At 37.0% G+C, this 223961-nt stretch overlaps 16 protein-coding genes, 2 long non-coding RNA genes, 1 other non-coding gene and 2 pseudogenes across 34 annotated transcripts; 5 read left to right on the forward strand and 16 right to left on the reverse strand.

The window, feature by feature from the left end:
- Positions 1-10877: 10877 nt before the first annotated feature.
- On the reverse strand, positions 10878-13484 carry LOC145230305 (mitogen-activated protein kinase-binding protein 1-like). Of its 3 annotated transcripts, none has more exons than XM_080095696.1 (4): positions 12799-13470; positions 12575-12734; positions 11947-12028; positions 10878-11814 (listed from the first exon to the last, which is right to left on the reverse strand). In XM_080095696.1, exons 2-3 carry the CDS (start codon positions 12692-12694, stop codon positions 11957-11959), a joined length of 192 nt encoding a protein of 63 aa, XP_079951822.1. In that variant the 5' UTR covers positions 12695-12734; positions 12799-13470; the 3' UTR covers positions 10878-11814; positions 11947-11956. The 3 variants fall into 3 exon arrangements, with proteins under 3 accessions (XP_079951822.1, XP_079951819.1, XP_079951821.1); XM_080095693.1 differs by lacking the exon at positions 11947-12028 and having other exon boundaries at positions 10881-11403; positions 11676-11814; positions 12799-13484; XM_080095695.1 differs by lacking the exon at positions 10878-11814 and having other exon boundaries at positions 11873-12028; positions 12799-13471.
- Positions 13485-14717: 1233 nt separating this feature from the next.
- On the reverse strand, positions 14718-93657 carry LOC145227562 (mitogen-activated protein kinase-binding protein 1-like). 5 transcript variants are annotated; one of them, XM_080092419.1, is made up of 11 exons: positions 93266-93657; positions 92666-92992; positions 88315-92395; positions 87957-88194; positions 87627-87728; positions 86986-87184; positions 86155-86222; positions 84898-85889; positions 18380-18539; positions 17481-17619; positions 16686-17208 (listed from the first exon to the last, which is right to left on the reverse strand). In XM_080092419.1, the coding sequence occupies exons 9-11, from the start codon at positions 18497-18499 to the stop codon at positions 17192-17194; spliced, it is 276 nt and encodes a 91-aa protein (XP_079948545.1). In that variant the 5' UTR covers positions 18500-18539; positions 84898-85889; positions 86155-86222; positions 86986-87184; positions 87627-87728; positions 87957-88194; positions 88315-92395; positions 92666-92992; positions 93266-93657; the 3' UTR covers positions 16686-17191. The 5 variants fall into 5 exon arrangements, 4 of the variants coding, with proteins under 4 accessions (XP_079948545.1, XP_079948546.1, XP_079948544.1 ...); XR_013859923.1 differs by lacking the exons at positions 16686-17208; positions 17481-17619; positions 18380-18539 and adding an exon at positions 14718-15248; XM_080092418.1 differs by lacking the exons at positions 16686-17208; positions 17481-17619; positions 18380-18539 and adding an exon at positions 19700-22015.
- Positions 93658-94417: 760 nt separating this feature from the next.
- On the reverse strand, positions 94418-97028 carry LOC145227566 (uncharacterized). The gene is made up of 3 exons (XR_013859925.1): positions 96060-97028; positions 94990-95508; positions 94418-94717 (listed from the first exon to the last, which is right to left on the reverse strand). It is a non-coding gene; the product is annotated as an uncharacterized LOC145227566 (long non-coding RNA).
- Positions 97029-97366: 338 nt separating this feature from the next.
- On the reverse strand, positions 97367-100339 carry LOC145227565 (uncharacterized). The gene is made up of 3 exons (XR_013859924.1): positions 99903-100339; positions 99023-99210; positions 97367-98135 (listed from the first exon to the last, which is right to left on the reverse strand). It is a non-coding gene; the product is annotated as an uncharacterized LOC145227565 (long non-coding RNA).
- Positions 100340-102911: 2572 nt separating this feature from the next.
- Positions 102912-116967, reverse strand: LOC145227991 (ankyrin and armadillo repeat-containing protein-like; annotated as a pseudogene). The gene is made up of 24 exons (XR_013860019.1): positions 116559-116967; positions 116169-116332; positions 115764-115832; positions 115166-115338; positions 114469-114628; positions 113284-113345; positions 112615-112780; positions 111790-111983; positions 110041-110148; positions 109123-109175; positions 108742-108948; positions 108033-108479; positions 107708-107833; positions 107459-107646; positions 106914-107107; positions 106643-106818; positions 104950-105094; positions 104751-104912; positions 104585-104694; positions 104418-104528; positions 104065-104363; positions 103718-103922; positions 103478-103532; positions 102912-103421 (listed from the first exon to the last, which is right to left on the reverse strand). The product of XR_013860019.1 is annotated as an ankyrin and armadillo repeat-containing protein-like (transcript).
- On the forward strand, positions 105124-106411 carry LOC145227560 (uncharacterized). Its single transcript, XM_080092414.1, has one exon. The coding sequence runs from the start codon at positions 105725-105727 to the stop codon at positions 106409-106411; it is 687 nt and encodes a 228-aa protein (XP_079948540.1). The 5' UTR covers positions 105124-105724.
- Positions 116968-117700: 733 nt separating the features above from the next.
- Positions 117701-132637, reverse strand: LOC145227992 (uncharacterized). The gene is made up of 20 exons (XM_080092955.1): positions 132485-132637; positions 132181-132421; positions 131719-131824; positions 128291-129276; positions 128133-128229; positions 127950-128020; positions 127602-127737; positions 126886-127230; positions 126028-126213; positions 125136-125522; positions 124891-125067; positions 124436-124508; positions 120056-120403; positions 119829-119960; positions 119601-119765; positions 119205-119501; positions 118963-119143; positions 118722-118902; positions 118449-118660; positions 117701-118392 (listed from the first exon to the last, which is right to left on the reverse strand). The coding sequence occupies exons 5-20, from the start codon at positions 128153-128155 to the stop codon at positions 118100-118102; spliced, it is 3207 nt and encodes a 1068-aa protein (XP_079949081.1). The 5' UTR covers positions 128156-128229; positions 128291-129276; positions 131719-131824; positions 132181-132421; positions 132485-132637; the 3' UTR covers positions 117701-118099.
- Positions 132638-133104: 467 nt separating this feature from the next.
- Positions 133105-139432, reverse strand: LOC145227559 (uncharacterized; annotated as a pseudogene). Its single transcript, XR_013859922.1, has 7 exons — positions 139321-139432; positions 138721-139047; positions 138136-138275; positions 137526-137625; positions 135542-137307; positions 135107-135261; positions 133105-134480 (listed from the first exon to the last, which is right to left on the reverse strand). The product of XR_013859922.1 is annotated as an uncharacterized LOC145227559 (transcript).
- Trnas-gga (transfer RNA serine (anticodon GGA)) lies at positions 137747-137820 on the reverse strand. The gene has a single exon. It is a non-coding gene; the product is annotated as a tRNA-Ser (tRNA).
- A 117-nt stretch (positions 139433-139549) lies between the features above and the next one.
- Positions 139550-143907, reverse strand: LOC145227564 (mitogen-activated protein kinase-binding protein 1-like). Of its 3 annotated transcripts, none has more exons than XM_080092421.1 (5): positions 143703-143907; positions 143160-143319; positions 142279-142416; positions 141789-142005; positions 139550-139613 (listed from the first exon to the last, which is right to left on the reverse strand). In XM_080092421.1, the coding sequence occupies exons 3-5, from the start codon at positions 142323-142325 to the stop codon at positions 139563-139565; spliced, it is 315 nt and encodes a 104-aa protein (XP_079948547.1). In that variant the 5' UTR covers positions 142326-142416; positions 143160-143319; positions 143703-143907; the 3' UTR covers positions 139550-139562. The 3 variants fall into 3 exon arrangements, with proteins under 3 accessions (XP_079948547.1, XP_079948548.1, XP_079948549.1); XM_080092422.1 differs by lacking the exon at positions 143703-143907 and adding an exon at positions 143569-143695; XM_080092423.1 differs by lacking the exons at positions 143160-143319; positions 143703-143907 and adding an exon at positions 142549-142696.
- Positions 143908-144807: 900 nt separating this feature from the next.
- On the reverse strand, positions 144808-168301 carry LOC145227558 (ankyrin and armadillo repeat-containing protein-like). 3 transcript variants are annotated; one of them, XM_080092410.1, is made up of 32 exons: positions 168150-168301; positions 166183-166264; positions 166001-166125; positions 165538-165661; positions 165232-165355; positions 163080-163253; positions 162901-163017; positions 162536-162708; positions 158808-158964; positions 158291-158451; positions 157316-157430; positions 156650-156843; positions 155654-155761; positions 153863-153980; positions 153430-153480; positions 153045-153246; positions 152553-152758; positions 152315-152497; positions 151990-152115; positions 151729-151916; positions 149272-149478; positions 148999-149175; positions 147357-147510; positions 147142-147303; positions 146976-147085; positions 146797-146919; positions 146584-146742; positions 146404-146521; positions 146207-146344; positions 145868-146047; positions 145594-145648; positions 144808-145536 (listed from the first exon to the last, which is right to left on the reverse strand). In XM_080092410.1, the coding sequence occupies exons 1-32, from the start codon at positions 168251-168253 to the stop codon at positions 145467-145469; spliced, it is 4485 nt and encodes a 1494-aa protein (XP_079948536.1). In that variant the 5' UTR covers positions 168254-168301; the 3' UTR covers positions 144808-145466. The 3 variants fall into 3 exon arrangements, with proteins under 3 accessions (XP_079948536.1, XP_079948539.1, XP_079948537.1); XM_080092413.1 differs by lacking the exon at positions 155654-155761; XM_080092411.1 differs by lacking the exon at positions 153430-153480.
- Positions 163979-165541, forward strand: LOC145227561 (uncharacterized). The gene is made up of 4 exons (XM_080092416.1): positions 163979-164209; positions 164273-164404; positions 164473-164499; positions 164853-165541. Exons 1-4 carry the CDS (start codon positions 164026-164028, stop codon positions 165146-165148), a joined length of 639 nt encoding a protein of 212 aa, XP_079948542.1. The 5' UTR covers positions 163979-164025; the 3' UTR covers positions 165149-165541.
- A 1143-nt stretch (positions 168302-169444) lies between the features above and the next one.
- On the reverse strand, positions 169445-170549 carry LOC145229793 (diphthine methyltransferase-like). The gene has a single exon (XM_080095119.1). The coding sequence runs from the start codon at positions 170547-170549 to the stop codon at positions 169512-169514; it is 1038 nt and encodes a 345-aa protein (XP_079951245.1). The 3' UTR covers positions 169445-169511.
- A 10-nt stretch (positions 170550-170559) lies between these two features.
- LOC145229791 (uncharacterized) lies at positions 170560-184585 on the reverse strand. The gene is made up of 13 exons (XM_080095118.1): positions 184394-184585; positions 183209-183350; positions 176963-177022; positions 176462-176524; positions 175441-175536; positions 175236-175368; positions 174271-174392; positions 173616-173819; positions 173253-173347; positions 172937-173183; positions 172298-172417; positions 171735-171906; positions 170560-171350 (listed from the first exon to the last, which is right to left on the reverse strand). Exons 1-13 carry the CDS (start codon positions 184523-184525, stop codon positions 171086-171088), a joined length of 1851 nt encoding a protein of 616 aa, XP_079951244.1. The 5' UTR covers positions 184526-184585; the 3' UTR covers positions 170560-171085.
- Positions 184586-186958: 2373 nt separating this feature from the next.
- LOC145229253 (rhomboid-related protein 2-like) lies at positions 186959-189410 on the forward strand. The gene is made up of 9 exons (XM_080094554.1): positions 186959-187088; positions 187346-187369; positions 187484-187639; positions 187695-187883; positions 187937-188079; positions 188178-188290; positions 188472-188572; positions 188630-188690; positions 188763-189410. The coding sequence occupies exons 1-9, from the start codon at positions 187038-187040 to the stop codon at positions 189014-189016; spliced, it is 1092 nt and encodes a 363-aa protein (XP_079950680.1). The 5' UTR covers positions 186959-187037; the 3' UTR covers positions 189017-189410.
- Positions 189411-189925: 515 nt separating this feature from the next.
- LOC145227993 (ileal sodium/bile acid cotransporter-like) lies at positions 189926-191256 on the forward strand. Its single transcript, XM_080092957.1, has 7 exons — positions 189926-190031; positions 190086-190221; positions 190276-190394; positions 190448-190536; positions 190585-190701; positions 190760-190917; positions 190976-191256. Exons 1-7 carry the CDS (start codon positions 189926-189928, stop codon positions 191214-191216), a joined length of 966 nt encoding a protein of 321 aa, XP_079949083.1. The 3' UTR covers positions 191217-191256.
- On the reverse strand, positions 191237-192926 carry LOC145230632 (C-type lectin domain family 4 member M-like). Its single transcript, XM_080096103.1, has 5 exons — positions 192390-192926; positions 192167-192334; positions 191901-192108; positions 191733-191832; positions 191237-191648 (listed from the first exon to the last, which is right to left on the reverse strand). Exons 1-5 carry the CDS (start codon positions 192521-192523, stop codon positions 191464-191466), a joined length of 795 nt encoding a protein of 264 aa, XP_079952229.1. The 5' UTR covers positions 192524-192926; the 3' UTR covers positions 191237-191463.
- A 70-nt stretch (positions 192927-192996) lies between these two features.
- Positions 192997-199448, reverse strand: LOC145230630 (protein C-mannosyl-transferase DPY19L1-like). Its single transcript, XM_080096100.1, has 14 exons — positions 199206-199448; positions 198594-198935; positions 198352-198530; positions 198134-198287; positions 197800-197956; positions 197538-197667; positions 197296-197478; positions 196746-196894; positions 195884-196010; positions 195628-195821; positions 195421-195565; positions 195227-195353; positions 194083-194267; positions 192997-193835 (listed from the first exon to the last, which is right to left on the reverse strand). The coding sequence occupies exons 2-14, from the start codon at positions 198907-198909 to the stop codon at positions 193674-193676; spliced, it is 2208 nt and encodes a 735-aa protein (XP_079952226.1). The 5' UTR covers positions 198910-198935; positions 199206-199448; the 3' UTR covers positions 192997-193673.
- Positions 199449-200189: 741 nt separating this feature from the next.
- LOC145230634 (integrin beta-1-binding protein 1-like) lies at positions 200190-202867 on the forward strand. Of its 2 annotated transcripts, XM_080096104.1 has the most exons (6): positions 200192-200866; positions 201706-201817; positions 202093-202223; positions 202282-202374; positions 202431-202586; positions 202645-202867. In XM_080096104.1, the coding sequence occupies exons 1-6, from the start codon at positions 200792-200794 to the stop codon at positions 202711-202713; spliced, it is 636 nt and encodes a 211-aa protein (XP_079952230.1). In that variant the 5' UTR covers positions 200192-200791; the 3' UTR covers positions 202714-202867. The 2 variants fall into 2 exon arrangements, with proteins under 2 accessions (XP_079952231.1, XP_079952230.1); XM_080096105.1 differs by lacking the exon at positions 202282-202374 and having other exon boundaries at positions 200190-200866.
- Positions 202868-203302: 435 nt separating this feature from the next.
- Positions 203303-209149, reverse strand: LOC145230631 (cerebral cavernous malformations protein 2 homolog). 2 transcript variants are annotated; one of them, XM_080096101.1, is made up of 18 exons: positions 208980-209149; positions 208756-208923; positions 208611-208694; positions 208422-208512; positions 208269-208361; positions 208112-208167; positions 207876-208008; positions 207751-207808; positions 207437-207571; positions 206974-207157; positions 206539-206680; positions 206383-206479; positions 206153-206244; positions 205258-205391; positions 204944-205124; positions 204544-204647; positions 204381-204485; positions 203303-204112 (listed from the first exon to the last, which is right to left on the reverse strand). In XM_080096101.1, the coding sequence occupies exons 1-18, from the start codon at positions 209034-209036 to the stop codon at positions 203963-203965; spliced, it is 2064 nt and encodes a 687-aa protein (XP_079952227.1). In that variant the 5' UTR covers positions 209037-209149; the 3' UTR covers positions 203303-203962. The 2 variants fall into 2 exon arrangements, with proteins under 2 accessions (XP_079952227.1, XP_079952228.1); XM_080096102.1 differs by having other exon boundaries at positions 204045-204112; positions 204359-204485.
- Positions 209150-210869: 1720 nt separating this feature from the next.
- On the reverse strand, positions 210870-223504 carry LOC145230629 (uncharacterized). 2 transcript variants are annotated; one of them, XM_080096099.1, is made up of 17 exons: positions 223383-223504; positions 223193-223286; positions 222722-222863; positions 222544-222631; positions 222163-222332; positions 221847-221936; positions 221270-221443; positions 220853-221091; positions 220675-220796; positions 218589-218739; positions 218377-218428; positions 213816-213940; positions 213500-213542; positions 213316-213446; positions 212173-212340; positions 211645-211804; positions 210870-211388 (listed from the first exon to the last, which is right to left on the reverse strand). In XM_080096099.1, exons 1-17 carry the CDS (start codon positions 223401-223403, stop codon positions 211184-211186), a joined length of 2175 nt encoding a protein of 724 aa, XP_079952225.1. In that variant the 5' UTR covers positions 223404-223504; the 3' UTR covers positions 210870-211183. The 2 variants fall into 2 exon arrangements, with proteins under 2 accessions (XP_079952225.1, XP_079952224.1); XM_080096098.1 differs by lacking the exons at positions 218377-218428; positions 218589-218739; positions 220675-220796; ... (6 more) ...; positions 223193-223286; positions 223383-223504 and adding an exon at positions 214108-218370.
- Between the last annotated feature and the right edge of the window lie 457 nt (positions 223505-223961).

A 223961-nucleotide genomic window follows, 5' to 3' on the forward strand; every position in this document is an offset into this window, starting at 1 on the left:
CAGTATGTCCCGATTAATAACATTTATTGTTTACAATTGTCTTTTGTGATGAAATATAATTTTTTTAGTGATGTAACTTCAATATATGTATGTTCCAAAGACAAACCTTGATATCTCAGACACACGAGCTGTGAAACCTGGAAACTGAAGTGAAATTTGGTTTTTCAAAATCCATCACATCAGTTACAACAAGTGAGTGATCAGAAAATACAGGATGCAGCCACATGTTGTAGACATCTACTGACATCGCAAGCACTTCATAACCTCTGCAAAAATCCAATTGTAAGTTCAAAATAATTAATGTAAAAATATATTAAACAATATGCATGGATCTGTTCATAAATTTAGTCATAAAAATAAAAGCTCAAATAGATGTAAATGCAACATGGTTTATTATTTTATAACTGCTGCAAATTCTCATGCCCACATCAGTGATATTGAGGCAAGTTGCTTTTTATGTCTACTTGGGCCGTTATTTTTCTCATTAAATATGTAAAAATTTTGAAACTAACTTTTACCAAAATACGACTTCTTATCAGGCAGCAAAAGCAAAAGCACGATTTTGTCTTTAATCTTCATAATTTTGCGACAAAACGACCAAAAACAGTCTCAACTTTAAAGATGAAAATTTTTCGCCACGTCTGTTTACAAACAGCTGATCGCTGATGACGCAATGTTTATTTTCACAGCTGTTCAATAAATATGTTTCGCGCTCAATAATTTTCGGAAATAAATGCACATTAACGAACTTCTGAACTTGCAATTCCATCAAGGCGTAAAAGTTTAACTTGTAAATCACTTGTGCAGCAAAAAAACGCAATCTACTATCGTTCTTGGACCAATGAAACGTTACTTCTTTATTTGAGTTTGCATTTGGCAAAAGGTCATCACGCGGTCAAATTTTTATGAAAAAGAATTTATTGCCCATTCATTGGCACAAAACAAAACCGGAGATAGCCAGCAATAGCTAAATTTCGGCACTGGAAACTTCTGAAAAAATGTTACGTCATAACTAACCACTGAAATCATATTTGGAAAACTCATGAATTATTGCGTCACGTTAAATAGATTCAGAAAACATTACTAATACTTTTTTTAAACATTTGCGGTAAATTAAAACACCAAATTTTATTTTAACTCCAAAAGTGCAATTTTTTCCCCAAATTCATGCCGCAATTGATAACAAAGTATTTTTTTATGGTATCACTTTCCATGACATGGTCGTTAGTGCGTGACCAAATTTCCACAAAAAACTTGTCAACAAACATTTTTTCACAAATCTCAACGTGTACATGTGATTTTATGGATACCTTTTATTCTATGTTTAAATAAATCTCTGTCTGCCTTATCAAGTAACAACACAAACATAATAAAGAGATATTTTACACAATGCAAAACAACACGGACGGATCTAAAAGAAAACTTTTATTTCTGCCAAAAACATGCACCAGATTTTGAACACAAGCGAAAGCATACATAATAGGATCCACTAAAATAGGACATTTCATTTACTGGAACCATGCCTTCTACAAAACACATCTTCTATTAAAACTATTTCAGCAACCTTACTGTCTGAGGCGATGCAATGTCAAATGTTTTCAAGCAGGAAGGTTTGTGAAATCAAGGGACACACTAATGAACATATACAGCAATTAGGCTGCAAATACAAAGTAGAAACAACAATTGGTGCTGAAAGGATAGGGGTTTATATCCACATAAGTTAGCCTGTTTGAATCAAAACATAAAAATAACAGCTTGAATTTAAATGTAACATGTCTTATCTTATGTTACCTTCTGAGACCAACACATCACACCCAAAATCAAAAACGAAAAGACACAATCCCACTATACGCACACATGGCTTAAAGAGTGTAAATTTGGAAAGTAGATTCTATGACCGGCTTCAATTAAACAGCTTTAAAAACCTACAGTGAAGAAAAAGGTTCAAAAACCAGGGGTTTCCGTACTTTGCCATAACACAAAACACTTGCTGTAAAAAAATTGCATACCCGACACATTAAACCATCAATGCTCTAGTGGATAATCTTGAAAATACCATATAAAAGTGTGTGTGTGTGGGGGGGGGGGGGGGGGGGGACAAAGAAAATAATCCATCAGTAAATCCAAGCTATGACTCAAATGTTGGTATGTATGCGTCCTTCTGCTACTGTGCAAGCCTGAAATAAGAATACAAAAAGACATTTAGAAATGAAATCAAAGTTTGAAATGTATATGTGGCTTTGTCAAGCATATACTGGTCAATAATATTTAGCCCCAAGGGTCAGCCTACACTTGCCTAAGAAAATTGGTTTCCAGGCCAAACATAAACAGCTTAGCAATATGACTTAGTAGTTTTTAGAAACTAACACTGCCTATTACTTAGGTGAAATATATATGTCTAAATAAAACAGTGGACAACTTCAGACTTGTCTAAGTTTTTAGTCTGTCACATATTTGTAAAGTTAAATCCCAACATCCCACCTTTTCTTTGTGTAATTTATCTCCCATTTCCCTAGTTCAGGTAAAGGTTTGTTGCTTAATAACCCTGACTCATCGTTGGACAACTGCTTAGTCACTCACTTTGACAACAATGACTCATCAGTATTTTGTTGCTCAGCATCTGAAAAAGCAATTGTAAGTTCTTAAAAAGCCAAACAAAATAAATACAAACCAGCAAAATGCATAAAAATGTTGACACTTCTTTACCAATTAAATTTGCATAATGAAGTTTGTGCTGATGTGTGTAATAAGAAAAACAATAAAGGAATCATAATAAAATAAAAAAGTGTATTCTGAATGTCAATAAATATGATAATAGTAACATATCACACCAGCCAAAACAGTGGTCATTCTGTTTAAATCAAGGAACAAAAATCAAGATACAAAAAAAGATTCTAAGTTTAAATATGTGATAAAATAAAATTATTTCGGAAAACATAAATAATGTCTTTCCTAATGCAGGATATTTTCTGGGATCATTACCAAAGCAACTCTGCAAACACTTCAACTAACAGACAAATCATTTGGAAATCGCAGCAAGGGACATTACCTGGATTGTTGTGAAATGTCAAAGTTGAAGGGTCGTCAAACTCATCACTGAACGGGATGTCAACATTACTAGGATGCGTCGAATCATCGATTATTTCTACTGTAAACTAGTCGTTTGTAGCAAAATACGAGGTTTTATTCAAATCTGGACTTCCAGGCATGGAGGTGGCACCTTTCTGGGTTTGTTTGAGCTCTTCTGTCACCCGATGGCTAAATGTCCGCCCAAATATGCAACTGTCGGCAGATGCGGAGATTAAGTGAGAGTTGTGGTCGAAAGTGAGAGCAACCGCTACCTCTGAATGCCGGCTGATCATGCAAACACAATCTCCTGCGAGACAAACAAAAGATTCTTGTTAAAAATGTTAATTGGAAAAACAGTTGCAAATACATCAAAGCAATTTAAAAACTGATGCAGAAAAAATGCAAACCTGTAAAAGGCCAGTATTGTGAAATTTCTACCATGAGTAAATTTGCTAGACATACATTTAGTCATTTGACATGAATAAAACTTGTTTGATAGAATTAAGTGGAAATACTTATTAATACTGCATAACTGCAAATTGCTTTTCAATTTTCTCATCAAATGCAAACCAACACTGACCTGTGGTGTACGGGAGGACATAGATGTTTTTATCAACACACAAGGTTGCAACAAGCGTTTTGCACCAAAGATGTCATATTTGGTTAAATTGCAGCTGCACACAACTACCACTGAATCATCGATGAATAAAATCCACAGTTAGAATGGCTGGGTTTAAAATTTTGTGGATTTGCTTACTCAACAATGTCCATGTCAGCCATCGAGTGTTTCTCAATGTAATGTTGTTCTCAACTGATGTCAGTTGTAGTAGTAGAGAGACTTGTCTGTTCCACAGCTCATTAGTCGAAACTGTAATTATAAATCTGATTTAGACCAAGAATTGTCAGCATCAAGATTAAACAATTATGCTCTCTGTTAAACAACATAATGAGACTAAAACACAAAAATCACAAAAGTGGTACAAAAACAAATGCAGCTGAAAATTGGACACTTTCACTGTGACTGATATATATATATATATAATTAAAAAAGCTTAGGCAAAGCAAAAAGCAATGTACAAAGAAAGGTTCGGAAAAAAGTCAGATTTTTAAATGTTACACATTTGGTTCAAACTAGGGTTGGGCATTTGACCGGTCAAATAAAATCTGGTCAATTGACCGGTCAAATACTTGTCAAATAGGTCAAATATCGGTCAAATACTATTCCCATTATTAAATTGCAATTTTAGTTAAAAGTTGGAAGTTTAATCTTCTTCTAAACCATAAGTAATGGAAATGAAGGTTTCAACTCATGTAAATTTGTTTGTGAAATAGGAAATGTTCAGTTTATATTATATTACAGACTTTTCCGACTGCATTGCATGCTTCATTTCATCAATGGCCCCACCTGTGTGTCTGTAATTTTCATTCAGTAACCACATTTGTGAAGTGGATTCTCATTATATTCTATATACATCAGATTAAAGTCTAATTTTGACTGAGATTTAACTGCAAAACTCGCTTATCCTGCTTAAAATCGTAATTTATGCTCTTAAGCTGTTGTCACATCTCCATTCATGACAAAAAAGGAATATACAAAAGCTTGATATGTACGTACTTTATCCCAATAAGTACTGACCTGTAACTTATCCACAAAAATCTATTCTGGTCAATTATAAGTTAAATATATAGCTACAGACAATTTTTGGATCAACTATAGAAAAAAGGACTGTAGAAAAAGGACTGCAAACCTACAAGTTTACACAGATGCTTTAAATTACTTAGATTTTTTTATCTGTCACTAAAAATGTGCAACATTTGCAAAATGCCCAAGTAAATACTAATAAACTAACTTCCCCTCATGGACCTATCACACCCAATTTTCATTAAGATAAAACGGTGCTAGAAGTGATTACCCTTTTCAACAACCAAAAAGCAGGTCCAAGAAAATTTACTACATTTGATTTTTAAAATTAAAAATAGTATTTGACCGGTTAAATAAAGTGCTGTCAATTGACCGGTCAATTGACCGTATTTGACCGGTCAATTGACCGACTTGCCAACCCTAGTTCAAACAAAGGCAAATCACTTAAACGTGCGTGTTGCATTTGCCAAATTTACCCTTGTTAACTTGTATCATTTAAATTTCAGCGTTTTAATGCAGTTTATTGTAGTTCGTGTAAATGATACTTAGTGCATTGAATTTACATTTTGTGTCAACTGGGTCGAATTAGCCACACCAGTGACAGTTTACTTCAGGAAACATTGTTGTCCAGATCACAATAAAAAATTATATAAGACTTGGATTAGATATTCTAGAATCGAAACAACTATTCTAAAATACCTAGTTATACTAGTTTCAACTTCCCTACATGACAGTTTACCTCATAATCTCGGTTCGCAAACTTCAAAGCAGTGACGGCAGCAGAATGATCAGCTATCGTGTTGGACGGAATATAATCATCAGTAAACATGTGAACACATCAATCTCTACTCGCGCTTGCAAGCATCGAACCACGGTGAGAATAATCCATGCTTAATATATCCCCGTCGTGTGACGAAATAAATGATATCCTCTTAAACGTCATAAGGTCATACACACTAAAAACAAATGATTGGTTGTCATAAAAAATGCAAAACTATTTAGTCTTAAGGATTACAAAAAAACAATTCAAAAATAACAACTTAAAACCAAATTCCAAATTTACTGTGGCTTGGAAAAACAAGCTAAAATAGGTGAAGCCTAGAAACCAGCGATGAAATTACTGATGCATATTTATGATAAAGAGTGTTAAATTGTGTGCAGAATTCCCCAATGTGCCCAGACATAAAGATGACTACAAATTGAATTGGGAAGTATGTTGAATACATACTGCTGGATACTCCCACTCCTGTCGCCAACCGCATGTGTTTGCCGTCATTATGAACAGAAATGCAACGTGCTTCAACCGATGTTTTAGTGTCCGTGGAGTGTTTCTCCATACTTTCCAATAGAATTGTGTGTTTCAGAACCCACAAATATTTAATAACTAACTTATTGCTCGTTCAATACATATATCCTACAAACAGCCACATTATATAATGTTCTTATTGATCGTCCAATACATATATCCTAAAAACAGCCACAATATATAATGTTCTTATTGTTTGTCCAATACATATATCCTACAAACAGCCACAATATATAATGTTCTTATTGTTTGTCCAATACATATATCCTACAAACAGCCACAATATATAAGGTTCGTACACATGTTTGGTCATCGATTTTCCAAATCCTGACTCTGCCGTCATTTGAAACCGAAACAAAACAGCTGACTCAGCACAATCAGGAAGAGTCTCCAAAAACACCATAAGGAAGAAACTATTATTACATGTAAACAGGGTTTTGTGCCCCAGTGATTTAAATCAGTGACAAAAACAAAACAAGAATTTGACTAAATAAATTAAATCACAAAGACTTTTCTGAATTTGGTTTACATTTATAATTCCACTGTTATAATTAGTGTGGAGCAGACAATTTACACTCATGAGACATGATTACAGCAGCTGACGTTACAACATTTCATTCATTTTCAGCCACTACTGATGATATTTGAATAGTTATAGTATGTCTATTGACATAAGCTGATATACTTTATGTTATGATCTCCATGGATGTGAGGGGTACACAAACTGACGATGTTTTTTTGAGCACATTTAACATTTAAAAAAAATAAATCAGTCACTGTTTTTCAGTATTTTGGATATCGAAGAGCAGTATGTCCCAATTAATAACATTTATTGTTTACAATTGTCTTTTGTGATGAAATATAATTTTTTTAGTGATGTAACTTCAATATATGTATGTTCCAAAGACAAACCATGATATCTCAGACACACGAGCTGTGAAACCTGGAAACTGAAGTGACATTTGGTTTTTCAAAATCCATCACATCAGTTATAACAAGTGAGTGATCAGAAAATACAAGATGCAGCCACATGTTGTAGACATCTACTGACATCGCAAGCACTTCATAACCTCTGCAAAAATCCAATTGTAAGTTCAAAATAATTAATGTAAAAATATATTAAACAATATGCATGGATCTGTTCATAAATTTAGTCATAAAAATAAAAGCTCAAATAGATGTAAATGCAACATGGTTTATTATTTTATAACTGCTTCTGCAAATGCTCATGCCCACATCAGTGATATTGAGGCAAGTTGCTTTTTATGTCTACTTGGGCCGTTATTTTTCTCATTAAATATGTAAAAATTTTGAAACTAACTTTTACCAAAATACGACTTCTTATCAGGCAGCAAAAGCAAAAGCACGATATTGTCTTTAATCTTCATAATTTTGCGACAAAACGACCAAAAACAGTCTCAACTTTAAAGATGAAAATTTTTCGCCACGTCTGTTTACAACCAGCTGATCGCTGATGACGCAATGTTTATTTTCACAGCTGTTCAATAAATATGTTTCGCGCTTAATAATTTTCGGAAATAAATGCACATTAACGAACTTCTGAACTTGCAATTCCATCAAGGCGTAAAAGTTTAACTTGTAAATCACTTGTGCAGCAAAAAAAACGCAATCTACTATCGTTCTTGGACCAATGAAAGGTTACTTCTTTATTTGAGTTTGCATTTGGCAAAAGGTCATCACGCGGTCAAATTTTTATGAAAAAAAATTTATTGCCCATTCATTGGCACAAAACAAAACCGGAGATAGCCAGCAATAGCTGAATTTCGGCACTGGAAACTTCTGAAAAAATGTTACGTCATAACTAACCACTGAAATCATATTTGGCAAACTCATGAATTATTGCGTCACGTTAATTAGATTCAGAAAACATTACTAATCAATTTTTTAAACTACTGCGGTAACAAATTTTATTTTAACTCCAAAAGTGCATTTTTTTCCCCAAATTCATGCCGCAATTGATAACAAAGTATTTTTTTATGGTATCACTTTCCATGACATGGTCGTTAGTGCGTGACCAAATTTCCACAAAAAGCTTGTCAACAAACATTTTTTCACAAATCTCAACGTTTACATGTGATTTTATGGATTCCTTTTATTCTATGTTTAAATAAATCTCTGTCTGCCTTATCAAGTAACAACACAAACATAATAAAGAGATATTTTACACAATGCAAAACAACACGGACGGATCTAAAAGAAAACTTTATTTACGCCAAAAACATGCACTAGATTTTGAACACAAGCGAAAGCATACATAACAGGATCCACTAAAATAGGACATTTCATTTACTGGAACCATGCCTTCTACAAAACACATCTTCTATTAAAACTATTTCAGCAACCTTACTGTCTGAGGCGATGCAAATGTCAAATGTTTTCAAGCAGGAAGGTTTGTGAAATCAAGGGACACACTAATGAACATATACAGCAATTAGGCTACAAATACAAAGTAGAAACAACTTAAACAATTGGTGCAGAAAACATAGGGGTTTATATCTACATAAGTTAGCCTGTTTGAATCAAAACATAAAAATAACAGCTTGAATTTAAATGTAACATGTCTTATCTTATGTTACCTTCCGAGACCAACACATTACACCCAAAATCAAAAACGAAAAGACACAATCCCACTATACGCACACACGGCTTAAAGAGTGTAAATTTGGAAAGTAGATTCTATGACCGGCTTCAATTAAACAGCTTTAAAAACCTACAGTGAAGAAAAAGGTGCAAAAACCAGGGGTTTCTGTACTTTGCCATAACACAAAACACTTGCTGTAAAAAAATTGCATACCCGACACATCAAACCATCAACGCTCTGGTGGATAATCTTGAAAATACCATATAAAAGTGTGTGTGTGTGTGGGGGGGGGGGGGGGGGGGGGAACAAAGAAAATAATCCATCAGTAAATCCAAGCTATGACTCAAATGTTGGTATGTATGTGTCCTTCTGCTACTGTGCAAGCCTGAAATAAGAATACAAAAAGACATTTAGAAATGAAATCAAAGTTTAAAATGTATATGTGGCTTTGCCAGGCATATACTGGTCAAAAATATTTAGCCCCAAGGGTCAGCCTACACTTGCCTAAGAAAATTGGTTTCCAGGCCAAACATAAACAGCTTAGCAATGTGACTTAGTTGTTTTTAGAAACTAACACTGCCTATTACTTAGGTGAAATATATATGTCTAAATAACAGTGGACGACTTCAGACTTGTCAAAGTTTTTAGTCTGTCACATATTTGTAAAGTTAAATCCCAACATCCCACCTTTTCTTTGTGTAATTTATCTCCCATTTCCCTAGTTCAGGTAAAGGTTTGTTACTTAATAACCCTGACTCATCGTTGGACAACTGCTTAGTCACTCACTTTGACAACAATGACTCATCAGTATTTTGTTGCTCAGCATCTGAAAAAGCAATTGTAAGTTCTTTAAAAGCCAAACAAAATAAATACAAACCAGCAAAATGCATAAAAATGTTGACACTTCTTTACAAATTAAATTTGCATAATGAAGTTTGTACTGATGTGTGTAATAAGAAAAACAATAAAGGAATCATAATAAAATAAAAAAGTGTATTCTGAATGTCAATAAATATGATAATAGTAACATATCAAACCTCTGCAAACACCTCAACTAACGGACAAATCATTTGAAAATCACAGCAAGGGACATTACCTGGATTGTTGTGAAATGTCAAAGTTGAAGGGTTGTCAAACTCATCACTGAACGGGATGTCAACATTACTAGGATGCGTCGAATCATCGATTATTTCTACTGTAAACTAGTCGTTTGTAGCAAAATACGAGGATTTATTCAAATCTGGACTTCCAGACATGGAGGTGGCACCTTTCTGGGTTTGTTTGAGCTCTTCTGTCACCCGATGGCTAAATGTCCGCCCAAATATGCAACTGTCGGCAGATGCGGAGATTAAGTGAGAGTTGTGGTCGAAAGTAAGAGAAACCGCTACCTCTGAATGCCGGCTGATCATGCAAATACAATCTCCTGCGAGACAAACAAAAGATTCTTGTTAAAAATGTTAATTGGAAAAACAGTTGCAAATACATTAAAGCAATTTAAAAACTGATGCAGAAAAAATGCAAACTTGTAAAAGGCCAGTATTGTGAAATTCCTACCATGAGTAAATTTGCTAGACATACATTTAGTCATTTGACATGAATAAAACATGTTTGATTAATTTAAGTGGAAATGCTTATTAATATTGTATAACTGCAAATTGCTTTTCAATTTTCTCAACAAATGCAAACCAACACTGACCTGTGGTGTACGGGAGGACATAGATGTTTTTATCAACACACGAGGTTGCAACAAGCGTTTTGCACCAAAGATGTCATATTCGGTTAAATTGCAGCTGCACACAACTAGCCCTGAATCATCGATGAATAAAATCCACAGTTAGAATGGCTGGGTTTAAAATTTTGTGGATTTGCTTACTCAACAATGTCCATGTCAGCCATCGAGTGTTTCTCAATGTAATGTTGTTCTCAACTGATGTCAGTTGTAGTAGTAGAGAGACTTGTCTGTTCCACAGCTCATTAGTCGAAACTGTAAGTATAAATCTGATTTAGACCAAGAATTGTCAGCATCAAGATTAAACAATTATGCTCTCTGTTAAACAACATAATGAGACTAAAATACAAAAATCACAAAAGTGGTACAAAAACAAATGCAGCTGAAAACTGGACACTTTCACTGTGACTGATATATATATATATATATATATCATTAAGAAAGCTTAGGCAAAGTAAAAAGCAATGTACAAAGAAAGGTTCGGAAAAAAGTCAGATTTTTAAATGTTACACATTTGGTTCAAACTAGGGTTGGGCAAATCACTTAAACGTGCGTGTTGCATTTGCCAAATTTACCCTTGTTAACTTGTATCATTCAAATTTCAGCGTTTTAATGCAGTTTATTGTAGTTCGTGTAAATGATACTTAGTGCATTGAATTTACATTTTGTGTCAACTGGGTCGAATTAGCCACACCAGTGACAGTTTACCTCAGGAAACATTGTTGTCCAGATCACAATAAAAAATTATATAAGACTTGGATTAGATATTCTAGAATCGAAACAACTATTCTAAAATACCTACTTATACTAGTTTCAACTTCCCTACATGACAGTTTACCTCATAATCTCGGTTCGCAAACTTCACAGCAGTGACGGCAGCAGAATGATCAGCTATCGTGTTGGACGGAATATAATCATCAGTAAACATGTGAACACATCGATCTCTACTCGCGCTTGCAAGCATCGAACCACGGTGAGAATAATCCATGCTTAATATATCCCCATCGTGTGACGAAATAAATGATATCCTCTTAAATGTCATAAGGTCGTACACACTAAAAACAAATGATTGGTTGTCATAAAAAACGCAAAACTATTTAGTCTTAAGGATTACAAAAAAACAAATCCAAAATAACAAATTAAAACCAAATTCCAAATTTACTGTGGCTTGGAAAAACAAGCTAAAATAGGTGCAGTCTAGAAACCAGCGATGAAATTACTGATGCATATTTATGATAAAGAGTGTTAAATTGTGTGCAGAATTCCCCAATGTGCCCAGACATAAAGATGACTACAAATTGAATTAGGAAGTATGTTGAATACATACTGCTGGATACTCCCACTCCTGTCGTCAACCGCATGTGTTTGCCGTCATTATGAACAGAAATGCAACATGCTTCAACTGATGTTTTAGTGTCCATGGAGTGTTTCTCCATACTTTCCAATAGAATTGTGTGTTTCAGAACCTACAAATATTTAATAACTAACTTATTGCTCGTTCAATATATATATCCTACAAACAGCCACAATATATAATGTTCTTATTGATCGTCCAATACATATATCCTACAAACAGCCACAATATATAAGGTTCGTACACATGTTTGGTCATCGAAATCCTGACTCTGTCGTCATTTGAACACGAAACAAAACAGCTGACTCAGCACAATCAGGAAGAGTCTGCAAAAAAACACCATAAGAAAGAAACTATTATTACATGTAAACAGGGTTTTGTGCCCCAGTGATTTAAATCAGTGACAAAAACAAAACAAGAATTTGACTAAATAAATTAAATCAGAAAGACTTTTCTTAATTTGGTTTACATTTATAATTCCACTGTTATAATTAGTGTGGAGCAGACAATTTACACTCATGAGACATGATTACAGCAGCTGACGTTACAACATTTCACTCATTTTCAGCCACTAATGATGATATTTGAATAGTTATAGTATGTCTATTGACATAAGCCTATATACTTTTTGTTATGAATTATGTTATGATCTCCATGGATGTGAGGGGTACAGAAACTGACGATGCTTTTTTGAGCACATTTAACACTAAAAAAATGACTAAAAATTGATCAGTCGCTGTTTTTCAGTATTTTGGATATCGAAGAGCAGTATGTCCCAATTAATAACATTTATTGTTTACAATTGTCTTTTGTGATGAAATATAATTTTTTTAGTGATGTAACTTCAATATATGTATGTTACAAAGACAAACCTTGATTTCCCAGACACACGAGCTATGGAACCTGGAAACTGAAGTGACATTTGGTTTTTCAAAATCCATCACATCAGTTATAACAAGTGAGTGATCAGAAAATACAAGATGCAGCCACATGTTGTAGACATCTACTGACGTCGCAAGCACTTCATAACCTCTGCAAAAATCCAATTGTAAGTTCAAAATAATTAATGTAAAAATTTATTAAACAATATGCCCACCTTTCAGATGTTGAACGTTGTTCCAAAGTCTTAGCTAAGAACGAAAAAACTGCCTCAGCCGTTCAAGCCCATTAGCTCTATCTTGGCACGACAGTGATATGAGGTAGGTGACTGGCAAAAGAAAAATAACACCCAGTCTTGTCATAATTTGGACTGGAGTAGAAGACATGTTTTGGATATCATTCTCTCTGTTGCACTTTAGATCTTTGGATTGCGTTTATTATTAATCCTCTAGAAATCTAACAAAACATAAGGTACACGGTAAATTCGTGAATAAAATCGCATAAGGCCCAAAACCTTCTTAGCAAACTGTAAAACAGGGTCATCGGCAACGACGTTTCCAACTTAAATTGAAACTCAAAACTTTCAGAATATAATTCCAAAACCAAACGATTTTGTCTTTAATCTTCATAATTTTGCGACAAAACGACCAAAAACAGTCTCAACTTTAAAGATGAAAATTTTTCGCCACGTCTGTTTACAACCAGCTGATCGCTGATGACGCAATGTTTATTTTCACAGCTGTTCAATAAATATGTTTCGCGCTCAATAATTTTCGGAAATAAATGCACATTAACGAACTTCTGAACTTGCAATTCCATCAAGGCGTAAAAGTTTAACTTGTAAATCACTTGTGCAGCAAAAAAAACGCAATCTACTATCGTTCTTGGACCAATGAAAGGTTACTTCTTTATTTGAGTTTGCATTTGGCAAAAGGTCATCACGCGGTCAAATTTTTATGAAAAAAAATTTATTGCCCATTCATTGGCACAAAACAAAACCGGAGATAGCCAGCAATAGCTGAATTTCGGCACTGGAAACTTCTGAAAAAATGTTACGTCATAACTAACCACTGAAATCATATTTGGCAAACTCATGAATTATTGCGTCACGTTAATTAGATTCAGAAAACATTACTAATCAATTTTTTAAACTACTGCGGTAACAAATTTTATTTTAACTCCAAAAGTGCATTTTTTTCCCCAAATTCATGCCGCAATTGATAACAAAGTATTTTTTTATGGTATCACTTTCCATGACATGGTCGTTAGTGCGTGACCAAATTTCCACAAAAAGCTTGTCAACAAACATTTTTTCACAAATCTCAACGTTTACATGTGATTTTATGGATTCCTTTTATTCTATGTTTAAATAAATCTCTGTCTGCCTTATCAAGTAACAACACAAACATAATAAAGAGATATTTTACACAATGCAAAACAACACGGACGGATCTAAAAGAAAACTTTATTTACGCCAAAAACATGCACTAGATTTTGAACACAAGCGAAAGCATACATAACAGGATCCACTAAAATAGGACATTTCATTTACTGGAACCATGCCTTCTACAAAACACATCTTCTATTAAAACTATTTCAGCAACCTTACTGTCTGAGGCGATGCAAATGTCAAATGTTTTCAAGCAGGAAGGTTTGTGAAATCAAGGGACACACTAATGAACATATACAGCAATTAGGCTACAAATACAAAGTAGAAACAACTTAAACAATTGGTGCAGAAAACATAGGGGTTTATATCTACATAAGTTAGCCTGTTTGAATCAAAACATAAAAATAACAGCTTGAATTTAAATGTAACATGTCTTATCTTATGTTACCTTCCGAGACCAACACATTACACCCAAAATCAAAAACGAAAAGACACAATCCCACTATACGCACACACGGCTTAAAGAGTGTAAATTTGGAAAGTAGATTCTATGACCGGCTTCAATTAAACAGCTTTAAAAACCTACAGTGAAGAAAAAGGTGCAAAAACCAGGGGTTTCTGTACTTTGCCATAACACAAAACACTTGCTGTAAAAAAATTGCATACCCGACACATCAAACCATCAACGCTCTGGTGGATAATCTTGAAAATACCATATAAAAGTGTGTGTGTGTGTGGGGGGGGGGGGGGGGGGGAACAAAGAAAATAATCCATCAGTAAATCCAAGCTATGACTCAAATGTTGGTATGTATGTGTCCTTCTGCTACTGTGCAAGCCTGAAATAAGAATACAAAAAGACATTTAGAAATGAAATCAAAGTTTAAAATGTATATGTGGCTTTGCCAGGCATATACTGGTCAAAAATATTTAGCCCCAAGGGTCAGCCTACACTTGCCTAAGAAAATTGGTTTCCAGGCCAAACATAAACAGCTTAGCAATGTGACTTAGTTGTTTTTAGAAACTAACACTGCCTATTACTTAGGTGAAATATATATGTCTAAATAACAGTGGACGACTTCAGACTTGTCAAAGTTTTTAGTCTGTCACATATTTGTAAAGTTAAATCCCAACATCCCACCTTTTCTTTGTGTAATTTATCTCCCATTTCCCTAGTTCAGGTAAAGGTTTGTTACTTAATAACCCTGACTCATCGTTGGACAACTGCTTAGTCACTCACTTTGACAACAATGACTCATCAGTATTTTGTTGCTCAGCATCTGAAAAAGCAATTGTAAGTTCTTTAAAAGCCAAACAAAATAAATACAAACCAGCAAAATGCATAAAAATGTTGACACTTCTTTACAAATTAAATTTGCATAATGAAGTTTGTACTGATGTGTGTAATAAGAAAAACAATAAAGGAATCATAATAAAATAAAAAAGTGTATTCTGAATGTCAATAAATATGATAATAGTAACATATCAAACCTCTGCAAACACCTCAACTAACGGACAAATCATTTGAAAATCACAGCAAGGGACATTACCTGGATTGTTGTGAAATGTCAAAGTTGAAGGGTTGTCAAACTCATCACTGAACGGGATGTCAACATTACTAGGATGCGTCGAATCATCGATTATTTCTACTGTAAACTAGTCGTTTGTAGCAAAATACGAGGATTTATTCAAATCTGGACTTCCAGACATGGAGGTGGCACCTTTCTGGGTTTGTTTGAGCTCTTCTGTCACCCGATGGCTAAATGTCCGCCCAAATATGCAACTGTCGGCAGATGCGGAGATTAAGTGAGAGTTGTGGTCGAAAGTAAGAGAAACCGCTACCTCTGAATGCCGGCTGATCATGCAAATACAATCTCCTGCGAGACAAACAAAAGATTCTTGTTAAAAATGTTAATTGGAAAAACAGTTGCAAATACATTAAAGCAATTTAAAAACTGATGCAGAAAAAATGCAAACTTGTAAAAGGCCAGTATTGTGAAATTCCTACCATGAGTAAATTTGCTAGACATACATTTAGTCATTTGACATGAATAAAACATGTTTGATTAATTTAAGTGGAAATGCTTATTAATATTGTATAACTGCAAATTGCTTTTCAATTTTCTCAACAAATGCAAACCAACACTGACCTGTGGTGTACGGGAGGACATAGATGTTTTTATCAACACACGAGGTTGCAACAAGCGTTTTGCACCAAAGATGTCATATTCGGTTAAATTGCAGCTGCACACAACTAGCCCTGAATCATCGATGAATAAAATCCACAGTTAGAATGGCTGGGTTTAAAATTTTGTGGATTTGCTTACTCAACAATGTCCATGTCAGCCATCGAGTGTTTCTCAATGTAATGTTGTTCTCAACTGATGTCAGTTGTAGTAGTAGAGAGACTTGTCTGTTCCACAGCTCATTAGTCGAAACTGTAAGTATAAATCTGATTTAGACCAAGAATTGTCAGCATCAAGATTAAACAATTATGCTCTCTGTTAAACAACATAATGAGACTAAAATACAAAAATCACAAAAGTGGTACAAAAACAAATGCAGCTGAAAACTGGACACTTTCACTGTGACTGATATATATATATATATATATATATCATTAAGAAAGCTTAGGCAAAGTAAAAAGCAATGTACAAAGAAAGGTTCGGAAAAAAGTCAGATTTTTAAATGTTACACATTTGGTTCAAACTAGGGTTGGGCAAATCACTTAAACGTGCGTGTTGCATTTGCCAAATTTACCCTTGTTAACTTGTATCATTCAAATTTCAGCGTTTTAATGCAGTTTATTGTAGTTCGTGTAAATGATACTTAGTGCATTGAATTTACATTTTGTGTCAACTGGGTCGAATTAGCCACACCAGTGACAGTTTACCTCAGGAAACATTGTTGTCCAGATCACAATAAAAAATTATATAAGACTTGGATTAGATATTCTAGAATCGAAACAACTATTCTAAAATACCTACTTATACTAGTTTCAACTTCCCTACATGACAGTTTACCTCATAATCTCGGTTCGCAAACTTCACAGCAGTGACGGCAGCAGAATGATCAGCTATCGTGTTGGACGGAATATAATCATCAGTAAACATGTGAACACATCGATCTCTACTCGCGCTTGCAAGCATCGAACCACGGTGAGAATAATCCATGCTTAATATATCCCCATCGTGTGACGAAATAAATGATATCCTCTTAAATGTCATAAGGTCGTACACACTAAAAACAAATGATTGGTTGTCATAAAAAACGCAAAACTATTTAGTCTTAAGGATTACAAAAAAACAAATCCAAAATAACAAATTAAAACCAAATTCCAAATTTACTGTGGCTTGGAAAAACAAGCTAAAATAGGTGCAGTCTAGAAACCAGCGATGAAATTACTGATGCATATTTATGATAAAGAGTGTTAAATTGTGTGCAGAATTCCCCAATGTGCCCAGACATAAAGATGACTACAAATTGAATTAGGAAGTATGTTGAATACATACTGCTGGATACTCCCACTCCTGTCGTCAACCGCATGTGTTTGCCGTCATTATGAACAGAAATGCAACATGCTTCAACTGATGTTTTAGTGTCCATGGAGTGTTTCTCCATACTTTCCAATAGAATTGTGTGTTTCAGAACCTACAAATATTTAATAACTAACTTATTGCTCGTTCAATATATATATCCTACAAACAGCCACAATATATAATGTTCTTATTGATCGTCCAATACATATATCCTACAAACAGCCACAATATATAAGGTTCGTACACATGTTTGGTCATCGAAATCCTGACTCTGTCGTCATTTGAACACGAAACAAAACAGCTGACTCAGCACAATCAGGAAGAGTCTGCAAAAAAACACCATAAGAAAGAAACTATTATTACATGTAAACAGGGTTTTGTGCCCCAGTGATTTAAATCAGTGACAAAAACAAAACAAGAATTTGACTAAATAAATTAAATCAGAAAGACTTTTCTTAATTTGGTTTACATTTATAATTCCACTGTTATAATTAGTGTGGAGCAGACAATTTACACTCATGAGACATGATTACAGCAGCTGACGTTACAACATTTCACTCATTTTCAGCCACTAATGATGATATTTGAATAGTTATAGTATGTCTATTGACATAAGCCTATATACTTTTTGTTATGAATTATGTTATGATCTCCATGGATGTGAGGGGTACAGAAACTGACGATGCTTTTTTGAGCACATTTAACACTAAAAAAATGACTAAAAATTGATCAGTCGCTGTTTTTCAGTATTTTGGATATCGAAGAGCAGTATGTCCCAATTAATAACATTTATTGTTTACAATTGTCTTTTGTGATGAAATATAATTTTTTTAGTGATGTAACTTCAATATATGTATGTTACAAAGACAAACCTTGATTTCCCAGACACACGAGCTATGGAACCTGGAAACTGAAGTGACATTTGGTTTTTCAAAATCCATCACATCAGTTATAACAAGTGAGTGATCAGAAAATACAAGATGCAGCCACATGTTGTAGACATCTACTGACGTCGCAAGCACTTCATAACCTCTGCAAAAATCCAATTGTAAGTTCAAAATAATTAATGTAAAAATTTATTAAACAATATGCCCACCTTTCAGATGTTGAACGTTGTTCCAAAGTCTTAGCTAAGAACGAAAAAACTGCCTCAGCCGTTCAAGCCCATTAGCTCTATCTTGGCACGACAGTGATATGAGGTAGGTGACTGGCAAAAGAAAAATAACACCCAGTCTTGTCATAATTTGGACTGGAGTAGAAGACATGTTTTGGATATCATTCTCTCTGTTGCACTTTAGATCTTTGGATTGCGTTTATTATTAATCCTCTAGAAATCTAACAAAACATAAGGTACACGGTAAATTCGTGAATAAAATCGCATAAGGCCCAAAACCTTCTTAGCAAACTGTAAAACAGGGTCATCGGCAACGACGTTTCCAACTTAAATTGAAACTCAAAACTTTCAGAATATAATTCCAAAACCAAACGATTTTGTCTTTAATCTTCATAATTTTGCGACAAAACGACCAAAAACAGTCTCAACTTTAAAGATGAAAATTTTTCGCCACGTCTGTTTACAACCAGCTGATCGCTGATGACGCAATGTTTATTTTCACAGCTGTTCAATAAATATGTTTCGCGCTCAATAATTTTCGGAAATAAATGCACATTAACGAACTTCTGAACTTGCAATTCCATCAAGGCGTAAAAGTTTAACTTGTAAATCACTTGTGCAGCAAAAAAACGCAATCTACTATCGTTCTTGGACCAACGAAACGTTACTTCTTTATTTGAGTTTGCATTCGGCAAAAGGTCAGAATTTATTACCCATTTATTGGCACAAAACAAAACCGGAGATAGCCAGCAATAGCTAAATTTCGGCACTGGAAACTTCTGGAAAAATGTTACGTCATAACACTGAAATCATATTTGGCAAACTTATGAATTATTGCGTCACGTTAATTAGATTCAGAAAAATTTACCAATAAAGTTATTAAACAACTGCGGTAAATTAAAACACAAAATATTATTTTAACTCTAAAAGTGCATTTTTTCCCCAAATTCATGCCGCAATTCATAACAAAGTATTTTTTTATGGTATCACTTTTCATGACATGGTCGTTAGTGCGTGACCAAATTTCCACAAAAAGCTTGTCAACAAACATTTTTTGACAAATCTCAACGTTTACATGTGATTTTATGGATTCCTTTTATTCTATGTTTAAATAAATCTTTGTCTGCCTTATCAAGTAACAACACAAACATAATAAAGAGATATTTTACACCATGCAAAACAACACTGAGCAACCAAGAAGAAAACTTTATTCACGCCAAAACCTGCAACAGAATTTTGAACAAAAGCGAAAACATACAAAATAGGATCCACTAAAATAGGACATTTCATTTACTGGAACCATGCCGTCTGTAGGAAAATGTGTATTACGTGTTCTGCGACTTGCGCTTTCTGATTGTGCTAACAGCAATAGTCCAGCCGTTGGTTAGTTTGTTTTATTATAACACCAACAGTAATGCAATTTAAACGTGGCTGGACGTAGCGTGACTCTACGTCCAACCGAAGTCGAATCGAATAGAATAATGTCACTTCAAAACCGCAGAATATATACACAGATCAAAACAACATAATTAGCATACGTGAACAACATCCCGTCACTGGTACGGATGCCCACAACGTTCTCATCCTGTCCCACGCAAAAACAAACAATTACATAACATAGCCACTTGTGGTTCTCACCCTCACGTTATAAGTCACGTAGCATATGAAAGTTACGTAATGGAAAAGTTACAAGTCATGGCAGCTCTACCCATGACGTCAATGCGAATATTACATCATTTATGTTACACCTCTACAAAACACACCTTCTATCAAAACTATTTCAGCAACCTTACTGTCTGAAGCGATGCAATGTCAAATGTTTTCAAGCAGGAAGGTTTGTGAAATCAAGGGACACACTAATGAACATATACAGCAATTAGACTACAAATACAAAGTAGAAACAACTTAAACAATTGGTGCAGAAAACATAGGGGTTTATATACTCATAAGTTAGCCTGTTTGAATCAAAATATGAAAAAGGCTTGAATTTAAATGTAACATGTCTTATCAAATGTTAACTTCTGAGACCAACACATTACACCAAAACTGAAAAACGAAGACACAATCCCACTATACGCACATGTGGCTTAAAGAGTGTAAATATGTAAAGTATATTTTATTTCCTGCAACATATACAGAGAGCAGTAGGTAAGGCAAACAAATAATGTTTGACGAGAAAATGTGTTATGGTACTATTCGCCAAAGATCCACCTAGAAGCCTCTTAAGTATTCGAGGACACTGGTTGAAGAACCTACATGTGCCAAGAAACACTCAACTAATGATTTTTACCATGAATAAATTAATTTGCCTTACAATGCATTAGTGATGGGACGATACCGAGTACGAGTACCACGTGAAAACACCTTCGATACCGATTACCGAGTACTTAAGTATAGTGTTGTACCTTGTTGTATATTTAGGTTACAGGCGTGCACACAAATGCCGAAGCATGTAGAAAAATGTAATCTCCACATGATAACGAAAAAGTTTACAGAACCTAGCGGCCTAGCAGCTCGACGCTATTGCACTTTTAGATATGTTGTTCCTGAATAAGAAGTGCACTCGTTTGCTTCAGTTGGACGAAAGCTTGGCTATTTTGTACAAAACACTGGGTATTTGCATTCATTTGTTTTCAAATTGAACAAACGTAAGAACTCACATCAGACAAAGTTTGCTAAATATCGATAAGTAAACCAATAGCATTTGTGAATATGCCAAAAACCAAGTTAAGCAAAAATGCTTACAGTTAGAGCTATTTGCGGTGGTGTTTTATAATAACAATAAACCCAAATTATAAACTTAGTGTTTACCCACATGCTAGTCTCATTGTTAATTTAAATAACTGTGTCTTTTTTTAAGAACACGATTTAGCAAACTTTGTCTGTTGTGCGTTCTTGTGTCAGTAGCTCTACCCATTCGTTACACATCCAATATAATAAAATACCAACAAGCAAGTTATTATGTTAAAAAAAACTGAGCCGACAGAAGATACTCGCACTGCATTACTCGTACTTTAATCCAAGTACTCTCAAATTATAATACAGGAACATAAGCTTTTCCGCTGTTTCACTCTGCAGCCTGTTTCGTTTTGGAGTACATATATTGCCCCCGACACTGAAAATTCTCTCACTTTCTATAGAGGATGGTCAAAATTGATGCTGTGCACTTTCCAACTTTGAAAAAGATCTTCTTCCGCCTTTATTACAGCCAGACTTTGGTCCTCTTCATGTAGTGCTGCCCTTTCACTTTTTTCTTCTGGTGCCAAAGTAACTTTCGTTACGTTTTTCTTTTTTTTCTTAAGATTCGAGAAGCATTTCGTAAAACTGAAATCATCGCTACTTTCCTCATCAAAAGAATCTGAAGAATCGATCGGCGGAAGAGTGTCTGGACAATCTGAGTTACAAACGACTTTGATGTGAGGAATAATTGAAGACGTTGTGACATTTGATCCACTCAGTAGAGCTGTACAATCAACAAATTGCTTTAAAATTTTAAGGAGCTTTTCCATTATCTTCCATTGATTGGTTTTCAGATTATTTCGAGGGCAAGACTATTAACGCGATTAAATCAGGTCGTTCTTAATATACCTTATTGGCTATAAAACGTAAACGAAATGACATAAAATTAAACGGTTTTCACGAGCCAATTCGGAATTGCAGTCAGAAATAGCTTGAAAAGTTTCAATTCGTTCATGTAAGCAAAACGGAAATGACAAGCGAACTTCATTTTTTTTTCGAGTGCAAGACTATTAACGCGATTAAATCAGGTCGTTCTTAATATACCTTATTGGCTATGAAACGTAAACGAAATGACATAAAATTAAACGGTTTTCACGAGCCAATTCGGAATTGCAGTCAGAAATAGCTTGAAAAGTTACAGTTCGTTCATGTAAGCAAAACGGAAATGACAAGCGAACTTCATTTTTTGCGAGTGCAAGACTATTAACGCGATTAAATCAGGTCGTTCTTAATATACCCTTATTGGCTATAAAACGTAAACGAAATGAGATAAAATTAAACGGTTTTCACGAGCCAATTCGGAATTGCAGTCAGAAATAGCTTGAAAAGTTTCAATTCGTTCATGTAAGCAAAACAGAAATGACAAGCGAACTTCATTCTTTTTGAGTGCAAGACTAATAACGCGATTAAATCAGGTTGTTCTTAATATACCTTATTGGCCATAAAACGTAAACGAAATAAGATAAAATTAAACGGTTTTCACGAGCCAATTCGGAATTGCAGTCAGACATAGCTTGCAAAGTTTTAATTCGTTCATGTAAGCAAAACGAAAATGACAAGCGAAGTTCATACTGTTTTTCGGGGCAAGACTATTAACGCGACAGGTCGTTCTTAATATACCTTATTGGCCATAAAACGTAAACGAAATGAGATAAAATTAAACGGTTTTAACGAGGCAATTCGGAATTGCAGTCAGAAATAGCTTGAAAAGTTTCAATTCGTTCATGTAAGCAAAACGGAAATGACAAGCGAACTTCATTTTTTTTCGAGGGCAAGACTAATAACGCGATTAAATCAGGTTGTTCTTAATATACCTTATTGGCCATAAAACGTAAACGAAATAAGATAAAATTAAACGGTTTTCACGAGCCAATTCGGAATTGCAGTCAGACATAGCTTGCAAAGTTTTAATTCGTTCATGTAAGCAAAACGAAAATGACAAGCGAAGTTCATACTGTTTTTCGGGGCAAGACTATTAACGCGACAGGTCGTTCTTAATATACCTTATTGGCCATAAAACGTAAACGAAATGAGATAAAATTAAACGGTTTTAACGAGGCAATTCGGAATTGCAGTCAGAAATAGCTTGAAAAGTTTCAATTCGTTCATGTAAGCAAAACGGAAATGACAAGCGAACTTCATTTCTTTTCGAGGGCAAGACTATTAACGCGATTAAATCAGGTCGTTCTTAATATACCTTATTGGCCATAAAACGTAAACGAAATGACATAAAATTAAACGGTTTTCACGAGCCAATTCGGAATTGCAGTCAGAAATAGCTTGAAAAGTTACAGTTCGTTGATGTAAGCAAAACGGAAATGACAAGCGAACTTCATTTTTTTTTCGAGTGCAAGACTATTAACGCGATTAAATCAGGTCGTTCTTAATATACCTTATTGGCCATAAAACGTAAACGAAATAAGATAAAATTAAACGGTTTTCACGAGCCAATTCGGAATTGCAGTCAGACATAGCTTGCAAAGTTTTAATTCGTTTATGTAAGCAAAACGAAAATGACAAGCGAAGTTCATACTGTTTTTCGGGGCAAGACTATTAACGCGACAGGTCGTTCTTAATATACCTTATTGGCCATAAAACGTAAACGAAATGAGATAAAATTAAACGGTTTTAACGAGGCAATTCGGAATTGCAGTCAGAAATAGCTTGAAAAGTTTCAATTCGTTCATGTAAGCAAAACGGAAATGACAAGCGAACTTCATTTCTTTTCGAGGGCAAGACTATTAACGCGATTAAATCAGGTCGTTCTTAATATACCTTATTGGCCATAAAACGTAAACGAAATGACATAAAATTAAACGGTTTTCACGAGCCAATTCGGAATTGCAGTCAGAAATAGCTTGAAAAGTTACAGTTCGTTCATGTAAGCAAAACGGAAATGACAAGCGAACTTCATTTTTTTCGAGTGCAAGACTATTAACGCGATTAAATCAGGTCGTTCTTAATATACCTTATTGGCTTAAAAACGTAAACGAAATGAGATAAAATTAAACGGTTTTCACGAGCCAATTCGGAATTGCATTTAGACATAGCTTAAAAAGTTTTAATTCGTTCATGTAAGCAAAACGGAAATGACAAGCGAACTTCATTTTTTGTCGAGTGCAAGACTATTAACGCGATTAAATCAGGTCGTTCTTAATATATCTTGCTGGCCATAAAACGTAAACGAAATGAGATAAAATTAAACGGTTTTCACGAGCCAATTCGGAATTGCAGTCAGACATAGCTTGAAAAGTTACAGTTCGTTCATGTAAGCAAAACAGAAATGACAAGCGAACTTCATTTTTTTCGAGTGCAAGACTATTAACGCGATTAAATCAGGTCGTTCTTAATATACCTTATTGGCCATAAAACGTAAACGAAATGAGATAAAATTAAACGGTTTTCACAAGCCAATTCGGAATTGCATTTAGACATAGCTTGCAAAGTTTTAATTCGTTCATGTAAGCAAAACAGAAATGACAAGCGAACTTCATTTTTTTCGAGTGCAAGACTATTAACGCGATTAAATCAGGTCGTTTTTAATATACCTTATTGGCCATAAAACGTAAACGAAATGACACAAAATTAAACGGTTTTCACGAGCCAATTCGGAATTGCATTTAGACATAGCTTGAAAAGTTTCAATTCGTTCATGTAAGCAAAACGGAAATGACAAGCGAACTTCATACTGTTTTTCGGGTGCAAGACTATTAACGCGATTAAATCAGGTCGTTCTTAATATACCTTATTGGCCATAAAACGTAAACGAAATGAGATAAAATTAAACGGTTTTCACAAGCCAATTCGGAATTGCATTTAGACATAGCTTGCAAAGTTTTAATTCGTTCATGTAAGCAAAACGGAAATGACAAGCGAACTTCATACTGTTTTTCGGGTGCAAGACTATTAACGCGATTAAATCAGGTCGTTCTTAATACACCTTATTGGCCATAAAACGTAAACGAAATGAGATAAAATTAAACGGTTTTCACTAGCCAATTCGGAATTGCAGTCAGACATAGCTTGAAAAGTTACAGTTCGTTCATGTAAGCAAAACAGAAATGACAAGCGAACTTCATTTTTTTCGAGTGCAAGACTATTAACGCGATTAAATCAGGTCGTTCTTAATATACCTTATTGGCCATAAAACGTAAACGAAATGAGATAAAATTAAACGGTTTTCACGAGCCAATTCGGAATTGCAGTCAGACATAGCTTGAAAAGTTACAGTTCGTTCATGTAAGCAAAACAGAAATGACAAGCGAACTTCATTTTTTTCGAGTGCAAGACTATTAACGCGATTAAATCAGGTCGTTCTTAATATACCTTATTGGCCATAAAACGTAAACGAAATGAGATAAAATTAAACGGTTTTCACGAGCCAATTCGGAATTGCAGTCAGACATAGCTTGAAAAGTTACAGTTCGTTCATGTAAGCAAAACGGAAATGACAAGCGAACTTCATTTTTTTTCGAGGGCAAGACTATTAACGCGATTAAATCAGGTCGTTCTTAATACACCTTATTGGCCATAAAACGTAAACGAAATGAGATAAAATTAAACGGTTTTCACGAGCCAATTCGGAATTGCATTTAGACATAGCTTGCAAAGTTTTAATTCGTTCATGTAAGCAAAACGGAAATGACAAGCGAACTTCATTTTTTGTCGAGTGCAAGACTATTAACGCGATTAAATCAGGTCGTTCTTAATATACCTTATTGGCCATAAAACGTAAACGAAATGAGATAAAATTAAACGGTTTTCACGAGCCAATTCGGAATTGCAGTCAGACATAGCTTGAAAAGTTACAGTTCGTTCATGTAAGCAAAACAGAAATGACAAGCGAACTTCATTTTTTTCGAGTGCAAGACTATTAACGCGATTAAATCAGGTCGTTCTTAATATACCTTATTGGCCATAAAACGTAAACGAAATGAGATAAAATTAAACGGTTTTCACGAGCCAATTCGGAATTGCAGTCAGACATAGCTTGAAAAGTTACAGTTCGTTCATGTAAGCAAAACAGAAATGACAAGCGAACTTCATTTTTTTTCGAGGGCAAGACTATTAACGCGATTAAATCAGGTCGTTCTTAATACACCTTATTGGCCATAAAACGTAAACGAAATGAGATAAAATTAAACGGTTTTCACGAGCCAATTCGGAATTGCAGTCAGACATAGCTTGCAAAGTTTTAATTCGTTCATGTAAGCAAAACGAAAATGACAAGCGAAGTTCATACTGTTTTTCGGGGCAAGACTATTAACGCGACAGGTCGTTCTTAATATACCTTATTGGCCATAAAACGTAAACGAAATGAGATAAAATTAAACGGTTTTAACGAGGCAATTCGGAATTGCAGTCAGAAATAGCTTGAAAAGTTTCAATTCGTTCATGTAAGCAAAACGGAAATGACAAGCGAACTTCATTTTTTTTCGAGGGCAAGACTATTAACGCGATTAAATCAGGTCGTTCTTAATATACCTTATTGGCCATAAAACGTAAACGAAATGACATAAAATTAAACGGTTTTCACGAGCCAATTCGGAATTGCAGTCAGAAATAGCTTGAAAAGTTACAGTTCGTTGATGTAAGCAAAACGGAAATGACAAGCGAACTTCATTTTTTTTTCGAGTGCAAGACTATTAACGCGATTAAATCAGGTTGTTCTTAATACACCTTATTGGCCACAAAACGTAAACGAAGTGAGATAAAATTAAACGGTTTTCACGAGCCAATTCGGAATTGCATTTAGACATAGCTTGAAAAGTTACAGTTCGTTCATGTAAGCAAAACGGAAATGACAAGCGAACTTCATTTTTTTCGAGTGCAAGACTATTAACGCGATTAAATCAGGTCGTTCTTAATATACCTTATTGGCTTAAAAACGTAAACGAAATGAGATAAAATTAAACGGTTTTCACGAGTCAATTCGGAATTGCATTTAGACATAGCTTGAAAAGTTTCAATTCGTTCATGTAAGCAAAACGGAAATGACAAGCGAACTTCATTTTTTTTCGAGGGCAAGACTATTAACGCGATTAAATCAGGTCGTTCTTAATATACCTTATTGGCCATAAAACGTAAACGAAATGAGATAAAATTAAACGGTTTTCACGAGCCAATTCGGAATTGCATTTAGACATAGCTTGAAAAGTTTCAATTCGTTCATGTAAGCAAAACGAAAATGACAAGCGAACTTCATTTTTTTTCGAGGGCAAGACTATTAACGCGATTAAATCAGGTCGTTCTTAATATACCTTATTGGCCATAAAACGTAAACGAAATGAGATAAAATTAAACGGTTTTCACGAGCCAATTCGGAATTGCATTTAGACATAGCTTGAAAAGTTTCAATTCGTTCATGTAAGCAAAACGGAAATGACAAGCGAACTTCATACTGTTTTTCGGGTGCAAGACTATTAACGCGATTAAATCAGGTCGTTCTTAATATACCTTATTGGCCATAAAACGTAAACGAAATGAGATAAAATTAAACGGTTTTCACGAGCCAATTCGGAATTGCAGTCAGACATAGCTTGAAAAGTTACAGTTCGTTCATGTAAGCAAAACAGAAATGACAAGCGAACTTCATTTTTTTCGAGTGCAAGACTATTAACGCGATTAAATCAGGTCGTTCTTAATATACCTTATTGGCCATAAAACGTAAACGAAATGAGATAAAATTAAACGGTTTTCACGAGCCAATTCGGAATTGCAGTCAGACATAGCTTGAAAAGTTACAGTTCGTTCATGTAAGCAAAACAGAAATGACAAGCGAACTTCATTTTTTTCGAGTGCAAGACTATTAACGCGATTAAATCAGGTCGTTCTTAATATACCTTATTGGCCATAAAACGTAAACGAAATGAGATAAAATTAAACGGTTTTAACGAGGCAATTCGGAATTGCAGTCAGAAATAGCTTGAAAAGTTTCAATTCGTTCATGTAAGCAAAACGGAAATGACAAGCGAACTTCATTTTTTTTCGAGGGCAAGACTATTAACGCGATTAAATCAGGTCGTTCTTAATATACCTTATTGGCCATAAAACGTAAACGAAATGACATAAAATTAAACGGTTTTCACGAGCCAATTCGGAATTGCAGTCAGAAATAGCTTGAAAAGTTACAGTTCGTTGATGTAAGCAAAACGGAAATGACAAGCGAACTTCATTTTTTTTTCGAGTGCAAGACTATTAACGCGATTAAATCAGGTTGTTCTTAATACACCTTATTGGCCACAAAACGTAAACGAAGTGAGATAAAATTAAACGGTTTTCACGAGCCAATTCGGAATTGCATTTAGACATAGCTTGAAAAGTTACAGTTCGTTCATGTAAGCAAAACGGAAATGACAAGCGAACTTCATTTTTTTTTCGAGTGCAAGACTATTAACGCGATTAAATCAGGTCGTTCTTAATATACCTTATTGGCCATAAAACGTAAACGAAATGACATAAAATTAAACGGTTTTCACGAGCCAATTCGGAATTGCATTGAGACATAGCTTGAAAAGTTACAGTTCGTTCATGTAAGCAAAACAGAAATGACAAGCGAACTTCATTTTTTTCGAGTGCAAGACTATTAACGCGATTAAATCAGGTCGTTCTTAATATACCTTATTGGCCATAAAACGTAAACGAAATGACATAAAATTAAACGGTTTTCACGAGCCAATTCGGAATTGCAGTCAGACATAGCTTGCAAAGTTTTAATTCGTTCATGTAAGCAAAACGAAAATGACAAGCGAAGTTCATACTGTTTTTCGGGGCAAGACTATTAACGCGACAGGTCGTTCTTAATATACCTTATTGGCCATAAAACGTAAACGAAATGAGATAAAATTAAACGGTTTTAACGAGGCAATTCGGAATTGCAGTCAGAAATAGCTTGAAAAGTTTCAATTCGTTCATGTAAGCAAAACGGAAATGACAAGCGAACTTCATTTTTTTTCGAGGGCAAGACTATTAACGCGATTAAATCAGGTCGTTCTTAATATACCTTATTGGCCATAAAACGTAAACGAAATGAGATAAAATTAAACGGTTTTCACGAGCCAATTCGGAATTGCAGTCAGAAATAGCTTGCAAAGTTTTAATTCGTTCATGTAAGCAAAACGGAAATGACAAGCGAACTTCATTTTTTGTCGAGTGCAAGACTATTAACGCGATTAAATCAGGTTGTTCTTAATACACCTTATTGGCCACAAAACGTAAACGAAGTGAGATCAAATTAAACGGTTTTCACGAGCCAATTCGGAATTGCATTTAGACATAGCTTGAAAAGTTACAGTTCGTTCATGTAAGCAAAACGGAAATGACAAGCGAACTTCATTTTTTTTCGAGTGCAAGACTATTAACGCGATTAAATCAGGTCGTTCTTAATATACCTTATTGGCCATAAAACGTAAACGAAATGACATAAAATTAAACGGTTTTCACGAGCCAATTCGGAATTGCATTGAGACATAGCTTGAAAAGTTACAGTTCGTTCATGTAAGCAAAACAGAAATGACAAGCGAACTTCATTTTTTTCGAGTGCAAGACTATTAACGCGATTAAATCAGGTCGTTCTTAATATACCTTATTGGCCATAAAACGTAAACGAAATGACATTAAATTAAACGGTTTTCACGAGCCAATTCGGAATTGCAGTCAGACATAGCTTGAAAAGTTTTAATTCGTTCATGTAAGCAAAACAGAAATGACAAGCGAACTTCATTTTTTTTTCGAGGGCAAGACTATTAACGCGATTAAATCAGGTCGTTCTTAATACACCTTATTGGCCATAAAACGTAAACGAAATGAGATAAAATTAAACGGTTTTCACGAGCCAATTCGGAATTGCAGTCAGACATAGCTTGAAAAGTTACAGTTCGTTTATGTAAGAAAAACAGAAATGACAAGCGAACTTCATTTTTTTCGAGTGCAAGACTATTAACGCGATTAAATCAGGTCGTTCTTAATATACCTTATTGGCTATAAAACGTAAACGAAATGAGATAAAATTAAACGGTTTTCACGAGCCAATTCGGAATTGCAGTCAGACATAGCTTGCAAAGTTTTAATTCGTTCATGTAAGCAAAACGAAAATGACAAGCGAAGTTCATACTGTTTTTCGGGGCAAGACTATTAACGCGACAGGTCGTTCTTAATATACCTTATTGGCCATAAAACGTAAACGAAATGAGATAAAATTAAACGGTTTTAACGAGGCAATTCGGAATTGCAGTCAGAAATAGCTTGAAAAGTTTCAATTCGTTCATGTAAGCAAAACGGAAATGACAAGCGAACTTCATTTCTTTTCGAGGGCAAGACTATTAACGCGATTAAATCAGGTCGTTCTTAATATACCTTATTGGCCATAAAACGTAAACGAAATGACATAAAATTAAACGGTTTTCACGAGCCAATTCGGAATTGCAGTCAGAAATAGCTTGAAAAGTTACAGTTCGTTGATGTAAGCAAAACGGAAATGACAAGCGAACTTCATTTTTTTTTCGAGTGCAAGACTATTAACGCGATTAAATCAGGTTGTTCTTAATACACCTTATTGGCCACAAAACGTAAACGAAGTGAGATAAAATTAAACGGTTTTCACGAGCCAATTCGGAATTGCATTTAGACATAGCTTGAAAAGTTACAGTTCGTTCATGTAAGCAAAACGGAAATGACAAGCGAACTTCATTTTTTTCGAGTGCAAGACTATTAACGCGATTAAATCAGGTCGTTCTTAATATACCTTATTGGCTTAAAAACGTAAACGAAATGAGATAAAATTAAACGGTTTTCACGAGCCAATTCGGAATTGCATTTAGACATAGCTTAAAAAGTTTTAATTCGTTCATGTAAGCAAAACGGAAATGACAAGCGAACTTCATTTTTTGTCGAGTGCAAGACTATTAACGCGATTAAATCAGGTCGTTCTTAATATATCTTGCTGGCCATAAAACGTAAACGAAATGAGATAAAATTAAACGGTTTTCACGAGCCAATTCGGAATTGCAGTCAGAAATAGCTTGAAAAGTTTCAATTCGTTCATGTAAGCAAAACAGAAATGACAAGCGAACTTCATTCTTTTTGAGTGCAAGACTAATAACGCGATTAAATCAGGTTGTTCTTAATATACCTTATTGGCCATAAAACGTAAACGAAATGAGATAAAATTAAACGGTTTTCACGAGCCAATTCGGAATTGCAGTCAGACATAGCTTGCAAAGTTTTAATTCGTTTATGTAAGCAAAACGAAAATGACAAGCGAAGTTCATACTGTTTTTCGGGGCAAGACTATTAACGCGACAGGTCGTTCTTAATATACCTTATTGGCCATAAAACGTAAACGAAATGAGATAAAATTAAACGGTTTTAACGAGGCAATTCGGAATTGCAGTCAGAAATAGCTTGAAAAGTTTCAATTCGTTCATGTAAGCAAAACGGAAATGACAAGCGAACTTCATTTCTTTTCGAGGGCAAGACTATTAACGCGATTAAATCAGGTCGTTCTTAATATACCTTATTGGCCATAAAACGTAAACGAAATGACATAAAATTAAACGGTTTTCACGAGCCAATTCGGAATTGCAGTCAGAAATAGCTTGAAAAGTTACAGTTCGTTCATGTAAGCAAAACGGAAATGACAAGCGAACTTCATTTTTTTCGAGTGCAAGACTATTAACGCGATTAAATCAGGTCGTTCTTAATATACCTTATTGGCTTAAAAACGTAAACGAAATGAGATAAAATTAAACGGTTTTCACGAGCCAATTCGGAATTGCATTTAGACATAGCTTAAAAAGTTTTAATTCGTTCATGTAAGCAAAACGGAAATGACAAGCGAACTTCATTTTTTGTCGAGTGCAAGACTATTAACGCGATTAAATCAGGTTGTTCTTAATACACCTTATTGGCCACAAAACGTAAACGAAGTGAGATCAAATTAAACGGTTTTCACGAGCCAATTCGGAATTGCATTTAGACATAGCTTGAAAAGTTACAGTTCGTTCATGTAAGCAAAACGGAAATGACAAGCGAACTTCATTTTTTTTTCGAGTGCAAGACTATTAACGCGATTAAATCAGGTCGTTCTTAATATACCTTATTGGCCATAAAACGTAAACGAAATGACATAAAATTAAACGGTTTTCACGAGCCAATTCGGAATTGCATTGAGACATAGCTTGAAAAGTTACAGTTCGTTCATGTAAGCAAAACAGAAATGACAAGCGAACTTCATTTTTTTCGAGTGCAAGACTATTAACGCGATTAAATCAGGTCGTTCTTAATATACCTTATTGGCCATAAAACGTAAACGAAATGACATAAAATTAAACGGTTTTCACGAGCCAATTCGGAATTGCAGTCAGACATAGCTTGAAAAGTTTTAATTCGTTCATGTAAGCAAAACAGAAATGACAAGCGAACTTCATTTTTTTTTCGAGGGCAAGACTATTAACGCGATTAAATCAGGTCGTTCTTAATACACCTTATTGGCCATAAAACGTAAACGAAATGAGATAAAATTAAACGGTTTTCACGAGCCAATTCGGAATTGCAGTCAGACATAGCTTGAAAAGTTACAGTTCGTTTATGTAAGAAAAACAGAAATGACAAGCGAACTTCATTTTTTTCGAGTGCAAGACTATTAACGCGATTAAATCAGGTCGTTCTTAATATACCTTATTGGCTATAAAACGTAAACGAAATGAGATAAAATTAAACGGTTTTCACGAGCCAATTCGGAATTGCAGTCAGACATAGCTTGCAAAGTTTTAATTCGTTCATGTAAGCAAAACGAAAATGACAAGCGAAGTTCATACTGTTTTTCGGGGCAAGACTATTAACGCGACAGGTCGTTCTTAATATACCTTATTGGCCATAAAACGTAAACGAAATGAGATAAAATTAAACGGTTTTAACGAGGCAATTCGGAATTGCAGTCAGAAATAGCTTGAAAAGTTTCAATTCGTTCATGTAAGCAAAACGGAAATGACAAGCGAACTTCATTTCTTTTCGAGGGCAAGACTATTAACGCGATTAAATCAGGTCGTTCTTAATATACCTTATTGGCCATAAAACGTAAACGAAATGACATAAAATTAAACGGTTTTCACGAGCCAATTCGGAATTGCAGTCAGAAATAGCTTGAAAAGTTACAGTTCGTTGATGTAAGCAAAACGGAAATGACAAGCGAACTTCATTTTTTTTTCGAGTGCAAGACTATTAACGCGATTAAATCAGGTTGTTCTTAATACACCTTATTGGCCACAAAACGTAAACGAAGTGAGATAAAATTAAACGGTTTTCACGAGCCAATTCGGAATTGCATTTAGACATAGCTTGAAAAGTTACAGTTCGTTCATGTAAGCAAAACGGAAATGACAAGCGAACTTCATTTTTTTCGAGTGCAAGACTATTAACGCGATTAAATCAGGTCGTTCTTAATATACCTTATTGGCTTAAAAACGTAAACGAAATGAGATAAAATTAAACGGTTTTCACGAGCCAATTCGGAATTGCATTTAGACATAGCTTAAAAAGTTTTAATTCGTTCATGTAAGCAAAACGGAAATGACAAGCGAACTTCATTTTTTGTCGAGTGCAAGACTATTAACGCGATTAAATCAGGTCGTTCTTAATATATCTTGCTGGCCATAAAACGTAAACGAAATGAGATAAAATTAAACGGTTTTCACGAGCCAATTCGGAATTGCAGTCAGAAATAGCTTGAAAAGTTTCAATTCGTTCATGTAAGCAAAACAGAAATGACAAGCGAACTTCATTCTTTTTGAGTGCAAGACTAATAACGCGATTAAATCAGGTTGTTCTTAATATACCTTATTGGCCATAAAACGTAAACGAAATGAGATAAAATTAAACGGTTTTCACGAGCCAATTCGGAATTGCAGTCAGACATAGCTTGCAAAGTTTTAATTCGTTTATGTAAGCAAAACGAAAATGACAAGCGAAGTTCATACTGTTTTTCGGGGCAAGACTATTAACGCGACAGGTCGTTCTTAATATACCTTATTGGCCATAAAACGTAAACGAAATGAGATAAAATTAAACGGTTTTAACGAGGCAATTCGGAATTGCAGTCAGAAATAGCTTGAAAAGTTTCAATTCGTTCATGTAAGCAAAACGGAAATGACAAGCGAACTTCATTTCTTTTCGAGGGCAAGACTATTAACGCGATTAAATCAGGTCGTTCTTAATATACCTTATTGGCCATAAAACGTAAACGAAATGACATAAAATTAAACGGTTTTCACGAGCCAATTCGGAATTGCAGTCAGAAATAGCTTGAAAAGTTACAGTTCGTTCATGTAAGCAAAACGGAAATGACAAGCGAACTTCATTTTTTTCGAGTGCAAGACTATTAACGCGATTAAATCAGGTCGTTCTTAATATACCTTATTGGCTTAAAAACGTAAACGAAATGAGATAAAATTAAACGGTTTTCACGAGCCAATTCGGAATTGCATTTAGACATAGCTTAAAAAGTTTTAATTCGTTCATGTAAGCAAAACGGAAATGACAAGCGAACTTCATTTTTTGTCGAGTGCAAGACTATTAACGCGATTAAATCAGGTTGTTCTTAATACACCTTATTGGCCACAAAACGTAAACGAAGTGAGATCAAATTAAACGGTTTTCACGAGCCAATTCGGAATTGCATTTAGACATAGCTTGAAAAGTTACAGTTCGTTCATGTAAGCAAAACGGAAATGACAAGCGAACTTCATTTTTTTTTCGAGTGCAAGACTATTAACGCGATTAAATCAGGTCGTTCTTAATATACCTTATTGGCCATAAAACGTAAACGAAATGACATAAAATTAAACGGTTTTCACGAGCCAATTCGGAATTGCATTGAGACATAGCTTGAAAAGTTACAGTTCGTTCATGTAAGCAAAACAGAAATGACAAGCGAACTTCATTTTTTTCGAGTGCAAGACTATTAACGCGATTAAATCAGGTCGTTCTTAATATACCTTATTGGCCATAAAACGTAAACGAAATGACATAAAATTAAACGGTTTTCACGAGCCAATTCGGAATTGCAGTCAGACATAGCTTGAAAAGTTTTAATTCGTTCATGTAAGCAAAACAGAAATGACAAGCGAACTTCATTTTTTTTTCGAGGGCAAGACTATTAACGCGATTAAATCAGGTCGTTCTTAATACACCTTATTGGCCATAAAACGTAAACGAAATGAGATAAAATTAAACGGTTTTCACGAGCCAATTCGGAATTGCAGTCAGACATAGCTTGAAAAGTTACAGTTCGTTTATGTAAGAAAAACAGAAATGACAAGCGAACTTCATTTTTTTCGAGTGCAAGACTATTAACGCGATTAAATCAGGTCGTTCTTAATATACCTTATTGGCTATAAAACGTAAACGAAATGAGATAAAATTAAACGGTTTTCACGAGCCAATTCGGAATTGCAGTCACACATAGCTTGCAAAGTTTTAATTCGTTCATGTAAGCAAAACGAAAATGACAAGCGAAGTTCATACTGTTTTTCGGGGCAAGACTATTAACGCGACAGGTCGTTCTTAATATACCTTATTGGCCATAAAACGTAAACGAAATGAGATAAAATTAAACGGTTTTAACGAGGCAATTCGGAATTGCAGTCAGAAATAGCTTGAAAAGTTTCAATTCGTTCATGTAAGCAAAACGGAAATGACAAGCGAACTTCATTTCTTTTCGAGGGCAAGACTATTAACGCGATTAAATCAGGTCGTTCTTAATATACCTTATTGGCCATAAAACGTAAACGAAATGACATAAAATTAAACGGTTTTCACGAGCCAATTCGGAATTGCAGTCAGAAATAGCTTGAAAAGTTACAGTTCGTTGATGTAAGCAAAACGGAAATGACAAGCGAACTTCATTTTTTTTTCGAGTGCAAGACTATTAACGCGATTAAATCAGGTTGTTCTTAATACACCTTATTGGCCACAAAACGTAAACGAAGTGAGATAAAATTAAACGGTTTTCACGAGCCAATTCGGAATTGCATTTAGACATAGCTTGAAAAGTTACAGTTCGTTCATGTAAGCAAAACGGAAATGACAAGCGAACTTCATTTTTTTCGAGTGCAAGACTATTAACGCGATTAAATCAGGTCGTTCTTAATATACCTTATTGGCTTAAAAACGTAAACGAAATGAGATAAAATTAAACGGTTTTCACGAGCCAATTCGGAATTGCATTTAGACATAGCTTAAAAAGTTTTAATTCGTTCATGTAAGCAAAACGGAAATGACAAGCGAACTTCATTTTTTGTCGAGTGCAAGACTATTAACGCGATTAAATCAGGTCGTTCTTAATATATCTTGCTGGCCATAAAACGTAAACGAAATGAGATAAAATTAAACGGTTTTCACGAGCCAATTCGGAATTGCAGTCAGAAATAGCTTGAAAAGTTTCAATTCGTTCATGTAAGCAAAACAGAAATGACAAGCGAACTTCATTCTTTTTGAGTGCAAGACTAATAACGCGATTAAATCAGGTTGTTCTTAATATACCTTATTGGCCATAAAACGTAAACGAAATGAGATAAAATTAAACGGTTTTCACGAGCCAATTCGGAATTGCAGTCAGACATAGCTTGCAAAGTTTTAATTCGTTTATGTAAGCAAAACGAAAATGACAAGCGAAGTTCATACTGTTTTTCGGGGCAAGACTATTAACGCGACAGGTCGTTCTTAATATACCTTATTGGCCATAAAACGTAAACGAAATGAGATAAAATTAAACGGTTTTAACGAGGCAATTCGGAATTGCAGTCAGAAATAGCTTGAAAAGTTTCAATTCGTTCATGTAAGCAAAACGGAAATGACAAGCGAACTTCATTTCTTTTCGAGGGCAAGACTATTAACGCGATTAAATCAGGTCGTTCTTAATATACCTTATTGGCCATAAAACGTAAACGAAATGACATAAAATTAAACGGTTTTCACGAGCCAATTCGGAATTGCAGTCAGAAATAGCTTGAAAAGTTACAGTTCGTTCATGTAAGCAAAACGGAAATGACAAGCGAACTTCATTTTTTTCGAGTGCAAGACTATTAACGCGATTAAATCAGGTCGTTCTTAATATACCTTATTGGCTTAAAAACGTAAACGAAATGAGATAAAATTAAACGGTTTTCACGAGCCAATTCGGAATTGCATTTAGACATAGCTTAAAAGTTTTAATTCGTTCATGTAAGCAAAACGGAAATGACAAGCGAACTTCATTTTTTGTCGAGTGCAAGACTATTAACGCGATTAAATCAGGTCGTTCTTAATATATCTTGCTGGCCATAAAACGTAAACGAAATGAGATAAAATTAAACGGTTTTCACGAGCCAATTCGGAATTGCAGTCAGACATAGCTTGAAAAGTTACAGTTCGTTCATGTAAGCAAAACAGAAATGACAAGCGAACTTCATTTTTTTCGAGTGCAAGACTATTAACGCGATTAAATCAGGTCGTTCTTAATATACCTTATTGGCCATAAAACGTAAACGAAATGAGATAAAATTAAACGGTTTTCACAAGCCAATTCGGAATTGCATTTAGACATAGCTTGCAAAGTTTTAATTCGTTCATGTAAGCAAAACAGAAATGACAAGCGAACTTCATTTTTTTCGAGTGCAAGACTATTAACGCGATTAAATCAGGTCGTTTTTAATATACCTTATTGGCCATAAAACGTAAACGAAATGACACAAAATTAAACGGTTTTCACGAGCCAATTCGGAATTGCATTTAGACATAGCTTGAAAAGTTTCAATTCGTTCATGTAAGCAAAACGGAAATGACAAGCGAACTTCATACTGTTTTTCGGGTGCAAGACTATTAACGCGATTAAATCAGGTCGTTCTTAATATACCTTATTGGCCATAAAACGTAAACGAAATGAGATAAAATTAAACGGTTTTCACAAGCCAATTCGGAATTGCATTTAGACATAGCTTGCAAAGTTTTAATTCGTTCATGTAAGCAAAACGGAAATGACAAGCGAACTTCATACTGTTTTTCGGGTGCAAGACTATTAACGCGATTAAATCAGGTCGTTCTTAATACACCTTATTGGCCATAAAACGTAAACGAAATGAGATAAAATTAAACGGTTTTCACTAGCCAATTCGGAATTGCAGTCAGACATAGCTTGAAAAGTTACAGTTCGTTCATGTAAGCAAAACAGAAATGACAAGCGAACTTCATTTTTTTCGAGTGCAAGACTATTAACGCGATTAAATCAGGTCGTTCTTAATATACCTTATTGGCCATAAAACGTAAACGAAATGAGATAAAATTAAACGGTTTTCACGAGCCAATTCGGAATTGCAGTCAGACATAGCTTGAAAAGTTACAGTTCGTTCATGTAAGCAAAACAGAAATGACAAGCGAACTTCATTTTTTTCGAGTGCAAGACTATTAACGCGATTAAATCAGGTCGTTCTTAATATACCTTATTGGCCATAAAACGTAAACGAAATGAGATAAAATTAAACGGTTTTCACGAGCCAATTCGGAATTGCAGTCAGACATAGCTTGAAAAGTTACAGTTCGTTCATGTAAGCAAAACGGAAATGACAAGCGAACTTCATTTTTTTTCGAGGGCAAGACTATTAACGCGATTAAATCAGGTCGTTCTTAATACACCTTATTGGCCATAAAACGTAAACGAAATGAGATAAAATTAAACGGTTTTCACGAGCCAATTCGGAATTGCATTTAGACATAGCTTGCAAAGTTTTAATTCGTTCATGTAAGCAAAACGGAAATGACAAGCGAACTTCATTTTTTGTCGAGTGCAAGACTATTAACGCGATTAAATCAGGTCGTTCTTAATATACCTTATTGGCCATAAAACGTAAACGAAATGAGATAAAATTAAACGGTTTTCACGAGCCAATTCGGAATTGCAGTCAGACATAGCTTGAAAAGTTACAGTTCGTTCATGTAAGCAAAACAGAAATGACAAGCGAACTTCATTTTTTTCGAGTGCAAGACTATTAACGCGATTAAATCAGGTCGTTCTTAATATACCTTATTGGCCATAAAACGTAAACGAAATGAGATAAAATTAAACGGTTTTCACGAGCCAATTCGGAATTGCATTTAGACATAGCTTGAAAAGTTACAGTTCGTTCATGTAAGCAAAACGGAAATGACAAGCGAACTTCATTTTTTTCGAGTGCAAGACTATTAACGCGATTAAATCAGGTCGTTCTTAATATACCTTATTGGCTTAAAAACGTAAACGAAATGAGATAAAATTAAACGGTTTTCACGAGTCAATTCGGAATTGCATTTAGACATAGCTTGAAAAGTTTCAATTCGTTCATGTAAGCAAAACGGAAATGACAAGCGAACTTCATTTTTTTTCGAGGGCAAGACTATTAACGCGGTTAAATCAGATCGTTCTTAATATACCTTATTGGCCATAAAACGTAAACGAAATGAGATAAAATTAAACGGTTTTCACGAGCCAATTCGGAATTGCATTTAGACATAGCTTGAAAAGTTTCAATTCGTTCATGTAAGCAAAACGGAAATGACAAGCGAACTTCATTTTTTTTCGAGGGCAAGACTATTAACGCGATTAAATCAGGTCGTTCTTAATATACCTTATTGGCCATAAAACGTAAACGAAATGAGATAAAATTAAACGGTTTTCACGAGCCAATTCGGAATTGCATTTAGACATAGCTTGAAAAGTTTCAATTCGTTCATGTAAGCAAAACGGAAATGACAAGCGAACTTCATACTGTTTTTCGGGTGCAAGACTATTAACGCGATTAAATCAGGTCGTTCTTAATATACCTTATTGGCCATAAAACGTAAACGAAATGAGATAAAATTAAACGGTTTTCACGAGCCAATTCGGAATTGCAGTCAGACATAGCTTGAAAAGTTACAGTTCGTTCATGTAAGCAAAACAGAAATGACAAGCGAACTTCATTTTTTTCGAGTGCAAGACTATTAACGCGATTAAATCAGGTCGTTCTTAATATACCTTATTGGCCATAAAACGTAAACGAAATGAGATAAAATTAAACGGTTTTCACGAGCCAATTCGGAATTGCAGTCAGACATAGCTTGAAAAGTTACAGTTCGTTCATGTAAGCAAAACAGAAATGACAAGCGAACTTCATTTTTTTCGAGTGCAAGACTATTAACGCGATTAAATCAGGTCGTTCTTAATATACCTTATTGGCCATAAAACGTAAACGAAATGAGATAAAATTAAACGGTTTTCACGAGCCAATTCGGAATTGCAGTCAGACATAGCTTGAAAAGTTACAGTTCGTTCATGTAAGCAAAACAGAAATGACAAGCGAACTTCATTTTTTTTCGAGGGCAAGACTATTAACGCGATTAAATCAGGTCGTTCTTAATACACCTTATTGGCCATAAAACGTAAACGAAATGAGATAAAATTAAACGGTTTTCACGAGCCAATTCGGAATTGCAGTCAGACATAGCTTGCAAAGTTTTAATTCGTTCATGTAAGCAAAACGAAAATGACAAGCGAAGTTCATACTGTTTTTCGGGGCAAGACTATTAACGCGACAGGTCGTTCTTAATATACCTTATTGGCCATAAAACGTAAACGAAATGAGATAAAATTAAACGGTTTTAACGAGGCAATTCGGAATTGCAGTCAGAAATAGCTTGAAAAGTTTCAATTCGTTCATGTAAGCAAAACGGAAATGACAAGCGAACTTCATTTTTTTTCGAGGGCAAGACTATTAACGCGATTAAATCAGGTCGTTCTTAATATACCTTATTGGCCATAAAACGTAAACGAAATGACATAAAATTAAACGGTTTTCACGAGCCAATTCGGAATTGCAGTCAGAAATAGCTTGAAAAGTTACAGTTCGTTGATGTAAGCAAAACGGAAATGACAAGCGAACTTCATTTTTTTTTCGAGTGCAAGACTATTAACGCGATTAAATCAGGTTGTTCTTAATACACCTTATTGGCCACAAAACGTAAACGAAGTGAGATAAAATTAAACGGTTTTCACGAGCCAATTCGGAATTGCATTTAGACATAGCTTGAAAAGTTACAGTTCGTTCATGTAAGCAAAACGGAAATGACAAGCGAACTTCATTTTTTTCGAGTGCAAGACTATTAACGCGATTAAATCAGGTCGTTCTTAATATACCTTATTGGCTTAAAAACGTAAACGAAATGAGATAAAATTAAACGGTTTTCACGAGTCAATTCGGAATTGCATTTAGACATAGCTTGAAAAGTTTCAATTCGTTCATGTAAGCAAAACGGAAATGACAAGCGAACTTCATTTTTTTTCGAGGGCAAGACTATTAACGCGATTAAATCAGATCGTTCTTAATATACCTTATTGGCCATAAAACGTAAACGAAATGAGATAAAATTAAACGGTTTTCACGAGCCAATTCGGAATTGCATTTAGACATAGCTTGAAAAGTTTCAATTCGTTCATGTAAGCAAAACGAAAATGACAAGCGAACTTCATTTTTTTTCGAGGGCAAGACTATTAACGCGATTAAATCAGGTCGTTCTTAATATACCTTATTGGCCATAAAACGTAAACGAAATGAGATAAAATTAAACGGTTTTCACGAGCCAATTCGGAATTGCATTTAGACATAGCTTGAAAAGTTTCAATTCGTTCATGTAAGCAAAACGGAAATGACAAGCGAACTTCATACTGTTTTTCGGGTGCAAGACTATTAACGCGATTAAATCAGGTCGTTCTTAATATACCTTATTGGCCATAAAACGTAAACGAAATGAGATAAAATTAAACGGTTTTCACGAGCCAATTCGGAATTGCAGTCAGACATAGCTTGAAAAGTTACAGTTCGTTCATGTAAGCAAAACAGAAATGACAAGCGAACTTCATTTTTTTCGAGTGCAAGACTATTAACGCGATTAAATCAGGTCGTTCTTAATATACCTTATTGGCCATAAAACGTAAACGAAATGAGATAAAATTAAACGGTTTTCACGAGCCAATTCGGAATTGCAGTCAGACATAGCTTGAAAAGTTACAGTTCGTTCATGTAAGCAAAACAGAAATGACAAGCGAACTTCATTTTTTTCGAGTGCAAGACTATTAACGCGATTAAATCAGGTCGTTCTTAATATACCTTATTGGCCATAAAACGTAAACGAAATGAGATAAAATTAAACGGTTTTCACGAGCCAATTCGGAATTGCAGTCAGACATAGCTTGAAAAGTTACAGTTCGTTCATGTAAGCAAAACAGAAATGACAAGCGAACTTCATTTTTTTCGAGTGCAAGACTATTAACGCGATTAAATCAGGTCGTTCTTAATATACCTTATTGGCCATAAAACGTAAACGAAATGAGATAAAATTAAACGGTTTTCACTAGCCAATTCGGAATTGCAGTCAGACATAGCTTGAAAAGTTACAGTTCGTTCATGTAAGCAAAACAGAAATGACAAGCGAACTTCATTTTTTTCGAGTGCAAGACTATTAACGCGATTAAATCAGGTCGTTCTTAATATACCTTATTGGCCATAAAACGTAAACGAAATGAGATAAAATTAAACGGTTTTAACGAGGCAATTCGGAATTGCAGTCAGAAATAGCTTGAAAAGTTTCAATTCGTTCATGTAAGCAAAACGGAAATGACAAGCGAACTTCATTTTTTTTCGAGGGCAAGACTATTAACGCGATTAAATCAGGTCGTTCTTAATATACCTTATTGGCCATAAAACGTAAACGAAATGAGATAAAATTAAACGGTTTTCACGAGCCAATTCGGAATTGCAGTCAGAAATAGCTTGCAAAGTTTTAATTCGTTCATGTAAGCAAAACGGAAATGACAAGCGAACTTCATTTTTTGTCGAGTGCAAGACTATTAACGCGATTAAATCAGGTTGTTCTTAATACACCTTATTGGCCACAAAACGTAAACGAAGTGAGATCAAATTAAACGGTTTTCACGAGCCAATTCGGAATTGCATTTAGACATAGCTTGAAAAGTTACAGTTCGTTCATGTAAGCAAAACGGAAATGACAAGCGAACTTCATTTTTTTTTCGAGTGCAAGACTATTAACGCGATTAAATCAGGTCGTTCTTAATATACCTTATTGGCCATAAAACGTAAACGAAATGACATAAAATTAAACGGTTGTCACGAGCCAATTCGGAATTGCATTGAGACATAGCTTGAAAAGTTACAGTTCGTTCATGTAAGCAAAACAGAAATGACAAGCGAACTTCATTTTTTTCGAGTGCAAGACTATTAACGCGATTAAATCAGGTCGTTCTTAATATACCTTATTGGCCATAAAACGTAAACGAAATGACATAAAATTAAACGGTTTTCACGAGCCAATTCGGAATTGCAGTCAGACATAGCTTGAAAAGTTTTAATTCGTTCATGTAAGCAAAACAGAAATGACAAGCGAACTTCATTTTTTTTTCGAGGGCAAGACTATTAACGCGATTAAATCAGGTCGTTCTTAATACACCTTATTGGCCATAAAACGTAAACGAAATGAGATAAAATTAAACGGTTTTCACGAGCCAATTCGGAATTGCAGTCAGACATAGCTTGAAAAGTTACAGTTCGTTTATGTAAGAAAAACAGAAATGACAAGCGAACTTCATTTTTTTCGAGTGCAAGACTATTAACGCGATTAAATCAGGTCGTTCTTAATATACCTTATTGGCTATAAAACGTAAACGAAATGAGATAAAATTAAACGGTTTTCACGAGCCAATTCGGAATTGCAGTCAGACATAGCTTGCAAAGTTTTAATTCGTTCATGTAAGCAAAACGGAAATGACAAGCAAACTTCATTTTTGTCGAGTGCAAGACTATTAACGCGATTAAATCAGGTCGTTCTTAATATACCTTATTGGTCATAAAACGTAAACGAAATGAGATAAAATTAAACGGTTTTCACGAGCCAATTCGGAATTGCATTGAGACATAGCTTGAAAAGTTACAGTTCGTTCATGTAAGCAAAACAGAAATGACAAGTGAACTTCATTTTTTTCGAGTGCAAGACTATTAACGCGATTAAATCAGGTCGTTCTTAATATACCTTATTGGCTTAAAAACGTAAACGAAATGAGATAAAATTAAACGGTTTTCACGAGCCAATTCGGAATTGCATTTAGACATAGCTTGAAAAGTTTCAATTCGTTCATGTAAGCAAAACGGAAATGACAAGCGAACTTCATTTTTTTTCGAGGGCAAGACTATTAACGCGATTAAATCAGGTCGTTCTTAATATACTTTATTGGCTTAAAAACGTAAACGAAATGAGATAAAATTAAACGGTTTTCACGAGCCAATTCGGAATTGCATTTAGACATAGCTTAAAAAGTTTTAATTCGTTCATGTAAGCAAAACGGAAATGACAAGCGAACTTCTTTTTTTGTCGAGTGCAAGACTATTAACGCGATTAAATCAGGTCGTTCTTAATATATCTTGCTGGCCATAAAACGTAAACGAAATGAGATAAAATTAAACGGTTTTCACGAGCCAATTCGGAATTGCAGTCAGACATAGCTTGAAAAGTTACAGTTCGTTCATGTAAGCAAAACAGAAATGACAAGCGAACTTCATTTTTTTCGAGTGCAAGACTATTAACGCGATTAAATCAGGTCGTTCTTAATATACCTTATTGGCCATAAAACGTAAACGAAATGAGATAAAATTAAACGGTTTTCACGAGCCAATTCGGAATTGCAGTCAGACATAGCTTGAAAAGTTACAGTTCGTTCATGTAAGCAAAACAGAAATGACAAGCGAACTTCATTTTTTTCGAGTGCAAGACTATTAACGCGATTAAATCAGGTCGTTCTTAATATACCTTATTGGCCATAAAACGTAAACGAAATGAGATAAAATTAAACGGTTTTCACGAGCCAATTCGGAATTGCAGTCAGACATAGCTTGAAAAGTTACAGTTCGTTCATGTAAGCAAAACAGAAATGACAAGCGAACTTCATTTTTTTTCGAGGGCAAGACTATTAACGCGATTAAATCAGGTCGTTCTTAATACACCTTATTGGCCATAAAACGTAAACGAAATGAGATAAAATTAAACGGTTTTCACGAGCCAATTCGGAATTGCAGTCAGACATAGCTTGCAAAGTTTTAATTCGTTCATGTAAGCAAAACGAAAATGACAAGCGAAGTTCATACTGTTTTTCGGGGCAAGACTATTAACGCGACAGGTCGTTCTTAATATACCTTATTGGCCATAAAACGTAAACGAAATGAGATAAAATTAAACGGTTTTAACGAGGCAATTCGGAATTGCAGTCAGAAATAGCTTGAAAAGTTTCAATTCGTTCATGTAAGCAAAACGGAAATGACAAGCGAACTTCATTTTTTTTCGAGGGCAAGACTATTAACGCGATTAAATCAGGTCGTTCTTAATATACCTTATTGGCCATAAAACGTAAACGAAATGACATAAAATTAAACGGTTTTCACGAGCCAATTCGGAATTGCAGTCAGAAATAGCTTGAAAAGTTACAGTTCGTTGATGTAAGCAAAACGGAAATGACAAGCGAACTTCATTTTTTTTCGAGGGCAAGACTATTAACGCGATTAAATCAGGTCGTTCTTAATATACCTTATTGGCCATAAAACGTAAACGAAATGACATAAAATTAAACGGTTTTCACGAGCCAATTCGGAATTGCAGTCAGAAATAGCTTGAAAAGTTACAGTTCGTTGATGTAAGCAAAACGGAAATGACAAGCGAACTTCATTTTTTTTCGAGGGCAAGACTATTAACGCGATTAAATCAGGTCGTTCTTAATATACCTTATTGGCTTAAAAACGTAAACGAAATGAGATAAAATTAAACGGTTTTCACGAGTCAATTCGGAATTGCATTTAGACATAGCTTGAAAAGTTTCAATTCGTTCATGTAAGCAAAACGGAAATGACAAGCGAACTTCATTTTTTTTCGAGGGCAAGACTATTAACGCGATTAAATCAGATCGTTCTTAATATACCTTATTGGCCATAAAACGTAAACGAAATGAGATAAAATTAAACGGTTTTCACGAGCCAATTCGGAATTGCATTTAGACATAGCTTGAAAAGTTTCAATTCGTTCATGTAAGCAAAACGGAAATGACAAGCGAACTTCATTTTTTTTCGAGGGCAAGACTATTAACGCGATTAAATCAGGTCGTTCTTAATATACCTTATTGGCCATAAAACGTAAACGAAATGACATAAAATTAAACGGTTTTCACGAGCCAATTCGGAATTGCATTTAGACATAGCTTGAAAAGTTTCAATTCGTTCATGTAAGCAAAACGGAAATGACAAGCGAACTTCATACTGTTTTTCGGGTGCAAGACTATTAACGCGATTAAATCAGGTCGTTCTTAATATACCTTATTGGCCATAAAACGTAAACGAAATGAGATAAAATTAAACGGTTTTCACGAGCCAATTCGGAATTGCAGTCAGACATAGCTTGAAAAGTTACAGTTCGTTCATGTAAGCAAAACAGAAATGACAAGCGAACTTCATTTTTTTCGAGTGCAAGACTATTAACGCGATTAAATCAGGTCGTTCTTAATATACCTTATTGGCCATAAAACGTAAACGAAATGAGATAAAATTAAACGGTTTTCACGAGCCAATTCGGAATTGCAGTCAGACATAGCTTGAAAAGTTACAGTTCGTTCATGTAAGCAAAACAGAAATGACAAGCGAACTTCATTTTTTTCGAGTGCAAGACTATTAACGCGATTAAATCAGGTCGTTCTTAATATACCTTATTGGCCATAAAACGTAAACGAAATGAGATAAAATTAAACGGTTTTCACGAGCCAATTCGGAATTGCAGTCAGACATAGCTTGAAAAGTTACAGTTCGTTCATGTAAGCAAAACAGAAATGACAAGCGAACTTCATTTTTTTCGAGTGCAAGACTATTAACGCGATTAAATCAGGTCGTTCTTAATATACCTTATTGGCCATAAAACGTAAACGAAATGAGATAAAATTAAACGGTTTTCACGAGGCAATTCGGAATTGCAGTCAGACATAGCTTGCAAAGTTTTAATTCGTTCATGTAAGCAAAACGAAAATGACAAGCGAAGTTCATACTGTTTTTCGGGGCAAGACTATTAACGCGACAGGTCGTTCTTAATATACCTTATTGGCCATAAAACGTAAACGAAATGAGATAAAATTAAACGGTTTTAACGAGGCAATTCGGAATTGCAGTCAGAAATAGCTTGAAAAGTTTCAATTCGTTCATGTAAGCAAAACGGAAATGACAAGCGAACTTCATTTTTTTTCGAGGGCAAGACTATTAACGCGATTAAATCAGGTCGTTCTTAATATACCTTATTGGCCATAAAACGTAAACGAAATGACATAAAATTAAACGGTTTTCACGAGCCAATTCGGAATTGCAGTCAGAAATAGCTTGAAAAGTTACAGTTCGTTGATGTAAGCAAAACGGAAATGACAAGCGAACTTCATTTTTTTTTCGAGTGCAAGACTATTAACGCGATTAAATCAGGTTGTTCTTAATACACCTTATTGGCCACAAAACGTAAACGAAGTGAGATAAAATTAAACGGTTTTCACGAGCCAATTCGGAATTGCATTTAGACATAGCTTGAAAAGTTACAGTTCGTTCATGTAAGCAAAACAGAAATGACAAGCGAACTTCATTTTTTTCGAGTGCAAGACTATTAACGCGATTAAATCAGGTCGTTCTTAATATACCTTATTGGCCATAAAACGTAAACGAAATGACATAAAATTAAACGGTTTTCACGAGCCAATTCGGAATTGCAGTCAGACATAGCTTGCAAAGTTTTAATTCGTTCATGTAAGCAAAACGAAAATGACAAGCGAAGTTCATACTGTTTTTCGGGGCAAGACTATTAACGCGACAGGTCGTTCTTAATATACCTTATTGGCCATAAAACGTAAACGAAATGAGATAAAATTAAACGGTTTTAACGAGGCAATTCGGAATTGCAGTCAGAAATAGCTTGAAAAGTTTCAATTCGTTCATGTAAGCAAAACGGAAATGACAAGCGAACTTCATTTTTTTTCGAGGGCAAGACTATTAACGCGATTAAATCAGGTCGTTCTTAATATACCTTATTGGCCATAAAACGTAAACGAAATGAGATAAAATTAAACGGTTTTCACGAGCCAATTCGGAATTGCAGTCAGAAATAGCTTGCAAAGTTTTAATTCGTTCATGTAAGCAAAACGGAAATGACAAGCGAACTTCATTTTTTGTCGAGTGCAAGACTATTAACGCGATTAAATCAGGTTGTTCTTAATATACCTTATTGGCCACAAAACGTAAACGAAGTGAGATCAAATTAAACGGTTTTCACGAGCCAATTCGGAATTGCATTTAGACATAGCTTGAAAAGTTACAGTTCGTTCATGTAAGCAAAACGGAAATGACAAGCGAACTTCATTTTTTTTTCGAGTGCAAGACTATTAACGCGATTAAATCAGGTCGTTCTTAATATACCTTATTGGCCATAAAACGTAAACGAAATGACATAAAATTAAACGGTTTTCACGAGCCAATTCGGAATTGCATTGAGACATAGCTTGAAAAGTTACAGTTCGTTCATGTAAGCAAAACAGAAATGACAAGCGAACTTCATTTTTTTCGAGTGCAAGACTATTAACGCGATTAAATCAGGTCGTTCTTAATATACCTTATTGGCCATAAAACGTAAACGAAATGACATAAAATTAAACGGTTTTCACGAGCCAATTCGGAATTGCAGTCAGACATAGCTTGAAAAGTTTTAATTCGTTCATGTAAGCAAAACAGAAATGACAAGCGAACTTCATTTTTTTTTCGAGGGCAAGACTATTAACGCGATTAAATCAGGTCGTTCTTAATACACCTTATTGGCCATAAAACGTAAACGAAATGAGATAAAATTAAACGGTTTTCACGAGCCAATTCGGAATTGCAGTCAGACATAGCTTGAAAAGTTACAGTTCGTTTATGTAAGAAAAACAGAAATGACAAGCGAACTTCATTTTTTTCGAGTGCAAGACTATTAACGCGATTAAATCAGGTCGTTCTTAATATACCTTATTGGCCATAAAACGTAAACGAAATGAGATAAAATTAAACGGTTTTCACGAGCCAATTCGGAATTGCAGTCAGACATAGCTTGAAAAGTTACAGTTCGTTTATGTAAGAAAAACAGAAATGACAAGCGAACTTCATTTTTTTCGAGTGCAAGACTATTAACGCGATTAAATCAGGTCGTTCTTAATATACCTTATTGGCTATAAAACGTAAACGAAATGAGATAAAATTAAACGGTTTTCACGAGCCAATTCGGAATTGCAGTCAGACATAGCTTGCAAATTTTTAATTCGTTCATGTAAGCAAAACGGAAATGACAAGCAAACTTCATTTTTGTCGAGTGCAAGACTATTAACGCGATTAAATCAGGTCGTTCTTAATATACCTTATTGGTCATAAAACGTAAACGAAATGAGATAAAATTAAACGGTTTTCACGAGCCAATTCGGAATTGCATTTAGACATAGCTTGAAAAGTTACAGTTCGTTCATGTAAGCAAAACAGAAATGACAAGTGAACTTCATTTTTTTCGAGTGCAAGACTATTAACGCGATTAAATCAGGTCGTTCTTAATATACCTTATTGGCTTAAAAACGTAAACGAAATGAGATAAAATTAAACGGTTTTCACGAGCCAATTCGGAATTGCATTTAGACATAGCTTGAAAAGTTTCAATTCGTTCATGTAAGCAAAACGGAAATGACAAGCGAACTTCATTTTTTTTCGAGGGCAAGACTATTAACGCGATTAAATCAGGTCGTTCTTAATATACTTTATTGGCTTAAAAACGTAAACGAAATGAGATAAAATTAAACGGTTTTCACGAGCCAATTCGGAATTGCATTTAGACATAGCTTAAAAAGTTTTAATTCGTTCATGTAAGCAAAACGGAAATGACAAGCGAACTTCTTTTTTTGTCGAGTGCAAGACTATTAACGCGATTAAATCAGGTCGTTCTTAATATATCTTGCTGGCCATAAAACGTAAACGAAATGAGATAAAATTAAACGGTTTTCACGAGCCAATTCGGAATTGCAGTCAGACATAGCTTGAAAAGTTACAGTTCGTTCATGTAAGCAAAACAGAAATGACAAGCGAACTTCATTTTTTTCGAGTGCAAGACTATTAACGCGATTAAATCAGGTCGTTCTTAATATACCTTATTGGCCATAAAACGTAAACGAAATGAGATAAAATTAAACGGTTTTCACGAGCCAATTCGGAATTGCATTTAGACATAGCTTGCAAAGTTTTAATTCGTTCATGTAAGCAAAACAGAAATGACAAGCGAACTTCATTTTTTTCGAGTGCAAGACTATTAACGCGATTAAATCAGGTCGTTCTTAATATACCTTATTGGCCATAAAACGTAAACGAAATGACATAAAATTAAACGGTTTTCACGAGCCAATTCGGAATTGCAGTCAGACATAGCTTGAAAAGTTACAGTTCGTTCATGTAAGCAAAACGGAAATGACAAGCGAACTTCTTTTTTTGTCGAGTGCAAGACTATTAACGCGATTAAATCAGGTCGTTCTTAATATATCTTGCTGGCCATAAAACGTAAACGAAATGAGATAAAATTAAACGGTTTTCACGAGCCAATTCGGAATTGCAGTCAGACATAGCTTGAAAAGTTACAGTTCGTTCATGTAAGCAAAACAGAAATGACAAGCGAACTTCATTTTTTTCGAGTGCAAGACTATTAACGCGATTAAATCAAGTCGTTCTTAATATACCTTATTGGCCATAAAACGTAAACGAAATGAGATAAAATTAAACGGTTTTCACAAGCCAATTCGGAATTGCATTTAGACATAGCTTGCAAAGTTTTAATTCGTTCATGTAAGCAAAACAGAAATGACAAGCGAACTTCATTTTTTTCGAGTGCAAGACTATTAACGCGATTAAATCAGGTCGTTCTTAATATACCTTATTGGCCATAAAACGTAAACGAAATGACATAAAATTAAACGGTTTTCACGAGCCAATTCGGAATTGCATTTAGACATAGCTTGAAAAGTTTCAATTCGTTCATGTAAGCAAAACGGAAATGACAAGCGAACTTCATACTGTTTTTCGGGTGCAAGACTATTAACGCGATTAAATCAGGTCGTTCTTAATATACCTTATTGGCCATAAAACGTAAACGAAATGAGATAAAATTAAACGGTTTTCACAAGCCAATTCGGAATTGCATTTAGACATAGCTTGCAAAGTTTTAATTCGTTCATGTAAGCAAAACGGAAATGACAAGCGAACTTCATACTGTTTTTCGGGTGCAAGACTATTAACGCGATTAAATCAGGTCGTTCTTAATATACCTTATTGGCCATAAAACGTAAACGAAATGAGATAAAATTAAACGGTTTTCACGAGCCAATTCGGAATTGCAGTCAGACATAGCTTGAAAAGTTACAGTTCGTTCATGTAAGCAAAACAGAAATGACAAGCGAACTTCATTTTTTTCGAGTGCAAGACTATTAACGCGATTAAATCAGGTCGTTCTTAATATACCTTATTGGCCATAAAACGTAAACGAAATGAGATAAAATTAAACGGTTTTCACGAGCCAATTCGGAATTGCAGTCAGACATAGCTTGAAAAGTTACAGTTCGTTCATGTAAGCAAAACAGAAATGACAAGCGAACTTCATTTTTTTCGAGTGCAAGACTATTAACGCGATTAAATCAGGTCGTTCTTAATATACCTTATTGGCCATAAAACGTAAACGAAATGAGATAAAATTAAACGGTTTTCACGAGCCAATTCGGAATTGCAGTCAGACATAGCTTGAAAAGTTACAGTTCGTTCATGTAAGCAAAACAGAAATGACAAGCGAACTTCATTTTTTTTCGAGGGCAAGACTATTAACGCGATTAAATCAGGTCGTTCTTAATACACCTTATTGGCCATAAAACGTAAACGAAATGAGATAGAATTAAACGGTTTTCACGAGCCAATTCGGAATTACAGTCAGAAATAGCTTGAAAAGTTTCAATTCGTTCATGTAAGCAAAACGGAAATGACAAGCGAACTTCATTTTTTTTCGAGTGCAAGACTATTAACGCGATTAAATCAGGTTGTTCTTAATATACCTTATTGGCCATAAAACGTAAACGAAATGAGATAAAATTAAACGGTTTTCACGAGCCAATTCGGAATTGCAGTCAGACATAGCTTGAAAAGTTACAGTTCGTTCATGTAAGCAAAACAGAAATGACAAGCGAACTTCATTTTTTTCGAGTGCAAGACTATTAACGCGATTAAATCAGGTCGTTCTTAATATACCTTATTGGCCATAAAACGTAAACGAAATGAGATAAAATTAAACGGTTTTCACGAGCCAATTCGGAATTGCATTTAGACATAGCTTGAAAAGTTACAGTTCGTTCATGTAAGCAAAACAGAAATGACAAGCGAACTTCATTTTTTTCGAGTGCAAGACTATTAACGCGATTAAATCAGGTCGTTCTTAATATACCTTATTGGCTTAAAAACGTAAACGAAATGAGATAAAATTAAACGGTTTTCACGAGCCAATTCGGAATTGCAGTCAGACATAGCTTGCAAATTTTTAATTCGTTCATGTAAGCAAAACGGAAATGACAAGCAAACTTCATTTTTGTCGAGTGCAAGACTATTAACGCGATTAAATCAGGTCGTTCTTAATATACCTTATTGGTCATAAAACGTAAACGAAATGAGATAAAATTAAACGGTTTTCACGAGCCAATTCGGAATTGCATTTAGACATAGCTTGAAAAGTTACAGTTCGTTCATGTAAGCAAAACAGAAATGACAAGTGAACTTCATTTTTTTCGAGTGCAAGACTATTAACGCGATTAAATCAGGTCGTTCTTAATATACCTTATTGGCTTAAAAACGTAAACGAAATGAGATAAAATTAAACGGTTTTCACGAGCCAATTCGGAATTGCATTTAGACATAGCTTGAAAAGTTTCAATTCGTTCATGTAAGCAAAACGGAAATGACAAGCGAACTTCATTTTTTTTCGAGGGCAAGACTATTAACGCGATTAAATCAGGTCGTTCTTAATATACTTTATTGGCTTAAAAACGTAAACGAAATGAGATAAAATTAAACGGTTTTCACGAGCCAATTCGGAATTGCATTTAGACATAGCTTAAAAAGTTTTAATTCGTTCATGTAAGCAAAACGGAAATGACAAGCGAACTTCTTTTTTTGTCGAGTGCAAGACTATTAACGCGATTAAATCAGGTCGTTCTTAATATATCTTGCTGGCCATAAAACGTAAACGAAATGAGATAAAATTAAACGGTTTTCACGAGCCAATTCGGAATTGCAGTCAGACATAGCTTGAAAAGTTACAGTTCGTTCATGTAAGCAAAACAGAAATGACAAGCGAACTTCATTTTTTTCGAGTGCAAGACTATTAACGCGATTAAATCAGGTCGTTCTTAATATACCTTATTGGCCATAAAACGTAAACGAAATGAGATAAAATTAAACGGTTTTCACGAGCCAATTCGGAATTGCATTTAGACATAGCTTGCAAAGTTTTAATTCGTTCATGTAAGCAAAACAGAAATGACAAGCGAACTTCATTTTTTTCGAGTGCAAGACTATTAACGCGATTAAATCAGGTCGTTCTTAATATACCTTATTGGCCATAAAACGTAAACGAAATGACATAAAATTAAACGGTTTTCACGAGCCAATTCGGAATTGCAGTCAGACATAGCTTGAAAAGTTACAGTTCGTTCATGTAAGCAAAACGGAAATGACAAGCGAACTTCTTTTTTTGTCGAGTGCAAGACTATTAACGCGATTAAATCAGGTCGTTCTTAATATATCTTGCTGGCCATAAAACGTAAACGAAATGAGATAAAATTAAACGGTTTTCACGAGCCAATTCGGAATTGCAGTCAGACATAGCTTGAAAAGTTACAGTTCGTTCATGTAAGCAAAACAGAAATGACAAGCGAACTTCATTTTTTTCGAGTGCAAGACTATTAACGCGATTAAATCAAGTCGTTCTTAATATACCTTATTGGCCATAAAACGTAAACGAAATGAGATAAAATTAAACGGTTTTCACAAGCCAATTCGGAATTGCATTTAGACATAGCTTGCAAAGTTTTAATTCGTTCATGTAAGCAAAACAGAAATGACAAGCGAACTTCATTTTTTTCGAGTGCAAGACTATTAACGCGATTAAATCAGGTCGTTCTTAATATACCTTATTGGCCATAAAACGTAAACGAAATGACATAAAATTAAACGGTTTTCACGAGCCAATTCGGAATTGCATTTAGACATAGCTTGAAAAGTTTCAATTCGTTCATGTAAGCAAAACGGAAATGACAAGCGAACTTCATACTGTTTTTCGGGTGCAAGACTATTAACGCGATTAAATCAGGTCGTTCTTAATATACCTTATTGGCCATAAAACGTAAACGAAATGAGATAAAATTAAACGGTTTTCACAAGCCAATTCGGAATTGCATTTAGACATAGCTTGCAAAGTTTTAATTCGTTCATGTAAGCAAAACGGAAATGACAAGCGAACTTCATACTGTTTTTCGGGTGCAAGACTATTAACGCGATTAAATCAGGTCGTTCTTAATATACCTTATTGGCCATAAAACGTAAACGAAATGAGATAAAATTAAACGGTTTTCACGAGCCAATTCGGAATTGCAGTCAGACATAGCTTGAAAAGTTACAGTTCGTTCATGTAAGCAAAACAGAAATGACAAGCGAACTTCATTTTTTTCGAGTGCAAGACTATTAACGCGATTAAATCAGGTCGTTCTTAATATACCTTATTGGCCATAAAACGTAAACGAAATGAGATAAAATTAAACGGTTTTCACGAGCCAATTCGGAATTGCAGTCAGACATAGCTTGAAAAGTTACAGTTCGTTCATGTAAGCAAAACAGAAATGACAAGCGAACTTCATTTTTTTCGAGTGCAAGACTATTAACGCGATTAAATCAGGTCGTTCTTAATATACCTTATTGGCCATAAAACGTAAACGAAATGAGATAAAATTAAACGGTTTTCACGAGCCAATTCGGAATTGCAGTCAGACATAGCTTGAAAAGTTACAGTTCGTTCATGTAAGCAAAACAGAAATGACAAGCGAACTTCATTTTTTTTCGAGGGCAAGACTATTAACGCGATTAAATCAGGTCGTTCTTAATACACCTTATTGGCCATAAAACGTAAACGAAATGAGATAGAATTAAACGGTTTTCACGAGCCAATTCGGAATTACAGTCAGAAATAGCTTGAAAAGTTTCAATTCGTTCATGTAAGCAAAACGGAAATGACAAGCGAACTTCATTTTTTTTCGAGTGCAAGACTATTAACGCGATTAAATCAGGTTGTTCTTAATATACCTTATTGGCCATAAAACGTAAACGAAATGAGATAAAATTAAACGGTTTTCACGAGCCAATTCGGAATTGCAGTCAGACATAGCTTGAAAAGTTACAGTTCGTTCATGTAAGCAAAACAGAAATGACAAGCGAACTTCATTTTTTTCGAGTGCAAGACTATTAACGCGATTAAATCAGGTCGTTCTTAATATACCTTATTGGCCATAAAACGTAAACGAAATGAGATAAAATTAAACGGTTTTCACGAGCCAATTCGGAATTGCATTTAGACATAGCTTGAAAAGTTACAGTTCGTTCATGTAAGCAAAACAGAAATGACAAGCGAACTTCATTTTTTTCGAGTGCAAGACTATTAACGCGATTAAATCAGGTCGTTCTTAATATACCTTATTGGCTTAAAAACGTAAACGAAATGAGATAAAATTAAACGGTTTTCACGAGTCAATTCGGAATTGCATTTAGACATAGCTTGAAAAGTTTCAATTCGTTCATGTAAGCAAAACGGAAATGACAAGCGAACTTCATTTTTTTTCGAGGGCAAGACTATTAACGCGATTAAATCAGGTCGTTCTTAATATACCTTATTGGCCATAAAACGTAAACGAAATGAGATAAAATTAAACGGTTTTCACGAGCCAATTCGGAATTGCATTTAGACATAGCTTGAAAAGTTTCAATTCGTTCATGTAAGCAAAACGGAAATGACAAGCGAACTTCATTTTTTTTCGAGGGCAAGACTATTAACGCGATTAAATCAGGTCGTTCTTAATATACCTTATTGGCCACAAAACGTAAACGAAATGAGATAAAATTAAACGGTTTTCACGAGCCAATTCGGAATTGCAGTCAGACATAGCTTGAAAAGTTACAGTTCGTTCATGTAAGCAAAACAGAAATGACAAGCGAACTTCATTTTTTTCGAGTGCAAGACTATTAACGCGATTAAATCAGGTCGTTCTTAATATACCTTATTGGCCATAAAACGTAAACGAAATGAGATAAAATTAAACGGTTTTCACGAGCCAATTCGGAATTGCAGTCAGACATAGCTTGAAAAGTTACAGTTCGTTCATGTAAGCAAAACAGAAATGACAAGCGAACTTCATTTTTTTTCGAGGGCAAGACTATTAACGCGATTAAATCAGGTCGTTCTTAATACACCTTATTGGCCATAAAACGTAAACGAAATGAGATAAAATTAAACGGTTTTCACGAGCCAATTCGGAATTGCATTTAGACATAGCTTGCAAAGTTTTAATTCGTTCATGTAAGCAAAACGGAAATGACAAGCGAACTTCATTTTTTGTCGAGTGCAAGACTATTAACGCGATTAAATCAGGTCGTTCTTAATATACCTTACTGGCTATAAAACGTAAACGAAATGAGATAAAATTAAACGGTTTTCACGAGCCAATTCGGAATTGCATTTAGACATAGCTTGCAAAGTTTTAATTCGTTCATGTAAGCAAACGGAAATGACAAGCGAACTTCATTTTTTTCGAGTGCAAGACTATTAACGCGATTAAATCAGGTTGTTCTTAATATACCTTATTGGCCATAAAACGTAAACGAAATGAGATAAAATTAAACGGTTTTCACGAGCCAATTCGGAATTGCAGTCAGACATAGCTTGAAAAGTTACAGTTCGTTCTTGTAAGCAAAACAGAAATGACAAGCGAACTTCATTTTTTTCGAGTGCAAGACTATTAACGCGATTAAATCAGGTCGTTCTTAATATACCTTATTGGCCATAAAACGTAAACGAAATGAGATAAAATTAAACGGTTTTCACTAGCCAATTCGGAATTGCAGTCAGACATAGCTTGAAAAGTTACAGTTCGTTCATGTAAGCAAAACAGAAATGACAAGCGAACTTCATTTTTTTCGAGTGCAAGACTATTAACGCGATTAAATCAGGTCGTTCTTAATATACCTTATTGGCCATAAAACGTAAACGAAATGAGATAAAATTAAACGGTTTTCACGAGCCAATTCGGAATTGCAGTCAGACATAGCTTGAAAAGTTACAGTTCGTTCATGTAAGCAAAACAGAAATGACAAGCGAACTTCATTTTTTTCGAGTGCAAGACTATTAACGCGATTAAATCAGGTCGTTCTTAATATACCTTATTGGCTTAAAAACGTAAACGAAATGAGATAAAATTAAACGGTTTTCACGAGTCAATTCGGAATTGCATTTAGACATAGCTTGAAAAGTTTCAATTCGTTCATGTAAGCAAAACGGAAATGACAAGCGAACTTCATTTTTTTTCGAGTGCAAGACTATTAACGCGATTAAATCAGGTCGTTCTTAATATACCTTATTGGCCATAAAACGTAAACGAAATGAGATAAAATTAAACGGTTTTCACGAGCCAATTCGGAATTGCATTTAGACATAGCTTGAAAAGTTTCAATTCGTTCATGTAAGCAAAACGGAAATGACAAGCGAACTTCATTTTTTTTCGAGGGCAAGACTATTAACGCGATTAAATCAGGTCGTTCTTAATATACCTTATTGGCCATAAAACGTAAACGAAATGAGATAAAATTAAACGGTTTTCACTAGCCAATTCGGAATTGCAGTCAGACATAGCTTGAAAAGTTACAGTTCGTTCATGTAAGCAAAACAGAAATGACAAGCGAACTTCATTTTTTTCGAGTGCAAGACTATTAACGCGATTAAATCAGGTCGTTCTTAATATACCTTATTGGCCATAAAACGTAAACGAAATGAGATAAAATTAAACGGTTTTCACGAGCCAATTCGGAATTGCAGTCAGACATAGCTTGAAAAGTTACAGTTCGTTCATGTAAGCAAAACAGAAATGACAAGCGAACTTCATTTTTTTCGAGTGCAAGACTATTAACGCGATTAAATCAGGTCGTTCTTAATATACCTTATTGGCCATAAAACGTAAACGAAATGAGATAAAATTAAACGGTTTTCACGAGCCAATTCGGAATTGCAGTCAGACATAGCTTGAAAAGTTACAGTTCGTTCATGTAAGCAAAACAGAAATGACAAGCGAACTTCATTTTTTTTCGAGGGCAAGACTATTAACGCGATTAAATCAGGTCGTTCTTAATACACCTTATTGGCCATAAAACGTAAACGAAATGAGATAAAATTAAACGGTTTTCACGAGCCAATTCGGAATTGCATTTAGACATAGCTTGCAAAGTTTTAATTCGTTCATGTAAGCAAAACGGAAATGACAAGCGAACTTCATTTTTTGTCGAGTGCAAGACTATTAACGCGATTAAATCAGGTCGTTCTTAATATACCTTACTGGCTATAAAACGTAAACGAAATGAGATAAAATTAAACGGTTTTCACGAGCCAATTCGGAATTGCATTTAGACATAGCTTGCAAAGTTTTAATTCGTTCATGTAAGCAAACGGAAATGACAAGCGAACTTCATTTTTTTCGAGTGCAAGACTATTAACGCGATTAAATCAGGTTGTTCTTAATATACCTTATTGGCCATAAAACGTAAACGAAATGAGATAAAATTAAACGGTTTTCACGAGCCAATTCGGAATTGCAGTCAGACATAGCTTGAAAAGTTACAGTTCGTTCTTGTAAGCAAAACAGAAATGACAAGCGAACTTCATTTTTTTCGAGTGCAAGACTATTAACGCGATTAAATCAGGTCGTTCTTAATATACCTTATTGGCCATAAAACGTAAACGAAATGAGATAAAATTAAACGGTTTTCACTAGCCAATTCGGAATTGCAGTCAGACATAGCTTGAAAAGTTACAGTTCGTTCATGTAAGCAAAACAGAAATGACAAGCGAACTTCATTTTTTTCGAGTGCAAGACTATTAACGCGATTAAATCAGGTCGTTCTTAATATACCTTATTGGCCATAAAACGTAAACGAAATGAGATAAAATTAAACGGTTTTCACGAGCCAATTCGGAATTGCAGTCAGACATAGCTTGAAAAGTTACAGTTCGTTCATGTAAGCAAAACAGAAATGACAAGCGAACTTCATTTTTTTCGAGTGCAAGACTATTAACGCGATTAAATCAGGTCGTTCTTAATATACCTTATTGGCCATAAAACGTAAACGAAATGAGATAAAATTAAACGGTTTTCACGAGCCAATTCGGAATTGCAGTCAGACATAGCTTGAAAAGTTACAGTTCGTTCATGTAAGCAAAACAGAAATGACAAGCGAACTTCATTTTTTTTCGAGGGCAAGACTATTAACGCGATTAAATCAGGTCGTTCTTAATACACCTTATTGGCCATAAAACGTAAACGAAATGAGATAAAATTAAACGGTTTTCACTAGCCAATTCGGAATTGCATTTAGACATAGCTTGAAAAGTTTCAATTCGTTCATGTAAGCAAAACGGAAATGACAAGCGAACTTCATTTTTTTTCGAGGGCAAGACTATTAACGCGATTAAATCAGGTCGTTCTTAATATACCTTATTGGCCATAAAACGTAAACGAAATGAGATAAAATTAAACGGTTTTCACTAGCCAATTCGGAATTGCAGTCAGACATAGCTTGAAAAGTTACAGTTCGTTCATGTAAGCAAAACAGAAATGACAAGCGAACTTCATTTTTTTCGAGTGCAAGACTATTAACGCGATTAAATCAGGTCGTTCTTAATATACCTTATTGGCCATAAAACGTAAACGAAATGAGATAAAATTAAACGGTTTTCACGAGCCAATTCGGAATTGCATTTAGACATAGCTTGAAAAGTTTCAATTCGTTCATGTAAGCAAAACGGAAATGACAAGCGAACTTCATTTTTTTTCGAGGGCAAGACTATTAACGCGATTAAATCAGGTCGTTCTTAATATACCTTATTGGCCATAAAACGTAAACGAAATGAGATAAAATTAAACGGTTTTCACTAGCCAATTCGGAATTGCAGTCAGACATAGCTTGAAAAGTTACAGTTCGTTCATGTAAGCAAAACAGAAATGACAAGCGAACTTCATTTTTTTCGAGTGCAAGACTATTAACGCGATTAAATCAGGTCGTTCTTAATATACCTTATTGGCCATAAAACGTAAACGAAATGAGATAAAATTAAACGGTTTTCACGAGCCAATTCGGAATTGCAGTCAGACATAGCTTGAAAAGTTACAGTTCGTTCATGTAAGCAAAACAGAAATGACAAGCGAACTTCATTTTTTTCGAGTGCAAGACTATTAACGCGATTAAATCAGGTCGTTCTTAATATACCTTATTGGCCATAAAACGTAAACGAAATGAGATAAAATTAAACGGTTTTCACGAGCCAATTCGGAATTGCAGTCAGACATAGCTTGAAAAGTTACAGTTCGTTCATGTAAGCAAAACAGAAATGACAAGCGAACTTCATTTTTTTTCGAGGGCAAGACTATTAACGCGATTAAATCAGGTCGTTCTTAATACACCTTATTGGCCATAAAACGTAAACGAAATGAGATAAAATTAAACGGTTTTCACGAGCCAATTCGGAATTGCATTTAGACATAGCTTGCAAAGTTTTAATTCGTTCATGTAAGCAAAACGGAAATGACAAGCGAACTTCATTTTTTGTCGAGTGCAAGACTATTAACGCGATTAAATCAGGTCGTTCTTAATATACCTTACTGGCTATAAAACGTAAACGAAATGAGATAAAATTAAACGGTTTTCACGAGCCAATTCGGAATTGCATTTAGACATAGCTTGCAAAGTTTTAATTCGTTCATGTAAGCAAACGGAAATGACAAGCGAACTTCATTTTTTTCGAGTGCAAGACTATTAACGCGATTAAATCAGGTTGTTCTTAATATACCTTATTGGCCATAAAACGTAAACGAAATGAGATAAAATTAAACGGTTTTCACGAGCCAATTCGGAATTGCAGTCAGACATAGCTTGAAAAGTTACAGTTCGTTCTTGTAAGCAAAACAGAAATGACAAGCGAACTTCATTTTTTTCGAGTGCAAGACTATTAACGCGATTAAATCAGGTCGTTCTTAATATACCTTATTGGCCATAAAACGTAAACGAAATGAGATAAAATTAAACGGTTTTCACTAGCCAATTCGGAATTGCAGTCAGACATAGCTTGAAAAGTTACAGTTCGTTCATGTAAGCAAAACAGAAATGACAAGCGAACTTCATTTTTTTCGAGTGCAAGACTATTAACGCGATTAAATCAGGTCGTTCTTAATATACCTTATTGGCCATAAAACGTAAACGAAATGAGATAAAATTAAACGGTTTTCACGAGCCAATTCGGAATTGCAGTCAGACATAGCTTGAAAAGTTACAGTTCGTTCATGTAAGCAAAACAGAAATGACAAGCGAACTTCATTTTTTTCGAGTGCAAGACTATTAACGCGATTAAATCAGGTCGTTCTTAATATACCTTATTGGCCATAAAACGTAAACGAAATGAGATAAAATTAAACGGTTTTCACGAGCCAATTCGGAATTGCAGTCAGACATAGCTTGAAAAGTTACAGTTCGTTCATGTAAGCAAAACAGAAATGACAAGCGAACTTCATTTTTTTTCGAGGGCAAGACTATTAACGCGATTAAATCAGGTCGTTCTTAATACACCTTATTGGCCATAAAACGTAAACGAAATGAGATAAAATTAAACGGTTTTCACGAGCCAATTCGGAATTACAGTCAGAAATAGCTTGAAAAGTTTCAATTCGTTCATGTAAGCAAAACGGAAATGACAAGCGAACTTCATTTTTTTTCGAGTGCAAGACTATTAACGCGATTAAATCAGGTCGTTCTTAATATACCTTATTGGCTATAAAACGTAAACGAAATGAGATAAAATTAAACGGTTTTCACGAGCCAATTCGGAATTGCAGTCAGAAATAGCTTGAAAAGTTTCAATTCGTTCATGTAAGCAAAACGGAAATGACAAGCGAACTTCATTTTTTTTCGAGTGCAAGACTATTAACGCGATTAAATCAGGTCGTTCTTAATATACCTTATTGGCTATAAAACGTAAACGAAATGAGATAAAATTAAACGGTTTTCACGAGCCAATTCGGAATTGCAGTCAGAAATAGCTTGAAAAGTTTCAATTCGTTCATGTAAGCAAAACGGAAATGACAAGCGAACTTCATTTTTTTTCGAGTGCAAGACTATTAACGCGATTAAATCAGGTCGTTCTTAATATACCTTATTGGCTATAAAACGTAAACGAAATGACATAAAATTAAACGGTTTTCACGAGGCAATTCGGAATTGCATTTAGACATAGCTTGAAAAGTTACAGTTCGTTCATGTAAGCAAAACAGAAATGACAAGCGAACTTCATTTTTTTTCGAGGGCAAGACTATTAACGCGATTAAATCAGGTCGTTCTTAATATACCTTATTGGCCATAAAACGTAAACGAAATGAGATAAAATTAAACGGTTTTCACGAGCCAATTCGGAATTGCAGTCAGAAATAGCTTGAAAAGTTACAGTTCGTTCATGTAAGCAAAACGGAAATGACAAGCGAACTTCATTTTTTTTCGAGTGCAAGACTATTAACGCGATAAAATCAGGTCGTTCTTAATATACCTTATTGGCCATAAAACGTAAACGAAATGACATAAAATTAAACGGTTTTCACGAGCCAATTCGGAATTGCAGTCAGAAATAGCTTGAAAAGTTACAGTTCGTTCATGTAAGCAAAACGGAAATGACAAGCGAACTTCATTTTTTTTCGAGTGCAAGACTATTAACGCGATAAAATCAGGTCGTTCTTAATATACCTTATTGGCCATAAAACGTAAACGAAATGACATAAAATTAAACGGTTTTCACGAGCCAATTCGGAATTGCAGTCAGACATAGCTTGAAAAGTTACAGTTCGTTCTTGTAAGCAAAACAGAAATGACAAGCGAACTTCATTTTTTTCGAGTGCAAGACTATTAACGCGATTAAATCAGGTCGTTCTTAATATACCTTATTGGCCATAAAACGTAAACGAAATGAGATAAAATTAAACGGTTTTCACTAGCCAATTCGGAATTGCAGTCAGACATAGCTTGAAAAGTTACAGTTCGTTCATGTAAGCAAAACAGAAATGACAAGCGAACTTCATTTTTTTCGAGTGCAAGACTATTAACGCGATTAAATCAGGTCGTTCTTAATATACCTTATTGGCCATAAAACGTAAACGAAATGAGATAAAATTAAACGGTTTTCACGAGCCAATTCGGAATTGCAGTCAGACATAGCTTGAAAAGTTACAGTTCGTTCATGTAAGCAAAACAGAAATGACAAGCGAACTTCATTTTTTTCGAGTGCAAGACTATTAACGCGATTAAATCAGGTCGTTCTTAATATACCTTATTGGCTTAAAAACGTAAACGAAATGAGATAAAATTAAACGGTTTTCACGAGTCAATTCGGAATTGCATTTAGACATAGCTTGAAAAGTTTCAATTCGTTCCTGTAAGCAAAACGGAAATGACAAGCGAACTTCATTTTTTTTCGAGGGCAAGACTATTAACGCGATTAAATCAGGTCGTTCTTAATATACCTTATTGGCCATAAAACGTAAACGAAATGAGATAAAATTAAACGGTTTTCACGAGCCAATTCGGAATTGCATTTAGACATAGCTTGAAAAGTTTCAATTCGTTCATGTAAGCAAAACGGAAATGACAAGCGAACTTCATTTTTTTTCGAGGGCAAGACTATTAACGCGATTAAATCAGGTCGTTCTTAATATACCTTATTGGCCATAAAACGTAAACGAAATGAGATAAAATTAAACGGTTTTCACTAGCCAATTCGGAATTGCAGTCAGACATAGCTTGAAAAGTTACAGTTCGTTCATGTAAGCAAAACAGAAATGACAAGCGAACTTCATTTTTTTCGAGTGCAAGACTATTAACGCGATTAAATCAGGTCGTTCTTAATATACCTTATTGGCCATAAAACGTAAACGAAATGAGATAAAATTAAACGGTTTTCACGAGCCAATTCGGAATTGCAGTCAGACATAGCTTGAAAAGTTACAGTTCGTTCATGTAAGCAAAACAGAAATGACAAGCGAACTTCATTTTTTTCGAGTGCAAGACTATTAACGCGATTAAATCAGGTCGTTCTTAATATACCTTATTGGCCATAAAACGTAAACGAAATGAGATAAAATTAAACGGTTTTCACGAGCCAATTCGGAATTGCAGTCAGACATAGCTTGAAAAGTTACAGTTCGTTCATGTAAGCAAAACAGAAATGACAAGCGAACTTCATTTTTTTTCGAGGGCAAGACTATTAACGCGATTAAATCAGGTCGTTCTTAATACACCTTATTGGCCATAAAACGTAAACGAAATGAGATAAAATTAAACGGTTTTCACGAGCCAATTCGGAATTGCATTTAGACATAGCTTGCAAAGTTTTAATTCGTTCATGTAAGCAAAACGGAAATGACAAGCGAACTTCATTTTTTGTCGAGTGCAAGACTATTAACGCGATTAAATCAGGTCGTTCTTAATATACCTTATTGGCTATAAAACGTAAACGAAGTGAGATAAAATTAAACGGTTTTCACGAGCCAATTCGGAATTGCATTTAGACATAGCTTGAAAAGTTACAGTTCGTTCATGTAAGCAAAACAGAAATGACAAGCGAACTTCATTTTTTTCGAGTGCAAGACTATTAACGCGATTAAATCAGGTCGTTCTTAATATACCTTATTGGCCATAAAACGTAAACGAAATGAGATAAAATTAAACGGTTTTCACGAGCCAATTCGGAATTGCATTTAGACATAGCTTGCAAAGTTTTAATTCGTTCATGTAAGCAAAACGGAAATGACAAGCGAACTTCATTTTTTGTCGAGTGCAAGACTATTAACGCGATTAAATCAGGTCGTTCTTAATATACCTTACTGGCCATAAAACGTAAACGAAATGAGATAAAATTAAACGGTTTTCACGAGCCAATTCGGAATTGCATTTAGACATAGCTTGAAAAGTTTTAATTCGTTCATGTAAGCAAACGGAAATGACAAGCGAACTTCATTTTTTTCGAGTGCAAGACTATTAACGCGATTAAATCAGGTTGTTCTTAATATACCTTATTGGCCATAAAACGTAAACGAAATGAGATAAAATTAAACGGTTTTCACGAGCCAATTCGGAATTGCAGTCAGACATAGCTTGAAAAGTTACAGTTCGTTCTTGTAAGCAAAACAGAAATGACAAGCGAACTTCATTTTTTTCGAGTGCAAGACTATTAACGCGATTAAATCAGGTCGTTCTTAATATACCTTATTGGCCATAAAACGTAAACGAAATGAGATAAAATTAAACGGTTTTCACTAGCCAATTCGGAATTGCAGTCAGACATAGCTTGAAAAGTTACAGTTCGTTCATGTAAGCAAAACAGAAATGACAAGCGAACTTCATTTTTTTCGAGTGCAAGACTATTAACGCGATTAAATCAGGTCGTTCTTAATATACCTTATTGGCCATAAAACGTAAACGAAATGAGATAAAATTAAACGGTTTTCACGAGCCAATTCGGAATTGCAGTCAGACATAGCTTGAAAAGTTACAGTTCGTTCATGTAAGCAAAACAGAAATGACAAGCGAACTTCATTTTTTTCGAGTGCAAGACTATTAACGCGATTAAATCAGGTCGTTCTTAATATACCTTATTGGCCATAAAACGTAAACGAAATGAGATAAAATTAAACGGTTTTCACGAGCCAATTCGGAATTGCAGTCAGACATAGCTTGAAAAGTTACAGTTCGTTCATGTAAGCAAAACAGAAATGACAAGCGAACTTCATTTTTTTTCGAGGGCAAGACTATTAACGCGATTAAATCAGGTCGTTCTTAATACACCTTATTGGCCATAAAACGTAAACGAAATGAGATAAAATTAAACGGTTTTCACGAGCCAATTCGGAATTACAGTCAGAAATAGCTTGAAAAGTTTCAATTCGTTCATGTAAGCAAAACGGAAATGACAAGCGAACTTCATTTTTTTTCGAGTGCAAGACTATTAACGCGATTAAATCAGGTCGTTCTTAATATACCTTATTGGCTATAAAACGTAAACGAAATGAGATAAAATTAAACGGTTTTCACGAGCCAATTCGGAATTGCAGTCAGAAATAGCTTGAAAAGTTTCAATTCGTTCATGTAAGCAAAACGGAAATGACAAGCGAACTTCATTTTTTTTCGAGTGCAAGACTATTAACGCGATTAAATCAGGTCGTTCTTAATATACCTTATTGGCTATAAAACGTAAACGAAATGAGATAAAATTAAACGGTTTTCACGAGCCAATTCGGAATTGCAGTCAGAAATAGCTTGAAAAGTTTCAATTCGTTCATGTAAGCAAAACGGAAATGACAAGCGAACTTCATTTTTTTTCGAGTGCAAGACTATTAACGCGATTAAATCAGGTCGTTCTTAATATACCTTATTGGCTATAAAACGTAAACGAAATGACATAAAATTAAACGGTTTTCACGAGGCAATTCGGAATTGCATTTAGACATAGCTTGAAAAGTTACAGTTCGTTCATGTAAGCAAAACAGAAATGACAAGCGAACTTCATTTTTTTTCGAGGGCAAGACTATTAACGCGATTAAATCAGGTCGTTCTTAATATACCTTATTGGCCATAAAACGTAAACGAAATGAGATAAAATTAAACGGTTTTCACGAGCCAATTCGGAATTGCAGTCAGAAATAGCTTGAAAAGTTACAGTTCGTTCATGTAAGCAAAACGGAAATGACAAGCGAACTTCATTTTTTTTCGAGTGCAAGACTATTAACGCGATAAAATCAGGTCGTTCTTAATATACCTTATTGGCCATAAAACGTAAACGAAATGACATAAAATTAAACGGTTTTCACGAGCCAATTCGGAATTGCAGTCAGAAATAGCTTGAAAAGTTACAGTTCGTTCATGTAAGCAAAACGGAAATGACAAGCGAACTTCATTTTTTTTCGAGTGCAAGACTATTAACGCGATAAAATCAGGTCGTTCTTAATATACCTTATTGGCCATAAAACGTAAACGAAATGACATAAAATTAAACGGTTTTCACGAGCCAATTCGGAATTGCAGTCAGACATAGCTTGAAAAGTTACAGTTCGTTCTTGTAAGCAAAACAGAAATGACAAGCGAACTTCATTTTTTTCGAGTGCAAGACTATTAACGCGATTAAATCAGGTCGTTCTTAATATACCTTATTGGCCATAAAACGTAAACGAAATGAGATAAAATTAAACGGTTTTCACTAGCCAATTCGGAATTGCAGTCAGACATAGCTTGAAAAGTTACAGTTCGTTCATGTAAGCAAAACAGAAATGACAAGCGAACTTCATTTTTTTCGAGTGCAAGACTATTAACGCGATTAAATCAGGTCGTTCTTAATATACCTTATTGGCCATAAAACGTAAACGAAATGAGATAAAATTAAACGGTTTTCACGAGCCAATTCGGAATTGCAGTCAGACATAGCTTGAAAAGTTACAGTTCGTTCATGTAAGCAAAACAGAAATGACAAGCGAACTTCATTTTTTTCGAGTGCAAGACTATTAACGCGATTAAATCAGGTCGTTCTTAATATACCTTATTGGCTTAAAAACGTAAACGAAATGAGATAAAATTAAACGGTTTTCACGAGTCAATTCGGAATTGCATTTAGACATAGCTTGAAAAGTTTCAATTCGTTCCTGTAAGCAAAACGGAAATGACAAGCGAACTTCATTTTTTTTCGAGGGCAAGACTATTAACGCGATTAAATCAGGTCGTTCTTAATATACCTTATTGGCCATAAAACGTAAACGAAATGAGATAAAATTAAACGGTTTTCACGAGCCAATTCGGAATTGCATTTAGACATAGCTTGAAAAGTTTCAATTCGTTCATGTAAGCAAAACGGAAATGACAAGCGAACTTCATTTTTTTTCGAGGGCAAGACTATTAACGCGATTAAATCAGGTCGTTCTTAATATACCTTATTGGCCATAAAACGTAAACGAAATGAGATAAAATTAAACGGTTTTCACTAGCCAATTCGGAATTGCAGTCAGACATAGCTTGAAAAGTTACAGTTCGTTCATGTAAGCAAAACAGAAATGACAAGCGAACTTCATTTTTTTCGAGTGCAAGACTATTAACGCGATTAAATCAGGTCGTTCTTAATATACCTTATTGGCCATAAAACGTAAACGAAATGAGATAAAATTAAACGGTTTTCACGAGCCAATTCGGAATTGCAGTCAGACATAGCTTGAAAAGTTACAGTTCGTTCATGTAAGCAAAACAGAAATGACAAGCGAACTTCATTTTTTTCGAGTGCAAGACTATTAACGCGATTAAATCAGGTCGTTCTTAATATACCTTATTGGCCATAAAACGTAAACGAAATGAGATAAAATTAAACGGTTTTCACGAGCCAATTCGGAATTGCAGTCAGACATAGCTTGAAAAGTTACAGTTCGTTCATGTAAGCAAAACAGAAATGACAAGCGAACTTCATTTTTTTTCGAGGGCAAGACTATTAACGCGATTAAATCAGGTCGTTCTTAATACACCTTATTGGCCATAAAACGTAAACGAAATGAGATAAAATTAAACGGTTTTCACGAGCCAATTCGGAATTGCATTTAGACATAGCTTGCAAAGTTTTAATTCGTTCATGTAAGCAAAACGGAAATGACAAGCGAACTTCATTTTTTGTCGAGTGCAAGACTATTAACGCGATTAAATCAGGTCGTTCTTAATATACCTTACTGGCTATAAAACGTAAACGAAATGAGATAAAATTAAACGGTTTTCACGAGCCAATTCGGAATTGCATTTAGACATAGCTTGCAAAGTTTTAATTCGTTCATGTAAGCAAACGGAAATGACAAGCGAACTTCATTTTTTTCGAGTGCAAGACTATTAACGCGATTAAATCAGGTTGTTCTTAATATACCTTATTGGCCATAAAACGTAAACGAAATGAGATAAAATTAAACGGTTTTCACGAGCCAATTCGGAATTGCAGTCAGACATAGCTTGAAAAGTTACAGTTCGTTCTTGTAAGCAAAACAGAAATGACAAGCGAACTTCATTTTTTTCGAGTGCAAGACTATTAACGCGATTAAATCAGGTCGTTCTTAATATACCTTATTGGCCATAAAACGTAAACGAAATGAGATAAAATTAAACGGTTTTCACTAGCCAATTCGGAATTGCAGTCAGACATAGCTTGAAAAGTTACAGTTCGTTCATGTAAGCAAAACAGAAATGACAAGCGAACTTCATTTTTTTCGAGTGCAAGACTATTAACGCGATTAAATCAGGTCGTTCTTAATATACCTTATTGGCCATAAAACGTAAACGAAATGAGATAAAATTAAACGGTTTTCACGAGCCAATTCGGAATTGCAGTCAGACATAGCTTGAAAAGTTACAGTTCGTTCATGTAAGCAAAACAGAAATGACAAGCGAACTTCATTTTTTTCGAGTGCAAGACTATTAACGCGATTAAATCAGGTCGTTCTTAATATACCTTATTGGCTTAAAAACGTAAACGAAATGAGATAAAATTAAACGGTTTTCACGAGTCAATTCGGAATTGCATTTAGACATAGCTTGAAAAGTTTCAATTCGTTCATGTAAGCAAAACGGAAATGACAAGCGAACTTCATTTTTTTTCGAGTGCAAGACTATTAACGCGATTAAATCAGGTCGTTCTTAATATACCTTATTGGCCATAAAACGTAAACGAAATGAGATAAAATTAAACGGTTTTCACGAGCCAATTCGGAATTGCATTTAGACATAGCTTGAAAAGTTTCAATTCGTTCATGTAAGCAAAACGGAAATGACAAGCGAACTTCATTTTTTTTCGAGGGCAAGACTATTAACGCGATTAAATCAGGTCGTTCTTAATATACCTTATTGGCCATAAAACGTAAACGAAATGAGATAAAATTAAACGGTTTTCACTAGCCAATTCGGAATTGCAGTCAGACATAGCTTGAAAAGTTACAGTTCGTTCATGTAAGCAAAACAGAAATGACAAGCGAACTTCATTTTTTTCGAGTGCAAGACTATTAACGCGATTAAATCAGGTCGTTCTTAATATACCTTATTGGCCATAAAACGTAAACGAAATGAGATAAAATTAAACGGTTTTCACGAGCCAATTCGGAATTGCAGTCAGACATAGCTTGAAAAGTTACAGTTCGTTCATGTAAGCAAAACAGAAATGACAAGCGAACTTCATTTTTTTCGAGTGCAAGACTATTAACGCGATTAAATCAGGTCGTTCTTAATATACCTTATTGGCCATAAAACGTAAACGAAATGAGATAAAATTAAACGGTTTTCACGAGCCAATTCGGAATTGCAGTCAGACATAGCTTGAAAAGTTACAGTTCGTTCATGTAAGCAAAACAGAAATGACAAGCGAACTTCATTTTTTTTCGAGGGCAAGACTATTAACGCGATTAAATCAGGTCGTTCTTAATACACCTTATTGGCCATAAAACGTAAACGAAATGAGATAAAATTAAACGGTTTTCACGAGCCAATTCGGAATTGCATTTAGACATAGCTTGCAAAGTTTTAATTCGTTCATGTAAGCAAAACGGAAATGACAAGCGAACTTCATTTTTTGTCGAGTGCAAGACTATTAACGCGATTAAATCAGGTCGTTCTTAATATACCTTACTGGCCATAAAACGTAAACGAAATGAGATAAAATTAAACGGTTTTCACGAGCCAATTCGGAATTGCATTTAGACATAGCTTGAAAAGTTTTAATTCGTTCATGTAAGCAAACGGAAATGACAAGCGAACTTCATTTTTTTCGAGTGCAAGACTATTAACGCGATTAAATCAGGTTGTTCTTAATATACCTTATTGGCCATAAAACGTAAACGAAATGAGATAAAATTAAACGGTTTTCACGAGCCAATTCGGAATTGCAGTCAGACATAGCTTGAAAAGTTACAGTTCGTTCTTGTAAGCAAAACAGAAATGACAAGCGAACTTCATTTTTTTCGAGTGCAAGACTATTAACGCGATTAAATCAGGTCGTTCTTAATATACCTTATTGGCCATAAAACGTAAACGAAATGAGATAAAATTAAACGGTTTTCACTAGCCAATTCGGAATTGCAGTCAGACATAGCTTGAAAAGTTACAGTTCGTTCATGTAAGCAAAACAGAAATGACAAGCGAACTTCATTTTTTTCGAGTGCAAGACTATTAACGCGATTAAATCAGGTCGTTCTTAATATACCTTATTGGCCATAAAACGTAAACGAAATGAGATAAAATTAAACGGTTTTCACGAGCCAATTCGGAATTGCAGTCAGACATAGCTTGAAAAGTTACAGTTCGTTCATGTAAGCAAAACAGAAATGACAAGCGAACTTCATTTTTTTCGAGTGCAAGACTATTAACGCGATTAAATCAGGTCGTTCTTAATATACCTTATTGGCCATAAAACGTAAACGAAATGAGATAAAATTAAACGGTTTTCACGAGCCAATTCGGAATTGCAGTCAGACATAGCTTGAAAAGTTACAGTTCGTTCATGTAAGCAAAACAGAAATGACAAGCGAACTTCATTTTTTTTCGAGGGCAAGACTATTAACGCGATTAAATCAGGTCGTTCTTAATACACCTTATTGGCCATAAAACGTAAACGAAATGAGATAAAATTAAACGGTTTTCACGAGCCAATTCGGAATTACAGTCAGAAATAGCTTGAAAAGTTTCAATTCGTTCATGTAAGCAAAACGGAAATGACAAGCGAACTTCATTTTTTTTCGAGTGCAAGACTATTAACGCGATTAAATCAGGTCGTTCTTAATATACCTTATTGGCTATAAAACGTAAACGAAATGAGATAAAATTAAACGGTTTTCACGAGCCAATTCGGAATTGCAGTCAGAAATAGCTTGAAAAGTTTCAATTCGTTCATGTAAGCAAAACGGAAATGACAAGCGAACTTCATTTTTTTTCGAGTGCAAGACTATTAACGCGATTAAATCAGGTCGTTCTTAATATACCTTATTGGCTATAAAACGTAAACGAAATGAGATAAAATTAAACGGTTTTCACGAGCCAATTCGGAATTGCAGTCAGAAATAGCTTGAAAAGTTTCAATTCGTTCATGTAAGCAAAACGGAAATGACAAGCGAACTTCATTTTTTTTCGAGTGCAAGACTATTAACGCGATTAAATCAGGTCGTTCTTAATATACCTTATTGGCTATAAAACGTAAACGAAATGAGATAAAATTAAACGGTTTTCACGAGCCAATTCGGAATTGCAGTCAGAAATAGCTTGAAAAGTTTCAATTCGTTCATGTAAGCAAAACGGAAATGACAAGCGAACTTCATTTTTTTTCGAGTGCAAGACTATTAACGCGATTAAATCAGGTCGTTCTTAATATACCTTATTGGCTATAAAACGTAAACGAAATGACATAAAATTAAACGGTTTTCACGAGCCAATTCGGAATTGCATTTAGACATAGCTTGAAAAGTTACAGTTCGTTCATGTAAGCAAAACAGAAATGACAAGCGAACTTCATTTTTTTTCGAGGGCAAGACTATTAACGCGATTAAATCAGGTCGTTCTTAATATACCTTATTGGCCATAAAACGTAAACGAAATGAGATAAAATTAAACGGTTTTCACGAGCCAATTCGGAATTGCAGTCAGAAATAGCTTGAAAAGTTACAGTTCGTTCATGTAAGCAAAACGGAAATGACAAGCGAACTTCATTTTTTTTCGAGTGCAAGACTATTAACGCGATAAAATCAGGTCGTTCTTAATATACCTTATTGGCCATAAAACGTAAACGAAATGACATAAAATTAAACGGTTTTCACGAGCCAATTCGGAATTGCAGTCAGAAATAGCTTGAAAAGTTACAGTTCGTTCATGTAAGCAAAACGGAAATGACAAGCGAACTTCATTTTTTTTCGAGTGCAAGACTATTAACGCGATAAAATCAGGTCGTTCTTAATATACCTTATTGGCCATAAAACGTAAACGAAATGACATAAAATTAAACGGTTTTCACGAGCCAATTCGGAATTGCAGTCAGACATAGCTTGAAAAGTTACAGTTCGTTCTTGTAAGCAAAACAGAAATGACAAGCGAACTTCATTTTTTTCGAGTGCAAGACTATTAACGCGATTAAATCAGGTCGTTCTTAATATACCTTATTGGCCATAAAACGTAAAGGAAATGAGATAAAATTAAACGGTTTTCACTAGCCAATTCGGAATTGCAGTCAGACATAGCTTGAAAAGTTACAGTTCGTTCATGTAAGCAAAACAGAAATGACAAGCGAACTTCATTTTTTTCGAGTGCAAGACTATTAACGCGATTAAATCAGGTCGTTCTTAATATACCTTATTGGCCATAAAACGTAAACGAAATGAGATAAAATTAAACGGTTTTCACGAGCCAATTCGGAATTGCATTTAGACATAGCTTGAAAAGTTACAGTTCGTTCATGTAAGCAAAACAGAAATGACAAGCGAACTTCATTTTTTTCGAGTGCAAGACTATTAACGCGATTAAATCAGGTCGTTCTTAATATACCTTATTGGCTTAAAAACGTAAACGAAATGAGATAAAATTAAACGGTTTTCACGAGTCAATTCGGAATTGCAGTCAGACATAGCTTGAAAAGTTTCAATTCGTTCATGTAAGCAAAACGGAAATGACAAGCGAACTTCATTTTTTTTCGAGGGCAAGACTATTAACGCGATTAAATCAGGTCGTTCTTAATATACCTTATTGGCCATAAAACGTAAACGAAATGAGATAAAATTAAACGGTTTTCACGAGCCAATTCGGAATTGCATTTAGACATAGCTTGAAAAGTTTCAATTCGTTCATGTAAGCAAAACGGAAATGACAAGCGAACTTCATTTTTTTTCGAGGGCAAGACTATTAACGCGATTAAATCAGGTCGTTCTTAATATACCTTATTGGCCATAAAACGTAAACGAAATGACATAAAATTAAACGGTTTTCACTAGCCAATTCGGAATTGCAGTCAGACATAGCTTGAAAAGTTACAGTTCGTTCATGTAAGCAAAACAGAAATGACAAGCGAACTTCATTTTTTTCGAGTGCAAGACTATTAACGCGATTAAATCAGGTCGTTCTTAATATACCTTATTGGCCATAAAACGTAAACGAAATGAGATAAAATTAAACGGTTTTCACGAGCCAATTCGGAATTGCAGTCAGACATAGCTTGAAAAGTTACAGTTCGTTCATGTAAGCAAAACAGAAATGACAAGCGAACTTCATTTTTTTCGAGTGCAAGACTATTAACGCGATTAAATCAGGTCGTTCTTAATATACCTTATTGGCCATAAAACGTAAACGAAATGAGATAAAATTAAACGGTTTTCACGAGCCAATTCGGAATTGCAGTCAGACATAGCTTGAAAAGTTACAGTTCGTTCATGTAAGCAAAACAGAAATGACAAGCGAACTTCATTTTTTTTCGAGGGCAAGACTATTAACGCGATTAAATCAGGTCGTTCTTAATACACCTTATTGGCCATAAAACGTAAACGAAATGAGATAAAATTAAACGGTTTTCACGAGCCAATTCGGAATTGCAGTCAGACATAGCTTGAAAAGTTACAGTTCGTTCATGTAAGCAAAACAGAAATGACAAGCGAACTTCATTTTTTTCGAGTGCAAGACTATTAACGCGATTAAATCAGGTTGTTCTTAATATACCTTATTGGCCATAAAACGTAAACGAAATTAGGGTTGGGCATTTGACCGGTCAAATAAAATCTGGTCAATTGACCGGTCAAATACTTGTCAAATAGGTCAAATATCGGTCAAATACTATTCCCATTATTAAATTGCAATTTTAGTTAAAAGTTGGAAGTTTAATCTTCTTCTAAACCATAAGTAATGGAAATGAAGGTTTCAACTGATGTAAATTTGTTTGTGAAATAGGAAATGTTCAGTTTATATTATATTACAGACTTTTCCGACTGCATTGCATGCTTCATTTCATCAATGGCCCCACCTGTGTGTCTGTAATTTTCATTCAGTAACCACATTTGTGAAGTGGATTCTCATTATATTCTATATACATCAGATTAAAGTCTAATTTTGACTGAGATTTAACTGCAAAACTCGCTTATCCTGCTTAAAATCGTAATTTATGCTCTTAAGCTGTTGTCACATCTCCATTCATGACAAAAAAGGAATATACAAAAGCTTGATATGTACGTACTTTATCCCAATAAGTACTGACCTGTAACTTATCCACAAAAATCTATTCTGGTCAATTATAAGTTAAATATATAGCTACAGACAATTTTTGGATCAACTATAGAAAAAAGGACTGTAGAAAAAGGACTGCAAACCTACAAGTTTACACAGATGCTTTAAATTACTTAGATTTTTTTATCTGTCACTAAAAATGTGCAACATTTGCAAAATGCCCAAGTAAATACTAATAAACTAACTTCCCCTCATGGACCTATCACACCCAATTTTCATTAAGATAAAACGGTGCTAGAAGTGATTACCTTTTTCAACAACCAAAAAGCAGGTCCAAGAAAATTTACTACATTTGATTTTTAAAATTAAAAATAGTATTTGACCGGTTAAATAAAGTGCTGTCAATTGACCGGTCAATTGACCGTATTTGACCGGTCAATTGACCGACTTGCCAACCCTAAACGAAATGAGATAAAATTAAACGGTTTTCACGAGCCAATTCGGAATTGCAGTCAGACATAGCTTGAAAAGTTACAGTTCGTTCTTGTAAGCAAAACAGAAATGACAAGCGAACTTCATTTTTTTCGAGTGCAAGACTATTAACGCGATTAAATCAGGTCGTTCTTAATATACCTTATTGGCCATAAAACGTAAACGAAATGAGATAAAATTAAACGGTTTTCACTAGCCAATTCGGAATTGCAGTCAGACATAGCTTGAAAAGTTACAGTTCGTTCATGTAAGCAAAACAGAAATGACAAGCGAACTTCATTTTTTTCGAGTGCAAGACTATTAACGCGATTAAATCAGGTCGTTCTTAATATACCTTATTGGCCATAAAACGTAAACGAAATGAGATAAAATTAAACGGTTTTCACGAGCCAATTCGGAATTGCAGTCAGACATAGCTTGAAAAGTTACAGTTCGTTCATGTAAGCAAAACAGAAATGACAAGCGAACTTCATTTTTTTCGAGTGCAAGACTATTAACGCGATTAAATCAGGTCGTTCTTAATATACCTTATTGGCCATAAAACGTAAACGAAATGAGATAAAATTAAACGGTTTTCACGAGCCAATTCGGAATTGCAGTCAGACATAGCTTGAAAAGTTACAGTTCGTTCATGTAAGCAAAACAGAAATGACAAGCGAACTTCATTTTTTTTCGAGGGCAAGACTATTAACGCGATTAAATCAGGTCGTTCTTAATACACCTTATTGGCCATAAAACGTAAACGAAATGAGATAAAATTAAACGGTTTTCACGAGCCAATTCGGAATTGCATTTAGACATAGCTTGCAAAGTTTTAATTCGTTCATGTAAGCAAAACGGAAATGACAAGCGAACTTCATTTTTTGTCGAGTACAAGACTATTAACGCGATTAAATCAGGTCGTTCTTAATATACCTTATTGGCCATAAAACGTAAACGAAATGAGATAAAATTAAACGGTTTTCACGAGGCAATTCGGAATTGCATTTAGACATAGCTTGCAAAGTTTTAATTCGTTCATGTAAGCAAAACGGAAATGACAAGCGAACTTCATACTGTTTTTCCGGGGCAAGACTATTAACGCGATTAAATCAGGTCGTTCTTAATATACCTTATTGGCTATAAAACGTAAACGAAATGAGATAAAATTAAACGGTTTTCACGAGCCAATTCGGAATTACAGTCAGAAATAGCTTGAAAAGTTTCAATTCGTTCATGTAAGCAAAACGGAAATGACAAGCGAACTTCATTTTTTTTCGAGTGCAAGACTATTAACGCGATTAAATCAGGTCGTTCTTAATATACCTTATTGGCTATAAAACGTAAACGAAATGAGATAAAATTAAACGGTTTTCACGGGCCAATTCGGAATTGCAGTCAGAAATAGCTTGAAAAGTTTCAATTCGTTCATGTAAGCAAAACGGAAATGACAAGCGAACTTCATTTTTTGTCGAGTGCAAGACTATTAACGCGATTAAATCAGGTTGTTCTTAATATACCTTATTGGCCATAAAACGTAAACGAAATGAGATAAAATTAAACGGTTTTCACGAGCCAATTCGGAATTGCAGTCAGACATAGCTTGAAAAGTTACAGTTCGTTCTTGTAAGCAAAACAGAAATGACAAGCGAACTTCATTTTTTTCGAGTGCAAGACTATTAACGCGATTAAATCAGGTCGTTCTTAATATACCTTATTGGCCATAAAACGTAAACGAAATGAGATAAAATTAAACGGTTTTCACTAGCCAATTCGGAATTGCAGTCAGACATAGCTTGAAAAGTTACAGTTCGTTCATGTAAGCAAAACAGAAATGACAAGCGAACTTCATTTTTTTCGAGTGCAAGACTATTAACGCGATTAAATCAGGTCGTTCTTAATATACCTTATTGGCCATAAAACGTAAACGAAATGAGATAAAATTAAACGGTTTTCACGAGCCAATTCGGAATTGCAGTCAGACATAGCTTGAAAAGTTACAGTTCGTTCATGTAAGCAAAACAGAAATGACAAGCGAACTTCATTTTTTTCGAGTGCAAGACTATTAACGCGATTAAATCAGGTCGTTCTTAATATACCTTACTGGCTATAAAACGTAAACGAAATGAGATAAAATTAAACGGTTTTCACGAGCCAATTCGGAATTGCATTGAGACATAGCTTGAAAAGTTTTAATTCGTTCATGTAAGCAAACGGAAATGACAAGCGAACTTCATTTTTTTCGAGTGCAAGACTATTAACGCGATTAAATCAGGTTGTTCTTAATATACCTTATTGGCCATAAAACGTAAACGAAATTAGGGTTGGGCATTTGACCGGTCAAATAAAATCTGGTCAATTGACCGGTCAAATACTTGTCAAATAGGTCAAATATCGGTCAAATACTATTCCCATTATTAAATTGCAATTTTAGTTAAAAGTTGGAAGTTTAATCTTCTTCTAAACCATAAGTAATGGAAATGAAGGTTTCAACTCATGTAAATTTGTTTGTGAAATAGGAAATGTTCAGTTTATATTATATTACAGACTTTTCCGACTGCATTGCATGCTTCATTTCATCAATGGCCCCACCTGTGTGTCTGTAATTTTCATTCAGTAACCACATTTGTGAAGTGGATTCTCATTATATTCTATATACATCAGATTAAAGTCTAATTTTGACTGAGATTTAACTGCAAAACTCGCTTATCCTGCTTAAAATCGTAATTTATGCTCTTAAGCTGTTGTCACATCTCCATTCATGACAAAAAAGGAATATACAAAAGCTTGATATGTACGTACTTTATCCCAATAAGTACTGACCTGTAACTTATCCACAAAAATCTATTCTGGTCAATTATAAGTTAAATATATAGCTACAGACAATTTTTGGATCAACTATAGAAAAAAGGACTGTAGAAAAAGGACTGCAAACCTACAAGTTTACACAGATGCTTTAAATTACTTAGATTTTTTTATCTGTCACTAAAAATGTGCAACATTTGCAAAATGCCCAAGTAAATACTAATAAACTAACTTCCCCTCATGGACCTATCACACCCAATTTTCATTAAGATAAAACGGTGCTAGAAGTGATTACCTTTTTCAACAACCAAAAAGCAGGTCCAAGAAAATTTACTACATTTGATTTTTAAAATTAAAAATAGTATTTGACCGGTTAAATAAAGTGCTGTCAATTGACCGGTCAATTGACCGTATTTGACCGGTCAATTGACCGACTTGCCAACCCTAAACGAAATGAGATAAAATTAAACGGTTTTCACGAGCCAATTCGGAATTGCAGTCAGACATAGCTTGAAAAGTTACAGTTCGTTCTTGTAAGCAAAACAGAAATGACAAGCGAACTTCATTTTTTTCGAGTGCAAGACTATTAACGCGATTAAATCAGGTCGTTCTTAATATACCTTATTGGCCATAAAACGTAAACGAAATGAGATAAAATTAAACGGTTTTCACTAGCCAATTCGGAATTGCAGTCAGACATAGCTTGAAAAGTTACAGTTCGTTCATGTAAGCAAAACAGAAATGACAAGCGAACTTCATTTTTTTCGAGTGCAAGACTATTAACGCGATTAAATCAGGTCGTTCTTAATATACCTTATTGGCCATAAAACGTAAACGAAATGAGATAAAATTAAACGGTTTTCACGAGCCAATTCGGAATTGCAGTCAGACATAGCTTGAAAAGTTACAGTTCGTTCATGTAAGCAAAACAGAAATGACAAGCGAACTTCATTTTTTTCGAGTGCAAGACTATTAACGCGATTAAATCAGGTCGTTCTTAATATACCTTATTGGCCATAAAACGTAAACGAAATGAGATAAAATTAAACGGTTTTCACGAGCCAATTCGGAATTGCAGTCAGACATAGCTTGAAAAGTTACAGTTCGTTCATGTAAGCAAAACAGAAATGACAAGCGAACTTCATTTTTTTTCGAGGGCAAGACTATTAACGCGATTAAATCAGGTCGTTCTTAATACACCTTATTGGCCATAAAACGTAAACGAAATGAGATAAAATTAAACGGTTTTCACGAGCCAATTCGGAATTGCATTTAGACATAGCTTGCAAAGTTTTAATTCGTTCATGTAAGCAAAACGGAAATGACAAGCGAACTTCATTTTTTGTCGAGTGCAAGACTATTAACGCGATTAAATCAGGTCGTTCTTAATATACCTTATTGGCCATAAAACGTAAACGAAATGAGATAAAATTAAACGGTTTTCACGAGGCAATTCGGAATTGCATTTAGACATAGCTTGCAAAGTTTTAATTCGTTCATGTAAGCAAAACGGAAATGACAAGCGAACTTCATACTGTTTTTCCGGGGCAAGACTATTAACGCGATTAAATCAGGTCGTTCTTAATATACCTTATTGGCTATAAAACGTAAACGAAATGAGATAAAATTAAACGGTTTTCACGAGCCAATTCGGAATTACAGTCAGAAATAGCTTGAAAAGTTTCAATTCGTTCATGTAAGCAAAACGGAAATGACAAGCGAACTTCATTTTTTTTCGAGTGCAAGACTATTAACGCGATTAAATCAGGTCGTTCTTAATATACCTTATTGGCTATAAAACGTAAACGAAATGAGATAAAATTAAACGGTTTTCACGGGCCAATTCGGAATTGCAGTCAGAAATAGCTTGAAAAGTTTCAATTCGTTCATGTAAGCAAAACGGAAATGACAAGCGAACTTCATTTTTTGTCGAGTGCAAGACTATTAACGCGATTAAATCAGGTTGTTCTTAATATACCTTATTGGCCATAAAACGTAAACGAAATGAGATAAAATTAAACGGTTTTCACGAGCCAATTCGGAATTGCAGTCAGACATAGCTTGAAAAGTTACAGTTCGTTCTTGTAAGCAAAACAGAAATGACAAGCGAACTTCATTTTTTTCGAGTGCAAGACTATTAACGCGATTAAATCAGGTCGTTCTTAATATACCTTATTGGCCATAAAACGTAAACGAAATGAGATAAAATTAAACGGTTTTCACTAGCCAATTCGGAATTGCAGTCAGACATAGCTTGAAAAGTTACAGTTCGTTCATGTAAGCAAAACAGAAATGACAAGCGAACTTCATTTTTTTCGAGTGCAAGACTATTAACGCGATTAAATCAGGTCGTTCTTAATATACCTTATTGGCCATAAAACGTAAACGAAATGAGATAAAATTAAACGGTTTTCACGAGCCAATTCGGAATTGCAGTCAGACATAGCTTGAAAAGTTACAGTTCGTTCATGTAAGCAAAACAGAAATGACAAGCGAACTTCATTTTTTTCGAGTGCAAGACTATTAACGCGATTAAATCAGGTCGTTCTTAATATACCTTATTGGCCACAAAACGTAAACGAAGTGAGATAAAATTAAACGGTTTTCACGAGCCAATTCGGAATTGCATTTAGACATAGCTTGAAAAGTTACAGTTCGTTCATGTAAGCAAAACAGAAATGACAAGCGAACTTCATTTTTTTTCGAGGGCAAGACTATTAACGCGATTAAATCAGGTCGTTCTTAATACACCTTATTGGCCATAAAACGTAAACGAAATGAGATAAAATTAAACGGTTTTCACGAGCCAATTCGGAATTGCATTTAGACATAGCTTGCAAAGTTTTAATTCGTTCATGTAAGCAAAACGGAAATGACAAGCGAACTTCATTTTTTGTCGAGTGCAAGACTATTAACGCGATTAAATCAGGTCGTTCTTAATATACCTTATTGGCCATAAAACGTAAACGAAATGAGATAAAATTAAACGGTTTTCACGAGGCAATTCGGAATTGCATTTAGACATAGCTTGCAAAGTTTTAATTCGTTCATGTAAGCAAAACGGAAATGACAAGCGAACTTCATACTGTTTTTCCGGGGCAAGACTATTAACGCGATTAAATCAGGTCGTTCTTAATATACCTTATTGGCTATAAAACGTAAACGAAATGAGATAAAATTAAACGGTTTTCACGAGCCAATTCGGAATTACAGTCAGAAATAGCTTGAAAAGTTTCAATTCGTTCATGTAAGCAAAACGGAAATGACAAGCGAACTTCATTTTTTTTCGAGTGCAAGACTATTAACGCGATTAAATCAGGTCGTTCTTAATATACCTTATTGGCTATAAAACGTAAACGAAATGAGATAAAATTAAACGGTTTTCACGAGCCAATTCGGAATTGCAGTCAGAAATAGCTTGAAAAGTTTCAATTCGTTCATGTAAGCAAAACGGAAATGACAAGCGAACTTCATTTTTTTTCGAGTGCAAGACTATTAACGCGATTAAATCAGGTCGTTCTTAATATACCTTATTGGCCACAAAACGTAAACGAAGTGAGATAAAATTAAACGGTTTTCACGAGCCAATTCGGAATTGCATTTAGACATAGCTTGAAAAGTTACAGTTCGTTCATGTAAGCAAAACAGAAATGACAAGCGAACTTCATTTTTTTTCGAGGGCAAGACTATTAACGCGATTAAATCAGGTCGTTCTTAATACACCTTATTGGCCATAAAACGTAAACGAAATGAGATAAAATTAAACGGTTTTCACGAGCCAATTCGGAATTGCATTTAGACATAGCTTGCAAAGTTTTAATTCGTTCATGTAAGCAAAACGGAAATGACAAGCGAACTTCATTTTTTGTCGAGTGCAAGACTATTAACGCGATTAAATCAGGTCGTTCTTAATATACCTTATTGGCCATAAAACGTAAACGAAATGAGATAAAATTAAACGGTTTTCACGAGGCAATTCGGAATTGCATTTAGACATAGCTTGCAAAGTTTTAATTCGTTCATGTAAGCAAAACGGAAATGACAAGCGAACTTCATACTGTTTTTCCGGGGCAAGACTATTAACGCGATTAAATCAGGTCGTTCTTAATATACCTTATTGGCTATAAAACGTAAACGAAATGAGATAAAATTAAACGGTTTTCACGAGCCAATTCGGAATTACAGTCAGAAATAGCTTGAAAAGTTTCAATTCGTTCATGTAAGCAAAACGGAAATGACAAGCGAACTTCATTTTTTTTCGAGTGCAAGACTATTAACGCGATTAAATCAGGTCGTTCTTAATATACCTTATTGGCTATAAAACGTAAACGAAATGAGATAAAATTAAACGGTTTTCACGAGCCAATTCGGAATTGCAGTCAGAAATAGCTTGAAAAGTTTCAATTCGTTCATGTAAGCAAAACGGAAATGACAAGCGAACTTCATTTTTTTTCGAGTGCAAGACTATTAACGCGATTAAATCAGGTCGTTCTTAATATACCTTATTGGCTATAAAACGTAAACGAAATGAGATAAAATTAAACGGTTTTCACGAGCCAATTCGGAATTGCAGTCAGAAATAGCTTGAAAAGTTTCAATTCGTTCATGTAAGCAAAACGGAAATGACAAGCGAACTTCATTTTTTTTCGAGTGCAAGACTATTAACGCGATTAAATCAGGTCGTTCTTAATATACCTTATTGGCTATAAAACGTAAACGAAATGACATAAAATTAAACGGTTTTCACGAGGCAATTCGGAATTGCATTTAGACATAGCTTGAAAAGTTACAGTTCGTTCATGTAAGCAAAACAGAAATGACAAGCGAACTTCATTTTTTTTCGAGGGCAAGATTATTAACGCGATTAAATCAGGTCGTTCTTAATGTACCTAGCTGGCCATAAAACGTAAACGAAATGAGATAAAATTAAACGGTTTTCACGAGCCAATTCGGAATTGCAGTCAGAAATAGCTTGAAAAGTTACAGTTCGTTCATGTAAGCAAAACGGAAATGACAAGCGAACTTCATTTTTTTTCGAGTGCAAGACTATTAACGCGATAAAATCAGGTCGTTCTTAATATACCTTATTGGCCATAAAACGTAAACGAAATGACATAAAATTAAACGGTTTTCACGAGCCAATTCGGAATTGCAGTCAGACATAGCTTGAAAAGTTTCAATTCGTTCATGTAAGCAAAACGGAAATGACAAGCGAACTTCATACTGTTTTTCGGGGGCACGCTTATTTACGCGATTAAATCAGGTCGTTCTTATGTACCTTATTGGCAAGGGATGGGCCAAGCCGAGCTAGAACCCGAGTGCTCGGTACCGAGCACTGTTGTTTTGATGCTCGGTGCTCGGCTGAGCAGTTGCACAAACTGACCCGAGTATGAAATTTGCATATTTATGCCGGGCAGTGTGCGAAAGAGTTTCCAAGAACAGGCTGTGGGATTTGTTCGTGGGCAACACATAAACACTGAAAATAAATACAAAAATGGGTATCGTTTACAGGAGCTACCTTGGTTACCTGTGTCAAATTGCAAGGACAACATTTTTGTGTGTATACTTCAGATCATGCAGCAAAAGCACTTTTTATTGCAATGATTCCTTCCACATCCTGCATCACCACTGCATCCTGCTAAGACAACAGCTCACATGGCAAGCGAATGGAACTTATGTGGTCACCTGCAATACATGCAAAGAGAAGTAGGTAAGGCAAACAAAAAATGTTAAGATGAGCACATGTTGGATCATGTGACCAAGCAAACCAGCTAAAAACAGAAAAGTTTACACTATGAGCTATTTTAAAACATACATTAATTTCCTATCCTTTTTTTGTATTGGGTCCCATATTAGCCATCGTCTTTTATAACCTTGGTTGTTTCTGCAGGCAAAAACTCATGGGTCCCCACACATGCAAAGTTGAAAGTCAAAGGGCTGTTAACAACCCCCGAACTGCAATGGTGCAATAACGATAATTGGCATACTTTACAAGCTATCCAAATTTTAGCCAATTCTGACATTGTTCACGAACTCACCCATTTTAGGGGGCTGGTGGGGTAAATACTACGATTATCCGGACAAACAAAGTGGGATGCACATTAACATAACTATATCTACCATCTGTATAAGTTTCAGCCACATCCATCAACCATTTGATAGAAAAACGAGTCGGACAAACTTCGGGGGAAAATACCTATTTTAGGGGTCTAGTGGGGTAAATACTGGGGTTATCAACAAAAACAAAGTGGGATTCACATCTTCATAACTATATCTACCATCTGTGTAAATTTCAGGAAAAGCCATCAAACATTAAATGAAAAAAAAGAGTCGGACAAACTTTGGGTAGAAGAAAAAAGAAGAAAAAAAACATTTTGAGTAAAATCAATATGTGTCCCCTTCAGGGAAAGGGACCCATAATAATCCAATCTTTTCTATATCAGGCTTGCATAAAAGACTCATGATGGATGTCACTTGTAATCTGGATGAACACATGTTGGATCATGTGACCAAACAAACCTGTAAAAAACAGAAAAGTTTAACATTTAAAAGGAAAATATACCTGTGCATCAAACAACAAAAAAACAACAGCTACCAATGGTTTGAGCAGAATCTACACCAGTGGTGTTTAACCTATGTGTTGCGACCTAAGATAGGGTTGTTTACCATTTTAGTGGGGGTCATGAATGCTTTCGATAAACATGCTACTCCAAGAGTATTTTATTCCAAACCATGTAGTATATACATTAAAATCAAACAAATAAAAGTTAACATATCACCTCACATTAAAATTCCTAATTAAAAGATGCTGTGCTGTCTTCCAAAACAAAGAAGTTAGCCAATATCTCAAACCTAAAACAAAATCAACAATATATAAATTTAAGATCTAATCCAGTGGTTCTTAACCTGTGGGTAGTTACCCCCAAAGTGGTAATTTGGCATTTTAAAAGGGGTAACATAGATTTTCTGTTATAGTTATTTTTAGATTCTTAATTATCATTATTGTAACCAGCAAAAATTTTGTAATGAGGGTAAAATTTATTCAAAATAATTCAATAAAAAGTCAAACTAAATAAATTTCTCTGCGTCCTGCAACGTTTTCAAAATAAAAAAGAAGTAACTTCGATGGCAAATGTTGTTATGCACTTCTACTCTAACAGTCTCAATATGTTACACTCATAACCATGCTATTTGTGATGTCATCAAACTAGAACTAGAGTCTCTTGTAAATATCTGTTTCGTATACAATTGACGGTATAGTCCAGTTAGTGATAGGCATCACAGGCATGAGGTAGCATTTGTTTCGTTTGTAGTAGTAAGGATAATTTAGACCCCAAAAATGTTAGGTGATATTTTTCTAAAAAGGGGTAATTGATATCCATCAAAACATTTTGTGGGTAACAACAGAAAAAGGTTAAGAACCACTGATCTAATCAAAGCAGTAAATGCATCGATCCTATATTTGTTTTCTACACTCTAAAGCAGAAGATGACAATATGTTTGCCACAACTCATTGCCAGGCTGTGGGATTTGTTTAGGGACAACACATAAACATTACACTACAAAAAAAACAGGAAAAAGACTAATTGTATAAGTGTCATTTTGCAGCATTTACCTAGGATAGCTGTTCGAAATTGCAAAGACAGCATTTTTGTGTACATATGCTGGTGGATACTTCTGATCATGCAGCAAAAGCACTGTATTTTGTAGCCCAAAGGAGTTTATTGCAATGATTTCTTCTACCTCCTGCATCACCACTGCATCCCGCTAAGACAACAGTTCGCATGGAAAGCAAATTGAACTTATGTGGCCACCTGCAACATATACAGAGAGCAGTAGGTAAGGCAAACAAATAATGTTTAGCAAGAAAGTGTGTTATGGTACTATTCGCCAAAGATCCACCTAGGAGCCTCTTAAGTATTCGAGGACACTGGTTGAAAAACCTACATGTGCCAAGAAACACTCAACTAATGATTTATACTATGAATAAATTAATCTGCCTTACAATGCATGGTATGTACCTACAGCCCCATCGCCTAACTGAGTCAAAAACTATTATATATATACATACACATTTTTGCTTGCTACTGAGGCTTTTACTGATACCGGGCTCGCTGTCAGCAAAAAGTCAACCAGCAGTATCATGTCTCATTCAAAGAGCTTTATAATGGAGAAGAGTATGCTACTCCAAACCATGTAGCATATACATTAAAATCAAACAAATAAAAGTTAACACATCACCTCACATTAAAATACCTCATTAATAGATGCTGTGCTGTCTTCAAAAAAATAATATCCATCAGTTTTCTAATTGGCATCATAAGTGTATGCCTCAGCGGGTTAGCCAATATCTCAAATCTAAAACAAAATCAACAATATAAATTTAAGATCAAATCATAGCACTAAATGCATTTGATCCTATATCATATTTGTATCCCTAAATTTTACAGCATTAGGATACAAGAGAAAATCCAAATTATCGCACAGGCCATTTCGGACTAGGTACCAATTGGACATAATTCGGCTGTATAGTACTGTTCCAAGGTTAACAGCTAAACAGTAGAAAACTACAACACACATGCCTACCTTTCAGATGTTGAATGTTGTTCTAAAGTCTTTGCTTAGAACGAAAAAACTGCCTCAGCCGTCCAAGCCCACCAGCTGCATCTTCACAGGACAGTGATATAAGGTAGGTGACAGCAATGGAAAAATAGCACCCAATCTTATTATAATTTAAGCTGGAGTAGAAGACAAAGTTTGGATACCATTCTCTCTGTTGCAATTCAGATCTTTGGAATGCATTGAATATTAATCCTCAAGAAACCTGACAAAACATAAGGTACAAGTTAAAGTTCGTACAAGGCAGAAAAGTTTCTTAGTAAACTGTAAAACAGGGTCACAGAGCTGCCACTGAGAATTTTAAAATATCCCAAGGTTCACTTACCAAAAATTCCAAGGTTTGTCGAAAAATCACAAGATCACCTAAAAAATGGCAAACACACAATATATATCTAATCTAGTGCAGGCAACATAATTATTATAGTACGCCAGAACCCAGCCACCACGTACCTTCAAACAGACGCTAAGAAATACCAGTAAAATACGAAAGAAAAAATAGTTTTTGTGTACATCTTTTTACTGGTACATGATACATCGAAAAAGCAATAATGCTGACCTGACTTACTAGTTTTGACAGTGTTTTTCAATCAACTTACACGGCTTCGATCACTAAATTGACAAAGCACTGTTATGCAAACTGTTAATTCAAAAAATGGATTTTGAAAAACGATTATTTTTGATGAAAAATGGTAATAAGTTAACCTTAAACGTATTCAACGGATAATCCAAAAAATCCCAAGATTTAAAACGTTTTTCCCAAAGTCCCAAGCTCAGCACTGAAATCCCAAGATATTGGGAAAAATGGCAGCAGGAGTGGCAGCCCTGCTGAGTTACCTAACGATTCTGTCTTTAATCTTCATAATTTTGCGACAAAACGACCAAAAACAGTCTCAAGGTCTCAACTTTTAAGACACAAACAAAGTATGTATAAAACACAAATTTTCACCACGTCTGTTTACAAACAGCTGATGACGTAATGTTTATTTTCACAGCTGTTCAAAAAACATGTTTCGCGCTCAATAATTTTCGGAAATAAATGCACATTAACGAACTTCTGAACTTGCAATTCCATCGAGGCGTAAAAGTTTAACTTGTAAATCACTTGTGCAGCAAAAAGACGCAATCTACTATCGTTCTTGGACCAATGAACGTTACTTCTTTATTTGAGTTTGCATTCGGCAAAAGGTTATCACGCGATCATTTTTTTTATGAAAAAGCATTTATTCCCCATTCATTGGCACAAAACAAAACCGGAGATAGCCAGCAATAGCTGAATTTCGGCACTGGAAATTTCTGAAAAAATGTTACGTCATAACTAAACACTGAAATCATATTTGTCAATTTAGGAATTATTACGTCACATTTATTAGATTCAGAAAACTGTACCAAAAAAGTTTGAAAACAATTGCGGTCAATTAAGACACCAAATATTATTTTAACTCCAAAAGTACAATTTTTTTCCCAAATTCATGCCACAATTGATAACAAAGTATTTTTTTATGGTATCACTTTTCATGACATGGTCGTTAGTGCGTGACCAAATTTCCACAAAAAGCTTGTCAACAAACATTTTTTGACAAATCTCAACGTTTACATGTGATTTTATGGATTCCTTTTATTCTATGTTTAAATAAATCTCTGTCTGCCTTATCAAGTAACAGCACAAACATAACAAAGAGATATTTTACACAATGCAAAACAACACGGACGGATCTAAAAGAAAACTTTATTTACGCCAAAAACATGCACCAGATTTTGAACACAAGCGAAAGCATACATAATAGGATCCACTAAAATAGGACATTTCATTTACTGGAACCATGCCTTCTACAAAACACATCTTCTATTAAAACTATTTCAGCAACCTTACTGTCTGAGGTGATGCAATGTCAAATGTTTTCAAGCAGGAAGGTTTGTGAAATCAAGGGACACACAAATGAACATATACAGCAATTAGGCTACAAATACAAAGTAGAAACAACAATTGGTGCTGAAAGGATAGGGGTTTATATCCACATAAGTTAGCCTGTTTGAATCAAAACATAAAAATAACAGCTTGAATTTAAATGTAACATGTCTTATCTTATGTTACCTTCTGAGACCAACACATTACACCCAAAATCAAAAACGGAAAAACACAATCCCACTATACGCACACATGGCTTAAAGAGTGTAAATTTGTAAAGTATATTCTATGACCGGCTTCAATTAAACAGCTTTAAAAACCTACAGTGAAGAAAAAGGTTCAAAAACCAGGGGTTTCCGTACTTTGCCATAACACAAAACACTTTCTGTAAAAAAATTGCATACCCGACACATTAAACCATCAATGCTCTGGTGGATAATCTTGAAAATACCGTATAAAAGTGTGTGTGTGGGGGGGGGGGGGGACAAAGAAAACTAGAAGAGTGGCTTTCTGATATACTTCCATTTTATATATTCTATACGATATTTACCAATTAACTATACACATCATTTGATCTACACATATGATTGTTTTTGTAAACAAAAACTGATGGGTCCCCACACGCGCGTTTGTGCGGATTTACAGTAAACAAATGTTGCGGTGATTTTTACAGTCTTAAGGACAAATTTTTAGAAAGCATTAACCCAACAATAAAAAAAATTGTTCGTATTCTTTTTGCACTATTATTGTCATGTAATTACAAAATTAAAAAAACGTAACAAAGACTTAAATCTAATCTCTTGCTTTGACCCAGATATAATCCTCCAAGGTCGGGTTTTGAACACAATTTTTTTAGAAAGCTGTAACAGTTGTGTTACAGACACTTTAAATTAAAAAGCAACTTGCTACAAGTGTATACATAACAAATTGTTTTTCATTTAACTTTGTTTCGCAAAACGAGTACCATTGACCAGTAGTAACCTCTCAGGGTGCACACGCCAAACGACTGTTTGACCTTTTGACACCGTTTTCAATAGCACGCCGTCATTCGTGTTCAACAATACTGTTAAGCCTAATTTATACATGCCTTGAGTATTGACTCCTTAATTGATTGTCAAAAAAACGCTACGTTATGAAGAAAGTTCTGAGCTGTGTTTGTAATACCGACTAGTTGACCTTAAGTAACCCGTGATCATGCGGCAGCCAACCTGACAACGAGCATTTAAAAAACATTTATTTGGCAAAACTCAGGTTAATTTTTTCATCTTAACTTTTATTAACAAAGTTTTTCTTGACATATACAAAACCGAAGCACGGTTATTAGGTTTCATATCACGTCATAGGTGTAAAACCTTCGCCAAAACTGAAAATGTGAGTGACCACTTAATAAAACGACATAGCATTGCTGTGCAAAACAGCTGATTTCTAATCACTGAAACGACGTCTCGTAAAACGTCTGTCCGACGTCAAGCTGAGCCCTCCCGCTATCGTAAACCAGTGAGTTACTCTCTTGGTACTTCTGCCTACAGTGCCTTTCTTGACCAAACGGGCGTTAGACACATTTATGTTTCGGGGGCCTATGGGTGAACCTCTGGGTCATACGGGGTCAAAATTCACATGGACCATCTTTAGACCAATATCTGCAATGTGTGTAAATTTGAAAAAGTTTGAACCATTCTTTCTTGACCAAAACGTGGGAACAATAGCCGCGATAAAAATTTCACGTTTTGGGGGGCTGTGGGTGAACCGGGGGATCAAACGGGGTCAAAATTTACATGGACCATCTTTAGACCAATATCTTTAATGTGTGTAAATTTGAAAAAGTTTGAACCATTCTTTCTTGACCAAAACGTGGGAACAAATCTGCGTTAGAAAGAAAAAAAGAAAAAAGAAAAAAGAAAAAAAGAAAAAAAGAAAAAAAGAAAAAAAGAAAAAAAAAATATAGACAAAAACAATATGTGTCCCCTTCAGGGAAGGGGACCCATAATAATCCATCAGTAAATCCAAGCTATGACTCAAATGTTGGTATGTATGTGTCCTTCTTTTACTGTGCAAGCCTGAAATAAGAATACAAAAAGACATTTAGAAATGAAATCAAAGTTTAAAATGTATATGTGGCTTTGCCAAGCATATACTGGTCAAAAATATTTAGCCCCAAGGGTCAGCCTACACTTGCCTAAGAAAATTGGTTTCCAGGCCAAACATAAACAGCTTAGCAATGTGACTTAGTTGTTTTTAGAAACTAACACTGCCTATTACTTAGGTGAAATATATATGTCTAAATAAAACAGTGGACGACTTAAGACTTGTCAAAGTTTTTAGTCTGTCACATATTTGTAAAGTTAAATCCCAACATCCCACCTTTTCTTTGTGTAATTTATCTCCCATTTCCCCAGTTCAGGTAAAGGTTTGTTGCTTAATAACCCTGACTCATCGTTGGACAACTGCTTAGTCACTCACTTTGACAACAATGACTCATCAGTATTTCGTTGCTCAGCATCTGAAAAAGCAATTGTAAGTTCTTAAAAAGCCAAACAAAATAAATACAAACCAGCAAAATGCATAAAAATGTTGACACTTCTTTACAAATTAAATTTGCATAATGAAGTTTGTACTGATGTGTGTAATAAGAAAAACAATAAAGGAATCATAAAAAAATAAAAAAGTGTATTCTGAATGTCAATAAATATGATAATAGTAACATATCAAACCTCTGCAAACACCTCAACTAACGGACAAATCATTTGGAAATCGCAGCAAGGGACATTACCTGGATTGTTGTGAAATGTCAAAGTTGAAGGGTCGTCAAACTCATCACTGAACGGGATGTCAACATTACTAGGATGCGTCGAATCATCGATTATTTCTACTGTAAACTAGTCGTTTGTAGCAAAATATGAGGTTTTATTTAAATCTGGACTTCCAGGTGTGGAGGTGGCACCTTTCTGGGTTTGTTTGAGCTCTTCTGTCACCCGATGGCTAAATGTCCGCCCAAATATGCAACTGTCGGCAGATGCGGAGATTAAGTGAGAGTTGTGGTCGAAAGTGAGAGCAACCGTTACCTCTGAATGCCGGCTGATCATGCAAATACAATCTCCTGCGAGACAAACAAAAGATTCTTGTTAAAAATGTTAATTGGAAAAGCAGTTGCAAATACATTAAAGCAATTTAAAAACTGATGCAGAAAAAATGCAAACTTGTAAAAGGCCAGTATTGTGAAATTCCTACCATGAGTAAATTTGCTAGACACACATTTAGTCATTTGACATGAATAAAACATGTTTGATTGAATTAAGTGGAAATACTTATTAATACTGCATAACTGCAAATTGCTTTTCAATTTTCTCATTAAATGCAAACCAACACTGACCTGTGGTGTACTGGAGGACATAGATGTTTTTATCAACACACGAGGTTGCAACAAGCGTTTTGCACCAAAGATGTCATATTCGGTTAAATTGCAGCTGCACGCAACTAGCACTGAATCATCGATGAATAAAATCCACAGTTAGAATGGCTGGGTTTAAAATTTTGTGGATTTGCTTACTCAACAATGTCCATGTCAGCCATCGAGTGTTTCTCAATGTAATGTTGTTCTCAACTGATGTCAGTTGTAGTAGTAGAGACACTTGTCTGTTCCACAGCTCATTAGTCCAAACTGTAATTATAAATCTGATTTAGACCAAGAATTGTCAGCATCAAGATTAAACAACTATGCTCTCTGTTAAACAACATAATGAGACTAAAACACAAAAATCACAAAAGTGGCACAAAAACAAATGCAGCTGAAAACTGGACACTTTCACTGTGACTGATATATATATATATAATTAAGAAAGCTTAGGCAAAGTAAAAAGCAATGTACAAAGAAAGGTTCGGAAAAAAGTCAGATTTTTAAATGTTACACATTTGGTAGCAGAAAACTGGACAGTTTTACTGTGACTAATATATATATATATATGTATATATCATGCTATTTAGGTTTACATTATTGTGAATTCAATTTAAAATCCCAACTTTAACCTCAGGATTGTCACCTTAATTTTGACATTTACAGAATTAAGTGCATCAACAGCCCATTTTGGATACTGTAATGGGTCACTGCACAGTTTTTGGAAACTTGAAATAATGAATTCTGGGAAGGTATCATTGATGATTGAGTCACTGATTCCACGCAATAATTGTATATATATATATGTACATATGTGTGTACTTAAGAACGCTTAGGCAAAGTAAAAAGCAATGTACAAAGGAAGGTTTGGAAAAAAGTCAGATTTTCAAATGTTACATATTTGGTTCAAAGGCAAATCACTTAAACGTGTGTGTTTCATTTGCCAAATTTAACCTTGTTAACTTGTATGATTTAAATTCCAGCGTTTTAACGCAGTTTATTATAGTTCGTGTAAATGATACTAGTGCATTGAATTTACATTCTATGTCAACTGGATCGAAATAGCCACACCAGTGACAGTTTACCTCGGGAAACATTGTTGTCCAGATCACAATAAAAAAAATATAAGACTTGGATTAGATATTCTAGAATCGAAACAACTATTCTAAAATACCTAGTTATACTAGTTTCAACTTCCCTACATGACAGTTTACCTCATAATCTCGGTTCGCAAACTTCACAGCAGTGACGGCAGCAGAATGATCAGCTATCGTGTTGGACGGAATATAATCATCAGTAAACATGTGAACACATCGATCTCTACTCGCGCTTGCAAGCATCGAACCACGGTGAGAATAATCCATGCTTAATATATCCCCGTCGTGTGACGAAATAAATGATATCCTCTTAAATGTCATAAGGTCGTACACACTAAAAACAAATGATTGGTTGTCATAAAAAACGCAAAACTATTTAGTCTTAAGGATTACAAAAAAACAAATCAAAAATAACAACTTAAAACCAAATTCCAAATTTACTGTGGCTTGGAAAAACAAGCTAAAATAGGTGCAGTCTATAAACCAGCGATGAAATTACTGATGCATATTTATGATAAAGAGTGTTAAATTGTGTGCAGAATTCCCCAATGTGCCCAGACATAAAGATGACTACAAATTGAATTAGGAAGTATGTTGAATACATACTGCTGGATACTCCGACTCCTGTCGCCAACCGCATGTGTTTGCCGTCATTATGAACAGAAATGCAACGTGCTTCAACCGATGTTTTAGTGTCCGTGGAGTGTTTCTCCATACTTTCCAATAGAATTGTGTGTTTCAGAACCTACTAATATTCAATAACTAACTTATTGTTGGTTCAATACATATATCCTACAAACAGCCACAATATATAATGTTCTTATTGATCGTCCAATACATATATCCTACAAACAGCCACAATATATAATGTTCTTATTGATCGTCCAATACATATATCCTACAAACAGCAACAATATATAATGTTCTTATTGATCGTCCAATACATATATCCTACAAACAGCCACAATATATAATGTTCTTATTGATCGTCCAATACATATATCCTACAAACAGCCACAATATATAAGGTTCGTACACATGTTTGGTCATCGATTTTCCAAATCCTGACTCTGCCGTCATTTAAAACCGAAACAAAACAGCTGACTCAGCACAATCAGGAAGAGTCTGCAAAAACACCATAAGGAAGAAACTATTATTACATGTAAACAGGGTTTTGTGCCCCAGTGATTTAAATCAGTGACAAAAACAAAACCAGAATTTGACTAAATAAATTAAATCAGAAAGACTTTTCTGAATTTGGTTTACATTTATAATTCCACTGTTATAATTACTGTGGAGCAGACAATTTACACTCATGAGACATGATTACAGCAGCTGATGTTACAACATTTCATTCATTTTCAGCCACTACTGATGATATTTGAATAGTTATAGTATGTCTATTGACATAAGCCTATATACTTTTTGTTATGAATTATGTTATGATCTCCATGGATGTGAGGGGTACAGAAACTGACGATGCTTTTTTTGAGCACATTTAACATTTAAAAAAAATAAATCACTAAAAAACGATCAGTCACTGTTTTTCAGTATTTTGGATATCGAAGAGCAGTGTATCCCGATTAATAACATTTATTGTTTACAATTGTCTTTTGTGATGAAATATAATTTTTTTAGTGATGTAACTTCAATATATGTATGTTCCAAAGACAAACCTTGATTTCCTAGACACACGAGCTGTGAAACCTGGAAACTGAAGTGACATTTGGTTTTTCAAAATCCATCACATCAGTTATAACAAGTGAGTGATCAGAAAATACAAGATGCAGCCACATGTTGTAGACATCTACTGACATCGCAAGCACTTCATAACCTCTGCAAAAATCCAATTGTAAGTTCAAAATAATTAATGTAAAAATATATTAAACAATATGCATGGATCTGTTCATAAATTTAGTCATAAAAATAAAAGCTCAAATAGATGTAAATGCAACATGGTTTATTATTTTATAACTGCTTCTGCAAATGCTCATGCCCACATCAGTGATATTGAGGCAAGTTGCTTTTTATGTCTACTTGGGCCGTTATTTTTCTCATTAAATATGTAAAAATTTTGAAACTAACTTTTACCAAAATACGACTTCTTATCAGGCAGCAAAAGCAAAAGCACGATTTTGTCTTTAATCTTCATAATTTTGCGACAAAACGACCAAAAACAGTCTCAACTTTAAAGATGAAAATTTTTCGCCACGTCTGTTTACAAACAGCTGATCGCTGATGACGCAATGTTTATTTTCACAGCTGTTCAATAAATATGTTTCGCGCTCAATAATTTTCGGAAATAAATGCACATTAACGAACTTCTGAACTTGCAATTCCATCAAGGCGTAAAAGTTTAACTTGTAAATCACTTGTGCAGCAAAAAAACGCAATCTACTATCGTTCTTGGACCAATGAAACGTTACTTCTTTATTTGAGTTTGCATTTGGCAAAAGGTCATCACGCGGTCAAATTTTTATGAAAAAGAATTTATTGCCCATTCATTGGCACAAAACAAAACCGGAGATAGCCAGCAATAGCTGAATTTCGGCACTGGAAACTTCTGAAAAAATGTTACGTCATAACTAACCACTGAAATCATATTTGCCAAACTCATGAATTATTGCGTCACGTTAATTAGATTCAGAAAACTTCACTAATAAATGTTTTAAACAACTGCGGTAAATTAAAACACCAAATATTATTTTAACTCCAAAAATGCAATTTTTTCCCCAAATTCATGCCACAATTGATAACAAAGTATTTTTTTATGGTATCACTTTTCATGACATGGTCGTTAGTGCGTGACCAAATTTCCACAAAAAGCTTGTCAACAAACATTCTTTGACAAATCTCAACGTTTACATGTGATTTTATGAATTCCTTTTATTCTATGTTTAAATAAATCTCTGTCTGCCTTATCAAGTAACAACACAAACATAATAAAGAGATATTTTACACAATGCAAAACAACACGGACGGATCTAAAAGAAAACTTTATTTACGCCAAAAACATGCACCAGATTTTGAACACAAGCGAAAGCATACATAATAGGATCCACTAAAATAGGACATTTCATTTACTGGAACCATGCCTTCTACAAAACACATCTTCTATTAAAACTATTTCAGCAACCTTACTGTCTGAAGCGATGCAATGTCAAATGTTTTCAAGCAGGAAGGTTTGTGAAATCAAGGGACACACTAATGAACATATACAGCACTTAGACGACAAATACAAAGTAGAAATAACTTAAGCAATTGGTGCAGAAAACATAGGGGTTTATATCTACATAAGTTAGCCTGTTTGAATCAAAACATAAAAATAACAGCTTGAATTTAAATGTAACATGTCTTATCAAATGTTAACTTCTGAGACCAACACATTAACCCAGAAATGAAAAACTGAAAGACACAGTCCCAGTACTATACGCACACATGGCTTAAAGAGTGTAAATTTGTAAAGTATAGTTTATAATGGGCTTCAATTAAACAGCTTTAAAAACCTACAGTGAAGAAAAAGGTGCAAAAACCAGGGGTTCCAGTACTTTGCAATAACACAAAACACTTGCTGTAAAAACTTGCATACCCGACACATTAAACCAACAATGCTCTGGTGGATAATCTTAAAAATACCGTATGAAAGTGTGTGTGTGTGTGGGGGGGGGGGGGACAAAGAAAATAATCCATCAGTAAATCCATGCTATGACTCAAATGTTGGTATGTATGTGTCCTTCTGCTACTTTGCAAGCCTGAAATAAGAATACAAAAATACATTTAGAAATGAAATCAAAGTGTATATGTGGCTTTGCCAAGCATACACTGGTCAAAAATATTTAGCGGCAAGGGTCAGCCTACACTTGGCTAAGAAAATTGGTTTCCAGGCCAAACATAAACAGCTTAGCAATGTGACTTAGTTACAAGCAACAAATTATGTATGCCATTCTAGTCTATCACCCGGGTTTGAAACATTTCATAATGACATAAAACTTACTATCATGGTAATGGATCATTTGCAAAAATATTCAAACCTAAAACCATTGCTTTTTTAATGTCCTCATAGACCAGGGATGGCGAAGAAGTGACCTGCCACATGAATTTTCATGACCCACTTGTAGTTTTTTTTAGTGACCCAAATTTAAATATTCATGCGAATCCTTGTTTGCACACATGGATTTGGTAAAATCAAGTGCCAGGAATCGTATTAGCTCGGATATGACTGCTGCGTGTATTAAGCTGAAAACTATCTAGGATTGTAAGACTTGCAGAGAAGATGCAGCAACAAGCTTCTCATTGACATTGACATGTAATAAAATAAGTGACCCACTTTGTTTTCTTTCCGAAATATAATCTCATGTATGACCCATTCAACTGAAAAGGTTCGCCATCCGTGTTATAGACCAAAGTAAATACTAGGGATTGGCCGCACTGAGCCAGAACCAGAGTACTTGCTACCGAGAACTGAATATTCTGGTGCTTGGTGCTCAGCCGAGCAGTTGCACAAACTCACCCGAGCATTAAATTTGCATATATATGCCCATGCATACGAAACTAGTGTTCGAAAGGGTATCCAAAAAAAAAATCACTATAAAGGATTAGAATACAAACAAAAAATGTAGGTGTCATTTACAGTAGTTACCTTGCATAGCTGTTCGAAATTGCAAGGACAACATTTTTGTGTGCATACGCTGGTAGATACTTCTAAACATGCAGCAAAAGCACTGTATGTTGTAGCCTATAGGAGTTTATTGCAATGATTCCTTCCACCTCCTGCATCCAGCAAAGACAACAGCTCACATGGAAAGCGAATTGAACTTATGTGGCCACCTGCAACATATACAGAGAGCAGTAGGTAAGGCAAACAAATAATGTTTAGCAAGAAAGTGTGTTATGGTACTATTCGCCAAAGATCCACCAAGGACCCTCTAAAATATTTGAGGACACTGGTTGAAGAACCTGCATGTGCCAAGAAACACTCAACTAATGATTTTTACCATGAATAAATTAATCTGCCTTACAATGCATGGTATGTACCTACAGCCCCATCGCCTAACTGTGTCAAAAACTATTATATACACACATATTTTTCTTGCTACTGAGCCTTTTACTGATACCAGGCTCGCTGTCAGCAAAAAGTCAACCAGCAGTATCATGTCTCATTCAAAGAGCTTTATAATGGAGAAGAGTATGCTACTCCAAACCATGTAGCATATACATTAAAAAAAAGTCTTGTGCTGCATTTGGCACACACCTTTTTCCCCGGTACAATGTTTAAATTGTTTTTACAAGTTTGGTAACATTCCCAAGTGATAGGATGTACATTACGATTTTTAACTGGTTTACTGTGGGCTTGAAAAGGATCACAACACTTTTTCTGCAAGGAAGGGTGCCAACCAATGTATTTGTACTTGTGGAAATACATGGGTTCTCCAAACAACATTCATTACCCTTATCAGCAGCAACTCGGATATTCAGAAGCATTTGCTCTTTATCTGTTAGAGAGTCAATTGGTAAAATACCTTGTTTTTGTGTTGGATATGTCTTTTTGTGGCATTCAGTATCCAGTGAGACACCTACACTACACTTTTGCATCTTAACAACTTTTAATCACAAAATAGGACACATAAAATATAGATAACAGAAGCAGTATCACAAAAATATCTGAAAAATGAACTCGTTTTTTATTATGACCCAGCTTCAAACAAATTACAAAAGGCAAGCACAAAATGAAGAACAAGTAAGGTACTCAACAAGAGCTTACATTTGAGCCATTACTCAACTTTCTAGCTAGTGTGCTCTTCAAGATATGAGCTTTTAAAGTTGTCGTTACGCATGAATGCACATTTGCATACCCCCAAACTGAACCCCCTGTTTTTTAAAAACATGAAAAAACTGTAATGAGGTGATTGAGAATGTCCTAAAGGTTCACCTAACCTACTAAAATGATCACAATATACTGCAGCACACAGACCTACCTTTCAGATGCTGAATGTTGTTTTAAAGTCTTGGATTAAAAAGAAAAACTGCCTCAGCCTTTCAAGCCCATAAGCTCCATCTTGGCACGACAGTGATATGAGGTAGGTGACAGGCAAAAGAAAAATAGCACCCAGTCTTGTCATAATTTCGGCTGGAGTAGAAGACATGTTTTGGATTTCATTCTCTCTGTTGCATTTTTCATTCTCTCTGTTCAGATCTTGGAATGCGTTTATTATTAATCCTCTAGAAATCTGACAAAACATAAAGTACACGGTAAATTCGTAAATAAAATCGCATAAGGCGGAAAACCTTCTTAGTAAACTGTAAAACAGGGTCATCGGCAACGACGTTTCCAACTTAAATTGAAACTCAAAACTTTCAGAATGTTATTCCAAAAACGTGTTACCAAACGATTTTGTCGTTAATCTTCATAATTTTTCGACAAAACGACCAAAAACAGTCTCAACTTTTAAGATAAAAATTTTCGCCACGTCTGTTAACAAACGGTAGATACTTTAACACAGTGTTTCTCAACCTGGGGGTCGCGACCCCCCAAGGGGTCGCCAAGCACTTTTGAGGGGGTCGCGGAGACGCAACCGAACACGGAATTATTTTATCTGTATCATAAAAACTTTCCCTGTGACTTTTGTTTAGCATATAGTAACTCACACGACCGTTTGATTTAGGACGGGCGCAACAATATTTGCGATTGTATACTTCTATAATTGCGGGTTTTGGTTTTTCTTAACATAAAAAAACACGAAATAGTGAAATAGTTAGTGAAAAATAGGGGTTTTCCGGAATACAGCAAAACGCCGAACTATTGCAGCCACGTTAGATTGCAAATGTGTGATGAACACAATCAACACATGCTGGTAGTTAAACTTCCTGTGTGTGTGCGTGTGTAAAGGGGTCGCGTGGTGTTAGAAAATCTCTAAAGGCCGCATAGTAAAAAAGGTTGAGAACCACTGCTTTAACACCAAAAACTAGCGGCACTGGAGTCCGGTTCACTTTAGGTTTAAGAAGGTAACGTCAGGTCAAATGTTTGAAAATGCTTGTTTTTAACGTTATTTTTGATTTTAAATCTTCACCTGACCCTAATAGCCTTAACCGTCGGCATTTCTACAAGCCTGCAAAAAAAAGAAAAAAAATAGACAAAAATTGAACGGGATTTGAACCCAAAAATCGTGCGTATGAGGCATTGTTTTTTCCACCACACTACAGCAACAGTTGCGTTCTAATGATTTAAACAGCACTTATAAACTATCACAAACTATTTGTCATTTGACTTAAAGTGAACCGGACTCTAGTGCCGCTAGTTTTTGGTGTTAAAGTATCTACCTTAACAAACAGCTGATTGATGACGCAATGTTTATTTTCACAGCTGTTTAATAAATATGTTTCGCGCTCAATAATATTCGGAAATAACATTAACGAACTCCTGAACTGTGGGTTCCATCGAGGCGAAAAAGTATAACTTTTAAATCAACTTCGCAGCAAAAAGACGCATCCTACTATCGTTCTTAGGCCAATGAAACGGTACTTCTTTATTTGACTTTGCATTTGTACTGACCTTCAAGATAGACAATATAAAACACTGCCGTATATCTGACTCCAATAAACAAACTAAGCTGCCTAAACAAACCTAAAAAGACGCAAAGCTAAATTAACGTTCCCACATTATATTTCAATAAACCATACCACGAGAGCGCCAATTGCGGCTAAACACGCAACGCAAAAGTCAACGCGCCACGAATCAACTGTGAGATTTCAAGTCTAAAGTAAAAACTGATTTTAGATCTAAAAGATACTAGCTTATATAGCGGTCAGGTCACGTGTTATTACAAGTTGTAAAACTGGTATGGTTGTAAAACGTGTACGGCCGAGAATATTAACTGAGTTCTAAACCGCAATTATTCATTAAAATGCTTTACAACAGGGGTGGGCAACCTTTTTTACTGTAGGGCCAATTACAAATGTCAAAATTGGATCGCGGGCCGCACATGTGCATAACACAAAGTGATTTTGCTTTGTTTCTTACCAAATATGCTCAACTACAAGTATAATTCGTACTTGGTTCTAGCCACATTGGAGAAAACTAGCATGAGGCGCATTAATCAGTTTAAAAATATGTATTAATTGGACTCTTTTGCCAGTACTTTTAAAATACTAGCGTCTCTGCGGGCCGCACAACCTTTGATGAAGGGCCGCAGGTTGCCCACCCCTGCTTTACAGAAACGTCAAGTGTAACATGGCTGGAAGCAGTTTAAGACGTTGCTTCACGTTAACACGTAAGGGGGGCGATAAAACGATAGCCTTCAGCCAGTTTATAACCGGTGTGTTGATGAGAAAACAGGTTTAAACCGGTTTAATAGCCGGTCAAACTTTTGTGTAGAAAAAAGGCGAGTTATGATCGGGTTTGACCGGGCCAATACGTCACGATAATTACATGCAATTAAAATGTTTTGAATTGAAAGTCCAAAGTCCGATATGTTTTGAATGAAAAGTCCAAGGTCCGATACACATTCGGCAAAACGTCATCACGCGATCAATTAAAAAAAAAGAATTTATTACCCATTTATTGGCACAAAACAAAAAAGGTTTAGAAATTTCCAGGTTAAAGCCCTCCTTCAGGCTGATACAAATTACAATTTGTGCCAAACCAAGCATTGACGACAAACGTTTGCAGCTAAAAGTAATGTTAACAAAAATAGTGGTGGACGAAAACATAAATTCTTATGCATGATGGTAAAAGAAAGGCATAGATAAAAATATTACACAATATCAAGTAAATGATAAAGTCAAACTAACAAAAGTATCAAAAATCACAGTTTGTGACTGAAAAGGTAAAAACTTTAATTTAATTAAAATTGTAAATATTTGCAAGTAAAATTGTAAGCAAATATTTCCTTTCGGAAATTAAGCAAAAATAAATGAAAAAAATTGTTCTGTGTCTTTGACAGGATGACATCATGATTTAAGACGTCATACTTTACTTCTTTAACGTCACAATTATATTAGCAGGAGAAATGGATCTTGATCGTAACGATTTGCGTGGATTTCTGCATAAAATATTTGATAAAATTCGAAGAAAAGAGTGATTGCAAAACTTTCCCACCTGTTCTCATGAGGCCTGTTTGCTGTGGAGCAAGCTGTCTGAGGTCGGGAAATCCCTAAAGTAAAAATCGGTCAATACAAGTCAGTGGTTCCCAATAATCTTGTAGTGATCGGCTCCTTTTATAAAATTACGTCTGCGAGCCCACATTATAAAACTTCCCACAGTTCTATCAATTGTGCTGTCTCGTAAATTAAAAACTAGAAACGCAGCTCTTGCAGTCACTACACTCAGTTTACACACCAATTCTATAAATAAAAAACTGTATTATTTTTCTTGTTGTTAGCGATGGGATTTCAATCGTTGCTTGTCGTGAATTCCGCCACAAATTCATCGGAAATGCGACCATCTTCCCCCAAATTCACAGTGAGATTGGAATGAACTCCTTCTGTTGCCCTGCAAGCTGCCATCAACTCCCGACTCGCTGTTCGGTTGAACGACAAATAACCTGTCAAGTACCAAGTGGGAGATTTAACCAAACGTACATGTAAAGGACCAAAGCAGGGGTTAAGATACAAAATATCGAAAGTTGAGGCAGAGAAATACATAAACAGGTAATAATCACTGCTCCAAGTAAACACGAAACCCACCCAAAGCCTGCGCGGCCGACTGCCGAAGCAGCTTATCACTCGAATTAAGTTTCTCCAGCAGTTTAGGTACTGCCCCACACGTCACAATGGCATCGGGTACTCTAGCTCAGGTAATCCGCTGAAACAAAACACGCCGTAAATACTTTGCAACAGGAACTAACTTCCACACGTCACACCTGCCATCACCACCAGGGTCATTGCAGCGAAACAAATCCTCCAACGTTGTGAGATTCAAGCCACCCAAGCGTGAAATTCCAGCAAGTGCTGAGCGCAGCTGAGGCTGCTTGAAACTTTACTGACTGAAAACAACTGTATATTACCACAAACAACCGAACAAAACTATAATGACGCACCAGGTTGGCGGAGTTGAGTATTTCCAAAATAATTTCGAATCCGAATCCATCCAGGTCATTCAACTTCTCATTCTCCTGGCATCCGCTCACCAAACAAGCCAAGCAGTGCAACTGACAATAGACAATGTGTCGTTGTGACGCCACACATCTTCATGTTGACGTGTTACCTGCATCGTCTCATCACGTGACGTCCTCCAGACCCGGTGGAGCAACAGCTTTATGGCGCCCTCTTCGGCAATGAGAAGTTGTGTTTGTTTGTTGTTAATGTGAGCGACGCCTGAACCAATGTGAGTTTAGTTACACTTTACGAATTTAAGTACAATTGTCACGCACCAATGCACATGTTGTTTAAAGCGTCGAGGGTTGCCATGACGACCTTCCGAGTCGATCTTTCCAATCGCAACAATCGGATGAGCGGAGGAATGGTGTTGTCACGTGACAAGCTACTTTGACTTGACGAACTTTTCCAGCCCCATGCTGCCACCGCCTGGCAACCTGTATTCGGCATCAGTTAGTACGACAATGACGTCACACTTGCTGTCGGACTTGCTAAGCAGCATGTCAATTACTTGGCTGGTCCCGATTCTTTCAGCTATAGCTCTCTGCTGCTCCGGGTGGTTGCCAGCCAACGCCCACAGTGCGCATGCGCCACATTCCTTTACCTCATCCGACCAAATCTGCACAAATAGTTTTCATGACGTAGCTGTTGTAGCGTTTACGACACTATTGTGCAATGTTTATGGAAACTATTGCATGCTATTTCGCAATAACGTTTCACACCACGAAATGGAAATGTTTACCCTCATTTCTGCATAGACTAATGTTTATAGTTCCGGTTCTATGGTAGTCATAAGCTATTTCCAGCCATTTTTTGGGTTCCAGAAAGATCTAACAGTAAACATAGTGTTTATTCCCTTATGACACATATTTCCGTCGGTATTTCCAATGTTTCCGCAGTTGTGATTCGTATTAGAACGCGACGTTTCCACCCTGTGAATAAGCATATGGTGTTCACCAAAAGGCGCTATGGCACTATAAATTACATGGCTACCTTAAAATAAATAATATAAGTAATATGAGAAAAAGAATTCGTACACCGGCCAAGGTTTCACATTGTTATATAAGCGTAGACTTTGATGTTTTCGCCCTTCTATTTGTGGGTTCTTTTTGTGGATGCTAATTGTGGTTTTTATCTCACTGCTGTTGTTAGCTGGTCAAGAGCTAATCAGACGATATCGCCTAAAGCAAATATTCAAGAATACAGAGTGTTAATCAACTCTGGTGTGCCTAATATTTGAGCTAGTGCTATGAATCGAGCGAGAGGCTCATTCCGACGTAGTTCCATCCGGTTCGCAAGACTCTTTAACTATTCCAGACAGTACAGACAATCCAGAAATCGTGAGGAGGAAGAAGAGCAAATAAATCGTGTCCGCGATCACACACTGCAACTTTCTACTGAAGCTGAGCGTGAGATAAATCGTTTAACTGTGGTTCAGAACGCAGTTCCAACCTTTGTCTGGAATTCTAACCATAGAGAGTTTGATTTGAAGTTCAAGCCTTGTTCTTTGGAGGAAGAGATCTCTTTAGTCGAATTCACAAGTGACCGAGATCAATTTCTGGCTGAAGGTCTACGACGACGTTTGCAGGAGATAAGGTGTGAAATCTTCCAAGGTTTAATTGCAAGCACAGATCTTGAACAGGCTAGTTTCGGCAACAACCCAGACGAAATAAGTAAAGCTGTGAGATTCTATCAACGGGTCAATCGTGAGCAACTTGAGTGGATCACGCTAACGCACGCAGCTCCTGCAAGGCCATTGTGGTCGCGTCCTAACGGAGAAGAATCTTGTGTTATCAATCTATTCATTCCCTTGAGACACCATACCTGCCGCCCAACAGGCTCTAAGGAGGCTGGTGCTTCACTGTCAATAATACGTGAACACAGACGAATTCCGTTTATTGCATATCCAATTTGCGTTTTTTTTTTATGGGAATAACAGGCCGCAAGTATTTTATCGTACAGGCTCCGTACAGGTTGTGTTGGCTCGTCAAGAGCTATTAGCGTGAAAATGCCAAAAATTCTCGTCGTTAAACACTAAAGACGATTTTCATTTAAAACCTTCTCACTCAGTATAACGCGTTTTTAAATTTTGTTAGATTTTATTTTTGTGTCGTAGTTCTCTTTGTAGCCACGCATTACGAATATTCAATTTGGTTGAATCAAAAACCTGAAAAATCCTGCTGAGCGATGCGGGGGCGCCCTCCAGTGACGCTTCCTGTTGTGCACACAGTTCCCTCTGGTGATGCATCCAACTGCAAGTGCCGCCTTCATTTGAGCCGGAATGCAGTGACCACGCAATATCGCCACCAGTGGCGGTAGAACTCCGATATTCACAAAGTCGTTCTATAAGAAGACAATCACATTATCGTACAGATTTATATCTGTAACAGACATTATTAACCGAAAAAGAATGGGTATGCCCGTCCAGAACTGTTTACCTGGTTCTCATTGTTTTCGTCACAAACGGCGGCTATTGCGTCAGCAGCGGCTGTCTGCAACGCATCGTCACGAACCGTGAGAAAATTGAAGCTCCGCACTCCATAATCCTCCGCTGGATGTCGCCAGCACCGGACTTGTCCCCCCGACACAGGGAGGCAAGAGTGTTGATGACGTTCACTAAGACATCGACGACCTGATGTAGAAGTCGTATTAGCTGGGTCGCAAATCACTTGCATGAAAGTTTAGAATTCGGGAACAAACAACAAGTCGGTTTGTAAACTGAACGGGCTCGCTTAAGGTTATGCAAACAAGAATCAAGCAGTCAATTTAACAACCGACTTCACGCATCAAGTAAGCGGCAGATTTTTAAAGGAATACAAACTAAACGATTTACTGAAGAATCAAATCAACAGAACAAAACTGCAGGCCTTATATAAGAGGTCAATGTGACGCTGCAGCTGCTAGACTTCAATATCGTAAATTTGTGCGCTGATGATACATTAAGTTTATAAGTTCAACTTAAAACATTTCGATGTAAACTCACATCAACTTGCAGAAGTTCCACAAGAGGCCGGATACCACCGTAATCAGCGATGCGTGACGAGTTGTCGTCAACATGAGCGAGATCCGAGAGAACGACAGAAGAACGCGATTGGATCTCGCATCTCTCGTCATCCAAACCTCGGTGCTCCGGATCATCATCGTTGCTCGGTTTCAACAAAGAAATCAAAGCTGAACACAAATAGATGTCGCAAACTTATTGAGGGGGTTTGGGGGAATTCCGGGTACCTACTTGGCATTGCGCCAGCATTTGTAACTTCAGCCCGTACAGAATCCTGTTCTGACATGAGACAAATAACGGAGCAGGCCAAGGAGCGGATCGGTGAACAATTCTCATCGTCCAAATCCCTGCCGAGTCCTGGAACACAACAAAGCATGAACTGAGAGAGTTATCCACTCAACCGAGCTTAATGCAGAGCAAAACAAGTAATAACGCTTAATACACTATAGCACAACAGCTAAAGTGCAAGTTTTGGATTTAAAAAATAAATTGAGACGATTAAACGACAGTTGTACTTGTCGTGTGTAGCAAAACTTTAAGGAAACATAAAACCGACCTGAATCAACCGACAGTGTCGCCGACTTCGGTCTTCTTTTCGAACTTTGGAGCAGCTTAACGAGATGAGGGACAGCCCCGGAGTCGAGAAGAGGTTTCCAGTATTTGGGTGAACGATCGAGCAAAACTTCCAAACACCGAAGTGACGCGTCCTGCTTTGTCATGTGACGACCAGCCATCATTTCTGTCAACAAAGACTTTTTATTGGCCGAACCGCGCGCATGCACAGACTGATACGTACCAACAACACCTCTCCACACATCGTGGCTTTTTGTGCGCCCGATCAACTACTCGATGAAGTCAGTTTGGTACTTTAACTCAGCGCGCTGTATCGGCCCGTCATTGTTGACGTCACAAGCAGTTATTGTTGCACCACATTTGAGGAGGAACTTAAGTGTTTGAAGAGCGCCGTTGGAGGCAGCAGCGAGCAGGGGGGGTCACATTGTCTCTACATAGCATGTAAAGGTGTAGCATAAAGATAAATTGTGGCGGGAAAAAACCACCGCATTTGGTTGAGATTAGTGTCGTTTGTGTAATATTGATGAGTTAAATATGCGCTATGACGTGATTGCTTTGTTAGTGACGATTGAAGCATGTATACGAGTGAAGTAAAAATACCTTCAGTTAAAACTCGACGAATTTTCACTGAAAACACAAAAACAATATCCAGGTAACATTCGCGCAAATAACAATTAATCCACGTAACTCACCCCCCAGTTGCTGGCATTTCCAGTAGATTCGGGTGACGTCGCAGTAGTGACCTCACAATGGCCGTGTGACCTGTTGCGCATGCGTGGTGGATCGCTGAATGATTGCGGGCATCGCTCACCATTGGGTTCACTTTGCTCGCTAGGAGCGCTGTAACACACTCGAGGGCGCCACATCTGGCAGCAAAGTGCAGGGGGGGGGGGTCGCGCCTGTCATGAAAATTGAAGGTTTTTAAACAAAATCACTTTCTGTTTAAAACGCAGTCAACAAAACATTAAAAGTCGGCGAAAAACACAAATCTACAATGAACAACAACAAAGATGACGTTGAATGACGACAAGCAGGTTATTACGTCACACAAGCGGGTTAGTTCCATTCATAAAAATCTCACCGGTCCTTTCAACAAACAAATCGTCATCAGGTATATCGTTGAAACCTGTCAATTCTAAGTTCAACATAAAGTCGTTTCAGAAAAAATGGCGACCATATTTAAAAGTTGTAAAATATTTCTAGCTTAAGAAACAAGATACTTTACAACTTTGTGTTTTCAATTTATGTCATTAACCTGATGAAGGTGTCTCGTATGAGACGTCGAAACGTCGACATATTACAATAAAAAACTGCTGGAAGAGCTAAAAATTTTGTTGATACGTTATGCCTGGCAGCAACAGTTTATTCAAACTTTTACCCGTCTTAAATTTGACCTTGTATTGACCATACGGGCAATAACCAGAAAACATATATGATGTAATGGCATTAAAATTTTTGTCAGGTTATGTTTATAGACGAAAAGCAGTTAAATATAAACAAATAATACAAAAGTGCTTACTCACGTGTAGAACGCGGGTTAATCTCTACACACAAACAACAATGTCATCCCCTACACACAAACAACAACGTCATCCCCTACACACAAACAACAGCGTCATCCCCTACACACAAACAACAGCGTCATCCCCTACACACAAACAACAGCGTCATCCCCTACACACAAACAACAGCGTCATGCCCTACACACAAACAACAGCGTCATCCCCTACACACAAACAACAGCGTCATCCCCTACACACAAACAACAGCGTCATCCCCTACACACAAACAACAATGTCATCCCCTACACACAAACAACAGCGTCATCCCCTACACACAAACAACAGCGTCATGCCCTACACACAAACAACAGCGTCATCCCCTACACACAAACAACAGCGTCATCCCCTACACACAAACAACAGCGTCATCCCCTACACACAAACAACAGCGTCATGCCCTACACAAAAACAACAACGTCACCATCAAACCTGCACATCTGGGGAAAATAAACTCGAGCTTGCAGTTTTCCGCATGATGGCGATAAAGGGGGTGACAAGTTCACGACGGCATGAGAGTTTGAGACTTCCTTCCATTCTCTGCAAATGTGAAATACGACCTATAAAATTATTGTGGGTGACAATCATCAACTGCCCGACCTGAGAGCACTATTTGGCGCACTTAGTAGGTTGACAATCGCACAAATAACTTCCAACTAAAATATTTAAATATTGTGTGTCAGACATAGTAAACATAAACACAAATCAGCGACCAGCAAGGCACAGGGTACAAAAAAATTAGAAAAATCTGCGATGGGATTCGAGTCTTTCCGGGACTCGCGCTCTACCATTTCAACTACACATGCCAGACAAAATGCTTTCATTAATAACCAGAAAAATATGTTTGTACAGAGAATTTCAGCAAAAAAAAAATGCCTTGGTTACCTCATTTAAAAAATCGCTGTTGACTTTCCTCAGAAAAGTTTGCAAAGTGCCTGGGATTTGTGGCTCACTTGCTGTCTAACTCATTTGTGTGCTCGTTTTTTTTCTGTGACTGTCAACAAGAAATCGAAATAAACTGTACAGCTGCAGATGTTGTATATAATTTATTGCTGGGACTTTGTATAAATTCGGCAGGAAAGTCTTGAGTGTAAATATAATTTTGGATGCACTGGAAGAACTTGTAGCGTCATAAATTACTCTGCACCAAAAAACCTTATTTATCTCACAAGCTGAAACAAAATATTAATAAATACATACAGGTCACGCCACTTTTTTACTCTATAACCTACAACAATAAAATAGAATACCAACTGTCAAAAAGCTCGCATAATCAACACAATACCGCAGCATAAATTATTTGTTGACTCTCTATTCACTGTCATCGAATAATAGAGCAACACTAGTCTAAAAAGGCAACCAAGATGCTTCTGCGCTGCCTCCTTCAAATACTTCACCTGCGCTGCCTCCTTCAAATACTTCACCTGCGCTGCCTCCTTCAAATACTTCACCTGCGCTGCCTCCTTCAAATACTTCACCTGCGCTGCCTCATTTTAAATACTTCACCTGCGCTGCCTCATTTCAAATACTTCACCTGCGCTGCCTCCTTCAAATACTTCACCTGCGCTGCCTCCTTCAAATACTTCACCTGCGCTGCCTCATTTTAAATACTTCACCTGCGCTGCCTCCTTCAAATACTTCACCTGCGCTGCCTCCTTCAAATACTTCACCTGCGCTGCCTCATTTTAAATACTTCACCTGCGCTGCCTCCTTCAAATACTTCACCTGCGCTGCCTCCTTCAAATACTTCACCTGCGCTGCCTCATTTTAAATACTTCACCTGCGCTGCCTCCTTCAAATACTTCACCTGCGCTGCCTCCTTCAAATACTTCACCTGCGCTGCCTCATTTTAAATACTTCACCTAGCTTGTTTACTTCTAAAGCAATGTGATGTATCTGATGCTACTAATCGATTGCAGTTGCTTATGACTTTGTCACATTTTGTTTCAATACAATAGTACTACACAATCGGCAAACGTGTGAAAGCCACCTACGCTTGAAGAGTCAGTTCAGATTGAGATTGATGAACAAGAACAAGAAGTAGCAGTTTTTATGAGCAGATATTGAAACTTACTTCCTGTGTCCAGAACTCTTAAAACCACAACGCAGTTTACTTACTTACAAAAAGACTTACTTGTCCGATTAATAACGTAGATATAACTCCCGCGCATACGTGCTTACCTTGTTGTTCAAAGCTTGGCGGAACCCAAAGACTCTTTTCATCATTTCGTCGAGTTGTTGATCGTTCATTGGCAGCTTTCTCGGTCTGTAGGAGCTTAGTAGCTGGTATCTTGCATGAAGCCACGCTGGGATGGGCGGAGTTGCTGGGTAATAAGTGGTGAGAGGGATACGGATCACGTGGTACAAACTCCCATCTGCAACAACAAGTACTTCATGAAATAAGACTCACCACCACAGCATTAATTTTTCCGCTGCTCAGGTGTTGGTGAAGGAAACTGATTACCACAAGCGAAGTTTCCTAGAGTCTTGGAACATCCATTCACGCGCCAACACAACGAACGTTAAAACAGATGTTCTAATGCCGATAAATTATCGGTCGCTTTTACACCACTGAGCTTGTTTTATCGCTACGGTGGTGCGAGTTTGCAGCCGGGTGATCTTGTTATCGCTGTTTTACATATGTGTGTTTTGCATTTTGTCGCTTTAAAAGACATTCGTCTTGCAAGTTATGTCATTATCCTGATGAAGGCGTCTTGTATAGGACGTCGAAACGTCGATTGTTTACAATAAAAACTGCTGGATGAGCAATACTTGGTCTAACAAGTACTTCCTCTGTTACATTTCACAGCAGAAAAGATAGGCGACGGAAAGCAAATGCGTTGACTAATTTCAAACAAAATAGCCCACTGCGGTTTGATGTCCTGCGCCACAAGTAAGGAAATGTTCTGCATTGATTTAATAACCTGGAATATGCTGATATTAGTATTTTTTGCACTTATGTTTATTTTCTGTGTTAAGTTCGCAACTCCATGTCACCGCTTGTACCGAGCGATGTTGTCGGGACGGAATACTCCTGTCGCGGTCGGTTTGCCAGGAGTTTCGCTAGATGTCGCCCCGCCTCATCCGCAACATGATTACACCAATCGTCATCGGACAACGTCTGTAAACGTGGTAGAGCTACTAACACGATACGTTTCTCCTGATCCAAAAGTGCTTAATTTTCGACAGGTGGCGCAAAGAGCACTTTTTTCATTTAAAACGGTATATCTCAAAAAATGCTAACGGTTAGGGCTATTAGGGTTGGGGTAAGGTATTAGCACTTAAAATTCAATAAAACTAACCCAAAAAATTAGTTTCTAATGTAAAAATTTTATGTAAATATTTCCCAACCCAACCCATTTATAGCCGCTAAATAAATAATTCAGCTCTTTACGCCACCTATCAAAAATTAAGCACTTTTGGTTCAGGAGAAACGTATCGTGTTAGTAGCTCTACCCAAATAAGTAGTGTTAAACCGAATCAATCGAAAATTTCAGCCAAGACCTTACCACGAAATTGGCCAAACCAAATCTAGTATAGAACATCACAAAATGCGGCTTACAATCGAGTAAATAACCAGCACATAATACTTATTTGCAGAGAACCTGGCTTCAGTGTTTAGAACACACTCAACTTATAACGTTACACGATTCTGACGTCACAACGCTTACCTCAATGTCCTGTGTCAAGGTCAAACTGAATTTCCCCGTGAGCTGATGCAAGATGACATCGTTCTCCTGTTTGGACGCGTGCCAAGTTACATGTTATTTTAAAATTTTAATGACATCGCGTGCCAAAGTTTTTTCTAAATAATAGTGGTTCGTAACAGCAGATATCAATAATAATAAAAAGCGGAGTGTTTTGTAAGGCTGAGTTTTAAGACAATGACATGATAAAAACTATAAACAAGCGGTGTAACAGGTTAAATTGTTACTTCAATATAAACACGCAAATCGTTTGGCGTGCCATGAAAATTACCAAGGCAGGTAACCTTGGAACGCGTGCCAAGTGTTGCCGACCCCTGTTGTAAACATATCCGAGCGTTTTGTCAACGTTGTTATCGGCAGCTATTGCCAATTCACGTCTGATTTCTTGCAACTCCTCATTAACGCAGATTATTTTTAAAGCTTCCGCATAAATTGGTTGAAATAAAGTATTTTGTGTCAAAACAAAATCACAGAAACGAGCAACCGCATTATGTTCACAAGGTTGTGAGTTCTAATCCTATCTCGGTCGCTTGTGTTTTCTGAGCAAGAAACTAAAATCACATTGCTCCAACCTAGTGGTTTCCGATGGGTTAAACTAAATTGAAATCACCAACTTACCAACTGCATAAGTCAAAAAAATTAAATAAAAAAAGATTTAACCGACTTACAATAAAAACAGGCAGCTATACGGCGGACTTATTGCGAGCATGACGCATTCAGGCTTTGCCCGCCCAGAGCATGAAAATGAAACAACAAACAACAAAGTTGATTGTAAGTAACGCTTTATTATAACCGCACAATCCAGTCGTTAATCGCTTTATAACCGGTTTATATTTCTCTGCATGAACTGACGAGGCCACAAATGTTTACATTAACATTTGGTGAAATAAGGAAGTCTTCCCCCGGTCGTGTTTACCACAATGCACCAAACTCACTTTCTTGTGAGTCCCTGTCACATAACGCTCCACGATACGGTGTACCTGCAGCTGGATTAGTCATGACCCACCAATTGTTCCCTTCACTGTATTGCGCTCAATAACGTTTTAACGTTGCGCAGTTATTTCCGGCTTGGTGATGGTTTTAGTGCAAATATTGTGTCGCTATGTTCACCACGCGAAATAAACTCAACTCTTCCCGTTCAATTATTCGTCACCTGATAGAGCAGGGGTGGGCAATCCTCCCAAATCAGGGATTTTCATCAACCGACGCCGGAGCGCCACCAAGAGGACAGAAATAGAGATGATAAATTGCAGAAGTTTCAGATTTCTCTGCGTCACCGGGTCGCGTTCCATCGCTGCACGAATCAGTTCAACCTGGAAACATTTAAACCACAGCTCGTAAATATTGTGTACAGAGGATCTTATTGCAAACATATAAGGAACTTTTTCAAAAAAAAAATTTTCAACAGGAAAGTCAGACGGTAACTGAGATTTTTCGCTTTTAGTTTAGGAAACTCGGTTTTGCCTTAAAATGTTTAAAAAGCAGTGACGAAAATATAATGGATGTTTTGTCACACGATTGTTACGACGCAAGTAAGAACAATTAACACGGGAATTTTCACTACGCTACTGAAAAACTGGTTTCCTGCATAATGTTATTTTGCTCGGTAAATTTGTGCGTTTGATTATTTCAGCTCCAAATTTTGCAATGAATTTTTTTACAAAGATCGACTCTATTGCGTCACAATTACTTCTATATTACTTATGTCCAAACAAGGACTAAATGACGAGCGATGTTTTGTGTCGTAAAAAAGTCACCAATATTTTCGTGACTTTATTAACAATCCCCCCATGTATAGAAACTCCGGTTAAACCCTTACATACACGTCATAACTGTTTCAAGTCACTCACGTGATGACGTAATCGTCGACGCCATCGTTGCAGCGACATCGGGTGGATGTGGTTGTGGTCAGAAAGCGTGACGGCGGAAGATATGTCGCATGTCGCCTGTAGCGCAAGTACGTTCGCGACAGGAGACACTCATACGCGCGACATGTGCACAGACAAGACACATTTCACGATTTCTGAAAGGACAAAAAGAAGTATTTAAACAAACTACAGCGCATTAGTAAGCTAATGTTTTTTCAACGCTTATTAGATTAAGGAACCAACTGCTTACAAAATATCAACATGTTTTCATGCTAATAGGTTTTACCAGCCGAACGTCACGTGATTAAATCGAGGCAAAATACCGAATAGGTGTTGAAGAACCGATTTTCTTTCTCGGCAAACCAATTGCAGATCGCATGTTTGCAGCTCGAACTGACATTGATCACAACAATAAATATCCAGGAAATCCCGCTAGTGTTAATATTGATTGACGTTTCCTCGGCAGTTATTGCGCAACGAAAATTTCCAATCCATTATTGGTGGTTTAATTTAGACGGTTGTGTTAATAATAGAAAATTGATATAAAATTGCTGCAAAATATTATTTTGAAAACACTCACTTTTGTACGATGACATTTTTACCACAGACTTGAAACGAAGAAACTAGACTGACGCACTAAAAACACAATCTGAAAACAAAGCGATAATGTCAATAACTGATGTATTTTATACAAACATTCTATTTAAAAAATTACGGCCTTAAAAATGTGTGATATCGTAAAGAAACTGTACACCACCAAACATTAAGTTTAAAAAATAAAAAAGTGAAAATAATTAAGTACGATTTTATGCAGTTGCTTGAAAAGCCTGTTTTATAATTGAGGTCAGAAAAATAAATTCGCAAATAAACGAGTTTGAAACAGCTTTCTAATGTCTTTGAAAGATTTTAAACTGGTGGATAAACATGTCGTATATTTTAAACTATTACTATTGAAAATGGCGTTATAAATATATAGTGCAATTACCTTAAGTTGAAATGTCGGGTCCACTCAGGACAAATCCATATTATGCTGTCGCTGGTTTGCCGAGCCATCTTACGTCATCACGGTTGTATTGCGGACAAGCCAGGAATCCAACCGCTCAATGGATCCGATCATCGGCGCTTCCTTATCCCGTCGTCTCCACTCAGCTGCAGACAAATCAACAATGCTTAACAATGCATACGGGTTTCGAAGTTGGGTTGCTTTTCAGAAAATGACGTCATTGGCGCGCCGTCGTGTGAAAAAAGTTGGGAGTAAATACGTAAAAGAGAAATGCAACAAAGAAAAACAAAAATAGCAAAACAAGGTTCTGGGTGGGTCCCTAAACTTTAAATCGTGTTTTTATAACAACAAAATCCAGCAACAACGACGAACCTGTATAGCTTGGCTTCCTCCATCCGCTTCCAGCAAAACGTGCCTTTAACGCCGCAAATCAGCTGTTTGACTTTTATATCAACCTCAGCGCCCCTGCAAGTCAGGTCTGGAGTCCACAATTCTGCGCGCAAATTGCCTGTGGAGTTTTCGGGCAACGATTACTTAATCACTTTACCGCGCGTTTTTACCGAACATTCACCCCCTCAGGGACGAAACAACTCTTGGTTTACAAACAGTGGAAAAAAGTGACAACAGAATCAAACACTGACTTGTGTCAGATGATGTCATATAAACATAATTAGCACAGACTTGATTCGTGTGACGCACTTCAAAATCTGTTTTTGCATATGTCGTTGTTTATAGCTCAGTAAAATGTATTTACCACAACAGTGCTTCCCAACCGTTACAAGCTTGTTTTTAGTAACTTATAAACATGTTTTTGTTACAATTTCTCTGAATCTTTCCACGTTTACGTTTTGTTTTTATTTGTTTATCTTCTATTCGCCATTGTTATACCTTTATGTACTTTGAAGTATTTTCCCTGGCACTTTGTGTTCACGTTCGCGCATCAAACTCTGTTTTCATTCCTTCTCCTGTCGTTGCCTTCCGCAAGCGTTACAGCTACAATTTCTGGTTTTCATTACAAACAAAGAAATGGTGTTAGGGCGAAACTAATTAATCAGTTGGCTTTGATCAAGTTGCCTTTTGGGGACCGCGGTCCGCCATGGTCACCTGCTAATCTATCCCACGTGATTTACAACACTTCATACAAACAGTCAGACAACTTTGAAGGGTATTTTTTCGTGAAACGTTTTGCTTGTTACGTTTGCGCGGAATTCAAATCTAAAAGTTAAAAAAAAACTCAATTTCGGTCAATCACTTGAATTCATTCGACCAAACGGTCACAACTTTCCTGAGATTCTAATTAACATCGGTGTTTTAGTGTTACAATTGTTTGTACATTCCACTTTGCTTAATACTTAGGAAGGTTATCATTTTGTTGTCGGTTTTTATGCAGGTTGTGTGCAACCAATCGATCGTAAACAGAAAGTGAAATTACGACTTAAACGTGGCAGAGTTCAAACTTCTGGGCTGGTTTCAAAAAGCCAATCACTAATAGTCCGGCTCGCCGTGCAATGATAAACTAGCGTTTTGATTTTAATATCTTTCGGGTTTACTGCGCCAAACTCTGCCGCGGTGTGCTTTACAGCATTGTATGATTGTTTCAAAATAATGATATTCTGAAAATTAAACAACGGGTTTAAACACCTGCCTCTAATCCGGGATTTGGTAAATGAACAGTAACAGTAAATGCCAGTTCCCAGCAGTCACATTGTAACAAAATTTTGCAAAAAAACAATACCATGTATTTGACCCCCAGTTTTACACAAAATAGCAAAAAGGATCAAAGAACCCCGTAATTGCGAAATATTCGCAAACAACTAAAAATTACAATAAATATGTACATGCCGCACAATAAATGGTTTGTGCGGTTTAGCCGCTTGGCTTGTCAATCATGTTTGTCGCTTGTCGTTTAATTGTCAGAGGGCGGCTTCAGCCACAACTGCCACGTTAACTCGTCGGTTGTCATGTGGCTGTTGACGTCGTCGGACGTCATGTAAACGCTTCCGAACTCGATCGTACAACATTTTCGGGGCGTTGGAGTAGATGAGAGGGTTGAGAGAGCTGTTGATGGGAAGCAGGATTATTGCTGACACTGCGTAAATCACTGGAGGTACAGTTGTTCCACCGAAGTTCAGGAAAGCCATGATTGAGATTGGCACCCAGCAGAAGAAATCAGTAAAGACCAGCCGGATGATTTTCTTTTGCATTTCTGCAACAAAAATCAGATGTTAGGAGCAATATTTAGGTTGCGCTTATCGGATTTACCTTGGTTCTGCTTTTCAGCTCTCGCATTTTGGGCCCTCTCATTCACTTGCCTGCCACTGGCAGCCGACCTCTTGTAAATCCAAATGTACGCCACAGCAACAAACATAAAAGCCACGAAGTTTAGAGTGATGATGGCAAGTGAAAATGGCCAAGCCTTGTCGGTCGGTGTCACGTAAAGTTTACTGATGCAAACACTGTTGGTGCTGTAGTACCTGAGAAAAACATTCAATACAGCAACAACTATTATAATCCAATTTGCTTGTAACTACGTACCCTAAATATCCTGTAATGTCAAACAGTTCAGTGTAGTTATAATCTTCAAGAATATCCACAAAATCCGCCCAAGAATAAATATTTTGTGCCCTTAGAAGTGCGCCATCGAGTGCCTGGAAGTCGTCGTTGATGGTAAAATTGTGTCGAAACTTCACAAATCGTCTCATGAAAGTGTCCATGCCTGCAGGAAAACACACGACGGAAGAAACGGTTAATAGACACATTTGTTACATTTGCTTACTTGAAAAGTCAACGACATGACTCTTGAAGAACGGATTTTCTTTCATCCACGCTTTGGTTTCAAACAAATGTTGAAATTGGGACGTGAGAGGAATAAAAGCCAGTGTGAATGAAATTGTCCAAGATAAGATGATAGCAAGGATAATGATCTTCAGTTTGGGGAAATATGGTGCATTAAACGGCTGCAAAACATAAGTTGCTTTCTGCAAACACCAGAGCACACATATATTAAAAAATACTCACGTTTTTCACAGCATAAAGTCGGAATGCTGTCAGCAGGACCATTGTAATTACTGATGTTTCGCTGGAAAGCAAAACCAAAATGCCCATTGAATTGCACGCCCGGCTTGATCTCCAAACAAGGTCGTTGGCACAGTAGTTTCCAGAATATTGAACACCAGCACCGCCGAGCATGAGCAGATAAACTCCCATGAGCAGGTCGGAAATCGACAGATTCAAGACAAGAAAATGGTTGGTTTGAAATGAGGCCGATTGTGATTCTGTCGTCACCAACAGCTTAATCTCAGTAACCATGACCACCTGAAAATAAAGGAAACCAAAACGTTATATACAAAACCACCTAGTTTATCAGGAACTTAGAACGCCGAACTTTGTTTCAGCTAAGCATTACAAATTTACCAGGTTTCCAAAGATTGCGAGAAACGCCATTATCCACACAACACTTCGTAACACCGGGTTAGCGATCAGTTCGTATCGCGAGGAGAAAACGTTTTCATTTGCTCTGTTTGACTTCGTTGGGCATTCGTCGCTCCAGTCTGAACAGTCGCCAAATCCATTGAATTTCTGTCAGTGGCATATTGTATTAAAACTGCTATAATAAGATAATTATTTAAAATAATTAAAAACCTTTTCCTTCTTCACAAACAAAGGTTGTTTGTTTTCGCAATAGAACCTCCCGTCAGTCGTGCAGTTAGTTTCGTCGCTTTCATCATCACAGTTTATCGTAAAATCACAGATCTCTGATTTACTTATGGAAACCTAAACACATTAACCTATCAGATCAACACATACGCCTATCTTACTACGATAAACAGAGTAGGGGTTGTTATTATAATCCACAGATGCTAACATACCTTAGCTCCATTTAACGCGGAACAATTGACCCTTCCTTGTTTTGTGCAAGTTTCCGAATATTCGTCACTTCCGTCTTTGCACTCAATAAAACCGTTGCAGATTTTTGCACGAAAGTTTCCCGGTATTTCTACCACGGTTTCGTCACTTCCGTCTTTGCAATCCGAAACGCCATCGCAAACTTTGGATTGAGGAATGTTGAGACGATCGTTTGTTGTTGGGCAATGTTTACGATGCGCGCAGATACGAGGATCCTCGTCGTGGTTGAAGCTTTGGTAATCAACATTGCGAAATTCCAAGAGGCAATCCCGTTTCCCGTCACACAACAGCTCGTTGCTGAAAGGGGTCCACTAAACGACATATGCAAATATTAAATTGATTGTTGGTAATTCAATCGTACAGTTGGTGGACACATGCAAAACAAGATATCGCATTAGTTAAACAAAATATCACACATGTCAGGTCTGTTTCGTTCTATGGATAGTAATAACTTACCAGCTATTGTTGGTTGTTCACACGTACAGTTTGTGGACACATGCAAAACAAGATATCGCGTTAGTTAAACAAAATATCACACATGTCAGGTCTATTTCGTTCTATGGATAGTAATAACTTACCAGCTATTGTTGGTTGTTCACACGTACAGTTTGTGGACACATGCAAAACAAGATATCGCGTTAGTTAAACAAAATATCACACATGTCAGGTCTGTTTCGTTCTATGGATAGTGATAACTTACCGGCTATTGTTGGTTGTTCACACGTACAGTTTGTGGACACATGCAAAACAAGACATCGCGTTAGTTAAACAAAATATCACACATGTCAGGTCTGTTTCGTTCTATGGATAGTAATAACTTACCCGCTGTTGTTGATTGTTCACACGTACAGTTTGTGGACACATGCAAAACAAGATATCGCGTTAGTTAAACAAAATATCACACATGTCAGGGCTGTTTCGTTCTATGGATAGTAATAACTTACCGGCTATTGTTGGTTGTTCACACGTACAGTTTGTGGACACATGCAAAACAAGACATCGCGTTAGTTAAACAAAATATCACACATGTCAGGTCTGTTTCGTTCTATGGATAGTAATAACTTACCAGCTATTGTTGGTTGTTCACACGTACAGTTTGTGGAAACATGCAAAACAAGATAACGCGTTAGTTAAACAAAATATCACACATGTCAGGTCTGTTTCGTTCTATGGATAGTAATAACTTACCCGCTGTTGTTGATTGTTCACACGTACAGTTTGTGGAAACATGCAAAACAAGATAACGCGTTAGTTAAACAAAATATTACACATGTCAGGTCTGTTTCGTTCTATGGATAGCAATAACTTACGTTCTATTGTTGGTTGTTCACACGTACAGTTTGTGGACACATGCAAAACAAGACATCGCGTTAGTTAAACAAAATATCACACATGCCAGGTCTGTTTCGTTCTATGGATAGTAATAACTTACCCGCTGTTGTTGGTTGTTCACACGTACAGTTTGTGGACACATGCAAAACAAGATATCGGGTTAGTTAAACAAAATATCACACATGTCAGGTCTGTTTCGTTCTATGGATAGTAATAACTTACCAGCTGTTGTTGGTTGTTCACACGTACAGTTTGTGGACACATGCAAAACAAGATATCGCGTTAGTTAAACAAAATATCACACATGTCAGGTCTGTTTCGTTCCATGGATAGCAATAACTTACGTTCTATTGTTGGTTGTTTACATGTACAGTTTGCGGACACATGCAAAACAAGATATCGGGTTAGTTAAACAAAATATCACACATGTCAGGTCTGTTTCGTTCTATGGATAGTATAATAACTTACCAGCTATTGTTGGTTGTTTACGTGTACAGTTTGCGGACACATGCAAAACAAGATATCGGGTTAGTTAAACAAAATATCACACATGTCAGGTCTGTTTCGTTCTATGGATATTAATAACTTACCTCCTATTGTTGGTTGTTTACACGTACAGTATGTGGACACATGCAAAACAAGATATCGGGTTAGTTAAACAAAATATCACACATGTCAGGTCTGTTTCGTTCTATGGATAGTAATAACTTACCACCTATTGTTGGTTGTTCACACGTACAGTTTGTGGACACATGCAAAACAAGATATCGGGTTAGTTAAACAAAATATCACACATGTCAGGTCTGTTTCGTTCTATGGATATTAATAACTTACCTCCTATTGTTGGTTGTTCACACGTACAGTTTGTGGACACATGCAAAACAAGATATCGGGTTAGTTAAACAAAATATCACACATGTCAGGTCTGTTTCGTTCTATGGATAGTAATAACTTACCTCCTATTGTTGGTTGTTTACACGTACAGTTTGTGGACACATGCAAAACAAGATATCGGGTTAGTTAAACAAAATATCACACATGTCAGGTCTGTTTCGTTCTATGGATAGTGATAATAACTTACCCACTATTGTTGGTTGTTCACACGTACAGTTGGTGGACACATGCAAAACAAGATATTGCGTTAGTTAAACAAAATATCACACATGTCAGGTCTGTTTCGTTCTATGGATATTAATAACTTACCTCCTATTGTTGGTTGTTCACACGTACAGTTTGTGGACACATGCAAAACAAGATATCGGGTTAGTTAAACAAAATATCACACATGTCAGGTCTGTTTCGTTCTATGGATATTAATAACTTACCTCCTATTGTTGGTTGTTTACACGTACAGTTTGTGGACACATGCAAAACAAGACATCGCGTTAGTTAAACAAAATATCACACATGTCAGGTCTGTTTCGTTCTATGGATAGTGATAATAACTTACCCACTATTGTTGGTTGTTCACACGTACAGTTGGTGGACACATGCAAAACAAGATATTGCGTTAGTTAAACAAAATATCACACATGTCAGGTCTGTTTCGTTCTATGGATAGTGATAACTTACCCACTATTGTTGGTTGTTCACACGTACAGTTGGTGGACACATGCAAAACAAGATATCGGGTTAGTTAAACAAAATATCACACATGTCAGGTCTGTTTCGTTCTATGGATAGTATAATAACTTACGTTCTATTGTTGGTTGTTTACGTGTACAGTTTGCGGACACATGCAAAACAAGATATCGGGTTAGTTAAACAAAATATCACACATGTCAGGTCTGTTTCGTTCTATGGATATTAATAACTTACCACCTATTGTTGGTTGTTCACACGTACAGTTTGTGGACACATGCAAAACAAGATATCGGGTTAGTTAAACAAAATATCACACATGTCAGGTCTGTTTCGTTCTATGGATAGTAATAACTTACCACCTATTGTTGGTTGTTCACACGTACAGTTTGTGGACACATGCAAAACAAGATATCGGGTTAGTTAAACAAAATATCACACATGTCAGGTCTGTTTCGTTCTATGGATATTAATAACTTACCTCCTATTGTTGGTTGTTTACACGTACAGTTTGTCGACACATGCAAAACAAGACATCGCGTTAGTTAAACAAAATATCACACATGTCAGGTCTGTTTCGTTCTATGGATAGTGATAACTTACCCACTATTGTTGGTTGTTCACACGTACAGTTGGTGGACACATGCAAAACAAGATATTGCGTTAGTTAAACAAAATATCACACATGTCAGGTCTGTTTCGTTCTATGGATAGTGTAATGACTTACCAGCTATTGTTAGTTGTTCACACGTACAGTTTGTGGACACATGCAAAACAAGACATCGCGTTAGTTAAACAAAATATCACACATGTCAGGTCTGTTTCGTTCTATGGATAGTGTAATGACTTACCACCTATTGTTGGTTGTTTACACGTACAGTTTGTGGACACATGCAAAACAAGACATCGCGTTAGTTAAACAAAATATCACACATGTCAGGTCTGTTTCGTTCTATGGACAGTAATGACTTACCAGCTATTGTTGGTTGTTCACACGTACAGTTTGTGGACACATGCAAAACAAGATATCGCGTTAGTTAAACAAAATAACACACATGTCAGGTCTATTTCGTTCTATGGATAGTAATAACTTACCAGCTATTGTTGGTTGTTCACACGTACAGTTTGTGGACACATGCAAAACAAGATATCTCGTTAGTTAAACAAAATATTACACATGTCAGGTCTGTTTTGCTCATGTCAGAAAGATATCGTGTTAGTTAACTTAAATGAAGTAACAAATTTTAATGTGTATAACTAAACGCTATGCGGCCATGAAGCATATGACACAAGCAAGTTATGAAAACGAAACGATATCAATCTTTCAAGACTGAGTGCACAGAAAAATCAGCAAATAAGCTAACTTTGCCGAAAACCCCTGAATGCTGAACAACTAAATTCAATCAACACATAATTGACGTTTTACTCACCGTCCAACATTCCCACCCGTCCTCCGTAATATTGTTGGTTGTGGAACAGTCGATCTCGGCACTCACATTCCCACTGTAAACAATCACACCACCACTTACAATGTATAACTATGGTAGAATCGAATTTGTGGATTACTGGGTTGACGCGAACAATTTGAGCGTTCGCTTTCTAAAAGCGCGTTTGGCCATCGAGCGTTTCCTGCGCTTCCAGCTGCTCGGGTTTACGCAGGTCGCTCTGAGCACTCGTACGGTTCAGGTTTCGTGTAAGCAAAAAAATACCATGCTATCGTGTAAATAATGTATGTTAACGTAAAAAATAATGTTTATAGGTTATATTTTTGATTAAATTTAAGTTGAAAAAGGAGGTAGCAAGGTGAGGAAAGATAAAGCGACTATGAAATACATTGTTAAACGTTTCTTTGGACTAGCTCCGAAAAATACGTGTTTCAACCTACATTGAAAACTTTCCGCAATCTGTTGGTTGTTTTGTCTCACAAAGACACTCATCACTCATATCAGGACAATCAATGACGTCATTGCACACACTTGACCATGAAATCACCGTGGGGTCATTTATGCATTGGAAGCACAAAGAATGATTAAAGGTGACAGAGGGCAAGCGGCGGATGTCCCTGCAGGGGAAATATTTAATTTGAAAACTACCTCTGAAACATCGGGCATTGTGAGCGCTCTAACATACCTGGGATCCGACTTTATCATTTCATCAACCGATGTGAAGCAGAGATCAGCGGAATCGTCGCAGTCTTGTACGGAGTCCCACAGCAACTGCTGGGGCAACGTGCAAGTTTTACCGTTTCTGATGCACTTGAAGCCGTGTCCATTCGGTCGGGGCAGCGCAGGGCAGTTGTTACAGGGATCGCCATCACACAGCGATGAACGCTTCCAGCAAACCGATTCCGAACACCAGAAGTGGGAGGGGCAGAGATGTTCGCACGGGGAATTTCCATCGCAGGACGCATAAGATTTGCAGACCTCATCTTTTGGTTTTGGACATGAAGCGTTGGTCGGATCGATTATATTGCGACAAACTCCATAATTGTCGAAACAATCGCATCGTCCCGCTGAGCTGGGTTTAAAATAGTTATGCAATAATTGCAACAAAAGCAATGGTTCTTAAAGTGGGCGCCGGAGCCCCGTTTTATTAAACAGGGCAAATTTGGGCAACATCTGCACATAAGAGTACTGATAGAATGTACAAAGTACGCTAGGCCTATTAAAGGCACTATACCGAATCAGCTGGTCTCTCAAGCATTTGTATGGCCTGGCGTACTGTGAATTATCGATAAGTGTGCCGTGATCGCTGGTCTGCATGAACGCTTCAGGGCTGATCCCAGTATGAAAATATTCATCTTAACTGATAGAATGTTTTCACAATTTAACATGAATTCCGATGTTAAACTGGTGTCAGTTTGTCCACTCTTAACCGTTATTGAGATTTGGCCATATTGCAGATCGCGTTTTAAACCGTCAGGCTGTTAAAGCAATACAACAACAGGTTGCAGATACGTTTGTTTAAAATAATTACTTTGTTGGAACAATCGTTTATTCACAAAAAAATCAAGTAAACCTACCGACGATAACGTTTTGATTTGTCACATATTTCGGGGACTTTCCCAGTACAATTACATTCGTCGCTCATATCAGGACAATCGATGACGTCATCACACACGCTTGACCTTGAAATGATCATGGCGTCGTTTCTGCACTGGAAGCACAATTGATTGTTGAACGAGGCTTTGGAGGAACGACGGGTGTCCCTGAAAACGAAATAAAGGCCATTATTCAACTTATCACGTCATCACAAATTAACCAAAAAAAATCCGTAAATTGTTTTTTTTACTTGTTGCCTCGAAAACGTTGCACGCCAAAAATCTAATAATTGCAAGTTTCCTTTTTAGGCATAACCAATGTGTGTACGCTTGCATTAGTGTTACCATTACTTTTGTATCGCTATGTTATCACTTTTTTACACATTAGTCACCTGTGTCTTGGTTAGTTTAACATAAGTTGTTTTGTGTGCTTATTTGCCCGACACGTGTTTATCTTAATTTCACGATGTGTTTTTAATGTTTTCCACGTTAATTTTCACATATTTTTGTTACGTTTATTGTCCAGTGGGTTTCGACCACGTGACTCGTTAGTTTTCTTGTTTCTATTAGTTTTGTCGCGAGTCTCTTTTATTTGTTTTCAAGTCCTTTTGCGGGCCACGTGCTGTTGGGAGAAGTTCTTTCCCGGCTGTTAACTGTCTTAAAATTTGTGCTGTGACCTTGCCAATATCTTACAGTTTTACATAAGTGTTTTAAACAAAGACAGCATGCTGCAGTGCTTGAACGCCTCATAACTAGGATTATTCATGGCTAGCCATTTTTTGAAGGCTTTTGGCAACCAGCTGATGTATAAAGCACAACCGAACTAAAACATGTACATACCTCACATCGCCATTTTCGGGCGTGTAGCATAAGTCAGAGCCATTATCGCAATCTTGTACGCCGTCCCACAGGAACATTTGCGGGAGTAAACACGTCCGGTTGTTCTTGACACATTTGAAACCGTAACCGTTACTCCAATGTTGAAAGGCAGGACAGTCATTACAGGGATCGCCATCACACACAGTTGAACGCTTCAAACAAGTCGAATCCGGGCACCGAAAGTGGGAGGGGCAACCGCCGTCACATAGAGTTTTATCCCGACAAGAGATGTCTCCCTTGCAATATTCCCGCCTCCGTAGTGCACAGGATTTGTTTAATGACCGACCGTCACGTGTATTGTCGCAGCTGTGAAAGTGGAATCATTATATTTTTACACTTATTAGCATTTACCCATTCCTTTTTTACATTATTTTTTTACATTGCTGGCATTTACCCCATAAGGGTATTTTTAGGGTAAACGATCAAAAGTGAAGTATTTGGACTATCGAGTTTAAGAGGATGTTCATTAGTAATAAACGACAAATCAACACAACGCGTTAACTAGATAAGACTGTTGGTATATTTCACGGTTTTACGCATGCTGTGGAATTTTGAGGCCAGATGCTGGTTCACAACAACAACGACGTTTTTATAAAACTTTCTCCACTATCAAACATTTTAGGAGCAAATAGAGTAAATACAAACACAAAGTTCATCAAATAACCCACAAAGTTTACCTGATATAGCTCGACGATAAGTTAGCAGGGTAGGTGGGAAATGTGACCCGTTTCTCGTCGCTTCTGTCTCTACAGTCAGGATGATTATTGCAAAAGAAAATTGAGTAGAACGCTCTCCCATCATCGCAAGTAAAATCTGCAATCACCAATCATAAACATAGAACTGTTGGTCGTTTTATAATTGCATTACAGTGGCAATTGACCAATGCGCTTGAACTATTTAAAATCACAGCAGAAATAAAATAATTAAAACCTTTAAATCATAGAACTTCTTTTATTGTCATTAAATAAACTTAACTTTAAATAAAGCGTTAGTTTATTGTTTAATAATCAAACATTCAAACTTACTCCCTGCTTGGCATGGAGTCGTTGCGATGAACCAAATCAAGGTTGCAGCGAAAATTATTACGATGAGATTTCTGAAGAAACACAACAGCGACATTGTTACACTAGTGACAAACTCAAACCTGCGTCTTTCCCTGAGCTTGATCTCATAATATACTTTATATGTAAGATTATTTGGTCGCCTACCTTTTCACGAAGTGGTGCTTCATTCTTCCTAAATCTTTTAGTCGATGTTTTCTCAATAAACAACTAAAGTTTATAATCTTTCTAAACTGTAAATTACCTGAAAGAAGTAAACAGGATTAACCAGTTTGTTTAATTAACCCGAAATACTGAACTTCTACCTCTGCGGTGACAATTGTTTCCAAACGTATTTTCCGCTTTCAGCAAACCAGGCAGATGATTGTCACTTCCCAAGCCCCGCACGTCAGCAAGACTTCCTGTTACGCATAATCAAACTGTTCTCAATATTTGTTCCGCTGTTTACATTCTCGTGCGAAATTACAAAAAATAATTTTCTGGGCACAAAATATTTACGTTAAGCGTCACAGAAATGATGGCTAGACGTTTTTAATGCAAACAATGAATTTTTATGGCAGGTGACTAGACTTGAAATACAGCTTGCAAACCTATTGTTGATTGCAGCAAAAATGTGAGGAGCTCGAACTGACATTGATCACAATAAATTTCCAGAAATCCCGCTAGTGGTGATATTGATTGACGTTTCTTCAGCAGATGTTGAAAACCAAACTCTCCCAATACATTGGGTGGTTTAATTTAAACGAATGTGTTAATAATAGAAATTTGATATAAAATGGCTGCGGAAATAATGTTACAATTGGTCAATTAACAAACTCGCGCTTGTAGGAGGTAACATGGTTTAACACAAGGCTCAGTTTAACACAATTTATTGCTCGAAGACAACTTGGGCTCACAAATACAGCACAACCGCATGTTTTACAATTTACTTGGTTAACCTAGGTTTAAAAGCCATTGCACCGCGTCAACCATTGCACCGCGTCACGCAAGCTGAAAACATGGTGTTTTATGCGAACATACTGATAATATACTATGGTAACAAACAGTACAAACTTACATTATTGTTGCAAAATTACAGTACAACTACAAAACTGTTTTAAACTTTTTAAACACACGAACACATTACGTTGTAAAAATTATTTTTAAAATCCCCATTACTGATTTACAACATCTCACATACATACACAATTATATCCACAAGTTTGTAAGCAATCGTCTGAATGTTAAACAATGGAGGTCCAACGGGTAGATTAGAAACCTCAAATCGGGCAGAATCGATCACTTGTGTTTTCTTAAATTAAAAAAACTCGCGTTAATAGGGATTTCCCCTACTATGACGTAACGTGTTAGGGGCGAGGGGTCGCGCTAATAGGGATTTCCTTACTATGACGTAACGTGTTAGAGGCGGGAGTCGCGTTTATGCGATTTCCCTATTAGGACGTAACAATCAAATCGTGTAAATTCATTTGTATATTATTTCTGTTTTACTTATTGTACCCGAAACCTTGTTTCAAAAATTCCGCAAAAATAATATAGAGAGCGTGCACAACCCTCCGTATTATATAGTGCGGCGAAAAAAATACAAAAGAAATAAAAAGAATAAAATAGAACAAAACAAGGTTTCGAGTTTTCTAGTAACATTAACGATGTGATTATTACATGTGTTCTATAAATTTGTGCAAACATTGTACAAGCTGGGGTTGAAAATTTTTGTGTATGATTTATTGTAGTTAAAACGAGGATTAATAAGTGGAAAGGTAATTTTATAATTATATTCAGAAGAATTACTTCAGTTTAAAAATGAGATTATCTAACTGTGGTTTAGTTAAATTGATAATATACGCGATAATTTCACCTTTAGCAATGTCTTGGGATTTGAAACTGGTGGATAAAGCGCATTATAAATAATAAAATCATTAAGATGTGATATATTTCACAACGCGATTACGGATTAAGCGATAATCCGGTTGCCATGTAAACAGTACAATCCGGTTGTTTTAAATGTGGAAACTTTCCTATGACGACGGTTTCTGAAGTTTTAGTCTTGTTTTGGGTAGTTTCCCTTATAAATGTGCCAGGCCTCTCGCCTAATATACACGTAAAATGGCTTGTTGTTTGTTACCTATTTCCTTTTCCAGTTCAAACCAACGCGTTAAGCGGCAAAGTGCTAGGTGCATATTTGTACGGTCTAAACCTGAAAGTACACGACCGAAACCTGGTCAAACTTACAAATTTGGCACATTCTACAGCGGAAGGGCGCCAAGGCGAGCTGCATTAGTTTCTATTATAACCCGTTATCCAATTGACAAAAAGAATAATTGATTTAAGCAAACTTTTAAAGACTCAGATTATGGCACTTCCTTCTAGCTTACTCAGCAAAACTGCAGCTGCAAGATTAGCGTGACTCTCACATAATCAACGTGTAATTGTTCCTTCAAAAATTGAAACCAGCAACAAATACTAGAGGAATAAATGCCTTTCTTAATAGGTGATCCACCTGATAAGTTGCGCAAGGTCACGAATAGAAGACATAAAATATGGCAATTATTGGCACGTTACCAATTACGTGAATCGAAAGTGTGACTAATTGAGATCTAACATTTTTTACAACCATTACGTGTTTGGCGGGTCATGAACAATATAACAGAAAACATTTTTAAACATTTGTTTTACATTTAACATTGTTCAAATTTCAATACAGTTTAACACTTCGAATTTGGTGCAGTTTGTAAGGAATTACAATCAGCGTCTTTGCCGGAACACCAGTTTCATAATTTTAACACGTTGAACTCTTTATTTAAACGCTTGTTATATCACTGTTGGCGATTAGATAACCAACAAAAAATGGATCGATGTACAAACTGAAAGCCGATTTAATCTCCTACTTTTTAAAAATAATCTATGGTCGAGACGTGTCATTTTTAACGTTGATATTGGGTTTAGAATGAAAACATGCATCTACGTCTTTTTCGTGTACATTACGTTCTATGGAGTTCCGGAAATATATTTGCATGTAGTTTATTCAAAACCAACTACACTTAGTCGTTGGAACGTTGCGCAGCTATTCTGGGTTAACGGTTAGTGGAATAGTTATCTTAAAAACCTAATGCGTAGCTAAGATTGGCCTTCATTTTAGATTATTTGATAATAATCAAACAAAATTCCATTTGATTTTTAAACGCTTGCTTCGGGGCAAGCAATTAGACGTGCACGATATTAAAAGGGATCGCTCAGTTAAGGCTGCGCACAGATCGGTGGATTTTACCATCATATCGTAGTTTTTTATTCGAAAAACTCTGTCTGTTCGACTTTCACATAGAGATCAGCAATCCGGTTAATCGCATATTTCTTTGAAAATTGATGCGAATATCCGGTTTATGCGATAAACCGGACGATTATCTTAACAAACGATGGGTGACGGTTTGGGATTTTTAATTGTGATGCAATTAAACGGATTATGCGATTAACCGGATTCGTTTGTACTAGCATTGAAATTGGTCGTTACAAATATATATTTTTAATACATTAAATGCATCATGACATGAAATTCGACGTTTAAATATTTCATAATTACGTTGAAATAATATTGTTGGTGCTAATCTCGAGTTTTCGCAAACTTACTAAGTAAGACCGCCATCGTGGTCCCTCCTTAAATTTTCCCAATATTCTTAAATATCTAACACAGCTAGCCTAAACATATTTATATCTATCTATCCAAACTAAGCTAACTTACAAAATTCATATAACGAGTCTGTCGTGCATTTTCGTCGTCCAAATATAAAAAAGCAGAATCCGATTGTGGGAAATACAAGCGACAAGATTATGAATTGGTTACAAATCTATTGGATCATGTTGCGATTCCCATTAGATGACATCATCAATGGTTGTGTCACATGCGTGAAAACAAAATAAAACTTATTACTAAATATTTTGATTTTATCGCGATACAAACAAACAAATAGTTTATGCGCGTAAAATCCCAGAACCTTGTTTGGTAAAATCCGCAAAAACAATATAGAGAGTCTGGCCAAACCCTCTATATTGTATAGTGCGGCGAAAAAAAATACAATAGAAATAAAAAGAATAAAAGTGAAGTGAAGTAAAGTAAATAAAAATAGTAAAACAAGGTTCTGGGTTGGTCCCTAAACTTTAAACCGTGTTTTTATAACAACAAAATCCAGCAACAACGACGAACCTGTATAGCTTGGCTTCCTCCATCCGCTTCCAGCAAAACGTGCCTTTAACGCCGCAAATCAGCTGTTTGACTTTTATATCAACCTCAGCGCCCCTGCAAGTCAGCTTTGGAGTCCCCAATTCTGCGCGCAAATTGCCTGTGGAGTTTTCGGGCCTTGATTGCTTAATGTCACGTGTTTTGACCGACCAATCATCGCCTCGGAAAAAGATCCTTCAAACACCTGTAGTCCCAATCTTTCTGCCTGTGGAGTTTTCGGGCAACGATAACTTAATCACTTTACCGCGCGTTTTTACCGAACATTCACCTCCTCAGGGACGAAACAACTCTTGGTTTACAAACAGTGGAAAGAAGTGACAACATAATCAAACACTGACTTGTGTCAGGTGATGTCACATAAACATAATTAGGACGGACTTGATTAAAATAAACATGTAACAGTCAGACACCGCATCAATACATTCAGGTCGTTCTTGTTGTGTTCCATCGCAAAAAAATCGACTTAAAACCGTTATCAGGTTAAATCCAATTTGCTGGACAGGGAACACAGGAATAGAATAAATGAGAAACTTGGCTCGCGACCTCATTTTTGTTAAGAAGCCCTCGAACTAAGCATTAAACATTTAATTTTCAGTTACTACGTCACCTTCACCAAATCTTCACACCTTGGCTCAAAGTGTAGAGAAACACCTTTACACAGGTGACCCACTGATAAGGAGAGAGACTACATAGATTCACGGAACATTGTCACTAGCAGCAATTTGCATGAACAATCTCGTCGTTTTCAACCAGCTGCGTTTTCAACTAAATATAAAAGCAACAACAGTTTCAACTGGCTGCCTAACTATCGTTCGCATTGTTATGTCATTTGAAACTGCGTCTTCTTGTTTACAACCTTTTTGCTAAACCAACTACTCAGCTCGGAAACAAAGTGTCAAATATATTTGCAACATTTCACCATGAACGATACAAACACGTCTGCAAAGACGAAGTAGGTTATATAGAAACAGTGGATGGAAATTTATTAAGTCTCCCAAAACCGGTTGCACGAAAAACGAAACATGTTACTTATACATGGTCAGCATGAAGCGGGTTTGCAAGCGAGCTTCGTACATTCAAGCGTGCTGATGTTTTGAAATACACGAGAAAATATCTTGTAACTGGGTTGGTTATGGATGACTGCACAAAGCTTGTTTAAAACCCGCTTTAACACAACACTGCATCAAACTGCGAAATAATTTTGTGAACTTATACACGAAGGCACTGGGAGGTAGAAAAGCCAGATTTATTAATATGGCAAAATCTTGAAAAGGAAACATACCGACACTAGACGGAGCACTTTATAAGTTGACTGGATGAGAGGTGTGTAAATATTTTATTTGGCAACAAAAGTAACTTTTCCTTTAATAATTTTGACATTTCTAACTAAGTAGTCTTGATATTTTGGATTTGACCCAAACCCGGGTTCCACAAAATTTCTTACAAATAAATCAGTAGTAGGAAAAAATGTAAACAAAAATATGCAAACAACAACTGTGCTTTGTTCACCGCCACTGGAGAAAAATGCTGCAAGTTGAAATAAATAACAAGGACTGAAAAAAAAAATTGCATAAATAAAGTTTTCAAACAACAAAAATATAGAATTCATAATTACAGAGAAACAAATTGAACGAAATAACTTCACAGCAATGATATTAGCGCGAGGTAGATGGATGAAGCTTGGTTCAAGTCAGTTCTCAATTTCCTTTATTGCATACCACAGTGATGAATTAACTAGTTTTAACTATTTGAGATGCAAGTCTAAATGTCATCACCATCAGTGTTAATATTTCAAAATGTGAAACTTTTAGACAGGTTTCAATTTTTTCCCCAGACACATTTTGTCGAAATTGATTTTGGTCAATACTAAGTTGAATTTACCAACACTTCTTGTGAATAACTCAGGCGATTTTCCCAACTAATAACAAACTAAAGTTTTGGAATTCAGTATGTAACAAAACAGAATTTGCAATTATTTGGAATCGTCCAATCACAGGAAAGTGTTTGTGCAAACTCCTTTTGTGACATCACACAGTGTCGCGCGACAATATTTTTCCACCATCAACCTGGGTATGGACGATATCAACCAAGCGATCGGAGTATTCTCGTAACAGGGAAACCACCGGTGAATTGTCACTGAGATTGTCCATAGAAATATGATTTGAATCGGTGACAATGTTGAGGTCGGTTATTTGTGAGTGGATCGACCGAAATGTCTTAACCAACTTTTCAACGGCGCGGTCATTTCCATTCCCATAAAATTCCTACAAATAACATTGAAATATTGCAATTATTAAATTTATATGCACCAGAGCAGTGTTAGTAAGTGATGCCAAAATTACCACAAATCACTGATGATGGCATGAGCATTTGCAGAAACGTTTGAATAATAAAACATGTCGCTGTTTTACGTTTATTTGGGCCGTTATTTTCCTCATTAAACTTCTAACCAGATCTGGGTATAGTGGACCATAACACATTTTAAATTTTTGGTTTTCCCTGAATAAACCAACAAAATATGGCTTCTTGGAAAGGTAAAGAACATTGAAATATTTCAATTAATACAGACTGGAGACCACATATTTATATGACCAGAGTCACTAAGAAACACATTTCTAGTTCTGGCTTTAAAACTAACAAAACATGGCCTTTAGGAAAAGTGAAAAATAATTTGTCCTTTTGGCGTTTTAATATGAATTGAGTATATTTTTTAACTTTTTAGTGTTGTTTGACTTTACACAGACTAAAACAATTCCACTAGTATTTACAAGGATTCAGTGCCATGCATTAACTAAGTGAAAATTATTTTTAAAACAATGACCACCACAGAATCAGATTACAAAATTGCATATTTAAAATATGCACACTTTCCCAGTGGCAACAATCTCACCTTCTGTTTGCGATATATTTCTTGCGCCTGGTTGAAAACCGCCATCAAATTCTCGCTCGCTTTGTCACAAGCAGATGCTGCGTCGCCATGACTATCATCCATGTAGTTGTTGTTTGTTTCAAGCTGTTGTTCTTTTGACTGACATTCAGTGATTTCTGTTGGAAACAAAATTATAGGGGTTAATTAAAATTAGGAGTAATAAAATTGATGCTAGTTTACAACATGCAGATTTTGCGGCTCCCACCAAACCTCAGAAAACCACCAAAAATTGCTATGTTAGCTTTCAAGGTAGTAATCTTTCATGATTTTCTAAGGTTTTGTTTTTTTGCGGCTCCATAGAGTCCATACACACTTAAAAAAATACCATTTGGTCCCGACAACAAAAAAGGTTGAGAACCACTGGCATAGAGTGTTTATATTTGACAGCATTCTCACCGAGGTTTCTCCGGCAGTTTTCCACACCACTTGAGTACGGAGGTTCTTCATTATAAGTCTTTTGCAAGGGCAGAGTTTTAGGGGGACATCTTCGTATTTTGGGGGGTCGTTTTTTCCGCAAACTGTCGAGCAACTCGGCAAATGCAGGGGGAATTTCAGTTTGTTTAGAAGTTGGTGTTTGTGGATTTTCAGTCCTTCTGACATCAACCTCACAAGTTTCACTCGGGAGATTATTTGTGTCGTTAGTTTGTTTAATCTGAGTGTCATCCTCAGCAGACTTTAAACCGTTCGACACAATGTCATCTTCTTCAATCCCATTTAATGTTGTTTCCTCCGCTGAAACATCACACAAAACTTCAACACTTGGTGTCGCCACACTACTCGGTTGTGATTCCATGACAACAACATGGCATTGCTTCTGGTCGAGTTGTTTACCAGATTCTGCCAGTTCTTCCATCAAGCTTGCTCCAATCCTGTTAATGTTTCGGGGTGACACAATCCCACCACTTGTTGTTGAACCTTCGTCACTCTGGAAATGTCGAATTCTGCTTCTTGGATCACATCCTCTGCCAACTTCACGGAGGTTTGGTGCAAATTTGGATCACTGCGATATTTCATACGAGGATAATCTTGTGCGGAACCTAGGCTTAAAACTGATTTGGAAACAAAATTTTGGGGCAAATCTGGCAATGTAGGATTACAGGTCGATGTTTTGACAGCATCTTCATGTGGTGACTTATCAGTAGCTCCACCATGTGGAAAATTGTTACTAGTACCTTCATGATTTGACTCAGTAGCTCCATCATGTGGCTGTTCATTACCAGCACCTTCATACAACGACTCAGTAGCTCCATCATGTGGTAAGTCAATGATGGCACCGTTGAGTGAAGGCATTTTGGCAACATCTTCTGCAGGAAGTTTTTCAGAAACTTCAACAAGTGGTGAAGTTTCAGTTTCAATATTGTTTGTTGATGTTTCACTAGCCCCATCTTGTGGTGGTAACTTACTACCCCCATCTTGTGGTGGTAACTCACTACCCCCACCTGGTGATGGCAGTTCGCTAGCCCCATCTTGTGGTGGTAACTCACTACCCCCACCTGGTGATGGCAGTTCACTAGCCCCATCTTGTGGTGGTAACTTACTAGTCCCATCTTGTGGTGATAACTCACTAGTCCCACTGTGTGGTGACAACTCAGTAGCACCTGTTGATAAAACCTTGGCATTGTTTTTATGTAGCGATAACTCACTACCTCCATCATGTGATGGTACCACACCGGCCCCATCAAGTGGTAAGTGATGAGTACCCCCCGATTGTTGTACAACATCTGCACTTTTCATTTGTTCACCAGTTTTTCTGGGAGATTTTGAGAATATCAGCGCCCGGATATCCACGTGTTCGAAACTCGATTGCACTTCACTCGAGTGAGAGTTAATTTCCTCTGTTTCTATGGCGACAGGTTCTAAACCGTGCTTGATTTTTTTGCACAAAGCTGCGTTTTCGTTTAAAATCCTCGAAACCATTGCAAAGTTATTTTCTGAAACAGATTTGTCATCATCCAAATCATCAAAAGCACCACATGGTAGTTCCCCTACTTCAGGTGAATTTTGTGAATCATTCTGAAATTTTTTCATGACATGATGCTGGTTTTGAAAATCTTGTTTTGTGTAAGTCGCGTTTAAATGTTGGTTGTCTTCATCCAGACTTTCAGAGGTCGTCGAAAGGTCATCAGCGATGTGTGCATTTGTCCCAATATTTTGCAGGTTATCTACACGTGACACAACAAATTAAATAAACAACCAAACTTTAAAGGCCCACTTTTGGTAAACACTCGTTTCTAATCAGTGGCTAACAAGATTTTATAAATAAGTCAAGAATTTTTTAGAAACTGCAACTTTAAACACTAAATTCCCCGAACAAACCAAGCTCTTGGGCCCTGGTTGAGAACCACCCATTCAAACATAATTAACCAATAAATCTTCTCACCCAGTAGAAGTTTTTCTTTTTCAAAACTTTCGTCGTCGCACGAACTCACAATAGAAATGAAATCCCCAAACTGAGCCAAGTTTTCAATTTCCTCGCAAATCTAACAAAAATATATGTTTGGTCACGGTCACAGTACATCAGGCCCATTGAAGGCGCCATACTGAATCAGCCGGTCACCAAGCATTCACCACCATATGACAAGGAATAGGCTAGAAAAATCTAGCCTGGGGTGGGATTCGAACCCACGACAGGAGTCTTTCCGGGACTCACGCTCTACCAACTGAGCTACGCAGGCTCAGTGGAGCTTGGTGACCGGCTGATTCGGTATAGCGCCTTCAATTGGCCAGACATACTGTGATTTATATATGAGTATGTCATGATCGCTGGTCTGCATCGACGCTTCAGGGTGGATCCCAGTTATGAATTTATGTTCATCTTTAGTCAACAGTGTAACAAAAATTAAACATCACATATTTGTAAATATATATGCTATTGCTGACAGGCATGAAGGCGACATGTATAGGACGTCCAAACGTCGGAATATAATTACATTTGCCAGAAGAGCTTTATAAACATCACATATTTGTAAAGTTAAATCCCAACATCCCACCTTTTCCTTGTGTAGTTTATCCCCCCATTTCCCCAGTTCAGGTAAAGGTTTGTTGCGTAACACTGCTGACTCATCGCTGGACAAATGCTTAGTCACCCACTTTGGCAACAATGACTCATCAGTATTTTGTTGCTCAGCATCTGAAAAAGCAATTGTAAGTTCTTAAAAAGCCAAACAAAATAAAGGATAAACCAGCAATAAGCATGAAAAATGCCGATGCTTCTTTTAAAATTAAAATTGTACAATGAAGTTTGTGCAGTGCTTAAGTGCTGGTGTGTGTAGTAAGGGAAACAATTAGGGAATCATAATAAAATAAAAGTGTATTCTGAATGTCAATAAATATGATGATAATAGTAACATATCAAACCAGCCAAAACAGTGGTCATTCTGTTTAAATCAAGGAACAAAAATCAAGATACAAAAAAAGATTATAAGTTTAAATATGTGATAAAATAAAATTATTTCAGAAAACATAAATAATATCTTTCTTAATGCAGGATATTTTCTGGGATCATTACCAAAGCAACTCAACAAACACCTCAACTAATGGACAAATCATTTGGAAACCGCAGCAACAGACATTACCTGGATTGTTGTGAAAGGTCAAAGTTGAAGGGTTGTGAAACTCATCACTGAACGGGATGTCCACAGCACCAGGATACGGGGAATCATCGATTATTTCCACTGTGAATTCGTCGTTTGTAGCAAAATACGAGGTTATATTTAAATCTGGACTTCCAGGTGTGGAAGTAGCACCTTTCTGTGTTTGTTTGAGCTCTTCTGCCACCCGATGGCTGATTGTCCAGACAAATATACAACTGTCGGCAGAGGCTGAGATTAAGTGAGAGTTGTGGTCGAACGTGAGGGCAACTGCTACCTTTGAATGCCCGCTGATCATGCAAACACAATCTCCTGCGAGACAAACAAAAGATTCTTGTTAAAAATTTTAATTGGAAAAACAGTTGCAAATACATTAAAGCAATTTAAAAACTGATGCAGAAAAAATGCAAACTTGTAAAAGGCCAGTATTGTGAAATTCCTACCATGAGTAAATGTGCCAGACACACATTTACTCATTTGACATGAATAAAACATGTTTGATTGAATTAAGTGGAAATACTTATTAATACTGCATAACTGCAAATTGCTTTTCAATTTTCTCATCAAATGCAAACCAACACTGACCTGTGGTGTACGGGAGGACATAGATGTTTTTATCAACACACGAGGTTGCAACAAGCGTTTTGCACCAAAGATGTCATATTCGGTTAAATCGCAGTCGCACACAACAAGCACTGAATCACTGATGAATAAAATCCACAGTTAGAATGGCTGGGTTTAAAATTTTGTGGGTTTACTGTTTACTCACTCAACAATGCCATATCAGCCATCGAGTGTTTTCAACATAATGTTGCTCTCAACTGATGTCAGTTGTAGTAGTAGAGAGACTTGTCTGTTCCACAGCTCATTAGTCGAAACTGCAATTACAAATCTGATTTAGACCAAGAATTGTCTGCATCAAGATTAAACAATTATGCTCTCTGTTAAACAACATAATGAGACTAAAACACAAAAATCACAAAAGTGGTACAAAAACAAATGAAGCTGAAAACTGGACAGTTTCACTGTGACTGATATATATATATCTATATAACTAGAAGAGTGGCTTTCTGATATACTTCCATTTTATACATTCTACATGATATTTACCAATTTACTATACACATCATTTGATCTACACGTATGATTGTTTTTGTACACAAAAACAAATGGGTCCCCACACGCGTGTTTGTGCGGATTGACAGTAAACAAATGTTGCGGTGATTTTTAGATTCTTAAGGACAAATTTTTAGAAAGCATTAACCCAACAATAAAACAAATTGTTCATATTCTTTTTGCACTATTATTGTCATATAATTACAAAAACATTAAAAAAAACGTAACAAATACTTTAATTTAATCTCTTGCTTTGACCCAGATATTGTCGTCCAAGGTCGGGTTTTGAACACAATTTTTTTAGAAAGCTGTAACAGTTGTGTTACAGACACACTTTAAAAAGCAATTTGCTGCAAGTGTATACATAACAAATTGTTTTTCATTTAACTTTGTTTCCCAAAACGAGTACCATTGACCTGTAGTAACCTCTCAGGGTGCACACGCCAAACGACTGTTTGACCTTTTGACACCGTTTTCAATAGCACGCCGTCCTGAGTGTTCAACAATACCGTTAAGCCTAATTTTTACATGCCTTGAGCATTGACTCCTAAATTGATTGTCAAAAAAAACGCTACCTTATGACGAAAGAAAGTTCTGAACAGTGTTTGTAATACCTACTAGTTGACCTTAACCCGTAATCATGCGGCCAACCTGACAACGAGCATTTAAAAAAACATTTATTTTGCAAAAAAGTCAAGTTCATTTTTTCATCTTTACTTTGATTAACAAAGATTTGCTTGACATATACAAAACCAAAGCACGGTTATTAGGTTTAAATCACGTCATAGGTGTAAAATCTTCGCCAAAACCAAAAATGTGAGTGATAACTTAATAAAACGACATAGCATTGCTGTGCAAAACAGCTGATTTCTAATCACTGAAACGACGTCTCGTAAAACGTCTGTCCGACGTCAAGCGAAGCCCTCCCGCTATCGTAAACCAGTGAGTTACTCTCTTGGTGCTTCTGCCTACAGTGTCTTTCTTGACCAAACGAGCGTTAGACACATTTACGTTTGGGGGCCTGTGGGTGAACCGCTGGGTAATTCGGGGTCAAACTTCTAGGGGATCAAGTTCAGATTGATAACTAACATATGTCCATATTTGAATAAATTTGAAGCACTCCTTCTTTTCAAAACGAGCATTACAACCCAGCGTTAAAAATTTTATGTTTCGGAGGCCTGTAGGTGAATCGCTGGGTGATTCGGGGTTGAACTTCTGGAGGATCAAGTTTGGATTAATAACTAACATATGTCCAAATTTGAATAAATTTGAAGCACTTTTTCTTTACCACACGAGCATTACAAACCAGCGTTAAAAATTTTACGTTTCGGGGGCCTGTGGGTGAACCGAGGGATCAAACGGGGTCAAAATTCACATGGACCATCTTTAGACCAATATCTGTAATGTGTGTAAATTTGAAAAAGTTTGAACCATTTTTTCTTGACCAAAACGTGGGAACAAATCCGCGTTAGACGGAAAAAAAGAAAAAAAAAATACGGACAAAAACAATATGTGTCCCCTTCAGGGAAGGGGACCCATAATTAAGAAAGCTTAGGCAAAGTAAAAAGCAATGTACAAAGGAAGGTTCGGAAAAATGTCAGATTTTCAAATGTTACAAATTTGGTTCAAACAAAGGCAAATCACTTAAACGTGTGTGTTTCATTTGCCAAATTTAACCTTGTTAACTTGTATGATTTAAATTCCAGCGTTTTAACGCAGTTTATTATAGTTCGTGTAAATGATACTAGTGCATTGAATTTACATTCTATGTCAACTGGATCGAAATAGCCACACCAGTGACAGTTTACCTCGGGAAACATTGTTGTCCAGATCACAATAAAAAAAATATAAGACTTGGATTAGATATTCTAGAATCGAAACAACTATTCTAGAATACCTAGTTATACTAGTTTCAACTTCCCTACATGACAGTTTACCTCATGATCTCGGTTTGCAAACTTCACAGCAGTGACGGCAGCAGAATGATCAGCTATCGTGTTGGACGGAGTATAATCATCGGTAAACATGTGAACACACCGGTCTCTGCTCGCGCTTGCAAGCATCGAACCACAGTGAGAATAATCCATGCCTAACATATCCCGGTCATGCGACGAAATAAATGATATCCTCTTAAACGTCATAAGGTCGTACACACTAAAAACAAATGATTGGTTGTCATAAAAAACACAAAACTACTTAGTCTTAAGGATTACAAAAGAACAAATCAAAAATAACAACTTAAAACCAAATTCCAAATTTACTCTGTCTTGGAAAAACAAGCTAAAATAGGTGCAGTCTAGAAACCAGCGATGAAATTACTGATGCATATTTATGATAAAGAGTGTTTAAATTGTATGCAGAATTCCCTAAAGTGCCCAGGTATAAAGATGACTACAAATTGAATTAGGAAGTATGTTGAATACATACTGGATAACTCCCACTCCTGTCGCCAACCGCCATGTGTTTGACGTCATTATGAACAGAAATGCAACATGCTTCAACCGATGTTTCAGTGTCCGTGGAGGGTTTCTCCATACTTTCCAATAGAATTGTGTGTTTCAGAACCTACAAATATTTAATAACTAACTTATTGCTCGTTCAATACATATATCCTACAAACAGCCACAATATATAATGTTCTTATTGTTCGTCCAATACATATATCCTACAAACAGCCACAATATATAAGGTTCTTACACATGCTTGGTCTTTGATTTTCCAAATCCTGACTCTGCCGTCATTTGAACACGAAAAAAAACAAAATGCTGACTCAGCATAATCAGGAAGAAACTATTATTGCATGTAAACAGGGTTTGTGCCCCAGTGATTTAAATCAGTGTCAAAAACAAAACAAAAATAAGAATTTGACTAAATAAATTAAATCAGAAGGACTTTGCATGTTTCAGTTTACATTAAATTCCAATTAGTGTGGAGAAGACAATTTACCCTAATGAGACATGATTACAGCAGCTGACGTTACAAATTTCATTCATTTTTAGCCACTACTGATGATATTTGAATAGTTATAGTATATCTATTGACATAAGCTTATATACTTTTTGTTATGAATTATGTTATGATCTCCATGGATGTGAAGGTACAGAAACTGACGATGCTTTTTTTGAGCACATTCAACATTTAAAAAAAATAAATGACTAAAAATGATCAGTCACTGTTTTTCAGTATTTTGGATATCCAAGAGCAGTGTGTCCCAATTAATAGGATTTATTGTTTACAATTGTCTTCTGTGATGAAATATAATTTTTTTAGTGATGTAACTTCAATATATGTATGTTGTAAAGACAAACCTTGATATGCCAGACACACGAGCTATGGAACCTGGAAACTGAAGTGACATTTGGTTTTTCAAAATCCATCACATCAGTTATAACAAGTGAGTGATCAGAAAATACAAGATGCAGCCACATGTTGTAGACATCTACTGACGTCGCAAGCACTTCATAACCTCTGCAAAAATCCAATTGTAAGTTCAAAATAATTAATGTAAAAATATATTAAACAATATACATGGATCTGTTCATAAATTTAGTCATAAAAATAACAGCTCAAATAGACGTAAATGCAACATGGTTTATTATTTAATAACTGCTTCTGCAAATGCTCATGCCCACATCAGTGACATTGAGGCAAGTTGCTTTTTATGTCTATTGGGGCCATTATTTTTCTCATTAAATATGTAAAAATTTTAAAACTAACTTTTGCCAAAATATGACTTCTAATCATGCAGCAAAAGCACTGTATGTTGTAGTCTAAAGGAGTTTATTGCAATGATTCCTTCCACCTCCTGCTAAAAGTTAAACAGCAGAAAACTACAACACACAGACCTATACCTTTCAGATGCTGAATGTTGTTTCAAAGTCTTGGATTACAAAGAAAAACTGCCTCAGCCGTTCAAGCCCACCACCTCCATCTAGGCACGACAGTGATATGCATATGAGGAAGGTGACTGGCAATGGAAAAATAGCACCCAATCTTGTCATAATATGGGCTGGAGTAGAAGACATGTTTTGGATGCCATTCTCTCTGTTGCACTTTAGATCTTTGGATTGCGTTTATTATTAATCCTCTAGAAATCTAACAAAACATAAGGTACACGGTAAATTCGGAAATAAAATTGCATAAGGCGGAAAACCTTCTTAGTAAACTGTAAAACAGGTTCATCGGCAACGACGTTTCCAACTTAAATTGAAACTCAAAACTTTCAGAATATTATTCCAAAAACGTGTTACCAAACGATTTTGTCTTTAATCTTCACAATTTTGCGACAAAACGACCAAAAACAGTCTCAACTTTCAAGACACACATTTTCGCCACGTCTGTTTACCAACTGCTAATTGATGACGTAATGTTTATTTTCACAGTTGTTCAATAAATATGTTGTGTGCTAAATATTTATTGAAAATAAATGCACATTAACGAACTCCTGAACTTTGGGTTCCATCAAGGCGAAAAGTATAACATTTAAATCAATTTTGCATCAAAAAGACGCATCCTACTATCGTTCTTACGACAATGAAACGTTGCTTCTCTATTTGAGTTTGCATTCGGCAAAACGTCATCGCGCGGTCAATTTGTAATAAAAATAGTTTATTACCAATTGATTGGCTTAAAACAAAACCGGACATAGTCAGCGGTAGCTCAATTTCGGCACTGGAAACTTCTGGAAATATGTTACGTCATACGTAAACACTGAAATCATATTTGCCAAACTCATGAATTATTACGTCACATTACTTAGATTAACAAAAACTAGCTAGGAGGAAAGTGGTTGTTCTATGGAGAGGTGAAGTTGAGTTGGATCGCAGAAAAGGAGTTTGAAGGTTCCCAGTTTGTATGTGTGTGTTTTTTAGTTGGGCGTATTTTTTTTCATTCATTCAAACAAAGTTACCTCGTTCTTTCTTCACATTGTTTTCTGAAACCACATTGCAATAAAAGTACAGGAATCCAACCACTTTATGAATCTGATCAACGTCCCTTACTAATCCCGTCTTCCACACTCAACTGCGGCAAACCAACAATGCTTAAAAACACATCGTACAACAAACATGGCGATTACGGTTTCGATGTCGCACTGCTTCGCCGACGAGACGTCATCACTGGCGCTTCTGACGTCATCGAGCCTGCGTTCTGGCACTCACTGGTGCTTCCGGTTATTGGTTGCGTCACATGCGTGCAAAACTTTTGAAGAAATCCTAAATTCCGGACTTCGCTTTGGGAAATTCCGGAGGTTTAGAAATTTCCAGGTTAAAGCCCTCCTTCAGGCTGATAGTAATTACAATTCATGCCAAACCAACCATTCACGACAAATGTTTGTAGCTAAAGGTAATATTAACAAAAAGGGTGGTGGACGAAAACATAAATTCTTATGCATGATGGTAAAAGAAAGGCATAGATAAAAATATTACACAGTATCAAGTCAATGATAAAGTCAAACTAACAAAAGTATCAAAAATCACAGTTTGCGACTGAAAAGGTAAAAACTTATAAAATTTAATTAAAATTGTTCACAGTAAATATTTCCTTTCGGAAATTCAATTCAGCAAAAAAAATTGTTCTGTGTCCTTGGACGACATCATGATTTAAGACGTCATACTTTACTTCTTTGACGTCACAATTCTATTAGCAGGAGAAATGGATCTTGATCGAAACGATTTGCGTGGATTTCTGCACAAAATATTTTGATGAAATTAGAAGAAAAGAGTGATTGCAAAACTTTCCCACCTGTTCTTATGAGGCCTGTTTGCTGTGGAGCAAGCTGTTTGAGGTCGGGAAGTCCCTAAAGTGAAAATCAGTCAATACAAGTCAGTGGTTCCCAACAATATTGTGGTGATTCGCTCCTTTGATAAAATTACGTCTGCGAGCCCACATTAAAAAAACTTCCCACAGTTCCATCAATTGTGCTGTCTCGTAAATTGGAAACTAGAAACTTTTCGCAGCTCTTGTAGTTACTACACTCAGTTTAGAGATCACTTCTATAAACAGAAAACTGTATTACTTTTATTGGTGTTAGCGATGGGAAGTCCAATCGTTGCTTGTCGTTTGAATTCCGCCACAAATTCATCGGAAATGCGACCATCTTCCCCCAAATTCACAGTGAGATTTGAATAAACTCCTTCTGTTGCCCTGCAAGCTCCCATCAACTCCCGACTCGCTGTTCGGTTGAACGACAAATAACCTGTCAAGTACCAAGTGGGAGATTTAACCAAACGTACATGTAAAGGACCAAAGTAGGGTGTTAATGTACAAAATATCGAAAGTTGAGGCTTATTTATCAACGAGCAGAGAAATACATAAACAGGTAATAATCACTGCTCCAAGTAAACACGAAACCCACCCAAAGCCTGCGCGGCCGACTGCCGAAGCAGCTTATCACTCGAATTAAGTTTCTCCAGCAGTTTAGGAACAGCTTCACATGTCACAATGGCATCGGGCACCCCAGCTCTGGTGTGTGCCAGGGACGCGAGGTAATCCGCTGAAACAGAAAACGCTGTAAATACTTTGCAACAGCAACTAAACTTCCACACGTCACACCTGCCATCACCACAACCTCGTCTCTGACGTCATCAAGGGCATTCACGAGCAATATGACGCCTCTAGCGGACGCCTCCACAAGTGGTAGGCTTGTGACGACACGAGCCAGAACTACAAGCTGCAAATATTACGGATTCGTTACAAAGTGCATCAACATCACCGTCAACTTCAACAACATACCTGAAAAGCTGCGCCTGTCACGTGACCAGGGTCATTGCAGCGAAACAAATCCTCAAACGTTGTGAGATTCAAGCCACCCAAGCGTGAAATTCGTTGTTGTTGTTGGAGACGATTAAATGCGAACACAGCAAGTGCTGAGGCTGCTTGAAACTTTACTGACTGAAAACAACTGCATATTACCACAAACAACCGAACAAAATTATAATGACGCACCAGGTTGGCGGAGTTGAGTATTTCCAAAATAATTTCGAATCCGAATCCATCCAGGTCATTCAACTTCTCCTCATTCTCCTGGCATCCGCTCACCAAACAAGCCAAGCAGTGCAGCAGACGAACCTGACAATAGACACTGTGTCATTGTGACGTCACACATCTTGATGTTGACGTGTTACCTGCATCGTCTCATCACGTGACGTCCTCCAGACCCGGTTGAGCAACAGCTCTATGGCGCCCTCTTCGGCAATGAGAAGTTGTGTTTGTTTGTTGTTAATGTGAGCGACGCCTGAACCAGTGTGAAGTTAGTTACACTGTAGGAGTTTAAGTACAATTGTCACGCACCAATGCACATGTTGTTTAAAGCGTCGAGGGTTGCCATGACGACCTTCCGAGTCGATCTTTCCAATCGCAACAGTCGGATGAGCGGAGGAATGGTGTTGTCACGTGACAAGCAACTTTGACTTGACGAACTTTTCCAGCTCCATGCTGCCACCGCCTGGCAACCTGTTTTTGGCAGCGGTTAGCATCACTATGACGTCACAGTGACTTTGGCTCACCGATCAACTGAAGCGTGTCGGACTTGCTGAGCAGCATGTCAATTATTTGGCTTGTCCCGATTCTTTCAGCTATGGCTCTCTGCTGCTCCGGGTGGTTGCCAGCCAACGACCACAGTGCGCATGCGCCACATTCCTTTACCTCATCCGACCAAATCTGCACAAATAGGTTTCATGACGTAAGCCAGGGGCGTGCAACTGTTTATCGCAGTGGGCCATAACCTACTGTTAAAATAATGCTGAGGGCCTGACAATAAAGCAACACATACAACAGTTTATTTAATAGCAAAGCGCACACAATCAAGGTACTCTTTGAGTGCTAACCTTTTTGTAGAATAAATCTCAATACATTTACTGCACCTATAAATCATGTTATTGAATCTTTGCTAGAAAGGCATACATGAAGAAAGCATTTTATAATGTATACTATGATGCAAAAGCGGGAATATGTCGTCACAGTGGTTAAAACTTTATCGCGGTGTGACGTGGCACAAAGTCAAAAATAACAGTGATGGTGTACAAATAGCGACATTCCATGCTCTAACAGTAAAAAGTATTCATAATTGATGGAGTATTTTGAAGTCTGCGCGGGCCACGAAAATAGATGCCGTGGGCCGGACACTGGTCCGCGGGCCGTATGTTGCACGCCCCTGACGTAAGCTGTCAATAATACGTGAAAACAGACGAATTCGGTTAATCGCATGCAAAAAAAAAGTTTTTTTATGGGAATAACCGGATTATGCGATAAAGCGGGTGGTGTATAAACAAGACACGTTGCCAACAGAAGTGCTCGTTTGTTCTTCTCTGGCTGAAAACTTATTAGGACACGTTTCAACGGTGACAGAGAATTCCTTTGCGACTTTATTGTAAACAGGCCGCAAGTATTTTATCCAGTGAGTCGAACCGTAACTGAACCCGAACCCGCGAACCGGTTTGAGCGGTTAATTTCATTAAACCCGAACCGAACCCTAACCGCTAATTACGATTTTCTAAAAACCCGAACCGGAGTTGAACCCCATATTTTGTTTGGCGTTGGACCCGAACACGAACCGAACTAGTAAAAAATGCAGTCTGTTTTATTTTTTGTAATTTTTTTCAAAACAGCGCATGGAAGAATACGCGAGATAACACTTATAGGGTGTGTCAAAAATAACAGTGCACGGGCAAAATTTTTTTGAAGTTTAATAAGGCCAGGTAGATGATGGGTAGAGTTAAATTGAAACGAATGAAAATTTAAACCGGTTGAAAAACCGCAAACCGGTTCGGACCGGATAATTTGCCCAAAACGGGACAAACCCCGAACCCGAAAATGAACATTTTTTTAAAACCTGAACCGAACCCGAAACCTTAAAAACAAAACAAAGCGAACCCGAACCGAACCTAAACCCATATGACAAGCGGTTCGACTCCCTGATTTTATCGTACAGGCTCCGTACAGGTTATGTTGGCTCATCAAGGGCTATTAGCGCGAAAATGCCAAAAAAATCTCGCCTTTAAACACTAAAGACGATTTTCATTTGAAACCTCTTCACTCGGTATAACGCGTTTTTAAACTTTGTCAGATTTTTTTTTGTTTCGTAGTTCTCTTTGTAGACACACAGTTAATTGGAGTAGACGATTATTCGGCTTGGCTGTATCAAAAAACCTGAAAAAGTCTGCAGAGCGATGCGGGGGCGCCCTCCAGTGACGCTTCCTGCTGTGAACTCTGGTTCCCTCTGGTGATGCATCCAACTGCAAGTGCCGCCTTCATTTGAGCCGGAATACAGTGACCGCGCAATATCGCCACCAGTGGCGGTAGAACTCCGATATTCACAAAGTCGTTCTATAAGAAGACAATCACATTATCGTACCAATTTATATCTGTAACAGACATTATTAACCGAAAAATGACGCAGTATGCCCGCCCAGGACTGTTTACCTGGTTCTCATTGTTTTCGTCACAAACGGCGGCTATTGCGTCAGCAGCGGCTGTCTGCAACGCATCGTCACGAACCGTGAGAAAATTGACAAGAAACCCGGAAGCTCCGCACTCCATAATCCTCCGCTGGATGTCGCCAGCACCGGACTTGTCCCCCCGACACAGGGAGGCAAGAGTGTTGATGACGTTCACCAAGACATCGACGACCTGATGTAGAAGTGGTATAAGCCGGGTCGCAAATCACTTACATGAAAGCAAGTTCAGAATTCGTGAACAAACAAGTCGGTCGAATGAACGAGCTCGCTTAGGATTATGCAAAAAAGAATCAAGCAGTCAATTTAACGACCGACTTCACCTTATATATGCTGCAGCTGCTAGACAATGCTGCAGCTGCTAGAGTTCAAAAATCGTAAATGTGTGGGCCGATGATTTAGGCCAGTGGTTCCCAACCGGGGAGGAATTCCTCCCTAGGGACGAATTTTATGAGTTCAGGGGAGGTATTTCAAAAAAACTGTAAAAAAATTAGATTACAAATGTTTCAGAATATTTTTGTATATACATTGATGTCCATTAAAATTTGTGTGCAGTTCACATTTGGAACCGCTTGTAAAGGATTCTGTAGCCTAATTGCACTGTCACGAACTGTGCCGCGTGTACAACTACTTTCAGAGCGCAAACAAGAGCAAATTTCGCATTGAGTTGTAATGTGAAATAAATTGATATTTTAAATTGCTATAATTTTTTTATGTTATATTTGTTTTTCTTCTTGTGGGGAGGAATGAATAGTTCGAAAATGGGCAAAGGGAGGAATGCAAAAAAGGTTGGGAACCACTGATTTAGGCAGTTTATAAGTACAACTTTTGGCCACAAGTATTTTCGATGCAAACTCATTTACTGACGAATCAAATCAACATAGACGTTGCAGCTGCTAGACCAGGGTTCTTCAACGGTGGCGATATCGCCCCCTAGTGAGGGGCGATTTGACTTCAAAAGGGGCGATTTCAACATTAATAATTGTTTAAACTGTGAGACTCAGCTAACTTTAACGTACAAGCAGATATAATTCGTCTTGCAAACAAACACCAGCTTAAACATGCTGTTATTTCAATACATTGTGTTTACTGGGGATTGTTTGTACTTTTTGTGATCTCGAAACTAAGGTTGGGCATAGGGTTTCTCTCCCGGGATCCCGGACAATTTTAGCAAAAAATTCTATCCCGGGATTTTTTCTTTGTCCCGGGATATCCCGGGACAAAAATTGAATGCGTTTTTAGTTGCACTCTTCAACCAGAGGTGCGACATCCACTGGGTTTCCGTGAATTAAAGTGTTCACCGAGGTTTCTTGCAACAATTCAAACAGGAATGATAAATAGTTCTGCTGTTGCGAACATTACAACAGTGTTAGAACCCACGTTATAGAACCCAGTTAGTCAAATTCGCGCTATAGGTCTCCAGTTGGTAAAAATCTGGCAATTTGTAAAATTCCAAGACGGCGTTGTGGTTATAGCGCCATCGACGTGTGTCACAAGGTTGTGGGTTCTAATCCTATCTCAGTAGCTGGAACCTGATGGGTTGAACTAAATTGGACTTACCAACTGACTAATTTGAAAACTGATTTCAACTTAAAAAAATATTCAATTAACTTAGAAAATAACAGGCTGCTCTACGGTGGCCTTCTGAACATATTACATTCATGCTTTTCCGGCCCACTAGAAATAAAAATGAAACAAACAAACTAATATTATAAATTTAACAAAAATCGAATAAAATCCCGGGATCCCGGGATTGAGGTTGTTTTTGTCCCGGAATCCCGGGATAAGCCAAAGTGGCAAATTTGAGAAACCCTAGTTGGGCATTTAATTAGACACAGGGGACACTTTATTGAGGCTATGTATGGTGACGGAGACGGGCCATACTTTTAATATACAACGGTAACGAGCTTTACCTCAAACTTGTTTCGCGTTCACACTTCCTATAGGTCTACAAGCGCTTCCCAAACTGTGAAGTATTTCATTTAGGATTCTCCTCTACCGAGTAATGCCCCATAAATTTCAACAAAAGGAGGCGATTGTTTGCGCATAATCGTAACATTGTTTTGTCTGTGATGTGACAAATCGTTGTAGGATGCGTTTGAAATGCTTGAAATGAACCTACAATTAAATTAGGTTTTAACTGTTAACCGAAGCTTTCGTGTTGCTAGGTAAATGTAACGCCAATATCTGCTCAAAAGGCAGAACTTTTACACAAATAACATCTCATAGCGTGAGCGATTTTGAGCCAGTGCCTTGGAAAGTGGGCGATTGAGCCAAAAAGGTTAAAGATCCCTGTGCTAGACGTTTAATCTAAGACTCAGTGGTCGCACTGGCGGCCGTTCAGAACCTGCGGCCAGCAATATAATAAATTTGTGCGCTGATGATATAAGCAGTCTATGGCCAAAACATTTCGACGCAAACTTACATCAACTTGCAGAAGTTCCACAAGGGGCCGGATACCACCGTAATCAGCGATGCGTGACGCGTTGTCGTCAACATGAGCGAGATCCGAGAGAACGACAGAAGAACGCGATTGGATCTCGCATCTCTCGTCATCCAAACCTCGGTGCTCCGGATCACCATCGTTGCTCGGTTTCAACAGAGAAATCAAAGCTGGACACAAAAGAACATGTTTCAAATTTCCTTCAAATTTTCCAAGGGGGTTGGGTGAATTCCCGGTAAATACTTGGTATTGCGCCAGCATTTGCAACTTCGACCCGCACAGAATCCTGTTCTGACATGAGACAAATAACGGAGCAGGCCAAGGAGCGGATCGGTGAACAATTCTCATCGTCCAAATCCCTGCCGAGTCCTGGAACGCAACAAAGCATTAACTGAGTGAGCAGAAGTTATCCACTAAACTTTGCTTAATGCAGAGCAAAAAGTTATAACGCTTAATATACTATGGTACCACAGCTAATGTGTAAGTTTTGGATTTAAATATGAAATAAGACGATTAAACAGTACAACCGTCGTGTGTCTGCAAAACTTTAAGGAAACATAAAACCGACCAGAATCAACCGACAGTGTCGCCGACTTCGGTCTTCTTTTCGAACTTTGGAGCAGCTTAACGAGATGAGGGACAGCCCCGGAGTCGAGAAGAGGTTTCCAGTATTTGGGTGAACGATCGAGCAAAACTTCCAAACACCGAAGTGACGCGTCCTGCTTTGTCACGTGACGACCAGCCAACATTTCTGTCAACAAAGACTTTTTTTGGCTGAGCCACGCCCATGCGCAGACTGTACCTACCAACAAGACATATCCACACATCGTGGCTTCCAGTGCGCCCGATTAAGTACTCGATGACGTCAGTGTGGTAGTTTAAAGCAGCGCGCTGTATCGGCCCGTCATTGTTGACGTCACAAGCAGTCATTGTTGCGCCACACTTGAGGAGAAACTTGAGTGTTTCAATAGCACCATTGGAGGCAGCAACGAGCAGGGGGGTCGCATTGTCTCTATGTAGCATAACGATAAATTGTGACGGGAAAAAAATGTGGCAACGACTGCATTTGATGGAGATTAGTGTGTTATCGTTTGTGTCATTTTAATTGCTGCAGAAAGAATTAAAACAAGTTAATTATGCGCTGTGATGACGTGATTGCTTTGTTAGTGACGATTGGAGCATGAATACGAGTGAAGTGAAAATACCTTCAGTTACAACTCGACGAATTTTCACTGAAAACACAAAAACAATATCCAGGTAACGTTCGCGCAAATAACAAATTAATCCACACAACCCACCCCCCAGTTGCTGGCATTTCCAGTAAATTCGGGTGACGTCGCAGTAGTGACCTCACAATAGCCGTGTGACCTGCTGCGCATGCGTGGTGGATCGCTGAATGATTGCGGGCATCGCTCACCATTGGGTTCACTTTGCTCGCTAGGAGCGCTGTTACACACTCGAGGGCGCCACATCTGGCAGCAAAGTGCAGGGGGGTCGCGCCTGTCATAAAATTTGAAGGTTTCAAAACAAAATCACTTTCTGCTTAAAACGCAGTCAATAAAACATTATACAACTCGGCCAAAACACAAATCTACATGAACAACAACAAAGATGACGTTGAATGACAACAAGCATGTTATTACGTCACACAAGCGGGTTAGTTCCATTCATAAAAAAGCTCACCGGTCCTTTCAACAAACAAATCGTCATCAGATAAATCGAAACCTGCCATTTCTGGGTTCAACATAAAATCGCTTCAGAAAAATGGCGACGATATTCAAAATTTGTAACATAGTTCTAGCTTAAAAAACAAATACTTTACAACTGTGTTTTTAATTTATGCCATTACCCTGATGAAGGTGTCTTGTTTGGGAGATCAAAACGTCGGCATATTACAATAAAAAACTGCTGGAATAACTAAAAATTTTGTTGATACATTTTGCCTAGCGGCAACAGTTTAATCGCTCTTCTACCCGTTTTAAATTTGACCTTGTATTGACAATAAGGACAATAGCCAGGAAACACATAGTATGTAACGGCTTTAAAAGTTTTGTCAAGTTTTGCTTATAGACGAAAAGCAGCTGATTAAAACAAATAATACAAAGTGTTCACTCACGTGTAGAGCGCGGGTTAATCTCGGTTCGTCTGACGTTTAAGTTCGGTTTCTGCCCCAACAAAATACTCAGGATCATCTGCCGGTTGTGAATGCAAGCGTGGTGAAGTAGAGTCATCCCCTACACACAAACAACAATGTGATCCCTCCACACAAACAATGTCATCCCCTGCGCACAAACAACAACGCCATCCCCTACACACAAACAACAACATCATCCCCTACACACCAACAACAACGTCATCCCCTGCACACAAACAACAACGTCATCCCCTGCACACAAACAATGTCATCTCCTACAGACAAACAACAATGTCATCCCCTACACACAAACAACAACGCCATCCCCTACACACAAACAACGTCATCCCCTACACACAAACAACAACGTCATCCCCTACACACAAACAACGTCATCCCCTGCGCACAAACAACAACGTCATCCCCTGCACACAAACAACAACGTCATCCCCTGCACACAAACAACAACGTAATCCCCTGCACACAAACAATGTCATCCCCTGCACACAAACAACAACGTCATCCCCTGCACACAAACAACAATGTCATCGCCTACACACAAACAATGTCATCCCCTACGCACAAACAACAACGTCATCCCTGCACACAAACAACAATGTCATCCCCTCCACGCAAACAATGTCATCCCCTACACACAAACAACAACGTCATCCCCTGCACACAAACAACAACGTCATCCCCTGCACACAAACAACAACGCCATCCCCTACACAGAAACAACAATGTCATCCCTACACACAAACAACAATGTCATCCCCTACACAGAAACAACAATGTCATCCCCTACACACAAACAACAATGTCATCCCCTGCACACAAACAACAATGTCAACCCTACACACAAACAACAATGTCATTCCCTACACACAAACAACAATGTCATCCCAACACACAAACAACAATGTTATCCCTACACACAAACAACAATGTCATTCCCTACACACAAACAACAAAGTCATCCCCTACACACAAACAACAATGTCATCCCCTACACACAAACAACAAAGTCATCCCCTACACACAAACAACAATGTCATCCCCTACACACAAACAACAACGTCATCCCCTACACACAAACAACAACGTCATCCCCTGCATAGAAACGTCATCCCCTACACACAAACAACAATGTCATCCCCTACACACAAACAACAACGTCATCCCCTGCACACAAACAACGTCATCCCCTACACACAAACAACAATGTCATCCCCTACACACAAACAACAACGTCATCCCCTGCACACAAACAATGTCATCCCCTACACACAAACAACAACGTCAACATCTACACCAGGGATGCCCAACTCGTACACGCTGCCGTGCCAAGATCACAACCTCTTGCGGTTCTATTCAAATTAATTCTCGGACCTCGGTTTGCAAACCGCTGCATTAGGTTTGTTTAGCTAAGGGGCCCTCGCGCATTATTTCCAAATTTATCCTGCCCATTGTAATAGAAATTTAGTGAACTTAATTAGGTTCACGTACTAAGATGCAGGTCATAATTAGAGGTCGTTTGTTGCAACTGTGACGATTATTGGACCATTTTAACTACGTGACAAACCTTAGTATAAGGCTTGTGAATGTTTGTCAGAGACCTCACGTGGCAATTTCAAAAACGTCGGGTGCTACATTTGGCACGCGTACCACGTGCTGAACACCCATGCCCTACACACAAACAACAGCGCCATTTCCTACACACAAACAACAGCGTCAACATTCTACACAAAAACAACAACGTCACCATCAAACCTGCACATCTGGAGAAAATAAACTCGAGCTTGCAGTTTTCCGCATGAGGGCGATAAAGGGGGCTACAAGTCCGCGACGGCATGAGAGTTTGAGACTTCCTTCCACACTCTGCAAATAATAGATAAGACCTATAAGATTATTGTGCTATAACTTCCAACTAGAATATTTGAATATTGTGTGTCAGACAGAGTTAAGATGAACATAAATTTATAACTGGGATCAGTCCCGAAGCGTTAATACAGACCAGCGACCATCATAGGCTAGAACAATTTAGCAGCGGTGGGATTCGAACCCACATCTGTAGCATTTCCTGAACTCGCGCTCTGCCAACTGAACTACACAGGTCAGACAAAGCGCTTTCATTAACAACCAGAAACATTGTGTGGCATTTCTTGATAGATTTAACGCGTCTGTGTCTAACTACAGTTTTTCTGCAAGCACTTTTCGACAAGAGACTGTAACCAATGTTACAACAACAATGAAATAGGCTACCAACTGCCATGAAGCTCGCATAATCGATCTTTTACGCCAGCATAAATTATTTGTTGACTTTCTATTCACTTTCTTTGAATAATAGAGCCACACTAGTCTAAAAGAGCAACCGAGATGCTTCTGCGCCTCCTCATTTAAATACTTTACCTGCGCCTCCTCATTTAAATACTTCACTTGCGCTGTATCCTTCAATGCTTCACCTAGCACGTTTACTTCAAAAGTAAAGTGATGTATCTGACGATAATATTCGATTGCAGCTGCTCATGCCTTTGTCACATTTGGTTTGATTATAACAGTAGTTTATAATTGGTAAACGTGTGAAAGCCACCTGCACTTAAATAGTCATCGCAGATGGAGATTGATGAACAAGAACAAGAAGTAGCAGTTTTTTACCAGCAGATACTAAAATTTACTCCTTGTGTCCAGAACTCTTACTTAAAACCACAACTCAGTTACTTTTTAGTATTAATAACGTAGATATAACTCGCGCGCATCTGTGCTAACCTTGTTGTTCAAAGCTTGGCGGAACCCAAAGACTCTTTTCATCATTTCGTCGAGTTGTTGATCGTTCATTGGCAGCTTTCTCGGTCTGTAGGAGCTTAGTAGCTGGTATCTTGCATGAAGCCAGGCTGGGATGGGCGGGGTTGCTGGGTAATAAGTGGTGAGAGGGATACGGATCACGTGGTACATACTCCCATCTGCAACAACAAGTACTTCCTATGTAACATGGCACAGCACGAAAAGATGTGCGACGGAAAGTTAATGCGTTGTGTAATGTGATGTCTTGCGCCACAAGCAAAAAAATATTCTGCATTGATTAAATAATTAACCTGCCATACGCAGATATTTTAAACGCAATGTGCATTTTTCTGATCATAAACATAACTGCCAGAAAACTTGTGTATATAGAATACATCTTAGTGCAGACGTTTCAACAATCTCTGTTGTCATCATCAGTGCAGGTGTTCTACAGCTCGATTAACAACCTACACTGACAACAGTAATTGTTGAAATGTCTGCATGGTGTATTCTATATACACCAGTTCCTTGGCACTTATGTTTATGATTAAATATGATTAAATACTCATCAAGTCCGTGTATAGTGTTCCTAAGTGTTTTTTTTTCTTATCTTATGTTTGTTAAGTTCGCAACACAGAGTACTGCTTGTACCGAGCGATGTTGAGGGGACGGAATACTCCTGTCGCGGTCGGTTGGTCAGGAGATCCGCTAGATGTCGCCCTGCCTCAACCGCAACATGGCTAGACCAATCGTCATCGGACAACGTCTGTAATCAAATAAGTAGTGTTGAACCGAATAAGAATTTACAACAAAACTGACCAAACCAAAACACTAGGGATGGGCCGAGCCGAGCCAGAACCCGAGTACTCGGTACCGAGCAACGTTGTTTTTAATGCTCGGTGCTCGGCCGAGCAGCACAAACTGACCCGAGCGTTAAATTTGCATATCCATGCCCTGCTAACATACGTAACTAGTGTTCTAGAGGGTGTTTATGAACAAAAACGAATGATTTTATAAATGCACTAGATGGTGGAAAAACGCGTACTTTATGAGCATGTACAGCTTAATGAAACACCGCCGGTGACGTAAGGGGCATTGTAGAGCTAAAACTTAAAAGGGGGATTTTTTGTGACGTCATAATGCACCGAGGCGAGCACCGAGCATTAAAGTAAGATGCTCGTGCTCGACCAAACAGAACATTTGCAGTTTTGGCACATCCCTACAAAACACCTCATTGATGTTTTGAAACGGAACGCATGCTTACATGTGAAACTTCACAATAACTTTTATACATACCGTACTTATTCGATTGTAAGAAGCGTCTTTTTTACATTACCGTTTGTGCAGCTTACATTCGATGGCGGCTTATAATTTAATATTACATTTCCACACCGCGGCTTTGTTGTTTGCAAATTTTTTTGGCATTCTTTACACGTCAATATACGTTCTGCTGGGTAGAACTATTTGTGTGACCAGCAATTGTTGTAAAATAGATGTACTATGTAGCAATACAAAAGAAATGTTACAGAACAATATTACCTATCATCACAATCGAGTAAATACGGTAAGCAGCACATAGTTATTATTTGTAGATAACCTTGCTTCACTCAACGTCACAACGCTTACCTCAATGTCATCTGTGTCAAGGTCAAACTGAATTTCCCCGTGAGCTGATGCAAGATGACATCGCTCTCCTGTTTGGTCAAGCGTGAAGGTTTCGCATGGTTGAGCACCTTTTGGACCAATCGCGAAGGGCGGAATTTCGGATTCAGTTCGTAATACGTCACCTGCATGACGTCATACAACAGTGTTAGACTCGTTGTAAACCAGGGGTCGGCAACCGTTATAAGCGACGCGTGCCAATTTACTTGTTATTCCAAAGTTTTAATGACCTCGTGTGCCAACGTTTTTCTAAATAATAGTGGTTCGTGCCAGCAGATATCAATAATAAAGAGAAAGCAGAGCGTTTTGTGCATGTAAGGCTGAATTTTAAGGCAATTGTTACTTCAATAAAAAAACACAAATCGGTTGGCGTGCCATGAAAAACCACCTCGCGTGGCAATCTTGGAACGCGTGCCAAGTTGTGTGGCTATGATCCCCACGCGAAATAAACTCATCTCTCTTACTCTTAATTATTCGTGACCTGATAGCGGGGTGAGCAATCCTCCCAAATCAGGGATTTTCATCAACCGACGCCTTAGCGCCACCAAGAGGGCGGACAGAGAGGTGATAAATTGCAGAAGTTTCAGATTCCTCTGCGTCACCGGGTCGCGTTCAATCGCTGCACGAATCAGTCCAACCTGACAACATTTAAACCACAGCTTCCTTGATATTTAGAGCACTAAAGGTTTTCATTGCAACAAGAAACTTTTAGAATGAGCTTCTGTTTTAAAACTCAATGTGAGAGCCAGTGGGAAACTAGGAATGCGGCTTTTATTTTAGAAACTTTTGCCTTTGTTTGAAAGCAGTGGCGAAATATGGATTATATTTCGAAACGATTGTTACGACGCAAGTAAAAACGTTTAACACGTGAATTTCATTGCGATATTACGCTTTAAAATTTTTTTTTTATGCATAAAATCATAGTAGTTGGCAGATTTGTGCGTTTGTTTATTTAAATCGAAATTTTGCAGACAAACTTTTACTAGGGTTCCTCGAAACAATTAAATGACGAACAGTTTAAGATCGACTCTATTGCATCACAATTACTATAATCACCTGCGATTAATCCAGTGGTTCTCAAACTTTTTACCCGCGACCCAAATCTGAGTTTTATGAACACCTCACGACCCAAACCTTAAAAAATTTCTGATATGCATGAAATAGAAAGAGACACAGACAACCATTTGTAGTACACAGTTCTATGAAACAAGGAGTGGTGATTACAAACAAATGGTTTATATATTTAACTGTTGAGTTGAGTTTATTTCGCTTGGTGAAAGAAAACATAGAGATACAATAGCACTAAAACAATCACCAAGCCGGAGATAGCTGCGCAACATTAAAACGTTATTAAGCGCAAAACAGTAAAGGGCACAATTGGTGGATGATACCAAAACGCGCTGCAGCTACACCGTATTATAAAGCGTTATGGGACCGCGGCTCACAAGAAAGTGAGGTTGGCGCAGTGATGGTAAACACGACTGGGAAGGGAACGTTGGTGGGACCAGTCGAAGGGGCCCTATTAACTAACTACCCGTGTTAGGGAAAGAGGTTGTGCTGCTCAATAACGAGACGTACTGCAATTTCGAGGCCACGTCGTCGCCGCATAGTAGTCTGACCATGTAAAAATGGCTGCAGGCTGAACGAGCTCTTCAAACGAGCTTGATTCATTCGACAACACTGCATAACACAGCACACATTGCGGCTTTACAGCACCATGATCATTGATAGAAGTGAATCCCAAATCTAATACTTACTCATTCTTGAACGCTGACTATTACATCTCAACGTTCAGTTTCGCATCATTACCTTGTCCTATTATTTCTCGTGCTAGCACGTTACAATCGCCATGTGCGTAACAGTAAAGTTGGAATTACCATACGACATTACCATTCTACCAGCAGACAAAGGTAATAGTACCGTTATTTTGGACCGCAAGGTTTATGAAGACAAAATTCACGAGCTTTTGCATGATTCAAGCACGTACAAGAAACTGCCACGTGACCCGACCCGAAGAACGGAACAAGTTCTTAACAAGTTTGTTGGTGTTTTGCACAAGGAGAAAAAATGCATTTCAGATGCGATGTTCCATCACTTGCACAGCACAGATGGTTCTGCTCTTATATGGATTGCCGAAAGTCCACAAGAAGAATGTACCTCTTCGTCCAATCGTGTCGTTCATCGGAAGCCCCACTTACAACCTAGCCAAATATCTGGCTCGACTTTTAGCGCCGCTGATCGGAAACACGGAATTTACCGTCAGAAATTCTGCAGAGTTTGTAAAAGCTTTGAATGCGCAACAATCATTGAGTGAAGACGAAACGTTGGTTTCATTTGATGTTACTTCATTGTTTACCAACGTACCAATCGACCTAGCATTGGAAATAACCAAGTCACGGTTACTCGATGATTACAGCTTTAAAGACAGGACCACATGGACACATGAAGACATACATAGGGGTCTTGAGATTTGCTTGCAACAAACTTACTTCAGATTCAAAGGTTCCTTTTACAAACAAATGTATGGCACGGCCATGGGCTCTCCTGTGTCAGTGGCCGTTGCCAACATGGTCATGGAGTCTGTGGAGGAACGTGCCTTGCAAACTTTTGCCAAACCACCACGATTTTGGCGACGATATGTAGATGATACATTCTGTATCATTCATAAACACCAGGTAACAGAGTTTCTGCGACATTTAAACAATGTGCAACGAGGAATTGCGTTCACTATGGAATTGGAAAGCAAGAACCGGCTTCCTTTTCTAGATGTGGAAATTTTGAAATGGTAGACTTTCCAGCGTGTGTATCACAAGCCGACCAGTACCATGCGCTATTTACACTTGACATCCCATCATCCTTTGTACCAGAAAAGGGCTGTTGTCAAAGCACTCAAATACCAGGCCAGACGCTTGACGACAGACCCAGCATTGCTTCAGGCGGAGTTGTACAGGGTAAATGAGGCCCTGCGGTTCCTTCGTCACCTCACCCTACATACCAGGGTTAACAGATATAATCCGTCGTATGTTGACCGATTTTGGTGTATCGGTTGGGGTCAAACCAGCAAACACCCTACGTCAGATGCTGTCGCACCCAAAAGACCCTCTAGATCAGTGGTTCTTAACCTTTTTTCCTTGCTGCACCCCTTTCAAATCACCAACCAATTTTCGCACCCCCTTTCGAATCACCAACCAATTTTCGCTCTCCCTTCTGTAATTGCTTAAATAGAATAGACCTAACCAACCTTAATGTTTCAGCATCCCCGCACCCCCTAGGAACAGTTCTCGCACCCCTTGGGGGTGCGTGCACCCCTGGTTAAGAACCCCTGCTCTAGATGCTACTGCAACTAGGGGTGTGGTGTATGCTATACCGTGCGGGGAGTGTGACGAAATATACATCGGTGAGACTGGTAGAAGTCTAAATACGCGTCGGAAGGAGCACGAAAAGGATGTGTGCAAGAATGATGCGAAGAAATCAGCGTTGGTAAACCATGCAACGACTCACCACCACAGCATTAATTTTTCTGCTGCTCAGGTGTTGGTGAATGAAACTGATTACCACAAGCGAAGTTTCCTAGAGTCATGGAACATCCATTCACGCGCCAACACAATGAACGTTAAAACAGATGTTCTAATGCCGATAAATTATCGGTCGCTTTTACACCACTGAGCTTGTTTTATCGCTACGGTGGTGCGAGTTTGCAGCCGCGCGACCTTGTTATCGCTGTTTTACATATGTGTGTTTTGCATTTTGTCGCTTTAAAAAGGAAGTTGTCCTGCAGGTTATGTCATTATCCTGATGAAGGCGTCTTGTATAGGACGTCGAAACGTCGATTGTTTACAATAAAACTGCTGGATGAGCAATACTTGGTCATACATTATGCCTGGCAGCAATAGCTTATTTCAGTAAAGTTGGAAGGCTATTGTCTGTTTGTGGTAATGATTGGTTCATTTTACTGTACAACGTGGTCGAGTGAGGTGACTTTATTACTGCATTAAGTAAATTCGCTTGTGTTTACTTAATTCAGTAATAGTTCGTTTGGGCAGAATTGAATTACCGTAGCGCGACCCATATTTGGGTCGCGACCCATCTTTGAGAACCACTGGTTTATTCAATGACCGGGAAAATAAATATTCTTGTAAATTTACACTTCGATTTAGAAACCCCTGTTTAAACACAAACACGCCATTACATTGGTTTTACGTCACTTACGTGATGACGTAATCGTCGGCGCAAACGTTGCAGCGACATCGGGTGGATGTGATCGTGATCAGGAAGCGTGACGGCGGAAGATATGTCGCATGTCGCGTGTAGCGCAAGTACGTTCGCGATAGGAGACACACATACACGCGACATGTGCACAGACAAAACACATTTTACAAATTCTGAAAGTAGAAAAATAAACTTACATTTTAACAAGCTACAGCACATGTGGTAAATTTACACTAATTTAGTTTTTTTCCAATGCCTTTTAAGTTGGAATCTATTTTTTTAAATACCAGCTTGTTTTCGACATTTTTGGGGGTTTTACCAGCCGAACGTCACATGATCACACTGATTAAATAGAGGTTTAATACCCGAGTAGGTGTTGAAGAACCGATTTTCTTTCTCGGCCGAACACTCATCAGGATCAACTTTCTTCAAACTTTCGTACAAATCAACAAACGTTGGATCTGATGTCACATATTCCTGACCTATGAACAAAAAAAGTTTTTACGTGACATTTACATTTTAACAACAGTACAGCGCCACCTACCTGCGGCTGTAAACTCGGAAATAGGATTTTTATGTTTGCTGTATTCCCCTGTCGCTGTGTTGACGTCCAACAAAGCTCTCCATCTTTCCGACAACTTGCTTCGTTTCTTGGTGGGAACGCTGACTCCGTGCCAAAACGATTTCATCGCGTAATCCACAGCAACTAAGATTTGACCTTCACAAAAATAATGTAGTTATAAAATAATAAAATATATCAAAATTATGTAAATAATGTAATGTATTTCTATGGCGCACATTACCCATGTGATTAATTACACATTGTGACATGATAATCACTCGGTTTAAAATAGCTCAACAATAAGTAAAACAGAGGAATAAGAGTTTTTTTGTAACAAATAATGTAGACAGAGACAATTTGCAGTAATGAACAAACATCTGCAGCCGTTTTTCGGTTCTGTGGAACTAATGTGGTGTTTTGTAGTATTATGTACCTTGTTTATGTCCAGTATCGAAACTTATACAACACAACGTTGATAAATACGGCGGCAAGGAATTTTACCTGGAACTCCACATGTTTTGTGTAGCTTTGCTTAGCCTGTGTTCTGCAATCTAATGTTACTAGCCAAAAAAAGCGCCACTAAATAATGTTTAGGCTCTACCACACCGAATACTACCGCGCGCGCGTCACATTGTGATGGCGCGGCGGCGCTGGTGCAAAACAAGCGCCACTCAAAAGCGCCAAGCATTTCGTTTGTCGCAACTTCGCCAGTTTGGATGCATTCAAAGTTAAAGTAAGGTTTTATTAGGCAATAATAATACAAGGTGTGTCAGTTTGGAAGGACTCAACTTCCATTAAGAGTACAGACAAAACACAAAAAGCCGTATTGTTTTGTTATTTTTGGGCAATATTCTGAAGGTTTTTCCAAACACTGCAATGTTATTCTTACAGCTGTTAAATGCTATTCTTAGAGGAAAAATAAATTTGGATGGCCGAAAAAGAAGCCAGTTTAATATTCAGTTGCAGTATTGATAAGTTAATGAGGTCAATTAAGGGACTGGAATGTCCTTTATGTTACGACCGAACTTTTCCTCGCCGCATTCACCTTCAAAACCACATGACCAACGTTCACTTTAAATATCGGTTCAAAATTCAAGTCAAGAAACAAACAGGTAGGGAATGTATTTTCACAACAACAAACCCCCGAATTAACTTTCTACAAATGTGCATTTCAGCATATGTTCTGCCCTGCCGTAAAGACTGCTTTCAAAGAAAAAGTAGTTTTGAGGCTACTCGAAGCCATTTTCATTGTCCAAATTGTGAAAAAACCTTCGGACGAAGCCAGTCCTTCAAGGGCCATTTGGAAGGTAGGATTTTACAGAATAATAATTTAAATGTGATAAAAAAACAATTGTTTCAACTTTGTCTTTTGCAGGAAAATGTCACCGACAAAGACGTAAAGGTAAGTTTTATTAAAAGGTAAATTTTATACAAACCAAAAATCATGTAAAAAATCTTTGTGATTCAACTGGTAGATTTTACTAAACTTCTTTTCAAACATTTTAAACAAAATACACTTCTTCTTGACAATAAAAAGTTCTAATAAACAAGCGTTTCGTCCACAAGGTTACATATTTAACAACCAATTTGTGATTCAACTGTTGTGATGCAAACAAAATACTAATTAAGGTTCTACAACAAATTTGCCGAGTCTAAAACAAGTTTTAAAGCTTTCTATTTACTGTTTGTTTGTATCCAGTGACCCAACCATATATATTCCTAACAACCATAAACACTGGGTTTGATATTTTTCAGGCATGTCAGCGTGGCAACGGAGAAAAGCTCAAATTAAGTCAAATGCTGAAAAAGAGTTAAATGAAACCAACAATAATTCCGAAACATCTAACACTTCGGCTACAAATGTGAAATCAGACAAACCAGAAAAGCAAAACCAAAACAATGAGGATTTAAACGAGAGTTGCAACGTACAAATGAAAATTTTACAAGTTCTCGAAGACTTGCTGCAGGTTGAAAAACAAAGACTAGATATTGAGAAACAAAAATTACATTTAAGCAAATTGCAAGCATCATACCAATTTTTCCAGTCATAACTTGCTTTACATATGTGAGTGTTGTGTTTGGCTTTTGTTCTTTTTTATTTGTAAGAAAATATTTTTGAAAGTTTATTACTTACCGACTCTTGTATCTTTGTACACAACTGGAATCTGACAGGTTGAACTCCGGTCAAAATTTGGTTCCAAACATAATGAGGGCATCTGATTCCCACCGTATATTCCGTTAGTTAACTCTCGCACAATCTTAAACAAAAGAACATGTTACAGAAGTCTACAGTGGAAGACTTAGCACTAATGTCACAACACACACAAGCAAACACTTGTTTCTATTCTTGTTTTTACTGCCACATTTGTTTGTAGTTACTTCATTACATTTCACAAAAATTTCATGGTTTATTTTTTCACATTAAAAGTTTATTTATCACCTGGTGTAGTTCTCTGTATTCCAAATCAGGCATGTTAGAGTCTTTCGGAAAAAGCAAAGTGATTTGTGGGTCCTGGTTTAAAGTTAGGTTGGAAATAAGTCCACATGGTAAAGTCGTGTTTCCTCTGCAAAAACACACAATCAATTGATGTGTTGACAATATATTACACTACAACTAAAAAACTGTGCTTTTACAGAAATCGTCCTGAACCAACGGATTTAATCATAGTAAACTGAAGCTCTGTCAAAACACAGATTGATTTAGGTGCACTGAAAGCTTCAGTTTACTATAATATAACCATGTTACAGTGCTGAATACTTGAACAAATCTTATCCTAAGCAAAAAGTAAAACAGCTTACAGAAAGTAGGGACACTCTAGGACTGGGTAAATAGTGGTTAAAATATTGTAAAAGCAGATTTATTTTGTAAAATTACACTGCGGATGAGAGAAATGTAAATTTACCGGAAATCCGGTGACAATACCCAGCTAGCTGTACTTTGTGCTATCAGCTCACGAAGTTCCTCCTTCTTAAAGCTGTCATAATACGACAATGCATCCCTGTGTGGCCCGCTGTCATCTGACGGTGTCTGTATGGCAAGTTTGTGTCAGGATTATTACAGCAAACAAAATTACGGAAAATTTACCGATTGTCGAGGAGTTAGTGACGAAATGCTTGATCTCCCAGTTGCTAAACCTGCTGTGGCTGGACGAGGTGTTGATCCAGCTCTGCAAAAGTAAGTTGCACATGTTTACAACAGCAATAATAAATATCACATTTTTTTTGTGATTTAAAACAGGGCTTCTATATGCATGTATACCATTTATCGGGACAATAACATAATAATGCATGATGTTTTGCGACCCCAAAATTTTATTCTGTTTTTTGAGAAGCTTTGATCCCAATTTTTAGAAGCTCTGATCTTAAATGCTACAATACATATCAGTTATTTGCATATGTTTACAATGGCAATAATAAATTTACATTCAAATTCTATGTGTAGTCATAAATTGCTGTAATCCACATTATAAAATGGTTGTAACATACACAACAAGCCAATTCTTTTAGTTGGTTCAAATAATAGAATATATATTTCGCCTATGTGGCATCATCAGTTTACCGTACATTGGTTTTACTGTATTATGATTAAAAAGGCAAACAGTGATTGTCAGTTTAAGCCAGGGGTGGGCAAACTACGGCCCGCGGGCCGCATGCGGCCCGGCAAAGGAGTTCATGCGGCCCGCCAAATGTTAGTAAGTTTTAAGAGAATGTTAGTAACGCTGAATAGTATTATGAGCACAGTCGCAGAGTTTTAAAAAGTACCGGAGGTGCGAATTGCTGATACCTATACCATATGCAGTATCTGCACCCGTACCATACTTACTTTGGAACCAAACACAGATACTTTTTACTTGCTTTACCTTGTTGTTTTTGCCACGTTATTTTGCAAATTGTCACTTGACACAATTTCTTCATTCGATAAAGGAAAATAAAAGTAAAAGCGATTCACGTTTTCAATTACAGCCCACTTCGCACTGTTGACGCCAAAACTTTGTTCACATTGGATCAAGTTTAGGTCGTTGCAATACTTTACAAACGGACATTAAACAAGGCTTTAGAATCGTTAACACAGACCCGCACAACACCTAAAAATGGATACTAAAAGTGGCTTACTTTGTTTCATGTTGGCGCAAGAATTTATCAACAAAAATACATGGTGTAGCCTGTGTTGCAACAAATGCTTGTTTATTTTGAAACAATTGCAATTGTGGCGTTTCAATCAATGTTTGTCCAATAATTTCAGTGACAACAAACGTATTTGCACATAGCTGAAAATATACTCCGTTAATATTTTGGGCAAAATCAGGGTTGTACAACCTGCGGCCGCGGAGACGAGTTTGTGCGGCTGTGACCATGTATGTTAAAATACACGTGCTGGCGGCGGTGACGTAACTAAAATTATTTTGCCAAATATTTTGATTTTGAAACTGCTAAAAACAGATTTCGTGAGACTGGAAAAAAGATTACCAGCCTAGTAACTATATGCGCCAGGCTTTTTATCCGCTTATTGTGTGCAAACAATGCGAAAGAACAGGTACCGCAATCGTCACAATACAGATTATGACATCATAAACAGTTAGCTCCGTTTAGCTAAACTTATGCGTCAAGTAAGAAATTTTAATCTGAGCATTTTAGGCGGCTTTAAATGGCATATATATATAGGATATAAACCTAATTCTTTACACCAGTTATTTTAAAACAAAAAAACAAAAACAAGCAAGCAATTGGCAGCCGTTGGTGAAATACTATGCGGCCCTCTGAGATTAAGAACTTTTGAATGCGGCCCTTGCACTGAAAAGTTTGCCCACCCCTGGTTTAAGCCATGTTGTTTATGGTTTTTATATATTACTAAAGTTATATTTTTTAATCAAGACAATTGTAATTATGTTGTTGAATTACATTGATTAAAGATTTTGTTATTGATGGGCATGATACAATAGAATATCCCACAGTTATACATGATACAATAGAATATCCCACAGTTATACATGATACAATAAAATATCCCACAGCTTACTGGTTTACATAATTTTTTAAAACAGTCATTCATACCTCTGTTCTCCATTTGCAGGTGTTGATGGCAAATTTAAACTTGTGTCAATATTACTTCTATTGTCCTGCACACCAGCTGCACTTTGTGGTCGCAATGAAGACATTTTACATTCTTGCACAAGTATTAAATTGAAACAAAATGAATTAAAAAATAATCTGAAAAAAGAATTGAAGCCAATATAGATATATTTATGATAAAATTTATAAAATTACATATCTTGTATAAATTTAAGAACACTAAACTCAGACTTGAGTAATTTATTTTTCATAAACATAACTGTCAAAGAACTGGTGTATATAGAATACATCTTGTGTGAATTTAGTTTTAGAAATACTTTTACTTTTCTCACATGTCAGTAGACAATTTAACTGGTTGTTTAAGATAATATACTGCCCTAAAACATAACACACAATCTTCAGCAGATACTGCAACCATCAACATTTTGTGCTGTCACTTAAATCTTATGTGTTCGTCTCTAATTTAATTCCATAACTTCAGTATAATATGTCCGCTATTGTTTGCTGATTAGTCAATCGCGACCGGGTTCACGACAAACGGCTTCCCAGACGTAATCCTGCCACTTAATATCTGCTGTGTTTGACAGAAACACCCGTGAGAGTCGAAAAGAACAGACGAGCCATTGTTTAATTTCTTTTGTCCAAAATTCTGGTTTACCCCGCAACATCGAACAAGCAATCATTTCTCTATAAATACGACACACAACAGTGTTGCTTGGTAATTTTTTGGTATTGTGTGGAAAACTACAAATACGGTTTGTTGTATGCAAGTTTATGGAAGGCGTATATCTATTAGAGCAGGGCTTCTCAAACTGTGGGTCGCAAACATCAACAGTAAAATCGAACGAACGTAGCGTCCCTAGTCGCTCTGAGAAACCGACGCGAAATTATTCATGCGTATCGCAGTGCCTTGACTCCCGCAAAACATATTTTATCGAAACGTTTGACAGATTTCGGTATAAACGTATCGTTTTACGCAGTGATGGAATTCAGCCGGCTCGCAACGGTTCTACAGAACCGTCGCACAAAGTTTTATAAGATCAGCGAACCGGTTAGCATTACTGGTTACTGTAAATGACTTTTTGTAACAGAACGGGCTGAAAAATATGACTTTTGTGATAAAACCGACTGACAAAAAATTTGAATCCCACCACTGATTTTACGCAAACATAAACGAATTCTGCTTTTGACCACTGTGTTTAAGTCTTTTACAACTGCAAATATGCTTGTAGTTGGTTTCCTAAACTCTGCTCAATAAATATAAGTGCAAAGAAAAATTATTAAAACAACTGTTTATTCTGTATTTGACACAGTAACCACTATAAAATAAATTGCATAGTTTCACTACGAGTTACAATTATCTGATTTATTAGTTTCCCACTCCCATAATGACAGTTTGTGATCATAAAAAGAACAGGAGGCTAATAAAAATCCCACCGACTTTGCATTGCTGTAACACCAATCAACACCGTATGCAAGGGAATCATGTTCATTATATTCCACTATTGCAGAGGGTTCACCGGAACAATCAATTATAACAAATCCATTATGCATGCAAGCTGCTGCAAGGTGATTTCTATCCCAGGGAGACCATTTTACCCTCCACACTCCTCCCCCAACATGAACTTCTGACACAGGTGTCTTGCCAATTTTCCTCGTGTCCCAAAGTCGAATATTTTCATCGTAACTTCCTGTGGCCAGAATATTATCTCTATTCCGATTGCACTGTATGCTGCAAACCCCCATGTCATGAGCTCGGTTGGTAAAAGTGGGAGAGTTGGTTGTAATCCGTAAATCGTAACCCCGAAACAAACAGTCGTCTCCACCAGTGTATATTTGGTGTGGATGCCAGTAATCGAATGCTGTGATCCAAGCCTCGAAACCATGAGGCTTCCATTTGTGTTTCAGTTCAAGTTTTGAGTTGGTTAATTCAAACACACAAACATGTCCCGATGAGTAGCTGACCGCGATATGAGTTGATATCACATTCTCCTTGTAATGTGACCAGTCTAATGCCAAAGCAATTGAGTCTTCATGTGCAGATGCAAACTGGCATAAACCCATGGAATCCAATTTGAGTTCATACAAATTCAATGAACCATCTGCATCAGCGGTTCCCAACACTGTAGTTTCTTCAGACATCAAACAATGATTCCACTTCATGTCCAGTATACCTGGGCAGTCATTACCCCAAACTTCATCAAGTCCCAGTTCATCGTTAAGCTGATAAAGCCGAATCTTGCCCAACCTTCTGCCTTCAGTCTCATTCAGCTGATAAGTTCCTCCCACCAACAGATGTTGGTTTCCATCAACCGGACACCATTCCACGCTGTCTGCATATAATTCAGTGTCCAACACAGCATGTTTAACAACTTTACTCATTATGTTAACATCTGCAAAACAAACATTGCTGTTTATTTCATTAGGTTTGGGCTTCAAACTACATGAACTTTACAAACAAACATCAAATAAATTTTGTAAACCTGAATACACGAAAACAATGATTTTTAGAAACGGAAGTTCATTACAGATTGTTCGTAAAATGTCACCAAACTTGCTACAGAAATGATTGTTACCATAACAACTATAAATGTGGAAATGCATATCACAAAACAACCACTTAATGTCACCATCTATAATCTGTCTATTTGGGATGACACAGTCAACAATTAAAGCAGCCCAGTACATGAAAGGGTATTTGGCATTAAAGTTTGGACTTAAAATGTTGTGTTTTTCTGGATACACAAGCAAATGTTTTATGGAGAATAAGTATTTCACAGACTCAGAAATAAGTCTGGAACCTGAATGAAAAAGTTTAACAAACATTTTTAAATGTTACCAATCAATTTGAAGTAAATACACAATGTTCAAACAAACAGTACTATCAAAGTTATTGCACAGGGTTTGCAAACTGTTGTTCAAAGCACAGAACACCAGTCACTCCAAGAACTTGTGGGAATTTCATCGACATGTGAAGATGCACTTTCATCCGAATCAGAGTCACTGTCCTCTTGAAGTTGGTTTGAACCGGTTTCAGCCGGTTTCGACCACCACCATGGACTTGAATCAGTTTCCCCATCACTTGTATCAGACTCAATGTCAGAATGAACAAAATTTTTACCAAGTTCTGGGATGTTTCCCCCTTTTACGTGAACAATTCCATTTCTCTCCAAATTTGTATCACTGTGTAAAAAAATAAAAATGACACATTATGTTTCAACACATAAAAACAAAATGCACAAGCAATAGTATGGTACATGCCAAGGTGTTGTGACAAAACAACAGAAAACATCCAGGTATATCAGTGTTAAATTACCCAAACCATAGATTTTAATCATAAATTGAGAAGGTTTGAGCTTTTTTACAAATTGTAAACATGTATTTCATGAAAAGTAAGTTTGAAACTATAAAACATGTTTGTTTACACAAATGTTGATAACATAGTAATGGTAGGGTTGCATACCAAGGTAATATGCTGAAATTACAGATAAAATTCATACATATTCCATGGAAGCAAGTTTGTTTACACAAATGTTTTAAGCCCTTAATATGAAAAATTATTCCAACCTTGCACTTTTGCTGCCATGAGCTGGTTTCCAAAGCAACAACATCGCACCACCGGTGACGAAAATAAATTCACTTGACGTTGGATCGCATGTGGCACAAGTGAAGCGCGGAGACTCATCACATGACAAACTTGCAATGTAAGCGTTTTGTGACTCGGCAGAAAGTGTCCGAACTAGATGTACAAAATAGAAGCCAAATATTTCAACATATATTTTAATAATTAAGTTTAGAAATATTAAGGTACACAAGACACAGACTTAAATAGTAGCTTTATTAAAAAACAAATTGCCAAGAATGTAGAATAAAACTTTAAAACAATTGTCATCATCAGTGAAAATATTAAGTACAAGCGCATTCAAGTAAGGAGAAATATTAAAATTGGCCAAAATTTCTTTTAAGCTGTTCATATAAAATCCCTTATGACAGCTCAATGTGATACTCTGTGCACTCAGTGAGCATGTGTATATAATTGTATAACCAAACACACGAAAAGATAGAGATAAAGAAATTAAAGGAAAAGTAAACTTAAGCAAGTGTCAGATGATAAATCATGAACAACTCACCATTTATGCTTCCAGTCCCAGTGTCAAGGTCAAGCGAGGTCGTGAAAAGCATTTCACTGATCACGAAACAAGCATCAGTAAATCCCATTGACTTGTGGTTTGGAAATTTCGTAACTGTCTCTGTTTAACATAAATTGTTGATGTTTTAACTTGACATATGTAAAAATAGAAGATACACAATTAACAGAGCCAATTACCATTTTAAATCATAGTATGCCAGGCCTCTTAAAGACATTTTACAGAATCAGTCGGTCTCCCAAGCATTTCCATATATAGGCGAGAAAAAATGGGATTCGAACCCGCAACAGGAGTCTTCCCGGGTATTAACTAAGCTACACAGGCTCAGTGGTGACCGAAAGTAGCCTATGCCTTATCATATGGGAATGCTTGGGAGAACGACTGATTCAGAAAAACACTTTTAATGGGCCTGGCCTACTATGATTTATATACTGGTGTGTGATGTGATCGGTGGTTTTGCATCAACACTTCAGGGCTGATCCCAGTTATAAATTTATGTTCATCTTAACTTATTACCATTTCAAATTTACAAAGCAGAAACACTGACATTGGTTGATGCACTAACTGCTATCTCTGACAAAACAATTGGATATGCCGCAAAAATATGAACACCACAAATACCTTCTGATAAATCCAAGACTTTCAGGTTGATGCCATCATCGCCATAAAACAGTTTGTCAGTTAAATAAGAACACAAAATCTGTCGTGATTCAGCATAGAAATTTGATTCAACCAGGTTAAATTTTAAATTGGGATGAATTTTGTGTTTAATCTTGGAAACTTTTGTCGGTTGCTGATCTTTGTCGCAAATTTCCCACAATTTCAGATTTCCGTCTTTTGAAGTTGAAACGAGCAGAGATCCATTGCACTAAAAAGTGGAAGAGATGAAAACGCTTTCACAATTATAAAATTCTTGGAGAATACGCATATGTCAAACCTGCAATGATGTTATGCTGTCATCATGAATTATTTTGTCATTAAGTTGTTGTCGATTAATGAGATTAAATGCTGTTAATTTACCCGAATCGGAACCTTAAAAACAAATAAAAATACAGAACAGAGAGTGATTACACTGGACAGTTCCATACAAAAACAGACAACATGGGCATTGACAATCACTGCTTATGACAATAAGATACTAGTAAGGTGAAATATATATATTCCCTGCACAATTATTGACTGATTTTGATAATTATTTTCCATTATTAACATAAAAATACAGAATAGTTCTCTGTAGTATAACAAGTAATGACTGACGACCCAATGACATTTATATCAAAACTGAAAGTTAAAATCTCACCAACAAAAACGACGTCATGTTGGTGGCAGATTGTGGTGATGGGTGAAAATGTGTAGATAGATTTGATGCAGAAACCCTGAGGTAAAAGCCAGAGTTTAACGTAACAGTCGGTGGATCCGGTGACAAGCAAAAGTTCTTGCGGGAATTGTTTAACGGACATGTCGTGCATCAACTCACTGTCTGATTCAGCTGATATTAAACCTCCTGAATACAAAAACAAACATATGACTTGGTGCTATGCTATACATGGGTTTGTTCGTAAGTTTAACAGCCCAAATAGATGTAAGAAGCGACATGCTTTATTGTTCAAACGTTTCGGCAAATGCTCATGCCATCATCATGGATAAAAGCGGCCACATCAGTTACACTTGTTTATAACCACTTGAGTCACCTAAAAGATTGATAAAGAAGTGAGAAACAAGCATGTATGTATATATGGGTCTTTATATTTGTTATTAAACATAAGATTGCAACAGAAAAACTAGAGATTAGTAAATTCTGAACACAAGGTCAAATCCCTGTTTGTCAAATTGGAGAAGTACCTGCAAGTTATCAAAATCTATACAGATAAATTATAGAAACAAACTTTGGTTAATATAAACCCAAACAATTAGATCAAACACCAGTAAAAGCAATATTCAAACATTAAACTCACTTAATCTTTCGCTTTCAGTTTCATCCATCATTTGCACAGCGGTTACCGCCCCTGTGTGGCCAGACATGTTGCGGATTTCCTTCTTTGTTGAAATATCCCACAGTTTGATGGAAGTATCTCGACTGAAACAAAACAATCAAGTAACATATTTACAAAAGTTATTATTGATTTGGGTTAATTTAGTGATCGAGTTAAGTTGATTTTGTTTCATTTGGTGTAAACATAACAACACAATTACACTAAAATCAATTCTAAATTACGAAAATAGTGTTTGTTATTAGGGATGTGCCAAAAACTGCCAATGTTCTGTTTGGTCGAGCACCGAGCATCTCACTTTAATGCTCGGTGCTCGGCCGAGCACGCTCAGTGCATTATGACGTCACAAAAAATCCCCTTTCTATGTTTTAGCTCTACAAGGTCTCTTACGTCACCGCGGTGTTTTATTAAGCTGTGTATGCCCTTTAAGTACGCGTTTTTTCACTATCTAATGCATTTGAATAATCATTCGTTTTTGTTCATAGACACCCTTTTTTAGAACACTAGTTTCGTATGTTAGCAGGGCATGAATATGCAAATTTAACGCTCGGGTCAGTTTGTGCAACTGCTCGGCCAAGCACCGAGCATTAAAAACAGCGATGCTCGGTACCGAGTACTCGGGTTCTGGCTCGGCTCGGCTCGGCCCATCCCTATTTGTTATGGTATCCAAGAAAAAAATGACTGTTTTTCAAATACATTACATGGTGGAAAAACGCGTACTTCTGGGGCCTGTACAGCTTAATACATGACTGGTGATGTAAAGGATCTTGAAAAGATACAAAACTATCATGGATAGTTGTGACAAGCTAGGTGTTTGATCTAACAGAACATTTGCACTTTTGGCCCATTTGTATTGTTTACTACCTCAAGTAATTTTCAAATTTGCAAACAAAAATACTGATTTGTTTCCACATTTATTATTCCCTCACCTTCCACTTGCCACCCAACCACACTTTACAGAAACATCACAAACAACATCGTTATGTCCATCCAAAGCAATCACAGAAAACCATTTGTTTCTCCACAATTTTCTCAGTTTTGATCGCAACTTTTGTGTTTTTTCTGTAAAAAACAAGGTTTAGAAAGAAAACAACAGTAAAAATATAGTGACAGTCATAAAGTGAAAATCTCTACCTTTCTGAGGTTGCTTCTGTGAGTTTTTTTGCTCGCTTCCAACTATAGGTTGATTAGGATTCACCACTGGTTCTGTTTTGCGTTGTTTTAGTGAAACTAAACACAGTAATCACACAAGACAAGTTAATTTACATCAACCAACAATAAGGGGGTACAATATCCATAAACCTCAGTTGCACAACGCAAATAATAGCACTTAACGTGTACTTTACCAAACCAATAGTGCAGTGGTTCTCAACCTTTTTGCCTTCGTGGACCCTTTTCGGTACTGTAATGAAATTGCGGACCCCTTAGAAGTTTTAGCTAATTTTGTCCTTTTTTATTAACGAGCAACCAAAACATGGTGCATAAAGTTACAGCCACATTCGGTCCAGGACCAAAATTTTAATCCCTTTTTCTGGGTTGCAACATAGGGAATCAACAAGAAAGAGCCATTACAGTGTAATGTGACGTTGTTTTCAAGTGACAATTTACGTCTGTTACATCACAATGTGGTTTAGATGTCATAATGCACTGTGGTTTCTCGCCTACGAAGAATGTTTTCAAACAAGTTTTATGCAATTCTTAAAACGCCATAGCGTTTTATTCAAATCGCGATTTATTATTCTCGTTTTGTGGGAATTAAGAGTTTGTCGCGGACCCCCTGAAAACGCTTGGCGGACCCCCGGTTGAGAACCACTGCAATAGTGTATGTCTGTTATTGAAAAATGCAACTGTAAAAATGTAAATAAAGCACTGTGGATTGCACTTGTTTGCTATTTATCTGGTAGCATATGCTGTATACCTATATGCTTTGTATTATCTTGTTTGCTTTACACATTTCATGTATTGTTTTATGAATTGAAGTGTATAAATCAGGTGAAACCGTTTAGTCCTTTATATCACTCATCATGAAATCAGCATTTAGTCAAAACGTTAGGCAACTAAAGATGCTATTTTATGTCTGCTTGGTCTTTACACAGTAAAGTCTTGTTATAAGTAACAAACAAAACATCTCAAAATAAAAAGTAAATATCTTTACCAGGTTCATCCTCCACTCGTTGATCAGCTGAAGTTTTTTCCTGATTTCTTTCATCATCATGAACTAGAAACAATAAATTTCAAAAATATAACTTGTGCTCTAATCAGGTGTCAACTATGGGAGAGTGTGAACCACTATAATCATTCATTGCTCTGAAGAAGCCTTACCATTCTGGTGGGCGAAACGTCAGCAAAAAATTAGTTCTTTAAAAAACAACTACAGTAGTATTTTGTTTAGCATTACACCAGTTGGACGATAAATTTATTAAATATGTTAAATATGTGGTGGACGAAATGCTTGTTCGGTATTTTCTAAATACTATAATACAACCTTCTAAAACCTAAAGTACTCAAACACATATTTGCATCCGTTAAGTGAAATTTTGCAAGTAATCACTTTTCTAATAGCGCCGCAAGCCAAATAATTTTGCTTGTCAGGCCGTAGGTAGCTGATCCCTGCCCCAAATACTTGATCGTAAATGTCTGAATTATAAAGTATTACCTGCATCAACCAATTTCGAAGCAGAGTCAGCATTCACAACATTGGATTCTTGTTCAACATCTGCAATTTGTTTAATATAAACAAGTTTAGGGAAAAAACTTTGCAATAATTACAGACAACAGATTTGAAAACAAATGAGGGTAACAAGAAATTTTTTTACAAATTATACTTACAATACTAGAAGGGTGGCTTAGCACATATTGCCCTGGCATATACACTATAACCTATTTTAAAACATAAATATATTTCCTTTGCTTATTTTGTATTGGGTCCCATATTAGCCATCATCATTTATAACTTTATTAGTTTCTGCAGGCAAAAACTCATGGGTCCCCACACATGCAAAGTTGAAAATAATGCAATTCAAGAGATAACCATGAGGAAGTCGGGTGTTGTAAGGTAAAACACAGCGATCGGCACTGGGCTTAAATAATAATACTATGTAGAATACAAACTATAAAATTAGATTCACCCCAGATATTCTTTGAAGTATGTCCTATGTAACGTTTTAAAAAACTGACCCATTTTAGGGGGCTAGTAGGGCAACTAATTGCGTTCGACACACAAACTAAAAAATATATAAAAACCATAATGACTCAATCAATAGTACTGCAAAATTTCAGCCCAATCCAAGAATGTTTAAATTTTGACCACTAGAGGTATTTTGAGCATAGTACACTTTGGGGACTTGTGGGGTAAATGTTAGGACTACAGAGTTGAACACAACAATCAACACCTATAAATGGCATACTATACAAGAAATCCAAATTTCAGCCAAATCTGACACTGTTTAAAAACTGACCCATTTTAGGAGGCTAGCGGGGTAAATACTAGGGTTATAAACAAAAACAAAGTGGGATGCACATCCACATGAATATATCTACCATCTGTGTAAATTTTAGCCAAATCCATCAAACATTTGATGGAAAAATGAGTCGGACAAATTTGGGTAAAAACACCCATTTTAGGGGCCTAGCGGGGTAAATACTGGGGTTATCAACAAAAACAAAGTGAGATGCACATCTACATAACTATATCTACCATTTGTGTAAACTTCAGCCAAATCCATCAAACATTTGATGGAAAAACGAGTCGGACAAACTTCGGGGGGAAAATACCCATTTTAGGGGGCTAGTGGAGTAAATACTGGGGTTATCAACAAAACCAAAGTGGGATGCACATCTACATGAATATATCTACCATCTGTGCAAATTTCAGCCAAATCCATCAAACATTTGATGGAAAAACGAGTCGGACAAACTTCAGGGGTAAAATACCCATTTTAGGGGGCTAGCGGGGTAAATACTGGGGTTATCAACAAAAACAAAGTGGGATGCACATCTACATAACTATATCCACCATCTGTGTAAATTTCAGCCAAATCCACCAAACATTTGATGGAAAAACGAGTCGGACAAACTTCAGGGGTAAAATACCCATTTTAGGGGGCTAGCGGGGTAAATACTGGAGTTATCAACAAAAACAAAGTGAGATGCAAATCTACATAACTATATCTACCATCTGTGTAAATTTCAGCCCAATCCATCAAACATTTGATGGAAAAACAAGTCGGACAAACTTCAGGGGTAAAATACCCATTTTAGGGGGCTAGCGGGGTAAATACTAGGGTTATCAACAAAAACAAAGTGGGATGCACATCTACATAACTATATCTACCATCTGTGTAAATTTCAGCCAAATCCACCAAACATTTAATGGAAAAACGAGTCTGACAAACTCCAGGGGTAAAATACCCATTTTAGGGGGCTAGCGGGGTAAATACTGGAGTTATCAACAAAAACAAAGTGAGATGCACATCTACATAACTATATCTACCATCTGTGTAAATTTCAGCCAAATCCATCAAACATTTGATGGAAAAACAAGTCGGACAAACTTCAGGGGTAAAATACCCATTTTAGGGGGCTAGCGGGGTAAATACTGGGGTTATCAACAAAAACAAAGTGGGATGCACATCTACATAACTATATCTACCATCTGTGTAAATTTCAGCCAAATCCATCAAACATTTGATGGAAAAACAAGTCGGACAAACTTTGGGTAAAATACCCATTTTAGGGGGCTAGCGGGGTAAATACTGGGGTTATCAACAAAAACAAAGTGGGATGCACATCTACATAACTATATCTACCATCTGTGTAAACTTCAGCCAAATCCATCAAACATTTGATGGAAAAACGAGTCGGACAAACTTCGGGGGAAAAATACCCATTTTAGGGGGCTAGCGGGGTAAATACTGGGGTTATCAACAAAAACAAAGTGGGATGCACACCTACACAACTATATCTACAATCTGTGCAAATTTCAGCCAAATCCATCAAACATTTGATGGAAAAACGAGTCGGACAAACTTTGGGAAGAAAAGAAAAGAAAAAAAAAGAAAAAAAAAAAACATTTCGAGTAAAATCAATATGTGTCCCCTTCAGGGAAGGGGACCCATAATTACTGTTAAAACATTGTGTTTATGCAACTACAGACGAATCCGGTTAATCGCATCATCGATTTGCCAAGGGCATTTGATGCGATTAACCGGATTATGCGATAATCCGGTTGCTATGTAAACAGTCCACGCGGTTATCAAAAGTGCTCATTTACACTTTCCCAGCTAAAACTAAGTTGCAGTGACGCTCAACTATGGCAACGGAGCAGTATTTTCTCTCTTTTGTTGCCGAATTGAAAAACGTGCTACTCTCAGCGCAATACATGACGTCATGCTTCCTAACTGTCATGGCTATGGTGCAATCGCCCAAGTGTGTTGAAGAAACAGAAGCAACGCACACACACTCTTTAATTGGCGCACACGCCGCAGTTCGTTTGATTTGTGCTTTCTCTTGTAGTCAGGTTTATTTGAAAAGATATGTTACGTCGCATCGTAGCCAAGGGACCCAACATTTAAATTTAGGAACTTCCCTATGACTACAGTTTATGACGTTTTAGTCTTGTTTTGGGTAGTTTCCCTTATAAAGGCCTCTCGCTTAATATACACGTAAAATTGTTTCTGACCTATTTCGTTTTGTAGTTCAAACCAACGTGTTAAGCGGCAAAGCGCTGTATTTCTGACCTATTTCGTTTTGTAGTTCAAACCAACGTGTTAAGCGGCAAAGCGCTGTGCATATTTGTAAGCAAGCCCAAACCCGAAAGTACACGACCGAAACTTCCAACTTCGGCACATTCCACAGCGCAAGGGTGCAAAGGCGAGCTGTATCAGTTTCTATTATAACCCGTTATTCAATTGACAAAAAGAATAATTCATTTAGCAAACCTTCAAAGACTCTTTAAACCAGCAACAAATACTACAGGAATAAATGCCTTTATTAATCGGTGATCCACCTGATAAGTTGCGCAAGGTCACGAATAGACGACATAAAATATGTCAATCATTGGCACGTTACCAATTACGTGAATCTAAACAACATAGTGTGATTACTTGCGAGCTAACCTTTTTTTACAACCATTACGTGTTTTGCGGGTCATAAACAATAACAGAAGAACATTTTTAACCATTTGTTTTACATTTAACATTTTTCAAATTTCAATACAGTTTAATACTTCGAATTTGGTGCAGTTTGCACATAGTAAGAAATTACAATCAGCGTCTTTGCCGGAACACCAGTCTCGTAATTTTAACGTGTTGAACTCTTTTAAACGCTTGTTATATCACTATTGGCGATTAGATAAGCCAATAAAAAAGGAACAATGTGCACGGCTTTGAGATAAGGATTCCTAGTTATCGCACAGCACAAAATTGAACGCCGATTTAATCTCATAATAACTTTTCAAATATATGTTATGGTCGAGACGTTTCATTTTCGACGTTAGATGCGTTATTTGGTGTAGAATGCAAACATGCATCCACATCTTTTCGTGTACATTACCTCTGGAGGATTTTACTATCATATCGTCGTCTTTTATTCGAAAAACTCGGTATGTTTGACTTTCACATAGAGATCATCAATCCGGTTAATCGCATATTTCGTTGAAAATCGATGCGAATATCCGGTTTATGCGATAAACCGGTATGCGATTAACCGGACGATTTTCTTAACAAACGATGGGCGACGGTTTGGGATTTTTGACTGCGATGCAATTAAACGGATTATGCGATTAACCGGTATGCGATTAACCGGATTCGTCTGTATTACTAAATGACCTATACATGATCAAATGCTTGATAAAAATTTATCCTTCCTAATCAAACTAGATATTATCAAATCAAGTATATATATATATATATATATATATATATTGTTTGTGCACATGCAAAACTTATGCTAAATCTTCACCACAAAATCAACCTTTGAACTTTGCAACAGTGGTTTGCCAGGAGTAACTAGTTATGTGATAAAAAACAATATGTCTTTAAATCGAATATAGTCGAATAATGCCAATATAGAAAATATTTCTACGCAAAAACAAATTAAGAACTAGAAGGGTGGCTTAGCACATATTGCCCTTGCATATACACTATAACCTATTTGAAAAAAATAATATATTCCCTACACTTATTTTATGTTGGGTCCCATATCACACACTGTCTTTTATAAGATTAGTTGTTTCTGCAGGCAGAAACTCATGGGTCCCCACACATGCAAAGTTGTAAATAATGCATTTCAAGAAATAACTAGTGATGGGACGATACCAGGTTTTGAAGCGAGTACCGATACCGAGTACGAGTACCACATGTATATACCTTCGATACCGAGTACCGAGTACGATTACCGAGTACTTAAGTACAGTGTTGTACTTAGTTGTATATCACCTGCTAATTTATCTGCCATGGCCGGCGTACAGGCGTGCACACACACATGCAGAAAAAAGTAATCTCCAGAAGATAGCAAAAAAATACGTAACCTGGCGGAACTTTTTCCCAAATTTGTACTGTCCGAAGCATATATTGGCACAAAGTTTCCAGTGTTCTTATAGTGTAAATCGGCCTTCGGTACTCGCACGTTGGTATCGAAAACTGAGACAAAATATTTCGATACCGAGTACGAGTATCGATACCACTGAAATCGTTCGATACCATCGATACCGAGTAACGAGTACCGGGTACCCGTCCCATCACTAGAAATAACCATGTGAAAGTTTGGTATTGTAAGGTCAAACACAATGATTGGTACTGAGCATAAACAAACATGCTATGTGGAGTACAAACTATCTAAATTTTCTTCCATTTGGGTATTTTTAAAGGTTTTTCTATTGTATGTTCTATCTGAAAAATGGGTAAATAGCGAAAAATTAGACTAAAACACAACAATCAGCTGCTATTATTGGAAAATGGCACAAGCTGTCCTAATTTCATTCAATTCAGACTTTGTTAAAAAAATTCACCCATCGGGGGCTAGTGGGGTAAATGTTGGGGCTACAGGTTGGAAAACAACAACCAACAACCATAGATAGCACCCACTACAAGCTGCCCAAGTTTTATTCAATTCAGACATTGTTTAAAAAATTCCCCGTTTTAGGGGGCTAGCGGGTAAATCTTGGGGCTACAGGTTGGAAAACAACAATCAACACCTAACAATGGCACAATAAACAAACTGTCCAAATTTCATCCCATTCGAACAATACTTAAACAATTCACCCTTTTGGGGGGGCTAGTGGGGTAAATAATTGGTCTCTACTCCAAAACTAAAAAAATATCAAATCATAATAACCCAATCCACAGTCCTGTAAATTTTTGTCCAAATCGGCAAATGTTTAAACATTTGGCCACTGGAGGGGCTTATGAGCAACAATCGTTGATGCCTCTGACGTCATAAGGCTGTTAACACCCCCTGATTGTCAACTGCACAAACGTCCACCAAGCAACCCACAAACACTAGGAATGTATATGGTTGCGTTTATAACATCACACAAAACTAACGTTTGTGGTGCGCACAAACCACATTTTACATTTTTGGGGCTAGCGGGGTAAATACTGGGGTTATCATGACAAACGAAGCAGATGGCACATCTACATAACTATATCTACCATCTGTGAAAGTTTCATCCAAATCCATCAAACATTTCAGGGCAAAAAGGGGTGGACAAACTTCAGGGAAAAAAAAAAAAAAAAAAATCGAGTAAAATCAAGATGTGTCCCCTTCAAGGAAGGGGACCCATAAAAACATGGCATTTTTTAAAATATTTGCCAAGACAATATTCTTTGGAAATATAAACAGATTGTCAGGTTTGACTCAATTTATAAACAACATAATCTCTGTTGTATGATAAAACTCTTACTGGAAGGTTGAGCTAAAATCTCATCTTCACTTGAGTCTTCCAAACCATCGTTGCCAAGTGATGAATTAAACGATTCCTGATTGCGATTTATTGATGTGAGAAGTTTTTGTAAGTGACTTCGTAGTTTGTCTTTTGTTCTTATCTACTCCATGGGAATAAAAATATTGTTACCATCCAAATATGTACCAGTTACAATAAGCCATGAGTTGAGTAGCATCACAATTGCGCTGAAATATTCACCAAGCCGGAAATAGCTGCGAAACGTTCAGACACTAAAAAGCGAGACAAAGTTGAGGGAACAATTGGTGGAAAAAATGGTAGACGCACTGAAGCTACACTGTTACTACATACAAACTGTAATTGGGAATGCTCTAATTAAGTGCTTCCCAACCTTTTCCAGCTCACGGCCCACTTAAAAAAAATATTTTGGCGGACCACTGTTTTAACGCATTGTACTTTTGCCTCAAATTTACTTCCTGCCTTTATAAATCCGTATTTAATGTATTCTAAATCCAAATGAAGCTAACAAAGACAGTTCTGGCATCAAGACTTTACAACTAATACAAGTACTGTTGTGACGCGACAATTGCAGTTTATTTACTGTTGTGACATTTTTTTTGCAGTTTGGGTGTGTAATAAAAGCTTTGTTTAACGTGAAACCTTATGTGGCTTTAATAGTGAGTAATATGTTTGTTTTTTTGATAATATAGTTAAACTTGAAAGTATGTTCACACGAACGGTATAACTTTTAAACTTCTATTTTGGTATCATAATAGTTTGACAAGTTTCGCGGCGTGCGAGAAAGAACGGTTGGGATGCGCTGCTCTAATTGAACCATGCAATTCAAGGAATCAATTATGCAATCGAATGCTATGACCAGGCCTCGCCCTCAAGTAAACACAATCTATGCCAGTCATTTTGTGGTATTGTCCGTTAATTTTTTACACTTTGTGTGTTGGTTTACTTCACACCAACATATTTTCCAAGTAATTTTAACCGTGCTGACTAAAGATTACTAAAAGGTCTTTGATATTTTTCATGTGAATTGAAGCCTGGTCATTGTACAGTACATTGCTAGACATAGTTTACATATATTAGAGTAGCCAGAACTGTTCTACTGTTATAAGAATAATGTTTCCTAGTCGGTGAAATTGTTGTAAATAATATAAAAGTTGTTTATTTTACTTTTTGTTTTTCATCAGTGGTTAAATCCCGTCCCAGCGATTCCAGCCTCTCAATTTGTCTCAATTTCTTTCGGAATTTTCGAACTCTCTTCACAGACTCGTCAGCGTTTTCGTGGTCACCAGATCCATCCATTAGTATTTACCATTGGTCGTTAACAGTTAGTACTTTTAGGTTAGCATTTAACACCAGACATTTTCTGCAAGTTGTAGCAATATTAAAAATATAATAAAAAAATGCATACTGTTTTTATTTTTTACAAATCTTTCTGCTTGTTCGTAGCATAGATACTACCGGTCACGTCTAAAACTGTGGGCCCGCTTGGATCACTTGGCCCGCTTGGCCCAGCACTTGGCCTGCCTCATGCAATTGAAAAACTGCGCGCCCGCTTCTTGCAAGTATAAAAACTGTAGCCCCGCTATATATTCAGTGCTTGGCCCGCCTCTCGTATCGAAAAACCGCGGGCCCACTATATCCTGTGCTTGCCGCGTCTATAGCAAGGAAAAACTGCGGGCCCACTACATCCATTGCTTGCCGTTCAGATCTTGTCGAAATCAAAATTTAATTACAGGTGACAGGCGTGCCCACGGCTTTATCAAGCCGGCCCGCAGTTTTTATACTTGCATGAGGCGGGCCAAGTGCTGGGCCAAGCGGGCCAAGTGGGCCAAGCGGGCCAAGTGGGCCAAGTGGGCCCGCAGTTTTAGACGTGACCCTAGATACTACTTATGTTCGTAGATACTGACGATGCTGTAAAAACGAAAAATACGTATCATTAAAACTAAGAGAAGAACGACTAAATGTTTTTTCTGAACTTATATGTAAAAAAACAAACTTTTAAATATATTTGATGCTTGTTAATAGTATAGTATTAATGATTTCGAAGTAATAATGCTGGTGTAGCATTATGCGCTTATCTAAGTCGTTTGGAAGAAAAAAGCCAAAAGCGTGTTGGCTTGAAATTTATTAAACGGGGTATTCACCACACGGTGTTTTTTTGTTTTGTCTACGGACCAAGGATGGCTTTTTGCTACGTTTCGGTACGCAGGAAAAATAATCCAAACGAAAGGATTACACCCACTCTTTGTCCACAGTTACATTGCCCTTAACGAAATAACAAAACTCCTGCTTAACCTGGCTAAAGAAAACTGACTATGTACGCCTACTCGTTAATCAGTTCGCGTACCAAGGCCCTGGCCTGGCCTTGCTGACTGATAATGTCGCTGCACGAGGTTATGAAATTTGTCCAAATCTTTCTGATCGATTTATTGGAAGGTACGGTACGATTTTGTGGTACGGACCGTACGGTATATAGCAGTGGTTCTCAAACTTTTTAAGCATGTGGTGCATTAGAAACTAAAATTTCCTTCCGCGGCACACTTCGCAGGTAAACATATCGAAGGATGTTAATTTTCAACTTGTTTGCACTTCAAAAAATAAAGAATATTTTGCTGCACACTTGAAATCTCTTATGGTACACTAGTAAAAAAAATAGTTTGCAATTTATTTTTAAGTTTCATTTTTCTTCAACTGGCCAACCCATATCTAGTAAAAATGGATCTCAGCTGAAACAGATGATTTAATCAACAACAAACTTAATTAAGCTGCTAAAAGTTTATTAAAATGGGGGGTCCAACATTTTTGGGGGGGGGATTTCCCTAATTACGTCATTAGATATCTTTGGATAACACACAGAACGTGCTAGACCGCACGAGACTGAATACGTAATTCACACGTCAAACCGCCACTAAATTGTCCCGTTGACTATTTCGTTTTCTGGTTCAAAACGATGCGTTAAGCAGCAAAGCGCTGTGTCCAAAATTGTATGCAGGCCGAAACCCGAAAGTACAAGAACCAAACCCGGTCAAACTTTCGACTTTTGCGGTTTCTCTACCATTTGACAGAAAGAACAACTAATATTCAGAAAGCTTTGTAGTTTCCTGGTTATGTGCAATATCACATAAGTGTTGAGTGAATGTTTTGTAATCACTGTTACATATTTAACAAGGCTCCAAGCGGGTTGTGGTCGGTTGCAGGGAAAGGGACGCGTACTAATGCGGGAAACAATGGCACACACGGGAACACCGTAAAAAATTATATGCTCAACAAACTACTGGGTTGCATGCAAGCCTACGCTTAATTGAAGGCGATTTGCCCCAACACTAACAGTGACACCATGATATTATTATATTTGCTTTCTATTTGACACTGAGTGGCAATAAAGATACCGCATTATTCGCAGTTTTTTTATGCTACTACTAGCCATAATGTGCCATAGCAAAGTAGATTTTGCGAGCCAGGGTGCAGGGTCATGAATGTTCGTTCAACTGTCACCAAGCGAAGATTTGATCGAGCTTGCCAACCGCGGGATGCACTTTTATCTAATACGAAATCTGGTGTGATATTCTTATACAGATACCTTTAAAGCAAGTTATTGTTAAAAAATTCGCTGTAGAATACTCAGCGAGATAATTCGTCGACAAAACAATAAACATTCGCTTAATTTTACGCCGGAAATTTCGTCGTATCCTCATTTCGCAAAACAAATTAAATGGCATCCTGTCTGATCCGGCACCACGCAATCGAAAAGACATTTGCAGGAGACAACATTTTTATGGGAGGTTGACTCTAAGTGCATCAAAAAGTAGAAATGGCAACTAACATGGCTTTCTCCAGCGATGAAGCTCAAGGCAGCAACTTGGTAAGCAGACTTACATGTTATCATTTATTGCTTTTTTTACTCGTAATTTATTTGACAATTATTTTGTCATATTAACGACGCAATTTTGACACTGTCTTTAGCATTTACTAAACGATCAAATTTAGAACAGCAAGTATAGGCTTGGAGGTTGGAGTCTTTTATTGGATTGCAATCCTATGACCGACTGTATAGCTTCATTGAAATGTATTTTCTTGTGGTTTTTGATTGTCGCTTTATTTTTTTCTATTTGTTTTCAGACACTCAAGGAAATTTTTCTTGAGGTAAGTATAGAATTTTTTCTTTTCGCAAGTTCGTTGAGATGTGCCACTTGTTTTGTCGTGCATTCCAAAGCGCTTTTAAGACAATCTTAATCGATAAAAAATGTGTTTTAAAAGCATGTTGGCGACGATTCAAGGATACCAGTGTCAGAGTTTCGGCAAATTATGAGCCAGCACCGAGCCGCTCTCCCTACAGACGCGATACAGAAAATAACAAATTACATGGACCGAAACAACGACGGATACGTTACATTAGGAGAAGCGGAGAAAATTGTGGGTAACTTTTGTTCGCAGTTGTGCAGCTTCAGTCAACAAATGTGCTGTGCAGGATAAAGAATGCAGCAAGGTTGCGGCAAAAGCAGCAGGGGTAAAAGTTTCGCAAATGTCCATGTTTCGGCGTGGAGCGAGTCTAGCGGCCGAGATATGTATGGTAAACGACCACCAGAGGCAAAGTTACACGGAACAATACACGTGCTGCCCTCCACCGTTGTTTATTCCCATCATCAGCGCTGCCCAGGTACGTGCTTTTGATGAGCTACTGATTTGTGCTAAATAATCCACATCTTTCAGCTTGCCTTGTACATTTACTACTCGGCAATCAGCAATGAGTGGTTGGTGATCAACCAAGGTATTGTCGATTCCCCACTAACTTATCACCCCAACAGAAGAAACGAGGCCTGGAGGTTCATTTCATACATGCTTGTGCACGCCGGGTAAGTTCAACCACACTAGATATAATTTCACAAGCTGGAAGCAACATAAACTTTTCATGATGCGTTTGTAAGCTGGTTACGAGTTTGTATGTTTAAAGATTGGAGCACATTTTGTTCAACGTCATAATGCAGTTGTTGCTTGGAATCCCACTTGAAATGGTTCACGGCAGTTTTAGAGTCGCAGGAATATACATGGGAGGGGTTGTGGCTGGTACGTAATATCCGCGTTTGCCGTCTTTTTTATCTTAACCAGTAGACGCCTTCTGCTACCAGTAAAATTTTCTTGGGTACCAGTAAACGCCTGCTGCTACCAGTAAACGCATGCTGCTATCGGTTGACGCCTGCTGATAGATAACACTTCTTCTCCCCGACAAAATTATTGTGATTTCAAGGTTCACTTGCCACATCGATTTTCGATTCCTCGGTTGCTTTGGTTGGTGGAAGCGGCGGAGTTTACGCGATTCTCGCAGCCCACGTGGCAAATGTTATCTTGGTAATTAATTCACTTTCTAACACTTTGCCTTCAATAATTTAGTGAAATAATTTACAGAACGGAGACATCATGGACAGCGTTATGCGCGTTCTGAGGGTTTTTGTCGTCCTTCTGCTACGTAAGTAAACTGGTGAATGGCGTAAAATATAGATTTCCAACAAAACTGCAAAGTTGTATTTATCTTTTACAGTTGGTTTGGACTTCGGGTATGCTGCGTACAAACGTTTTAATCAAACTGTGGCAGGTGGCAGGGTGGCTTTTACTGCTCATGTGGCAGGTGCCGTGACAGGTGTCACTCTTGGACTGGTCATACTCAAGAATTTCAAAGTGTCATTAGTGGAAAAGGTTTTTTACTGGATTGCAATCATCGCCTTCGCCAGTTTTATCATCTTTTCCATTTTCTGGAATATTTTCTGGCCTGAGTTTCCTCCCACTATTTATTAATTCCGATCAGTTTTGACGTTTACACCAAACATGCATTTTCCGTTATTTTAGATATGGCTTCAAGTTTAGGCTTTTGTCATTGTAGACTCTGAAACAAAATTTATTGTATTTTCTGTCACTTATGTTATTCGCGTGTTTCTCCTGTCCAGTACCATAACGTATGGAACCTGTTGCCTCAAACATTTTTGTATGGTGGTCGCGCAAAACTTAATCCGACGGAATCGGGTCGGGAAACATTGTCCGAATATTTACACGAGCTTTGCAACCACGCAATGACGCCATAACCAGTATGTCACCTGCATAGCTGTGAACATGTATACATCATATTTATCACGCATTATGATTTTAATGTCACGTATATCCGCCAATACATGTTGGAATTGTTCTTGTGGTATTTTGGGTGTCAAATCCATGTTAACCTGAGATCAGTCAACATCTCTATCGTCAGCAACACGATGTCGTACTTAACTGGCTGATACGAAACGCATTGCGGCAAAAATAGCCCTTGGCAGTACATGAAAGCGATAAAAAAGTTTGTTGCAGCTTTAATTAAAACCTCTTCACTATTAGCATACAACAGAAAAGTGTTTCAAAAATAATAGACAAAAGTAACTTTAGGTGTTTTGTTGCTGCTGACTCACTGCTTCGGCGATGAACGTTACAGCAGGTGAATACAGATTGTGACAAGAAATAGAAATATTCCAAACTAACAGATACGTGAATTTGTTGTTGAAAGAAATTTCCTATCTACAATCGACAAATTTTAGCAACGACACCAATGGACCCACGGATTTGCAGAAAACCTTTATCAGTCTTTCCCAAACACTGACAATGTAAGTTAGATTGAAACACTAAGATGAACCTTTGCTCAAGTTTGCTTGTATGTGAAGGATTGTCGTGGTTACTGTGATGTTCGGTCTCGGCTGCTCGGTTCAAGTTTCAAAGTTAATCAAGTTCGCAAAATCACCGAAGCAATTTGGAACAGGAATCTCACTCCAACTTTTGCTAATGCCGGGTATGAGATTGAAACATTAATTTATTTCGATTCCGACATGCAAATATATTGTAGTGCTGGGCTACTCTGTGACAAGGATGCTTGACATGACTCTGCCTGAGTCACTCGGGGTTATTTTTCAATCAGTTGTTCCTGGTGGAACTTACAGCAATCTCGCCACGTACTGGCTTGACGGGGATATGGACCTGAGGTAAATGGGAAAAAGGATAATCGCAGCAAATTTTAAACCGGTTATTTACTTCAGTGTGATGATGACAAGTGCCTCAACGCTGCTCGCAATGGTCACCATGCCACTGTGGTTGTGGATTTTCAGTTCGATGTTGAAGTTAGATGAAAATCTGAGGGTGCCCTTCAAGTCTTTGGGTGAGTTGGAATTTGGTTTGTTTTTGACTCCAACTTAAGCGATTTATATTCAGGTATTGCGCTGGCAACTGTTTCGACCCCTGTTATTGCCGGCCTAATAGTTCGTCACTTTTTCGAAAAGATTTCGAAACGGATTACTAAGGTTTGTTACTGGGTTTCGATTCAGTTGAAAATGATGGTTACGATCTAACACGAATTTTCTGTACAGGTTTGCTCAATTGCTGGTTCACTTTGTATTCCTGTGATCATGGTTTTTCTGTTCATAGGTGGAGCTTTCGACTACCCGCTCTCATATCGGACATACGCGGTAGACTTATACTTGCCTCGCTTTCTACATTTTCACCCGTTTTTATATTTCTCCTCAGGCGGCCTTCATCATGAGTTCACTAGCGGTCACCATCGGTTACCTAGCAACGCGTCTGCCGTGCCTCAATTTCACTGTGGCTTGTCGCAGGACGGTTGCCATAGAAACTGCATACCAAAGCACGCCGGTTGCATTCTCTGTGGTCGTGCTCTCATTCAGGTGAATTCGCTCACTGTGTACCGCTGAGCAAAACCATTCAACATTTTCTATTTTGCAGTCCGGCGAACCCCGAAGTATTCGGACCCATGGCATTTTATCCCATACTTTACGGTCTGGTTCAACTTACCTCATCCATTGCATTTATTATAATTTACAAAATACTTAAACTTTTAAACGTAAAGTGGGTTCTTCCTGTTGATCCGGATCAAGAGGGTGTAAAACAAAGCAAGTTAGAAGACGTGGGTGAGCCTGAAAACTTGCTCAGTGAACTTAAAAAAGTGGAGCGGGAATTTCTTTAGAATAATTTGTATGGATAAGCTTTTGTGTAAGTTGTGTTATATATGTTTGTAAACTAATCGTATATTCCTGAAATCTGTGTTATCAGTTCGTAGATGGAGAGAAAAAAAACTGTTAAAAAACAATCAAAACTGAATGAAAATAATATCATGGAATTCATGCATTGTTTGTAACAATCGTTGTTTGGTGCACCAATAAATATGTGAACTATGAGAAAAGTGTATAAGCTCTTCGTTGCACGGTCACACATTACTTCGCGATTGGAATTTCAAACGCTTTAGTTCTTGTTGTTGTTTGTCCTGCTCCTGGGTATATCCCAGTTCGCCGAAGGATTCTGACTCTGTCCTTTTCATTGTCCCTTTTCCATTTCCAGTAGACAAGCATCAGGAGAAGAATAAGCAGAAAGGCGGATGAAATGGCGACTATTATCACATCTGAAATGTTGTTTGCAATTACAGTAAACGTTTTTTTCTATGTGTCGAATTACAGATGTTTTAAAATCTTTTTATGCTACTCACTTTGAGTGCTCAAAATTGGTTCCTCTGTTTCACCGGAAATAAGCATTCCAACCGTCACTTCCTGTGCAGCTGATGACGTCGGCGATTTGTAAAGTTGAATCTGAAAGAAAATTTAGGTCATTTAATGTAACCACTACCATATATATTTCAACAGGTTTCCGTATTAACCTGGCAAATAAACGCATGATTATGTGCGCAATTTTCATCAGACCAAGCAGGTCGCTTTGACCAATGCCACGTGATGCAATCATGTGATCCTTGAGCGTCCAATAGAACGTTCCCATTGTCTGGCTCGCCAATCAACCACTTGGTATATTCTCCGGAAGTCAAAACTTTTTCCTCGCAGTTTGACCACCGATAAACTCCCTCATTTTCCCTGAACAATACAAACTTTATTCGTCACAATAAATTACGTCACTTATTGTTCCACCGACCTGTCGTTAAGCCCGATCCAAAATGGCAGAGGTCCGCGCGATTCAGACAAGGCATAATCTCTTCGAATCATTTCGTACAAGAACTGATTCACAGAGGAATGGTTGATTGTCGCCAAAAATCCTCCGATCGTCGAGCAAACCTTTGCGGCCTGATTGAACGTAAGTTTGCTGCAAACAACATTATTACGTCAAAACAGCCTGAGAAGTTGAAAAGAAAACGAACCTGAATATTGCTTTGTAGCAGGTTTCGTTGAGTTTGTGTGTTCCTGGTGGACAGTTGTCGTAAACAACGTTTTTCTGCACACACGAGCTTTCGCTGAAAGCCAACATCACCAAAACAAACAAACACATCAACATGATTGCTGACAGTTTTCTAGCGGTGGGTTTCTGCACAAACAGATTCTAATAAGAATTCAAACACATTTCATGTTTAAACCACGTCTAATCTGACCAACAGCCCTGCTTTCATCATGTTGTATCCCAAACTTTACAACAGTTCGTTGAATTTGGTAAACCTAAAATAACCTATTCGTTTCCAAAATATGTAGTCCCTCAACACACCATGGCGCAAACAGACGCCTAAACTGAACACTAATACACGAAGCATCTCCTGTGTCTAGTGATTAGCAAGCCCAATAAAAAACTGGGCGCAATCAGAACAGAACATTATTGCACTCATGACAAGATGACAACGTCTTGCAGTGACCACATACTACACCAGCATTTCTACACATAATAAAATATGCATAGGAGTATATCAACTACATTCCCAGGCCGTATCTCCGCGATGTTAATGTATTATTAATGTACAATATTCAAACCCCTTAAAATGAGTTGCGATATAATTTATTGTCAGGTAACACCAACATTAACGAAACAAATACAACAAAAATACTCGTGCACTTAGTACGCTCGGTGCAATAAAACCATATGATTGTGGGTTGAATATATTTCACTATTACTGCATAACGCTTGCGCCAAACATATAATAACTATTCACTTGTGGATGTAACAGTAAGGCAAGTATTTTTTTGTACAACGTCCCGAAATAACACAGTAACATTGAAAATCTCTTTGTACGTGTAAAAGTATTGCAAATTACATCGGCCTGATATTAAGCCGTTTGCCTTCATACGGTGTAAACGAATCCATGTAATATATTTGGCTACATAGTAAAAAATTCAGCATAGACGCAATGTGGTAATATACAATGAGAAAAGCACACTTGGTTCCAAATAAGGCATATGGGCGAAGGTAGCAGGTTTTTTATTATTGGCATTTAACCAGTTCACAATGTAGTATTGCAAAGTTGTGATTTACTCGTAAAATGATTACTATAAAAATCAACACTTTTTGGCAGCAATCTCATATGTGAGGAAAACGTTAAAATGTTTCCCATTTAAAACATCAACAAATCCTTGTATGATTATTTTGCAAACTACAGCAGACATTATTATACCGCATATTTCCTCTATGTATGTCTAAAACAATGCTGAATACTGGCAATTCAATTCCTTGTACCATCATTCTTTCTGGCATTTACTTCCCTTATCCTGGCTTCTTCCTTCTTTGTGACAACTTTAAGCAGTGTGTATACGTCATTTTTGAATACTTCCTTAAAAAATGGCTTCGGGTTTCTTCTAGCAATTGTACAGGCTGGGGTTTTTCCCTGCAGAAAAGTATTTTTATTAGGATTTTTCACTGTGACAGATTGCTGGAAACATACAGTTATGTTTAGCATAATTTTTTTGTTAAAATCCACTCACTGGAAAATAGGGTGTTTATAAACATATACACACAAAAAATACAATTTTTTAGACTTAAAGATTAATTTCGAAAAAGTTTTGGCAATGATATGTTATTCAATCAAATGTTAAGAATACAACCCTATTTTCTGGCAGACATTTTATACAAACCATGTTTTCGGGCTCCTCGATATCCCATATCTGTGGCATTTGGCACCCCTCTTTAGTTTTTCGAGTGCACCAAGAATCCTCTAATACAAAGTAATTCACTCCCATCTCCTCCATAGTGTCACGAACCTGCTCCACTGACCTACGACTGTACATCGAATAAACTTTCATCGTCCTAGCTCGAAGACCTGCAGTATAAAGGTCATAAGGTTACAAATTTTAGTAACCAACCATACAGTTGAAGTTTAGCAAGCATGATACTATAAACCAGGGGTCTTCAACCTCTTTAGCGAAATCGCCCCCTTTCAAAGGCACTGGCTCAAAATCGCCCCCCCCCCTATGAAATTGTTATTTTGTACGAAAGTTCTTGCTTTTTGAGCAGATGCGGGCCGTGAAATTCACTCAGCAACACGAAAGTCTCACTTAACAGTTAAAGCCTAATTTGATTTCTACTACAACACGCAGAATCTATTTCAGGCAATTCCAATGCAGCCGAGGAAAATTTGTTACATCATAGTCAAGATAATATTACGATTATGCGCAAACAATCGCCTTCTGTTTTTGAAAATATGGGGCATTATTAGGCAGAGGAGAAACCTATACATTCCATATTAATAACTTACACTAGATTTACCAATTTAAATGTTACAAGTACTTGCAGTTTGAGAAACGCCAGCTGACCCATAGAAAGTGTGAAAGCGAAACCAACTTGAGGGAAATTTCCCTAGCTTAAGCTTGTTACCGTTGTATTTGACAAGTATAGCAGCATGTTCAAGCTGAAGCGCCCCGTGTCCTTGCTGGTGTTTGCAAGATGAATAAAATTTGCTTGTAGTTGTAAGTTAAAGTTAGCTGAGTTCTTGTAAATATTTATCAAATTAATAATGTTGAAATCGCCCCCCAACTCCAAAAATGGTCACCATCGCCCCCTCGATGAACGAAATCGCCTCCGTTGAAGAACCCTGCTATAAACTTTGATGTAGTTTATGTGGATTTTTCTAGCCTGTGCCTTGCCATATGGGAATGCTTGGGAGACCGGCTGATTCGGTATAACGCCTGGCGTACTATGACTTTTATGTAGTTGATTTAAATTTTCGTGTGTCTTAAAGGATAGATGAAAACAACCAGTGAGTTTGTTAAAAGTGCGTACCAGCATCTTCATAATGAGGGTGGTTCACAATTGGACGGAGGCATGACAACTTGATACTTGCCATCGTCGGCATTGCTCCAGCAAACACAACCTCTTTTGGAAGATTCTCATTAATAAAGTTTATAAGCTGGTAAAATATAAACATGTTTAGAAGTGTTTGTTTCATGATAAGCACGCATTTGTCTCATACGGACCTGTTCATGAGGCCAGTTCTCAAACTCTCCTATGATATTCCATTGGCTTATGAGGTTGTTAATACCAGTTGCTGCTGCCATTGCAATAATCACACACAGCATTGCAGCGTGCCGTGGACGAGATCCAATGAAACCAAATAATTGTCTTAAAATAACAAATTTGCCGGTAAGTAAACAAGCATAAAAAACCTGATGGCTAAACTTTACCTGTTGGCTAAAAGTGACGCAGTAATTGCCATCATCGGTGTCATGAACAACTTAAGCCTCATGATTAAAATTGCCATGCACGTGAATGCAATCATCTGGAGGACATTGTATACCAATTCAGCATTAGGCTTGCTTCGATGAGCTTCAATTTCTTCATTATATGTTTTTTCTTCATCCTTTTTCTCTTTGGACTCCTAATAATCATTTACAAAAGTTTACAATGGATTTACTTTTTTTCTTTTATTACCAATTTTACCTGGTACTGTGTGAATTCATACTTCACACATTTGACCAAAAGTGAAGCAGATATCACAAACATACTGGGAATAAGCAGGGTTTTGCAGAGCTTTAAAACTGTTTCCAATTCAAGAAAGTCAAACTCTCTGCAAAAAGAAATATATACCTTTTGTAAAAAACGACACCAGGAGAATTTAGAAATGGGGTTGGGAACCTTTTTAACTGAGTCGGCCAATAAAGTCACATAGTTTAAACTTGTATATATTTACTTGAGAGTCATACAATGTTTTTTTTACTGAAATTATAATTATTGTGTTGTTGTTTTTAATTCAGAAACATTAAACTTAGACTTTCCCTAAATTGATTTTTTTCTTATTGAAGAACATTGTTTACTGAAAAAATAAAAAAAATAAACAGATTTATGAGAGAGGCAGAAGAGTCACAACCGGCTCGAGGTTCATAGGTTTCTGACCCCAAGTTAAGATCTTGTAACAAGAATTTGCAACATCAGTTTAAACCAGTGGTTCTCAATCTTATACGGACTGCGTACCACCTGACAACTTTTTCTATCGCTGCGTACCATCTATCCTAAACCTTGTTTGAATGGATAGACCAAGAAATGGGCCCATTTTCTCGCCCTTATTGGCATATTTAGTAATTTCAAAGAATGTCAATAACATGAGTTTCCCCCAAACCAGGGCTGATCACTTGGGTCAGTTGAGTTGCAATTTTAAATTTGACTTAAATTAGGTATCACAGAAATCTACCTGCGTACCACCTGAAAAGTTCCGCCATACCACTAGTGGTGCGCGTACCACAGCTTGAGAACCACTGGTTTAAAAAAAGTACATGATTCATACATGTAGATTTGATTCACTTACTTTGCACATGTGTACAACATTGTGTGGAAATTATTGAAATCTGTAAACTTTGATTTGAAAATTTCCCAAATATGAGCATCATCTGCAATGGCCAATATTGATGAAATTACTTTTTTGACTCCAAATGTCCCAATGAGCCAGATTGTACCCTGCAAAAATAAACACACAAACTTGTCATAACAAGCCAGGTTTGTGTACAGGATCCAAAGTTGTTTCTATTTCATGCTATTACAGACAAATCAGGTTATGTGCTATTTGGAAAATCCCAATTGACTTGAGTTTGCATAATTTGTGTTTGTTGAATAGATAAATAATAAAAAAGAATATTAACATGGTTATTTAGAATAGCGAATTGGAGTAGCAATTAACTGGGTTCAAATACAAAGTTACCAGCTTTATTGTCAAAGCTGACAGCAAACAGTATTAAGCTGCATCTCGGGAAGCTTTAATGAAGTGATACACACAGGAAATCATTTGAAGAACAAACAATTAATGTATATGAACAATTTGTTGACAATGCTGGCATGGCAACTAATTCATGTCTACATACCTTCACCAAACAACGCCCAATAAGATTTTTAATGTTAGACTCAATAGATTTTTCCATTTTTACAATGAGGATGATCGAAAGTAGACTTGATGCATAAAATGAGGTAAGAAGCATCTCGTTTCCAAATTGAAACACAAAATTTGCAAGCAGAGCAATAAGTTGAGCATGGAGCACAATGTTGATCTGGAAAATAAATTTTAGTTGTATTCCCCTTACAAACTTACAACAAATCGAAAACTTACCTTCCAAGATCCAATAAACTCAAGCATGTAAAGTGCAAATACAGCAGCAGTTTGGGTGAGAAGGGCAAATTGTGCAAATTGCCATGGTAACATGAAAAAGAAAGCAGCCACACAAATCGCTGACATGTGTCTACAAAAACATTGGCAAATAAAAATAGTGGTACATGTTACAGGATATATAAGCTATTGCTGACAGCATAATATCAAGTTAAGAGCTGTATAAACATGATACAGGATAATCAAAAAACAACCAAATATTTACCCCAAATAGTTTGGTTTCTGCATTTTTAGCATGTTGGTCACAAGCAAAAGTTCAAGTATTAGAAATGGAAAGGAATAACTTTCTCGGAGGGGTGGCGTCCACATTACACGAGTTGCCTCGCTGTGGTTGAAAAAGTAGAATGCAACACAGATGATACCTGCAAAGTATTTAATCAGTCAAATGCTAAAACAACTTAACTGGAATATATGTTTTACTTTGTGAACTCTTTTGCATGTTTAAATTTGTGTTATATTTAAATCACTAGCTCAAAAATCTTTGGTCCTTTATTATTGTTGTGTGTTCAAATATGATAAAGATTAAAGCTTGAAATTACCTCCCCAAAGACTGTTTCCAGATAAATACCAGCCATATATAAAGACAAGAGACATCATCAAACTGTTCAAGGCATATATGCAAGTTACATAGAAATAATGTGGATCCCCAATTCCTTCACAACTGTTTATAGGTGGGAGGTCACCTCGATTTATCTGCAAATACAAGAGTAAAGTTATAGGTGACTGGCAACATTGGATCAGCAAAAACAAAATATACCTTCCAACAAGTCATTGTTTTTATTTTGCTTGCTTTTGTAAAAGAGTCAAACATTCGATATGTCAAACCAATAACGAGTTCTGGGTACAAGTTGAATCTCTTCAGAACATTTATTGTAGTTGGATATTCAGTGATGTTGTCATAAACAATTTGAGAAAATCCATTGAAAGCTGTTGGAGCTATAATGAAAGTTGGTAAATGAAAGGCACTATTATTCAATGCAAAGTAGAAGTTTTACAAACCTTCAATCATTGTTTTGTAGTACGAATAGTAAAGCCCCATTTCTGTTCTAAAAGTAAGATCTCGTTCCAATGTTGAAAGATGTGAAAAGTGCCTGTCATTTTCGAACATGGTCCATATATGAAGTCCATGCAGCCATCCTGCAACACCAGCAAGCAACAGAGCAACAATAACCCAGTTGTTGAGGAAGGATGTTTTCACTGGAAGAACTGATGTGGATTCTTTTTTAGCTCCTTTCTTTGCCGACGATTTCTTTCCATTTGCATCACCACCACTGTTGCTAGCATTCACAGGTTTGTTAACCTGTCTTCTTGCCATGTTCAGTTGGGAGTTTGGACTAAAACCTAAAACAGATGAAAATAACATGAAAAAGCAAATAAACCCAAGGCATTTCTTCTGCTAATACGATTTTTGACATGAGTTTTATTTTATATTTTAACACCTGAGAACTGACTGGTTAAAGCCCGGCTTTCTTTGAATCCAAAAATTTGTCAATATCAAACAGAACTCTGCTTCAAAAACCGAATTAAGGTAAATAGGTAATAAGCTTTTACGTTTCTTGCATTGAGTAGCACAAAACAAGAAAAATTTTTTAAAAACTAACAGCAACAAACCTGAAAAAATTTCCCAAATACTTTCTGTGGTCGAAAAGTAAACTCCACTCCCCCAAATCCTATAGATGAAGTCAAACAGTTTGATGATGTGGCGCACGAAGTAAATGCAGAGTGTAAAAAAAGGTTTTATAAATAAACGAGACGTTAAAGTTTGATTTAATACCTATTGTCCGATATATCGGCGCAAATTTTAACGGCTGATTTAGAAAGCACGTTGGTAATGTTTTGATATTGCCCTGGGGGCGAATTCAATTCACAATAGAAACAACAAGCCGCCTGGCATGACGCAGAAACGCCCTTCACAGCTTCTTTCGGATTCAGTTTATTTTAACATATCATTTTGCAAAATATATCAATATCATTCAAATTTGCACAATATTTACATGTTTCTGCTGAAGGTTTGAACTTGATAAAAAAAATACCTAATATGCACATACACGGTGAAGCTGTTTAGTTTTCAAGTTTCAACTTACTGAGAAATCCAACCTACATTTTTATTTCGTATATTTCAGTGTTTTACAGTATTTTCCCGAAAAAGTCTGTTATTTTCAAAGTACCTACTTTTCGTTGAAAACGTTTGCGTTCTTTGGGGGTTTCCCTGTAGAACTTGTTGTTTTTGTGATATTGTCAAGAAAACTCAATAATACTCAGGATTACTCACTCAGTAACTCAACAAACGCCAAATGAAATAAGCCAATATGTTTTTGACTTACGATATACGAGCCACATAAATCATCTAGTATTATTTTGGTTCATAACCAGCTGTCATGAAGTACATTTATGTAGTTTTTGCTCATAAAAAAGCTGAACAAAATAAGTTTATATAAAAATATAAATAACCACCCAATTTGTTTCTGGCTTGTATGTCATGCACATGGGATAAACTAACCTATTTTATGCTAAAGCGGACCACAGAGAAGGCCCTATTCCAATAGTGTTACAAACATGTATAATGTTTTTTTGTGAAAACCGCCAGTAGTTTCTGTAAAAGTTAATACCAGAAAAGCATCAATTACACCAGCATACTACAAACTCTTTCTCAGGAATAAATGAGTGAATGAGACATAATAGAGTTAACTTTGTAAACACAAAGTGGTTGTCGGTTGCACTAGCCAATCTTGGCCCAGTCTGCAGAACATGGCAGTTCCCGACGAGATCTCGCGCGTGCAGGACCAACATGTCCCGTGTGCGCGCGTTCACGACCCGTAAGTTCACGTGCAAGGCCAAGTTCAATAGGCGCAAAGCAAGTAAAAGAGGTCAAAACAGTACAATTAAATGCCTTTCGTGCGAAATTTCCACGTGCAACCCCCCAAAATTGGCGTGCAAAAATTTTTTTTCAAAAAATAATCGAGCGTGCAGCTGCCACACTCTGCAGACTGGATCTTGGCTAATTGGACTAGGATTGGTGTTGCGGGTGTATACAACCCTTATAAGGGTTACTAAGATTGAAAAGACTTACTGTGACTACAATAACTAAAATAACTCTTATAGAAACATCAAAATCATAGTTAAAGTATCTCAGACTGGTTTACGCTTATATGTACCATGTAATTTGTTGGTGGCTTAAAGTAGTTTGAAATATTGCAATGCTACCACGAACCAGCAAAACAAGCACAGATGGCAGTGACCAGTCAGTAAGCAGAAGTAGCACACACAGCAAGGTAATATTTCAATCTGTTTGTGTAATACAACAATTTATGTTTACACCTTTCTTCAATATTACCCCTTTTTTGCCGGTGGTACTAAATACCACATGATAGCACATGTTGCCGCATGTGACCACATGGTATACCACACGTTATCACATGACAGGAATTTGTAAAGGACTTGAATATGCTTTTACGAAAATATAATTTTGCGGACTTTTGAAAGCGCTAACGGTTAGAGCTATTTGGGTTGGGTGAGGGTTTGTAAATAAAATTACACTAGAATCTGGTTTATTTTACCCTTGTTGAGGCTTGTATTTCTATATTTCACATACAATGCAGTATTTTAAGCAGAATAACATGTGGTCACATGCAGTATTTAGTACCACCCCTCTTTGCTGCAATTTTTAGACACAAACCTGTATGTTTTTAACTATAAATTGAAAATAGAAGAGTAAAGCCCTAAAATGTATTCAGTTGTCTGTTTGTTTGTGTTTTTGACTTGGTGATTGTTTTAATTGAATTTCTTACCTATATTTCACTCATCAAGCACAATAACCTCAACTTAACATGACAAAGGAGCAAAATTAGTAAATCTGAACAGGCTGTGCTTTATTCCACTGTCTAAACATCATTACTGAAAAAATAAACTTTTGGGAATAGTCCAATAATGGGTGGTACTAAATACTGCATGTGACCGCATGCAACCGCATGTTATTCCGCTTAAAATACTGCATGTTATGTAAACTGTGAGAATACAAACGCCTACAACATGGTGTACCATGCAGTCACATTAGGTAACATGCGGTATTTAGTACTACCGGCCAAGAATCATACAATCTTGCTTCACACAGTCATTGGACTCAAGTGAAGAACTTTCCCAATCACACTCCAGCTCACTATCAAGTCCCGGAATTGAAGCAAGACAAAGCACCACTGGAAGTGTATCATCAGCCAGAAGTTCTGGTAAACAATAACTTGATGTAAAACCAGATCAAAATAAATCACAGTACGCCAGGCCCATTGAAGGCGCTATACCGAATCAGCCGGTCACCAAGCATTCACCACTATATGGCAAGGTGTAGGCTAGAAAAATCTAGCCTTCAATGGGCCTGGCGTACTGTGATTTATATATGAGTGTGCCGTGATCGCTGGTCTGCATAGACGCTTCAGGGCTGATCCCAGTTATGAATTTATGTTCATCTTAACAGATCAAAATAAATAACAGAAATGTGTTTCAGTGACAGACTCCCCTGGATTCCACCAACTTACATCATTGGAGTTTTCATTGAAAACAATTGGAAAACTAGTTGACCTTGAAGGGCTTGCAGAAGGACCATTAGAGGTTATAAATGCCATTGATTGTGCACAGGTATGTTTTTATAGATTTAGTATTGTGTGCTGAGTACGACCTAGTAAAAACATTTTAGCAAGAAGAGGAGCTTCCATTTCTGCCAACTGCTGGGGAAGTTTGTCTTTCCATTTCAGTGAATGGAATTAAAATATGTTCTGGAGTACAACGGGTAAAAAAAAAATAGTTTTATACCTTTACCGATGGAAATACTATATTTTGATGTAGGGTGTGATTGAACGAATTCCTTTGTATATGGTTGAAAGGCTAGTAACATATGAAGAAGGAATCGCTGGGAATACTATTCTTGCTATCAAAACTGTTTTACACAAATCTGGAATGGATGATGACTACATTATCTACGTGTTTCAATGTCCAAGCAAGGTCAGACTGTTGCTTTACTTGCCACTTATCAGAGACATAATTTAACTGCTCTGTTTAGGAAGTTGGTCAGCGAATTTCCAATGTATTCAGTCACATTCTCTCTGATGTAATATCTTTTCCTGTCTGAAGGAATGATGCAACTCTTTGTAATATTGCTGAAGTTCAAGACAAGGGGTGGCACAGAATTTAAAACTTTTCCATGGACAAACTATTTTTCTGGGAATGCCAAAATCAAATTTCTAGGCTACCATTTTACGAAAACATGTGTTTGTGGCCAATGATACATTTGTGAGATAGCTGTCTGGCAAACTATGTTGAGTTTCACAGATTGGGTTTTTGTCACATGCAGTTTTCATTAATAAACAGTGCTGTCCTGATTATCCAATCCAAAAAATTTAAAAAACTTACTAGATAAACGAAAGGGATAACTGATTAAAAGGGTTTTTGAATTTATACACAAAACCACACTGTTTGTTAGAATACGTAAGGAATCTAGTAATTGTATGATTCAGTTTTTACTACATCATGACTTTATAAAACTGCTCATAAGTCATCTGGATAATTTATCTTGGTGTAATAAGTTCTGGATAATTAAGAAAGTGCTGTATTTTCATTTCAATGAGTTGTTGGTTGATCATGCTGGTGCACAGATTCCAAAATGATTTGTTCCAAACAGTGTTGTTGCCATCAATATTACACAAAAATTATTTACAATAAAAAATGTAGAAACTTTTATTAAATTGAATTTGTGATAAGAAAGGCTCGGCGTACGTGACATTTGTGGTTAAGTAAAAGAAAAGACTGCAATAATAGGTGACAAGAGGTTTATGGACAAAATGTACATATACTATCCACAGAAATGTGTGTCGGCGAGACCTGCAAAAAGCTTAGCTGGGATTACACAAAAGTAAATAACCAAATGCATCAAAAGTTACATGAAAATTCCACAAAATATTGAGGAAATAATAAAACAAATTGAAGAGTTCAGGGACACCAGCTAAAACAATGATTGAAACATGCAGATTTGTGAAACATGTGCTGCATTATCACAGCCAAAAACACATTTGCAACATTATTGAAATCCAAAAAAGATATTTGGGGCATATGTGTTTTTATGTGACATGTTTGTGTGCTTATATAGTGTCAATAAGTCTTATGCCAACAAATTAAAGTACTTGCTACAATTTAATAAACAACCTATAAAAATTTCCAGATAGGTAGGAATCCATAGCAGCAGCGAGTGCACAGCTTGTTTTGTCTTTCAGGGGATTTGCAACAAATATTGAGACACATACAGTGACGATTTCCAAAGTACCGCAACTTGTCAGCCTGAGTTTGAGTGGAACTTAAACAGGAAACTGCCTCTGTCCAAATAATTACAAATGAGTAACAACTCCAACTGCAACATGTTTGTGACGTTTTTTCTTGCGGTGCTCAGGTTTTGGTTGTGATGTCACACTTGCAGGTATGACATCATCATACTGTGCTGGCTCAGGGACAATGGTGGTTTGTTTGTCATGGAGAAGCTGCAGTAATTTCAATTATTTAGTAAAAGCTTAAAGATAAGAAACTAGAAGGGTGGCTTAGCACATTTTGTTGTTGCATTTACACCATAACCTATTTTAAAACATTAATATATTTCCTATGCTTATTTTGTATTGGGTCCCATATTAGCCATCTTCTTTTATAACCTTAGTCCAGTGGTTCCCAACCTTTCGTGGACCATAGCCCCTCTAAAGCAACTTTTTGGCCTTGTGGCCCTTCAGTCTTACTTCTTACGAAATTCAGTCTTACTTCATCAGATTGTTGTCCACTCAGTTCTGTTTTTTTAGATTTCCTTTTTTTCTTGGTGTCTTTGTCGGATGTCAAACTTTTCTCTTTCACTTTTTTCTTGGTTTTCTGTAAAACTTGATTTTTGCTGCAAGGTATTTTATTTTAAACAAAATGTCACATTTACCTTTAGTTTAGTCTCATTAGGTTTTGCATCTTCTGTTTCAACACTTTCTTCTACTGCAATCGATGGATAAGGGGCTCCAAATTCTGTTGCCGATGGGGATTTCCCTGTTTTAACATTACAATTTTATGGTGGAACAGAGTTTAAATTCATATTTTTGGACCCAATTAGAATTCAATACCGTTTCAGTGCAATTTGATATTAAAATATTCAAAATATATTTGTCTACAACCTAAAACAAAATGTTTTTTTTATTGTGAACATAGTGTGCTAAACATTATTTATTAACAACACATCACTGCTTTGTTAAACCAACTTATGAAATTGTATTGGCAGGTAAATTATAAACTCTTTAAAAGATAGATATTTTTAAAAACATAAACAAGTACGTAAGTGCTACAACCTCGAGACTTCCTTTTAAAAATAGTTTGCCGTTCCACATTCACATTTCGTCGCGGGGAGAGCAGGTTTGGGTCATAAGGTTCGGAGTTTTCACCTGATCTCAACAAAGGTGAATCCCCTTCTTCATTGCCTATCATGATGTCGTTGTCATGACAACTTTGTGATGACGAAGGCTGGTCAGTCTGGAAAAAAAATTGATGTAAAAAAGGTTTTCGGCAAATTACTTCATATTAATCTTTGTTTTGTGGATTTTTACAACATTTATAAATATGTTTTGTGGTGAAACTAAACATTACACATGCAAGCATTCCTCACTTGTTCATGCTTAAGAGTTGAAGAGTCAATATCTCCCAGTTGAAACTGTTCGACTCCGCTCATGACCGCCTCCAATTCATCACTGTGAGAATGAACAGAAGCTGCAGATGTTTGGTCAGAACCACTCGACATTTCTAAATTTCAACAAGTTCTTATTAGATTCTTAGATTAACCAGCACGCCAGTATATTTGCATAAAACTTGACGTTTCGACAACAACTTGTGTCATTCTCAAATGAGTCAATGTAAAACTAATTAGATGTTTTTGAAAAAACATATTTGAACTAAACCAGTGGTTCTCAACCTTTTTTCTTCCGTGGCCCACTTTCATTGCACAAAAATTCTGTGGCCCAGTAAATTTTTATGAAAGAAAGAAACAACTATAAAGTAGGTTCAGAACAAAAAAAACTGCAGGACATATTTCAAACAGATAATAAGTTCAAAATAAGTTAATGCAAAACAATCATAAAACAGCACTTTCCCTTTTTTAATCAAGAACTTTTAGTTATGACCGAATAATTGGACAATTGATATGCTGCTATTATCTGGCTTTATTGTAATCACAAAGTAGTTTATTACATCATAAACATACGGGGTTGCAGAAACTCAAAGTAACTTTATACCGTAAATAGAATAATTCAAATCAATTTACATTCCTTCTCAGTTCCTCCCCAAGCCCATTATTCTTGTAAAATTGAGTGTAGAGACACAAATGAAAATTCTTAAAAAAGCTTCCTATTTGATTGGTCTGTGGCCCAATCAAAATGCTTCCATGGCCCACCAGTGGGCCATGGCCCACTGGTTGAGAACCGCTGAATTAAACAAACTTCAATAACAGAAAAAAATATTGGGTTTTAATAGTTCAAATAAAATGCAGTTTAGGTTTGCATGCATACCAGTCATATGTTCTAGGGGCATTGGATTAGAATGAGCACTACTTTCTTCAGTTTCCGATGTTGTCCTCGAATCTGGGTGTCGGCCCCACCACCTAAAATTTAAATTTCGACATCAACTGTGTCAGGAACTCTACAGATTACAAACTGTATTTGTACAAAACTACATAATACTTGTTTGCTAAGCCTGTTTTGTTATTCTTATTTTGCTAAACTTATTTTGTTATACATACTGTTTTGTGTCATCTTCGATTGTAGTGACATTATGTTCCAACAGAAATTGTTCAAAGTAGGCTCGATCACAAGAGTCTGGTATGAAATGTCGCATTCCTGTGAAGTTATTGCGACAATTATTATTCGTAACCATGGATGCAAAAGACAATTGTTACCTAGCAACAAAGATTTCCTATGTTCCTGATAGATTTGCATGAGATGTTCACAAAATTGTTCAATAGGTAGCCCCCTTGTGCGGAAGTGGTGAAGATCTTGGGCAAAACGGGAAAGTTCTTCTGAGGTAAGACGCTCTTTCAACTAAATGTTAATTACCACATGATTATTGCTTTACAATGACATTATAGTTTACACTGATAGACCAATAGGTCAAATCGCCACAGCAACAAGCTTATCAACATAGAAACAAAATTATAGAGCTTTATTCCGACGTTTTGACATCCTATACAGGCCTTGATGAAGGCGACCTGTGTAGACTGTTGGAATAAAAATACATTTGTCGAAGCAATAGCTTACGTATAGAAAAAATTGCTCAACACCAAAACAACAACTTGTATCCTGCCATACTTGCAAATATAAAATTATTCAAATACCACGGCGATATATTCTTTAAGTTGAAGTTGGTGGGTTGAAGTATGAGAGTAAGATCCGCTGCTGCTCTCGGATCTTCGGTTCTTCCTTCTTCTGCTGCTTCCTGATGGAGACGACGGAGTTGAAGCGGATGAGATGGGTGAAGAAAATCCAATACCACTGTTGCTATGGTTATGGGAGCGATGCCTAAAAAAATCCAAACCATTCTCACATCAGTGTTTGTTTTTAGTTCAGTTTTTTCGTCTCACTTTGTTTTGTTGTGTTTTTACTTTTATTCCTTATATTGATGTTTTATCTTGTGGTTTTTATAGGAACTGATGATGCCATTAGGCGAAATATATATATTCCAAGATTATCAGCAGATTTTGTTACTTGGAAAATACTTTCCACTCTAAGTTTCTCACATCAAGTTCAGTGTTTGACTACCACCGAAACCAAGTGACTTGCTAACATTTTTTTCCTTACATAGATGAAGGTGCAGAAGATGGGGAGGAAATTTTGGAATTTTCACCCTCATTAATAATTGCTGTGTCGTCTACAGGAGAAGTTCGGTGACTTGAATAGAGTTCATGGGATAATGTTGAACCATTGGCAGAAACACTGCAAATACAGACTTGAAAGTATAACTATGCTTAAACTTGACCATGTATAAAACCACAAATTGTTTTTTAAACACTAAACATAAACCGGTTCATAATTGGCACTAGTGTTCACAGCAAAACACTAACAATGGCCAAAATGTTCCACGAAAGCATTTAATAACCATATCGAAAACCAACCCAGTAACAGGCACCACTGTGCTAAGTTTGATGGTGTTTCGTTTGTCCACTGAGTCATCTGCAGACAATAATACAACATAAAAGAACAAATTACAACAATTTTCAGGGAAGGTATTTTGGCAAACCTGTGCTGTACGAGTGGTGCTTAGGAGTTGACGCTCCATCCTGGATTGACTTGTCAAAAAATTCCATTGTAGATTGTGTGTAGACAAGTTGAAAGAGTTGATGAGTGAGGCTGCATAACTCTTCAGCGCCCTCCTGTGGTTTGATGGAACACAGTAACAATTGTTGAAAACTTTTTTTAAAATTTATATGCAAAGTTTTAAAAACAAATTTCAATTTTTTGACTGGGACTACTTACCCTAGACTCACAGCTGAAAAATGAGATGTTACACATGTCGCTGTTGATTTTTGAACCTGCAACATTTTATAAATATACATTATTTTATATTTTTTATAAATATACTACACATTTTATAAATATACTTTACATTTTATAAATAGACCAGCTAGCCTACCAAATTTTATGAAGAGAATAACTTCACGACCATCTTGAATGAAACCAGTAGATGCAATTTTGTGAGTTGGTATTCGGTGAATCAATTCTTCGCCTGCAAAGTTTCATAAAGTTTTAATTTGAACAAACCTTTATAGATTTACTTCCATCTCACCATCACGGCAGGAAATTTTAATGTCATGGACAGAAAAACTCATAATTACATCATTCTTGTAGGACAGCAACCTCGGTAATTGGTTTACTTTCTGCAGAAACAACAAAACAGGGTTAACATGCCGATACTAATAGAAAAGCATTAGTTTAGTATTTTTTATCCCTGTACTAACATAAAAAGTTCACCTACTCGTTTTTCATCAACAATTGAAAGCAATGAACATCGATCGTTGGTGTCGAAATCCATGCAAACATCATCAATTGTTCCCATGTACTACAAAACAAAGTAGTGAAGAAAATTCAAAAGACTATTTCACCAGTTCACCCGTTTCTACCTTTGTTTCTTTTTCTACAAAGTCTTTAACTAGAACATCAGGATCAACTTTGTATTGAGGTCCAGAGCATGGTACAGATCGCAAAGGCCTGCGTTCTGGGGGAGGGTTAGAAATGAGAGGCGATGGGCGTTGAGGTGCAGGTGACCAAAACATTCGACGAATAAAGCTCTGAAAACAAATAAATTTAAATACAAAGCATAACAGAAATTACAAATTTAACTAACTCGTTTATTCCTTGACCCATCATCATCCATCTCACAATATTTAGTCAAAACCACCATTTCAAATTCACACACATTGTAACTGTTTGTTACATAATGAGGTGCAGCTCACAAAATTCATCACCTATAATTTGCTAGTTGTCTGAAACAATCACAGCATCTGTAGTTAACAACTTTAAAACAATCATTATAGCACAAATTTGGGGTCTGGTGTACTTTCTTGACCAAACGCCATCCCCGACCCAATTTTGTTGTATTCTCAACCTCACGCATTTTTTTCACCATCTGCTAGTTTCAGGTTTTATGAACCACATAATAACCAATTTAAGTCTTCATGCATATCTAAGTCAGCCCTAATGCATCATACACTTACATATTATTGAACTTTAAACATAAATTTGTTCATAACTCTAATTGTACCACCAGCAGAGTTAATTTCTCATTCTCACAATTAGAGTTCCTTCTCGGGAAATCTCGAAAAAATCGAGTCTCGATTCTCGAGAAATAAATAAAAATTTCTCGAGAAAAATTATGTCACGTATCTTAAACAAAAAGTAAATGCGACGCCTCTTATTATGTGTATTTTTCGTTCAAACTTGCCTCTAGAGCGGACTGGGCACATAACTTTCTTATTTTGCTTCCGAAACAGCGATTTTTAACATGCGTTGCCGCTAAACTTTCACCTTTCCCAGGCAGAAGTCACCCCTGGTTGCGTAAGATCTATAACAGTCGCTTCGTTTTCAGCTGATTTGCTAGCGACTACTTGCCATCGCTACTAGAAGCGAAAAAGCGTACAATCGGAATTTTTTTGTTTGTTTTTGTTACAAAATCGGCTTAAATGAAAATTTCGAGACTCTCAAGATTCTCGAGAAATGGATTTTTAATTTCTTGTTTCCCGAGAAACGAAAAAGTCAAGAAATAGAGGAACCCTACTCACAATACATTCTGTCCAGCTGATATGATTGATAAAGAATTTTTTTATTAACATGTCGTCAGATAATTTTGGCATTTTTTACTGTTTTTCAGAACTAATCCGTGTGTCATCAACCACACTCATTTTCCTGATATAAATATCATACTAAAAAAGTCATAACAGCCTAGAAATCAGTGAAATAAATGGGTTCAACAAAAAGATCACAGGCAAAATAGATTTTACTTCATTCAACAACTGTTCACAAAATCTGCTGCTGTTTCCTGATTTCAATTTGAAAAAACAGTCTTCTGTAGGCTCTGTAGTCTGTCTGAGTCTGACTGTTAGACTCTACAATTCTATGTTCTGTTTTAATCCATTTATTTCAATTACCTCTCCCTGCTGTGCTAGATACACAGCATATAGTTTTAGTTATTGCCTTTCTGCATTTCCACAAAAGCGGCTACGAAATATTTTAACACATTTAACCAGAAAAATAGTAAATTTTCTAAACTGCGAACAAGTTTAGAGTGTACCATAGTTGGGTGTGTCAACCATATGCGCGGTCCTTTATAGAACCGGAACAGAAACTGGCTCTGGACCAATCAAATCCAACTACGGCGACCGTGGGAATGTTTACATAGAGTCAAGCGTGACGCACTTGGGAATATTTTAGTTTCATTTGCTTTACCAAATACTATATTTAGAAAATCACTATATAGTGGTACAAACATTTAATCTTTAGATGCAGCTTTATAAAAATTTCTTTCAATCATGAAACATATTTACAACAAAAAATTAGCCCACTTAGAAACCATAATTTTTGATGTGTGCAGTTGAAGAAGCATAGAAATCGTACACAAAAAGCCGAAATCTATTTTGTAACCATTTTCTCCAGTTAAAAATAAACTGACTGTTGACAGAACTGAATTATTTTTTATCTCAGATACCTAATATCCGGCAAACTTAGCAAACAAACCTACTTAGTCGTTTCTTAAACCTGTATTAGTTGGGAAATAAATTTAGCAAAACAAAAGCTAAGAAATATCGAGAAAACCCATGAAAATTTTGAACATAAATTTCACGGGCAGTGAAAGAAAGATAATTTACAAATGAAATAATCTCGACATTGAAACTTGTGTAAAGAGAAAGGTTTCTCATCTTGGAACCACAAATTCTGTGATGTGACAGTTGCACAGAAGTAGGCGTTATATATGTTGGTGTACGTGGGGGTTGTGTATTACGAATGGACAATGATAGCAGAAATACAACATAGACACGGAATAGCAGAAATGAGTCAAGAATCCAAGTTCTTTTTTCGCTTTAACTTTCGACTTCTCTCATATTTAATTGTGTCTGATTCGAGAACACTAAGTTCAATTAGTCGTTGTTGAAAAGATGCAGGCGCCGATTGGCACGGATCGGAATATTGACACTCTCTAGTCGAGGATAAATTAAACCCTGAGTCCATGCGACATCCGTATCTACTTGACATTCGCGATCTGCAAACAAAAATCAATGGTGTTTTTGACTTGAATTACAGTTTAACCTTAATGGTGATACAAGGACTTAAAAAGTATTTTAATCAAACACATAACTGCCAAAGTACCGGTAATGTATTCTATATACACTAGTACTGTGGCAGTATTGTTTATGATCAAAGAGGTAATTCTTTTCTGGAAACAATAAATGTAATAACAATACTTTCCTTCCTGGAAGGAAGCTGAGTAGAAAACAACTTTGCGTTTCAACACTCACTTAATCGTGGAACCAGTTCGTTCTCTCGCCCGAGTTCCCAACTTTGATGAGAAGTTTGATGCCGGGCTGATACTGAGAGAACCAATCCCGGAAGATTCGATTCTTCCTCCAGGTTGAAGAGGGGAGCAACCGTAGTAGCCTCCTCCGTTTACCGAGAGATCTAAATGAGACAGAACTACCTTAGACAGCTCAGGACACCACGTACACGGAGGGGATTTGCGAAACAGACTTTTTCCATCATGTACATTGATAGTTAACTTTACACGAATTAAAAATTAAAATACTACGAAACGAAACATGCATAAACGCTTGATTTTTGTTGAAAACGGCAGGATTTTTGCTGCAAAGACAAAAGCCATTTACTTTCAAGCGTTTGCTGCAAAAACGTTCCGGTTAAAACCTGACGACAGTTGCTTCGGTGTTTGCAAGACACAAATATACTTCACACGTCACATGTCAAGTTTTCCCAAATACTCGGCATCTAAGAACTGCACCAGACTTTCCATTTCCACGTTACAATAAACTTACCGCCCATTTTGTAGTTCCAACTTTGCCTTCCCTTGTGCAGGCGGAAAGAGGTCAGTTGGTTTGTTGGGGGAGCGGGCGGAGGATTTGCTCCTTGGGCTGATTGACCACGTGATCCAGGAGTAAAGGTGCCGGGCGGAGGGTGGCGCCCAAGAGCTGATTCAAAGTTTACTGAAAGAACACATGTTAGGAAGGACACACAACCATTTAGTTTTGCTGCAATGTTATATTAGTAGCTGTATTTAGCTGCATGCGTCATATATTCCAGGGGTCAGTTAACAACTATGAGTGATTTGCTACCGGGTCGCGCGAATGAGGTTGACATAATATCAAATTTATAGAGCTCTCGTGGCAAATGAATTTTTATTCCGACGTTTCAAAGCCCTAAATACAGGTCGCCTTCGTCAGGGTAAACAACATTGAATGACGCTTTGCGTTTTATTATTTTTCCTTTGTTTCTCGAGCACTGTACTACGCGCATTCAGTGTTATTTACCCTGATGAAGGCGCCCTGTATAGGACGTCGAAACGTCGGAATAAAATTACATTTGCCAGAAAACCTCTATAAACTTGAGATTGACGTTAGTAACTATTTTCTGTACGTGGTTGCACAATAACCCATATTCCTCACTTTAAGTGTTATGATGGATATCCGGTACCTTAAACTGGCTCCGCTACCATCAAAGTTTCATGACGACAATTTGTGCAAGTATATCAGATTCAAAAATAAAAACAAATCGGGGAGTAGGCTCGACTACCTGGATGACCACAAAACAGGGGTGTCCAACGTGGGGCCCGCGACAGCAAGTATCTCAAGTCTTGTTGCCTATTGCCCGCCATAATTTTAATGAAGGTTTTCGGTTGTATGGCGACTTGCGACTTATCACAAAAGCGCTTCCATTGAACTTTATTAACCGGTAAAAAGAAAGTATACATGGTGCCGACGCGAAAACCCCCCAAAATTTCCTTAAATGCCGTATATTTTATAATTGTCCGGTTAAAAAAGTTGCAAAAAACGTTGGCCCGGTGGCGTCTGCACCTGATAAACATGGGCCCCATCAAAAATAGTTTGGACACCCCTGACCTAGTTGTGTGCAAAATAAAAAGAATGGCAAGAAGCGAGCACGCAGTTGTCATGGTTACTCACGTCTTTCCTCGATTCTGACCAATGACATCGGCATCGCCTCCTTGTGGGGAGTCACGTGATTGCTTCGGTCACGGTTTGGTGAGTCAGCAAGTTTCTCCAGTCGACCGCTTGCGGCGCAGGCGGAACTAAATCTGACAAACGATGTTAGCACGGGGTCAAACGAGTTTAAACCGTCTCGACTCACCTGATTGCGTCATTTGAAGTTTCTTTGGCACGTTGTGATGATTCTGGAACAAAAAACTTACGTTAAACATCAGCAGGCATGTAAGCAGGGTTGCAAAGACGTTTTATCGCAGTGGTCGGCAACCGCCGGTCCGCGACGAGTTCGTTACCGGGCCGTATACTTTTTCACGTTAAATGCTTTTACCCGTGTATCCCGGGGATGATAAAATTTCGGTTTCAAAAACGGTCCGCAGTAGAACCCTGTTCTGTCGCATAATACACACAGGTGGCTATAGATGGATTTACGAGCAAGCGCCACAACTGTTGTTCTGAATTACCTTTCCTCGCATCCACAGCATAAGCCGCCCCCGTTAAGCTGTTGTAGCGACTCCCTTCATCGAACGAAACGTCACTGGTTAATCTGTATGATGACGTACTTGGGTCAGGTAGCACAGACGCCGAGCTGTTGATAACAATCAATCATTGTTACACACATAACCATCCATTGTTTCACACAAAACACATTCCTACAAAGTACACAAAGCAAAACTGAATCGACCTATTCTGAACAACCCATGACCTTCCGTGAACCGTACGATAATTGTGACATCACAGTGACGTGAAACATACCGTTCAACATCAAGTAAAGCACCCGGCGTGACGTCACCCAAGCCACGTGCCTCCCTGACATCAGCAATGCCTACGTCAGATATGATGTCATCAGCTTGAGCTACGTCACGAACAGCATCTGTCACCAATGTTTCATCGTTGTTCCATTCTTGTTTCTGACGCAACAGGAGACTGTAGTGAGCCACATTCGACCGAAACCCTCCACCTGCCGCTATTTTCACACGGACTCGGTCATCGTGGCCGAGTTTCACCAAACCCAGTTGACGGCGACGATGTTCACGGCTTGTTGTTCTGGTCGAATGTTTCGCCGTCGAATCGATAAAGTTCAAAGCCTGTGAATTCCCCTCCTTGAGCAGGAAGCAGGGATCACCTTCCAGCGCCAATTTCTCCACACTAATCGCGCAAGTCATCTGTGGAATCTTGTCCCCCAATTTCGAACCTTGCGTTGTCTTCACATGCGGCTTATTTCGAACCCTGAATAAGTTTGAGTTTTCCTTTTGTGGCGCCGCCAAGCGGGAAGGCACAAGACTCGATCCTGACCCAAAGTTTATTTTTTTCAGCAGTTTTTCCACCGATTTCGTGTTTTCGGCGTCTGTTAAATCCGGACCAGCGCAGGTTTTTGCTTCTTCAAATTGGAAACTTTCCACTGACTCGTGTTGTCTGATCGTGATTTTTCTGCGCAACAACCTCACTCCCTTCAGAGGACTCAAATGACCCGATAAATTTTCCTTTTTGTAAAACCTCGTGGATTCAAGTGAATCCTGGAGGTCATTTGCAATCACAACGATTGGAGATTTCGGACGACAAGATTGCACAACTAAGGATTGAACATTTGTCAATTTAGGGGTAAGTTTTTCCGTTTTACTGAGACCAGACAATTTTGCATCTTTATCGCCAGTTACGTCATCAGATGACGATGTAACTCGATCAGACTGGAAGGTCACGTGGTTTCGTTTAACAGCTGGAGTTTGAATGGATGATCCCTGAGTTTGAATGGATGATCCGACGACAAAAGTTTCAAGTTTGTCAGTTTGCCTCCTCTCCGCTCGGTTGCTCGTCACAAGAATCCTGAATCCATGGGATGCGGTTTTCTTGCTCCCTCCTACTCCTCTCACTCCTCTCGAATTCCTCACCCACTCCTCCCGTGTGGTGTCAAGCGTGACCACCGCCGGTTGTTCGTGGCTGGACGAGTAGACGTGGTAAGCGTTACGCGCGTTGGCCGGAAAGATGTGGAAGCGGCTGTCGTCAAGATGAGGAGTTGGGTTTGGAGCCCGAAGGTGGTTTGAGGAGGAATAGGAGGAGGCTGAAGACACAGGAGTGGAGGAGGAGCGGGATCTCACTTCAATCTGAGTTTCCTCGCTGCTTGAGAAGTTCGTCGTGTCATTGTCGGTTGTGTTCGACTCATAATGCTCTGGATCTGCTGGATCCACTGGCATTGTTGGAGTAACCGATCCAGCTACAAATGGTGGCATTTTTTCGTCCACGGAGGATGCAACATCTGATGATTTAGGTCTCTGTATTTTCTTCAATGCTTCCAACTCATAATTCCTCTTTCTTCTTTTCCTCTTACCGTAATGAAACGTCATCGGCAACCCAGTTTCAGCCGAAGAATTTGTGACATCATGGAACCTTATACCGTCCCCGCCGGCGTCAACGATTCCACCAGTGCTGATGTCAACCAATGTTGCCGTGGGCGGAACGTGGCGTTGTCTCATTGGTCGACAACTCGCTTCGTGATAAGAGTCTGGCGACCTCCTTTGGTATTTTGTTGACGAAAAGTCGTTCTGCGCTGCACGAAATTTTGCTTCACTACTGAGATGCGAATTTTGTCTCCTAGGAGAGAAATCTCTCCCGATCCCACTGTCGCTGTTAGGAGTAATTTCAGCTTCAGCCACTTTTTCCCGGTTACCATGGATACTGAACTGCACAGGTCTGGATAGGGTGACATTTGGGGCGGTGGATTGTTTCACTTTGCCGACGCCGTTTAGAAATGGTTCAATAAGGTTAAGCTTCTTTAACGAGGCAAGAACTTCGTCACTGAATACAATGTTACGTTCACACTCTTGGTCTTTCGCCACATTCTTGTATTGCGCCAGCTTCACCACATTGGGCTTTTTATGTTGCAATTCTCGTTTTAAAGTAAACGGTCTCGGTGGTGAAGGTTTAGTGACAGCTTTTCCAATGCACAAGTCCCCAACATCGTGATTTGTGTCTGGTGTTGGTTCACACGACTGGTGGTGAACTGTAGGCAACCTGTATAGTTTGTCCATTGCACTTCACCTGTTCCAACCAAAACAGACACAAGCAAAACACGTTTTCAGGCTGATCTGTATTATAACATGCTGTCAGTATTTTCCAGAACCTGTGGCAAAATCAAGTTTGCTCTCACAAAAAGATATTTGACATGGATTTAACTTTTCAAGTAGGCTTGAAGAAAAACTTTACAAAAACTTAACAAACGAGTTTGTCTAAGCTGCATAAAAAACCTTCAACAGTTTCATTACAATCCAACAATTTTTTCTTGCAACCCTACATCACTTATATAAAAAGGGTGTAAAAACATTTAGTAGAAAGGGTCACTTTTAGTTATAGTTTTTTATCAACATTTATCACCATAATGACAACCATTCACCCCAAATAACTATTTTTGTTAAACAACCTATTTTACAATTAGTCTCCCAATATCAGGAAACATCAAATCAACAAGTAGACCAAATAATTCTAATACCAAGCTGACCATGAACTAAATCTCATGTATTTCAAAATACAATTGGCGAAAAGAAGGTGAGGTCACTAGATAAGTGGCCACTTAACATGGACCGGTGGAACAGATTGAGGTTGTTGTCAATCAGAGAAAAAGCACTGGAAACAGAAGCTGAACAAACAATCATTGTTATGTGGGCCAGAGAACAATGCCTACTGGAAACTTTGTTCAACCAAAAGATTAACGGAAGATTAATTACCACAAACTTTACCACTGCTATTTGGTTGTGGATTGTAAAGGACAAGAATTTAAATACCATGTCTAATTTCTAATCATGACTGCATAATTCCACCTGTCCCACTATAGAACCTTGGTACTAAATCAGCATTTAAACCCATATCTGCAGTAACAAATAAAAAACTCTCACATTTATCCCTATTATAACCAATCTTTGCCATACCTCACTAAACTTCTCAAAAACCAGTGTTAATGGGTATAATATTTTCCGTCGACGCCACTGCCCTTTGCAAACACAACTTTGTGTAAATCTTCCATAAGATTAAACACTTCTCTGTGAATGGATATCACTAAGCAAATACACTGCGTACAACCACACGTACTTGCCATATATTGCCACCAAAACACCAAAATGTTATAACTACTAAAATACGTTAAATGAAAAAACTTTCATTGAAGAGTTTGTAAAAATGCTTGCTGCAGTGAAACGGTTTGCACAAAACACACTTTCAAAGTGTTTGAGCAAACCCTATGTTGCTTAAACAACATTCAAATCTACTTGCAATTAAACCTACTCTTTGGACTTAATCACAATTAATTAGTGTTTAAACTTACAACCACACTTCATTAAAAAATCTGCAACAGAGTGGAAACATTTCACACTTCTAACTGATGAACCTGCCCAGCATGGATTGTCCTTCAGACTGGCTATACAGGGTAAGAATGTCACCGTGCTGGGTAACAATAGTGGGAAAAACACGATGTAGGTTTTCAAAACACCGACTCAATATGCTGAAGTGCATTGTTACAAAATCCCACAAACATTAGGAACATGGAATTACTCTAAAGCATCAGATTATGTTTCTACAATCACCAAGATGTGTAAACACAGAAGGAGATTTGTAACAATGAAAGAAAACAACACATTAAATTGGAAAATGTGAGCTAAGGCTGATGAATTTCTTGTTATTTTATCAAGTAACAAAGGCAGAAGAAACTATACTTGATTTGTGGTAAAACAACCACTTTTCTTGCAAGTAATTAATAAACAGCAGAAAACCAGTCAGCCCCCCACAAAAATATCAGATTTGAATAATGTTTGAATAAAGCACCGACCAAAACAAGGATTAACTTTTTAAACAGAGGAGCAAAAATTAACAAGCGCTGTAGCCTGCTAGCGAGCATGTGTTGCCAAAGCTGGGTAAAAATTTGCTACACCGGCTAAGTCTAAAAAACACAAAACCAAAAAGCAGCCCATTATGAATAAAATATATATTTTCCCTGCTTCATTATGACACAAACCCTTACAACTATGAGAAGATACTCACAAATCAGTAATTTTTGACATTGCTCCATGGTTCTTGTTGGCAGTTAATGGCTCTGAAAGCAAAGTTAAATATTTTAAACACACTTGCTCTTAAAATTTAAAGTCATGGACAATATTTTAGGCCTACCAAACAACATCTAAATAAACTTGTCTCCGGCAAAACCACCAGCAGTTATTAGAACCTATAAAGCTTTATTCAAGTCCACAACTTACTTAACATTTTTATTCTTTGCCTTTCAAGCATTTTTCTGTGATGTTGTTGTTGTCGTAGCGGGCTTCCTGTGGCAAGGTTGCCATGCTGGTTGCCGGGGGCTGGGACACAACCTTGCTTGCCAGTGTCCGTGCCATCACCGTGAAAAGATTTCTGTGACAGAATGTTCCCATATAGTATATGTGAGACAAACAATAATTTGTTGCCATGAAAAGTGGTCCAAGAACAACTCACCCCGGAAAAATTACAAAAAATTACACAACAACAGCCAAAAGGCATTGGTTACAATTTCTCTCAATAATCCAAAGGTAAGAACCATGTTTACACATAATCTTTTAGTTCATTCTACAGTGGGTGATGTTTACTGTAAAATCTCAAAAATCTTTAAGTACAAGGACAACTAAAACCTTCATACCTGCATTGAATACAAATTAACAGGCAACTCCAGATGTAGCAAAGGCATTGTTACAGAAAAACTCTTGCTGTTAACACTGGTAAATAAACTTTATCACAACATTTACTTTGCGTTCAGGTTGTCTACTCTTTATTAGTTTACAAACGACGGCTGCACAGAGTTTGTGGTAAACCCAGAGAATAATTCTGTACTTGTATCAACTGTAGAAATGTTTGGTGTCGCGTTACAAGCTTCAGCCATCCCGACCGGCATAACAACACTGTCACTGGCCACAAATGTTTGGGCAAAGTCAAACGTCTTTGTAAGCACAAAGCCTGTCTGTTTGTTTGGTATTGTGTCCGTTAACATTATCTGATTTAAACCTGGGCTGAACAATGCATCTGCTTTCTTCAGGACGTTTTATTTGATTTCATTTCAACACAATGTAAACCACTAAAGGCCAGATTCAGTTTCAATACGTCAGACAATCTTTTTGTATGGGAATCTTGATAATTACTTCAATGTATGTTACAAATTACTTTTACCTGGCAACACAGTTAAACTTAGCAAACTAACTTTAAGTAAATGACAAATTTCAACACTACAGCATTAAATAATTTTGATAATAAACTGGCCTTATGTGCTCTTGAAAACGTGGCAAAGCAGAAATTTCTACTGGACATGCCCAATTGCATAATTTGCACTGTTACATACTTATTTTTTATTGGGTCACATATTTGACAAGTAGGGATGCGCCGAGCCGAGCCAGAACCCGAGTACTCGGTACCGAGCATCGCTGTTTTTGCTGCTCGGTGCTCGGCCGAGCAGTTGCACAAACTGACCCGAGCGTTAAATTTGCATATTCATGCCCTGCTGACATAGGTAACTAGTGTTCGAAAGGGCGTCTATGAACAAAAAACAAATGATTTTTCAAATGTATTAGATTGTGGAAAAACGTGTACTTCTGAGGCCCGTAACAGCTTAATACACCGCTGGTGACGTAAGAGGCCTTGTAGAGCTGAAACGTAGAAAGGGGATTTTTGTGACGTCATAATGCACCGAGCGTGCTCGGCCGACCACCGAGCATTAACGTGAGATGCTCGGTGCTCGACCAAACAGAACATTTGCAATTTTGGCACATCCCTATTGACAAGTTCTTCTACATTTTATTCTGCTTATTTTTTTGTTGCTTTTTTGGCTCAAACTCAAAGGTCTTCATTCAAGATTTTTAATTGGGAATTTATAAGGTAATTCTGCAAAAGTTTAGTGCTGTGGGGGTAACTGATGGGGCTGTATAGTGCAGCACAGCAATAAAAAATCTACAACAATGTGGTTTACGATCTGTCCTGACTTTCAGAGTTGGTTACAGTATTATCGAGTGAAGGTTTTAAGTCATCAGCCTGTTTCCCCTCCCAGATGGCACAAATGCAATACTATTTCTACAAATCTACTAGCTTTAAAACTATCATCTAAATCAGACATAGGCATTTTACGTTGGTTCGGCCCTCGGACATAAGTCTGGATTTTTATGTGTCCCAATTCAAAAATGAATTGCCCACGCCTGATCTAAATCCACCAAATGTTTATGGCAAAAACAGGTGGTAAACAGTCAGAGACAAAAGAGCACAAAAAAGAGTGAAAATAAAATAAGTCCCAATCATATAAGGGATCCGTAACAAAAAAATCAGACTTACTGAGCTACGCAGCCCTTTACTGCCTGGAACTGTCATATAGCCAAGATTGGCGATAGGGATATTGAATGAAGATGGAAGGTTGACAAATGAATGATGTTCTGAAACCAGCGCTTTTGACTGACCTAAAACACACAGGATTATATCATACATAGCATTTTGTTCAGACAGCTGTAGTTACCAGTTTCAAGTTGGCTTGTTTGCTCAGATGATGATGTCATGGAGTTTTGACAACGCAATGACAAACAATCTGAACCCACACTTAAACGTGATGACTTTGTTCCGACAGAAATACCAGAATCTGTTGATGAATTTGACGTATGTTGGAGACAGGGGGCTGTGCTGAGGCCCATTCGCGACAGAGTTGACAAATCAGAGAACAAAGACGTCGGATTTCTCTTACTTGGATTTGCTTCAACACTGAAAAACATTTTGCTTACAAATTATACGTACAATAAGTTCGGTGTTTTTTTAACTTTTGGAGTTTTTGATGAGCAATGTTAGTATATGGCAACACTAACTGTAGAGGCAATTTATGTTTCTCTCTTTATGATGGTTGTTTTCCTTAACATAACAAGTCTGCATCATTTGTACCAACCTTAAATTCACAATGGTTGGCGTTGATAACTTGGCAGGTATTCCCAAACCAATTTTTCCACCACATGAAATGATTGGGGACAAATCTCTAAATGTAAGATTCTGCTTTAAAGTGAACGGAGGTCGCTCATGAGATAAAAAATGGAACGAAGAAGTCTTCCGTCCAGCATCAGAACTATTAACAAATGGATAGAAATTAGCAAAAAATATCAAGTTTTAAACAGTATCAAGTTAATCTCTTCTGGCAAATGTATTTTTATTCTGACGTTTTGACGTCCTATACAAGTCGCCTTCGCCAGGGTAAATAACACTAAATGCGAGTAGTACTACAGTGCACGAAAAACAAAGGAAAAAAATTGAAGTCAATGTGATGGCATGCTTTTTTCCTTTCACTGTAGTACTATCGTGCATTCAGTGTTATTTACCACGATGAAGACGACCTGTATCGGACGTCAGAATAAAAATACATTTGCTAGAAGAGCTCTATAACCTTGATATTATGCCTGGCAGGAATAGCTTATTTAGCACAACATATGTTCACCATTCAGTTTGGAAAAATGAACAACAGCTAAACTTACCACAAATTTGTGGCTGTTGAAAATTCTTCTGAAAAAGTTAAATTTTCACTTGAAGTAGAAAATTTGTTCTGTTCCTGGGAATTCCTATCACTATAAAAAGAAATATATGTTTGCTGCAGGTTTTTATTTATTATTTCATGCTGAGGGCAAAAGTTGAAACAAATTTACAGGTAGCCATGGACTTTGTTACATTATGGGCCAGTACAGCCCTCATACAACATAACAACATAAAGAATAATGTTAATTTTAACTGTTAAATCAACAAACATGGTTGGTTTCAAGTGATTAGTCCAATGAAATATGAAATAGAAGCTACCTTTTCCTGCTTCGAGGAATAAGTTGTGTAGAAGAAGCAATAGGAAGAATCGAGGAATATTCAACTTTGTGTTTTTTTATTTGGTGTTGTAGTTGGTTGGTTGATAGATAAGTTTGTGTGGGAGGGAGTAATGAACTGTTTGTTGGTTTTGCACAACTTGTTTGAACACCCTTAAATAAAACATTTTTATGATATAATAGAAATTACAGCAATCAATAAATCTGTTTCAATGAATTTATATCATACATACAATTCTGGTTGGTAACAGTTTGCAGAACTTTTTCTACAATTAACAAGATATTTGTTTGAGATTCAGCATGCAACAAATCAGAATTACTGATTATCCACAATTATCTGCCAAAGAAACACATAAGTAAGTACCTTTCCTCCTGGTGAATAATCCAGCTGCAGACTTATTGGGCAATTTTTTTTTATCAACGGCAAAAGATAACTGAAATCCTTTGACAACCTACAATAAAAATCACTGTTTTATTGTATGTTTGTTGAAATTGAAAATGGGTAGTTGCAATATATCTATACATACACACTGCTACTGCACCTTTGTTGCAAAATGGTGTTGCGTCTAACTGGACGATGGGTTGTAATTTGAGCACTGAACTCTTTTTGCTGTTGGCGAATTTTGTTGTTGCTTCGCTGAATAAATTTATTGTTGCTTTTAGTTGAATCCGTTTCACCAGGGGCTTTTAATAAAATAAATAGATGTTAAGTAAAACTTATACATGCAAATGTTACCCAAACAAATTGATAGGCAGTTAAGTTACTAAAGACTGACAAATAAAAACACAAAAAATATTTGATTGGTGGTCATTAAAAGTTGATTGGTGGTCATTAAAAGTGAAATGCCTTATTCTTTGGCAATTGCACAGACAAAGTAGTGTTAAAACATTTATTCTGAGTATTGTCTGAACCAATATTTCGTTTAAAACAAACTGTTGTGATTTTAGGTTAATACAACAAAACTAAATCTACTTGGAAGCAAAATATAAGAAACACACTGAGATTGCAATACCTTTCAGTGCAATTTGGTCATGCGTTTTAAAGATAAGAAGACTTGATTTCACTTGTACTAGTTTAGAAGTATCAGATGCAGACTTGGTAATGCCCTGAATAAACAAATTAAAGTATACAAACAGTCCAAAACTATTTTATTGTACCACTTGTCATGAAGTGTATTCTACAAACAAACTCTTTCTTCTAACAATTTTTTCCTGTCTAGTCATGCTCTGAATCTCCACAAGAAGATTTTCCTTTTGTTGTTTTCATAATTTCTGCCTTTCACCTTTTACATTGTTTGATTTAAACTTCCAAAAATTGGTCCTAAACCTCTGCAATATATAAAAATAGAAAAAGAAATTCTTGCTAGTCTTTTCTATTTTTAAAAAAGAGTTAAAACACCTAAGCAACATTTAAAGACAATAAAAATTGTGCTATCAAGTTATCACACTCACAATGGTTCAGCTGATATTACTGGTGGTATAATGTTACAGGATCACAGCCCTAACGATATTTGGCTGGAACTGTTTTCCTTTGATGAGTGACATAATTTAAATGGGTGTAAGCAATAGACACACTACAAAAAAAATATAAGCGTTACATTATCAAGGGCTATACGTATCTCAGCCAACAAATTTTAGAAATTTTAGTCAAGCACATTACATAAATAGCACATTATATAGTGTAGAAATAAAAGCATCAGGCGCATCCATAGCAATAAGGAAGCCAATCTCTTATTACCGGCTGTACTGATAAGAATATATAGGTCGAAACACGGTCTGTAG

The sequence above is a fragment of the Phallusia mammillata genome, chromosome 5 (genome assembly GCF_965637545.1).
Source record: "Phallusia mammillata chromosome 5, kaPhaMamm4.hap1.1, whole genome shotgun sequence".
NCBI classification, from domain to species: Eukaryota; Metazoa; Chordata; class Ascidiacea; order Phlebobranchia; family Ascidiidae; genus Phallusia; species Phallusia mammillata.

Coding starts and splice junctions, on each gene's coding strand:
- LOC145230305 (XM_080095693.1), bottom strand. CDS start 12,694: ATGTGGCTGCATCTTGTATTTTCTGATCACTCACTTGTTATAACTGAT. Junction 11,815..12,574: donor CGTGTGTCTGGGAAATCAAG/GTTTGTCTTTGT, acceptor AAATATTTGTAG/GTTCTGAAACACACAATTCT.
- LOC145227562 (XM_080092417.1), bottom strand. CDS start 84,922: ATGTTGTCCTTGCAATTTGACACAG. Junction 22,085..84,897: donor GTCCTTGCAATTTGACACAG/GTAACCAAGGTA, acceptor TTGATTGTACAG/CTCTACTGAGTGGATCAAAT.
- LOC145227560 (XM_080092414.1), top strand. CDS start 105,725: ATGAATCGAGCGAGAGGCTCATTCCGACGTAGTTCCATCCGGTTCGCA.
- LOC145227992 (XM_080092955.1), bottom strand. CDS start 128,155: ATGAAGCACCACTTCGTGAAAAG. Junction 124,509..124,890: donor GATTGCGGAAAGTTTTCAAT/GTAGGTTGAAAC, acceptor GATTGTTTACAG/TGGGAATGTGAGTGCCGAGA. Junction 118,903..118,962: donor TCATGTCGTTGACTTTTCAA/GTAAGCAAATGT, acceptor GTTTTCCTGCAG/GCATGGACACTTTCATGAGA.
- LOC145227564 (XM_080092421.1), bottom strand. CDS start 142,325: ATGACGTCAAACACATGGCGGTTGGCGACAGGAGTGGGAGTTATCCA. Junction 142,006..142,278: donor ACAGGAGTGGGAGTTATCCA/GTATGTATTCAA, acceptor ATTTGTTTTTAG/TGTGTACGACCTTATGACGT. Junction 139,614..141,788: donor TTGCAAACCGAGATCATGAG/GTAAACTGTCAT, acceptor TTGTAATTGCAG/TTTCGACTAATGAGCTGTGG.
- LOC145227561 (XM_080092416.1), top strand. CDS start 164,026: ATGGCCGAAAAAGAAGCCAGTTTAATATTCAGTTGCAGTATTGATAAG. Junction 164,210..164,272: donor TCAAGTCAAGAAACAAACAG/GTAGGGAATGTA, acceptor TGTGCATTTCAG/CATATGTTCTGCCCTGCCGT. Junction 164,405..164,472: donor CTTCAAGGGCCATTTGGAAG/GTAGGATTTTAC, acceptor TGTCTTTTGCAG/GAAAATGTCACCGACAAAGA.
- LOC145227558 (XM_080092410.1), bottom strand. CDS start 168,253: ATGTCTTCATTGCGACCACAAAGTGCAGCTGGTGTGCAGGACAATAGA. Junction 166,265..168,149: donor CCTGCAAATGGAGAACAGAG/GTATGAATGACT, acceptor TTACTTTTGCAG/AGCTGGATCAACACCTCGTC. Junction 158,452..158,807: donor ATTGCTCACCCCGCTATCAG/GTCACGAATAAT, acceptor GACGTCATGCAG/GTGACGTATTACGAACTGAA.
- LOC145229793 (XM_080095119.1), bottom strand. CDS start 170,549: ATGAGTAAAGTTGTTAAACATGCTGTGTTGGACACTGAATTATATGCA.
- LOC145229791 (XM_080095118.1), bottom strand. CDS start 184,525: ATGGATGGATCTGGTGACCACGAAAACGCTGACGAGTCTGTGAAGAGA. Junction 172,418..172,936: donor AGTCTTGGATTTATCAGAAG/GTATTTGTGGTG, acceptor TATGTTAAACAG/AGACAGTTACGAAATTTCCA. Junction 171,351..171,734: donor CATGGCAGCAAAAGTGCAAG/GTTGGAATAATT, acceptor TTTTTTACACAG/TGATACAAATTTGGAGAGAA.
- LOC145229253 (XM_080094554.1), top strand. CDS start 187,038: ATGGCAACTAACATGGCTTTCTCCAGCGATGAAGCTCAAGGCAGCAAC. Junction 187,884..187,936: donor CCATCATCAGCGCTGCCCAG/GTACGTGCTTTT, acceptor CACATCTTTCAG/CTTGCCTTGTACATTTACTA. Junction 188,291..188,471: donor CATGGGAGGGGTTGTGGCTG/GTACGTAATATC, acceptor TGTGATTTCAAG/GTTCACTTGCCACATCGATT.
- LOC145227993 (XM_080092957.1), top strand. CDS start 189,926: ATGTTCGGTCTCGGCTGCTCGGTTCAAGTTTCAAAGTTAATCAAGTTC. Junction 190,222..190,275: donor GACGGGGATATGGACCTGAG/GTAAATGGGAAA, acceptor TATTTACTTCAG/TGTGATGATGACAAGTGCCT. Junction 190,537..190,584: donor TTTCGAAACGGATTACTAAG/GTTTGTTACTGG, acceptor GTTACGATCTAA/CACGAATTTTCTGTACAGGT.
- LOC145230632 (XM_080096103.1), bottom strand. CDS start 192,523: ATGTTGATGTGTTTGTTTGTTTTGGTGATGTTGGCTTTCAGCGAAAGC. Junction 191,833..191,900: donor ATCATGCGTTTATTTGCCAG/GTTAATACGGAA, acceptor ATTTTCTTTCAG/ATTCAACTTTACAAATCGCC. Junction 191,649..191,732: donor ACCAATTTTGAGCACTCAAA/GTGAGTAGCATA, acceptor ACAACATTTCAG/ATGTGATAATAGTCGCCATT.
- LOC145230630 (XM_080096100.1), bottom strand. CDS start 198,909: ATGGCAAGAAGACAGGTTAACAAACCTGTGAATGCTAGCAACAGTGGT. Junction 195,354..195,420: donor AGAACTGGCCTCATGAACAG/GTCCGTATGAGA, acceptor ATATTTTACCAG/CTTATAAACTTTATTAATGA. Junction 194,268..195,226: donor CCCTCATTATGAAGATGCTG/GTACGCACTTTT, acceptor TTTATACTGCAG/GTCTTCGAGCTAGGACGATG.
- LOC145230634 (XM_080096104.1), top strand. CDS start 200,792: ATGCTACCACGAACCAGCAAAACAAGCACAGATGGCAGTGACCAGTCA. Junction 200,867..201,705: donor GAAGTAGCACACACAGCAAG/GTAATATTTCAA, acceptor TGCTTCACACAG/TCATTGGACTCAAGTGAAGA. Junction 201,818..202,092: donor ATCATCAGCCAGAAGTTCTG/GTAAACAATAAC, acceptor AATGTGTTTCAG/TGACAGACTCCCCTGGATTC.
- LOC145230631 (XM_080096101.1), bottom strand. CDS start 209,036: ATGGTGGTTTTGACTAAATATTGTGAGATGGATGATGATGGGTCAAGG. Junction 208,924..208,979: donor ATGGGTCAAGGAATAAACGA/GTTAGTTAAATT, acceptor ATTTGTTTTCAG/AGCTTTATTCGTCGAATGTT. Junction 205,125..205,257: donor CAACTCTTAAGCATGAACAA/GTGAGGAATGCT, acceptor TTTTTTTTCCAG/ACTGACCAGCCTTCGTCATC.
- LOC145230629 (XM_080096098.1), bottom strand. CDS start 216,377: ATGGACAAACTATACAGGTTGCCTACAGTTCACCACCAGTCGTGTGAA. Junction 211,805..212,172: donor TTGGAACTACAAAATGGGCG/GTAAGTTTATTG, acceptor TGTCTCATTTAG/ATCTCTCGGTAAACGGAGGA. Junction 211,389..211,644: donor CGAACTGGTTCCACGATTAA/GTGAGTGTTGAA, acceptor TTTTGTTTGCAG/ATCGCGAATGTCAAGTAGAT.